Source organism: Nycticebus coucang, chromosome 16 (genome assembly GCF_027406575.1).
Source record: "Nycticebus coucang isolate mNycCou1 chromosome 16, mNycCou1.pri, whole genome shotgun sequence".
Lineage (NCBI taxonomy): Eukaryota > Metazoa > Chordata > Mammalia > Primates > Lorisidae > Nycticebus > Nycticebus coucang.
Genome location: NC_069795.1, coordinates 75,858,238 through 76,146,595, shown reverse-complemented (window position 1 = coordinate 76,146,595; position 288,358 = coordinate 75,858,238). Strand labels below are relative to the sequence as shown.

The 288,358-nt window shown below is 44.1% G+C and overlaps 5 protein-coding genes, 1 non-coding gene and 5 pseudogenes across 24 annotated transcripts; 6 read left to right on the top strand and 5 right to left on the bottom strand.

Annotated features, from left to right (window-relative positions):
• Positions 1-27,125: 27,125 nt before the first annotated feature.
• On the bottom strand, positions 27,126-32,142 carry LOC128567463 (probable ribosome biogenesis protein RLP24; annotated as a pseudogene).
• Positions 32,143-48,899: 16,757 nt separating this feature from the next.
• Positions 48,900-49,683, bottom strand: LOC128567920 (actin-related protein 2/3 complex subunit 3-like; annotated as a pseudogene). Its single transcript, XR_008374955.1, has one exon. The product of XR_008374955.1 is annotated as an actin-related protein 2/3 complex subunit 3-like (transcript).
• A 32,513-nt stretch (positions 49,684-82,196) lies between these two features.
• On the top strand, positions 82,197-105,552 carry MUC4 (mucin 4, cell surface associated). The gene is made up of 25 exons (XM_053565136.1): positions 82,197-82,365; positions 82,519-82,647; positions 82,958-83,110; positions 84,592-84,725; positions 85,617-85,781; positions 86,531-86,686; positions 87,666-87,796; positions 89,244-89,332; positions 90,902-91,081; positions 91,240-91,365; positions 92,053-92,172; positions 92,684-92,892; positions 93,391-93,481; positions 93,901-94,068; positions 94,528-94,629; positions 94,997-95,230; positions 96,286-96,423; positions 97,841-98,022; positions 98,241-98,400; positions 99,296-99,475; positions 99,894-99,967; positions 101,388-101,452; positions 101,532-101,767; positions 104,272-104,434; positions 105,183-105,552. Exons 1-25 carry the CDS (start codon positions 82,260-82,262, stop codon positions 105,376-105,378), a joined length of 3,687 nt encoding a protein of 1,228 aa, XP_053421111.1. The 5' UTR covers positions 82,197-82,259; the 3' UTR covers positions 105,379-105,552.
• LOC128568288 (small nucleolar RNA SNORA27) lies at positions 92,457-92,582 on the top strand. The gene has a single exon (XR_008375098.1). It is a non-coding gene; the product is annotated as a small nucleolar RNA SNORA27 (small nucleolar RNA).
• Positions 105,553-107,187: 1,635 nt separating the features above from the next.
• MUC20 (mucin 20, cell surface associated) lies at positions 107,188-120,399 on the bottom strand. Its single transcript, XM_053565851.1, has 4 exons — positions 120,207-120,399; positions 115,281-116,585; positions 113,820-113,911; positions 107,188-111,120 (listed from the first exon to the last, which is right to left on the bottom strand). Exons 1-4 carry the CDS (start codon positions 120,277-120,279, stop codon positions 111,052-111,054), a joined length of 1,539 nt encoding a protein of 512 aa, XP_053421826.1. The 5' UTR covers positions 120,280-120,399; the 3' UTR covers positions 107,188-111,051.
• Positions 120,400-131,292: 10,893 nt separating this feature from the next.
• LOC128567462 (DNA repair protein RAD51 homolog 1-like) lies at positions 131,293-132,892 on the top strand (annotated as a pseudogene).
• Positions 132,893-145,087: 12,195 nt separating this feature from the next.
• Positions 145,088-145,903, top strand: LOC128567748 (60S ribosomal protein L7-like). Its single transcript, XM_053565220.1, has one exon. The coding sequence runs from the start codon at positions 145,102-145,104 to the stop codon at positions 145,846-145,848; it is 747 nt and encodes a 248-aa protein (XP_053421195.1). The 5' UTR covers positions 145,088-145,101; the 3' UTR covers positions 145,849-145,903.
• Positions 145,904-165,094: 19,191 nt separating this feature from the next.
• On the bottom strand, positions 165,095-256,157 carry RUBCN (rubicon autophagy regulator). Of its 17 annotated transcripts, none has more exons than XM_053564513.1 (22): positions 233,868-234,096; positions 212,490-212,643; positions 196,719-196,802; positions 194,793-194,988; positions 193,935-194,041; positions 192,694-192,850; positions 191,604-192,134; positions 190,157-190,201; positions 187,690-187,779; positions 186,852-186,967; positions 185,933-186,143; positions 184,819-184,920; positions 181,881-181,955; positions 173,534-173,594; positions 172,693-172,825; positions 171,906-172,051; positions 171,149-171,213; positions 170,473-170,711; positions 169,838-169,899; positions 169,253-169,406; positions 168,294-168,387; positions 165,095-168,069 (listed from the first exon to the last, which is right to left on the bottom strand). In XM_053564513.1, the coding sequence occupies exons 1-22, from the start codon at positions 233,930-233,932 to the stop codon at positions 167,891-167,893; spliced, it is 3,066 nt and encodes a 1,021-aa protein (XP_053420488.1). In that variant the 5' UTR covers positions 233,933-234,096; the 3' UTR covers positions 165,095-167,890. The 17 variants fall into 17 exon arrangements, with proteins under 17 accessions (XP_053420488.1, XP_053420503.1, XP_053420505.1 ...); XM_053564528.1 differs by lacking the exon at positions 233,868-234,096 and adding an exon at positions 228,695-228,756; XM_053564522.1 differs by lacking the exon at positions 233,868-234,096 and adding an exon at positions 255,638-256,157 and having other exon boundaries at positions 165,096-168,069.
• Positions 203,574-205,019, top strand: LOC128567331 (endoplasmic reticulum-Golgi intermediate compartment protein 2-like; annotated as a pseudogene).
• LOC128567334 (translationally-controlled tumor protein-like) lies at positions 207,787-208,544 on the bottom strand (annotated as a pseudogene). Its single transcript, XR_008374872.1, has one exon. The product of XR_008374872.1 is annotated as a translationally-controlled tumor protein-like (transcript).
• A 4-nt stretch (positions 256,158-256,161) lies between the features above and the next one.
• Positions 256,162-287,571, top strand: FYTTD1 (forty-two-three domain containing 1). The gene is made up of 9 exons (XM_053564542.1): positions 256,162-256,405; positions 262,131-262,259; positions 266,981-267,129; positions 274,368-274,480; positions 277,893-277,989; positions 278,372-278,433; positions 281,192-281,266; positions 283,115-283,241; positions 285,112-287,571. Exons 1-9 carry the CDS (start codon positions 256,303-256,305, stop codon positions 285,208-285,210), a joined length of 954 nt encoding a protein of 317 aa, XP_053420517.1. The 5' UTR covers positions 256,162-256,302; the 3' UTR covers positions 285,211-287,571.
• Positions 287,572-288,358: the final 787 nt, after the last annotated feature.

The window sequence follows — 288,358 nt, the reverse complement described above, 5'->3', positions numbered from 1 at the left end:
ACCTAGTAATGGGTTTGCAGGGTCAAAATGAAGGTCTACATTTAAATCTTTGAGGATTCTCCATACTTCTCTCCAAAAGGGGTATATTAGTTTGCAATCCCACTAGCAGTGTAGAAGTGTTCTCTTCTCTCCACATCCATGTCAGCATATGGTTTTTTGGGGAGTTTGTCATGTGGGCTGATTTTGTGGGGGTTAGGTAATATCTCAGAGTGGTTTTGATTTGCATTTCTTAAAGACAATGAGCATTTTTTTGGCCCTTTGTTTGTTGGCCCTTTGTCATCCTCAGAGAAGTTTCTGTTCAAATCACTTGCCCACTTATAGAGAGGGTTGTTTGCACTTTTCTTATTGTTTAATTTGAGTTTTTTGTAGATTCTAGTCATCAGGCCTTTGTCAGATTCATAACATGCAAAAATCTTCTACCATTCTGAGGGCTGTGCAAAAGCTTTTTAGGTTGATCAAGTCCCATTTTTGTTTTTGGTGTTGCTGTAATTGCTGGGGGGGGGTCTTCCTCATAAATTTTTTTCCCAGGCCAATATCTTCAAGTGTTTTCCCCACACTGTCTTCTAGAATTTTTATTGTCCCATGTCTTAAATTTAAATCTTTTATCCAACGAGAATCAATTTTTGTCAGAGGTGAGAGGTGTGGGTACAGTTTCATTCTTCTGCACCAGTTCTTCCAGCACCATTTGTTTTTTTTGTTTTTTTGTTTTTTTTTTTTGTAGAGACAGAGTTTCACTTTATGGCCCTCGGTAGAGTGCTATGGCATGACACAGCTCACAGCAACCTCCAACTCCTGGGCTTAAACGATTCTCTTGCCTCAGCCTCCCGAGTAGCAGGGACTACAGACGCCTGCCACAACGCCCAGCAATTTTTTGGTTGCAGTTCAGCTGGGGCCGGGTTTGAACCCGCCACCCTCGGTATATGGGGCCAGCGCCTTACTGACTGAGCCACAGGCGCCGCCCAGCACCATTTGTTAAATAAGGATTCTTTTCCCCATTGCATGTTTTTGTAAGGTTTATCAAAGATTAAATGATGCTATGTGGCTGGGTTCATCTCTGGATTCTCGGTCCTATTCCATAGATCTGTATCTCTAGTTTTGTGCCAATACCATGCTGTTTTGATCACTATAGCCTTGTAATATAACCTGAAGTCTGGCAATGTTATGCCTCTAGAATTGTTTTTATTTCTAAGAACTGTATTTGCTATTTGGGTTTTTTTTCTGTTCCATATGAATCAAAGTACTATTTTTTAAAGATCTTTAAAGTATGACATTGGTGCTTTAGTGGGAATTGCATTAAATCTATAGATTGCTTTGGGTAGTATGGACATTTTAACAATTTTGATTCTTACCAGCCATGATCATGTTCTTCCATTTGTTGACATCATTTCCTTTCTCAGAGTTTCATAATTCTCTTTATAGAGATCTTTCACTTTTGTTAGATATATTCCCAGCTATTTCATCTTCTTTGGTGCTATTGTAAAAAGAATAGAGTCTTTGATTTTGTTCTCGCTTGACAGTTATTGGCATAAACAAAGACTACTGATTTGTGGGTATTGATTTTGTAACCAGAGATGCCGCTATATTCCTTGATCACTCAGACTGGTCTTGAACTCCTGAGCTCAAGCTAGCCAGGTGCTGTGGTTCATGCCTATAATCCTACCACTCTGGGAGGCTGAGGTGGGCGGATTGCACCAGCTTGAGCAAGAGTGAGACCATGTTTCTACTAAGAATAGAAAAACTAGCTGGGCATTGTGGTGGACGCCTTTAGTCCCAGGTACTTGGGAGGCTGAGCCCAGGAGTTTGAGGTTGCTGTGAGCTGTGACTCCACAGTAGCTATCCAGTGTGACAGAGTGAGACTCTATATCAAAACAAAGCAAAACAAAAACAAAAAACCAGAGTGCTAGGATTATAGACATGAGTCACCACTCCTGGCCCATTTGTTTCTTTTCAATGTTTCATTTCTCTGCAGAGAATTATCTATCTTTCTATTCACTTCAGGAGTGTTTATTCTTACTTCTTGTTTTTTTTTAATTGTTGGGGATTCATTGAGGGTACAAGGAACCAGGTTACACTGATTGCATTTGTTAGGTTAAGTCCCTCTTAGAATTGTGTCTTGCCCCCAAAAGGTGTGGCACACACCAACAACCACCCCCACCCTCCCTCTCTCTGCTCTTCCTTTCCCTCATCCATATCTTCCTTCTTTCTCTCTCTGCTGTCTCCTTCCCCCACCCCCACCGTGTCATTAATTGTCATTAATTGTCCTCATATTAAAATTGAGTACATAGGATTCATGCTTCTCCATTCTTGTGATGCTTTACTAAGAATAATGTCTTCCACTTCCATCCAGGTTAATATGAAGGATGTAAAGTCTCCATTTTTTTTAATGGCTGAATAGTATTCCATGGTATACATATACCACAGCTTGTTAATCCATTCCTGGGTTGGTGGGCATTTAGGCTGTTTCCACATTTTGGTGATTGTAAATTGAGCTGCGATAAACAGTCTAGTGCAAGTGTCCTTATGATAAAAGGATTTTTTTCCTTCTGGGTAGAAGCCCAGTAATGGGATTGCAGGATCAAATGGGAGGTCTAGCTTGAATTCTTTGAGATTTCTCCATACTTCCTTCCAAAAAGCTTGTATTAGTTTGCAGTCCCACCAGCAGTGTAAAAGTGTTCCCTTCTCTCCACATCCACGCCAGCATCTGCAGTTTTGAGATTTTGTGATGTGGCCCATTCTCACTGGGGTTAGATGATATCTCAGGGTTGTTTTGATTTGCATTTCTCTTATAATTAGGGATGATGAGCATTTTTTCATATGTTTGCTAGACACTCGTCTGTCTTCTTTAGAGAAGGTTCTATTTGTGTCTCTTGCCCATTGATATATGGGATTGTTGGCTTTTTTCATGTGGATTAATTTGCGTTCTCTATAGATCCTAGTTATCAAGCTTTTGTCTAATTCAAAATATGCAAATATCCTTTCCCATTGTATAGGTTGTCTGTTTGCTTTGGTTATTGTCTCCTTAGCTGTACAGAAGCTTTTCAGTTTAATGAAGTTCCATTTGTTTATTTTTGTTGTTATAATTGCCACAGCAGTCTGCTTCATGAAGTCTTTCCACAGGAAAGACTTTTTCCTATGCTTTCTTTGAGGATTTCTTATTGTTTAATGCCTTAAATTTAAGTCCTTTATCTATCTTGAATCAATTTTTGTGAGTGGAGAAAGGTGTGGGTCCAGTTTCAGTCTTTTACATGTGGATATCCAGTTCTCCTAGCACCATTTATTAAATAGGGAGTCTTTCCCCCAGTGTAGCTTCTTGTTTGGTTTATCGAAAATTAGGTGGTTGTAAGATGTTAGTTTCATTTCCTGGTTTTCTACTCGATTCCAAATGCCTGTGTCTCTATTTTTGTGCCAGTACCATGCTGTCTTAACATTATGCCTTTGTAGTACAGCCTAAAATCTGGTATGGTGATGCCCCCAGCTTTGTTTTTATTACTAAGAACTGCCTTAGCTATACGAGTTTTTTTTTGTGGTTCCATACAAAACACAGAATCATTTTTTCCAAATCTTGAAAGTACGATGTTGGTATTTTAATAGGAATGGCATTGAATAGGTAGATTGCTTTGGGAAATATAGATATCTTAACAATGTTGATTCTTCCCATCCATGAGCATGGTATGTTCTTCCATTTGTTAATATCCTATGCTATTTCCTTTCTTAGGATTCCATAATTTTCTTTATAGAGGTCCTTCACCTCCTTTGTTAGGTATATTCTTAGGTATTTCATTTTCATTGAAGCTATGGTGAAGGGAGTTGTATCCTTATTTAGCCTCTCATCTTGACTGTTATTGGTGTACACAAAGGCAACTGATTTGTGGACGTTGATTTTATATCCTGAGACATTACTGTATTTTTTGATGACTTCTAGGAGTCATTGTGTTTGAGTCTTTGGGGTTCTCTAAGTATAAGATCATGTCATCAACAAAGAGGGAGACTTTGACCTCCTCTGTCCCCATTTGGATGCCCTTTATTTCCTTGTCTTGCCTAATTGTATTGGCTAGAACTTCTAGCACTATTTTGAATAGTAAAGGTGACAGAGGACAACCTTGTCTGGTGCCAGTTCTAAGAGGAAAAGCTTTCAGTTTTACTCCATTCAGTAAAATATTGGCTGTGGGTTTGTCATAGATAGCTTTGATCAGTTTAAGGAATGTACCACCTATGCCTATACTCTTCAGTGTTCTAATTAGAAAAGGATGCTGGATTTTATTCAATGCCTTTTCTGCATCTATTGAGAGGATCATATGGTCTTTGCTTTTGCTTCTGTTGATACGGTGAATAATGTTTATGGACTTGCATATATTAAACCAGCCTTGGATCCCTGAAATGAAACCTACTTGATCATGATGTATGACTTTTTTTTTTTTTGAAATAGAGTCTCATTTTATCACCCTTGGTAGAGTGCCGTGGGATCACAGCTCACAGCAACCTCCAACTTCTGGGTTTTTAGGTGATTCTCTTGCCTCAGCCTCCCGAGTAGCTGGGACTACAGGCCCCTGCCACAGGCCCAGCTATTTTTTTTGTTGCAGTTTGGCTGGGGCTGGGTTTGAACTCACCACCCTCTGTATATGGGACCAGCGCCCTACTCACTGAGCCACAGGTGCCGCCCTCATGTATGACTTTTTTGATGATAAGCTGTAATCTATTGGCTAGGATTTTGTTGAGAATTTTTGCATCTATATTCAGTAGTGAAATTGGTCTGAAATTCTCCTTTTTAGTTGGGTCTTTTCCTGGATTTGGTATCAGTGTGATGTTTGCTTCATGGTACATGTTGGGGAAGATTTCTTCCTCCTCAATTTTTTGGAATAATTTCTGCAGTACAGGAATAGGCTCTTCTTTGAAGGTTTGATAGAATTCTGGTGTGAAGCCATATTGTTTCTTTGATCTCAGTGCTTGAAATTGGTCTGTTCAGGAGCTCTGTTTCTTCCTGGCTAAGTCTAGGGAGAGGGTGTGATTCCAAATATTGATCCATTTCCTTCACATTGTCAAATTTCTGGGCATAGAATTTCTGGTAGTTTTCAGAGATGATATCTAGTATCTCTGTGTCATCAGTTGTAATTTCCCCTTTATTATTTCTGATTGAGGTTACTAGAGATTTTACTTTTCTATTTCTCGTTAGTCTGGCCAAAGGTTTATCTATTTTATTAAAAAGCCAACTCCTTTCAATGAATCCCCAACAATAAAAAAAAAAAAAAGCCAACTCCTTGTTTCATTAATTTTCTTTTTTTTTTAAATTTATTTATTTTGATTGTTAAATCATAGCTGTGTACATTAAGATGCACCATAGATGTGGCCCTACCCATTACCCTCCCTCTACCAAAACCTCCCCCCTCCCTTCCCCTTCCTTGGCCCTTTCCCCATAGTCTTGTGCTATGGTTGGGTTATAACCTTCATGTGAAAGCTATAATTTAGCTTCATCATTAATTTTCTGAATGATTCTTTTGTTTTCAATTTCATTGATCTCTGATTTAATTTTGGATACTTCTTTTCTTCTGCTGGGTTTAGGCTTAGATTGTTCTTCTTTTTCCAATTCCATCAGATGGCTTGTGAGTTTGTTGATGCACTCTCTTTCTGTTTTTCTTTCTTTTTTTTTTTTTGTTGCAATTTGGCCGGGGCTGGGCCTGAACCCGCCACCCTCGGCATATGGGGCCGGCACCCTACTCACTGAGCCACAGGCGCTGCCCCTGTCTCTTTCTGTTTTTCAAATGTAGGCATCTAAAGCAATAAATTTTCCTCTCAGAACAGGCTTTTTCAGTATCCCACAGCTTTTTGGTAGCTTGTGTCTTCATTGTTGTTATGCTTAAGGAAGTTAATGATTTCCTCTTTTATTTCTTCCTGCACCCAATTGTCATTCAATAGAAGGTTGTTTAATTTCCATGCCTTTGTGTGGGGTTGAATGTTTTTTGTTGGAGTTGAGTTCCAACTTTAGTAGTCTTGTAGTCTGAGAAGATACAAGGTAAAATTTCATTTCTTTTGGTTCTGTTGAGGTTTGTTTTGTGTCCTAGGATATGACCAATTTTGGAGAATGTTCCATGGGGTGATGAGAAGAATGTATATTCTTTATCTTTGGCTGGAGTGTTCTATATGCGTCTATCAAGCACAGTTGTTCTAGGGTCTCATTTAAGTCCCTTATATATTTGTTTAATTTCTGTTTAGGGGATCTGTCCAGCTCTGTAAGAGGAGTGTTAAAGTCCCCTGTTATTGTGGTGTTATAGAATATCATTGCTCAGACTGAGTAAGGTCTGCTTTAAGAATCTGGGAGCATTTACTTTGTGTACATAAATATTTAGAATTGAAATATCTTCTTGTTGTATTCTTCCCTTGACCAATGTAAAGTGACCATCTTTGTCTTTTTTTACTTCAGTTGCTTTAAATCCACAAGCATCTGAAAATAAGATTGCAACCCCTCTTTTCTTCTGAATTCCATTGGCCTAAAAAATTGTCTTCCAACTCTTAACTCTGAGTTTTAATTTGTCTTTTGAAGCCAGGTGTGTTTTCTGCAGACAGCAAATGGATGGCTTGTGTTTTTTAATCCAATCAGCCAATCTATGTCTCTTCAGTGGGGAATTTAAGCCATTAACATTTATTGAGATAATTGATGAGTGTGGTAATGTTCTATTCATCTTGTTTTGTGAGAGTCCATTGCTTAGTTTTATCTTTTGCATCATTGTGTAAGTTAGGTTCTGTCCTTTAATTTCTGAGTTCTTACTTTGCTGTTGATCCATTGTGATGGTCACTGTGTTGAACAGGTTGAAGTATTTCCTGTAGATCTGGTCTTGTTGTGGCAAATTTCCTCAATGTTTGCATATCAGTAAATGATTTGATTTCTCTGTGGATTTAAAGCTTAGCTTAGTGGGATATAGAATTCTGGGCTGGAAATTGTTCTGTTTAAGTAGATTAAAGGTAGATGACCATTGCTTTTTTGCTTGAAAAGTTTCATTAGAGAAGTTTGCAGTCACCCCGATGGATTTGCCCCGTAGGTCAACTGGTGCTTACTCCTGGCAGTTTGAAGAATCTTTTCTTTTGTCTTGACTTTGGACAGGTTCATCCAATGTATCTTGGAGAAGCTCCGTTAGAGTTGGGCAACCTGGGGTCCAATATCCCTCTGAAAAGAGTATGTCAGAATCTTTGGTGATTATTTGGGAAATTTTCATTTATAATATTCTCTAGTATGGCTTCCATTCCTCTGGGGCATTCTTCTTCCCCTTCTGGGATACCTATAACTGGTATGTTTGAATGCTTCATAAAGTCCCATAATTCTGTCAGTGAACGTTCTGCTTTCTCTCTCTCTTTTTCTGCCTCTTTAACTATCTGAGTTATCTCAAGAGCTTTGTCCTCTACCTCTGAGATTCTTTCTTCTGCATGGTCTAATCTGTTGTTGATACTTTTTTTTTTTTTTTTTTTTTTGCAGTTTTTGGCTGGGGCTGCGTTTGAATCCACCACCTCCAGCATATGGGGCCCGCACCTTACTCCTTTGAGCCACAGGCACCACCCTGTTGTTGATACTTTCTATTGCATCTTTAAGTTCCCTAACTGAGTGCTTCAGTTCCTTCAGCTCTGCTATATCCTTTCTATATTCTTCATATTGTTCATATCTTATTTGATTCTTTTTTTGGATTTTCTTTTGTTTATTTTCCACTTTATCATCAGTTTCCTTCATCAATTTCTTCATTGTTTTCATCATCTGTATTCTAAATTCCCTTTCTGTCATTTCTAACATTTCTTTATAGGTGGAATCCTCTGCAGTAGCTACCCCACAGTCCCTTGGCAGGGGTTGATCTGGACTGGTTTTTCATGTTGCCAGGATTTTTCTGCTGATTTTTCCTCATGAGTGTTTTCTTTTATATATTTCCTTGCCCTGATTTTCCTTTCACTTCCTCTTGCTCTTTAAGTTGCCATGTCTCTGGCCTACGGTTTCAATGAGTCCTTTTGGTACAGGACCAGAAGGATGAGAAGATTGAACAGCAAAAAGGGAAAAAAGATTAAAGAAAAAGAAAGGAAAAAAGAGAAAGGAGAGGGATGAGTAAAAGGGAATATTGACAAAAAGAGGCACAGAAAGAGGGAGACAGGAGCAATATAGGTATACAGTAGGGTACTTTGACCCAACCTTAAAAAACCCCAACTTCTGGGGGTGCTGGGTTGGGTGGTACCCTTGAGGTCAGCAGCACTTTGCCAGCCTGTTCAGACACAGTACCCCACCTCTGCCAAGTAGAGAGGAAAGACAAAAATGCAATAAATCAAACCAAAACAAGCAAACAGAAGACTTTTTTTTTTTTTTTTTGTAGAGACAGAGTCTCACTTTATCACCCTCGGTAGAGTGCTGTGGCATCACACAGCTCACAGCAACCTCCAGTTCCTGGGCTTAGGTGATTCTCTTGCCTCAGCCTCCCAACCAGCTGGGACTACAGGCGCCCACCACAACGCCTGGCTATTTCTTTGTTGCAGTTCGGCTGGGGCTGGGTTTGAACCCACCACCCTCAGTATATGGGGCCGGCGCCCTACTCCCTGAGCCACAGGCACTGCCAGCAAACAGAAAACTTGACAGGATAAAATTGGGGGGAAAACCAAATAATAGGGGTAGAAACACTAACAAAAATGAAGTTCTAATTTTTAAAGAAGGCAACTATGGAGAATTATATTTAAACTAGAAAAATGAAAGAAAAGAAAAAAAATCTAGAGGGAAAATGTTGAAATTAAAAAACAAAAAAGAAAAAACCAAAAACAAAGCAGTATATATATCTTGCTGAATATTGTCTGGGCAACAGGTGATCTTCTGGGGTATGAGATGTTAATCACAATGCTGATATAGCTATATGAGATGGAGACTGGAGGCCTCTGCTGATTTCTCAAATCCTGCAGGGTGGAGAGCCTAAATCTCTCCTTAGCCCGCTTAAAAGTCACTTTAAAATGATGACCTTGGCTAAGCAGAAGTTTTCCCAGGAAAGCACATGTTGCTGGGATCACTCCTGAAGTGGCTGCCCGCTTACCCAGTATGCCAAAACCCGTCTCACTCTATGCCCCTGAGGGCCAAGGCTGTAAGCCATCTCAGTCCCCATCTTTAGGCTGCTCAGTCACTAGATTACTCACCCAAGGTCTCCTGCCCAATCCTTGCTCTGTGACCCTCAGGGCGGAGGCTTGCTGGGACAGTTCTCCCACAATGGCTCCTCACGACCCACAGCCTAACACTATTAGCTCTGTCCCCAGCTCACTGGCTCAGTCCAGGGTCCTAGACAATGCTTAAAGTCCTCCACACTTTTACCCAAGTATTCCCAAGGTAGTTCAACTGAGTCCCCAAGTCCAAAAGAACAAAACAGCTCATAGGTAAGGCCTTTCCAGTTTGCAATCTCACTGCTGCTGTACTTACAGCTGCCGGCAGGATTAGATCAAACGAACACATGCAAACACTTGCCAGTTCTCCACTGCTTTTGTCCTCCTCCTGGGGTCCAGAAGTCTCTCGCTGATTCCCTGTGTCCCCAAAGGGATGTTTCTGGGCAGATTCCACCAGCCAGCGATGCCTGAAGTCTTCTCTCCCCAGTCTCACCGTGCCCAGTTGCAAGGAAGCTGGTACTGGGCCGCCATCTTGCTCCTCCCGCCTATTTTTACTCCTTGGAGCATGGTTGCAACAGCTGCTTAACATATATGATAATTCTAGGCGGCACCTGTGGCTTGAAGGAGTAGGGCGCTGGTCCCATATGCCGGAGGTGGTGGGTTCAAACCCAGCCCGGGCCAAAACGCAAAAAAAAAAAAAAAACATATTGGATAATTGTAACGCCTGCCTCCTATTGGGATTGGCATTTGTTGCTTCTCTTTTTCCTTGTGAGATGTTAAATTTCTGTGGTTCTTTGTATATTGAGTAGTTTGGGATTGTATCTTAGACCTCGTAGATATTTTATTTTGAGACTCTGGGTCTTGTTTAAAGCGTAGGGAGAATGCTTGTTTTGTTTGTTGATTGGTTGGTTTTAGAGGGGGTTTACTTAGTTGGGTTCAGGCCACAAGTTCCCATCTGCCTTCTGTGACCTGTGGTTCCACTCTCAGTTTTCAGTGTTTGTAGTGCCACTTGGACTGTTCCATGTGTGCACCTAGAAGTGGCCAGTCTGGGACCAATTTCGGTTCTCAGAGCCTTTGGTATGCAGTTTAGGGTCAGATCCATGCATGCACAGTTGAGGGCTGAGCCCAGGAGTTAATATCCAACTTTATGGAGCTGATATCTACGCCACCTCCTTCTCTTCAGTCTCTTTGACATTTTCTGATTCCCAGGCTACTCCATCCCCTGCCTTTCCTGTTTCTCTCTAGTGTGACAGTCAGGGCTTTAGTTTTTTGCTCAGCCACACACTTCCCGTGACTACAACTGCTTCTGGGGCCAAAGGAAGAGAAGCTGGAGGGGGAAAACAAGGCAGTGGTGATTGTCCCATACTTTTGGGCCTTCAAATCCTCTGGTTAGAGAGGAGAGTTGTAGGTGCCTGCCCAGCTGTTGAGGGAACTTACTGTGAACTAGAGACCCATCAACTGATGTGAGTTATAGGATGCATTGTGGGTCATCCAGAGAGCAGATGCCAGCCTAAAACCAAAACCTGTGACCGTTGTCTGTAATCTCTTGCCACCTCCACAATAGCAGGGGCCTTTGTTGCTTTGCTCATTGATGTGTCTCCAAATGCCTGAAACAGTGCCTGGCACATGGTAGGCACTCAGTAAATATTTGTTGAGTTCAGTGGACTATTACTTCTATTAATAGAAGCTTTCACCATTTACTATGTACAGAGGTTCTAAACCTATTATCAAGTCCAACATTCCCTCTCTGTGATAAATATTTTGAGACATCTTTGCCAATACTGAAATGAAATTTCATAGATAACATACCCGTCCACACACATTATTGTAGCATCAGAGAGCTGCCTGTAGTGGTCTGGGCATGCTACCCAGACCTTCTTTTCAGGACCGAGACCTTCCTTTGTCCAGCTGCAGCAGCCCTAGGGGCTCACAGCTCATGGCCAAGGCCAAAGGGAGCTAGGTTTATGCCCCCAGGGTGAGGGGGCCCACCCTTCCTGTTTTGATATGGGACATCTCTGAAAGGGCACCCGGGTCCAAGTTGCCAAGGGACCAGCTGAGGTTCTATTGTGACTGTTATCACAGCTCAGCTTCTTTCTCTGCCCTGCTCTGGATTTTCCAAATCTTCTGGGTGTTTCTGAGAGGATACCTTGAATTAACCACTTGCACACAAATCTGTCTCTCAGAGTCTGTTTCCTGGAAAACTTGACCTCAGATAGTGCCCTAGCTGTTACACAAAGGAGGAATAAAAAGCACAGTTTGTACTAAAAATGTTCTCTGCATGCCGCTGCTCAGGATCTGGGTGACACGGGCATCTCAGCTCCCTCCTCAGATCTGCTGTACTTTGACAGGGTCCCCAGCGGTATTCTTGCGAACACTACAGTGAGGAGCACTTTGCAGAGAGAGATGTTACAAACGTCAGACGCTGGCACAAAAGTGACCGCTCTTACAAATGTGGGCTGACACACAGGTGTGGCATGGCCACTCATACACCACAGTGGCAATGTTGTCAGTGACTTTGCAAACTGGGAGAACAGCTCTTGGTAAAGTACGGAACTAAGCACGTTATGAAACTCCCTCAATTTACATGGTAGTTGCATTCTTGGAAAGTCCAATTTGTCTTAAAATTGTGCCAAAAACTACTCTGTCACGTAGGACACAGGACATGTCCTTGTTGTGCATTACTGTCGTGTGTTGTAGGAGGTTCCTGGGACTTTTTGGGCCGGTTGCCTTTCAGTGACAACTGAAAATGCCCCCACAACTTCTCAAACTGTCCCCTAGGGGTCATTACTGTCCTTGTTGAGAACTATTGGTCTCCCAGAGAAAACTGGTGCTTGGAACTTTACATGGTATTTATCTAATCCTCCTGATAAGCTCAAGAAGTAAGTGGCTGAGGCAAGAGAATTGCTTATGCCCAAGAGTTAAAGGTTGCTGTGAGCTGTGATGCCACAGCACTCTACCTAAAGGGTGACAAAGGGAGATTCTGTCTCAACGACAACCAAAAAAAGGCTAGCCTGGAGCTCAGTGGGTATGGTGCCGGCCACATACACCAAGGCTGGTGGATTCGAATTTGGCCTGTGCCAGCTAAACAACAATGATAACTGCAACAAAAAATAGCCAGGCATTATGTCCAGCACCTGTAGTCCCTACTACTTGGGAGGCTGAGGCAAGAGAATCACTTAAGCACAGGAGTTTGAGTTGCTGTGAGCCGTGATGGCACAGCACTCTACCAAGGGCCACACAGTGAGACTCTGTTTCAAAAACAAACAAACAAAAACAAAACAAAGAGTTGCATGTTCACTAGGCCATAGCTAGGTTTACAGCAGAAGATGGAAACTTTATTTAGGGCCCACCCTCCTGGGTGAACACAGAGTAACTATAGGAACTTGAGGCCCCAGAGGGAGCAGCAGTGATCCAGTTCCCAGCTCAGATGCTGGGCTGGCCAAAAGTGATTGTCCTCGCCCCCACATGGCCCTCTGGGCTCCCACTGCCTTTTCCTTGGACATACACACCCCACATCGTTTTTTGAAATGAAGGCAAATGTCCAGACTCGCTGAATCTATGTGGGGCACAGGGACACTGCCATTGCTGCTGTCACTGTCCTACTACCAATGGTTGTAGGAAGACAGCTTGAAAACTGACCCATGCAAGCAATCACTGCATGCTGAAGGTGCCACGGTGGCAGCTGTTTGCCTTGGTGCTCCTGTATCTTAGAACAACTCTAGGGAAGAGCTGTCATGAACCCATCTGACAGTTGAGAGAGAGACAGTAATTTCCTAAATTAGACTTAGTGGCAGAGATTAGCTCTTAGCTTGGGTGACTCCAAATGCTTGCCTTTACCTCAGTGGCTCTTTACCCTGGCTTCTGTATGCATTCACCTAGGGAGGTTAAAAAATTCTGATGCCTGGACCTCACTCATAGAGATTCTGATTAAATTGGCCTGGGACAGTCAAACACGATTTTATAAAAGCTCTCCACATAGTTCCAATGAGCAGCCAGGATTAAGAAGCACTGTACTTTACTTTGAATTAACTTGACCTTAAGCAAGGCTTTGAAGGACGGCTGTGTGGCAGGTGCACATGGCACAGGCAAAGGCCGAGCCTGTGCTGGAAGAGGCTGCGCGCGTGCGTGCGTGTGTGTGTGTGCGTGTGCGTGTGCGTGTGTGTGTGTGTTCCGCTCCCTGCTGGTGGCATCCTGCTCAACGTCTTCTATGGCTTGGGTTGGCCAGGCTGAGAGCACCCAGTCCAGTCTTGCCTACGTCCTCCGGCAAATGGTCACCAAGATGGGGATTAAACACCCAAGGATTTTATTAAGGGAAGTAACTGTGTGAGAGAACAGAGAGAAACCAGAGGAGTTGGAAGGGCCTTCAGGCTGCTGTCATGCAAATCTGAACCTGAGTGAAGGAAGGAGGGAAGGTGATAGGCGCACCCTTGCCTAGGATTGCTCGGGGTAGGAGGGAAGGCCTCAGCACCCAGGAGGAACTGGGTTTCAAGGGACTGCAGCTGGGCCTTGTAGTAATTCAAGTTTCCTTCCCACAGCTACCTCACCGAGGCTGTGGCTAGGAATGCAGGCTTTAGGGCAAGACTGCCTGGGTAAACCCTGCCGCTTCCTGGGTATACGGTTGTGAGCAAGTTTCTCAACCTTCCTAGGCCTCCATCTTCTCATCTGTAGTTTAGACATGGCAAGAGCATTTGCCTAAGAACTGTCGCACTAAGTGCTTAGCATGAGGCAGAGAATAAATAAGCCTTAGCCATCGTTATTAGAACCCTTGAGCAATGCCCATGTCATTTGGAAGTGTATAAAGATAGTCTATTCCAGAAGGAAGTCTTCCTTATAAAGCAATCAAATACTCAAGGGCACCATATTTACTGCCACCCACTGGTCAATATGGGGGTCCCTGCCATGGTGGGGACCTTGGGGATTCTTCTGCTCTGACTCTGACCCTTCCCTCCCTGCCCCAGGGCTGCTCTCGGCCCTTCTATCTACCCAGGATCATGGCTCTGTCAGATGTTCCTCTTCCTGGAGCTGGTGAGAAGGCTTTAGGAGTTGTGAAGGAGGCAGAGGGGAGTGAAGGAAAATGGGGCTCCACATCTGGCCTCAGAAGGGAGCAGCACAAACCCAGCACACCTTTCTTTTGCTACCACTGATGGCCTCACGACTTAGGCGCACATTATGCTGAGAGCATCCCTATGTTGCCCCTTCCATTCTCCTAAGGACTCCTTCCCAGGAAAGGTGTGGGGGGTGAACTGGGTGGTCTGTCGTTCATAAATCAGCAGGGAACCCCTGGGGAGGTATAGTTAGCCCACCTGGGGTAGGGCAAGGTGTGGGGCTGCTCAGAAGTGGGCACCTGCAGGGGAGGGTCAGGTGAAGGCTAACATGGTGGTGGGTGCAGGTGAACTACAGCTGGGGGAGTAGGGGATGGTCAAGGAGGAGACCCCTATGTGATTCTAGGGAGCAAGACTCAGGGCCAAAGCAAGTGCCAAGAGGGAAGTATCTTGGTGTGTGACGGCTGAGCCTGTGCAGTGCTTGACACCCCACTCAGTGCTTGACACCCCACTCAGCCAGGACTTCTCTTTGCTGGGTGTCCTGACAGATCAGGCAAGTTACCGCAGCAGCCCCACACCTAGTTCCAGCCCCAACCAGACCCGTGGCTGGTCTGTGCCTTCCTTTTTCCCCAGGAAAGGCTTGGCCTTGGTCATTCCAGAGTGGCCCAGAAATTGCAAGACCCTGGGCCAAATCCTTGCTCTGTAGCCCAGACGTCCTGCCTGTCCTCTTGGTGACCCCATCCATCATCTCTCCTGTCCTCTGCTCACTGAGCCGACTGACTGACTAATGCACAGAAATCTCCCCAGGAAGACCAGAGACCAGGCCAAAGTCTGAAATGGAAACCGAACCTGAAGGGGTGTGGCTGATAACCTGGGCAGCCACCTGGCACTGCCCATGGGTGCTAGGAGAGAGGTGAGGAGCCTGGAGAGAGGTGGTGAGGTCCAAGGAGAGGAAGGAAGGGGGGCAGGGTGAGAAGAGGGGCAGGAAGCGGGAGTGGGCATGGAAGGCATGGGGAGAGACTGCCCACACGAGGGCAGGAACCAGGTGTATCTCTCATGCCTGGGGTCTGGCATGTAACTGGCATGTTGTAAGCACTCAAAGAACATTTGTTGATTGACGGGTTGATTTTGTGGGGGTTTTTTTATTTGAAACAAGAGTCTCTGTCACTCTGGGTAGACTGCTGTGGAGTCACAGTTCATAGCAACTTCAAACTCCTGGGTTTAAGTGATCTGTCTCAGCCTCCCAAGTAGATGGGACTACAGGCGCCCACCACAATGCCTGTCCAGTTTTAGAGAGCAGATCTCACTTTGCTGGGGCTCATCTGAACTCCTGAGCTCAAGCAATCCACCCACCTCAGCCTCCCAGAATGCTGGAATATAGGCGTGAGCCACTCACCTGGCCTGATTGGCTGATTTTGAACAAACACACCTTGGGATGGTGGAGATGGGGCTGGGATGAAGGAGCTAGCTTGCTTCCTAGGAGAGACTCAGCCTCTGGACAAAAGCAGCAGGAGCCTTTTTGTATCCCAGCACGGTGGCCCTTTTGAGAAGTCACAGCAAGGCCAAGCAGAGGAACTGGCATGTGCACTTTGGGGAGGGACCTCCAACAGACCCTGCACCCAGGGTCAATCCCTGGTGTGCCACAGGGCATTCAAGGAGGAGAGAGGACTGAGCAGTGGAAGATGCCTCTCTCAGGATGAGTACTGGTTTCCTGCTGTGTGCTGTTCTAGGAGGACATCCACATGGTGGCTTGATAGCCACCAGCCACATGTGGCAACTGACACTTGAAATTTACTGTATATCAGACTGAGATATACAGTAAATATAAAATACACCTGCATTTAGCCGGGCGTTGTGGCGGGCGCCTGTAGTCCCAGCTACTCGGGAGGCTGAGGCAAGAGAATCTCTTAAGCCCAGGAGTTGGAGGTTGCTGTGAGCTGTAGGACGCCACGGCACTCTACCGAGGGCCATAAAGTGAGATTCTGTCTCTACAAAAAAAAAATACACCTGCATTTCAAAGACTTGCTAGGTTGACATATTTTAAATAGTATATGGGGTCAAATAAACTATTATTAAAGTTCATTTTTAGGGAGGCTATTAGGACATTTAAAATTACACATGTGGGCTGGGCATCTATAGCTCTGGTTAGAGTGCAGGGGTGGCAGGTTCGAACCTGGCCTGGGTCTACTTAACCAAATAAATAAATAAATAAAATTACATGTGTGTAGTTAGGTTTGGCACACACCTATAGGGCCAGCTACTTGGGAGGCTGAGGCAGGAGCCCAGGGATTCAAGGCTATGATGAGGTCTGATTGTGCCCCCACACTCCAGCTTGGGTAACAGTGAGACCCTGTCTCTAAAAATAAAGTAAAATAAAATAAAATTTCATGCATGTCTTTATTCTATTTCTGCTGGGCAGTACCACCCTAGGTACAGTTCTACATTTGGTATTTTCCTACATAATGTGGAGATTGTTCCAGATCAATACGCATGGAGCTGTCTCATTCTTTCCAAGGGCCACATGGTGTATAACTGCAGAAAGGTGCTATGTGAGGTTTCGACACGATGAGTGTCCAGTGGTTACAGAATCCCCACACACTCAGTGCTGGATGTGTGTCTTCCATCTCAGAGTTCAAGGGCACGAAGGAAATTACAAGTGGGACCTGCCAGGTGGCAGGTAGTGGGCAGACTTAGGGTCGGAGGTGTGGGGTGGCGAGCTGCCCACAAAGAGTGACCCAGATGCCATTGATGGGACGTGTTTAGTGTTGAAGGAGAAAACTAAGACCCAGAGATTGCCAAGTCCACAATTGGGAGGGGAAAGAAGAGGAAGAAGAAACAGGAAATAAATAGCCAAAGAAGCAGTCAGAGAGGGACTGAAGGGCCAGGGTGGCTCAAAGTGACAGAGGTCAAAAAGTGAAGAGTTTCCTGAAGGGGGAGGAAGTGAAGGACAGGCATGCATCGCAGTGAACAGGGGTCTCTAACTTCTGCAAAGGCCTTCAGATCTGTGACTTTTAAAATTAAAAGCTTAATCTATTTTCACCTTAAACATACCTGAACCACTTAGCATACAGCTATAGAGTTCTGTCTGTGTGCCGAGTCCTATTTTAGGGGCTCAGAGGTAAATAAGACAAGTTGAGATTCCAGCTCTCAGAAAACCTGTATTTTAGTGAGGGTAAATAGATAATAAAGAAGAAAATAATAAGATTCCAGGTCATTTTAAGTGCCTACAAGGAAACGTGATGGAGTGTTTGGGGTGGATGGCAGCATGATATCATCAAAGAAGGCCTTTCTTTTTTCTTTTTCTGGAGACATAATCTTGCTCTGTGGTTCACGCCAGAGTGCAGTTGTGTCATCATAGCTTACTGCAACCTACAGTTTCTGGGCTCTGGCAATCCTTCTGCCTCGGCCTCCTGAGTTGCTGGGAATATAGGCCCCTGCCACCATGCCTGGCTAATTTTTCTATTTTTTGTAAAGATGAGATCTCGCTTTTGCTCAGGCTGGTCTCAAATTCCTGAGCTCAAGGGATCCTACCGCCTTGGCCTCCCAGAGTGCAAGGATTACAGGTGTGAGCCACCCCACTTCAAAGAAGGCCCTTCTGTGCAGGGGACATTGTAACATCTGAGCATGAAGAGAGGCAGCCAGGTGACCCCTGAGAGGTAGATAAGTAGGCATTCTGACTGCCACAGAAGCTTGTGTGGGCTCTTCCAATATGGAGGAGAGCAAGAAGGACTTCAGATAGAAGGTGGCCCTGAGACAAGTCTTGATTGATGACCTCAGAATTGTTAGGGAGGCAGGACGAGGCTGAGAGCCAAGAGAACACATGTCTTGTGTCGGTGTCGCAGGGCCGCTGACCAGCAGGGATGAGGACACCAACAAAAGGATCAAGGGCGCTTTATTGTAGAAATGATACAGCTCGGAAAAAGGCAAGCTCTCCTCTTCCTTCCTCTTCTTTCTCCTGAAATGGAATCTGTACTGCCAGGGTTTGAGGCAGGAAGGTTCACACGGGATTCGGACAGACCCGTGGGGCGCCCTGCAGGCAGCTTGCGGAGGACAGGTGAGCAAGCGCCCCCCGCGTTCCCCCCGGGTTGGAAGCCTTAAGTAGTGGCCAGAACAACAGTGGCTCTGAATCACGCCTAATGACCATTACTTAAGAAAGCACGGACACCTGCCTGACTAATCATCCTTACTCAAAATAACTCGTGGCCCTCAGGCGAGAAAGCCTAATTGTCTCATCTTCCCTACAGAGTCTAAAACCCTCCTGGAGGGACGCCTCTGCACTGAGTCTCACCAGCTGAGGAGGGGGCCCCCGGGCTTAGGGAAGGGGCTCCGTTATAGGTTGCCTAATGTAGTACAAGCAATTAGCGCGTCATCTGTTTCTGGGCAGCAGCTATCTCTACAGGTTAGGTTTTTCCCATCCCTCCTCCTTTTTAGGCCAGCGGCCGTCGTCATCTTACAGGTCTCTCCACAGTCTTGGACAGGTTCCTAAGCCATGGTGGGAAATTTAGACTTTCTTCTGAGGAATATGGCAGACCTTGAAGGGTTTTAAGCAGGATGGAGACATGGTTAGCTGTGAAAATGGGAAGACCACTCTCATCACTATGTAGAGAAGGGAGCAAAGGGACAGGGCTGGGGCAGGTTATGGTGACAGAGAGAGCAGGGTGTCCTGAACTGGGTGGGGTCCATGGCAAGAGAGGATAGAGGAAGGAACAGGGTGGAGGATTTAGAAGGGGTGGGACTGACAGGATGCCTATCTTGACTGGGAGGATTTTGAGGGAGACTGGGAGAAAAAGATCAAGACCAGATTTGGCCCATGGCCACAGTTTGCCAACACTTCATCTAGGATCACTTTAGCCAAACGTTTGTAAGGTTTATCAATTTCCCTAAGAGTATAATAGTTTTCAAGTCACTATCTTGTCAGGCAAGATTTTTTTCCTTGTGGATTTCTCTTCCTTTCCCTTTTCTTTTCTTTTTGTTGTTTCCAAGGAATATTAGTAAGCCCCGCAGACCTGGAAGTGTTTAGTACAGTGAAATACCCACAGTACAGACGTATAGTAATGGTTTCTTTATTTTATTTTATTTTATCTTATTATTTTTTTGAGACAAAGTCTCACTATGTTTCTCTTGGTAGAATGCCATGGCATCACAGCTCACAGCAACCTCCAACTCTTGGGCTCAAGCGATTCTCTTGCCTCAGCCTCCCAACTAGCTGGGACTAGAGGTGCCCACCACAATGCTTGGCTTTTTTGTTGTTGTTGTTGCAGTTGTCATTGTTGTTTAGCAAGCCTGGACTGGGTTCAAACCTGCCAGCCTCGGTGTATGTGGCTGGCGCCCTACCCACTGAGCTATGGGTGCTGAGCCAGTAATGGTTTCAAAATTGTCAAAATCCTCACTTAAGTTTCATGAATTTTTTTCCTGGATACGACTCTCTTGTATTGATCAATTTACCAATTCTTGGGCTAGGATTGTACTTTTATTGTAGTCTTACATTTTGGTGTCTGGGCCGACAAATGCCTCTGCATTTATAGCATTTGTTAAAAATACATAATTAATATTGGCATTTGTAGATATTTTTCACATGAACTTGATAAATGCACAAGTTCTAAAAAAATTGACATTTTATTCTAATTGCAGAGATTAATAGTGGGAGATTTAATATCTTTATATTATATATATATTTTTTGAGACAGAGCCTCAAGCTGTCACCCTGGGTAGAGTGCCATGGCATCACAGCTCACAACAACCCCAATCCCTTGGGCTCAAGTGATTTTCCTGCCTCAGCTTCCCAAGTAGCTGGGACCACAGGCGCCTGCCACAATGCCTAGCTATTTTTGTTGTTGTTGTTGTAGTTGTCATTGTTGTTTTAGCTGGCCCGGCCAGGCTTGAACCTGCCAGCCTCAGTGTATGTGGCCGGCGCCCCACCCACTGAGCTACGGCCACTGCCACATCTTTATATTATTAAAACTCTCCACCTGGGAACATGACAAGACTTCCCATTCCTTGAGGACTTTGTTAACGTACTTTACTAACAGCTTGGAAGTTTTTTTCTCAAGAACTTTTTGCTGTTCTTTTGAAGTTTATTTCTAGCTGTTTTATGCCCAAGATTTATTATGAGATACAATGGATATTACAACTTCTCTGGCAAATTGCGGTGGATGTTTCCAAACACCTTCTTTCCAATTCTGCACTTACCTGACTGTGCCCCAGAAGGTCTGTGGACCATGTTTTGGGAAGCGCTAGTTTAGACTCCTCTGGGTCTTGGGTCTCCTCTTCTATGAAAGGAGGATGGTAATTCCCTTCCTGTGGGGTTAGGCAAGGTGCTCCTGGGAGAGCTCGGGCACAGCACTGGGCACAGAGCAGGCAGGCTCCTAACCAGCTGGTGCTTTAGGTCAAGACATTGTGGGAGGCTGGGTGCAGTGGATGGCTTGAGCTCAGGAGTTCAAGACCAGCCTGAGCAAGAGTGAGACCCCATCTCTACTAAAAATAGAAAAAACTAGCCAGCACTGTGTTGGATGCCTGTAGGTACAGCTACTCAGGAGGCTGAGGCAAGAGGATCTCTTGAGCTCAAGAGTTTGAGGTTTCTGTGAGCTATGATGACTCCATGGCACTCTACCCAGGCAACAGAGACTCTGTCTCAAAACAAACAAACAAACAACCTCCTCTAAGCTCTGTAGCACCTCACAGATGTGTCTCCCTTTTCTACCCTCTCACACCCCTGGCTAGTCACGGCCACACTTTCCTGACTTCAGGAGTAAGCCCTCAGCTGCTGCTGTTTTTTTTTTTTTCAGTTTTTGGCCGGGACTGGGTTTGAATCCACCACCTCCAGCATATGGGGCCGGCGCCCTACCCCTTTGAGCCATAGGCGCCGCCCTCTCAGCTTCTCTTTTACAGGGGTGGCCCTTTGTCTTTTCAAAGGGCATCCCTTATGGAGCCTTCCCTCCTTTCAGGCCAGCCTGTCCTGGGGGAGATACAGAGCATAGAATTGACCCTCCGATGACTTGTCCTGCTCATGCCCAGACTCCTGGGTCAGCGTAACTTCCCTCTGGGATGTGATGTGACACCAACGTATAGGAACTTCAGCAAAGAAGCTTCTCAATGGCTACTCTATTTTCTTTTATTTTAAGAGACAGAGTCTCCCTCTGTCACCCAGGCTGGAGTGCAGTAGCACAATTATAACTCACTGCAGCCTCAAACTGGTAGGCCACCCTATTTTCTGAAAGCTACCCAAATCTTCCACTTGCCCAGCGTCTCCCCTGCATCTTGTGCCCTCCCTTTTACCCATTTCTGCCTCTCTGTCCCCATTCCTTTCTCTGTTACATCCAAGGAGCCATCTTCCCCCTTCCTCCCCCCACCACCCCTAAGGCTCTTTTAATGGTTGGCTGTGACACTGGACACTCAAAAAGAGTCAGCCTCCACCCTCACCCCACGCCATGCTGGTCTCCCCAGTGAAAGTCCCACCACCAGCATTGGCGCGGCCCCCTTCACTCACTTCCCCTCCTTGGGTGCTGCCTGGTCCAGCGTGTGTCTGGAGGCTGGCAACTTGTATGCATGCCTCCTGCCCCTGGCATCGCAGACCATGGGGCCCTGCAGCCTCCCGTCATTGACATTTTCACCTTGAACTTAACTTCCTACCTATTCTGGATCGCCCCAGCTCCTGCCCCTTGCATCTTGTTTTCCTGCTAGCCCCAGTGTGCCCCAAGACCTTATACTCCCCTGGTACCTGGCAGGTGTATGTCTCTGATGAGGGGTTCACAGACCATCCTGGCCATCAGGGCTGCCAGGCCTCACTCTTCTCCTTCTGAAGACTGTGGTGGGAGACGCCACCTCCTCATGTGTCGCCTCTGCTGAAATGTTTCAGCCCCTGTAGGGTCTTGATGGAGAAAATCAAGCTCTTTAGTCAGAAGACATCTTAATCTAAAACTGTCCTAATGGTTCTCTTATACCACCCTCCTTCATCAGATGCAGTTTAGTCAGTTCAACAATTACCAAGTCACTGATCTCTTCCAGAACTATGCCAGAGGCCAGGAGAGATGCAGCCTTATCCTCCAGAGGCTCACACCGGCTGACTGGAGAGGTAGAGTCCCCAGCTGGCTATTTTCCCACCCTCAGCAGACATCTCTGTAACTGGCATCTCATTATCTTTGCTAATTTTACTGAAAGATAGAACAAAATCCCTGCAAAACAATATGCGATGTCAGCAGCCTTCAGCTTCTAATACATTTCCTCCTTTCAAAAACATTTATTAACCCTTTATATCAGATTTTGCTGGTCCCTTCATACGCCATTGGATGCCCTTGTAGGTCTTGAAGAGTTCAACTGAGAGGTCAGCAAACTCCAGAGGACTTAACTCCTCAAAAGAGTTTGATCACATCCCTCATTTCTTCTTCTTCGTTTTCTTTTCTTTTCTTAAGAATGCCCTGGTGTCAGCCTGGTTAACAGCAACCTCCAACTCTTCAGCTCAAGCAGCTCTTCTGCCTCTGCCTGCCAAGTCGCTGGGACTGCAGGTGTGCTCTTATGTTTGGTAGAGATGTGGTCTTGCTATTACAACCCTCTTTTCTGGAGGATGGTTAGTAACACAGGCAAAACTAGAACTTTTCACAGCTGGCTAGGGAAGGAAAGACAGTATTTGTTCTAGTTACACTTGCCAAAGCAAAACAAAACAACAAAACAAAACTGTTCTCTGCTGTCTACCACTTTGGTAAAATATGTACAAACGGGATCTCACTCTTGCTTAAGCTGGTGTCAAACTTCTGAACTCAAGCAATTTACCTATCTCAGCCTCCCCGAGTGCTAGGATTACAGGTGCTCAGGAGGCTGAGTCAAGAGGATCTCCTGAGCCAGAGAGTATGAGGTTGCTGTGGCCAGACTTCCTGGGAAACCATAAAAATTCTAGAAGAAAGGGCGGTGCCTGTGGCTCAGTGGGCAGGGCACCGGCCCCATATACCGAGGGTGGCGGGTTCAAACTGCAACAAAAAAATAGCCGGGCGTTGTGGCAGGCACCTGTAATCCCAGCTACTCAGGAGGCTGAGGCAAGGGAATCACCTAAGCCCAGGAGTTGGAGGTTGCTGTGAGCTGTGTGACACTACGGCACTCTATCGAGGGCAATAAAGTGAGACTTTGTCTCTAAAAAAAAAAAATCCTAGGGGCGGCGCCCGTGGCTCAGTCGGTAAGGCGCCTGTGGCTCAGTCAGTAAGGCGCCTGTGGCTCAGTCTGTAAGGCACCGGCCCCATATACTGAGGGTGGCGGGTTCAAACCCAGCCCCGGCCAAACTGCAACCAAAAAATAGCCAGGTGTTGTGGCGGGCGCCTGTAGTCCCAGCTGCTTGGGAGGCTGAGGCAAGAGAATCACTTAAGCCCAGGAGTTGGAGGTTGCTGTGAGCTGTGTGAGGCCACGGCACTCTACCGAGGGCCATAAAGTGAGACTCTGTCTCTACAAAAAAAAAAGAAAAAAATCCTAGAAGAAAATGTAGGAAAAACTCTTCGAGACATAGGCTTAGGCAAACAATTATGACTAAGACCTGAAAGCCAAATATAGGAACAACAATAAATAAATGGGATTTAATTAAATTAAAAACCTGCACAGCAAAGGAAATCATTAACAGAGTCAACAAGCAACCTACAGAATGGGAGAAAATAATTGCAAACTATATATCCAACAAAGAACGAATATTCAGAATTTACAAAGAACTCAAACAAATGAGCAAGAAAAAAACAAACTCATCAAAAAATAGGCAAAAGATATGAATTGAATTTTTTTAGAAACAGACAAATAACCAACAAACATATGAAAAAATGTTCAACATCACTAATCCTCAGGGAAATAAAATTAAAACCACGACGAGATACCATCTTATGCCTGTTAGAATGACCCTTATTAAAAAGTCAAAAAACAATAGATGCTGGCATGGGCTAAGAGAAAAAGGAACACTTACACACTGAAGGACTGACTGGTAGTACAACCCCTATGGTAAACCGTACGGAGACTCAGCAAGGAACTAAAAGTACACCTGCCATTGGATCCAGCAATTGCACTATTGAACAGCTACTCAAAGGAAAAGAAATCATTTAATCAAAAACTCAGCTGCCCTCAAATGTTTATTGCAACACAATTGACAATTGCAAACACTATGGAATCAACTTAAGTGCCCATCAATTCATGAGTGGAAAAAAAAGTGACACACACACACACCATGGAGTATTACTCAGCCATATAAAGGAATGAAATAATGTCTTTTGCAGCAATTTGGATGGAACTGGAGTCCATTATCCTTGGTGAAGAATCTCAGAGATAGAAAAATCAAATACCACATGTTCTCACTAATAAGTGGAAGCTAAACAATGGGTACATGTGGGCACAAGGAGACCTAAAGGACATTAGAAACTAAGAAGAGGGGACGATGGAAGGTGGCAGAGAGATATTAGTTGGACACTTACCTTCTGAACAAAATGAACTCTGTCCAGGTGACAGGAACACTGAAAGCCTTGACTTCAGCATCATACAGTGTATCCATGTACAAAAGCATTCGTATCTCCTTAATATTTTGAAATTTAAAGAAAGAGGCAAACAATAAGATTCCACGCAATATTTTATAAAAAGTTAAAGTCTTATCTGAATAAATTTTCATTAGCCTCAAAGTAAAAAAAAATACATATAGCTAAACAAGAAAACCAACCAACCAACAAAATACCTAAATGTCCAAAAACAGGGAAAACATTCCATAAACTATGCATGATCACTTAATGAAGCTCTTCTATTAAAATTGTGACACATAGTGATATTGAAGATGCTTTGATATAGTAAATGAAACAACACAATACAAAATCGTATCTGCAGTATGGTTTCAGCTGTGTTAAAATGTATATGTAATTGAGAAAAATTGGGAGAAAAAAATCATCAGGGTTCTTTATGGACAGTGTGGGTTATACGTAATTTTCCACGCTCTAATGTCAGATTTCCTGTAACATTTGTATATTGCATTTATCATTATTACATTTTTAAGGATGAAAGGAAAGATCAAGCAGGAGTACACACCTCTCAGCTGCAGGTGTTTGGCTGCTGTCTTGGTGGTGAGCACACTTGGTGGTGAGCGCACTTGTGCCTTCCCTCTGCTGCTCCGGCCATCCAGATCTACATGTATTATTGTTTACTGAAGTCCGTGTTCAGTGACATAAACTGTTTTTAAAATGTTATAAATTGTAAATAATTTTCACGTGAGCAAAGGTATGAATGTTTAGTTATGAGAGATTTGACTTTAATTGTTCCATTTGTAAAACTCAGATGCATCCTGTAATCTTGCCTTCAGCGTAGTACATGCGCGGGGGCCCCAGGTCCTCTGAGGAAGGAGGTGAGCAGGGCAGCAGCTTGGGGAGGGGAGCGCAGGCCAGGGAAGGGGAGAGCGGGGTCTGGCCCTCCCTGCTGCCTGCCCTTCCTCTCACTACTGGATTCCTCCTCCACCTAGTCCAGTCCTACCACCCTCAACAGCCACTCACATCTGAGAATTTGATGGATGAGCCGGAGTCTCTTAGCTCTCGGCTGTCCAGCTGGAAACCCAACAAGGCAGGGAGCCAGGGTTAGGCCCAGAACCTTAAGTAGAACTTTAGCATCCACCAGGTAGCTGCTAGTGATTGATTCTCTCAGGGATGGCCTGGGGTCACCTGGAGGCCCAGATTTCTCTCCTGTAAGGGGGAGGAAGATGCCTGGATGTTTGCTTAAGCTTCTCCCGCTGCCAGAGAGCCCCTTCTCTCCTTGGCCTGACTAATTTCTTTTCTTTTTATTTTAAAAATGGTTTTATTTTTTGTGCCACAAACAGACAGGTGTTCTAGCCATAAACTCTACTTTCCAAAAATAATTAGGAGCTTTTATAAAGAAAATCACACAACAAATTTTAAAAGGAACTGGATTCCTCTGCTTCTAGATCACTGCTGGGCTAGAAAAAGAAAGCTTATTCTGCCAGGAAACACAAGTTAGAACTGAGTATTCCTCAAGTGGAAATCATACAGTGCCATTTCAGGGAAAGATTATTCAGCCTTCATCCCCAACATCCATAACTACCTTTTAGAAGAATTAAGCCAAAACAGTTCAGTCTAGGCTTTATAATACAAGACTATTATGCTAAAGCCTTGCTAAAAACAGGAAAGACTGATTAAAATAAAAGATATTATCGGAGACTAATAGTCACAAATTGTTAGTTCCTTGCTATATTCCCTGTCTATAAAACATTAATAAAGGGATTATTTTACTGCAAAGAAAATTTTATTTTTACATATCACTGGCCGGAATTTTGTCCTTAGTTATTACCTAAATGCTGTCTAGGGCCATCATCTAAATGGCATGACCATTTCATGCCCACAACTCACTTCTGTTTTTACAAACAGAATTATCATCATTTACATAAGCACATATGTGGTGAAGGTTTAACAGTGAGATGCAATCAAACATCCATGCTCTGATCTTTTGCAGACTACAGTGTAGGAGATATATTTTTTTTTTCCTTTTTTTTTTTGAGACAGAGACTCAAGCTTTCACCCTGTGTAGAGTGCTATGTCATCACAGCTCACATCACAACTCCTGGGCTCAAGCGATTCTCCTGCCTCTGCCTCCCAAGTAGCTGGGACTACAGGCGCCCGCCACAATGCCCAGCTATCTTTTTTGGTTGCAGCTGCCATTGTTGTTTGGCGGGCCTGGGCTGGATTCAAACCCGCCAGCTCAGGTGTATGTGGCTGGCGCCTTAGCCATTTGAGCCACAGGTGCCAAGCCGGAGATATATTTTTAATCCCCTTTCGTTTGAGTGACCTCGTGTAAAAAATAAATCAATAACTTAAAAGTTCTAGTCTCCAAGGACATTTTCAAATGTATGCATAGAAATGATTACAGACAGAAAGATTTTTTTTTTTGGTTTTTGGCAGGGGCTAGGTTTGAACCCACCACCTCCAGCACATGGGACAGGCACCCTACTCCTTGAGCCACAGGCACCACCCAGAAAGAGTCTTAAGAAACATCTTCCATGTCCACATCCTCTTGTAATTGCTGTCCCACTTTCTCTTCCAACTTCTTTCCTTTGCCTGCACAAGGGGCTCGGATAAGATGGATGTTTCTCCTGGCTTCCTGGATGTCCTGGACTTTCTGTAGCTCTTTATTTTTCTTCAGTCTGTTTGTTATAAATTTAGCTTGGCGTTTCTGTTTGATCTCTTCAACTCTCTTCATTGCACCGATAGTTTTATTCCATAGCTCTCTGGTATTTGACAGGTTCGTTTCTACGTTTTCCAAATTCAAATGAATTATCCACTGTAAGCTCTTTACCAGCTGCTTTCTGGAATGCTTTGGTCCACCTGAACTTGCGAGAATTGCACTTCTTTTTAAAGTTTTTATGACATTTGGATTTACAAAATCTAAACACTTTGCAATTATTGCGGACGAACATTATGCCGTGGCCAGGGTAGATTGGTCCCGAACAGAAATAACACTTCTCCATACTCACGTGGGTCCCGGCTGACCAAATGCTAAGCTTGAGAGGAAGCGACGGGCCTGAATAATCTACAGTCTTTAAAGACTCAGCCCAGGCACTGAGTCACTTCCTACATGAAGCTTCCTCTCTGTGTTCCTCCTTGCCAGGCCTGCTCTGGCTGAGGACACCAGGAAGACAGAGACAGCATCTTCCCAGGCATAGGCAGAGCTGAAACTTAGAAAACATTTTTTTTAAGACAGAGTCTCACTTTGTCACCCTCAGTACAGTGCCGTGGCATCATAGCTCACAGCAACCTCCATCTCTTGGACTGAAGTGATCCTCTTGTCTCACCCTGAGCCACCGCGCCTGACCCATTTGTTGACTGGAAAGAAAAAATCGCTGGCTTGTGACTTTCCTGGCCTTTGGTCTCCCTTCTTCCTGGGCCCCAAATCCTTTCTGCTATACATACTATCTTTTAGGGGACAGTTTCTTTGATTAACTTAGGTAACATGGGGCCAGGGCTGGTCTATGTGACCAGTAGAATATGGCACCAGCGAGAGCCTGGCACTTCTGGGATCAGGGAGTGTGCCACCCCCCGCCCCCTCTCCCTGTCTCTTCCCTTCCCCTGCCCCTCCTCCCGCTGTGGGGGAAGCCTGCTGCCTTGTTGTGGAGCAGCTCTAGCTTATGTAGCAAGGAACTGCCAATAGTCACAGCGGCGGTGAGCTTGGAAGCTGCCTCCAGTCCCCACTAACAGCCCAGCTGCAACCTCATAAGACACTGAGCCAGAACCAGCTACCTCAGCCTCCCAGTTTCCTGACCCTCCGTGACTGTGTGAAATAACAAAAGTTCTGTTGCTTTAAGCCACTCAGTTTTGGAGTAATTTGTTAGGCAGCAATAGATAACTAACACACCTCTTCCCCTCAGAGGTCTCTCCTCCATTACATCTTTTGCACATTTAATCTGGTCTTGACCTCAGCTTTTCAGAAGACTGAAATAACACAGGTGTAAACAGGTAGTCGTGAAACAGCCTGTCCTTATTGAATGTGGAGCTGCAGTAGAGACTCGAATCACCTCTCGTCTTAGTCATCCTCACGACAATCCCATGAGATGCTAAAACTGTCTGCATTTTATAGGGGGGGAAACTGTGACATACAGAAGTTAACTCTCCCGAATGTGGAGAGAGGAGGCAGGCTAGCAGAGAGCTGTGTTACCACAGTGGTTCTAGTTCTGGCTCTGCTGGGTGACTTTGGACAAGCCACCTCACTCCTCTGGACCTCAGCTTCTTCACGTCTACAGTGAGGGTACTAAAGAACCGGACCCTGAGGCCCCTTTTACAATGATAACAAGGGTTATCATTGGTAACAATAAGGTAATAATCAACAGGCTTCTGAGAGTTAGACTAGTAAACCCAGCATGGAATTAGGTGGGATCCCACACACAGACCATCTGTGCATGTGTGAACACGAACATAACACAGTGTCAGCAGGAGCCACCCTTTCCTTGGGGTCTAGAGATAAGACTGGATTAAGCCCATTCTAATTCCCAGGTCACATACGATGCTCTCCTTAACCCTGAGAACCCTTGTGGGTGGCGGGGGGTGAGGCTCTCAGGCTACCACCGGCTCCAGTTTCCCACCTTGTGGCTTCTTGGGCCCCCCGTTGCACAAGGCAATTATGCTTTATTCTCTGCTCATGTCAACCCAAATGTGACACACTGCCTTTCTCTCCTTGGTCCCTGTGCCCCACCTACATGACACGCACCTAAAGGGAAGCATCAACTACGGTCTCCAGGCCACCGGCCACACCACACAGCAAACTGCTGCCACTCAAAAGAGGCGGGCACTCTGTCGTCGTCAGGCCACTGTCCTGCTGCTGCAAGGGATTGCCGGGTAAAATACAGGATCTTTAGTCAAATTCGAATTTCGTGTCTCAGTGCCCATAGCACAGTGGTTCCGGCACCAGCCACATGCACCAAGGTTGGCGGGTTCAAACCTGGCCTGGCCTGCTAAACAATGACAACTGCAACAAAAAAAATAGCCAGGCGTTGTGGTGACGCCTGAAGTCCCAGCTACTTGGGAGGCTGAGGTAAGAGAATCGCTTAAGCCCAAGAGTTTGAGGTTGCTGTGAGCTGTGACGCTACCGCATCTACCGAGGGTGACATATGAGACTCTGTCTCAAAAAACAAACCAAAAAACCACCCAAATTTGAATTTCATGTAAACAACAGATAATCTTCAGTGTAAGTACGTCCCAAATTCTGTATGGGAAATACTGTACTAAAGAAATTCCTTATTTGTATGAAACTGAAGTTGATTGGGTGTCCTGCAGTTTTCTTTTTTTTTTTTTTTTTTTTATTGTTGGGGATTCATTGAGGGTACAATAAGCCAGTTACACTGATTGCAATTGTTAGGTAAAGTCCCTCTTGCAATCATGTCTTGCCCCCATAAAATGTGACACACACTAAGGCCCCACCCTCCTCCCTCCATCCCTCTTTCGTCCTGCAGTTTTCTTGATAAGGTCTGGGTTCCTCTCCCTTTCCAAGTTTCTCCTAACTCCTCCCTCCCGGATTACCCCTGACTGCAGATTCTGCTCTTTGTATCAATTGGAGCAATTCTGATCTCCCTAGAGCTCACCCAAAACTCAACCCAAGTCTGCACCTGCCTTTCTAAATCCCTTGAGGACATTTGCTCCTGTATGTGCTCAGGGCACCCACAGTTTATGTTTTCTTCTTTAATTCCTTCAACCTGTTTAGAACAGCATTTTTCCCCTCTGTTGCTGACCTGAAAAAATTCACCTTATGCATAAAGGCTTCTCCAGCTGACATTAGGGTGTAGCAGGCCTGTCAGTACTCAGACAATGCCAGCAACGCAGATGAAGAAAGATTTGTCCTCGGAGGCCAGCCAGCAGAAAACATGAACAGGGGATCAGGGGATAGGCAGCCCAGACACAGAGACCAGCTTTCGTATTCCTCAGAGAGGGTGGGAAACCATCCCCAGCCACAGCCCAGCCTCACCCACTGGATAGTGTGAGGGAGGGTAGGGGAAAACAATTTTGTGTGCAAATAAATTTGGAAAACTTGTAAAGCAGTGTTCATTTCAGAGCTTTGACCAAGCCAATGCACCTGGAAATGGTGAATTTCCAGGAAGGGAAGTAGGCAGCCTTTTGCAAACTTAATCAGCCACAGAGTACATTTTTTGGAAAGCAGGTCATGCAAGAGTGTCCTGCTTTGGGAAATCCAGGCCTACACCTTCCCCTCCCCTAATTCTGTTTGTAGGCTCATCAAGCTCCTGAATTTGAGTCTCAGATACCCAGAAGTTGTGAATGGGATGCACTGCCATCAGACACGAGTGTACTAATCCTTGCAAAGGGACAGCCTCCATGGAAGACGAATAGACCCAGACGGAGGAGAATGAATCAACAGGCAAATGTAAGCATCCAGTCAATCTGGGGGTCCTGTTTTCTATTTTCATTTAATGAGCTGACATTCTGCTTTAGACAATGGTTGTCTTCCCATGAGTCTGGTCAACAGGCTCATTCACAGGCTGGGTGTGCCAGGGACACTGACAAGACCTCACTCCTGGCCTGCTGGGCTCCTGGCCTGCTGGGCTGCAAGGATGGGCCTGGCCAGAGTTACCAGCAGGCCCCTCATCACTGTCCATGGAGCACCTTTCAACTCTACAACTATGGGCTCAGAGGATGTGGATCTTTCCTAAGTATTAATTTGCTCAGGGCCAACGGGGTGGGTCGCCATAGATGGGTCGGGCATCTTAGCAGTGAGCAGAAGGCCAGAGGGGCGTGAGGGAAGAGAGAAGCAGGGAAAAGGGAAGTGGGAGAGAGATGAGGGACGTGTGTCAAGGGGGTGGGAAAGCAGGCAGGGAGCGGGGACAGGTGCACAGGGCGGGCGGGCAGCATGAGGCTGGAGGAAGCGACTGGTGCACCCCGCTTCAGAGTGACCCCAGGAGAAGCAGCCACGGGCAGAGGCCAGTCCTCCCTGAGAGGGCTGAGAGATGGCGGCTGCCTTGGCGGAGGCAACCTTGAGGCAGGCTCTGCTCTGAGCTCCCTCTCCCGAGGAGGAAGCGCGGTGCCAGTGAGAACCCCACTGGGGTTCTGGCTGGTGGCAAGAAAGTTCTGGGCATTGTGGATTCAAAACCTTCTGTGCCTCCATCTTCCTGTTTGTGTGTCCCTTTTGTCAGCCACTGCCCTGGTCCTGCTCCTTTGGCCCATCCTGGCTGTTCGGGCCGAGGGAGCTCCTTTGGGTCGTGAGACCCTCCTCCAGTGGCCCTGCCTCACCACTGCCAGGACACCATGGCAGCCCATTTCATTTCCTTGGCTCAGCTAGCATCTGAGCTGACCAAACCTGCTGTCCTCGCCTGTGCCCCGTCCCTCCCCCCCGATAAACAAGACAGGCCTGTCACTCCCTGCCCCATCCCCACACAGCATCAGGGCATGATCCCCGCCGAGTTCTCAGAGCAGTTGGGATTGAAACTGTATTTGAAACATTTCCTTACTTCCTTGTTCCTCTTGGCACCCTGATCACCGCAGTCTCGGCCCCAAACACCCATCGTGCCAGCGTCTTCCACAACCACAGACCCACCCAGGCAGACTCAGAGTTCCATAATGTCAAGTTGACTGAACTGCAGTGATTGACTAACCCAACTCATTTCACAGATGAGGGAACCAGGTCGGGGAGAAGCTGGCAAGCGTTGCACAGCAGTGAGACCATCCAGGTTTGGGGATCTCCACGACCTCCCTGAACCAAAACAGTGAACGAAATCCAGTGTCGTTCATCCAGCTTTCCTGCCTCCAAGTGGTCAATGATGAGAGAGGTGGCTCCTATTTTATAACCTCTGGTGAGTGCAAGGACCACCCAGCCTCCTTGACTTCCCACTAGCCAGTCCAGTCCCACACCAGAGGCCACCAGCACATATTTGACTTTACATAGGCCTTCGGCCAAATGGTTTCACCTAGTTGAGCCCCAGTGTACTCATTGGGGAAAGGGAAAGAACATTTCTAGCAGACTCTTCTCACAGGATGGTTCAAAAAGTTCCACTGGTAAGAGATTATATATGTATATATGTTTAATTATTATAATTTCAAAAATATTATTTTTAATCAATGAATAAAAACAATATATGGTGTACTACATGATATTTTGATACATGTATACACTGTAAAATGGCAAAATCAAGCTAATTAACATACTCATGACTTCGCATACAATTTTTTTTGGAGTGAGAAATTGACTCAGCAATTTTCAAATACAAAATGTATTATTAACTATAGTCACCATGATGTACAATAGATTTCTGGAACTTAGTCTTCCTATCTTACTGAAATTATGTGTCCTTTGACCAACATCTCCCCAATCCCCCCATCACCCTCTGGGGATGACCATTTTATTCTGTTTCCATAAGTCTAAGTTTTTAGGATTCTGCATATAAATAATATCATGCAATATTTGTCTTTTTGTGCCTAACTTATTTCACTTAATGTCCTCCAGGTTCATCCATATTGTCATAAATGACAGAATTTTTTTTTCTTTGTAAAGGCTGAATAGTATTCCTATGGGAGAAATTCCTAAGGCTGATGCCTTAGCCACTTGAGCTACAGGTGCTGAGCCCAAACTGAGTTTCTTAACTTAAGAAAATCACAAGCCTTTAGACAAAGCTTCATTTCCTTCTCCAATTACAAATCAAAGAATCGTCAAATCCACCTATACCCTCTAAGCTTCCCCTGTGAGATGTCTCATCTTTTCTGGCCAAACCAATGTCTGCCTTCTGTGTAATGATTACCATGTTACCTATAATTTCTGTGTCCCTGAAACGTATAAAACCAAACTGTAACCAAGCCACAGTGAATCCACATGCTCAGAGCTTCTTGGTGTGGCTCGGGGGTCATGGGGTCCTCAAATTTGGCTCAGAATAAACCTCGTCAAAATTACTTTACAGAATTTGGTTTCTTTTCTGTTGACAGTACACTTCATCCCAGACTTTTTTCATATTATATAGCTTTAAAAAAAATCAGGATCAGATGGCATAAGCCATTTTATAAACATTTTACTTCTCAATGTTTTATTCTCTCCCCTGTGCATGTTGAATAACACAGGTTTGAAATGCACAGGTCCATTTTGGCGCCTGTAGCTCAGCGGCTAGGGCGCCAGCCACATACACCTCAGCTGGCAGATTCGAACCCAGCCCGGGCCTTCCAAACAATGACAACTACAACCAAAAAATAGCCAGGCGTTGTGGCGGGTGCCTGTAGTCCCAGCTACTTGGGGGGACTGAGGCAAGAGAATTGCTTAAGCTCAAGAGTTTGAGGTTGCTGTGAGCTGTGACGCCATGGCACACTACTGAGGGAGACACAGTGAGACTTTGTCTCAACAACAACAACAAAAAAGAAATGCACAGTTCCACTTATCTGTAGATTTTCTTCCACCTTGACTGTTGCTGAGATGGCAAGACCAAACTCTCCTCTTCCTCCCCCTCCTCTGCCTACTCATTGTGAAGACTACAAGGGTAAAGGCCTTTATTAGGACCCACTTCCACTTAATGCATTGTAAAATATCTTCTTTCTTGGGCGGCGCCTGTGGCTCAGTCGGTAAGGCGCCGGCCCCATATACCGAGGGTGGCGGGTTCAAACCCGGCCCTGGCTGAACTGCAACAACAACAACAAAAAAATAGCCGGGCGTTGTGGCGGGCGCCTGTAGTCCCAGCTACTCGGGAGGCTGAGGCAAGAGAATCACTTAAGCCCAGGAGTTGGAGGTTGCTGTGAACTGTGTGATGCCACGACATTCTTCCGAGGGCTATAAAGTGAGACTCTGTCTCTACAAAAAAAAAAAAAAAAAAATCTTCTTTCTTCTTTATAATTTTCTTTCTTTCTTTTTTTTTTTTTTTTTTTTTTGAGACAGAGCCTCAAGCTGTCTGTATGCCATGGCATCACAGCTCACAGCAACCTCCAACTTCTGGGCTCAAGCGAGTCTCCTGCCTCTGCCTCCCAAGTAGCTGGAACTACAGGCACCCGCCACAACGCCCAGCTATTTTTTGGTTGCAGCCATCATTGCTGTTGGCAGGCCCGGGCTCGATTAGAACCCGCCAGCTCAGGTGTATGTGGCTGGCGCCTTAGCCGCTTGAGCCACAGGCGCCAAGCCCTTTATAATTTTCTTAACCTTTTCTTTTCTCCAGCTTACTTTATTATAAGAATACATACATATAACTTACAAAATACGTGTCAATCAACTGTTTATGTTATCAGTAAGCTTCCAGTCATCAGGAGGCTATTACTAGTTACATTTTTAGAGAGTCCAAAAATTGCTCAGGGCGGCGCCTGTGGCTCAAAGGAGTAGGGCGCCGGCCCCATATGCCTGAGGTGGCGGGTTCAAACCCAGCCCTGGCCAGAAACTGAAAAAAAAATTGCTCAGGGTTCAATGACCCTAACCCCCTCATTCTTCAAGGGTCAACTGTACTCTTCCACAAGATCATTTTTCATGAACTCATATTCCATTGCACTAGTGCATCATGATAACCAAACTCCAGTAGTTAGCCATTAGGTAGTCTCCAATTTTTGCTATGTATGTACATCTTTGTATACATGGTCTATGATTTTCTTTGAACAAATTCCTAGAAGTGAATTTTGAAGATAGGAAGTAAAATCGTAAGATTTTTGCCATGTGTTAGCAAATTACTTCCCAGAAACGTACAAATTTATAATCCCAAGAGCAATTATGAATGCCCATATCCCCCATGCTCATCTATCCTGGATACTGTTATTTATCTCAAATCTGTACACATTTTGATATGCATTTCTTTAAATACCAGTGAGATTGAAATCTGTGTATTTTTTTTTTTTTTTGAGACAGAGTCTTACCATGTTGGCCTCGGTAGAGTGCTGTGCTGTCATAGCTCACAGCAACCTCAGACTCTTGGGCTTAAGTGATCCTCTTACCTCAGCCACCCGAGTAGCTGGCCCACCACAAGGCCCAGCTATTTTTTTACTGCTGTTGTTGCAGTTGTCTTTGTTATTTAGCTGGCCCAGGCCGGGTTCGAACCCTCCAGCCTCAGTGTATGTGGCTGGCACCCTACTCACTGAGCTATGGGCACCACCTTCTTCTGTGTATTTCTTTGTTTATTATGTCCTTTGCCCCCATTTTTATTTTGCTTTAAAGTGCTGACATTATTTTATAAGTGCTCTTGGGATATCATATTTTTCTTTCTTTCTTTCTTTTTTTTTTTTTGAGACAGAGTCTCAAGCTGTCGCCCTGGGTAGAGTCCCGTGTTATCGCAGCGCACAGCAACCTCCAACTCCTGGGCTCAAGCGATTCTCCTGCCTCTGCCTCCCAAGTACCTGGGACTACAGGCACTCCCCACAATGCCCAGCTATTTTTTGGTTGCAGCTGTCATTGTTGTTTGGTGGGCCCGGGCTGGATTCGAAACTGCCAGCTCAGGTGTATATGGCTGGTGCCTTAGCCGTTTGAGCCACAGGTGCCAAGCCGGGATATCATATTTTTCAAATATGTTGCAGTTTGTCTTTCAAGTTAACTTATGCTATTTAAAATTTTTTTTTGTGTGTGTTTTTTTTTTTGTTTTTTTTTTTGGCCGGGGCTGGGTTTGAACCCGCCACCTCCGGCATATGGGACCGGCGCCCTACTCCTTGAGCCACAGGCGCCACCCTAAAATTTTTTTTTTATAGAGACGTGGTCTCTCAGTGTTGCCCAAGCTGAGCTCAAGCTACTGGCCTCAAGGGAATCCTCCTGAAAGGTGTAAACAATTGAGCCTGTTGTGCCCAGAGAGGAGGCCATAGCAGCAGAGGGAAGTTGGGGTCAGCTTTATTGAAGGGGGAAGGTGTTGGCTCAGCGCCTGTGGCTCAAGCGGCTAAAGGCGCCAGCCACATACACCTGAGCTGGCAGGTTCGAATCCAGCCCAGGCCCGCCAAACAACAATGACAGCTGTAACCAAAAAATAGTTGGGCATTGCGGCAGACACCTGTAGTCCCAACTACTTGGGAGGCAGAGGCAGGAGAATCACTTGAGCCCAGGAGTTGGAGGTTGCTGTGAGCTGTGATGTCACAGGACTCTACCCAGGGTGACAGCTTGAGGCTCTGTCTCAAAAAAACAAAAAAAGGGGAGGGTGACCCCCCTTGGCAGCACAAAGATGGCATCTTCAAGGGGAGGAGGGAGGGGAGGTAGAGACCACTTGTATATGCAGCCGTGGGATGTGGGCACATTCCACAGGTTGCCTGTCAGGTTCGGGTCTTTCGGCAGGAACTTCTGGGGAGGGGCTAGCCAGATCCTTCGTCTTAGGAGGACAGAAGGAGAAGGAGGGGAAAAGCGTTTCTGTGAAGCTGCGTTAGGTCCTCCAACACCTCCAACTCAGCGTCCCCAAATTCCCGGATTATAGGCATGAGTTACTATGCCTAGCCGGCTGTCCAATATGATAAAGATAATGTCTACCTGTGGGGGGAAGGCTGGGCAGGTTTGCCTTGCAGCCCCTTGTCAGAGATTGGCTTTTCCTAAGCTCAGGTTCCTCAGCTATGATGCGAACCCACTATGTCACAGAATCCACTTGGGCCTGCCCCTGGGTCGCGCCTGTGGGGTTTGGGAACCAAAGGAAACAATCTGAAGATGAAGCTCATGCTATTTGTTGTTCCTTGAGTAATACATTCCTTTGTCTCTGACCCCGGATCTTGTATCTTCTGCCAGTCTATCAAACTGAGGCAGATTCACTTATTAGCTTACAGGTAGGTAAACTCTCAGGCCCTTCCCAGTTCTTAACACCAGTGGGGTCTGTCTTTTGAGCTCAGTTAAGTGGACAATGAGGCGATGATGCTCAGGCTGGTCCTGGAGGGAGCTGTAGGGGAGACAAGGCTGGGGCACTGGGCCTCTGGGCCTCTGTCAGTCTGTCTCAGGAAAAACTCAGCTGCAGGAGAGCAGAAAAGGAAGTTAAGATTTGCCTGGGGCTAGAGAGAGTCCCAACTACTTCCTGATAAATAAACCAAAGAAATGACTGCAAATCTCCTTTTCCTGGATAGAGAAGGAAGCCGGGGAAGGAAGCCCTGGGGCAATGTGAGGAAGCGCCTCCCCCAGCCAGCAGGTACAGGGATGGGCCTTCAAGGGGCCTGGCCAGAGCTTTCTGAAGGGGCAGGAGGTAGCAGCAAGGCCTGGGAGGAAGACAACTGAGTGACTGCTGCTTACCAAGCAGGCCTCGGGCTGCTCCATGGGCCCCTAAGGCTCTTCTTGGCAACTTTCCTTTCTGAGGCCACCCACTAGCACTTTGATCAAACCAGGTACCCGAAGGATTTCACCGACATTAGAGGGAATTTTGGCCAGCTACCAAGTTTCTTATAATGCCATGAAAGTTGGAAGCATGAAACAACGAACACCCTTCACTGCTTCATTTATTCTTGTTAACACTCCTTCTCCCCCTTGCCTGGGCTGGTCCATAGCTGCTAGTCTCCTGATCTGTGCCAGCCAGGATAACTGTCTTCCACAGTCCCTGAGGACTCTGCACTTTCCACGGTTCCTTAGTTCAAGGTCAGATCCATAACTGAACCTGAAAATTTGCTCAGCATTCCCACCTTGACCTCCACATTTCCTCCTTACCTTTCTCACCCTCTGTATTTATCTGACAAGAGACCTGTTAGGTCCTGAGATGGATAACAGAAGTTATTGGGTTTTTTAAAAATACATTGATCAACCAGGTACAGGTTCATGCCTGTAATCCCAGCACTCTGGGAGGCTGAGGAGGGTGAATTGCTTTAGTTCAGGAGTTAGAGACCTGCCTGAGTAAGATTGAGAAACTGTCTTTAAAAATAGCTGGGTGTTGTGGCCACTGCCTGTAATCCCAGCTACTTGGGAGGCTGAAGCAAGAGGATTGATTTCTTGAGCCCAAGAGTTTGAGGTTGCTGTGATCTATGACACCACAGCACTCTACCTAGGGTGACAGAGTGAGACTCAGTCTCAAAAAAAAAAAAAAAAAAATAGGCTCTGCACCTGCAACTCAAGCAGCTAAGGTGCCTTCAGCTCAAGAGGCTAAGGCGCCAGCCACATACACCAGAGTTGGTGGGTTTGAATCCAGCCTGGGACTGCCAAACAACAATGGCAACTACGACCAAAAAATAGCCAGGCGTTGTGGTGGACGCCTGTAGTCCCAGCTACTTGGGAGACTGAGACAAGAGAATTGCTTAAGCCCAGGAGTTGGAGGTTGCTATGAGCTGTGATGCCACAGCACTCTACCAAGGGCAAGAGCTTGAGGCTCTGTCTCACAAAAAAATAAAAGGAAGAAATTGATCATTTATACAGAAACTCAGACTCACAGATGTGGACAAAAACAAAAATTAGGGCCAGGCAGGGCAGCTCAATGCCTGTAAATCCTAGCGCTCTGGGAGGCTGAGGTGGGAGAATTGATTACTCGAGGTCAGGAGTTGCAGACCAGCCTGAACAAGAGTGAGACCCTGTCTCTACTAAAAATAGAAAAATCAGCTGGGAGTGGTGATATGTGCCTGTAGTCACAGCTACTCGGGAGGCTGACGTAGGAGGATCAGTGGAACCGGGAGTTTGAGGTTGCAGTGAGCCACGATGACGACATTGCACATAGCCCAGGCAACAGAGCCAAACCGTGTCTCAAAAACAAACAAAAAAATACAAGTTTCAATTTTCCCTTTCATTCTTGTTGAAGGAGAGGCTCTAACCAAACAGCGAGAGTTTGGGTTTCATGTTCTCGTACTTTAAGCAAGGTATAGTGATCTTTACTCTGATGGCACGGGGGCTGGGATAGGGTGTCTTTCCGACACCAGGGCCCCCCAACACCAGGGGACACCAGCCTGTCCTTGTAGGCTGAATGCCAACATCCTGTTTCTTTTATGAGCCGCCTTCAGGCCCTGCAGCTGGGAGGGTCAGTTGGGTGTCAGACTGCCCTTCAGCAGAGGGGCCAAACTAACTGAGGATAGGTGGCTTCATTGTCTCAGGTTCATTTCTTTAACCAATTACAAATCAAAGAATCTTTAGACCCACCACTAACCTGTCCTCCCCTGCTTCCAGATGTCTCGCTTTTTCTGGCCAAACCTAACATATGTCTCCCATGTATTGATTTGTGACTTTATGTATAATTCCTATTCCCCTGAAATGTGTAAAAACAAACTGTAGCCTACCAACAGCAAGACCACTTGCTCAAGGCTTCTTGGGTGTGGCTCTCTGGGCCACAGGTCACATACATTTGTTTCACGGTAACCTTCTTTAATTTACTTTAGAGTTTAGGTTCTTTTCTGTTGATCTCAACAGAAACATCTGGAAGCAGAGGCTGACAGGTTATTGGTGGGTTTAAAGATTCTTTGATTTGTAACTGTAATTTGTTATGCTTCACCCAGAACAATCCCAGATTCTCCTTCCAAAGAATTTTTTCTCTCTCTTTCTGCCCTCACCTTGTCTGCGGGGGAGGAGGCCACTAGCATTTGTTGAGAACCTACTGTGTGCTAATCAAATAGGAATCACTACTACTATTCCCACTGTGCAGATGTGAGGACTCGACTAGGAGGTAGCTTGCCCACAGAGACTCCAAGGCCCTTGCTCTTTCCCCAACACCCACTCTGCTGTCCAGGGCTCCACAACAGCCCCTCTCACACCCTCCTGCTCCAGAAGGAAATCAAGAGAACCAGGCTGATGGCTGCTCCCCCAGGCTTGCCTCCTGGGCCTCTCCAGATCCTGTGAAGCTTATTCAGATCCGACACCTATTAGCTAAAGCCATCTCTAGACCCTGGAAGCTGAGCTTTCATTTCAGTAAAAACTTCGATGCAGGTTTATTCGTCATAATCCTCTGGTCCCTTCTTCCAGCTCTCAGGAGTGGAAGGGTGAACTAGGTGCTGAGAAAGAACATTTTGCATACGTCAGAGGAAGCAAACCAAGGGGGTGGGGCATGATAAGTCACTTTTTCCAATAAAGGGTGAGTCTGGCATTGTGTAGCTAAAGAGAAAATATGTAGGTCTAGTTCCTCCCCAGCTGCAGAGCAGGAGGGGGTCAGTGTGTGTGTGGAGGGGAGTTGGTAGACACGGCTGGCTGTGGAATGCTTAATAACTGGGTGGGGTAAATTTATTTTAAACCATACCATCCTGTTTTTTCTTCCCTTTCCAACCTTTACCCTCATCTCTGTGCTCAGGAGGAAAGTAGGACTTGTGATACCTTCACTCAACTGTAGCAAGTCCTCTGTTGAGGGAGCAGCGCTGAAATCACCAGGGGTGGGTGAGGCACCTCCACCTCCACCTGCTCTTCTGCTTTCATCCCTGTCCTCAGCTCTGGGGGGGGTCTCGGCACAGACCTGATGGGACACTGCTAGAGGGTCCTAGGGCTGCTGTCTGCTCAGCTCCATGCCCCCAGATCAAGGGATTAATCCAGCTGGTTCCCTTTGACACCCAACCTGGCAGCCTGGCTGGTGATAGAGGGTTGATGATGGCGGCTCTTTGGGAGATTTCCAAGGCCAGTCCAGAGTGACATGGGCTCACCTGCTGGTCTTCCACCATAGCTCATTATTCAGAGAGAATCACCCATTGTAATGACCGATGCATTTACTCTTCCTCAAACCTTTTTTTTTTTTTTTTTTGAGATTCAATTATAAAATTTTAACCATAGGGCAGGCAAATACACAGAAATATAAAACTCATTGGTTCATATAAAACAGCTCACTCTCACACTGGCTTTGCTGATATTTGAGGTGAGGCTTTTAAGATGTCTTTGCCATGATGTGTAATCTTAAGAGACAAGACTAAATTTTGAATGAAGGACCAAGGAGAGACTAGATGTGTCTCAGATTCCTTAAGGAAAGTGTCTCCAAGGAAGGCCGAGCAGGGGAAGTACGTGTGTAGTAGAGAAGAGTTTTCTTGAGAGCATTAATCTTAGCATATTTGTCACTCAAGGAGTTCCCTTGAACTTCAGAGGTCTGGCTCCTAGTGAGAGCTTTGATTTTGGTAACAGCTTAATTCTTTGATTTGTAGTAAGTGTTCTAATAGGTTAGTTTAGACTTGGGTTCCATTGTTGATAGGTGTTCTTTCAGCTGTCATTGAACATTCTTTGTTTTCATTAAAGGGGGCTGGAGACTTGACAGAAGCAAGAAAAGTCAGATGGTCAATGAGTTATTAAAGGCTATCACTTGAGAGGAGCCGGGAGGTCAGTGTCCAGCAAGGCTCATCATAGACAATGTGGTGGCAGTGGCCTGGGCCTTGGCCTCTCTCTGGTTCCCTGGAAGCAGAGGGGAGGCTCCCTCATCTCTCTCCTCCCCATAGCCTGAGCCAGGGGAGGCCAACTAACCCGAGTGGCTGGACAGGAGTCTGCTGCCCAAATGTGGGGACTCTTCACCAGGATCTGCAGACTGTCCTGTCACCAGGAATACAAAGTTATTGTTGGGCTAGATAATTCAGGGGAAACTACTATACTCCGCCAAGTTTTGATGGATGAAGTTGAGCATACATCTCCTGGAGTTGTATGGTTTTCATGGATAAACAGGAAGAGCATCTCTGTAATCAGAGAAAAACTCTACAAAATGTTAGCACATGAGGGCCTCAGGAAAGCTGGAGTGCTGATTTTTGCTAATAAAGAAGATGTTAAAGAATGTATGACTGTAGCTGAAATCTCCCAGGTTCTGAAGCTAACTTTTATCAAAGATCACCAGCGGCATATCCAGGCCAACTGTGCTCTTACTGGGAGGGACTGTGATCAGGACTTGTATGAGTGATGTCATGGTTTAAGATTAGATAATTTCCACTGGCCTTTTCTCATAGACTTTGTATATTTTATCTTTTCTTTTAGTTTTTTCAGAGTCTCACTTTATCAACCTCAGTAGAGTGCTATGGTGTCACAGCTCACAGGAACCTCAGACTCCTGGGCTTAGGCGATTCTCTTGCCTCAGCCTCTCAGGCAGCTGGGACTACAGGCACCCGCCACAACACCCGGCTATTTTTTGATGCAGTTTGGCCAGGGCCAGGTTCGAACCCGCCACCCTCGGTATATGGGGCCAGCGCTCTCCTCACTGAGCCACAGGTGCTGCCCTATAGACTTTGTATAAATGAAGTGCTGAACTTTCCCTGAAAGCTTCCAATTTGCTTTCTCATTAGTTTTTTCCAAAGTAAGTTATTAAGGCTGTCATTGATGTTTTTCTCATAATGAATCCTCTCAGGACATTGTGTAGCCAGCATTTCTGGCTACTGCTGCCCTCCAGGTCTGAGCAAACAGCAGGAGCATCCTGAGAAAGGCTCTGGCAACAGCATCCACATTCACACTTCCTAGGGCTTCTTCACCTAAAAGCCCAGTGCTCTGCTGTGCAGTGCAGCTGGGGCTTGCCTGAGGCTCCTCACTCCCTGCCGCAGCCCACTGGCCTAGAGGGGAGTCGCCAAACTTTTTCTTTTTTTGAGACAGAGTCTCACTTTGTAGCCCTTGGTAGAGCGCGGTGCCATCACAGATCATAGCAATCTCAAACTCTTGGGCTCCAGCGATCCTCTTGCCTCAGCCTCCCAAGTAGCTGGGACTACAAGCACCTGCCACAAAGCCTGGCTATTTTTAGAGATGAGGTTTTGATCTGGCTCAGGCTGGTCTTAAACTCGTGAGCTCAGGCAATCCACCCGCCTCAGCCTTCCAAACTTTTTTTGTTTTTTTTTGAGACAGAGCCTCAAGCTGTTGCCCTGGGCAGGGTGCTGTGGCATCACAGCTCACAGCAACCTCCAACTCCTGGGCTTAAGCCATTCTCTTGCCTCAGCCTCCCAAGTAGCTCAGACTACAGGTGCCTGCCACAATGCCGGGCAATTTTTTGGTTGTAGTTGTCATTGTTGTTTGGCAGGCCTGAGCTGGATTCAAACCCACCAGCTCTGGTGTACGTGGCTGGCGCCTTGGCTGCTTGAGCTACAGGTGCCGAGCCTTGTTTTTTTTTTTTTTTGAGACAGAGTCTCATTTTGTCACCCTCGGTAGAATGCCGTGGCATCACAGCTCACAGCAACTTCCAACTGTTGGGCTTAAGTGATTCTCTTGCCTTAGCCTCCCAAGTAGCTGGGACTACAGGCGCCCGCCACAACGCCCAGCTATTTTTTTTTTTTGTTGCAGTTGCCACTGCTGTTTAAGCTGGCTGGGGTCAGGTTTGAACCTGCCACCCTTGGTATATGGGGCTGGCGTCCTACCCACTGAGCCACAGGTGCCGCCTCCTTCCAAACTTTTTTAAGGAGGTTATATTGGGTTGCATAAGTGTCCTCCAAAATTCATGCCACCAGGAACCACAGAATGACCATACTTATGTCGACTAAACAAATGTTCATAAATTTGGAAAAGATAGCTTTATTTCTCCCAGAGTGTTATGGCCTTCAGGGTGACGATTCTGAGAGGCTGGGGAGCACAGCCCGGGAGCAGGTCCTCCAAGGGAATGGCACAAGGAACAGAAATTTATGCTGAATGGGGTGGATGAATGTACATATTTAATAAGCTTTGGGAGGAGTCCTGAATGTTTATAAGGGTAGAAACGTGCACATGCACAACGGAGCTTCAGCCCCCTTCACAGGTCAAATGTACAAAAAGGGGTGGCATTAGCATGATCCAAGGGTGGGGTCTTTGGCCATCTAACATCAAAAAGTGAAGCATAGGACGTGAAAATTTTTACTAAGCACTCTGCTTAGGCTGGAGAGAACCACTGCATGGTTGGTGGCCCCTTATGAGGAAGGAACACTGGTCAACTGTGCTGAAATTGCAAAAGGAAAGAGCAACACTGGGAGGTTGGCTGAAACCAGCTGCAGAACAAGTCTTTCCAAAGGGCTGGCTCTGCTTACCCCTGAGGGAAGAGAACCTGATGAGGGAGGGGGTATAATGAGGTGTGTCTGACCACCCATCCCAACATGGCTGGGAACCCGCTTTTAAGATTTCTCTGGAGTCCCCTTGGCCAAAAGAGGATCTCTTTGGCTGGCTGGGGGGGCTTAGAATTTTATTTTTATTTCTCATTTGGAAGTAAGGTCTTCATAGTTGTTATTAATCCAGTTAAACTTCATTATACTGGATTCAATCATTGGTATCCTTATAAAAAAGGAATTGGAGACAGAGATGCCCAGGGAAAAGATGGGTATGTGAGTCTGCAGCTGCAAGCCAAGGCATGCCAAGGATTGTCAGCCACCAGCAGAAGCCAGGAGAGAGGCAGGGAGGGGGCCATTTCTACACACTTTGGAGGAAGCAGCGTTCTGCTAACACCTTGGTTTCAGACTCTGGCCTCCAGAACTGCGAGAGAACACATTTCTATTGTTTTAAGCCACCAACTTTGTGTTTCTGTGTTACAGCAGCTCTGGGAAACTAAGACAGAAACCATGTTAGAGCTCGCATGGAGCCTTCCCCATTGTCCAGCACATAGCCATGGCTCAGGGCCATAGACCCAGAGGGCCTGTCATTAAATATTCCCCACTCCACATCTAGATCCTGGCACACAGGTTTGCACAGTTAATTTAGTTGTTGCATTGCCAGGCTGCCCCTCTGTCTAAGTTCTGCTGCCTCCTCTGTGTGCCTGGGGAGCAGGGCTCGCTGGGCTCTCCCTTCCATCCCTCAGGCCTTCTCCTCCAGCTTTAGTTGATCCCCGGCAGGAAGGAGTGAGTCTCCCCAGCTAAACTGGCTAATCTCACTCCTGCCTCCTTTTCTCTTTCAAGATCCTTCTAGATCATTTTCTCTAGAATATTCTCCTGGGATAAATATTAAGGTTCAGGTATTGAAATGAGAGACCTGGCAGTTAGTCATGGATCATGGCTGGGAGCTTACCCAGGAAAGACTTTGAGGGGAAGAGAGGTAGGGACTCCACCTGTTTCCCAGCTCATCTGTAGAATCCATGGTTAATCGACCCATCACTTTTAAGTTATTGTCTCATTCTACTGGGTTTTGCCTCTACCATTAGACTGTCAACATGAAAAAAATTAATTGACCCCAAGTGTCTAAGAATAGGCCCTACTTTCTGGACTTGGCTAGCTCATGTTCAGAGCCGCCTTCTCACACCACACTTGATTCTAGCTCAGAAGAGCTTGAATACAGAAGGAGATTTGGGTACAAAGACTCTTATCTCTGCATTACTTGTAAAAGGGACAGCCGTAAACAACCCAAGTGTCCAACCTAGTTAAGTGTCCAACCTCCTCAAGGAGGGGCTGTGCATAGCAGGGTGCCAGTAATGGTAGCAGTCAATAGAATATTGTGCACTCTGTAAAAATACGTGAATGAAGTTTTATAGTACAGAGGAAACATTTCAGGTTTAAAATTAGGTGGTAAAGCAGGAATACAAATTATATCTATGATGTAATAGATTAAAACTATGAATATGAAAAAAAGATAAAAAAGAAAAAACTATGAATATGAGGTATTAATGAGGAAAAGGCCAAGTTTATATAAAATATTTGCAAGGCTTGTTCTTGAGGGAGAGTGGGTGAAACCTTGATGACATTTTTTCCTTTCTCTGCTTTTAAGTAGTTTCCATATCTTTATAAAAGCATATTTTTTTTATATATAAAAACTTTTATAAAAGTTTTGTCCCTTTAAAATGGGTTCAGGTATTGAAATGAGAGACCTAGCAGTTAGTCATGGGACAAAACTCAGTAAACTTTATTTCACAAGGCAAATTTTGGCCTTGACTTGTGGTTCTGTGGGCTCTCGGTTGAGGCTGGGAGTAGTAGCTCACACAACAATCCCAGCACTCTGGGAGGCTGAGGGAGGAGGATTCCTTGAGCCCAAGAATTTGAGGTTGCTGTGAGGTATGATGACACCAGTGCACTCTAGCCTGGGTGACTGAGTGAGACTCTGTCTCAAAAATAAATAAATAAATAAATAAATAAAATAAAGGCTTTGCACCTGTAGCACAGTGGTTACGGCGGCACCAGCCACATATACCAAGGCTGGCAGGTTCAAACCCAGTCTGGGGCAACTTAAACAACAACAAAAATAGCCGGGCGTTATGGCAGGTGCCTGTAGTCCCAGCGTGCACTTAATTAAACATGGGAGGCAGGCAGAGAAGCAGAAGGAACCTGGAAACCTGGGTTCAAGGATGGGATTTTCCACTTAGCTGCGTGAATGGGACACCACTTCTCCATGGGCTTGCAGCTCTTCCTTTGGCCTTCCTGACTGCCAAGATCTCTTCCAGTTCTATAATTATGTTGATATTCTTTTATTCTTTGAAGTTTTACAAAGGGAAGCTCAATGGTAGGACAGAGGAGGCAAATCTGGGGACATGGATGCTGAGTTTCTGATTTCGTGACGTTGCTGACTTCCTGGCCTTGGTTTTCTTCCCCTTCAGGCTGAGGAAATGAAATGAATTTAGGTGCCTGGTCCTCAGACCAAAACTTCCCACCCATGCTGTCCTGTGCACCCAGGATGGCCCCTGCTCCATGGGGATGCCATGCCTAGAAGACACTGCAGGGCAGGCATCGTGTCCCCGAGGTAACATGAGAAGGGAAATGAGCTAATGGGAGTGAAGATACTCAAGGCTCTTAGGGAAAGGGGCTGAAAAACCCAATCCTGGGAGAATGACAGTGGCCTTTGTGTGGCTCAAACACCAGGGCCCCTGCCTTCACTGTAGCCTACGGCCAGAGCCTCAGGAATGGGGCTTCCCTTTGTCACCTCGGCTCCCTCCTTGGCAGTGACACCAACACCCAATGCACCTTGCCAAGGGTCTGTCCATGGGGCCACAGATGTTAAACCCCTTGGTCTTTGTCTTTTGTAGAGTGAGCATCCTGTCTTCACAAGTAGATCCTACCCCACGCTCCTCAAGGAGGGGCTGTGCATAGCAGGGTGCCAGGCCCACCAGCCCCACATGCCTCTTTGCTGAACTGGGAGGAGGCTGTATATATGAAGCTGGGAGAGGGGACAAATGGAGTAAGGAATGAGCAAGTTTACTGGGGAGTAACACCTGCATAAGAAAAGGGAGGAGAGGGCAGTGCCTGTGGCTTAGTGGGTAGGGCACCGGCCCCATATACCGAGGGTGGCAGGTTCGAACCTGGCCTTGGCCAAAGTGCAACAAAAAATAGCCAGGCTTTGTGGCAGGCACCTGTAGTCCCAGCTACTCAGGAGGCTGAGGCAAGAGAATCGCCTAAGCCCAGGAGTTGGAGGTTGCTGTGAGCTGTGACGCGACAGCACTCTACTGAGGGTGATAAAGTGAGACTCTGTCTCTAAAATAGAAAAAAAAGAAAATGAAAAAAAGAAAAGGGAGGAGGTAGGATTGGGCAGGAGGAATGGCGGAGCTGACAAAACCACAAAGTCCCTGCCCTGTGGGGTGCTCTGAGGTGCACACTGCCTACAGTCCCACAGGGTGAACATGGCCAGGCCCTGTGATGTCTCCTTGTTCAGTCACTGGCCAAGGGGTCTTCCAGAGAAGAACATGATCTCAGCTTAAAAGCTAAGCCCTGCCCCAAAGAAGCCAACAGCTGGAAGCTGTCCACTAACCACTCTCTTTGCAGCTAGATAGCAAGTCCTCTCTTGAAGGCCATCTCATGGGGCCTCACCTGTCATAGGGAAGCCACATACAGGTAAGCACTAGTCCAGGTTAATTTCTTTTTTGGGAGGGGGTACAATGTGCTGGTTTTATATACAATTTGAAATATTTTCATTAAACTTGTTAACATAGCCTTCATGGCATTTTCTTAGTTATTGTGTTAAGACATTTATATTCTACATTTAGTAAGTTTCAAATTCCTTTTTTTCTTCAGAACCAGGCAGACCTGAGCTCACACTCCAGTTTTGTGACTTAATATGTGACTCAGGAAAAATGTGATCAGGGAATTAACAGTTTCTAGTTTCAGTTAATCACTCAGCCGGGCCTGTGACTCATTGATGATAGCAACACTTGTCCATCTTCTGAAACCTCAGTGTTCTCACGAGTGAGATGGAGATAGTGACACGTCCCCTCGCAGGCTTGTGAGGACAGCATAGGCCTGCCATTCCAGTTGTGAGTCCTTTTATTCAAAACTTAATAAATAGAGCCAATAAACTTCCGACTTCCTGCCCTATCTCAGTCTAGATGTTTTAAGTCTGGCCAGAATTAACTTTATTAGCAGAATGAGGTTCTATGAAAGCATAAATGAAATGGAGGTAAGCAATTTTAGGGAACCCCCCCAAAACTAAGACTCTTGCTTTGGGTAGCTTAGAAGAGAAATCTCCCTTGATGATCTTGACTGTACTACCTGAACCCAGCTGTCTGCTCAAGGCAAGTCTGTTCCTCTCCTGAGAAAAGCTCATAATCTTATTCTTGGTCTAATTTACTTACACGTCAAGCCCAGACTGAACTCTTTTTGCCCCCTTGGAACATCAATTTATTTATTTATTTATTTATTTATTATTATTTTTTTTTTTGGATAGAAATTTTTTTATTACTTGTATCAAGCACCAGCTTAATACTGCAGAAAATTTCAATCATTGTTGACAACCCACCTCCCTCCCCCACCCAAATCTTGATCAAGAGCTGTTCAAATACAGACATGCTCATCTCTCTTCTGTATAAAATGTTATGAAATAAAGGCAAAGGATTGTGTACATCTTGTAGAAAATGCTGTCCAGGGCTCTGGAGATAGTGGCTGCCCAGGCTTCTTTCACTGTCCAGGTCCCCACAGACTCTTGTTCATGAATTGTCTCTTCACAAAGCAAGTCCACCACTTGCTGGGTTTATCATTCTGAGGGTCAAAAACTTTCTCACAAAGTCTTAGTCCAGTCTCTTGCCTTAGCTGTTGTAAATAGGCTCTCATCACTTCATCTTCCTGTTTGTTTGCAGGTTTGGCATAAATTGCATTAAGTGGAAAACCAGGCTCTCCAGGAATGGGAAAATTAGTGATTCCCAATGTATACATTTCTTTCTCGCCTTGGCTTTTGGAATTGCACTTTTGGAGTTTCTTTAGACACTCAGAAATGTAGAGAGTTATATATATCAAGGTCCTATCAGCTTCATTCTTAATTTCATAGTTTTTGAAGAAGACATTGGCCTTCAAGTAATAGATGGCTTCATCCACAATATCTGTATCTTTTGTTTCTCTAGGGGCAGGTCCTTTGAATTGACTTCTGATAGGTAAGAGTGCCATATTTCCAATGAGTTTGGTGTCAGGTCCATGAGAGAAGAATGGTAAGCCGGCATCTCAGTGCACCCGGGTCTAAACCAGCAGAGAAGGATCACGTTAGAGCGCGGTGCCGGTGGTCTCTGGAACATCAATTTAAACCTGACTTCAAGGCTAGGTGTGGTGGCTAGTGCCTGTAGTCCCAGCTGCTCAGGAGGCTGAGGCAGGAGAATCACTTGAGGCTAGGAGTTTGAGGTTGCAGTGAGCCATGATGACGCCATTGCACTCTCCGAGGGATGAAGCAAGGCCCCGTCTCAGGAAAGAAAAGAAACAAAACAAAAATACCTGACTTCAGATTCTTGCCCCTGTGCAAGCAGATAGGGGACTGAAGACCCCATTCTTAGCAAAGGAAAATACCCCCAGAAAAAGGGGAAAATAAAGAAATAAGCTGAGCAAGGCAGAATAAAGAAAAGTCAGCTAGTTTACCTTTAAACCAGCTGCTAAATGTCTTATGTGAGTACTAGGCAAGCGTAGTGGTTTGCAGGCCTAGGAGGGCTCCACCAGGCAGAACTCAGTGGGCCCACTCATTTCCTCCCCTCTTACTCACCCCTCTGTCCCCACCAGATGCCTTGGGAGAGGAGGAGGGAGAAATGGGTATCTCGCAATTCTCCCTCCCCCCCGCCCCCAGATAAAGGGAGAGGCCTTTAATCTCAGAGACCCAGAAGCATCCTAACTCTGGAAAATCAGCAAGCTGAGAGGAGCTGGGCTCAAAAGGAAAACAGAAGAGAGCCGCAGTGGGCAGCGAGAAGATGAATACAATTGCACACCATCTTACTCCCCAGGTCTTAGGTTCCTCCTAGTCGAAATGTTGCAGAGCTCAAATGGGACATAGGAAAAACTTTTGTAGGTAGAAGACCTGGAAATTCACATCCAGACTCGTCCTCTTCCCCTGGCTTGCCTCACACGCTTCTATGTCGGGGATGATGGCTGGGTCAAATGAGGAGCCGGACACCCTCCGCCACATCTGTGTGTCTAGAAAACATCTCATTGCTCAGGCAGCCCACAGCCTTTTGGGTAGGCATATTATCCCCATTTCACAGATGGATAAGGAAAACAAGGCTCAAAGAGGTCATGTCTAGCCTTAAGGACAGAGCTAAGGTCAAGCCCAAGTGTCCTAATGTCCAATTAGAGCCTCCCAAGAATACTCTGTACTCTGGCCTTCCTTGCGTGGGAAAGTGGGAAGTTATCTGCGTTAGGGCAACAAGATGGCTAAGTCCTACTTTAGTCTAACCTGAACCGCTTTCAAAGCTGGGAAGCTGCAGTCCAGAGATCATCACCGAACAGAACATGCAGAAAGGGAATAGGAAGAACTCAGGAACAAGAGCTGACAGACAAAAACGATGCAGAAGGCCAAGCTGGGCCCTGGTGGCTGTGCAGATTCTCTTCAGCAGTACCCCTTGCTCCCCTGTCCAGGTGTGCCCAAACCACCACCACCACCAACAACCCCCTTTTTTTTTTTGAGACAGAGCCTCAAGCTGTTACCCTGGGTAGAGTGCTATGGCATCACAGCTCACAGCAACCTCCAACTCCTGGGCTCAAGCGATTCTCCTGACTCTGCCTCCCAAGTAGCTGAGACTACAGGCACCTGCCACAGTGCCCGGCTATTTTTTGGTTGTAGCTGTCATTGTTGTTTTGCAGGTCAGGCTGGATTCGAAACCGCCAGCTCAGGTATATGTGGCTGGTGCCTTAGCTGCTTGAGCCACAGGTGCCGAGCTAACCCTCCCCCCTTTTTTTGAAACAGAGTCTCACTTTGTTGTCCTTGGTAGAGTGCTGTGGCATCATAGCTCACAGCAACCTCAGACTCTTGGACTCAAGCCATCCTCTTTCTCAGCCTCCCAAGTGGCTGGGACTACAGGCACCACAACGCACAGCTATTTTTTTTAGAGACAGGGTCTCGCTCTAGCTCAGGCTGGTCTCGGACCTGTGAACTCAGGCAATCCACCTGCCTCAGACTCCCAGAGTGCGGGGATTACAGGCATGAGCCACCGTACTGGTTCCCCAAATCCCTCTTTACCTTTATGCATTTCTTACTTGTCCACACCACGGTGGAGGGGACTGATGGGGCACCATGCTGCTTCTCTATAGAACCTGCCTCATCGCAGCAGGGTCCAGCTTTAGTGCTTGGGCCATAACTGGACTTTTAGCTTCAGAAAGCCAGTGGTCAACAGGGCTTCAAAGGCACTCTGTGATGGCACCACAGTGCAGCTATCTGCTCATTGTACGCAGAAATGCCAAGTCTTCATCCTGGGCTCCACAGAGTCTGAGAGCCTGAGGCCCCCTTCCTGGGACCCGTCACTCTGCAGACACCCGTACTCCGTAACCAAGTCTTGAGGAAGCAGGAACAGGAGTTCATGTGGCAGGGGTGGGGGGTCCCTATTATTTTCCTTTGTAGAGTGACACCACCTACCCTCCCTCACCTTTAGGACCCTGTTTGGCACACCCTGTGTGGGGTCCATTTCCCTTCTTGCTTGTGCCTGTGAGTCCTAAGAGGTCAAAATAGGATGACCTGAGCCCTGAGGTCACTTCTACCCAGGCCAGATCCCTCAAGCTGCTTGCCCAGACTCTCTGGCTTTTGCTTGGTGCTCTCTGTCCTCAAAAGAAGAAATCCACCATCTGGTGAGGATCTACCACGTGCTGGCACTGGGCAGATATTCTAAGCCCACCGCCCCTTTCCAAAAGATGGCACACAGTGTATTTCTATTCCTACCCCTCACCTCACCTTGTTCCCCACTCCCTGTGTTTCTTAGGGTCTCTTTACTCGCTCTCCCCTATTCATACAGGCCCAAAGTCATTCCCTCTGGGACCCTTTCTCCCCCATTTTTTCCAGCAACCCAAAGTTGGGGCAAGACAGGGGCCGCTCCTAGGAGGGAGGACAGGGCCTAGGTGTCCAGGCAGAGGGAGGGGGTGGCCTGCACATTCCCCATCTGTTCCACTTCTATTCCCCTCACACCCTCCCCTTCGCCCTTGGCAGAGCAATGGGTGTAGTAGTATTTTCTTTCCTGGTGGGGGAAGGGGAGTGGAGATTGAGGAAAGAAAAGCCAGGGCAAGGATGATTGGCATGGGGCCCCGCCTTCTTTTGTCCTCCTCCCTTGGTCCTCCAGCCCCTTCAGGGAAATATACCTGCTTTACGCCAGCAGCTGGTGGGGACAGTCTCCCGCTCACCTCTGCTCCTCATACCCCTGCTTCCGTGCTGCAGAGCTTCCCCAGGGGAGCTGGAGGGACTCTCGCTAGAGCCATGAGGGGGGTCCCCTGGCTGCTCTTGAGCTGCTTATGGTCCTGCCTCCTTTGGCCAGTGGTCCTAGGTAAGTGATGTTGCTGGGCAGCGTTCTGGGGTAGGGGAGGCTGGCTTCAGGGAGCCTGTCAGAGAGAGAGAGGTGTGAATGGGTAGAGGTGGGAAAGATGGGGGAGAGGGAGAAGGAGGGCACTAGAAAGACAGAAAAGAAGACACAGAATTGTCCAGGGGGAAATGGGTGGCCTGGTCTGGGGGACTCCGTGGGAGGAGCCAGAGCTTATTTTGTGAAGAGGAAGAGGCAGGCAGAATTGAAGCATGAGGGAAAGTTGAGGAAAGAGACTGTGACAGAGAAAAACAGGCAAGCTGGGGGATGGGCTGGAAGGAAAACTCCTATAAAGACCTGGAGTCAGAGGACAAGACAGGAGAGAAGTGGACGAATCACAGCAAATTCAGAGAGAGGGCGACTTCAGGAGAAGGCAGCTCTGAAAGGAGGGAAGGGGCAGTGGCCCGGGACAACAGGTGACTGCGAAATGCTCACGGGCGCAGTTGGCCCTGAGGCAGGTGTGTCCAACCTGCAGCCCTGTGGGGCAAATGCTGATTTTGTGAGGACTTTTTTGCTTATCTGTGGTGTTGGATATCATCAAAAGTATATACTTTTTATTGCTGATCAGCTTTTGTTACTGTTTGTATATTTACTCCATTGCCTAAGAAAACTCTCACTCTTGTAACGTACAGCAGAAAAGAAAAAAGGTTGGACACCCCTGGAAGCCTCCTCCCAAAGCCTGCAGGCAGGGCTGGTGGTCCTGATGTTGGCCTTAGCCTCCTCTGCACCACCCTGCTCCACACAGAGCTGGTGTGAAGGGGACGTAAAGCCTATTGGACATGTCCCATCTGGGGTTCCCTGGTCCTTTTCCTGTCCAGGGCTGGGTTTTGGACTACATTTCTGGATGTCTGAGTCTTCTGGAAGGGTCTTGTGTCCAGAAGACTCTGAGAGGTCGGGAGTGCAGGGCAAAGTGAGAAGCACAGCTCCTTCTCCCCCTCAGCTGGCCCAGGAAAGCGCCACCCAAGGGTGGGGAAGGAGCACCTTCTCACACAGTGAGAGGGACTGTTCTGCCTCCTTGAAATGTTTTAAAGGCTTGGCTAAGAGCAAAGGAAACAATCACAGCCTCCCCACCCTCCAGCCCTGCCACCCCACACTCCCCACACCCACTTAGCACTCTGTGAGTGAAGGAGGCTGGAAGGGGCTCACCACCCAGGGGCTTGTCCTGAGGGTGTGGAAGAGGCCTCTCCATGGGAACCGACCGAGCCAGAGGACCCCCCAGCATCCCTGGGGCCAAGTCCTTGCTGCTAACTGTCCTAGTGCCTGTGACCCCATCCTCACCAATCTCTTCAGGTCCCAGTTTCCCCAAAAGCATGAATGGCATGATCTCCTGACTCTGGAGCTTTTAATTTTCAAAACCTGTGATTTAGGGTGAGCCTATAAAGCGCCAGGGACCAGTTCAACAATCGTCCCCATGTTTGGGTCACCCAACTTGGAGGAGCCAAGACACAGGGTTTGCAGTGAAGAGCCCAGAGGGGCAAGAACTGGGGGTCACCAGTAGGTGGGCATGGGGGTGTGGCTTAGTGAAACAGTAAAGGACAATAAATGAGCAAGGGAGGCCCCACGACGCCCTAGGAGTTGTAGGCACACTCCAGAGCACCGAATCCTGTGCATTATTGAGGAAGGGAGGTGGAAACAGCTGTTATGAGGACCCCGGTGGGGAAAAGCCCAGAGCAGCTTCTGGGGGACTAGAAGCAGGTCAATCCTGTTCCTTTTGGCTCCCGAGGGGCTTAGAGATGACCCACCTATGTTTGAATCTAGGGTCTGTTTCCACACTTGCTGGAAGGACCCTCACCCAAGGCCTGGATCACACTGAGCAGGTAGCAAAGCCTCCTCTGGCCAAGCATTTCCATGTGGAATGCCATGAAGAGGGCCTGCTCAAGGAAAAGCCACGGCACTCAGGGGTGGAAAAGAAAAGCAGGACAGACAGAGGTGGGCTGGACACTGCTGGTGGCTCCCAGCAGGAATGACTCAGAAGGAAGCCTGGCAGCCCTGATTCCGTGCCCCACAGCTAGGAAACTGGGTCAGAATAAATCTTCAATGCTATCAGGGACCGAGGAGCACCACCCTGAGTGGCCACTGGGAGGTGACGGGCTAGAATGAGGGCAGGGCAGGGGAGAAGATCCACAGCCTCAGCTCACCCAGAGGGGAAGGCCTCCTGTGAGCTTCCGCTCAGAGAACCTCCAATCCATCTGTCGGTCTGGGGAAGGCCACCCATACCTGCTCCTGAGGATACCACCCCCCCACACACACACAGACCCACCTGTCCCCCCAGGAAACCCTCAATGTGCTTGGGGACGCCCACAAGTAAAGGATCCCTGGACAAGACGTCCTGCCAAGAAAATCAATCAAATTTATATCAGTGGCCAGCCAGATGTACAGTGACTGAGCAGGAACTTAAATCAGAAGACCCAGTGTCCTGTTGCCACTTTCCAGCCCAGGGAGTACAGGCAAGATCCCCTTACCTCCGGAGTCTTGAAGTCCTCATTGGCACATTGAGTTAAATGAGAAGGGGTGACTACACAGGGCTGTCATGAGGATGAAACAAGATGGCACCTCCCATGAAGCAGAAGAGCCATAAAAACATGTTGGAGCCTCTGAACTTGTGCTTGAGGCTCCACCATGGTGTCCCTGCTCATATGGAGGGTACTGGCTGGCCTGTGTTACAGGGAGCTTCGTTCTCCATGTGTGCATTTTTTTTTTCACGTGTGCATTTTTAAGGACTGTATAGACATCTACTTTCTGAATAGACAGCCCCCAACTTCCATTATGGTTTGCATTCCTGAAGTCCAGTTGACGCAAGGTTTGTAGAAATTCAGAATAAGAAAGGCTTTAGAATTATTCATTCCCTTGCAGAACTTCTACCCATGCCAGGTGCTCTGGACGTTAAGATGATTGAGTCACACTTTCTGCCTTCCAAAGCTCTCTGTCTAAGTGATTTGTTTAAGGTCACATAACCCATAAGTGGAGCAGATAGGCCTGGAAGCCACGTCTCCTGACTTCTCGTTTGCTGAGTTCCCACAGCCAGACACAACCTTTCACAAACTTCCAAACCAGCCCAGCCCATCAATGGTGGAAGAGGAGCCCCACAAACCCTGCTGAGATAGTCCTTCAATCATTCCTCTATTCACACATCTATTAAACAACTATTACAAGGACTGCCTCCCGTGTACCTGACATTAGGGCAATACCAGATGTGCACAGCGGAAAATGAAACAGACATGGCCTAGCCTCCTGGAGCTAAGATCTTTTATGCAGAAAGATATTAAATAATCACAGAAAAGTTCCCAACTGCAGATGTGGTAAATGCAAGGTAGACCAAGTGAAGGGCATGATGAGAGTGCAATAGGGGAGCTTCATTTATGTTAGCCAGCCAGGAAGGCCTCTCAGAGGAAGTGTGGTACATTTGAGCTGAGACCTGAAGCCCAGGTAGAGAAGGTGCTGAATGTGAGCAGGTGGGGCCAGAGCCTGTGGAGAGACAGGATGGGACTTGGCCCCTTGGAGGACCTGAAAGGAGGTAGGCAGGTGCCAGATTACACCTGGCCTCGTACACTGTGGAATGGATTACGGAATCTGAATAAGTAACATGGGCAGGCAGTGAGGGGTTTTAGGTGAAGCATTGCTGGGATCAGGTTTGAACTTTGTAATGACTGCCCTGGATGTGGTGAGGAGCATAGATTGGAAGGGGACAAGGGTGACAGGAGACCAGTTAGGAGACTGCTGCAGGCGTCCAGGCAGGACATGCTGCGGTTTGGCCTGGAGGCAGCAGCAGAGAGCTGGGAAGGTGTAAAACAATAGAAAGCAGAGCTTCTGTCCTAGTAAGTCACAAGGATTGCTGCCTTCGCCAGGACCTCAGAACTCTGTGGAAACAAAACTAGCAATGCAGAATGATATTTATTGAGCTGAGCTACTGAGTTAAGTATTTCATAGACACAAGCTCATTGCTATTATTATTATTATTATTATCCCTTGTCATCCCAGTTTCATAATAGGGACCCCAAACCTCAGAGAGGTCAAGTAATTTTCCCAAGTCACACAACAAATCCTCGCTAGTCTGACCTAAAACCCAGGATCTTAACCCCTCTGTGGCCTCATCAGATTCTGCCACTGGTTGCCCCAGAAAGAAAGAAACCCCAAATCACAATAGTCACTACAATACTGCTTTCCTGCTCCATTGCTTTCTCTGCCATGTCAAGGACTGGCTGACCTGTATGACCTGTGTTCCTTTTTTTTTTTTGAGACAGAGTTTCGCTTTGTCATCCTCTGTAGAGTGCTGTCAAATCACAGCTCACAGCAACCTCAGACTCTTAGACTCAAGCAATTCGCTTGCCTCAGCCTCCCAAGTAGCTGGGACTACAGGTGCCTGCCATAATGCCTGCCTAGTTTTTCCTATTTTTAGTAGAGACAGGGGTCTCACTCTTGCTCAAGCTGGTCTAGAATTCTTGAGCTAAGGCAATCCACTCCCCCTCAGCCTCCCAGAGGGCTAGGATTACAGGCATGAGCATCACATCCAGCCTGACCTGCATTCTGAAGGGAATGCCACTGGCATGATGCCAGCTTTCTCAAGCCCCTTTCTTTGACCTCATCAGTAGATAGAGACACTTCCTTTAGGTTGTCCTCAAACATTTAGCTTACTAACACCAAGGAAAATAATTTAGAATCCCCCCTTCATAGCTGATTCCAAGGCAATAACTTTATCCCTTCTTTCCAACTATGCCTGCTAAAGTCACACCCCAACCAGTGCCTGTCACCAGGCGTTTCTTCACCTTGGATATCACCACAGGCCTTTTGACCTCAGTTCTCCCAGCACCTGGTAGAGCAGTACCTCAGCTACCCCAGGTATAGCCCCAGAAGCTCCAGGAGGAAGCCAACAAGCCTCCCCCGCTGAAAGAGCTTCTGAAAGACTATCCATCTGATGCAATACCATATGTGTCTTCTGACAGTGATCTTGTCACGATAGGGGGTCAACAGTTCTCTGACCACAGCACACCAGCCCAGCTCCTGTGTCTTTTTCCTCACACCCTCGTCTCCTCAGTGAAGCCTGATCTCCAGCCTCCACCATCTTGGTTCTGGAGCCCATCCCTCCCAGCTCCCGAATCTGACACAGGCACACCCTCTTGGCCTGAGGTTGTCCTCAGGAGCTTGGCTACCTACTACAGAGGTGGTCACACCTCTCAGGCCACAACTGTCATGTCAGCCTCCTCCCCACCGTGACAGTCACAGGAGAAACAGGTACAACTTCATCACTCCTCCAAGCTCAGCTGAAGGGACCAGAGATGATGAGGTGTGTGTGTGTGGGAGGGCACACAAGTTCATTCATTCAACAGATGTTGGTAAAGTAATTACTGTATGCCAGGCGCCATTTCAGGTGCTGGAGATATCATGAGATCAGTTATTCTGAGGGCATTTTGAGAAAGTGTTTTTCGTCATCCTGAATTCTAGAACAATAGGAAAAAAATTGCCCAGTGGACGCAAACACTGGGTAGCGTCTGATTCTGAGCCACTGGCTCCCATGCAAGGCGGCCTCCCTCCCCCAACTTTTACACAACTTTCAAGGCACCTGCTGCCCATGGGTAAGTGGATTTTCTCCTCAAGGCGGTTCTTATAGCTGAGTGCTCTCCTTGGGCCTCAGGCAGCCTGGCAAAGAGCCTCACCAATCAGGAAATAATGGGAGAAAAGTGAAACGATGTGGTGTATGGGTTCCTCACCTCCAATTCCAGGAAAAACTCAAGACAAACAAACCAGATGGTAAAAATAAGCTTCAACCACAACACACACAAGGCACAGGCTTTGCTGTTTCTTCAGGGCGTGACTTCAGCCCTCTTTGGAAATGATATCTTCTAACAGCATCATTCAGGCTACCACCACGCCTTCTCTAGAGTCAACACCACAGCCACCACCTTCTCATGCCTGCAGAGTCACCAGAGGGTCACCCAGGGAAACCAGGCCTGTTATCACCATCAACCTCACTATCCCTAGAGCCCCGAAAGGCATAAGACAACTACTGGACATCTCCCCCAACACAGTTCAAGGAAAGAAAAATAACTACCTCGCCAGGAGCTCTCTGATTGAAGTGGTGACATAGTCGATGGAGGTTTCAGAGACGAGGTACAGGGAGTATCCCCACCTCAGTGCTGACTCTACTACCCCCATCGTTCCTGGGTAAGGCCTCCCCCTCTGTAAGAGCTTCTGAAAGACTATCCATTTGATGCAATATCACATGTGTCTTTTGACAACGACTTGTCATGATAAGGGGTCAACAGCTATCACAGGTCACTCTGACATCATGAAAGAAAGGAGAAACCTGGAAAATTGATGGAAATATCCCGGTGTCACATCATCTGTCTCTGAAAATGTACCTGACTTGTCTGCAGGCTCAGACTCCTTGGCATGTGGCAGGAAAGGACTTGGGGCAGATCAGTCACCATTTCTCCATCCCTGTTATCCTTATTCCAGTTCTCCATCCCTTCCGTGACAATCCCAGAGCTGAGCAAAAAGTCACATCTTCAGAGCTTTGGTGCTTACCTTTAAGCCCTGACCCTACTACTTGTAAAGTCTCAGTTTTATCACCTGTGAAATGGGGCCACTATTAATAAGATAAGCTGGGCAGCGCCTGTGGCTCAGTGAGTAGTGCGCCGGCCCAATATGCTGAGGGTGGTGGGTTCAAACCCAGCCCCGGCCAAACTGCAACCAAAAAACAGCCGGGCACTGTGGCAGGCGCCCATAGTCCCAGTTGCTCAGGAGGCTGAGGCAAGAGAATCGCGTAAGCCCAAGAGTTAGAGGTTGCTGTGAGCCGTGTGACGCCACGGCACTCTACCCGAGGGTGGTACAGTGAGACTGTCTCTACAAAAAAAAAAAAAGCAAGATAAGCTATAGAGCACCACAGAAACATGAAGTGTTAACATTTGTACTATTCATAAGGTCAAAACGTGCCTACTGAGAGAAGTACAAAAGAAATCCCAGGCCAGGTATGGTGACTCATGCCTGTAACCCCAGCCCTTTGGGAGCCTGAGGCAGAAGGATGGCTTGAGGCCAGGAGTTTGAGATCAACCTGGACAGCGTAGCTAGACCACTATCTCTAAAAAAAAAATTAAAAATTAGCACACACCTTGGTCCCAACTAGTTGGGAGGTTGACGTGGGAAGATCTCTTGCATCCAGGAATTCAAGGATGCAGTGAGTTGTGGTCATGTCACTGCATTACAGCCTGAGCAATGGAGTAAGACCCTGTCTCTAAAAAGAAATCCTGGATATATGAGATGTATGGGTCAATTAACCACATAAGTAGGTTCAGTTGACACGCTCTAGAATGCAAAGTGAAAACAATGTCACCCACAGAGACTGGCTGTAGAGTGACATTGCTTTGGTAACAGTCATTCCTACCAAAGAAGCCTGCAGCACAGACAGAGCCAGAGAGAGGACTCTTCTCAGCCACATCCTGAGGAAGCCTAGTCACACCGAATGGCCTGCCTCTGAGGAGACGTGCTTTAGGAATCTGGTTTCTGCCAGCCTTACTTCAGTTGCAAGGGGGTGACAGAAGCAATTCCCATCAACCTCCATGGCTCTGATAAGTCAGTGAGACCCCTGCCCTTAGTATCTGAGCTGCTGCCTTCCAGGACAGGCAATACAGGCCACTTTCCAAAGCAATTCTTGCTAAGGAGATGACAGGAGAAACTCTCCTTCCTGGTCCTTACAGTTGAGAATCAATCTGGCAGTGGTGTGAGGGAACCTCAGAGTGGAGCTGGCAGAACTGGGGTCAACGGGAGTAGCTGAGGGGCTGAGGGTCAGAGCAATAGGGGTGATGTGGTAAAGGGGCAAGAAGGCACGATGGGGTAAACAATTTAGAGGAATAATAGCTGTGCCAAACTCTAATCAATGGTGTTAGGGACAGGGAAGAGGAAGGAGTTGAAGATGACCCAGAGGTTTCTGGCCTAGATATACGGGGGACTGTTGCTACAATTAACAGAAGGAAGGAAGATGGAGAAACAGATCAAGGTAAAGTTGGACTTGGACATGCTGCACTGCACAAGGGAGGCTGGAAGTCACTGGGAAGGTGAGTCTGGAACAGGGGTGAGAAGTCAGGGTAGAATTAGATTTTAAGGCATAAGAATAGATGCGCTTTCCCCAGAGAGGGAGAGGGAGGGAAGCAGAAGAGGGAAAGGGCTGGAGAGGACACCCAGAGGAGGACTTCATCTGAAGGTGGAGGGGGGAAGTGCGGCAGTGAGGGACACGGACAGGGAAAGGTGGGGCCAAGAAGAACCACTTGGCTCCCTAGAGGGCAGTGCTAGGTGAATGTCCAAGGCACACTGACCACAGAGAGTATTGATAGGCGCTCAAAAAACACTTGTTATCTAAACGAATGGATTGATGCATGGATGGGGCCAAACTTCACAGAAGCCAATGAGGATGTAAGAGAGAATTGTTTTTTGGTGGTTAGGAAGGAGATTTTGGTAACTTCTCAGGAAAGTGGTTTCAGTGAGGTGGTTGAGATGGTGTAAGCAAGTCCCTCTTGCAAGATGCTCGAGGGCAAAACAAAAGGTAGGAACAAAGAGGACACAAGATGATGCAAGGCTTTTATTTGGTTTTTTGTTTGTTTATTTAGAGACAGGGTCTCACTCTGTCTCCTGGGCTAGAATGCAGTGGCATCAGCCTAGCTTACTGTGACCTCAAACTCCTAGGCTCAAGTGATCCTCCCATCTCAGCTTCCTGAGTAGCTGGGACTACAAGTGCATGCCACCATGCTCAGCTAATTTTTCTATTTTTTTTTTGCAGTTTTTGGCTGGGGCTGGGTATGAACCTGCTACCTCCACCATATGGGGCCAGCGCCCTACTCCTTGAGCCACAGGTGCTGCCCTCTATTTTTTTTTTTAAGAGATGGTACCTTGCTATGTTGCTCAAACTGGTCTTGAACTCTTGGCCTCAAGCAATCCTTCCACCTCAGCCTCCCTCATGCTTGGGATTACAGGCATGAGCCAACATGCCTGGCCCAGGAGTCTTTTATTTTAGATCAAGAGATACTACATGTTATGTTGGCAGAGAAGAAGCAATTCGGAAACTTGGGCAGAGAGAGGTGACAGATTCAGCCACCTGAATCTGTCAGACAAGATGCTGGGAGGGCTACAGCCCTTCAGTGGAGGTTTATCCTGTCTTCCCAGGTTAGACAGGGGCCTGGGAAGACAGAGATACTTCCTGGGAGGGGGGGTTCTGGGACCGTGAAGGGGATCAAGTTAGACAGCTTTGGTCTTTTCAGGGAAGTGGAAGATGGGAAGAGAGAGGAAAGGAGAAACCTGTTTCTCTCAAATATCAGCCTTGTAGACAAATCTCTCAGCTCTCTGCTCTGCAAACTTGTGTATTTGGCCAAAGTGAGAAAGACAAGCTTCAGTTGTCTAACAATCTGTTGGAACCTGAAGAGCCTGACTTGCATTAATTGTGGTAAAAGTCAAGGTCAGTTCATTCCAGTAAATGCTTGAGCAATAAGAACAAACCTAGGAGGATTTTTTTAGAACAAAGCTTGACGAAGACCCCAATTTCTATGTCTTATAACTTCAGTAAAATGACTTTAGCTTATAAACGTTTTAAAGAACAAATATTATCATTTTAAGGGCAGTGTTTCTTAACAGGTGGTCTATAAACCCTGGCATATGGACCCCACCCCATGCATAGGAAATCAGACCTTTTGGCCGTGGCTCAAGAATACACTTTTACAAGCTCACCCAGGGATTCTGATGCACCCTATCATTAAAGAACCATTTTCTTTCCAAAGGACTTCTCTATGGTCTTCTCCCCTCACCAGGATTTCTTTCTTTCTTTCTCTTTATTAAGATGAGGTCACATCGGTGGCACCCGTGGGCGGGTGGGACACCGGGCACATACACTGAGGCTAGCAGGTTTGAACCCGGCCAGCTAAAGCAACAATGACAATTGCAACCAAAAAAAACAAACCAAAACAAAACTAAAATAGCCAGTTGTTGTGGCGGGCGCCTGTAGTCCCAGCTACCTGGGAGGCTGAGGCAAGAGAATCACTTAAGCCCACGAGTTTGAGAGTGCTGTGATGCCACGGCACTCTACCCAGGGAGACAGCTTGAGACTCTGTCTCAAAAAAAAAAAAAGATGAGATCACGTTGGAACACCATTCTTACCTAAGAATAACCTACTCGAGTTTAGTAGATTGAGTTATCTGCAAACTGTTTCCCTAAATAGCTGAATAATCAATCTGTTTCAGGAGTGACATAGATTTATTGTTTAAATGGCAATGAAAGACAATAATTGTCATTTTGTCGTAAGTAATGCTAATCTCTTCCTTCTCACGACAAGCCCAACAGATTGAAAGGCTTTGACTGCACCTTCTCCCCTAGATGATAAAACTATGCCATCAATCTGAAGTGACTCACTTATCTTCCTGTTCACTGTATCAGGAAACTCTAATCAACTCGGCCCATGATTAGTAAGTTTTTAAAACAATGATTTAGCACTAGGCGTGGTGGCTCATGCCTGTAATTCTAGCACTCTGAGAGGCCAAAGCGGGTGGATTGCTTGAGCTCATGAGTTCGAGACCAGCCTGAGCCAGCGTGAGACCCCCCATCTCGACTAAAAAATAGAAAAAACTGAGGCAAGAGCATCTCTTGAGCCCAGGAGTTGGAGGTTGCTGCGAGCTATGATGATGCCACAGCACTATACAATAGGGCGGCAATTTGTGACTCTGTCTCAAAATAAAAATAAATAAAATAATGACTTAGGAGGAAGATACCAGGACACAGCACTGTTTGGCAAGATTTAAAGTCAGTACCTGGAATGAGGCACAGAGTGGGGACAGGTCCCTCCCCTGGAGCATGCCCCTTTATTCAAAGGTGATATTGGGAAACAGTACTCTCTCTCATACACTGCCAGTCAGACTATAAAATGGCACAACCTTTCTGCAGAGAAATTTGGCAGCATATATTAATAACAAGAATATTTTTCTGACAGCATTAACCACGTATTTCATAGACAGAAATTTGTGATAAGGAAATGAACTGAAATAGTGAAAACACAGAACATTATGCCCAAAGATAGTTGTCAAAGCAGTATTTGTAATAGCAACACATTAGAAGCAGCCTAAATATTCAGTGTGAGTTAATTACTGGCTTTCCCTGTAATGGAATATTATTTAATGTTTAAAGGCTATGTCTGATAAGGGCACACACACACACACACACACACACACCCTGTCACACATACGTACTAGCAACCAGAATAAAATAAGGTTTGTTAAGGAAAAACTCTCGAGCAGAGAAGCAGCAGAATGCACAGCATCCCCCGGCTCTCACTGCTGCACAGAGGTGGGTACAGCCGGATGCACTCCAGGACATGCTCCAGGAGAGGGACTGGTCCCTGTGCCACATCTCCTGTTTATGGGGATGTGGGGATGGTAACAATTAATGTTTCCAGTTGAGGGAATGGCTTGGCGCCTGTGGCTCAGTGAGTAGGGCGCCAGCCCCATATACCGAGGGTGGTGGGTTCAAACCCGGCCCCGGCTGAACTGCAACCAAAAAATAGCCGGGCGTTGTGGCAGACGCCTGTAGTCCCAGCTGCTGAGGAGGCTGAGGCAGGAGAATCTCGGAAGCCCAAGAGCTAGAGGTTGCTGTGAGTCCTGTGACATCATGGCACTCTACCGAAAGCGGTAAAGTGGAGACTCTGTCTCTACAAAAAAAAAAAAAAAAAAAGAAAGAAAAGGCAGCCCCCAGAGCTCAGCTAGGGGAGGTTTTGGGCAGTACTCAACACCTCGCTATTGGGCCGAGCTCTCCCAGTCCCCTTGAACCAGTTCCTCCAGGACTCAAAAGGGGCAGGGGAAAGGACAACCACCCAAGACATAAAAGATCTTTCTGTTCTCAGGCCATGTTTACAAAGAACTAACCACATGAAGAAATGCTCACGATATCAGGTAAAGCTAATCAGGCAGGGTATAGAAATAAATATAAAAATATAAATAATAAAGCAGGATACAAAATTATATAGACTGGGTAAGTTAAACTATGTATTTTTTCAAGTTCAGAAAAAAATCGAGGAAGGAAGCTTCACAATATAGTTGTCTAGGTAGTGAGATTATGGGATTTTGGTCTTCCAACTATCTATATTTCCCAAAATGTATATAGTGAAGAAGGAGAGCTTCTTTGAGATTATATATTTATTTATTTATTTATTTATTTTTTGGACAGAGTTTCACTTTGTCACCCTTGGTAGAGTGCCATGGCATCACAACTCACAGAAACCTCAAACTCTTGGGCTCAAGTGATTCTCTTGCCTCAGCCTCCCAAGTAGCTGGGACTACAGGCACCCATCAGAACGCCCCGCTGTTTTTTTTTTTTTTATTGTTGGGGATTCATTGAGGGTACAATAAGCCAGGTTACACTGATCGCAATTGTTAGGTAAAGTCCCTCTTGCAATCATGTCTTGCCCCCATAAAGTGTGACACACACGAAGGCCCTACCCCCCTCCCTCCGTCCCTCTTTCTGCTTCCCCCCCATAACCTTAATTGTCATTAATTGTCCTTATATCAAAATTGAGTACATAGGATTCATGCTTCTCCATTCTTGTGATGCTTTACTAAGAATAATGTCTTCCACTTCCATCCAAGTTAATACGAAGGATGTAAAGTCTCCATTTTTTTTAATGGCTGAATAGTATTCCATGGTATACATATACCACAGCTTGTTAATCCATTCCTGGGTTGGTGGGCATTTAGGCTGTTTCCACATTTTGGTGATTGTAAATTGAGCTGCAATAAACAGTCTAGTACAAGTGTCCTTATGATAAAAGGATTTCTTTCCTTCTGGGTAGATGCCCAGTAATGGGATTGCAGGATCAAATGGGAGGTCTAGGTTGAGTGCTTTGAGGTTTCTCCATACTTCCTTCCAAAAAGGTTGTACTAGTTTGCAGTCCCACCAGCAGTGTAAAAGTGTTCCCTTCTCTCCACATCCACGCCAGCATCTGCAGTTTTGAGATTTTGTGGTGTGGGCCATTCTTACTGGGGTTAGATGGTATCTCAGGGTTGTTTTGATTTGCATTTCTCTAATATATAGAGATGATGAACATTTTTTCATGTGTTTGTTAGCCATTCGTCTGTCATCTTTAGAGAAAGTTCTATTCATGTCTCTTGCCCATTGATATATGGGATTGTTGCCTTTTTTCATGCGGATTAATTTGAGTTCTCACCTAATCGTCGATAAACCAAACAAGAACATACCTTGGGGGAAAGACTCCCTATTCAATAAATGGTGTTGGGAGAACTGGATGTCTACATGTAAAAGACTGAAACTGGACCCACACCTTTCCCCACTCACAAAAATTGATTCAAGATGGATAAAGGACTTAAATTTAAGGCATGAAACAAAAAAATCCTCCAAGAAAGCATAGGAAAAACACTGGAAGATATTGGCCTGGGGAAAGACTTCATGAAGAAGACTGCCATGGCAATTGCAACAACAACAAAAATAAATAAATGGGACTTCATTAAACTGAAAAGCTTCTGTACAGCTAAGGAGACAATAACCAAAGCAAAGAGACAACCTACACAATGGGAAAGGATATTTGCATATTTTCAATCAGACAAAAGCTTGATAACGCACGGCTGTTTTTAGAGATGGGGCCTCACTCTTACTCAGGCTGGTCTCTTACCTCATGAGCTTAAGGGATCCTCCTGTATTTGTTTTTTGTTTTTTTTTTTGAGATTTTAAAAACATCTTTTATTTTAAATATTTTTTTTAATTTTTTTATTAAATCATAACTGTATACAATGATATGATTATGGGGCATCATACACTCACTTCATAAACCATTTGACACATTTTTATCACAGTGGTTAACATAGCCTTTCCGGCGTTATCTCAGTTACTGTGCCAAAACATTTACATTCTACATTTACCAAGTTTCGCAAATACCCCTATAATATGCACCACAGGATCCTCCTGTAAATAACTTGTTTTTGTCTTGTCAAATAAAGTTGTTTTGGCTCTTTTTTTAAAAAAAAATTAAAAAAAAAAGGGATCCTCCTGCCTGGCCTCCCAGATTGCTGGGGTTATAGGTGTGAGCCACTGTGCCTGGCCCTTCTTTGAAATATTTCAAGAAAGTTAATTTAATTTTGTCCATAAAGATCAAGCACATCTTAGATTTATTCTTAAGTACTTTTTTTGGTAACCATGATAAACACTGTAGTTTTAAAAATATTTTTTTCTTGCATTGATGTATAGGAATGCAGTTATTTTAAAATTTTTGACTGTTACACAGAACTTTGCTGGTTTCTACGTAAACAAGTATATTATCTGCAAATAATCACAGGTCTATTTCTTCCTTTTCACACGGAGAAAAAAAAAGAGTTCATTTTTGGTCTTATTGCATTGGCTAGGACTTTTGACCTAATGTTGAGTAGAAGCAATAACAATAATCTTGGGGTTTTTTGTTGTTGTTGTGCGGGGGGCTGGGGTTTAAAACAGAATCACACTCTGTTACCTAGGCTAGAGTGTCATGGCATCAGGAGTTTGCAACCTCAAATTCCTGGGCTTCAGTGGTCTTTCTTGCCTCAGCCTCCCATGTAGCTGGGACTACAGGTGTGTGCCACCACACCCCATTAGTTTGTTTTTAGTTGTTTTTTTAGCAGAGATAGGGTCTCACTTTTGCTCAGGCTGGTCTCAAACTCCTGAGCTCAAGGGAATCCTCCTGCCTTGGCCTCCCAGAGTGCTAGGATTACAGGTGTGACAGCCACCGCACCTGGCCTCGGTTTTATTCCTGATTTTAAAGGAAATGTTTTCAAAGTTTTATCTTTTAAGTATGGAGTTTACATGGATTTTTATTGACATTGATTATCAGGTTAAGGGAGTTAAGTTCTGTTTTTAGTTTACTAGGAGTTTTAACAGGAATAAGTGTTGACATTTATCAAATACTTTTCAGTATCTGCTGATATGATCGTGTTTCCCCCCTTCATTCTGTTTATATTGTGATTCACATCAATAAAGACTTACCTTCATCTTGCATTTCTGGGTTCAAATTCAGCTTGATCATAATATGCTTTGTAAAATTCCAATTTGGCTTGCTAGTGTTTTGCTTAGAATGTTTCTATCTATATATTATAACTGAGATTTATTCATCTTTCTTGTATTGTCTTTGTTTGGTTTTGGTATTAAGGTTATACCAACCTTATAAAATTAGTTGTAGAACATTTCTTCCTTTTCTAAACTCTGGAGAAGATCATACAAAATTGAAATTACCTATTCCTGGAATGTCTGATAAAATTGCCTATAAAGTCATCTTGATCTACCTTTTTTGCGGGGCATGGATAAATTGTCTTTAAAACTGCTGATTCAAGGCGGCGCCTGTGGCTCAGTTGGTAAGGTGCCGGCCCCATATACCAAGGGTGACGGGTTCAAACCCAGCCCCAGCCAAACTGCAACCAAAAAAAAAAAAAAAAATAGCCGGGCGTTGTGGCAGGTGCTTGTAGTCCCAGCTACTTGGGAAGCTGACGCAAGAGAATCACTTGAGCCCAGGAGTTGGAGGTTGCTGTGAGCTGTGTGAGGCCACGGCACTCTACCGAGGGCCATAAAGTGAGACTCTGTCTCTACAAAAAAAAACAAAAAACAAAAAAACTGCTGATTCATTCAATTTAAAATGGTTTAATTTATATTCAGGTTTTCTATTTTTCTCTTAATTCATTTTTGATGAGCTATATATATATATATTTTTTTTTTTTTTTGTAGAGACAGAGTCTCACTTTATGGCCCTCGGTAGAGTGCCATGGCCTCACACAGCTCACAGCAACCTCCAACTCCTGGGCTTAAGCGATTCTCTTGCCTCAGCCTCCCAAGTAGCTGGGACTACAGGTGCCCGCCACAACGCCCAGCTATTTTTTGGTTGCAATTCAGCCGGGGCCGGGTTCAAACCCGCCACCCTCGGTATATGGGGCCGGCGCCTTACCAACTGAGCCACAGGCACCGCCCGATGAGCTATATTTTTAAGAAAAATTTCCAATACATTTAAGTTTTCACATTTTTTGGCATAAATTCATCAAGAGTGTTGTCTCTCTTAAAATCTTCTCTGAAGTTATGTCTTCTTTTTTATTTATAGTAATCTCTTTTTTCTTTCCCTCTCTCCCTTTCTCCCTCCTTTCTGCCTTCTCTCTCTCTTTCTTTCCCTTGCCAGGAGTTTGTTCTCTTTATCTTTAAAGAACGAATTTTTGGCTTCATTGATTATATTTTTAATTGTCTCTATGTCAAGTTCTATTCTATTCCTATATCTTCCATTCTACTTTCTTTCTTTGTTTTTTTTCTTCCTGATCTTTCTAGTTTACCCTTTTCACTGGTAGTTCCAGTTTTAAGCAGGGGAAACTCAATTAGGTGTCCTGATCTAAAATCTTATTTCCTTTCCTCTTTTATCCTTTAAAACCCCAAGTTTTAGATCTCAGAAATCAGCAGACTTCCTGAGGGCACTGACTTACCAGCTTAGTTTTCAACATCGTTACTCTGGAGTGCTTTTCTTTCTATCTTCTGATCTGAGTTCTATATTAAAAGACATTTATTATACCTTATCTGGTTTTATAGTAAAGGCTTATCACTTCTGCCACGTTGCTGGAATAAAGCTGTATCCCTTTTTTCAACAAACAAAAATCTTTTCTTAAAACAAATTGGACTTTGTATGAGGAACTTGCTGCTGATATTGACTTTAGCAGAGATGCTTTAGGCTCTGAAAAGACAGTCATTGCCAAGAATCTACAAGATCATAAAGTTTGATGCATAAATACCTTCTGTCTGTCTGCTCTAATACAGATGATAGACAAATACTATTCATTATGTTCTTAGGGAAATGAAATAAGGTTAACGATAACTGAGAAGAAAATGTTTCAAAATTTAAACCTTATTTGAAGAAATCAACTTTTTTGATTATATTGAGGAGACAGCAGGCATAGAGTTTGGAGTCCTATAAATAAATCTACTTATAATTCTGAATAAAGAAAAGTTCTCTTTTAAAGTTGAAGTGGTGTCATTTTGAATTAAGTAGGGGTCCAAGGATCTCCTAGAACAGCTCTGTGTACACCTTTGTCCACATTGGCATAGAAGTGTGTGAACAGTAAGTAGTTGCTATTAATAAAGTACAGGAGCTTGCAAGTGAGTCACTTCTTTTTTAATAAATGAGAGCTGATTCATAATCATTCATACTCACTTGACTGAATTGCTCTCTTGAAAAGAAGAGAAAGTTATAAATTATATTCACCTCCAGGAAGCGTACTGGAACCTAAATCCTTCCCTGAGAGTTTTCTCTCTGTGAACTTCATCCCTCCAACCAGTTATGAGCACTAAGGTTAAACAAGCAAACAAACAAAAAAACACATTTGAGAACAGCTAGGGAGCTAAAGAACACTAAAAAGAGTAAGCTGAAGCTGGGCCAAGTGGCTCACGCCTGTAATCTTAGCACTCTAGGAGGCCGAGGCAAGTGGATTGTCTGAGCTCACCTGTTCAAGACCAGCCTGAGCTAGATCAAGACCCTGTCTCTAAAAATAGCCGGCCGTTGTGGTGGGCACCTGTAGTCTCAGCTACTTGGGAGGCTGAGTCACGAGGATTGCTCGAGCCCAAGAGTTTGAGGTTGCTGTGAGCTGTGACGCCACAGCACTCTACCAAGGGCAACAAAGTGAAACTCTTAAAAACAAAACAAAACAAACAAAAAGAGTAAGCTGCTAAGAAAAAAAAGACTCAAGTTTTCACGAATTCTCCTTGGTTTAGACTCAGAGAACTTTAAGATAAAGTTTAGGAGGATGGCGTGTCGGTACCATAGGTGCCGTAAAATATTTTGAACAAAATAAGCTGACATTTAAACATCAGGTCTGGGAAATAAATTGGAAAAAAAAAGTTATGATCGATTAAATTAGCAACATGTTAGGAACTGACCAGGGCTGGAGTATATACACATACTCCTTAGGTTTCTGCTAAATTGGAATGAATGTTTAAAATTAAAAAAAAAAAAGGTAGAAATTTAATTTACTTAAAAAAAAATGCTATAATTCAAATTGAAAGAGTTAGCACAGCTTACAGCAAGGGCATTGTCTCCCTCACCCATTCTTGTCTAACCTTACCTCTTCCTCACAGAGAAGACAGTCACGAGTTAGAGAAGTCTTGCTCAATTTTATTCCTGGGATTTTTTTTTTCAACACTTTGAAGCAGCCCAGATCATAGACCTTCCTCTATGAGAATCTGGCACTTGCACCTCTTATTATTTATTGCAGAATTTTTCCTTTAAGTTTCTCTCCAAGCAAGTCTTCTAAACCTATTGGCCAAATCTATTCCTAGGGCTCATTTACCACCACCCCCACCACCCCCACAGTTGGCCATCATGAAAGCACACTGTGTTACGGAGCCGCATGTTTTCCTTCTATACAGGTGTTATCTATTTTCAATAAAAAGGAAAATTGCCTTCATCTTTTTGTACCTCTCAGGGCAGTTTTTTTTTTTTTTTTTTTTTGCAGCTTTTTCCAGGGCTGGGTTTGAACCTGCCACCTCCAGCATATGGGGCCAGTGCCCTACTCCTTTGAGCCATAGGCACTGTCCATCTCTCAGGGTAGTTTTAAAGGAAGAAGTGTTTGGCAATGTGAGCAATTTTGGCCAATTCGAATCACATTAAATATATTAAAATTCAGTTTTATTTCTCAATTCCTTGAAAAGAAGTTGACTATATATATATTTTTTTCTTTTTCTTTCTTTCTTTCTTTTTTTTTGAGACAGTCTCAAGTTGTTGCCCTGGGTAGAGTGCTGTGGCATCATAGTTCACAGCAACTTCCAACTTAGGCTCAAGCAATCCTCTTGCCTCAGTTTTCCTATTTTTAGTATAGATGTGGGGGGGGTCTCGATTTTGCTCAGGCTGGTCTGGAATTTGTGAGCTCAAGCAATCCACCCGCCTTGGCCTCCCAGAGTGCTAGGATTATAGGTGTAACGCCCAGCCTGACAATATATTTTCATTAAAAAGGGCATTCGCATTACAAGATTGGTATTTATACTTTTTATTTTTATTTATTTATTTTTTTGAGAGTGAGAGAGTCTCACTTTGTTGCTCTCAGTAAAGTGCTGTGGGGTCATAGCTCATATCAACCTTAAGCTCTTGGATTCAAGTGATCCTCTTGCCTCAGCCTCCCAAGTAGCTGGGACGATAGGTGCCTGCCACAATGCCCAGCTAGTTTTTTAGAGATGGAGTCTTGCTCTTCCTCAGGCTGGTCTCGAACTCCTGAGCTCATGTGATCCACCTGCCTTGGCCTCCCAGAGTGCTAGGATTACAGGTGTGAGCCACCATGTCCGGTCTACATTACAGGATTTTAAAAACAACTAGTTTATGTAGTTAACAAATTTAATTTTGAGGCCCTAAATATATGTATCGGAGCCCTCAACCACGTGGAAAAGTACATCTGCTGAAGGAGTGGCCTTTATGTTCAAGTTCCTTAAGAAATCAATGCTGTTGTGGCTCAACGGAGTAGGGCGCTGGCCCCATAGGCCAGAGGTGGTGGGTTCAAACCCAGCCCCGGCCAAAAACTGCAAAAAATAAAAAATAAATAAAGAAATCAATGCTGTTTAATAAATGGAAAAAGGTTTTCAATGAAGGACCAATTATTACAAATTAGTTAAAACTGGGTTCATTGTTTTATCTTAATAACTAATGCAACAAAAAATTTTAGCATTGACGTAAGGGTTGGATCAAAAAGTAGTTAGCTATGTGGTTTTCTAATAAACATTTTACTTATTGGAAGCTAAAGATAATTCTGGTGGAAAAACCAGACCAATAACAAGCTGCCTGGTCTAATGTAAAATATAAAATGAAATTAGACTGTTATCAATGAACTTCTATTGTGCCTGTATCTTTACCAATGTGCCTAAACTTCTGTAGAGACCAGGTAGCAAAAGGGCCACATGATGAATTTCACAGGCCCTGGGCACTCAGGCATTCCTGGGCCCTTTCCTCTGTAAAAGAAAAAGATTAGAAATTATATTTCATGACTGTATTGGACTCAAGACTAGTAATCAAAGCTGGATTCATCAATTATTTTGCTGATATATTTTCTTCTGATCATCCAAGAAATTAACATGAAAACATTTCTGTGGGTTCCTAAAAGTACCTTGGGCTCTAGGCCCTGTGGCCTCTGAGCCTCACCTATCTGTGGGCCCTGCTGGCCACCAGAAGGTGCCCCAAAAAGCTTCTCATTAAGGTTTGTCCTGAGCTCAGCCAGGATCTTCTCCACATGATCTGAAAACAGAACAGAATTCATTCTCACCTGGTGAAAAAGAAAAAGTGAAGCAGGAAGGGAAAGGTCTGGATTTCAAGTAGAAGGAACTAAGAAGGCTCCACAGGGAAATCAAAGTGAAATGGAAATAATTATGTATCTGAATATAAGGTAGCAACGTTCCTGCCTCCCCCCAACTCCCATCGTTCCAGAGTAGAGGGAATGTCACTTTGAGTCTTCATAAATTCTCCCGTATAATTGGGTGCTCTCTGAATTACTTTATACGGAATAAATAAAGATGTTTAAGCAAGTGCCAATCACACATAAATTCAGGCAGGTAGGGCAGTTTATACACACAGATTCACACCATTTTCCCTCTTCTTGCTTTCCACAGGTCTTTCTAGGCCAGAAAGTTTCTTGGGCTTTTCAGATGGGAAATAGAAATGAGCAGGATCACAAGATTATCCTTGGGGCAAGAGATTTTGGAGGTAGAATTAGGAGATGGGTTGAGAAAAAAACTGATTTGGGTAAGGGTAAGTACAAGATTTAGGAGAAAACAAGGCTATGGAAAAAGAAAGAAATCTACTCATCTACTTGGTAGGGTTTTAAAAAATATGACAGGACATAGGGGTAATTGGAGATTTTTTAGCTGTGTCATCAATGTGTATATTTTATTTAATTAAAAACCTTGAGAGGCTGAAGTGCATGGCTCGTGGCTTTTAAGCTTTACATGGGAGAAGTCAAAGGTATACTCAATCAATACTTTTATTATAATCTTTCCAGAATAATCCATAATGAAAGTAAAATGTTAGCACATTCTATTTATTGCAATATTATTAAACAGTAACTTCCTGCCTGTGCTGGCAGAATCTTGGCTATGGTTAATAAGGCTTAATATCCATCATTATGTGGTTTGTGACATAGAATGCTACAGATAGAAAAAGAAAAGGGTAAAAAAACGTTCAATTTCACTAAGCTTAAAGTCTCAAATCTCGTGAACTCCTTGTATCTTACGTTTAAGGAAATTCTACAACAGTGACAACACCACTTACCTCATCCTCCCCAAATGGACGAAGTTCTTTAACTACTGAAAAAACAATGACTTCAAATGAAACAACTACCTCACCATCTGCCAATGTCCACTCAGTGCACCCGGGAGATGGTCACGCAACTCAGGGCACAACCACAGGGATGGGGACAGCACCAAGCAGTGCTGACACCTCCCCGGGACCCTCAGGAGCCACATCACCTTCCATAGAAGGTACCGTTCCCCAGGTCACCACTGTAGTCTCAACATCAGGGGGCCCAGGAGGACCTGTGACATCGCCTTCTGCCAGCACCTCAACCGATGTCACACCAGCCATTACACAAACCCACCAGACCCAGGGCACAGAGACCTCAGGAGAAACACAGACCAGCAAAACGGCCTCCACGGTGTCAGACACTGTCTCAGAAGGCACAGCTACCCCTTCCTTGCCCATGGCAGGTGGCAGGACAACGCCAGCACGTGAGTCCTCACCAACTTCCACCTTAGGTAAGACCACAGGCTTCTCCTCCACTCCCGACAGTGACAGCCACAAAACTCAGGCAACAAACAAGTTCTTGTCCACTTCAACCGGTCCGGCCTCCAGCCCGGGAGCCGCAGGAATGGTGCCTCTGACTGTCCCCAGCTCCTCTCCTCCCACTGTCTCTGGAGTCACACATACAGGGAGATGGACAGGACAGTCAACCCCAACTGTTCCGAGCACCTCTCTTCAGGAAACGTCAGCCATTGCACAGATGTCCCAGACTCAGACCACAGGAACCAGCAGAGCATCTGAAACCATGAGCTTGGTGTCCCAGGCGACTGACACCTCCCAAACAGTCACATCCCCACTTCCTTCATCCACACCAAATGGGCACACAACTCCACAAACAGAGGCCCACACTATGTCCTCTTCAGCCACCAGCACAACCCTCATCTCCACCCCAGTCAGTGACAGCCACCAGAGCCAGACAACAATGTCCACCTTGTCTCCTGGGACTACGGAACAGCCACCTGCCCTCGGTTCCACCACCCCAAAGGGTGGAGCCTCTTCTTCTCCTTCCCCAGTTTTGTCCACCAGTGGAGAAGTTCTGCAAACAATCACAAGGCAAGTCACCCAAGAGTACCTGACGACAGGATTCACTCACACTGTACATTCTGACAACGTGTCTTCAAGAAATGCCACTCAAATCCCCACCTCCTCGGTGGCCATGTCAAGCATACCTGGCGCTCAGCATTCTGCCACTACTCAAAGGGTCACCTCCACCACCAACCCCATGACAGGGACAAGCTCCGCAACTTCTATCACTAGCCCCAGCAGTTTGGCCAGCTCCACACTCACTGTCCCAGGTGAATCTATATCCCACCCGTCACCTAGGACCACCCGTGTGGCCTCTTCAGAAGCCAGCACCTCACAACCAACGACGGCCGATGCCTTCACTCACACTCACACTCCTCCCTCTGCAGCGTCCCCTCCCATTAATGCTGCCCCAGCAACAGAACTGCCCTCTACACCCACCAATCCTGTCACCACACAAGGAAATGTGGCAGACATGTTGGCCACTGCTGCTAGCACCACCAGCTTTGCCGCCTCCACCACAGCAGGCCCAACGGGGCAGTCAGCCCCGACACCGCTCTCTAGCAGCACCTCTCCTCGGGAATCACAGACAGGTCACACGGAAGCCACACAGACCACCCAGGAATCCCAGACCAGGAGTTCAGTCTCACCCGTGACCGACACCACCAACCCAGTCACAACTACAGACTCTTCTCTGACACCCAATGGACACTCACCCTCAGAAGCCACAACCTTCTACCCAGTGCACTCAGGAGATGGTCACGCAACTCAGGGCACAACCACAGGGCTGTGGACAGCACCAAGCGGTGCTGACACCTCCCCGGGACCCCCAGGAGCCACATCACCTTCCAAAGCAGGCACCGTTCCCCGGATCACCACTATAGTCTCAACATCAGGGGGCCCAGGAGGACTAGTGACATTGCTTTCTGCCACTACCTCAACCGATGTCACACTAGCCATTACACAAACCCACCAGACCCAGGGCACAGAGACCTCAGGAGAAACACAGACCAGCAAACCCGTCTCCACGGTGTCAGACACTGTCTCAGCAGGCACAGCTACCCCTTCCTTACCCGTGGCAGGTGGCAGGACAACGCCAGCACGTGAGTCCTCACCAACTTCCACCTTAGGTAAGACCACAGGCTTCTCCTCCACTCCCGACAGTGACAGCCACACAACTCAGGCAACAAACAAGTTCTTGTCCACTTCAACCGGTCCGGCCTCCAGCCCGGGAGCCGCAGGAATGGTGCCTCTGACTGTCCCCAGCTCCTCTCCTCCCACTGTCTCTGGAGTCACACATACAGGGAGATGGACAGGACAGTCAACCCCAACTGTTCCGAGCACCTCTCTTCAGGAAACGTCAGCCATTGCACAGATGTCCCAGACTCAGACCACAGGAACCAGCAGAGCATCTGAAACCATGAGCTTGGTGTCCCAGGCGACTGACACCTCCCCAACAGTCACATCCCCACTTCCTTCATCCACACCAAATGGGCACACAACTCCACAAACAGAGGCCCACACTATGTCCTCTTCAGCCACCAGCACAACCCTCATCTCCACCCCAGTTGGTGACAGCCACCAGAGCCAGACAACAATGACCACCTTGGCTCCTGGGACTACGGAAGATCCACCTGCCCTCGGTTCCACCACCCCAAAGGGTGGAGCCTCTTCTTCTCCTTCCCCAGTTTTGTCCACCAGTGGAGAAGTTCTGCAAACAAGCACAAGGCAAGTCACCCAAGCGTACCTGACCCCGGGGTTCATTCCCCCAGTACATTCTGGCAACATCTCTTTGACAAATGCCACTCAAATCCCCACCTCCTCGGTGGCCATGTCAAGCATACCTGGCGCTCAGCATTCTGCCACTACTCAAAGGGTAGCCTCCACCACCAACCCCATGACAGGGACAAGCTCCATAACTTCTATCACTAGCCCCAGCAGTTTGGCCAGATCCACACTCACTGTCCCAGGTGAATCTACGTCCCACCCGTCACCCAGGACCACCCGTGTGGCCTCTTCAGAAGCCAGCACCTCACAACCAACGACGGCCGATGCCTTCACTCACACTCACACTCCTCCCTCTGCAGCGTCCCCTCCCATTAATGCTGCCCCAGGAACAGAACTGCCCTTTACACTCACCAACCCTGTCACCACACAAGGAAATGCGGCAGACATGTTGGTTACCGCTGCTAGCACCACCAGCTTTGCCGTCTCCACCACAGCAGGCCCAACGGGGCAGTCAGTCCCGACACCGCTCTCTAGCAGCACCTCTCCTCGGGAATCACAGACAGGTCAAACGGAAGCCACACAGACCACCCAGGAATCCCAGACCAGGAGTTCAGTCTCACCCGTGACCGACACCACCAACCCAGTCACAACTACAGACTCTTCTCTGACACCCAGTGTACACTCACCCTCAGAAGCCACAACCTTCCACCCAGTGCACCCGGGAAATGGTCACGCAACTCAGGGCACAACCACAGGGCTGGGGACAGCACCAAGCAGTGCTGACACCTCCCCGGGACCCTCAGGAGCCACATCACCTTCCATAGCAGGCACCGTTCCCCGGGTCACCACTGTAGTCTCAACATCAGGGGGCCCAGGAGGACTAGTGACATTGCTTTCTACCACTACCTCAACCGATATCACACCAGCCATTACACAAACCCACCAGACCCAGGGCACAGAGACCTCAGGAGAAACACAGACCAGCAAACCCGTCTCCACGGTGTCAGACACTGTCTCAGCAGGCACAGCTACCCCTTCCTTACCCGTGGCAGGTGGCAGGACAACGCCAGCACGTGAGTCCTCACCAACTTCCACCTTAGGTAAGACCACAGGCTTCTCTTCCACTCCCGACAGTGACAGCCACACAACTCAGGCAACAAACAAGTTCTTGTCCACTTCAACCGGTCTGGCCTCCAGCCCGGGAGCCGCAGGAATGGTGCCTCTGACTGTCCCCAGCTCCTCTCCTCCCACTGTCTCTGGAGTCACACATACAGGGAGATGGACAGGACAGTCAACCCCAACTGCTCCGAGCACCTCTCTTCAGGAAACGTCAGCCATTGCACAGATGTCCCAGACTCAGACCACAGGAACCAGCAGAGCATCTGAAACCATGAGCTTGGTGTCCCAGGTGACTGACACCTCCCAAACAGTCACATCCCCACTTCCTTCATCCACACCAAATGGGCACACAATTCCACAAACAGAGGCCCACACTATGTCCTCTTCAGCCACCAGCACAACCCTCATCTCCACCCCAGTCAGTGACAGCCACCAGAGCCAGACAACACACATCTTGACTCCTGGGACTACGGAACAGCCACCTGCCCTCGGTTCCACCACCCCAAAGGGTGGAGCCTCTTCTTCTCCTTCCCCAGTTTTGTCCACCAGTGGAGAAGTTCTGCAAACAAGCACAAGGCAAGTCACCCAAGAGTACCTGACGACAGGATTCACTCACACTGTACATTCTGACAACGTGTCTTCAAGAAATGCCACTCAAATCCCCACCTCCTCGGTGGCCATGTCAAGCATACCTGGCGCTCAGCATTCTGCCACTACTCAAAGGGTCACCTCCACCACCAACCCCATGACAGGGACAAGCTCCGCAACTTCTATCACTAGCCCCAGCAGTTTGGCCAGCTCCACACTCACTGTCCCAGGTGAATCTATATCCCACCCGTCACCTAGGACCACCCGTGTGGCCTCTTCAGAAGCCAGCACCTCACAACCAACGACGGCCGATGCCTTCACTCACACTCACACTCCTCCCTCTGCAGCGTCCCCTCCCATTAATGCTGCCCCAGCAACAGAACTGCCCTCTACACCCACCAATCCTGTCACCACACAAGGAAATGTGGCAGACATGTTGGCCACTGCTGCTAGCACCACCAGCTTTGCCGCCTCCACCACAGCAGGCCCAACGGGGCAGTCAGCCCCGACACCGCTCTCTAGCAGCACCTCTCCTCGGGAATCACAGACAGGTCACACGGAAGCCACACAGACCACCCAGGAATCCCAGACCAGGAGTTCAGTCTCACCCGTGACCGACACCACCAACCCAGTCACAACTACAGACTCTTCTCTGACACCCAATGGACACTCACCCTCAGAAGCCACAACCTTCTACCCAGTGCACTCAGGAGATGGTCACGCAACTCAGGGCACAACCACAGGGCTGTGGACAGCACCAAGCGGTGCTGACACCTCCCCGGGACCCCCAGGAGCCACATCACCTTCCAAAGCAGGCACCGTTCCCCGGATCACCACTATAGTCTCAACATCAGGGGGCCCAGGAGGACTAGTGACATTGCTTTCTGCCACTACCTCAACCGATGTCACACTAGCCATTACACAAACCCACCAGACCCAGGGCACAGAGACCTCAGGAGAAACACAGACCAGCAAACCCGTCTCCACGGTGTCAGACACTGTCTCAGCAGGCACAGCTACCCCTTCCTTACCCGTGGCAGGTGGCAGGACAACGCCAGCACGTGAGTCCTCACCAACTTCCACCTTAGGTAAGACCACAGGCTTCTCCTCCACTCCCGACAGTGACAGCCACACAACTCAGGCAACAAACAAGTTCTTGTCCACTTCAACCGGTCCGGCCTCCAGCCCGGGAGCCGCAGGAATGGTGCCTCTGACTGTCCCCAGCTCCTCTCCTCCCACTGTCTCTGGAGTCACACATACAGGGAGATGGACAGGACAGTCAACCCCAACTGTTCCGAGCACCTCTCTTCAGGAAACATCAGCCATTGCACAGATGTCCCAGACTCAGACCACAGGAACCAGCAGAGCATCTGAAACCATGAGCTTGGTGTCCCAGGCGACTGACACCTCCCCAACAGTCACATCCCCACTTCCTTCATCCACACCAAATGGGCACACAACTCAACAAACAGAGGCCCACACTATGTCCTCTTCAGCCACCAGCACAACCATCATCTCCACCCCAGTTGGTGACAGCCACCAGAGCCAGACAACAATGACCACCTTGGCTCCTGGGACTATGAAAATGACACCTGCTCTCAGTACCACCACCCCAAAGGATGGAGCCTCTTCTTCTCCTTCCCCAGTTTTGTCCACCAGTGGAGAAGTTCTGCAAACAAGCACAAGGCAAGTCACCCAAGCGTACCTGACCCCGGGGTTCATTCCCCCAGTACATTCTGGCAACATCTCTTTGACAAATGCCACTCAAATCCCCACCTCCTCGGTGGCCATGTCAAGCATACCTGGCGCTCAGCATTCTGCCACTACTCAAAGGGTAGCCTCCACCACCAACCCCATGACAGGGACAAGCTCCATAACTTCTATCACTAGCCCCAGCAGTTTGGCCAGATCCACACTCACTGTCCCAGGTGAATCTACGTCCCACCCGTCACCCAGGACCACCCGTGTGGCCTCTTCAGAAGCCAGCACCTCACAACCAACGACGGCCGATGCCTTCACTCACACTCACACTCCTCCCTCTGCAGCGTCCCCTCCCATTAATGCTGCCCCAGCAACAGAACTGCCCTCTACACCCACCAATCCTGTCACCACACAAGGAAATGCGGCAGACATGTTGGCCACTGCTGCTAGCACCACCAGCTTTGCCGTCTCCACCACAGCAGGCCCAACGGGGCAGTCAGGCCCAACACCGCTCTCTAGCAGCACCTCTCCTCGGGAATCACAGACAGGTCACACGGAAGCCACACAGACCAGCCAGGAATCCCAGACCACGAGGTCAGTCTCATCCGTGACTGACACCACCAACCCAGTCACAACTACAGACTCTTCTCTGACACGCAGTGGACACTCACCCTCAGAAGCCACAACCCTCCACCTAGTGCACCCGGGAGATGGTCACGCAACTCAGGGCACAACCACAGGGCTGGGGACAGCACCAAGCAGTGATGACACCTCCCCGGGACCCTCAGGAGCCACATCACCTTCCATAGCAGGCACCGTTCCCCGGGTCACCACTGTAGTCTCAACATCAGGGGGCCCAGGAGGACTAGTGACATCGCCTTCTGCCAGCACCTCAACCGATGTCACACCAACTGTTACACAAACCCACCAGACCCAGGGCACAGAGACCTCAGGAGAAACACAGACCAGCAAACCAGCCTCTATGGTGTCAGACATTGTCTCAGCAGGCACAGCTACCCCTTCCTCATCCGGGGAAGGTGGCAGGACAACGCCAGCACGTGAGTCCTCACCAACTTCCACCTTAGGTAGGACCACAGGCTTATCCTCTACTCCCGGCAGTGACAGCCACACAACTCAGGCAACTAACAAGTTCTTGTCCACCTCAACCAGTCCTGACTCCAGTCCAGGAGCCACAGGAATGGTGCCTCTGACTGTCCCCAGCTCCTCTCCTCCCACTGTCTCTGGAGTCACACATACAGGGAGATGGACAGGACAGTCAACCCCAACTGTTCCGAGCACCTCTCTTCAGGAAACGTCAGCCATTGCACAGATGTCCCAGACTCAGACCACAGGAATCAGCAGAGCATCTGACACCTTCCCAGCAGTCACGTCCCCACTTCCTTCATCCACACCAAATGGACACACAACTCCACAAACAGAGGCCCACACTCTGCCAACTTCAGGCAGCAGCGCAACCATGTTCTCCATCCCAGTCAGTGACAACCACCAAAGCCACACAACACCCACCGTGTCTCCTGGGACTATGGAAGTGCCACCTGCCCTCATTCCCACTACCCCGAAGGGTGGAACCTCTTCTTCTCCTTCCCCAGGTTTGTCCACCAGTGGAGAAGTTCTGCAAACAAGCACAAGCCCTGTCACCCAAGAGCACCAGACCTCAGGATTCATTCCCCCGGTACATTCTGGCAACGTCTCTTTGACAAATGCCACTCAAGTCCCCACCTCCTCGGTGGCCATGTCAAGCATACCTGGCTCTCAACCTCCTGCCACTACCCAGTGGATAGCTTCCACCACCCACCCACTGATGAAATCCACACATATGAGTTCTTTAATCAGTGACAGCAGCAGCATAGCATTTTCACCTACAACCTATCCCTTGATCAAGACCACTGTGGAAACCTCTTCAGCACGTAAGTATCCAATAGAGCCTGTCCCAGCCTGCTTGCTCACACTCTACAGCCATCCTTGCCCTCTGCTTCCTCTGATTCTACTTCTCTGGCCACATGAGCACAGCTCTCACCATGTCGGGTTCTCAGCCATTGTTTCCTCATTCTCTCAATCAGCTCCCGGTCCTGCCATCACGTGGAGCTCCAGCACCCCATTCACAGGTTCCACCTCTCCTCTCTCCGCTACCAGCATGTCCCCGCCAACCACAGCATCTTCAGCTTCCCCTATAAGGACGCAGACTCCAGGTAGGTGGAATGTCCCTTTTCTCTTATAGTGGCCCCACTGGCTGGATCCAGCCTTAAACTCGCTGAATTAGCATCACCCAGCTAGGGGTTAGGAAAGTTCTGCCAGAGGATGATGTGGGGTTGTGATGGGTGATAGGGTCCCCATCCCCTCTGCCCTAGCAAAAACCAGCTCATGTACGGAGTGGTTTGGGTGCAACTAGCAGCAGACAAGGTTTGTAGCTCTCTCTTCCAGCTCCTGATTTCTGTGAATCTCGCTCTGCTGTTTTCTTACTGTACAACCCACTCCTGTCCTCTCTCCCTGCCTGTCCAGCAAGGACCACAGCCTCATTGAGGACTGACAGTGGGAGGAGCACAGCAACATCGCTACCCACCGCAACCTCCCAGATCCGTCTCACCTCCACCCCCAGCATGTCCACAGGCAGCCAGTCAGCAGTTGGCCCAGTCCCTATCCAGCCCGGGAAAGGTGAGTGGTGCAGCAGCAGTGAGACCCCTGCCCTGAGTGGAGCTCTCCGTGGAGGTGAGCGTTGTGAGCTGGGTGGGATCTCCCAGGGGAGGCCATTGTGGGTGGCTGGGAAGTCAGCTCTCTGGGTATGTCACTGCCCATCTGGGCCATGGGAATTCTGCTGCTCCTTGTGTCCTCGAAGAGGGGAGGTGTCTCTGAGTGGTCAGTCTCAGCCTGCTTGCTCACACTCTCTGCCGTCTCAGGTCGGAAGAGCCTGCAGGGGATGGTGAGACAGTACCATAATCGGGTGCTGAGGGCTGGTGTCGTACATGGACTGGGCTAGGCTCTGGAAATAGAGAAACGATCCCAGTGCCATTCAGCAAGGGCAGGTCAACTGTCCTAATAGATACAGTCGGGGGCATAAGCCTAGGTGTTAAACAGGCATAGTGGAAAGTTCCTAAGGGATATGGATTTAGGTTCAAAGTGAACAGGAGGCTGCCTGGTAAGAGTAAATAGGAGCCAGGAGAGGGAGGAGGGTCTGAATCTCTAGAACAAAGGTCCAGAAGGGAAAAGTAGGCCCAGTGCCCCTTGGAGTGGAGAGCCCCAAGCATCTGGGGTGGCTGAAAGGAAGAAGAGTGGTGAGAAGCACAGCTGACATGCAGGGGGATCCTGTAGGTAAGGGGAGGACACTGTTAGATTTGCATTTTAAATGGCACCTGAGTGGGTGAATTTTCAGGGCGCCAGTGAGAAGGCCAGAAGGGCCTTAGAGTCACCCCTGTGCTGTTCTAAGCAAGACCAGGTGACAGCGCCAAGGAGTCAGTGGCTGCCCCTGTGGAGGGAAGGAGACCTGTTGAGAATTTACACGAAGGGCACCACAGAAACATACACACATTTTAAGAAAGAAAAAAATACTGTATTAAAATAGTAATACTCAAGTCACACTTGACTTCTGCAATTAAAAGAGATACAAGATATGATATAAAGATAACAAACGTTATCAGTAAATATTGAGTATTACAATGTTAATACAGTTTTTTCTTTTCTTAAAATGTGAATATATATTTTTGGTACCCTCTTTATTTAGGGCAAGGTTTCTCAAACTGGAGCCCAAGGACCTCTAGGGGGGTTCCTAGGAAAAATTCTATAGGGTCCTCAACTTCACCTAGAGAAATACCACCTCCGGAAACAGTCTCATTCTATGAAATGGCCTTTCAATTACTAATGTTTACAGCATCAGTCTTTTGTCCTTTAACCCTTAAAAGAACTGCGACTACCACAACAGATACGGAGTATTTGCTGGCATCTGACAGCAGGATCTGCTTTTCCCCAAGCTGGGGAAGGACGAGAGTCCCAGGCTGGGGGTAAAATGAGATGTGTTAAATTCTAGCGGAGAGGGAGAGGAGACTGGGATGGTTCCCAGACTCAGGGAAGCTCCAGCATCCCTTTCAGCCCTGAAGGCCAAGGCCCATGCGGACTTCTCACCCTTCTTTGTCCTGGCCCAGGCGTTTCCCTCTTCCCCTATGGGCGAAGCGCTGGTGACCTGGAGTTTGTCAAGAGAATGGAGGACTTCACCTCACTGCTCTTCAAGCCCCAGATCGGCTTTCCCCTCGGCTCCTCTCTCCGGGATTCCCTCTATGTGAGTCCCCCATTGCAGCCCCAGCACAAGACTGGTGGCCTGGGCAGCCTGGGCCTGCTTCTCTCCCCAGCTTTGAGACAGCCCATGACCCAGAGGAAGGGAAATGGAAACACCATTGCCAGGCACCCGGCTTCCATCTGCAGCCTCCTTTACCACCAGGGCTCTGGCTGAGGGAACAGGGAGTGAGGCAGGGCTCCCTCTCCCCGTGTGGACAAGGTGTCTCTACCCTGATGTGAAGAGGGCCCAGACAGCTTCCTGCTGTGTTCCTGGGCCTTTTTAGGAGTAAGAAGCTATAGCTGGGGATTTGGCCTGGTTCATGGTGTCTCCATTTTCCACAATGGCTTCTGGTCTGCGTGTCTTCAGGAGCAGAGTTGGAAGGGTGGCCCTGGGCCCTGTTGCTCACAAGAAGGGCCTCAGTTAGGACACTCTGAGAAGGCAGCACGTGATGGGGTGGGGTGGCAGTCCCTTTAGCACACATCTGGAACTGCATCACAAGCTTCAGGATGAGCTACCCTCTACAAGGATAGAGACACCTTGTCCACAGGTTGGGGGGGGGTGGCTGCTTCACAGGGCGGGATATGCCCTGTGAAGGATGGGTCTATGGCCAGGGTATACCACTGATGGGTGACAAAAGACACACCTTACGACCAGAGGAATGGCCTGAGGATGAAGAATATTTTTGTGAGACTACTACCTAAAACGTGCTCCCAGACATCAGTAGATGGATGAGATGACCTTATGGGGGGCGTTGACATCTCTGTTGGGCTAGGCACTGGAAATAGAGGAATGATCCCAAAGAGCACCTTGGGACACTTCTGAGAAGCCAATCCAAGGCTAGGACATTCCCTCCTGTATTCACCCCCAATGCTACATGTGAAAACCTTCATGCAGTTCACAGATAATGGCCAGATTGTTTTCCCGGAGTCAGACTACCAGATTTTCTCCTACCCCTACCCACCCCTAAGAGGCTTCACAGGCCGGGACCCTGTGGCTCTGGTGGCTCCGTTCTGGGATGATGCTGATTTCTCTAGTGGCCGAGGAACCACATTTTACCAGGTGAGCCTTTCAAAGCAGGAGAGACAAAGGCCTATGTGGAGGGCATCGGAGGAGGTGGTGTGGCTGTCAGAGCGTGGGCTGCAGGGGCTGGGATTGAGGCTTAGACACAGGGGTGGCTAGGGAGCAGATAAGGAATATCAAACAGACTCAGCAGTGCCCGACCAAGAGAGTGCAAGGTTAGGGACAGGGGACAGGGATAGGGGTTGGCAACTCAGCATCTGACTATAAAATAAGGCAATAGGGAGTCCATCCTAACAAGTCTCAGTCAGACAGGCCTCCTCCCCTGCCCCCCGCCCTGTGCTGCTGCATTGGGTCAATCATCCCAGCCAGTGGAGATACGTCGTGAAAGTTGCCGCAGCAGCAGCTGTGCCTTGCAATGGACAAGGCGCTATAGAGGCTCCAAGGATGCAAAGACTCATGCCTGTTCTCACGGAGCCACCAAGCAGACAGAGGAGGCAAAAATGAGCACCAGTGGTTACTCTGTCTGAGCCAGTCTGAGCTGGGAGCAGCGTGAGTTCCACGTTAGAGGATTCGTCTTTCCTTCCACACTGCAGACTTTGCTGCAACCCAAATTCAAATCCATCTTCAGATCAGAAGATTTAACTGTTAAAACACAGGGCTGGGACAAAGAGGGATAGGTAGGGTAGGTGGACTAAAGTTCGCAGGATCCCCAAGCAGAAAGTGGGGGTCCCTCGGGGGCGGCGAGTGGGGCCCTCATTTCCTCGCTCTTGCCTGCCTTCCTTTCCTAGGAATATGAGACACTCCATGGCGGAGATAACCCACTAGTTCTGCAGGTGGAGTCTTGGATTAAAAAGTTCACAAACACCTGGCACTACAAAGCCAGGTGGACCTTGAAGGTCACATGGGTCAATGCCCCTGCCTATCCTGCAGAGTGGACCTTCGGGGTGAGTGGACCCACGGACAGCTGCCTGAGCTGGCTGGGACTCATACATTCTAGAATCCTAGGCAGGGTCTACTCTTCTAAAATCCTCTCTGACTCTAGGAACCACTGCTGATTACAGCAACGTGCTTCAGCCATTCACTTGCCCGACCTCACAGCAGCCCACCAAACTAGGGATTGTTAGGCTGAAACATAGGAAATGGCATTTCTATAAGTCAGAAATGTCTGGCTATTGGCGATTTCAATATAGTGCAACCTGATATTAAATAGTATCTGCATTTTAGTGATGAGGAAGACAACAGTTAGGGAGGATAAACGACTTGTTCAAGGTCACCCACCTAGCAAGTGACAAGGCCCGAAATGGAGGGTTTTTGGCTCTAAGCTCTGGCTTTTAAACATGGCGCCGCCCAGTGGGAATGGGGCACACCACACAATCTCCTCAGCCTTTCCTCAGAGGACTCAAAGGTCTTACAGTCACAAAGTTCTTCCCATGTCTGGTCTAAACCACTCATTCCTTCCTTCATGCAACAAAAGTCCATTGATGACCTATTTTCAAAAGGCATGTGCCTTGGGAGAACCTCCAGTCTCACCTGCCGCAGGTCCTCCGTGTCCTCAAATATCCTCAAGAGAGCTAATTAAGCCTCTCCATCTCTGGTGTCCTGGCTGATCTCTCAAGCTCCTATAGCGTTCTCTAACAAACCCTCTTCTGACTGATTATAACCCAGAACTCTTTATCTCCCCTCCTGGGAAAAATAGTCACAGAAAGGCAAATCCATCCTGGTGAGTGCTTTGACAACCAGGGTGATAGGTGCCCTAACTGACCCCAGACTTGCCAGCATTTTAGGCACATGCCTTTGCTCTGCCCAGCCCAGAAACAGATGATGTGTGTCTTGGGGCAGGGATGTGGGACAAGTTGGGGAAGATGAGAGAGGAGACCCCAGATCTCTCACAAGCGTCTTTGTTCATCTCCTTCCCGCTCCCAGACGAATACCTACCAGGCCATCCTCTCCACGGATGGGAGCAGGTCCTATGCCCTGTTTCTCTACCAGAGCGGTGGTATGCAGTGGGACTCAACCCGGCGCCCAGGCACCTCGGTCCTCATGGGCTTCTCCAGGTAGGGAGGGAGGGGTGTCCTCACTGAGCTGGCAGGAAGAGAGGCAAAGCAGGTGTCCTTGCTCACATAGTCCTTGCTGCTGATTCTGACTCACACCTGCTCCAGTTCCTGCCGGGGGCACAGGTCTTGCTGTTTCAGATTAAAAGCCCCTGCCATTCTCTTTCCCATCCCAGCCCCTGTGCACTGTAATAACTCCCAGAGCCTTGTCTGCCCTGGTTTCCACCGACACTAGCTGGCCTCTCTTGACTTCTCAAATATCACAATAACTGCCAAATTCATTACATTAGGTACTTCACATACATTACTTTGTTCGATTATCACAACTCCCTATGAGGTAGATGCTATTTATTATCCCCATTCTACAGACAAGGAAACTGAGAAACAAATAAGTAAGCCGCTCGCCTAGAATCACAGAGCTAGGAAGTGGCGAAGTGGGGATTTGAACCCAGACATCAGAAGCTAGACCCTGCCTTCCTGACCTCCTGAGAATGACCCACCTACCCAGAGGCACCCAGCAATTTATATATATGGAGCCAGCAGAGAGGAGGGAGAGGAGGGTCGGGGCATGGGCAGTGGAAAAGTGAGCTCCTGTGTGGGAAGGTGGCTCAGGCTCTGACACAACGTTCTCAGTCATATATTCATGTATGCTGACGTGTGGCAGTCAGTCTCACTTTGTTTGTTCCTGGTAATTCCCAGAAGTGGTTTTCTGTTCAGGTTGCCCCTGTAATTCCATTGTTTTCACTAGTTTTTTGATGTGCTGTGAAGGAGAAAGGAGAGGAATGACCCAACCAGCTAGGAATTTCACACCATCCAAGTATACCCAAGGGAGGGGTCAAGCAAGTGTGTGCCATCCAGCTGGTATCAGAGGGGGAGAAAGTCAGGAGTCACTGCCCGCAGCATGCACCTGGGGTGAGGCTGCCCAGGCCTTCCTCTGCCCTAGAGCAGCACCCATTGTATCCAGGCTTCACTCAGTTTGATGACCAGGTGTTTAACCCTCACAATGCCGTGAGGTGGATGCTCCTATAATCCTTTTAATCAGATGTGAAAACTAAGAATCTGAGAGGTTAAGTAACTTTCCCACAGTCACCAAGTTATTTGGGATCAGCAGCTGAACCCATGACTGTCTATGTCCAGAGACCACCTCTTAATCATCACAGCGCATGTCCCCATCCAATCTCTGGTTTAAGGGAAACAAACAGAAAGGAGTCCTGTTTTCCACCCCTATCTCATGACCAAGTGGACCTGCCACTTCCCTCCAGTTACCGTCCAAATAAGTTAGAGCCTCCACCCTATCCAGCCACCTCTTCCCTCTCCTGTTGGGTCCTTGTTGGGTCCTGAGGCTCAGTGATTCAGGCTGCCTGAATGAATGAATTCATAACTGTCAGTGAGTGGGGTGGAAGGGAGCCTGTGCATGGCAGAGGCCTGAGAGTCTTCCTTTTGCCTGCAGTGGAGACGGGTATTTCGAAAACAGTCCACTGATGTCCCAGCCATTGTGGGAGAAGTATCGTCCGGACCGATTCCTGAATTCCAACTTAGGTAAAAGTGTTACCTTGTGACACTTGAGCTGCTTCCTATGTCATGGCAGTCCTACAGGGCAGCTCCCAGAGTCTCCACCCTTCCCCAGGGCATCCCACACAGCGGGACATCCCGCAGGTCTATGCAGGATGTGGCCCTGCCCGGGGAGCAGCAAGCACATGCCGCACCCCGAGACACAGTACAGTCCCCAGAGGTCTCCCTGTGGGGGCCCAGATCCCGGGAGTGAGGACAGGGGTATTGTGGGAAGTAGGAGTCTGAAAGAGCAGTTTGGAAAACACAACAGGTGTCATGTCCCAAGGCGGGAAAGGAACCCAGATGAGATCCCTTACGGGAATTACCCCCAGAGGTCTGGTGTTCACTCAGTTGTCTTTCACTCAGCACCTGCTGTTGCTGGGCACCGGGCACTGGGCTAACAGCCAGAGGAATGAGTAAAAGGAAAAAGCCAACTATGCTTGCTCTGAAGGAGTTTTCACTCTGGTAAAAAGACTTTAGTATCAGGAGTCGTACTGTCCATGACTCAACTTCATGTCCCAAGGCCCAAAAAGGAAAGAAATGTATTTCCAAACTATGACAGGACAAAAGACATTTTGCCATTAGAGATCAATCGTGTAAATTGTGAAGTGTAAATCTAGTTCTATTTGCTCGGAGGCAAAAACTTTTGGTAATCAGGAACTTAAGTGAAGTCAAATCACTGATGCCATCTTGTGACCCAGGGGACATGTGTGGATGGGGTGCGTGTAAGTACATTGGTGAAGAGTATTTGATGTGTTTCTTCTGCCACCAGGCTATTCTGGAGAAGATCCATGAACAGATGATCAAAAACAATGATTATTCTTCTCAAAACTTTAAATTGTAGTTATCTGGACAATTTCTTCGCTTGTTTGGGTACAGGGTCAAATCTCACACACTATATCCTATTGTATCTTGTTGGGCTCTGGCACCCCCTTCTCACCCATGCAGCTGGGGTGTGCGGTGTGTAATTTACAATGAATTTAAGAGTTTGGAAGGCAGCCGGGCATGGTGGCTTACACCTGTAATCCTAGCACTCTGGGAGGCCTAAGTGGGTGGATTGCCGGAGTTCATGAGTTCGAGACCAGCCTAAGCCAGAGCAAGACCCCCGAATCTCAAAATAGCTGGGCATTGTGGCAGGCATCTATAGTCTTAGCTGCTTGGGAGCTGAGGTAAGAGAATTGCTTAAGCCCAAAGTTGAGGTTGCTGTGAGCTGTGATGCCACAGCGCTCTACCGAGGGAAACATAATGAGACTCTGTCTCAAAAAAAAAGAGTTTGGAAGGCATCGGAGCTGAGAGAACGGGAGGGGCTGAGTGGGTCAGAGTCAGGGTTTGGCTCTGAGTTGGGTGTAGATGAGCCCTCCCCACCCAGCACTTGACCCAGGGTTTTGCCCTAAGATCCAAGATTTGAGGGCTTTGGAGGAGGGATCATTGTCAATCTGAATTGGGTCCCATCCCTGGAAGCTGTCCAGAGAGGCAGGGAATGGTATGGGGGGCCACATTTATGACCCTGTGGCCCAAGGCCCTGGGATAACCCCTTCTTCATCCCCTATCCCTCAGGCCTCCGGGGGCTGCAGGTGCACAGGCTACACAGGGAGGAAAGGCCCAACTACCGCCTCAAGTGCCTGCAGTGGTTGAAGAGCCCACCTCAGTGGCCCACATGGGGAAGGAGCCAGAACTTCTGCCCTTGCTCCTGGCAGCAGGGACGATGGGACTTACGATTCCAGCCCATCAGCATAGGTGACCCATCCTCCCTGTACCCCACAAGTCTACCCACCATCCTCTGTGCTCACACCTGACCCAATCTCAGCCCCTCCCCAGAATCGCCCCCTGCCCTGTTCCCACCCTCACCCTGGCATCGCCCAGCCTGGGCTTGAGTATGTCTGGGCATTTTGCAGGCTGGTGGGGCCAGAATAGCAGGCAGCTGTGCAGCTTATCCTCCTGGCGGGGAGGTGTGTGCTGCAGCTACGGGCGCTGGGGAGAGTTTCGTGAAGGCTGGAGAATGCAGAATCCTTGGCAGTTTGGTACGTATGCACGCATCTGCGAAGAACCAAACCCCACCTTCTCTGGACCCTGCCACTCTTCTTAGCCAAGCCATGGGACCCTCAGTGTGAACCCTCTGTCCCCTCCTTCCCAGCTCCTCCTCTCTCTGGGCCTTAATTTCTTGATCTTGTAATTAGGAACCTTCCACCATCCCTTGCAGCTGAGTGCCTCTTGTCCCATTTCCACGTGGCCCTGTAGCCCCAGCCCAGTTTAGGGATATCTTTGTAAGCTAGCAGGGAGAGCCTAATCTGACTACATCCCTCAAGACCCAGGTTTGCAGGCTGTTTGGGGGAAGACAGAGTTAGCTCCCACAAGACCCTACTCCCACAGAGACCCTCCAAGGAGGTAGAGAGAGCTTGTGGCAGTACCATGGCAATCTCCATTGCCCCCAGATTATCAGCCCTGCCCTCCTCACTCCCAGCACTTGGACAGCAGTGGGACTTGACATTCACCCTTCAAGAAAGGAAGTGTGTTTAGCTCTTGCCATGTACCCTGCTGCACAATGGCCCCAAGATGCCTGCAAGAAAGATAGTACCTGCTCCCTGTACAGGGCACTGAGCAGGGCAGGATTGGAATGCCATGCTCTTGCCATGAGACTATCCTGCCCTGCCTGCCAGCTGGGTTCTCCAGGTCCTCTGCCTCCCTCAACATGCTGTCCTTCTCCATAGACCGGGAACTGGAGCCGCAGAACTGGTGCTGCCGCTGGAATGATAAGCCCTACCTCTGCGCCCTGTACCAGCAGAGGCAGCCGCCCATCAGCTGTGCTGGGTACCGGCCACCACGGCCTGGTGAGGGGCAAAGCCCAGGCATAGCATCTGGGGAGGGATAGCCTGTGGCCTTTGGGACATGGGGCAGGACCAGGGGAGAACCTGGGCAGAGATATGGCCACAAGGGAAGATGGAGATGATTCCAGTGTGGGGCTGATGGCAAAGGGGCGTTTTTGTGCATAGCTTTGGGCAAGGGGTGAGAATGGGTGTTGAGGCCCCCAAAGTGCAAGAGGCCTCAGGGAAAATTCTAGTCTTCACAAATATCTCCCCAGGACTTGAGGACATCTGGACAAATGTCCTGCCTATGCCCACTTTTCACTTTGCCAGTTGGACTTATGTCTTTATTGGTCATTCGAGTGAGGCAAAAGGAATATCCTTTTAAAACTCAGGCAAACAGATGTTTGTCTTGTATCCTGTCAAAGGAAACAACTTGAAAAAAAAGACAAAACAAATGTCCTGCCTGATGGGCAGGGAAAATCTTAGACTCTACCTGTAATTTGCCAGACTAACGTGGTATTTTCATTTGTTCCAGCCTGGATGTTTGGGGACCCTCATATCACTACCATGGATGGCACCAATTATACCTTCAATGGGCTGGGGGACTTCTTGCTGGTCCGGGCCTGGGACCAAAACTCCTCCTTCCTGCTGGAGGGCCGCACTGCCCAGACAGGCTCAGCCCAGGCCACCAACTTCATTGCCTTTGCAGCTCAATACAACTTCAGCAGCCTGGGCTCTATCACAGTGAGTGGCGGGGGGGCACCCAGGACCCCTGCATCCCTGCAGAGAGCCCGGCAGGGAACTTCAGCTGGAAATTGAGGTCCAGGAAGAGGAAAAGAACACAGCAAGGGAAGGGGAAGGAGGGCAGGAGGGAGGGAGAACACCCTGCTGGTGTAGTGGTCCCAGAGTAAATCTGGAGGTGGCAGAATTAGGGTCCTGGCTCCACCATTTACCAGCTGTTTGACTTTGAGGAAACAACTTACCTCAGTGTCCCAATTTTCTTATGGTAAAATGAAGAGAGTAATATTACCTGCCCCACAGGGCTATTGTGAGACAAACAAGATGACCCAAGAGGTGTGCCCAGCATGAGCCTGGCCCCAGGCGCTGGCTAGCACAGCCTCACTCCACACTCTCCTCTTCCTCCAGGCCCAGGTTCTAGGCCTCAGTTGCTCTCTGGAGCCTCCCCTTAGGTTTATGCTCCACCTGCAGGACCAACTTAGGCCTCCTCCAATTCCTTTCCAGGTTCAATGGCTCCTCGAGGCCCATGACACTATCCGTGTTCTGCTCAATAACCAGACTGTGACATTTGAGACAAAGTATGAAAATGGAGAAGGTAGGCTGGGGACATCAGCTCTCTCCTGTGTCCCCATGGAGGAGCTCAGCAGGGTGCCCAGTGCCCTGGGAACAGCGTATGGAGGTGGCAACAGGGGACAGAGTGGAGTGGCTGTCCCCTGCCATCCCTTCAGCAGCTGTATCTGAGCAGCTTCATCTCCCAGCATCAGGGAATTAAACTTTCCTTCCACATGAGTCCACTCCTTCCAGCCCTGAGTCCTCTCCTTTGATAAACTCCCATCTTCATTCCCCACAAAGGTGCAGGCCTTGAGGGTGGCATGTGTATTTGGTTTGGGGCCACCAGACGGGGAGCCCTCAGAACATCCCAGAGTTGCCCTCAGAGCCTTCGCTGCTGCCATGTGTGGTGGCCTCCAGGGTGCCAATGCTGTCTGCATTCTCGCCCACTCCCCAATGTTCTAGGCTGGGAGATATTCAATGCCACCGGCATCCTCCTGACCCGCAATGGCTCCCTGGTCTCAGCCAGCTTCGATGGGATGGCAGCCATCTCAGTGACTGCTCTCTCCAGCATCCTCCATGCCTCTACCAGCCTCCCGGAAGAGTATAAAAACCACACGGAGGGTCTCTTGGGTACGAGCTAGGCTCCCCTCTTGTGGTCTGCATACTACTATCCTGTCTCCCTCTCTCAGCCTCCTTGGAGCAGAACTCTTTGGGGAGGGAGAGGGCCAGGGAGCCGGGAAGGACTTCTTCAGCCATCTTTGAGGCACCCTTCCTGTCTTCCTTCTGCCAGTCCAATGGAGCATCAAGGAAGGCTCTGGGCAGGGTGAGGGCACAGTGCCCTCCTCCTCTCTCTACCCCTCCTGTCTTTCCATCCTTCCCCCTGCCCCTCACATTTCTCTTGCCTGCCTTTAGCTCCTGCTGTGCTTTTTTTCTGCCCCCTCCCTAAAGCGGGTGTGAGGGCCTGGTCTTCCCCGTTCCTCTCCCAAGCTTGAGAACAGATGGTTGCCCAGTCCCCGCCTACTTCTTACTTCTCCAGTGTGACAATGGAGCCACCTTTCCAGGGTGGCCAACCTCCTACTCTGTTCCCAGGGGTCTGGAATGACAACCCAGAAGACGACTTCAGGATGCCCAATGGGTCTACCTTACCCCCAAATAGCTCAGAGGAGATACTTTTTCACTATGGAATGACCTGTGAGTCTGGGCCTCACCGTCCTGGGCAGATGGGGCAGGCTGGGACGAGGGAGCTGGTATGCTATCACCCCCAGGTCTGTAGGAACCGGACTTCCATCCTTTGTAAGGGTCTGAGGATTCTGATGCCACTCCGAGATTTGTGCCCTCCATCCCATGCCACCTCTGTCTCTCTACCTGGAAGAGAGGATGGGGGATGTGGGGGTATCCCTTCACTCACTGGAAGCAGCGCTTTCCACACTCAGAAGCTGTCCTGTCCCTACACACCCCATCCCCTGTCCTGAGCCATAAAACCTGAGAGTTAGGGGCAGACACAGCAGAAATACAGCTGAGTCCCACCCTGAACCGCCATCACCCTTGTATGTTACAGGGAAAATCAATGGAACAAGCCTCTTTGGCGAGAAGAATGACCACCTGGCTTCCAACTTCACCCCTGTCTTCTTTTCCCAACTGGTGGGAAATAGCTCCTCAGACAAAAATTTGGTTCCCAGCTGTAACGGAGATAGGCAATGTATCTATGACACCCTGGCTACGCGTAACGAAAGCACTGGGCTTCATACGATGATGCTCTTTAGAAGATACCAGGAGATAAACAGCACCCTCAGTAAGTGGTGTGTGGCTCAGGGAGACATTTTCAGAGCTGGGGAGCAGATGAGGAGCTGCCCTGACACCCCCTTAAGCTCTGCATTTTTATTCACTTAACAGATTCTTTTGTTCACATTACTCTTCCACTCCTCTTCCACTCAAACTTCCTGTGAACCCCCAGCTCCCTAGGCCCTTGCGATGGCCTCAAAGGCCTGATTTGGTCTGGCCCATTGTCTCTCCTGGTACTGAACTCCTGGCCCTCTCCCGCCTCTCTAGCCGCATGGGCTTTTCTGTGTGTTCTCCAAATGCCCCGGCTCATCCTAAACCCCAAGCCTTCAGACATGCTGCTCCCTTACCTGGAGTGCCCATCCCCAGGCATCACACACTTGCTCCCTCACCTCCTCCTGGCCTTTACTCCAGTGCCCGCTTCTCAGCATGCCTCTCTCAGTTATACCTTCTCTGCCCTTTTTTTCTTTTTAAAAGACAGCCACAGAAGCTATGACTTCCCTGCTTTATTTTTTCTCCTTAGCATTTATAACTACTTAATATACTTTATAATTTTCATAGCTATCTTTTTGTTATTTGTCCATTGCCATATCCTCATTACCTAGAACAGTGCCAGCCATATAGTAGGTGCTCAATAAATACTCATTAAATGGCTGAATGGACAAGCAATGATATGGAAATAGCAGGGCTCCTAGAAACAGAGACCAGTGAGAAGGTTTTACCCTCTCTCTGTTTCCGGACAACTGTGCTATCTATCTGGATATTACTGTCAAGGTTTTCAGCCCTTTCCCAAAGGTAAAACTCTGTGGCGGTCTGCCCTGTTCTCTGACTCACTCTGTGCCGTGTCCAGAGTAGCACTCTGTTCAGGAAAGAACTTGAAAGGAAGCCTGCTTGAGGAGGAGGGAGAGAGAGAGCCTAAAGATTTGGCCAGGTGGCCAGACAATCCCAACCTGCTTCCAGAGGTGGCTCACAGACCTGGGAATGCCTCATTCATAGTTGAGAAAGAGAGAGGAGGCTGATCAGGCAGGAGCTTGTCCTGCCTCTGACCCTATCCCCTCTGTATTTCAGATCAGAACCCACCCTCTATCCATGGTTCTCAAGTGATCGAAGCCTACCAGGGGAGGACGGTGCAGTGTCAGTACACCAGCAACGATAAGGATGCCGTGTTCTTGCTTGAAAACAACTCTGATGATGTTAAGCTTTTTGGTAAAAATGTTTAGCTGGGTGGGAGGTGCGGAAAGTGGGGAGGAGATGAGGTCAGAGTCAAACTTGGGATTATTTTGCATCTCAACACCCAGCACAACTTCCTGCCACTTTTTCATTTGAATATCCAGGACCAGCATCTCTTAGGAATGATACTGATAATTCCAACAGGTTTCCCCTGGTAAATAAGTAATGACAGGCTTATGGCAATTTGGCTAGATAGCTAGACTCACTTTGGTCAGATAAAGCTTATTCAAAGATCACTTGATCTCAATCTAATAATATGCAATCATCTTTAATCATCATTATGCATTTACCAAATTATTAGAATAATCAAGTACAACCATTTAAAAATGTCAATTAACAACATTTTTATATGTTTTAAAAGAATATAATGTGGAACAAGATTTGAAGAAATACAAATACTTTCATTTGGTAACTTTCTCACTGTTTTCATGTTTGTTAACCATGCCTGTTAGTCTAGCTTATTACTCTTTATCTGATTTTCTGTGCTGGGGCCACACACAGATTTATCTTTCCCTCTTGGCAATGTTGTTAGACCCCCAGGCCTGCATCCATGGTCTACATCAGAGGGTCAAAGCACAGGGGATGCAGCCTTCCATCTGTTGCCAGCACTAACTATGCTGGTGATTGTTCTTTGCTAAAGAAAAGCCCACAGGCACCATATTCTGAGCTCTGATCACCTCTCTGCTTCATTTTCTCTGTGCATGAGAAGGGACTGCTCTCTCTGCATTCTGTTTGAGCACCCCTTCCAGGTGCAAGATGTGGCATCAGGAGATTTTCCTCTCCACGGGGCTCTACTCCTGAAGAGTGACATTCTGGAAATTACTCCCATCTAGTATACACTAGTATGAACCCCCTGTTTCAAGGAGACTTTCCTATTTTCTTGACAAACGTAGACAGGTTCGATCAGAAGATAGGTAGCAGCGTTTCACTGCAGTATGGTGCCTGAACGGTGGTCAGAGGTCCAGGAAGTGAGAGGGTGGGTGAGACATCAGGGTAAGGGCTGGGGTTGCTGTGAGGGTAAAAGCTGTGTGGCCTGCAGTGTAGCCCAGGGAAGAGTCGGGAGGATCCGGGCCTTCATCCTGCATCCTCCTGGATGTACCATCCTGGTGCAGGCCCCGGCACAGCTGCCTTTGCGGGTAGCTCCCTCTGTGGAGTTTCTGCCTATGTCAGTAAGCAGGCTGGTGCTACCTCCTTCCAGTGTGGAGCGTGACCCAGATTAGCCCAGGACATCAACATGTTCAAAGAAAATGCCTGATGACATTTGGGCTGGTGGGGTCTGAGAGGTGTAGGGGAAATCCCAGCATCGGCAATCAAGGTGTTAGATGTCAGGATGCATCTGACCACAGAGCAGGAGAGTCTTCCAGCTCTCAATGATCTCATCTTTCTTGGGCAGAGAATGGGACATTGCTATGGACACCAAAGTCCCCAGCACCATTCACTCTGGAGATTCTAGCAAGAAACGCCAAGGTTGGCTTGTCATCTGTATTCCAGCCCAAGACTGTGGTCTGCTTTTGCAGAACCAAGAGCCAGTGCTTATATAACGAGACCAGCAGGGTGGGCAATTCCTCCCTGGAGGTGAGTGTTGGGATGAGTTTCTGTGTCCAGGGGAAAGGGAATGGGAATTGAAGGGTTATGACTCAGCCTCTCCTAGGCAGTGTCTGTGTTGGGAAGGGGTGGACCTATAGTAGGTCAGTAGAGCAGATAACAATCTCAGGCCACAAGCTCACTGTGAGGAATAACTCCGACCTCCCGTTCTGCCCCCTGGCTATCCAGTAATCATCAACTTGTTCCAGATGGCTGGCTGCAAGTGTGACAAGGATACCTTTGGCCACTACTGTGAACGCTCCAAGGACCTCTGTGAGGAGCAATGCTTCCCGGAGGTCAAATGCACTAGTGGGGTAGGCTGTGAGGCTTGCCCCCCCCACCTCACTGGGGATGGGCGCCATTGTGCAGGTGAGCTGGCAACAGGCCCTGGCAGGAGAAGGTTCAGGGACAGGTGACACTTCAAATGTCTAGGGTAGTGAAAGGCAAACCATTTCTCTCCCTGTTCCAGCACGTCTTTAGAATGCTCCGTATAGATGGGTATGGCAAGGAGGGCTTGGTGGACGTGTGGGGCTGAAGGAGAAGAGGCACAGGGGAGGGAACAGGTGAAGCAGCCCTGGAGCACTGATAGGGAGAACCCAGGTAAAAGCCCGAAGGTGGTCTGAAGAAGGGAAGAGGCTTCTAGCAGCACCCAGGGCACCCTAGGCAAGCTGGGGCTCTCAGGCTCCTCAGGCATCTCCAGAGACACGAGGCCCAGGGTCTCTGCTTCTCACAAGTCAGGACATTTAGAGGAAATGCCATGGGGATCTGGCAGCAAAGGTGCCTCATTTTCCTTTTATATTCTCCTCTCCCTCTGAGCCACTGGAGTCACAAGTGAAGCTTCCATCAAGTCCCCAAATAACATCTAGAACTCACTGTGTCTTTAAAGCAGAGGCCAGAGTGGGTAGAACCACAGCCTTATGAAGGCAGCAGAGGAAACGGAAGTGAGAGGAAGGAAAGCAGGCTGCCAGGCCCTTCTCCTACAGGCCTTCAGGGTCCTTTCCTGATGCAGAGGGTCTGATGAATTCTCTGCTCCCTCTGTGGAAGTGGACGAATACTTACTGGCAGAGGAAAGGGGGTTGCCTGCATAGAAATGCCTGAAGTGGGGAAAAGGACGGTTTGGGGGTTCTGAGTGGCCCACAGGCAGAATACAGATTGAGCAGGCTTTAGGGGAAAAGAAACCAAGCCTGCAGGCTTCCATGCACTGGGGCCCTCCTTCCACCTGTGGCCCAGAGTGGTGTTACGGACTTCCCTGTTCCCTCTGCAGCTCTGGAGAACTCTATCCTCTGTCAGAACCAGTCTTGTCCTGTGAATTACTGCTACAACCACGGCCACTGCTACATCTCCCACACTCTAGGCTGCCAGCCTGCGTGCACCTGCCCCCCAGCCTTCACTGACAGTCGCTGCTTGGTGGCTGGGAACGACTTTGCTCCAACCGCGAGTTCAGGTAGCACCAGATGCTCCTGCCATCCTTACCTCCACACTTTCTCACTTTGGGGAAGATGAGGAAGCTCTGGGGTCCAGGGCTAAGCTCCTCAAACTCCCAGGCAGAATTCTGGATTTCTCTTGGGTGATGGTAAGTCATAGGCTATGGGAGCTGGTGAGGGCCACTGTCACAGCGTGGACCACGGGCTTATACAGTCTGCTGAGGAAAGACTGCAGCAGATACCTCAAGGTTCAGCCAGGTAAGAGTCAGGGAAGCCCTGGGCAGATAGAGCGAGCCACCCAGTGAGGGTGACCAGTTCTGACTTCTCTAGTGACTTTCTGTCACTATGGAATGGAGTGGGCTGCCTGGGTTTGGTAAGTCTTGGGTAAGTCTGGGTAAACCAATGAGGTGATGATGAATTTGTTTCTCCCATCTCTAGAGCTACCCTTAAGAGTCATCCAGCTCTCACTCATGGAAGATGAAAATGCCTTTGAAGCAGAGGTTAATGCCTCGGTCAGTGCTGCAGCCAGGCTGTGGGTGGGAGGTGGATCTTGGCAGGCTCAGGCAAGAGCCAGCCATCACTTGAGAGTCCTTCATCTTAAAAAAAATTTAGGAAAAAAAAAAGAGTCCTTCATCTTATTCATGTAGATTCAATTGCCAGAGGAGGCAGGAGTCTCTTGACCCAGGGGAGGACTGAAGGGGTCAGAAAGCCTGAGGACAGAGATTTTGGAGCTTAGGGGGTTCTGAGTAGAATGCCCCTAACCTCTACCTCTGCCTCTGAGCACCTCTCAAAACTTGTACTTCTTGGGTATTATATGGAAGAACCAAGAGTGGACATTTCGCCTCCAGGGAGCCATCCAGACTTCCCAGAGGGAACTGAAGTTCCCTCTTCTTGGCTCCCATGCCCTAGTTCACACCTCAATCACAGGCAAAGTGCCACAGCTGTTGCGTGCTGACGCTCTAGAATCCCACACACCCAGCTTCAAATCCCTGCTCAGCCACTTATTGGAGCAGGTGTAATAATTCGACACATAACGCAGCAGGTCATCTGTAGATGTAGGGATGATAATAGTACCTATGTCAATAGATTGTATCAAGGTTTTTTTTTTTTTTTTGAGAGAGAGAGAGTCTCACTATGTCGCCCTGGTAGAGTGCTGTGGTGTCACAGCTCACAGCAACCTCAAACTCTAAGCCATTCTCTTGCCTCAACCTCCCAAGTAGCTGGGACTACAGGCGCCCGCCACAACACCCAGCTATTTTCTTGTTGCAGTTGTTTAGCTGGCCTGGGTTGGGTTCAAACCCGCCACCCTTGGTGTATGTGGCTGGAGCTGTAACCACTGTGCTACAGGCACTGAGCCAGTTGTATCAAGGTTTAAGTGATAATGTATGTAAAGCAGTGAGCATGGTGCCTGAAACACAAGTGTTCAAAAATTGTTATTGCAATTATTCTACCACCAGCACAGCACTCCACACACTCCACATGGTAAAATCTGTTGATATTTGTTCACTACACCAGGTTCTGGGCTCCTTGAGCACAAACTATTTTTAAGTCACATTGCCACCCCCAGCATCTGCCTAAACAACTGATGTCCAATGTGCATGTGAGGAGGGAATAAGTTGGCCAGTCAGGGATTAGGGACCGTTTGTGTCAGATTCTCGTCTTGTAAGATGAGGCAGAGGAGGGGGGAAATTATGTCGGTCCTTCATTCACCAACAACTATTATTCAGTGAGGACCTACACCAGTCCCTGGACTAGGCTAGGTTATGAGGATACAGAGATGGGTGAGAATTATCTGGGGATCCTGGAGTTCACATTCAGAGGCAAAAGCAGACAAGGATGAATAAATGCATCCTTGGGGGAATGAGTTGGGCGGATTTCCTCCCTGGACTGGGTCTTACCACCCTTCATTCCATCCCTCATCCTCTGCCCTAGGTGGCATACAGACTAGAGACCCTGGAGGTGCGGGCCTTTCTCCAGAACAGCCGAGTGGAAAGAATGTAAGTGGGACTGTCCCTGCCTGAGTCCCCGGATCTTCTTTCCCATCTCATGTTGCTCACTGCCCCCTGCCCCCCACAGCAACTCCTCAGCACCAGCCTTGGGAAGCTCCATTCATCGTTGGATTGTCATGTCAAAGTTCCAGTACCGTCCTGGGGGCCCTGTCATTGACTTCCTAAATAACCAGCTGCTGGACTCGGTGGTGGAGGTGTTCTTACGGCAGGTTCCCAGGAGAAGGGAGAAGAGGAATGCGGAGCCCAGGAACAACGTGGTCTTCTACCCCATCTCCAAGGAAGATGTGCATGATGTGACGGCTCGTGAGTTATTCTCTCGGGGAAAGTACAAGGATAATTGGGAGGGGGGTGGCAGGTAGATAGAGGGAGCTTGTCACAGAGCTTAAGCCCACACACACTCATGGTAGACAAAGTGTTCTGTGGAGGTCCACAGACAAGGAAGAAGCATGTTAGTTTCATTTTCTTTGTTTTGTAAATTTTAAGAGAAAATGTAAATATTTTACCCATCAGCCTTTTCACCAAGAGCAGAAGCCCAAAATGCTGCTAGGGCATCCACATATGTAGTTTCACAGAGCCATTTCTCCTGAATTGTGTTGCTAATGGTTTTCTTAAAGTACCATTGCACCTAAACATACACAAGGGCATCCCCTTCACCTTTGCCCTCCAGCTGGAGGATATGAAGCTGAAGGCTGGCAACTGGTGAAGGGCAGAGGTAAGGTCCTCCCTGAAAGGGTATGGTCCCACAAGCACCTTCTCCCAGCCTTGCCTCAACACCCGCAGCTGGAAACAAGATGGGATTTCTGAGACCCCTTGTAGCTCCGACAGCCCCTGGGGTAGCAGACCATATAGCTTGAGGAAAGGAGAAGTGAGAGCTAAGCTGAATACTCTGTAACTATAAGAAACACCTGTAACATCTTGGTAATATGACACCTTGGTGATAAGGGCCTGGGGAGGGATTGGGTTCTCCTAACATGAGAGCTCAAGAGAGATGAGAGCATCAGTGATTAGCAGTCTCTACACCTGTGATGCAAGTAGCCACAGGATCACATCTTATAGAGAGCTACAGGAGAAGTCAGTCGGGGAGCGTGCATTCTTTCACAGAGCTGCTCACTCTGACTCTTTCACTTCAGCTCGCAGGGCATCTGCCCAGCATCTCTCTAAGAAGACTGCTAAGATTCACTCTCTTACTAAGACTGTTTCTCTCCCTCGAAGACTGTCTTCTCTCTCTCTCTCTCTCTCTCTCTCTCTCTCTCTCTCTCTCTCTCTCTCTCCTCTCTCTCTCTCTCTCTCTCTTCTGCTAAGGTGAATAGCCCTCAGGCACCTAAGGATAATTGTTCCCGAGCAAGGTAGCACAGGGGTCTGCATACAGAAAATAGATAAGCTGGGGCTGGAGACCTGGCCAGTCCCAAGCCCCACAAGTGGCCCAACAAGTGGCGACAAGGATGGGATAGTGGTAGCCACTGGCACCCCGGTTCTCCTGGAATAGGAATAAATTGGCAAGCTTGGCAATAAAGAAAGGACTAACTAGAGAATAGGGTGATGACCATTCTGAACACAGCAGAAACTGCTGTTTTACTTGGGTCCAGGACCAAGCAAGAGATTCTCCTAGAATCCAGGTTAAGCCTCCTCTCCTGAGCCAACAAGGTGAAATCCCTCAGGACTACTGTGTGTTAAGGGTCAGGGTGGGAGGAGTGGGGAGGCAGTGAGAGCAAAGACCTTGGCCCTATATTGTTAAAACACACACACACACACACACACACAATTTCTATTATACGTTTATTATAGAAACTTTAGGAAGCACAAATTTAAAAAAATAAGAGGAAAGAAACAACCTGTAATTCCAATCCTCAGAGACAACAATATTTTGTACTTCTCCTCTGAACTTATTTTTATGGGCAGGAGCCTTCACATATATCGATTCTTTATTAAGGAATCAAACCATAACTAACGTTTGCTAACTTCATTAAACAATTCTGACTGCATTACCTCATATATGGTGTGTATATTCCGATTTGACATATTGTATATGTTTGAATACAGTGTCTTATATTTTTGAATATGGTTACCATTTGCTGAGGGCTTACATGTTTCAGGCACTCTATTGAGTACCCTGCATGCATTATCTCACTTAAATCTCACAACAATGTAAGTGCTATTATTAATCATTTCCTTTTAAAGATAAGGAAAACTGGGTGGTGCCCGTAGCTCGATGGGTAGGGCGCCGGCCACATACACTGAGGCTGGCAGGTTCCAACCCAGCCTGGGCCAGCTGAAACAATGACAACTGTGACAAAAAAATAGCTGAGCACTGTGGCAGGTGCCTGTAGTCCTAGCTACTCTGGAGGCTGAGGGAAGACAATCACGTAAGCCCAAGAGTTTGAGGTTGCTGTGAGCTGTGATGCCACTGCACTCCACTGAGGGCAACATAGTGAGACTCTCTCTCTCTCAAAAAAAAAAAGAAGATGAGGAAACTGAGCCTGCAAGAGTTAAGAAATCTCCCCTCAATCATGCAGCTAGTTAATAGTAGAATCTGAATTACCAGTCAAGTCTGATGAACTTCAAAGCATAGGCATTTTCCAAACTGTCAACTCCTTGGTAGGAATACACAGAAACTTACTGAACAAGACTCCTCGTGTTAAACATTGTTGCCATTATCAACCATGCTGATCTGAATATCCAAGGACATATGTATTTGTGCACTTTTCCAATTATTTCTCAGAATGATCACTGGTAAATGAAATTCTTGAGTGAAAGGTATTATTCTAGTGTTAACCCGTTGCTTTCTGTGTCCATCCGTGTCCTGACAGTGAACATAAGCACACTGAAAACTTACTTCAACTGCAGTGGCTATAAGGGCTACCGCCTGTCCTACAGTCCCAAGCGCGGCCTCACCTGCGTGTCGCCGTGCAACGAGGGCTTCTGCGCTCACGGAGGCCAGTGCCAGCACCTGCTGGCTGGGCCGCGCTGCAGGTGCGCGGGGCCAGGCGCGGGAGGTGGGAGGCAGCCCCGGGGAATCCAAACTGGGCCAGGCTCTGCTAGCGGTCTGGGAACGCCATGGCGTGTGAAAGGGAGGATGGCTCCCCTTGTAATTAGCGAGATCAGGGACCAGACAATGAAAAGGAACTGCCGTGCGTGCCTACTTAGTGTGGAGAATAAAACGGGCCACCAGGTGGGCGTTAGGACTGTGTCGAAGGTGAGAAAACTGCAGCTCAGAGATGACAAGGAACCTGTCCAAGGTAGCAGCAAGTTAAGTCGCCGCGTATGGTTTCCAGAGCCAAACTCTTCCCCCGATTTTGCTTCTTGAATGGACGCCCTGCCGTCTCCTGTGGGAGAGGAGGAGGGCCAGGCCTACCCCTCTGTTAAGAGCGCTCAGTGGGGGAGGCGAGGCGCTGTCCTTGGCCAGCCTTCGCACCGCTGCAGCTCCAGACCGGGTCAATCCAAGGGGGCGTGACCATCTCCTCGGGGGGCGGTGCCGGGGCGGGATTTGCGACTGCGCACGCCCACCCGTGGCCAGCCTGGGTCGCTGCTGTCCAGGTGGAGCTGACTCAGGTGCATTCCGGTGGCCTAGCCTCCGCCTGGCCTCAGCGCTGACCCGGCCTCTGTCCACTGCGTGCGCCCAGACTGTCCTGCAGAACCTCCTCGCCTTCGGCGGAAGAGGAGCGGTGGACAGGCTGAGCCCCCGCCTCCCCGCCTCTGACCGCGGTCCCTCTGTCCCCAGCTGCGTGTCCTTCTCCATCTACACCGCCTGGGGCGAGCGCTGCGAGCATCTGAGCGTGAAACTCGGCGCGTTCTTCGGGATCCTCTTCGGGGCCCTGAGCGCCCTCTTCCTGCTGGGGGTCGCGGTTTTTGTGGGCCTGCGCTTCTGGGGCTGCTCCGGGACCAAGTATGACTACCGTCTGGACTCGGAAAGCTGAGGCCTCGCGCGCAAGAGACGCCTGTGACCTAGGATACCTCAGAACCCATGCCAGCATCACTGCACACTTGAGACAAAAGGGGAAAGTGACTGGTGATGACCCGGATTCTTCAAGGAGAATGAATAATGGGAATAAGGATAATGCTACTCCGCGTCAGTAGGCACAGGAAGAGGCCGTGGAGAACAAATACACTGATGGATGGGTCTTCACACGGACACGCAGGAAAGACGCAGAATTAATAATGGGACGATAGCTGTAAGTTAACTAAAATGCTTCTGCACACAAAAACTCTGGTTTACTTCTAATTAAAGTCTATTTAAATAAAGTCCCTCTGACTTTTTGTGTCTTCAAAGCCATGGATTCTACTCCTGATTTTCTTCTGGTGGCTGAAGAGCTAGACAGGTCTCTCAATCATCAGAAGGCGCAGTGGGTGGAGGAACAGGGAGGGCCGGATCCAGTCCTATTCAGCTCTCAGTTATTTCATGATGGAAATTCTCAGTTGCTCCAATTCTGACTGGGACCTGGCTTCACACTCCTCGTCCCTTTCTCCATCGCCTACCCCAACACTGGCTAAAGCCTGGCCCTCTAAGACTGACAGAGATACCACTAAACGGAGTATCCCAGACTCTCTGTCCTGGGACCCCTCCCTGTTTTGCTGATATCTGCCTATCATTTTCAGAAAAATGGCAAAAGAATAAACACACAGCATATTTTTCTGTCTAATTGCTGTCCCCACTGCTTGAGTTCTCTAGAAAAGGGATTAAGTCATTTCAGTTCCCTTTCCAGAACAATCTCAAGAAGCCTGCCCTCCACCCCATCTTTATATTGGGGCACTTAATCCCTAATACACTTGTTCTGTCCTTTCCTAGACCCCAGCTGGAGTCTTCTGAGTTTCTCCACCCTACAATCCCTCAGCCCCACTCTGTCTCCACTTACTCACAGCACCTGACCAGCTTCCACATCATCATTCTCTCAGAGGAGGCAGAACTTTCATAATTAACTAATGTAACAATTCCAACGATTGATCCGTAACTTCTGTGTCTAGAGTTCCTCAATTCCAATTCCATGCAGAAACTAGATACCTGCCTAGTCGTCCTAACCAAATCCCTGAAAAGGAAATCTTATTGGCATAATTTATGTCAGTTGTCTATTCTGATCAAATCAAGTCTGTCCAAAAGGTCCAAAAGGAAGTCACATGAAACAAACTCTGTGCTCAGGCTCACTCCCGTGGGTAATAAATTGTATGGGAGGAGGCTTCCAGAAAAACATGATCTTAATTCTGAAGAGATCTCAACTGTCCAGTTTGCATAAAGAATGACTTCTCCCCAGCAGGTGAAGCCACTCCCCTATATATATAGTTTTGCCCTCACAGGCCCCAAGGTGTAATCATGTCTCCATATAAAATTATAGTCACAGAACTCATTTATCAAGAATTAAGCACACAGATGAATTCACTGGTGAATTTTACCAAACATTTAAGGACTAAATCATACCAATTCTCTATAATCTTTTCCAGAAGACAGAAGCAGAGGAAATACTTCCTAAGTCATTCCTCTAATACTAAAACTAGACAAAGTAATCTTAAGAAAACTATGGACTGGCTCGGCGCCCACAGCACAGTGGTTACTTCGCCCAGCACATACAAGGAGGTTTATGGGTTTGAACCCAGCCTAGGCCAGCTAAACAACAATGACAACTACAAACAAACAAAAAAGGTGGGCGCCTATAGTCCCAGCTACTTGGGAGGCTGAGGCAAGAGAATTGCTTAAGCCTTAGAGTGTGAGGTTGCTGTGAGCTGTGATGCCCATTCATTTAAATGTGCAGCACACCCACAGAATTTGTTACCATTCACTGCTTTTCACGAACTGGTGAAAACAAAACAGGCCATTCCTGTTTACCCAGGAGGAGGGAAGGACTGGCTGTGGCTGAAGCTTCGGATGAAGAGTCTGGTTAGAATAGTTCCACTCCTGTTGTCCTCATCGTGGCTCTGGGTTTTTGCCTTCTCAGAGTTCACGCTGGGTCACAGGTGACTTTAGATAGGCATCTTGTTTAGGTGCACACTTGCATTGGCTCTTATGAAGTATGAGGCACGTCACTTCCTATATACACAGCTTTAGAATCTTACATAACTGGAGAATTTTCTCCAGGTACTTCTGGTTCTTGCTGGTTTGGTAACTGCTAAAATTTTTTTTTCTTTCGATGCAGTATCTCACTCTGTTGCCCCAGGCTAGAGTGTCATGGCATCAGCTTAGCTCACAGCCAACCTCAAACTCTGGGTTCAACCAATCTTCCTGCCCCAGCCTCCTGAGTAGCTGAGACTATAAGCACCTACCACAATGCCGGGCTATTTTTTAATAGGGACAGGGTCTCGCTCTTGCTCAGGCTGGTTTCAAACTCCTGAGCTAAGCAATCCTGCCTTGGCCTCCCAGAGTGCAGGATTACAGGTCTGAGCCACCGTGCCTGCCTAATTCTGCTAACATTGATGATCTCTGGTAGAACTCTCTCTCACACACACATACCCCATTCTCTCTCTTTTTCTTTCTTCTCTCCTCTCTCATGCAATCATAATTACACACTTTAATTCCCAAATGCTTATCATTGGTTTATCTCATATTTTACAATTTTGTTTTGAACAGTCAAATTTCACAAGTTTCTTTTTACTTCTGATCAAAACAGCAATCAGCATTGTATGTACACGTATGTCCTTATACATAGAAATTAAGATGTGTAGATATCACCAATCTGAAGAAGTACAAAGCAAGAAAAGAAAAACTAAGAACTGGGTTTATATTATGTGGTGTTATTAACGTTTATGCAAGCTGTTCTCCATTCATGTCTAACTGTAGTGCAGCTTCATAACATTTATATCAGCAGATTTCCATTCTGTTTGACTTCAACACTGAATGCCATTTTTTAAACTCTCAGAGTTCAGCGTCCCTCTCTCAGGGCTCTCTGTTCACACGGCCCATCACGTACCTCAGTTGTTCAGCAAACAAGTGGGTACTCTCATGTGTAGGGCTCCCTGCCGGGTTCTGTGACTACAGAGATGAACACTGGTTCCTGTCCTAAAGCACATACAGTTTAAAAGATGTGTAAATAAATTATAATATAGCACATAAAGAGATTAAGAAATTAGTCCCTTTGTAGGGGATCTGACAAAGTCATGAAGAGGTGCCATCTAAACTGGGCTTCTAAGAATCAACAAGGGAAGAATCATGGTGTGCAGACACCCTGGGGCAAAGCTGGAGTGAGCGGGGTTAGTAAGAAGCTCTCTATGGAAGAGGCATAGGAAGCCAGAGATGGGAGCAAAGGACCTGGGATCGAGGATGTTGGCAGAGGCCTTGTATACATGCTGAGGTTTTATCCTGTAGGTAGGAACAGGAATCGCTTTGATTTTAGAGAAGAAAGCTCTGGAGATAGTGTGAAAGGCAGTCTGAAATAAAACAAAAAAAAAGGGGGGGTGCCTAGGCATGGTGGCTGTAATCCTAGTACTCTGGGACGCCAAGGCAGGAGGATCCCTTGAGCTCAGGAGCTAAAGGCCACCTGGAGCAAGAGCAAGACCCAGTCTCTACTAGAAATAGAAAAAATTAGCCAGGCATTGTGGCAGGCACATGTAGTCCCACCTACGTGGGAAGCTGAAGCAGGTGGATCACTTGGTAGTCCCACCTACGTGGGAAGCTGGAGCAGGAATTGAACCCAGGAATTTGAGGTTGTGTGAGGGAGGCTAATGCTGCTATACTCCAGCCTGGACACCAGAGTGAGACTCTGTATCAAAAAAATTAAAAAAAAAGGATGGAAACGATTTTTTAAAAAATGAGAAGACAAAACAATATTTTACAAACTTCTTTCCATCTTAATAACACTTCTATGGTTTGTATAAAATAACACTATATTAATCAAACTGTTACATTGGGATATCTTAGGTTATTTGTCTTTTTCTTTTATTGAGTGTTATAAACAATTCTGCAGAGTCTTGACTATTTCTTTAAATAAACCAGGAACAAAATTGCTGGCTTAACGTTAGGCACTTTTTTTTTTTTGTAGAGACAGAGTCTCACTGTACCGCCCTCGGGTAGAGTGCCGTGGCGTCACATGGCTCACAGCAACCTCTAACTCTTGGGCTTACGCGATTCTCTTGCCTCAGCCTCCCGAGCACATTTTTAAGGCTTTAGAGACATAGTCAAATTGTCCTCCAGGAAGACTGAACCAACTTCATTCACACTGGTAGTATTTAAGAATGCCCTTTTCCCCAGCACCCTGCACAGATCAGTACAGATATTATAATTTTTATGAATCTTTACCTATTTGACACACAATAAGTATTCTCTTGCTATACTGAATTATGTTTTTTTGCTAGTGAAGTTGAGCTTTCTTTTTCATTGTGGTGGGGGAGGACAATTGTATGCTTCCTTTTGTGAATTGCCTGTTAACGTCTATCCATTTTTCTGCTGGTGTGTTTGTCTTTTTATTGCCTGGTAAGAGTTCTTTGTGTGTTAAGGGGATTCTGTTTTTGCTGTATGTAGTGTAAATAAGCTCTTTCAGTTTGTTAGTTTTGTAGATGTTTGACTTTCCCTACTAACTCTAACGTTGTAGGAAGAGACATCTTTGAGTCCCCACCCCACAAGGCATAGTCTCTGTCTGCAGTGGGCGTGTCAGGAGGAATGTTTGAGTTGTTTTTATCCAAACTACTTTATGAAACTCATTCTTCCCCTCTCTGGAAATAGAAGGGAGTCAGTTGAATATTCTTACCTCCCTTATTCAGAGAAACATCAACATTGTTTCATTATTTTCTTCATTCATTTAAAATATTCACTGAGCACCCTTTATGTGCTAGGCACTATTCTCAGCACTAGAGAATTTTTAAGATGTCTTTCTTTCTGTTTCCTTCTTCTTCCCACTTCTTTTTTCGCTTGGTCTTTTTGAATTTTTCAAAATTTTAAAATCATAAGCAAGTTTTACAATAGAAAAAAACCAACAAAGCTTGTTTAATTAAAACAATAACATGTGAGTTAAGAGTTATGGAAGGAATCATTGACAATGGCAGACTTCCTTTGAAATCTGTTTACATCCAGAGCTTGAAATTCAAGTCAACTCAGCAAATATTCTCTGTGATCCTACCTCAGCCAGGTGCTCGCCAGGCTCTGAGGATACTGAGAAGACGAACACGGTCCTGTACTGAAGGAGCTCAGTGTTCAACATGCTCTGAGGCTGGCCTCAGTGGGTGCCATCACCAACATCCAAACCAAGAACGGGGGAGTGGGACGGAGGGTGGTAGCCTTATGGATACACAAAATCCCTATAGAAATGTTGAAAGCATACAGGTCAAAAGACACCCTGTGGGCCACACTGAGGACACAAGGTTGGGAGCACACAGATGGCTGGCTAGGGCTGCCTTTACTGGAAGACAGCCCGTGTGCCAAGGAAGTCCAAGGAAGTCCACGGACACTTTTGGGAACAGGGGAAGACCCCCTCCTCACACACACTCACTCAGGCATACGTGAGACAGGGTCCTATTGCCACATCTGGGGTAGGGAGCTTGAGCCAGCTGCCCTTCCTGGGACTCTGCCAGGTACCTCTCAGCATGGTAATGTGGCTCCCGCCTGTTGGTCGGGCCCAGGCAGCACTGTCGCTCTTTCAGCAGATGAGACCTGCCTGGAAGCAGCTGATATTCCTTTAGACCCTCCTGACGCGCAGTAAGGAGACTCGGATGGGAGGCAGGTGGGCGTGCAGGTTACGTCGAAGCTGGAGAGAGGGAGCCAGGTGGTATTTCCATCAGGAAGGACAGTGGGATGGACAGAACACACGAGGAGGACAGCAGCACTTCCTGAGCCTCCACATACCGTCATTTAAACCCTGCAGAAACCTTACGAAGCAGGTATTCTCATTCTCATACTACATGGAGTAACTCACCCAAGATCGCAGTTAGAAATTAGAATTCACACCCAGATCTATCTTGCTCCAAACGTCATTGTTTGACTCCTAAGCCCTACCCCAGTGGTGGCCCCCAGTAAGAAATGACACCCACACCCCCACAGCCTGGCACCTGCACCTCAACAGCCCAGCCCACTCCTGATCTCCCTGTTTTTTTTTTTTTTTTTGTGGAGACAGAGTCTCACTGTACCGCCCTCGGGTAGAGTGCCATGATGTCACACGGCTCACAGCAACCTCTAACTCTTGGGCTTACGTTATTCTCTTGCCTCAGCCTCCCGAGTAGCTGGGACTACAGGCGCCTGCCACAACGCCCAGCTATTTTTTGGTTGCAGTTTGGCAGAGGCCAGGTTTGAACCCGCTACCCTCGGTATATGGGGCTGGCGCCCTACTCAATGAGTCACAGGCGCCACCCAATCTCCCTGTTTTTTTTCTGATTCCTGAAATAGCTTCCAGTTTGGTGGTTCAGATCTGACATTTGACCCTGGCTTCCCTCTTCAACTAAGATGCATACTTGCTACTTTGTGCAAAGGGCATTTGTCATTTACTTGCCTGTCCCACATCAATTCCCTATGTCATGTTTAGAGAAATCCCCATTTCTTCTTTTTTTCTTCTTTTTTTGTAGAGACAGAGTCTCACTTTATCGCCCTTGGTAGAGTGCCGTGGCGTCATACAGCTCACGGCAACCTCCAACTCCTGGGCTTAAGCGATTCTCTTGCCTCAGCCTCCCAAGTAGCTGGGACTGAGAAATCCCCATTTTGAGGAATCCTCACAGGCCTCCCTACCCCTAAGAGAGCTGCAAGGATCCAGATATTCCCTCTTCCCGTCCCCTGGAGGGGAGATATGGGCACAAAAGCTAAGCTTAGCCTATCATATGTTCCCACTCAGGATTTTGGAACAGGTGACCCAGTGACAAAAAAGGCACTGAGAACTGAAATGCAACCGTGCATTCAGGCAGCATGATGCACATTGGCTGTGGCAGCATCCACAGGTTCCAACCAGAACATTCCCACTGCCCAGTCCCCAGGGCCCCCTGAATTCCTCCTGCTTATTTTTCAAGCCTGCTCCTCTGGCGTTCCTTCAATTCTGTGTACCGTGGGACCCTGCTGATGCATGCCCCTTTTACTTATGACAGCAAGTGGTTTTCTTTTGCCTGCAACAAAGGATCCCACTTGCACTGGCTATATCCTGCTTCCGTCTGCTGAGGGTAGGCATCTCATCTGTCCAACTTTGTTGTGGACTCTACCCCTGGCCCTTGACCCCCAGCCAGCACCTCTGCCAGGCTTATCCTTACAAGCAGTGACACCTGGCTTGAGCCACAGGTAAGCTGTGTGGCACCCATTGACTGTGAAAAGTGCCAGATGCAAGCTTGAGGTGTTGGCAGGGGCACTGCTCAAGGGCCAATTCACTTTTTTGTGTGTGTGTGTGGTTTTTGGCCGGGGCTAGGTTTGAACCTGCCACCTCCAGCATATGGGACTGGCACCCTACTCCTTGAGCCACAGGCGCTGCCCTTCAAGGGGCAATTCACATTCGACTGTGCACTGGGCCCATTTTTGCTGGTCAGCCTGTGAGTGGAGCTTAGACACTTCCCACCACATCCTATTCCATCTCCTACTTTGTAGAGCGGGGGACCTATACCTCAGAAAGGGGGGTCCATGAAGTCTGTGCTGTGCTGACCTAGTCTAACCTTCTAATAAGTTGCACCATTCCCAAAAGCCCTGTCCCCAGAATTTCACCATTGGAAGTTCTGCCCAGTGATCCTAGTTTTAGGAGGATATTCCAAGTTGTGGTACAACTATCTCCTAATCTAGATAAATCTAGAGCATTTATCTATAGTTGTTGTTTTTCTGCCTACCATCTCTATTTCCTCTGGGGTCCGTCCTTCCCATCCTATGTGGTCTTGATTTGACTGTCAGTCATGGTGGCCCTTGAAGGCCAATGAGACAAGTCAGAAGGACTTGTCTGATACACACATTTTGAGAAAGGGACATGCCTTATGAATCTAGGGCTATCACAGTCACCTTTCTGTACATATGGAGAAAGAAGGGGGCAGAGCTAAGAGAAAGAGGAAACCCCCATGATTGTTTCTGAGCTGCTGGATCCAGCAATGACTGAAGCTGGAAAGGCACTTCTAGATTTCTCATTTCATGTAAATGACTATGACTCAGGTTTCTTCCACTTGCAACCAAGAGTACTGTCTATCTGCCCATCAATATCACTGATCTTCTCCTCAGGGGTCAGAAGGCCAGAGTTTCCTAGGACCTAAAGAAATTGGGGCTCAGGAGAAGAACTTGTTTACACTGCAGAGAAGGGGAATGAAGAAATCAAAGAAGCCAGGCAGCAGCAAGTTAAGCGGGGATCCTAAAATTCAGCTCCTAACCCTCCATAAGAAACAAGGCTTCCCTCACCTGTAGTAGTTGCTCTTCTGCATTCTGCACACCTCCCCCTACACCCCACACCCCGAGAACCTCGCACTTTCCTCTACTCTGCTGGTCCAGAACGTGCCCACTCACCTGCCACATGAACCTCTCTGCCACTCTGGGGTCAGTGAGGTCTTCGGGGGAGGCCACACTCAGCTGCAGGAGGAGGAAGCCTCCATCTCCATCTACAAGTTGAGAACAATAGGAAGATGAAAATACGGTCAAGTCAGCTTGGGTGTCAAGACGTACTTCCTGCTACCTGGCCTTTGCAACTTCTGCAGTGTAAAGTGCAATTTCTCATGTGTAAACGTGTCTGCTTTGACACAGGCCTGACGTTTACTCATAACTAAGAAGGGGGATGCCCTCTCTGGGATAATTAGGTCCACTGGAGTGTCCTCCCAACAAAAGTGAAAGAAATGGTGGCTTAAGGCATCGCTCACATTTGGAGAAGTCAAAATGGTAGTGTGAGGAAGGAGAATGGAAATGGGTCCAGAATGTTCTGAAGGCCTGGAGGTCCTGGATGGAGCTGGTGGGAAAGGGCCCAACCAGGGAGAATGTTGGAGAGAGACCGGCTCTCCGAGGGGACTCCTTCAGCCCATTCTTAGAGCCTTACGTTGAGGGGCAGGGGGTGTTGAAAATGTCTTCGGTCTAGCCTTCCTGGCTTATCACCTCTGCAAGAAAGTTGTCACTGAGCCCTAATCTGCTCACCTTTGCCTGCCACCTTGTAGTCATTTCTTCCCGTCACCAATACTATTAGAATTGATTTAGCAATTTCACTTCTAGAAATTTATCTATCCCATAGAAAGTAACACACAAGGGAAATAGACTATTTGCTGCAGCAATGTTTGTCATAACCAAGTCCTGAAAGCAACTTAAACATCCACCGATACAAGACTGGTTAAGTGAATGAGTTCCACTTTCATGGTGTCTCAACTGCTAGGAGAGCAGCAACGTGGGTCAGATGCTCACATGCTGGCCTCTGTGTGGCTATGGCTGGAAGAGAAGTTTCCAGGGCACCAGGGCCAGGTCTTTTAAATAAAATTGGAGGCTTGCCTTAAGCATGGTTGTTACTCAACAGTTAACTTCACAGAAGATCAGAGCTGGAGAGGACTTCAGCATTCATCCCCACCGTCTCCCACTACAAGTGGAGAAACTGAGGCTCCAGAGCAGCAGTTCTCAACCTGTGGGTCGCAAACCACAGGAATTGTATTAAAGGGTCGCGACATTAGGAACGTTGAGAACCACTCTCCGAGAGGAAGAGGGGGAACTTGTCCAAGGTCACTCAGGTTATTAATGGAGAGCCAAGATCTCAAACCATTTCTCCAGACTTTCAGTTCTGCACTCTTTCCTTACAATACTCAGCTCTGCTTATTACTGATTTTGGCAAGAAGCACAGAAGATCGTGAAGAGGCAGCATCAGAGAGAAGGCTCAGAACAGGCTCCTAGACCCCACTCCATCCCCAATCCTGGAGCATGTAAGAACATATGACTACAGACATCCTGGAAACCCCAAATCATAAATCCCCAAGGATCACACGTGCAGCAGCCACTTACTTGCTAGGACTGTTGTGTTACGCTGTACCTGAGCACTGGTGGCTGTGGCTGTTGGGGGCTTTTCCGTGGTCTTTGCTGAGGTTGTGACCTTGGCTGAGGCAATGTTTGTTCTTTGGCTGCTGCTACCTGTGGCCAGACATATAGAAGGAAGAGGGCTCCTACTGGTGGGAAGGAGCCCATTGGTTGTACTGTCTGTGACAGGCATCTCTGCAGGAGTGGAACTCTTGATGGTGGCTATTTCTGATGGGCTGTAGACTGAAGCTGAGGACCCAGAAGAGGAAGTCACTTTGCCCACTGTTGACCAAGCCTCTGTGGGGACTGTGACTGCTTCTGAGACTTCGATGTGGCTTGGTGTCTCTAAAGAGAGGGCTGAGGTTTCTCCCAAGGGGTCCATGCTAACTGTCACCAAAGTTCCAGTGAGGGAAGTGGCCTTGTCTGCTGTTGTTTCTCTTTCTGTGGTGCCACTGGTAAGAGGTGGGGTCCCAATAGTGGCATCAGGTGCGGCTGACTCAGTGGCACTGACTGTTGACAAGGTCTCAGCAGAGGTTGTAGACTTGGTGATGTATGATTTTACCTCGGTGGAGTCTAGCAAAGCTGATATATCAGAGGTGGACAAGGCCTTAGCCCCTTCTGGGGGGCTATGACCTATGTCTGAGATCCCAGAGATGGTGGCTATTGTTTCTATTTCTGTAACAGTGCAGTTGGTAACCTCAATGTGGGTGATGGTGTAGGTAACCAAGCCTTTAGCTGGTGCCAGGGCTTGTGAGGTGGAGAGCACTGGACCTGAGCTGTCGGAGGAGGAGCTGCTCTCTGAGGATAAGCCCTCAGCTTCTCTGGAGGTGTGAGCCAATGTCAAGATGTTAACTGTGACCCTCTTTGCCTCTTCAGAGCTGTCGTTGGTACAAAGGGTATCAAAGATGGCTTCCACAGGGTCACTGCCTGTGACACTCTGAACTGTGGTCATCCCAGTTCCCTCAGAGCTGCCACTTGTGGCTGACATCTCCATAGGAGCAGTGATCACAACCATGAACTTGGGAGGAGTTATTTTTGTGATGGTCGTGGTCTCTGTTGCAGGGGACACAGTCTTGCTTTCCCTGGTCCCTGCTTCTGGAATGATGCTGTCTGGGATTAAGAACCTAGAAAAAGTCTTGGTGTTCAGAGTTTGAGTTTCCAAAGAAAAGGGGGTCTTAGTGAGGTCAGGGGTCTGAAAGGGTTCCTCTGAGCTTACCCTGGGCCCTGCAGTCACTGTAGGCACTTCTATGTCATCTGCTGTCACCCAGGTATCTGGTCTGCCAGTGTGTGGGCCTGTGTTGGGTAAAACCGAATTTGTGAGCTTGGATGGATGCCACAGCTCTTAAGTTTATGATCTGGGCAGAGGGTGGGGAGGGGGAGGTGCTGTTACCCCATTTTTTATCTATTTAAACAAGGAAAAAGAAGGCAGTTCTGAGAAGCCCAGTCCCACATGGTAAGCACAGGACTCGGGTTGCCCTGACTGGTGTCCTCTGACCCCTGACAACCCACTTGAGCCCAGAAAGCTCCACAGTCTAGCTGATTATTGGTCTGTGACCTTCAAAGGGAATGTGTGGGGCCAGAATCCACCTTCAAGGGTGAGCAAAGAAACTCGAAGTCCAGAAACCTAGGTGAGCCAGGAACCACAGAGACCAGGAAATCTCATAACTTTCTGAAAGAATCCTTGTCATTCTCCCATGAATTCTTTTCTCATCTAACAAATATTTCTCTACAGTTATAAAAACTCTTAAAATACAAGAAAGGCCTATGGTTTTGTTTTTAGAGGTAGCTGGGAGGATTGGGGAAGAGCAACCTCCAGAGACAGTTTGGTGGTGCTGCTGCCAAAGCGAGGGGAGTGGGCAGAGGCCTCAGGGCCCCAACAGGGGAAAGGAGAGACTTCCCAGCCCTGTCCAGACCTCTGTGACTGTAGGTCTAAGAGCCACAGGGATGGAAACCTGGGACCACAGAAATTGGGGACCAGGCACCCTCTACATGTAACAGGAGCCAGGTGAGGCAAAATCTAACATTTGAGGGAGGCTGCCCCAAGCCTGCTCACTGGACTGGCCACCAAGGCAGAATGTGTGGAGGGCCCAGAAGGCGACAGCAGGATCTTTTATGGCTTCACAGAGGGTGCTTCTTGTCTGCAGGGAGGTAGGGCTCTCTCTGTGAATAGGCCAAGGAACCTCTTACAGAAGAGGGTGGTCTGATGTGCAAATAAAAATACAGAACACCCAGTTAAATTTAAATTCACCTTTCAGATAAACAATGAGTGATTTTTTATTATGAATATTTCTCATGCAATACTTGATACATGCATTTTAAAAACTTCATTACCTGAAATTCAAATTTAACCGGATGTGGTAACCCACATCCACCTTTGAAAAGGAAAAGGATTGAAAAACGAGTCCCCATTTTGGACTTCTGATGATTTGAGATGGTCCCTACTGAGCTCTGCCATCTCCAAAGTAGCCCACAGACCCCAAATAGGGTCAGGACCCCAGGCTGTCAGGATGGGCCCCAGTCCTCAGCTCATCCTCCTGTGGACCCTGCTGAATCATGGGACAGGAGTCACGAGGCCAGGTGGCAGCTCTAATTCTGCTGCCCACCCCCAGCTCTGGTGGCAGATGACCTACTGGTTCAAATCCTCCTCTGCCTCCTACTAGCCAGGCCAGCCACCAGGCCTCTCCCAGCGTCCATGTCCTCACCTAGGAAAACAGGGTCACAATACCCACCAAAGTGGTAAGGACCAAAGGAGAAGGTGAATGGGAGAGCTCTTATATTCCAAAGGCATGCCAAGAGGTTATTAAGGCGTGTGCCCTCCCCAAGGAGCCCCTTAAAGGCACTCGGCTACTTTACTGCAGTGAGAATTGCAAGCTGCCCCACCCATGCACTTTAGGTAGGATGTGGCATACACACCTGGTCCTCATACACACACACACACACACACACACACACGCTTTCATACCATCGTGGGCTCCTTCAGAATACTCTTCCTTCTCTCCACTTCAAGGCCTGAGCCCTTTCAGCCTTCTTAGTCTGTCCCCACAGAGTGGGAGTGGAAGCAGAGCCTTTCTGCCTCGGCCCACACAGCCTGAAACCCACATAGCGGCTCTCTCAGAGTCTCCCCCGACCTCTTTTGATACGATGCATTTTCCTTCTTTTCCAGGAGCCTTGTGGTGTCATTTCTGCTATGAAACCTCCTCATACTCCCTAAGCCTGTAGCCTCCTCAACCTGGAGGGGCTCTCACAACTGCCCTCCCAAGGCTTCTGCATGCCAGGGGTCTTCTCAAATAGAGCATAGCTCACCTCAACAGCCCTGGGACACTGCAGCTGTGCCAGCCCCCCTCCAGTGTGGGGAGAGGAGAGCGTGTGGACTTCAGATTCTGGTTTTAGTGCCCCTCCTGTGGCTCGCTCTGCTGCTTGCAGACCCTAGCCAAATTTCTCAGTTCCAAGCCTCAATTTTCTTATCTGCAAAATGAAGCTAGGAGTACCTATTTCATGGGGTTGTGGGGATTAAATTAAATTTAATGGAAAATGTGCAGTGCAAACCTGGTGGACTGTGAGCACATGTGGGAGGCAGTATGGGCCAGCGATTAGGCGTGTATGGCGCTGAATCCTCCCTCTGAAATGAGTTGCTTAATCCCAGTAAAGCTCCATCTCCCCGCCTGTAAAGGGCGGGAGGTGCAGGTGGTAAGAATAGTGCTTATCTCCTGGGGCTATTATGAAGATTGAAAAACCAGCCTGAGCACGAGCGAGACCCTGTCTCTACAAATAGAAAAAAGTAGCGGGGCACTGTGGTGGGCACCTGTAATCTCAGTTCCTCCAGAGGCTGAGACAAGAGGATCACTTGAGCCCAAGAATTTGAGGTTGCTGTGAGCTGGGATGCCACAGCATTCCACCCAGGGCAACAGAGTGAGACTTAGTCTCAAAAAAAAACAGAAAGATAACATATGGTGATGTACCGGTGTAGGTTCATAAATTGTAGCTAATGTACAGCTCTGGTGAGGATGCTGACAGTGGGAGGCTGTATGTGGTAGGAATAGGAGATCCATGGGAACTCTGCATTCTATTTTGCTTTGAACCTAAAACTGCTCTAAAAAATTATCTATTTTTTAAAAATATATGTGACAAGTTTGGCACAGTTTCTACTACTGACAGAACAGTGTTTGTTCTTTTTCATAAAAGCCCTCTCAATGTCTACCCTTCCCAAGCAGTTTGTGGGAGACTTTTTGCATAGTGAGACTATCTCAAAAAAAAAAAACAAAAGGCAGTGCCCGTAGCTCAGCGGCTAGGGCGCCACTCACATACACCAAGGTTGGTGGGTTCCAGCCCAGCTTGGGCCTTCTAAACAGTAATGACAACTGCAACCAAAAAATAGCCAGGCAGTGTGCCGGGCACCTGTAGTCCCAGCTACTTGGGAGGCTTAGGCAAGAGAATCACTTGAGCCCAAGGGTTTGAGGTTGCTGTGAGCTGTAACATCATGGCACTCTACCAAGGGTGACACCATGAGACACTGTCTCAAAAAAAAAAAAAAAAAAAAAACCTGTACTTTGAAGAAAATCCATGCTAGATACTAAACTCAGAGGACTCAGAATCTTGTTAAGCCACATTCTTCAGCTTTAGGCAGAATTATCACCAGCTGACCCTTCCCTGCCTCCTTCCCAACCCCAAATACGTAAAGGCAAACTCAGAGCGATGACAACATCATTGTTCGTTTGTGGGTACTGCGGTGTCCTTCATGCTTAAGCTGACACACACTATCACTTGCACACTTTTATCAACAATACTGACACTTCGTATGTAAAATTATAGTTAACTACAATTAACCCAAGAGAACCTACCCTCACCCACAGATCCGGAAACTCACACCCAGATCCCTGCCGGGGGAGATGCCTACAGCCCCTCATGTCTCCTCACCTGCAGAGCTCCCAGACAGGCCAGTGTCCCAGCAGAAGAGAAGGGGCAGAGCCAGACCCCAGAGAGAGCCCATCCTAGTGGGGTGCAGGCTACCAAGCCACCGCTGCACTTCAGACCTGCTCACTGCTGCCTCTCAGGGCCACCTTTTCCTGTTTCCTTGAGCCAGGGAGGAGGGGCAGGCCTCCTGCTTAGGTGTGTGACTGGGTAGTTTTCCGGGTACAGCCAGGTGACAACAAATGCAAAGTGCCGCCCGAGAACTGACAAGTTGGGGTTGTCAGCAAGCAATCCTCCTGCCCCTTTGCCCAGTGAAGTTTGATTTGAGGATATGGAATCATTTCTACAATGATATTCTCCCCTCTTGCTTGTATTTGGGGAGCCAGGGGAGATGGTATTTCACCATCATTGTCCCACATACCACTCTCCCCCGTACCTGGGCTTTGGCCTTTAAATCGGACCTGAGTTTCATTCCTAATCCTAAACCTGACTAGCAATATGATCTAGGGCAGTGCTTTTCAACCAGTGTGCTGCATGAGAGGATCTTAGCTGTTCCAAGAAAACTTTAAAAGATCATTAATTAAATTATTATTAATTTTAGAGACAGAGTCTCACTTTGTTGCCCTTGGTAGCGTGCTGTGGCATCAGAGCTCACAGCAACCTTCAGCTCTTGGTCTTAGATAATTCTCTTGCCTCAGCCTCCGGAGTAGCTGGGACTACAGGTGCCCGCCACAATGCCCAGCTATTTTTTGTTGCAGTTTGGCTAGGGTCAGGTTCGAACCCATCACCCTCGGTATATGGGGCCAGTGCCCTACTCACGGAGCCACAGGCGCCGCCCGGAATTATTATTTTTATTTTTTTATTTTCTTTTTTGAGACAAAATCTCACTCTTTGCCCTAACTCTTTGCCATGGTGTTATAGCTCACAGCAACCTCAAACTGTTGGGCTAATACAGTCCTCTTGGCTCAGCCTCCTGAGTAGCTGGAATTACATGGAATTACAGGTGTGCACCACAACACCCAGATGGTTTTTCTTTTCTTTTCTTTTCTTTCTTTTTTTTTTTTTTTGAGACAGAGTTCTAGTTTGTCACTCTCCGTAGAGTGCCATTGCATTACACCTCCTAGCAACCTCAGACTTGTGAGCTTAAGCGATTCTCTTGCCTCAGCTTCCCAAGTAGCTGAGACTACAGGTGTACCCGGATGTTTTTAGAGACAAGGTCTCACTCTGGCTCAGGATGGTCTTGAACCTGTGAGCTCAGGCAATCCACCTGCCTCAGCCTCTCAGAATGCTAGGATTACAGGTTTGAGCCACTATGCCCAGCCTATTTTTTTCATTCCTTTTTTGAGCAACATAATTTAAGTGTGCCACAGAAGTTTAACTATAGGTTCAAGTGTGCAGTGAGATAAAAAAAAAAGGTTGAAGAACACTGACCTAAGGCAAAATTAGAGAACTTTTCTGAACCTCTATTTCCTGATCTGTAAAATGGGTATAATCCCTACTGTAGCAGACTGCTGTTGCAAGAATTGCATGAGATAGTAAAGCTCTTACCTGTGCCAGCTACATAGTGTGTGCTCATCAAAAATCCATCTTAGGTGCTCAATAAATGCATGGGAGCCTTAATATCCACTCTTATCCTCAAGCATTAGTTTACCCACCCAGTGTAGGGCAGGCCTCTAATTTCTAACTTCCTTGCATCTTCAACATCCTGTGATTCTGCAGCCAGTCAGAGGCAGTGAGAGCATATGTAGTGAGAATTAGATGGAGTCATTCAGGCTAGAGCTGGGATGACACAGCTGGTCTGGTCTAGTTAGGTCCTGCTTGACCTTCACCTCATGTCTCCCATTTTTGCTGTTTTGTAAATTCAGCTTTAACTGCAAAGTGTGTATCTTGGGTAGTTTAGAGCAACTAATTTAGGACAGTGGTTCTCAACCTGTGGGTCGCGACCCACAGGAACCGTATTAAAGGGCCATGGCATTAGGAAGGTTGAGAACCACTGATTTAGGAGATTAACTTTTGAATTGAACTGTTGTTTTGGGTCAAGGGATATGCTGATTATTATGGGTAATGGGTTATGCCGATTATTGGTGTTTAAGATAATGATTAACATGATTTTTACTTTGAACTTTTATGTATAAAACTGTGATTTTGGAAATGGGAGAACAAAACAGACTTAGAGAGGGTACTCTCCCTATTCTCCAGAATTGCTGGCCTTCTGACAAATGAAGTTTGGTGGAACTATCCCTGTCTGTACATATTGGCTGACAGTGACAGGCGGCTGGACCTTCTTCATCCTGTAACGCCAGGACCATGTCCCCCCACCAGGCTAAAAGTTACAGGGATGGGGAAGGGACAAGCTGGGAGAGGAGAAAGGACAAGTGAGCTGTCTCAGTCTGGGGCCCAGGAGGAGGGACCCAGGAGGGAGCTCATCTCAGTCTGTGCCTGGAGGATGGAAGTGTGAGGGCAGTGGCTTAGGGAAGCTTAAGGGATTGGGCCACGAGGAAGGAAATGAAGCTACTGAATATATTTCCAAGTGCCTTAGAAAAGAATCTTACTCCCTCCATGTGCCAAGGACATGAGCTGTTATGGTCACAGCCAGTGACCAGATAAGGTATCTTGGAAATTTCAGAGCAAGAGCTTCATGTTGAAAGCAGCTCTGGGGTAGAGGAAAGTCAATTGGATCCATATCAGGGAATCACACAATCTCAGGGCTGGAAGGAACTTTCAAACTGGATCAGAAGGTCCAGGTTCTGTTTCCTGCTCTGTCCTTAACAGTGGCCCAGGTAAACAAGAGCTCCGAGGTCCTCTTGGCCCTGCAGTTTGGGGCTCTGTGTTGGGTGTGTGACACTATCTTCTAGAACTTTACCCTGCTTTGGGATAAAGGGCTATATTGCCTGGAAGGAGGGCTTGAGGGGAGGAAGACTCCCAGGAGAGGCTGAAAGGGGTCCATAAAAGCCACAACCAAGTATGTGGGGCCAGGGCTTTTGAGCCCCAGTTCCAAGGACATCTCTAGTCCGTAGGCTGACCTCCTTCCATCTTCCCACTCAGCCCCAGTTATTCACTTTATTAAATGGGACAATAGAATCCCCCAGAAGGTGTCAGATGGGGAGAAGAGGCAGAAGCCCCAGCAGGGACCCGAATGCTCTCAGACCCTGTCTAGTAGCCATGATCCAGTGTCAGGCTTACCCATAGAGAAGAGGGAAAAGAGACTCACTCAGCGAGAATGTAGCTCCTTTCCCCACCCTCCAGCTGGGAGAGGGGCTTCCTCATTCCAGCAACAGGTGGGTCCACAGATCTGGACACAATCTATAGACAGAGGTATGCAGGGACTTGCCATTTCATTTCTTTTTTCTCTTTATCATTTAAGTGATCTACAGCCCTACTCCAGCCTATTGGGGAACCCCTGGGAAGGAAATTTGGCTGAAAGCTTCCTTGGGTTTGCTGAATTTTGTCTTCTTTTGTATTGGGGGGAATTTCTGAGCCTGGGCACATAACTGCAGACCCTGGGAGCCATAATGCTCTATCCAGAAAGTTCCTGGGCTGTGTGTTCAGCTAAACTTAGCTCTCACCCTGAATGAGCATAGGAGGCTAGTTTCATTAATTTAACAAACATGTATGGAGCACCTACTGTATGCCAAACACTGTCCTAGGCCCTTGGAATACATCACTGAGTAAAGGAGATCCCTCATGGAACCAGCTTCCTAAAGAAGCACGATAGCAAACAATAAAACAATACATGAGTTATATAAGGATAAAAAGTATGGAGAAAAGGCTCAGCACCTGTGGCTCAAGCGGCTAAGGTGCCAGCCACATACACCTGACCTGGCGGGTTCGAATCCAGCCCAGGCCCGCCAAACAACAATGATGGCTGCAGCCAAAAAATAGCCAGGCTTTGTGGCGGGCGCCTGTAGTCCCAGCTACTTGGGAGGCTGAGGCAAGAGAATCGCTTTAAGTCCAAGAGTTGGAGGTTGCTGTGAGCTGTAATGGCACAGCACTCTACCCAGGGCGACAGCTTGAGGTTCTGTCTCAAAAAAAAAAAATTACGGAGAAAAAAAAGACATGGAAGAGAAATCATGGGGGCTGGTAGGTGTGTGTGTGTTGGGGGGGCAGTGCAGGGTCAGTATAAAAGAGCAGGTGAGATTTGAGCAATGATTCAAGGTGGTGAGAAAGCCAAGTAGTATCAGAGCAACACCATCCCCAGAAGCAGGCACGGCTAGAGAAGGGTCTAGAGGCCCGTCAACACAAGAATGAGGAGGTTCACAAATTTGGAAAGGAGAGCTTTGTTTCTTATAAAGGGTTACAGCCTGCTGGTGTCTGTCTTGTGGGCTGGGAAGCATAGCCTCAGGCAGAAGCTGAAAATAGGCACTTCAAGTGAGGAAATAAAGAGAATGGAAATTTATGCCCAGCCAGGATAGCTGAATATGCATATTTAATTAGCACAGGAAGAGTCAGAGTATTTATAAAAAGGAGAAACTTGCACAATTGAGCTTCATGGGTCCCATTTTCAAAAAATGACAGTGTTAGCATTATCTATCTGAGGGTGGAGTTTTCAGCCTTCTGAAACCTTCTTCCAAAGGTGAAGCAGAGGACTCCTTGCAAACCTTCCATGGACTGGTCAGAACCACTCCGTGGTCAGCAGCCCCTTACTAGGAAGGAATGCTGGTCAGTTGTTTTGTCAAAACCTCAGAAGGGAAGAGCAGCACTAGGCAGTTGGTTGAAATCAGGGGTGGAGCAAGTCTTTGCAAAGGGCTGATTCTGCTTCTTCTGCAGGGAAGAAAGTCTGATGAGGGAGGGATATAGGAGGTATGTCTGATCACTGGCCTCGCATGGCTGGGAACCCAGTTTGTAAGAGGTACCAGAATAGAGTCAGGTGGGGGGGAAGAGTCCATAAAAAGGAGAGGAGGCCAGTCCAGGGATTAGAAAGGCTTTATTAGAAGAAAAAACAAGGCCAGGCATTGGTGACTCACGCCTGTAATCCCAGCACTTGGGAGGCTGAGGCGGTGGATTGCCTGAGCTCACAGCGTTTGAGACCAGCCTGAGCCAGAGTGAGACCCTGTCTTTAAAAAATAGCTGGGCGTTGTGGCAGGCACCTGTAGTCCCAGCTATTTGGGAGGCTGAGGCAAGAGGATCACTTGAACCCAAGAGTTTGAGGTTGCTGTAAGCTAAGACACCACAGCACTCTACCAAGGGTGACCAAGTGAGACTCGGTCTCAAAAAAAAGAGAGAGAAAGAACAGAATGGAGTCTGACCAGGAGTCAGCTTCCTCCCATACAGTTTCAAAAGTCTTTTACTAGTGTAGTTGGAATGTGGGAAGGGGTCACGAGAGGTGAGGGAAGTCATCTTTTTTCTGCAGAGTGAATGATGCTGTGTCAGGGACAGATCTTAGAATTACTCCCTTCTGCCAAAGTGTTAATCTTGCTGCAGGGCCTTATCTCTAGTGTCAGCCAGGACCTGGGTAGGAGATGCTGATGTTTCCCAGGAACTCTGGCCTTGAAGTATTCCAAGAGTGTGGGGAGGGGGTTGCTGTGACCATGCCGCTTGGTCTCTGACCTGCTTTCCATCACTAGCTGTCCTCCCAAGACGGCTGGATTCTTATCAGGGTCCAGAGGATTTACAGGGCCATGGGAAGGGGTTGTACTCTTGTCAGGGTAACGAAGATTTCTTCCCCACAACTCCCCACTTTTTGTTTTAAGGAATGGACCCACTAAAATCTCTTAAAACGGCTTCCTGCTGGCCGGGGATGTAGACTCTTTTAGAGGTCTGGTGAATTATTGGGGTTAGGAAATTGTTGGTGTTGTCTTAAGCGAGTATCTTTCACAAGGACCTGAGTGAGGGGTTGTTGGGTTAAGCTGAGAATGGTGTTTAGAATGAACTAGATCACAGCTTGTATAAGGAGCAGACCTAGAGAGACACAAAGTAACAAAAAAAAGTGAAGGGGTAATTAGAGATAGGACCCAGGGGAGCCAGCTTTTTGAGTCAAACCAAAATTGCCAGTTGTTTTCTCTTTGTCTTCGAAGGTTGGCAGCTGGTTCAGCTAATTTCCTGGCTGCAACCCCCCTCCCCACACTCTGGCTGAATCCAAATTGGTTGACACAGAAGTAGCATTCTTCATCTAGGAACAAACACGAGTTTCTCCTTTCTGCAATGAGATCTAAGCCACATGTGTTTTGGAGAGACATGTCTGCTAAGGAATCTGTTTGGTTTTGTAGTCTGTTTTTCGTTTGGGGGTTCCCTTTTTAGAGACAGGATCTTGCTGTGTTACCCAGGCTACAGTGTGGTGGTGCATTCTAGCTCACTGCTTGCCCAGTTAATATTTCTATTTTCTCATAGAAACTGGCTCTTGTTATGTTGCCTAGGCTAGCTGCAAACTCCTGGACTCAATGTGATGCCACAGCACTCTACCAGCTTTGACAGAGTGAGATTCTGTCTCCAAAAAGAAAAGAATAACTATAAATTTCTCAGCCTGAACAAAACTGGAAAGATGGGGTTGTCCCCAGTACTAAGTCTGACTCTCTCATCAGGGTAGTTAGAAACCCTGAAACTGGATGTGGTAAGGCCTCACGTGGGACAAGGGTATGAGTGAAGCCCAGGGAATTGGCCCGATAAGAGCCTGAAGGAAGAGTTTTGTTTGTTTGTTTGTTTTTTGAGACAGAGTCTCACTATGTCACCTTCAGTAGAGTGCTGTGGCATCACAGCTCACAGCAACCTCAAACTCTTGGGCTTAAGCGATTCTCTTGCCTCAGCCTCCCAGGTAGCTGGGGCTACAGGCACCCACCACAACACCTGGCTATTTTTTGTTGCAGTTGTCATTGTTATTTAATTGGCCAGGTTTGAACCCGCCAGCTTCCGTATATGTGGCTGGCGCCGTAACCACTGTGTACGGGTGCTAAGCCAATGGAGGAAGAGTTAATTTAGCAAAATGTCCTTGAAATACAAGATTACAGCTCTGCTAAACCACTGAGTCATATCCTAGCTCCACAGATCACAGCAAAGTTGTTCTGGGTTTCTTGAGAAGAAAATCTTTTTCCTCTTCCAACTTGGGTCCAGTAGTGGGCCTGCAACTAACTGGAAAAAAAGTGTAGTAACAGGAAAATGGGCCTTGCCCATGCCAACACTTATTTCCTTGGGCTCCAGAATAGGAATTCCAGTGACACCTCTATTCTCTTCTCCATTCACTTCTTTTATTATAGTGTAACCTATGTGCAGTAAACTATGGCAACCTTAAGTAGTGTACAGCTTGACGAATGTTTACATATGTATATACTCAGGACACATCTGCCACCCACGTGAAGATACAGAACATGCCAGAGCCTCAACAGGCTCCCTTGTGTTACTCTCCAGTTGAACCCACCTACTAACCAGATGTAACCACCATTCTTATCTCTGTCACCATAGATTAGTTCTGCTTATTTTTGAACTTCATATAAATAGAATCATGCATATATACTCCTTTTTTTTTCTTTTTTTGAGACAGAGACTCTCTTTGTTGTCCCAGGTGGAGTGCAGTGATGTCACTAGAGCTCACAGCAACCTCAAACACCTGGGCTCAAGGGCTCCTCCTGCCTCAGCCTCCCAAGTACCCTGCCACGAAACCTGGCTACTTTTTCTATTTTTAGGAGAGACTGGGTCTCGCTCTTGCTCAGGCTGATCTCAAACAATCCTCCAGCCTCGGCCTCCTAGAGTGCTGGGATGACAGGTGTGAGCCACTGCGCCCGGCCCTATACATTCTCTTTTGTATCTGGCTTCTTTCTCTTCACATTATGTCTGTGAGACTGACCCACGTTGTCATGTGTGACGGTATGTCATTCTTTAAATATAAATATGCCACAAGTTATTTGTCCATTTTACTACAGATGGGCTTGCGGGCTGTTTCTATTTTTCCACTATTTTGAATAAAGCTGCTATGAACATTCTTGTATGTGTCTTGGGCATACAGATGGTCCCAACTGATTTGACTTCTGATTTTTTGACTTTATGATGGGCTTATCAGGGTATTAATGTGTTTTTCACTTATAATATTTTTTATTTACCACAGGATTATTGGAACATAACCCCATTTTAAGTCAAAGAACAGCTGTTTCTATCCCGGTTTCTGTGGAGCATCCCATAAGCCATGAGGAATGTTGCTGACAGACAGACTCATTCCAGGGACATAGGGTCTCCAGACACATTATATAAGGCTTCTTAGAAGATCCCACAGGATCAGCAACAAGTCAGACAACTGGATAATGTATCTTAAGAATTTGCTCCCTTTATCCCGGGTCCACTTCCCCTTTCCCTAATCCCTGCTCCTAGGGATTATGTGCCTAAATAAATTAGAGAAACTAGGTTAAAGCACACCCATTAGCCAACAGCTGGGCTCTGTGCCCACAGGGCTCCTGTGCTATAATCATTTGCTTAGAAACCAGTGTTCCCTAGGAGACAAGGGGTCATTATACCCCCTGCAACATAGGAGTGGGCGCAGAGGACTTGCAGGAGATGAGGCCCGAAATGTGCCCTGGAGCCCTGTTGTGGAGAATTTTGTGTGCCAGGCGTGGGAGCTGAGCTTTATTCTATAGATGAGGGGAAGCTGGAGGGAGGTTTGAGGGGAGAGCCGGCAACACCAGAGCTCTGCTTTGGCAGTATGGTGTGGGAAGAGTCCAGGAGGGCAAGAGGACCTGTTAGGAGGCCGTGACCTAGGACTTTAGCAGTGCATTTAGAAAGATAACGGATGTGAACAAGGCTGTGAAGTAGAACTAGAAAGACTTGGCACCTTGGAGAGGAAGGCCAGGGCAAAGAGAAGCAAAAGATTACCCTGAGGTTTGGAGTGAGTCCAGGAGGCCAAGGACAGGGAAACCATTTGCAGAAAGGAAGAGGAGCAGGTCTGGGAGGAAAGGCGACTGGCTTACCACACCCCAAAGTCCCATCATCTTCCTAAAGTTTTGAAATCCTACACACAAGGTGACCCCCGGGAGGCCAACCTTAGCTCACCAGAGGAAGGCCCCCTGCCTTTCCTCTGCCCCTTGAAAGAAAAGGGGTGGACATGAGGCCAGGGATACAGGGCCTAGACCAGAATACTTCTAGACTTCTAGGCAGTAACGCGGGGCCAGGGAGGAATACTGCGGAGAGAGGACAAATTGCTTAGCCAAAAAGGTGCCTGGTTTTTATTTTCTACTCTCGAGAAATGTTTGCTATAGTCACTATAACCATCACAAACAATGACCAATGCCAGGAGCCAAACTTACGTTTCATAATTTGTATGGTTGATTCTATGCACACTGACACTGTATGGTTGATTCTATGCACACTGACACGTGTTTACGACAATCGCAGATTTCAGTTTCCCTCTGGTTAAACCGATGTGAAAGTACACAGGATGGGAGTAGAGAGACCAGCACCCCTGGGCCCAGCAACACTGGCCTCAGCAGGCCAAGGTGAGGCAGGTGGCCTCTGATCCATGAGTGCTGCCAGCCCAGGGTTGGGAGGTGACTCAAGGGAGGAGTCAGGCTCTCTTCTTGATTCCCTTCACAGCCATGGACAGAGGCATTCCTGGGATGCTGCGCTGGAGAAGCTGCTGGACCTGTGAGCAGAGAGTAAAGGCCTGTTCCCTCTCCAGTGTACACAAGCCAGGCCCTCTCTACACCCGATCTCAGTTAATTCTTGCCACAGCCCCACCAGGCCAGCTCTAGAATACAGATGTGGAAACTAAGGCTTGGAAAAACTAGAGTATTTTCTCATGGTCACCCAGGTAGTAAGTGGTGGAGCCCAGAATTGAAGCCAGGTCTATTTGTCTTTTTTTTTGTTGTTTTTTTTTTCTTAGAGACAGAGTCTCACTGTACCGCCCTCGGGTAGAGTGCCGTGGCGTCACACGGCTCACAGCAACCTCCAACTCCTGGGCTTAAGCGATTCTCTTGCCTCAGCCTCCCGAGTAGCTGGGACTACAGGCGCCCGCCACAACGCCCGGCTATTTTTTGTTGCAGTTTGGCCAGGGCTGGGTTTGAACCCACCACCCTCGGCATATGGGGCCGGCGCCCTACTCACTGAGCCACAGGCGCCGCCCTGAAGCCAGGTCTATTTGATCCAAGCCACACTGTTCCCATTGCACTATGCTGCTTTTCTTTCTGCCCAAAGCTGCAATATGCTAGGATGGGGCCGAAGCCTCTCCTCCAGTGCTGGGGTGAGAGTCCTGGACAGGTCAGGAGTGGAACCAGGACAGAGAAGGAAAGAAAAGAATGGAAAATGATACAGGGCAGAGATCAGCAAACCATCAATTCATGGGCCAAATCTGGCCCCTGCCTGTTTTTGCACAGCTCACAAGCTAAGAATGTTTTCTACATTTTTAGATGGTAGGAAAAAAAACAAGAGAGCACATGAAAACTATATGAAATTCATATTTCAGTGTCCATAGGCAGAATTTCTGGTTCCTATCCCTAAAACCATCATTGCAACGGAGCTCCAACCTAGCTCAGACCCTTCTCCCCACTTAGGTGATTGTTCTCTGACCTTGGGGCCTGGAGGCCAAGCAGGGGCCGGCTGCCACCCACCCCTTCTGGGAGAACCTCAGGGTGCTCACCGTGCTCTTCACCCAATCTGGATTGCTTCTAGTAGGACTTGGGGGCGTGTCTGTCCGCAGCACCATCTGCAGCACCATCCTGGTTGTCTGAGGAGCTGAGAGAAACACAGGTTGTGAGGCTCCTGTCCTCATCTCAGCCTCCCTCCCCTGCTGCTGCTGCTCATCTTCCCAGCACCTCTCTGCAGACTCCTGCCTGCCCTCAAAAGTATACATGGGACCAGCCAAGAGGCATCACCCTGCAAGAAAAGGAAGGGAGACAGGTGGAAACCCCTCATTCCCCTCCTTCACTTAACCTGGCCCTCTGGAACCTGGAAAAATGCCTCCGAGGGGAGCAGCAGCTGAAAAGGAGCACTGGGGAAACAAAGCTGGGAGGAATATGCAGGCGATTTTGATACAAAAGGAACAGAGTGCAAGGATCTCAGGATTGTCAGGGGCCTTTAGAGCCAAGCAGTCCACATGCTGGCCTGGGCCTAAAGTCCAGGCAAAGAGCTTGCCTCTCTCTCCTGCTGTATTCAGCCCTGCTGTGAGTGGAACTGAGCCTGCATGGTGGTTATCAGGGTTGCAGAGGCCACTGTGGTCTGGGCAGCAGTCTGGTACCACATGGCAGAATTCATCACAGTAGCAGCTTCCCCTCTTGCAGTGGTGATCTGTTCCAAGGCAGCAGAGGAGCTGGGGTTGGGAGCAACTTCCTAAAGAAAAAGGGACATTAAAAAGAGACAGATTTAATAAATGGTGCTAGCCAACTGAATATTCACATGGAAAAGAATGCATTTGAACCTGCACCCCACACCTTATATAAAAATGAATCCACTCTTTGGCAGATCTCAAGTACGGAGGGAAACTGAAGGGCTGCTTGAGATGCATAGTTGGAAGCTTAAACTCACCTGGTTGTGCGTCAAATGTCGGGACAAGGCAGTAGAGAAGTGGGGCCCAAGCCAGGGGACTGGAGTCTGCGCGGAGTCTGAGGAGAGCCAGCCCAGCGGACTGAAGTCAGATTGTACCCCGCCGCCGCTGGAGTGAGCCCCACTGCCCATTGAGTAATAGCTATGCGGATACGTCAGTGGAAGAAGAAAGCTTTGGCCCACAACCTATTTCAGTTAGAGCTATGTAGCATAAATGCAAATTATGTGAAGAAACTGGAAGAAGCTGGATTCCATACTGTGGAGGCTGTTGCCTATGCACCAAAGAAGGAGCTAATAAATATTAAGGGACTTAGTGAAGCCAAAGCTGGTAAGATTCTGGCTGAGGCTGCTAAATTAGTTCCAGTGGGTTTCACCACTGCAATTGAATTCCACCAAAGGCGGTCAGAGATCGTACAGATTACTACTGGCCTCAAAGAGCTGGAGCTCTTCAAGGTGGAATAGAGACTGGATCTATCATCACAGAGATGTTTGGAGAATTCTGAACTGGGAACACTCAGATCTGTCCTACACTGGCTGTAACATGCCAGCTTCCAATTGACTGGGGTGGAGGTGAAGGAAAAGCCATGTACATTGACACTGAGGGTGCCTTCAGGCCAGAACACCTGCTAGCAGTGGCTGAGAGATACGGCCTCTCTGGCAGTGATGTCCTGGATAATGTAGCTGGAGGGTTCAGCACAGACCACCAAACCCAGCTCTTTATCAAGCTTGGGCCATGATGGTAGAATCCAGGTATGCACTGCTTATTGTAGACAGTGCCACCACCCTTTACAGAACAGACTACTCAGGCTGAGGTAAACTCCCAGCCAGGCAGATGCACTTGGCCAGGTTTCTGCGGATGCGTCTGTGTCTTGCCGATGAGTTTGGTGCAGTGGTCATCACCAACCGGGGGTAGCCAGGTGAATGAGCTGCCATGTTTTCTGCAGATCCCCAAAAACCTATTGGAGGAAATATCTGCCCATGCTTCAACAACCAGAATGTACCTGAGGAAAGGAAGAGGGAAAACCAGAATCTGCAAAATCTGCAACTCTCCTTGTCTTCCTGAAGTTCCTATGTTTGCCATAAATGCAGATGGAGTGGGAGATGCCAAAACCCGAATCACTGGTTTCTCCCTTGTGATAAACCTTAAGCTCCTAATGGAGAGGGCAACTTTCTGGGGTTCTTCTCAGGCCTCTTCCTGTTGTGACTGCCAGGAAAAACAGCTATTGTATCAGCCTTTCTAATGGTATAAACAGAAGACAGGTCAGTGGTCAGAAACTGGTCTGAAATGTTTATTCCTTCTGGAGTGCATTAATGTCTGATTTCTTTGGATTTGGAGAAGAGGTATGAAATACCTTTGACATAGTGCCTTGAGATTGACTCAGTTCTAACAGCTGTCTGCTGGAAATCTTATCTGAGAGAACTAAAGCTGGGGAGATCTGACCCTTCTCTCATTTTCTGAATAATGGTAACATAAAATATCTGAGCTCTGCATATAGCAAGGGGAATGGGTCTCTACACAAGTTCTCTTTCTCTGTCAATATCATTCTCCTATCAATCAGGAAAAAAAAAACAAAATGAAAAACTAAAACTATAACATAGACATAAATGTTCATGCCCGGGATTAAGCAGTGGTTCCTCAGACATCCAAAGTATGAGCAACAAAAGAAAAAAATAGATAAATTGGATTTGATGAAAATGTAAAACTTTTGCACTTCTAAGGATATTGTCAAGAAAATAAAAACATAACCCATGGAATGGGAGAAAATATCTGCATACCATACATGTAATGAGGGAATATATAATGAAATATAATTTGGTTGTTTTTTATTGTGAGATTTCATTATATATTCTGGATTTAAAAATGGGCAAAGGATTTATTTATTTATTTGAGATAGTCTCACTTTGTTGCCCTTGGTAGAGTGCTGTAGTATCATAGCTCATAGCAACCTCAAACTTACAGGCTCAAGCAATTCTCTTGCCTCAGCCTCTCCAGTAGCTGGGACTACAGGTGCCTGCTACAACACACGGCTATTTTTAGAGACCAGGGCCTGTTTTTATTTTTTATTTTTTTGAGACAGAGTATCACTTTGTCGCCCTGGTGAGTACCATGGCGTCATAGCTCACAGCAACCTCAAACTCTTGGGCCCAAGTGATTCTCTTGCCTCAGCCTCCTGAGTAGCCAGGACTACAGGTGCTCACCATAACACCCATCTAGTTTTAGAGACAGGGTCTCACTCTAGCTCAGGCCGGTCTCAAACTCGTGAGCTCAGGTGATCTGCACACCTTGGCCTCCCAAAGTGCTGGAATTACAGGCGTGAGCCAACATGCCTGGGCTAAAAATGTGCAAAGGATTTAAACAGACATTTCTCCAAAGAAGATATACAAATAGTCAACAAGAATATGAAAACATGAAATATGGAATTACAGGCATGAGCCAACATGCCTGGGCTAAAAATGTGCAAAAGATTTAAACAGACATTTCTCCAAAGAAGATATACAAATAGTCAACAAGAATATGAAAATATGAAATAATGCCCAACATTATTCATCATCAAGAAAATGCAAATCAAAACCACAATGAGATACCACTTCACATTCATTTGGATGGCTAAAATTAAACAGACAGAAATAGCAAGCATTTATGAGAATGTTCAGAAATTGAAACACTCATACCTTGCTGGTGGAATTGTGAAATGGTGTGTGGCCACTTTGAAAAACAGTTTAACAGGGCGGTGCCTGTGGCTCAGTGAGTAGGGGGCTGGCCCCATATACTGAGGGTGGCTGATTCGAACCCAGCCCTGGCCAAAATGCAGCAAAAAAATAGCCGGGCATTGTGGTGGGTGCCTGTAGTCCCAGCTACTCAGGAGGCTGAGGCAAGAGAATTGCCTAAACCCAAGAGCTGGAGGTTGCTGTGAGCTGTGATGCCATGGCACTCTACCAAGGGTGACAAAATGAGACTCTGTCTCTAAAAAATAAAAATAAAAAATAGAAAAACAGTTTAACAGTTCCTCAGAATGTTAATCATAGAGTTACTATATATAACCCACTAGTTCCACTTTGGGCTATATACTTAAAAATGTTGAAAATACATACACACCAAAATATATATGAATGTTCATAGCAGAGTTATTCATAGTAACCAAATAGTAGAAACGGTTCAATTGTCCATCAACTGATGAATGGGAAAAACAAAACATGGTATATCCATACGATGGTGCTACAGTTTGAATATTTAACCCTGCAAGCCTCACATTGAAATCTGATCTCCAATGTTGAAGGTGGGGCCTTTTGGGAGATACCTGGGTCATGAGTATCCCCCCCATGAATGACGTGGCGCCATCCTTGCTGTGATGAGTGAGTTATTTCTCTATTAGTTCTAATTGTTTAAAAGAGCCTGGCGCCTCCCCGCTCCCTCCTTGCTGTGTGAGCTCTGCGCACATGGGCTCCCTTCACCTTCTGCCATGAGTGGAAGCAGCCTGAGGCCCTCACCAGAAGTCGATGTTGGCGCCATGCTTCTTGTATAGTCTACAGAACGGTGAGCCCAATAAAATTCTTTTCTTTGCAAATTACCCAGCCTTAGATCTATAGCAACACAAACAGACTAAGACACAATAGAATGTTATTCACCCATAAAAAGGAACAAAATCCAGATGCATGCTACAACACAGATGAAGCTTGTGAACGTGGGAAGTGAAAGAAGCCAGTCACAAAAGGCCACATATTGTATGATTCCGCATGAAATGTTAGAATAGGAAAATCCAGAGGGATGGAAAGTAGGTTAGCTGTTACCGGGGGCTGGTGGGTGTGGGGAAGAGGGAGCGACTGCTGATGAGTATGGAGTTTCCTTTGGGGGAGACGAACACATTCCGCAATTAGATGGTGGTGACAGCCACGCAACTCTGTGAATACACTAAAAACCACTGAATTGCACTCTTTAAAAGGAAGAATTTTACATTACGTGAATTACATCTCAGTAACGTTATTATTAAAAAGAGAGAGCCAGAGTGACAAGCTAAGAGAAAGAAGGAAAGAAAAGAGGGTGACAAGAAGAGGGGGACAACAGGGAAATAAATGATAGCAAAGGAGAGAGAGAGGCAGCAGGGACAACATGGGACAGAGCAGAGAGTGTGGTAAGGGAGAGAAAACCCCAGAAAGTCAGAGGAAGGTCACACAGCAGTTTTATCAACCCCACCCTCTACCATTTCCCCACGTTGCTCAACTCAGTTGTTATCTGGACACTGCCTGTGCACTACATCACAGCTCACAGCAACCTCCAACTCCTGGGCTTAAGCGATTCTCTTGCCTCAGCCTCCCAAGTAGCTGGGACTACAGGCGCCCGCCACAACGCCCGGCTATTTTTTTTTTTTGGTTGTAGTTGTCATTGTTGTTTGGTGGGCCCGGGCTGGATTCGAACCGGCCAGCTCTGGTGTATGTGGCTGGTGCCTTAGCCGCTTGAGCTATCGGTGCCGAGCAGGGGATATACCTTCTTTAAGACATGGGAAAGCAAGGCAGTGGCAGATAGGAACTACCACCCCTGTTACTCAGTGAGTCTGTGGCTCAGGTAAGAATGGGACTCAGTTCTCACCCCAGGACTCAGCACTGGTTTCCTTCCACCTTCACCTAATTGCGCCTAGTTAGGTTAGCACCTGCCTGTTTGTTTAAGGGTAAACGTGAGGGCTTTATTTAGGGATAAACTTAAGGGCCTTCCAAAGTTGACAAGATCAATAGGGAGCAGGCCTCTGAGAGGATATGGGGCTGGGTGGAGCTGACCCAATCTGTGATGGAAACAGGGGCCAGCAGGTGTCTGGTGAAAGGGAAGCAGTGGCCTGGTAGGTCAGATGTCCCAAGGTGGTGGGGGGCAGGGCTTGGGTAGCAGCCTCTGAGTTTGGCCTGGCTTTTGCCTCATGTTCAGCGTAGGAGCTTCCTGTAAACAATCAGCTTCCCTTTTCCTGTTGTCCTTCTTCCAAGTGCCTGGTCCAGCATCAGGTTGTCACCAAGACCAGGGACCAGTCAGAGAGGGTTGGGCCTGAAATAGAGCCCCAGGAACCATCCAAACTAGGGTTGTAGAACATGTGAGTCAGAGATCAGTTCAGTGGTCATGACCAATATTTATTTTAATAGGATGGAATGGGATAAAATAGATCTTTTTATTTGTTTTTATATACATGTATGCCTGTACTAGGTCAGAGTGTAGTATTTATTAATGTGGTTTTGGGTCAAAAACATTTGAAAGCCATTGATCTAGAGAGATGCCCTCATTTCATCAATGAGCAAAGAGCTATTTCCCAAGGTCATGCTTGAGTTGTTGACCAGCAATCCTGATCTCTTCCCTGCTTTCCCACCATCATGCTCAGGCTTCTCACTCAAAAAGCCTCTTATTGCACATGCTTCTGGCCATCTCTGCCTGCACCCTCTGGCCTCCGAGTCTTTCCTTAAGCTGTTTCCTTTGCTTAGAAAGTCCTTCCCTCCCATATCCACTAGAAAAAAAAATCTCTTATACTTCAAGGCTGCATTTAAATCCAACCTCTCCAGGGTTGCTAAGGAACTAGCTCGTTATTATGAAAGTCATAAAGACTCAGACATTTATCTAGCCTTTCCATACAAACCAAATAGTTGATAAGGGAAAGGTCTTGTTGATAAAAGAACTCCAGCTGATAAACACAGAAAGTGACAATTAGAAAAACACCACTTGGCAATCCCTAATGAAAAAACGGATCCAAGCAACAATTGTCAGTGGAGACTAAAACCATTAGAGAAATGTTGATGGGGAACTTTTATAATGGATGTGCTATATGGCTGGCCAAGTTTAAAGCCAGTAAAAGAGGGACAACTAGACATTTTGTGTCTCTTTCAAGTCACAATAAAAATTACAAAGCCTCACCTTGGAATATTCGTGCCAAAAGAAACAGCCAACTATTAAAAAGGCATTTTTAACAAGTGGAGAAATAGGAATATTGATAGATATCAAATGATAGCAATTATTTTAGCTCTGATAAAGTACCATAGTTATGTTTTGTAAATATGAAAGATAAGAGCCTGAGCAAAATGCTGATAATTTTGAAGTTGGTTAACAAGTACATTGAGTTCATTATACTATTCTCTCTACCTTTGCTTGTGTTTGAAATTTTCTATTATAAATAGTTTTAAAAAATAAATTAGATCTATTCTAGGATTGATTTTTTTTCCTCTTCCCTGAAAACCTATTTTAACATAGCATTCACTCCTGTGTCCGTTACTATTACAGTGTCGTTTCTGAAATAGTGCTTTTGTCTTCCCGACCAGCTCCTGGAAGGCAAGAAGTTTTACAGGCATGAGCGCCCAGCCTAGTGCTGCCATTTTTTGATGGTACCAGGCAGCACTGTGAAGAGATATAGCTCTCTTGAGGCCTGACTATACTAAAATAGAAAAAAAAAAAAATTAGCTGGGTGTTCTGGCAGGCTCCTGTAGTCCCAGCTCCTTGGGAGGCTAAGGCAGGAAGATCACTTGAACCCAGGAGTTTGAGGTTGCTGTGAGCTAGGGTGATGCCCTTGTACTCCAGCCTGAGGCGACAGAGTGAGACTCTCGTCTCAAAAAAGAAAAAAAATTTATAAATGTTAAAGAAAAAAGAATGTCAGAATTGAATTTGGGCTCACACCTGAGCCCTCACAGCATTCATAGGCCAGAAGAGAATTACATCTCTTTTTCTTGTTTTTGAGACAGTCTCACTTTGTCACCCTCTGTAGTGCCATGGCGTCATAGCTCACAGCAACCTTAAACTCTTGGGCTCAAATGATTCTCTTGCCTAGGCCTCCCAAGTAGCTGGGACTACAGGTGCCTGCCACAATGCCCGGCTATTTTTTAGAGATGAGGTCTCCCAGAGTGCTAGGATTACAGGCATGAGCCAGTGCGCCCACCCTAGTGCTGCCATTTTTTTTCTTTTCAGTTTTTGGCCGGGGCTGGGTTTGCACCTACCACCTCCGGCATATGGGGCTGGCACCCTACTCCTTTGAGCCACAGGCGCCGCCCGAGTGCTGCCATTTTTTGATGGTACTAGGCAGCACTGTTAAGAGATGTGACTAACTCTCTGGGAGGCTGAGGCGGGTGGATTGCTTGAGCTTGCGGGTTTGAGATCAGCCTCAGCAAGGGTGAGACCTCATCTCTAAAAAATAACTGGGCGTTGTGGCAGGCGCCTGTAATCTCAGCTACTTGGCAGTCTTGAGGCAAGAGAATCGCTTGAGCCCAAGAGTTGGAGGTTGCTGCAAGCTGTAATGCCACAACACTCTACCAAGGGCAACAAAGCAAGACTCTGTCTCCAAAAAATGGCAGCACATTAAGAAAAGGAAGTTTACACTCCATGGTGGCCAAGTACCAATTCATTCATTCATGCATTCCATGTTAGTCTATTGAGTGACTCTCTAGATGGGTACTATGGTGAATTACACAGTTACATTCCACTACCCCAACCTTCCTTCCCTTAAAAGAGCTCAGACTAGTGAACAGAATATCATCAGAACTGCATGGTAAACACAGGGAAGAGCAGAGAGAGCCACAGGGAGCAGCCTTCTGGTGAGGGAGGGCTACCACAAGTGACTCCTGTATGACTGTCCCAGTGGCTTCAGACCAAGGAGCCAGCAGAAATGCTGAGGCGTGGACAGGAACAGGTTGACAGGTTAGCCCCTCTCCAGAGCAATGCTCTTTAAATGGACACTGTAGAGCTGAAGTGAGGTCCTGTGTTAAATGTGTTTTGACAGTTTTACAGAGAAGAAAGTAGATGCTCCTGGGGAAGGATGAGGGAGGGGTGCATGGGGCAGCCCCTTCCAATCCTCTGTGGTCTCTGGCGAGCCTGCTCCAGCCCCAAACTTGCAAACCCCACTCAGCAAAACTGAAGCCCTGCTTCCCCCAGAAGTTCTATTTACAAAACAATTTAACAACACGCCTGCTGCTACGTAGCACGACCCTAAGGCTGCCACACACACAAGGAGTATAGTCATGTACTGCATCATGATGTTTGGTCAACAACAGGCCACACGTACGGAAATGGTCCCTTAAGAGAGACAAATGGGGCATATATAGAAACCTGACATGAGGCACTTGATACTGGCAGTGAAGATCAAGTAAGAGAAATGCCTGATACTCAGGAAGGGTGCTGGGACATTTGGTTTTCCACATGGAAAAAAAAAATATATATATATATATATAAATATATATACATAGTATGCCATCTAGGTTTGTGTAAATATACTCTATTGCCTAGTGACATATTTCTCAGAATGGATTGCCATAATTAAGCAACACTTGACTGTACCCCTACCAAGGACAGTTTTCTCCTAAAAGAAGTTCAAGTAAATGCAGCTTAACTAATCTCACTGCGTTTTCGGGGATGTTTTAATAAACCTGATGGATTGGAGCCTGGCAGTTGCCCAGTGATTTTGCCTGTTAATCTGGATCTGTCCTCACCAACTCCCCTTCTCACCTGTCCTCCCCTATCTCCCACAGGGCACATTCTGGAGCCCCACTCTGGGGTTTTATGTGCCAGACCCCACTCTGGACACTCTGTACCTTCCCAACCAAAGCAGACCCTCCCAAGCTAATCACAAAGACATCTAATATATCCAAAGGTGCCCACACCGAGAAGCATATAGTAGGTACTTAGCAAATGTCTGAATAAATGAATTATTTGATTAATTAATTAATGCCAGGCCACAGGAGGTAGATCCTGCCAAAGACAAAAGAGAGTGATTGATTGAATGAATGAATGAATGAAAGAGACCAGAGATGGGGGGGTCCCTTTGACATCTAGCACAGATGCTAGCCTGGCTCCTCACCTGTCTTTTGGTTTGGGGCCGCAGGGGTCAGCCACAGCAGGAGGAGCAGCAGCCACATGGCACCGGGCAGAGGTAGAAGTGTTTCAGGGGCCAAGGCCTGGGTTTTAATATCTGCATTCTCACTTGGTATTTGCACTCCTGGGGAAGAACCAGCTGACACCTGGCAGTCACTGGCAGAGGGCATGGGTGTGGCACAGGTGTCCCAGCTGCTTGGAGTAGATCATCCAAGAGAGGTAATTTTCACATGCCCTGGGGACTCCAGGGTCCAAGGGAAGAATCAGAAAAAACCAGAGCAACAGAACTGGCAGGGACCTTGGACATTATCTAGTCTGACCTTCCCATTTTATAGATAAGGACACTGAATTCCAGGAAAAACTAGTGACGCTCCACGTTCACACAGCTCGGACATGTAGAGCTGAAGTGAAAACACGGATCTACTGCCTCCCACTCCAGGTTTCTTTCAACCAATGCAGTGGAGATATTGGGAGGTCTCCTGGGAGGTGCTACCAGCCAGGAAAATCCCTTTGAGCTGGTCACCTCTATTCCCCTTCAGACTTCGCATAAGTTGTCTACACCACATGGCTGTTGGAATGCTGCCAAAACAAGAGAGGGGCGAGGGATAGATACCTGAGGGGAAGATGCCTACCCACTTCTCACCTGACTCTACCCCCTCCTTAACCTCTGGCAACCTCTAATCTGTTCTCTGCTTCTATAATTTTTTTTTTTTTTTTGAGACAGAACCTTGCTTTGCCACCTTTGGTAGAGTGCCATGGCTTCATAACTCATAGTAACCTCAAATTCTTGGGCTCAAGTGATCCTCTTGCCTCAGCCTTCTGAGACTTGGGACTACACGTTTTCACCACAATGCCCAGCTATTTTCAGAGGCAGGGTCTCACGGTCCAAGAGCTTGGACTGGTCTCCAACTCCTGAGCTTAAGCAATCCACCCGCCTCAGCCTCCCAGAGTGCTAAGATTAAAGGCGTGAGCCACTGTGCCCTGCTCACTTCTATAATTTTGTGATTTCAAGAATCTCATATCAATGGAATCATGTAGTATGTAGCCTTTGGGAGTAGATTTTTTCACTCAGCATAATTGTCTGGAAATTCATCTAGGTTGTCGAGAGCATCAGTTGTTTATTCCTTTTCGCTCTGAGCAGTATTCTGTGGCATGGATGTTACCACAGTTGTGTTTACCAGTTGGCTGTTAAAGAATATCTGATGTGTTTTTGGTTTTGGCGATTATAATAAAGCTACTATCAGCATTCATGTACAGGTTTTTGTGTGAATGTATGTTTTCATTTCTCTGAAACAAATGTGCAAAGGTGAAATTTCTGGGTTATATTGTAGCTGTACATTTAATCTTTTTTTTTTTTTTTTTTTTTTTTTTTGAGACAGAGCCTTAAGCTGTCGCCCTGGATAGAGTGCTATGGTATCACAGTGCACAGCAACCTCCAACTCCTGGGCTCAAGCGAGTCTCCTGCCTCCACCTCCTAAGTAGCTGGGACTACAGGCATCCGCCACAACGCCTGGCTATTTTTTTGTTGCAGCCGTCATTGTTTGGCAGGCCCGGGCTGGATTTGAACCCCTCCACACACACACAGCTCAGGTGTATGTGGCTGGCGCCTTAGCTGCTTGAGCCACAGGGGCCGAGCCTGCACATTTAATCTTATAAAAAAAACTGCTGAACTGTTTTCTAGAGTGGCTGTACCATTTAACATTCCCACCAACAATGATTGAGTGGTATAGTTTCTGTTCATTCTTGCCAAGATTTAGTATTGTTACTATTTTTATTGTGGTGATTCTAATAAGTATACAGTGATACCTTGTGGTATACATTTGCATTTCCCTCATGGCTAATGGTATCGAACATCTTTTCATGTGCTTATTTTCCATCTGTATATATTTTTCAATGAAATGTGGCTTCATGTCTTTTGCTCATGTTCTAGTTGCATTGTTTATTTTGTTGCTGTTAAGAGTTATTTATGTATCTAGATACTAGTCATTTGTTGGATATGCGGTTTGTACATACAGTTATGTACCTCATAATGAAGTTTCATCAGTGATGAACCACCTACACTTTAGAGATTCCATAAGATTATAATGGAACTGAAAAATTGCTACTGTTCAGTGACATAGTAACCATTGTAATGTCATAGCTCAATGAATTACTCATGTGTTTGTAGTGATGCTGGTGTAAACAAACCTACTGCATCACCAGTCATATAGATGTAGTTATATATAGTACATTGTGCTTGATAATAAATTACTATGCTATTGGTTAATGTATTTATTATACTATACTTTTCATTGTAATTTTAGAGTATACTCCAAGACACTCTGAGACAGGTCTCTTAGGCAGTATTCCAGAAGAAGGCATTGTTATCATAGGAGATGACAGCTCCATGTGTGTTAATTGCCTCTGAAGACCTTCCAGTGGGATAAGATGTGGAGGTGGGGGTGGCACCTGTGGCTCAGTGAGTAGGGCGTTGGCCCCATATACTGAGGGTGGCAGGTTCAAACCCAGCCCCGGCCAAATTGCAACAAAAAAATAGCTGGGCATTGTGGTGCGCACCTGTAGTCCCAGCTACTCAGGAGGCTGAGGCAAGAGACTCACCTAAGCCCAAGGTCTGGAGGTTGCTGTGAGCTGTGACACTACCGCACCCTACTGAGGGCGACAAGGTGAAACTCTGTTTCTTTAAAAAAAAAAAAAAAAGATGTGGAGGTAGAAGACAGTGATATTGATGATCCTGACCCTGGGTAGAACTAATGCTGTGTTTGTGTCTTAGTTTTTAATAAGAATGTTTAATTTTCAAAAGTTAAAAATAGAAAAAATCATATAGAATAAGGATATAAGGAAAGAAAATATTTTTTTTTTCTTTTTTTTTAAGAGACAGAGTCTCACTTTATGGCCCTCAGGTGCCGTGGCCTCACACAGCTCACAGCAACCTCCAACTCCTGGGCTTAAGCGATTCTCTTGCCTCAGCCTCCCGAGTAGCTGGGACTACAGGCGCCCGCCACAACGCCCGGCTATTTTTTGGTTGCAGTTTGGCCGGGGCTGGGTTTAGAACCCGCCACCCTCGGTATATGGGGCCGGCGCCTTACCGACTGAGCCACAGGTGCCGCCCGAAAGAAAATATTTTTTATATAGCTAATCACATGCTTGTGATTTAAGTTATGTTATTTCAAAAAAGTCAAAAAGTTTGGCTGGGCTTGGTAGCTCACATTTGTAATCCTAGCACCCTGGGAGGCCAAGGTGGGCAGATTGCTTGAGCTCAGGAGTTGGAGACCAGCCTGAGCAAGAGTGAGGCCCCACCTCTACTAAAAATAGAAAAACTAGCCAGGCATTGTGGCAGGCACCTGTAGTCTCAGCTACTTGGGAGACCGAAGCAGGAGGATCACTTGAGCCGAGGAGTTTGAGGTTGCTGTGAACTATGATGCCACTCAGGGCGACAGAGTGAGACTTTGTCTCAAACAAAACAAAACAAAAAACTTTACAAATTTATAAAGTAAAAACATTGCAGTAAGCTAATATTTACTAATAAAGAAAGAGAAAACTTCTTAGGCTAAGCGTACAGTGTTGATAAAGTCTAGAGTAGTGTACAGTAATGTCCTATTCAATCATTGCTCACTCACCACTTACTGATTCACTCAGAGCAACTTCAGATTCTACAAGCTGAATTCATAGTACATGTCCTATACAAGTGTACCACTTTTTATCTTTCCTCCTGTATTTTTACTGTACTTCTTCTGTGTTTAGATACACAAATACTTACCATTGTGCTACAATTGCCTACAGTATTCATTATAGTATCATGCTGTACAGGTTTGTAGCCTTGGTGCAATAGGCAATACCATACAGCCTAGGTGTGTAGTTGTTATCAGATGAAGAGGGTCTGGCTGCCTGTCATTGTCCGTTTACAGATAGAGACAGGAAAAGGTCCACCAAATGTTATTTGTCAGAAAGCCAGTGATTCTGGAGAACAGTGAGAGTAGCCTTTCTAAGACTGATCTATTCTTCCATTTCTAAAATCACAGTTTTATATATGAAGGTTTAAAGTGAAGACCACATTAACTCTATCGGCATAACTTTGTGACCTATTACATTTCCAATTGAAAAGTCAGTTTCTTGGGGGGTGGGCGCAGTGGCTCACATCTGTAATCCAAGTACTCCTGAGCTAGAGCGGGACCCCACCTCTAAAAATAGCCAGACGCCTGGAATCCCAGCTACTTGGGAGGCTGAGGCAGGAGAATCGCTTGAGCCCAGGAGTCTGAGGTTGCTGTGAGATATGATGCCATAGCACTCTACAAAGGGCGACAAAATGAGACTCTGTCTCAAAAAATAAAAAATAAAAATAAAAATAAAGAAAAGTCAAGATGGGCACCTTTAGGATGGGAGCTAAATTTACAAAACAAGAAGAATGGGAGCCAGGAGGTGAAGGTTACTTCTGCCCTAGCCTGACTGACTCCATCTTATTTTCACTACATGTGTTTTTATTCCTTATTTCTATTACTATATTTCATATCTATGAGATAGATTTTAAATGGAAATAATTATCAGGATGTATTGTATTTGTCCAGGGACAGAATTTATTTGGGTGAAGGATAGGTTTAAAGTTATATTGGGGTTCCTCTTTTTCCGGCTGGAACCATGGCGGCTGTTGAAGAGAAGAAAAAGAAGGTTCCTGCTGTGCCAGAAACCCTTAAGAAAAAGCGAAAGAATTTCGCAGAGCTGAAGATCAAGCGTCTGAGAAAGAAGTGTGCCCAAAAGATGCTTCGAAAGGCAAGGAGGAAGTTTATCTATGAAAAAGCTAAGCATTATCATAAAGAATATAGGCAGATGTACAGAACTGAGATTCGGATGGCTAGGATGGCAAGAAAAGCTGGCAACTTCTATATACCTGCAGAACCAAAATTGGCATTTGTCATCAGGATCAGAGGTATCAATGGTGTGAGTCCAAAGGTCCGAAAAGTGTTGCAGCTTCTTCGCCTTCGTCAGATCTTCAATGGAACTTTTGTTAAGCTCAACAAGGCTTCCATTAACATGCTGAGGATTGTAGAACCATATATTGCATGGGGGTACCCAAATCTGAAGTCAGTAAATGAGCTAATCTACAAGCGTGGTTATGGCAAAATCAATAAGAAACGAATTGCGTTGACTGATAACAGTTTGATTGCACGATCTCTTGGTAAATATGGCATCATCTGCATGGAGGATCTGATTCATGAGATCTATACTGTTGGAAAACGCTTCAAAGAAGTAAATAACTTCTTGTGGCCCTTTAAGTTATCATCTCCACGGGGAGGGATGAAGAAAAAAACAACCCACTTTGTAGAAGGTGGAGATGCTGGTAATAGGGAAGATCAAATCAATAGGCTTATTAGAAGAATGAACTAAGGTATCTGCCCTGATTGTTTTTGTAATCTGGTCAGTTAATAAACAGTGACTGCTTTCAAAAAAAATAAAAATAAAAAAATAAAGTTATATTGGGAACAAAATGCAGTACAGTTAAATAAAAGACAACAAGGGGCATATTAAACATAACAACAAATATAGATGTCTGAGAATAGTATATGTCTGGACTTGGCGCCTGTGGCTCAAGTGGCTAAGGCGCCAGCCACATACACCTGAGCTGACCTGCCAAACAACAATGACGGCTGCAACCAAAAAATGGCCGGGCGTTGTGGCGGGCACCTCTAGGCCCAGCTACTTGGAAGGTGGAGGCAAGAGAATCGCTCAAGCCCAGGAGTTGGAGGTTGCTGTGAGCTGTGATGCCACGGCACTCTATCCAGGGTGACAGCTTGAGGCTCTGGCTCAGAAAAAAAAAAAAAAAAGATAGCATATGTTTGCTTCTGCCAGAATCCTGTGGATATGATCATGCTGACTTCAGCTTGGGGCTTTCCACATACTAGAACCATAGGCAGGGGGGTTTCTAACTCATCTAGATGACTCTTTCTCTACCCAAAGCCCAGGACACATGGCTCACTTCTACACCACCACCCTAGTGTCCTTTTCTATAGTTTTCTTGTTCTTCTTTCAAGTACATGAGAGAGCCTCCACCCCAGGTTTTTCTTGTAGCCCCCTCCCCCTTATCAAAACTAGTTTGGCATGGGTTACTGTCACCTACAACCAAAAGCGATTTGACTCTTAATAATAGGTAGTTATTGTTACCTGGTATTGACAGGTAGGAAGAATAGTTTTCTGTTTTCGTTTTGTTCGAGATGGGGTTTCACTATGTCACCTGGGCTAGAGTGCAGTGACATGATCATAGCTCACCGTAACCGCAAACTCCTGGCTCAATGATCCTATTGCCTTGGCTTCCTGAGTAGGTAGGATTACAAATGCACATCCCCACATGGTTAATAGGTTTTTCAAATTTTTTATTTTATTATTATTATTTTTTTTAGAGACAGAGTTGCACTTTGCTGCCCTCGGTAGAGTGCCGTGGCATCACAGCTTACAGCAACCTCCAGCTCTTGGGCTTAGGTAATTCTCTTGCCTCAGCCTCCCAAGTAGCTGGGGCTACAGGTGCCCACCACAAGGCCCAGCTATTTTTTGTTGCAGTTTGACCGGGGTTGGGTTTGAACCCGCCACCCTCGTTATATGGGGCCGGCGCCCTAGTCACTGACCCACAGTCGCCGCTCAGTTTTTTCAAATTTTTTGTAGAGATAAGGTCTTGCTACATAGCCCAGGCTGGTCTTGAACTCTTGTCTTTAAGAGATCCTCCCAACTTGGCCTCTCAAAGAGGCATGAGCCACCATACCTGGGCTATAGGTATTACAACTATAAGGATATATTGTAATTGATATCTAGATCCCTTAGCCAGCAGGCCACCTTTGGATTTAGTTCTCCTGGAAGTTACCACAGTGCCCGGTAGTGAAGGAGGTGAGGAATTCCAGTATCTCCAGAGGATAGAATTGAGGGGAGGAGCAGTGAGAGAAGACATGGGAAAGGAAGACGGGGCCAGATTATGGACAGCCTTGGTGGCCATACCAAGGAGAATTAGGGAGTACCTGAGCAGTCTTAAATATGCCAGATGGTAATTTAAAAAAAAAATTCTTGGGTGGTGGGTAGAGGGAGGGGGATCGGTGGGATCATACCTGTGGTGCATCTTACAGGGGTATTTGCGAAACTTGGTAAATGTAGAATGTAAATGTTTTGGCACAGTAACTGAGATAATGCCAGGAAGGCTATGTTAACCATTGTGGTGAAAATGTGTCAAATGGTCTGTGAAGCGAATGTGTGATGCCTCATGATCATATCAATGTATACAGTTACGATTTAATAAAAAAAAAATAAAAAAATAATAATCAGACACAGAAAAAAAAAAACAAAGCATAGTCCATAAAAGAAAAAAGAAAGTCAATAAATTAGCTATACCAAAATTTAAAAAAAAAAAATTCTTTCTAGCTACTGTGTAGAGAATAAATTAGAATTTATAAGATAGGAGGTAAGGTGGCCCAAATTGTATTACTGCAATAATTCAAGTGGTGGATATTGTTGATCTACAACAGGGCTGTAAACATAGAGGAGGATAAAGGTTAAAATTTAAGAGAGAGGGCTGGGCATGGTGGCTCACACCTGTAATTCTAGCAATCTGGGAGGCTGAGGCAGGTGGATTGCTTGAGCTCAGGAGTTGGAGAATAGCCTGGGCAAAAAGCAAGACCCCATCTCTAAAAACAGCCCTGTGTTGTGGCAGGTGCTTGTAGTTCCAGCTACTTAGGAGGCTGAGGCAAGAGAATTGCTTCAGCCCAAGAGTTTGAGGTTGCTGTGAGCTATGATGCCACTGCACTCTACCCAGGGCAACTGAGTGAGACTCTGTCTCTAAAAAAGAAAAAAAATTTTTTTTAAAGAGATAATTAGAAACAGCATTTATAGCCCTTGGTGAAAATTTGCCTGTGAGCAAAAACAGGGAGAGAGAGAGACCATGCCGAGAAGGTGGATGGACAGTCACTGGGATATCAAATACTGGAGGAGGAAGGGGCGTGGGAGGATGACAACTAGATCTGTTTGGGACACACTGGTCTGAGAGGCCTTTGTGAGAAAGCCTTACAAATATGTCCATTAGTGTGTTGGCCAAACAAGTCTGAAGGTCAGGGGCATCTGGGAGTGAGGTATAGAATTAGGTAGTCATCAATATGTGGAAGGTAAGCAGAGCCATGAGAAGAGCTAAAATCCCACAGGGAGAGGGGTAGGGAGGAGAAAACAGGCCAAGACAAACACAAGAATGCCAGCATGTAAGGGCTGGACAGACAGGGACAGCACAGAGGGAGGGGCAGACCTAAGGAGTATAGTGTCCTGGAATCAGGGGAAGATGGGAGTCACGCTGGTTCAAACCCTGCTGAGAAGTTGCGAGGGACACACTGAGAAGAGCCCCCCGGAGCTACCAGTCAGGATGTCACCATATCCTCTTTGGCAGAAGGAGTTTCGATCAAGTGGGAGTAGGAAAGTGGGAGAGGAAGCCAAGTGAGAGGGGGCAGTGTTTAGGAACAGGCACAAGATGTGGTCAGCTTTGTTGAGAGGAAGAGACAAAGGGCAATAGCTGGAGGGGGAGAGGGACCTAAGGAAGGTTGAGGATTTTTTTTTTTATTTATTTATTTTTGAGAGGAGTCTCAAGCTGTCACCCTGGGTAGAGTGCTGTGGCATCACAGCTTATAGCAACCTCCAACTCCTGGGCTCAAGCAATTCTTCTGCCTCAGCCTCCCAAGTGGCTGGGATTATAGGCGCCTGCCACATCGCCCAGCTATTTTTTGGTTGCAGCCGTCATTGTTGTTTGGCAGGCCGGGGCTGGATTCCAACCCTCCAGCTCAGGTGTATGTGGCTGGCGCCTGAGCCGCTGGAGCCACAGGCGCCAAGCCGAGGATTTTTTTAAATGGAAACAAAAAACTTGACTCTGTTTTAACGCGCTCAGTTATGCCTCCACTCACTTTCCCTTGAGGAAGAGGTTAAATATACAGAAGAATAGAGCCAAAACTGCCACCAGGGGAGGGTTTCAAGCGACACCTCTTTGATTCAGCTGCAGAGAATTAAAGGATGCATGTGGGTCCAGGTACATGCTGAGGCTTGGTGGCAGGACGTTGAAGGGATTGCCATCGGATGGCCTCTATTATCCCGGTGAAAGGCGGAAGCACCATCTGCAGCTTGTGACAGACACGGTGGAGAAGCGGAAAGGTCTGCAATGGTGGTATTGAGAATGGGAGTCTGCAGAGGCCTGACACCTACCGGAGGTTGGAGATCACGACTTGCTAGCGGCCTAATCTGCGCACCTTCCTCCAACAGCTCCGCGGTCGCGACGGGTGAGGTTGTCAGTAGGTCTGGTACCGCAAGCAATGCAGGTTAGGGGCTGAGCGAGCGGTGTTAGGACAGAGCAAGGAGCCGGACGCGAGGGGCAGCGAAGACAGGAGGGGATGAGCTAGAACTGCAGGGAGGTCCCCAGGGGCCACCCCAGTCCACCCAGCCGGACTCGGCCGCAGGGGCAGGAGGGGCGTCGCCCCTCCCCCGCGGAGGCTCCGGGTGCGGCAAGCTGGTGGTGCCCTGGGCGGGCCTGTGAAGGAAGGAGCGAGACTGCCTCTGTCTCCCTAGTCACCCACGTCCCCGTCAGGCCCTCCTCTCCAGCGCGGCCCCTTACCCCGCGGCAACCGGGAAAGCCCACCGGTGTGATTCCGTAGTGATCAAGGAAGGCTTCTGCGTCCCAAGTACAAAGGTAGCGGTCACATGCGCGTTAGCCGTGAGTGGACGCGGTGGCTCACGCCTGTAATCCTCCGGTGGGGCGCAGGCGGGTGGATCCCTTGAGCTCAGGAGTTCGAGACCAGCCTGAGCAAAAGCAAGACGGTCTTTACTAAAAATACAAAAACTAGCTGGGTGTTGAGGTGGGCATCTGTAGTCCTAGCTACTCAGGAGAGAAGTAAAGGAGGGAAGGAGGAAAGGAAGGAAAGAAAAGAAAGAAAATGCAGTGCTGTGTCCAGGCAAAAAGGGTCTGGCGGCCTGTCAGTCCACATGCAGAGACTGGGATAGATCCACCAAACGGTGTCAGAAGGCAGGGATTCTGGAGAACAGTGAGAGTAGCCTGTCGAAAATTGTTCTGTTTTTCCATTTTCAAAATGACAGTTTTATACATTTAAGTTCAAAGTGAAGATCACATTAACCCTTATCTTAAAGAATACTCAGCAGAACCCATGACCATAGTAAACAATAATTAGTATAACTCATGACCCAAAACATTTCAATTGAAAAGTTAATCTGCTAAATCAATCCACATAAACTACCCAAGATAGACATCTTTACCGTGGGAGCTAAATTTACAAAACTAAGAATGGGAGACAGGGGGTGAAGGTCAGGTAGAATCTAATCAGACCAGACCAGTTGTGTCATGTCTGCCTTAGCTGGACAGACTCCATCTTTTTCTCACTGCATGTGCTTTCAGGGCTGGCTACAGCAGACCTGTCCTTCCTGCACAGGCGAATGTATCTGTGACCCAAACAGGTTTCATCTGCCCATTCACGACACCCTAAAGCAATGGTTCTCAACCTTCCTAACGCTGTGACCCTTTCATATAGTTCCTCATGTTGTGGTGACCCCCAATCATAAAATTATTTTCTTTGCTACTTCATAACTGTAATTTTGCTACTGTTATGAATGTAAATATCTGATGTGCAGGAGACCCCCAAAGGGGTCACGACCCACAGGTTGAGAACCGCTGCCCTAAAATATCAAAAGTATCTGAGGCAGCCAGGCTCACGCCTGTAAGCCTAGCACTCTGGGAGGCTGAGGTGGGTGGATTGCCCTGAGTTTACAGGTTTGAGACCAGCCTGAGCCAGAGCAAGACCCCATCTGTAAAAAAAGAAAAAAATAGAAAGGTGTTGTGGCAGGTGCCTGTAGTCCCAGCTACTTGAGAGGCTAAGATAAGAGGATCACTTGAGCCCAAGAGGTGCCGCCCACAACCACACTTATTTTTATGCATTTCCTTTCTTTCCTTATGTATTTTTCTCTCTAGTTATATTTTTGCATAGTTGTAATTATGATGTATATATACCTTTTTTTTTTTTTTTTTGCAGTTTTTGGCCGGGTCCGGGTTTGAACCCGCCATCTCTGGCATATGGGGCCGGGGCCTTACTCCTTTGAGCCACAGGTGCAGCCCTATATACCTTTTTATATGTAAACTTCTTACTTTGGAATAATTTTAGATCTGCAGTGAAGTTTCAAAGATAGTCAAGTGTTCTCATATCCCTCACCCGATTTCAGTTTTCCCTAATGTTACCATCTTAAATTCCTGTAGTACTGCCCATTTTCCAAAACTAAGAAACCAACATTGGTATAATTACTTTTAACTATACTCCAAGACTTCATTAAGATTTTTTTCAGCGCCTGTGGCTCAGTGAGTAGGGCACCGGCCCCATATGCCGAGGGTGGCGGGTTCAAACCCAGCCCTGGCCAAACCGCAACAAAAAAATAGCCGGGCGTTGTGGCGGGCGCCTGTAGTCCCAACTGCTCGGGAGGCTGAGGCAGGAGAATCGTGTAAGCCCAAGAGTTAGAGGTTGCTGTGAGCCGTATGACACCACGGCATTCTACCCGAGGGCGGTACAGTGAGACTCTGTCTCTACAAAAAAAAAAAAAAAAAAGATTTTTTCAGTTTTTCTACTAGTGTCTTTTTTCTGTTCCAGGATCCAACCCCAGGATTCTAAATTACATTTAATCATTATGTCTTCTCTGGTCTGTGACAGTTTCTTAGTCTTTCCTTGTTTTTCATGACCTTGACACCTTTGAGTACTGGTCAAGTATTTTGCAGGTTCCTCAAATTGGGTCTAATGTTTTCTCATGATTAGATTGAGATTATGGGTTTTAACATAGAGATGATGTGCCCATTTCATTACATCATATCAAAGGGTACAGGATATCCAGTGACATTGTGGGTGATGTGAACCTTGATCTCTTGGTTAACATAGTGTTGGCCGGATCTCTCCACCATAAAGTTGCTACTTTTCTCTTCTCCTTATATTTATTTAAGTGAATCAATAATTCTAGTCTACCCTCAAGGGGAGAAGAGATCAAGCTCCTTTTCCTAGAGAGGGGAGAATTTACATATATTGTTTAGAATTCTTCCGGGAGGAAGATTTATCTCTTCTTCCCCATTTATTTATTCATGTATTATATCAGTATGGATGCAGGTATATTTATCATATGCTTTTTCTTCCTTTTTTCTCTTTCAACACTGTGTTACAAAATTTTTTCCTGTTACTATCATGGTTTTTATAACCATCGTTTGGATGGCTGTATCTATTTTTGGATATTTTCCATGTTTAACATTTTACGTTCATAAATTATGCTATGGTAAACATTTTTAAACAATATTCTATGATTCTTTGTATTCTCAGCTGTGGCACAGTGTCAGAACACAGAAACATCAATAGATGTTTATTTGGGATGGGTGGGTGGCTGGCTGGCTGGCCGAACACTGACTGGGCTGGCACTGTAACCCACTGGTCCTTTTTTCCTGTTTAACAGTCTTCTCAATCTTGGCCTATAAAGATCTAACTGTCGGGAACAGAAGCTTGAGGACTTTCTGGAAATCTTTGGCTTCCTGAGAACTACACCTAGTTTGTAATAATAAACAAAGGGCCCAGGACAAGGTAAGCATTTTGTACTGTAAGCTATTTTCCTATTTCCATTTCATCAGCTTTAGCAATCTTTCACATAGTTTTATCACTCTCCTTTTAGACATGAAGAATTTAAAATACCTATAGTGTGTTTAGGGCATATAAATATCATCATATCTCCTGGTTTAATCGCTGGTAAGGAAGAGCCTCCAGTTTCATAATAAAGTGAGTGAGGGAAGGACATTTGGAATGTATCTTCCCTGAAAATGATGACTGACCAAACGGCAGTAGTTGCAGACAAGGTAGCTGAAGGAGGAAGAGACAGGAGATGAGGACCTGTTCATCACTGCAGAGATCCGGTGATAGCTGAGAGGGGAGATAGTCAGAGACGAGTCAGAACAATCCTGTCCCTCATCCCACAATCATCTTCTCATCATTCTTGTTTCCACTGAGAAGCAGAGAGGGAAAACGTATTATCAAGAACATAATGTTTCCCAAGTGGCTCTCCCTTCTTCTCTAGGAGGAGTCATGTCTATTTGCATAAAAAGATGGTCAACAGGTGAATCCGCAAGGACTCCTGAGAGGATGGGCACCCCTGGAGTTCAGATAGAGTCCCCTGTGGATCCCTGATCTACAGGGGGGAAGCAGCAGGCACACCTTAAGACAGATTATGCAGGGTGGCGCATGTGGCTCAGTCGGTAGGGCGCCGGCCCCATATACCGACGGTGGCGGGTTCAAACCCAGCCCCGGCCAAACTGCAACCAAAAAATAGCCGGGCATTGTGGCGGGCGCCTGTAGTCCCAGCTACTCGGGAGGCTGAGGCAAGAGAATCGCTTAAGCCCAGGAGTTGGAGGTTGCTGTGAGCTGTGTGAGGCCACAGCACTTTACCGAGGGCCGTAAAGTGAGACTCTGTCTCTACAAAAAAAAAAAGACAGATTATGCATCAGGCTAGAGATCCCAGGGCCAGTCTGCTTCATATTCATCTCAAATTCGGGTAAGTGTTCTATTCAGGCTATTTTGTTTGTAAGAAATCAGACTTGCTCTAACTGTCATGTGGTAGAGGGAAGTCATTGCAAAGACCATGTGGCTAAGAGGAAAACTAAGCAAATCCTTCTGACTACATGGCTCTTGTGATTACGTGGGAAATGCAGGCAACCAGAAAGAGCACGTGTGGGCGGACTCTGTCAGAGTCACCTTTCTGCCTAAGAAGTAAGCTTGGGTCCTTCTGGCTTAATTTGAAAGGACTAGTGCTGGGTCTGTGGGGGTCTCATGGGGCTTTTGCAGAGACGGCTGCTGAGCCGAGAGTGTTTAACGAGGACAGGTATCTGACAGTGGTAAGTCAGGGCCACTGCCACAGCAAAAGCATCTTTGTCAGAAAGGGGCCTCAAAAAGTCACTCATTATCCACTGCCTCCACACAGAACAGGCAGTTCCTTACATTCAAATGGCCACCTGGCAATTCCTTCCTTTCTTCTATTCATTCACTTGCTTGTTGTTCTATTAGAGAAAATAATAATTAACAAGATCATGTGAGAAGTGCTCTAACAGAGGGTTTGGACAGAGTGCCAAAGGTTCACAGAGGATAGGCAGAACGGCCCGCAGTCAGAGAAAGCTGAACTACAGCTGAGTTAGATGTTTTTTTTTGCTTCAGGCTAGAGTGCAATAGTGTCGATCTAGCTCACATCAATCTCAAACTCCTTGGCTCAAGTGATCCTCCTGCCTCTGTCTCCCATGTAGCTGGGACTACCAAAACACCCAGCTAATTTTTCCATTTTTAGTAGAGACGGGGTCTAGCTCTTGCTCATGCTGGTTTGAAATTCCTAAACTCAAGGCATCCTCCTGCCTTGGCCTCCCAGAGTGCTAAGATTATATGGATGAGCCACTGCAAAGCCATGAGTTAGCTCTTAAATGAGGAAAGATCAAGGTGTATTTGGGAAGCAACGAATAGATCAGGGAATGACGGGAGATGAGGCTAGGAAGCCAAAATAAGACAATATACTGAAAGTCCTTTATCTGCCAAGGGAAGGAACCTAACTTCATCTTACAGGGAGGGAAGTATTGATGAGCTTTAGGCACAATAATGCTTTCTGTCCTTGCCACTGCTCCAATCTCCTTATTCCCACTCTGGAGGGCAATTTGATTTATTGAAATTACCCTAAAATTACAAATACAGATACTTTTTCTGTTAGCTATTCCACTTTGGAGGATTTACTCTACAGACATACTTGCACCCATGTGAGATAATATATGAACAAGGTTTTCAGTGCAGCACTGTTTGTATTAAGACTGGAAACATGGGTGGCGCATGTGGCTCAGTGAGTAGGGCACTGGCCCCATATACCAAGGGTGGTGGATTCAAACTGGGCCTTGGACAAACTGCAACAAAAAATAGCCGGGTGTTGCAATGGGCGCCTGTGGTCCCAGCTACTCGGGAGGCTGAGGCAAGAGAATCGCCTAAGCCCAAGAGCTGGAGGTTGCTGTGAGCTGTGACGCCATGGCACTCTATCAAGGGCAACAAAGTGGGACTCTATCTCAAAAAAAAAAAAAGACTGGAAACAACTTAAATGTCGGGCGGCGCCTGTGGCTCAAAGGAGTAGGGCGCCAGCTCCATATCACAGAGGTGGCGGGTTCAAACCCGGCCCCAGCCAAAAACTGCAAGAACAAAAACAAAAAAGGTAATTTTCTCAAAGGAAACAACTTAAATGTCCATCAATAGGTGACTGTTAAATAAATTATGGTCCATCCATATAATAGAAAATATGCATCTATAAAAAAGAAGGAAACTCTTCATGTACTAATATATAATGATCTCTAAGGTATGTTATGAAAAGAGAAAAAAGCAAAATACATAAATGTTTATGTAGAAGGGGGACAAAAGAATAAGAATATATAAAATTTGCTTATGTTTGCATTAAAAAACTCTGGAAAGATAAACAGAAAAGTAGTAACAGGGCTGGGAGCAGTGGCTCATGCCTATAATCCCAGCACTTGGGAGGCTGAGGCAGGTGGACTGCCTGAGCTCACAAGTTCGAGACCAGCCTAAGGAAGAGCAAGATCCCATCTCTAAAAAATAGCTGGGTGTTGTGGCAGGTACCTGTAGTCCCAGTTATTTGGGAGGCTGAAGCAAGAGATTTGCTTGAGCCCGATTCTACTGAGGGTGACAAAGTGAGACTGTGTCTCAAAAAAAAAAAAGAAAAGAAAAGAAGTAACAGCAGCTACCAAAAGAGGTGAGGCAGAAACTGGCTACATAGGCTGTAAAAATATGAGGGAGATTTTTCACTGTATACCTTTTTGTGTGTTCTAAGCACGTAAATGTATTACAAAATTAAATAAATGAGGGGAGGAGAAGCTCTCTTTTCTATCCTTGCTTTCATCTCATCGGGACTTTCCTTCAGTTAGAGGCGTGTGGTTACAGAACTTCCAGGAGCTAAGGGAGAAATACACAAGTCTGTCTTTAGTCCTTTGTGTAGAGAGCTCCATTGTTGGCATCTAGTTTGAATTATTTTATGGTGTACAATGTGATGTCTTAACATATGTATACATTGTGAAATGCTTACATCAAGCTAATTGACATATCCTTCACTAACTTGAATTTCTTTCTTCAGCTTCTAAGTACAAAAAGTATGGGAGGTGATGGGGAGAGAAGAGAAAGTTACCTTTTACTTCCTTGTTTTCCCAGAACTGTGGAGCTTGGAGAAGATGCAGGGTTAGTCCCAGAGTGGGCCAATGGGGAGGTAGGATCAGCTGGGAACTACAGGTGGCACTTTTTTTTTTTTTTTGAGACAGGAGTCTCACTATGTCACCCTCAGTAGAGTGCTGTGATGTCACAGCTCACAGCAACCTCCAACTCTTGGGCTTAAGCAATTCTCTTGCCTCAGCCTACCAAGTAGCTGGGACTATAGGCACCCACCACAACGCTTGGCTATTTTTTGTTGTTGTTGCAGTTGTATAGCTGGCACAGGCCGGGTTCGAACCCACCACCCTTGGTGTATGTGATGGGTGCCATAACCACTGTGCTATGAGTGCCAAGCCAGGTGTCACTGTTTGAAAGGAAAACAGACAAGAAATCCCTGGCTCTGTGAGAAAAGAACAGGACTTCCCTGCTGACTTCTAAGACAGGCCTGCTATCTAAAGTTTATAGGCCGTCTATGCTGTGCGGATGATTCAGACTTGTGTTTCATCTGGCATTGGTCTGCTGTACCCCCTCAGAGGGCTGGTCCCTAAAAACCCCACCTACATCTAATAACCTTCTTACCATTGGGGTTTATTTTAATCTATGAAGCCTTGCCTTGCTGGTTCTGGTATTAGGTATACCTCTAAAACCAGAAACACAGCTCTCTGCTTTCTGTTCTTCCTTCAGAAGCTGGTCAGAGAATTTAGGGAGGCAGGAGAGTAGTTAGCACACCACACTTTCGTGTTCTTCACACTTGTAAAATAGTGCTAGGTAGAGTCTTTCTTTCCTTTTTAATCACATTCATCTCTGATCCCAAGAACATGAAGCTCATAATGGGAAAGCTTAGAGCATCTGGCAGCTGCTATTACTAAACTTTCCAAGTAAACAGTATGATATTCTGGATATTGGCCATGGGAGAGGACTGCAGTTGATCAGGGCAGAAAAGCCAGCAGGATATGGTGAACACAGCAATCCCTTTCTTTCATTCTCTAAGCCAAAAGTTCAAAAGAAAAAGAAACCAGTGTTTGCCCTTACCTTACCTAGGACGCTGTAAAGATCATGCCCATCCTTTCTAACATTACTGGGTACTGTAAACCTATACACGCATGAGACCACAAAGAGAGATGAATAGCATGGTCAACACCACAATGAATGTCCAACTCACAGATCCCTTTCTTTTGGGTGTGTCCCCAATACAGCCATTAATTACCATTAATTGCCTGACTCGCTGGCAGCAGCCTGAAGAAGTCTGAAAACCTTGCATCTGAGGTTCCCACAGCTGCCCTGATCCCTGCCCTTCTTGAGGATTCTGCTAATTTTCCTTCAATTCTGTAGTTTACTCCAGTTTCTTTCCAATATCCTTCCCCCTTTCACTCTACCCTTTTGTTACCTGCTTAAACATGTCAGAATCAGAGCAGATTATTTGGACTTTGTATCTTGTTCTTAGAGGTTTTGGGGTAATATGGTGACAGTATAAATACCCTTGTCCAAACAAAACATTTTCTCTCCCAAACTACTAGAGCCATCTCCCTTGAAGAGATACTTCTACCCTTCATGTTCCACATGGAAGACAGAATTTTAACCAGGTCATTCACTCCTCTGAATAGAACTCTTCAATCCAATTATCTCAGCTTCAGTTGCTTTAACAAAATATTTTAAGTTGGGTGGCTTTAAACAACAAACATTTGAAGAAGATACAAACAAATGGAAAAACATACCATGCTCATGGATTGGAAAAATGTTACTAAAATGACAATATTGCAGATCCAATACAATCTCTATCAAAATAGCAAGGACATTCTTCACAGAAATAGAAATTTAAATCCTAAAATGCATAAAAGACTCTAAATAGTCAAAGCAATCCTGAGCAAAAAGAACAAAACTGGAGGTATCACACTACTGGACCCCAAATAGTTGCAGAACCAAAACAGCATAGTCCTGCCATAAAAATACACCCAGACCAGTGAAATGGAATAGAGAACCCAGAAATTAATCCACATACTTACAGTCAACTGATTTTTTACAAAGGTGCCAAGGACACTCAAGGGGGAAAGGACAGTCTCTTCAATAAATGGTGTTGTCACATGCCTGGAGTACCACCTACTCTGAGGACTAAGGCGGGAAGATCACTTGGGCCCAGAAGTTCAAGGCTGTAGTGAGCTACGACTGAGCCACTGTACTCCAACCTGGGTGACAGACCATGTCTTTAAAAAATAAAAATAAGGCCAGGTGCTGTGGCTCACATCTACTTTGCGAGGCCCAGGTGGGAGGATCACTTGAGGTCAGGTGTTTGAGATCAGCCTGAGCAACATAGCAAGACTTCATCTCTACAATATTTTTTGTAAGAAAATTAGCTAGGGGTGATGGTGCGTGCCTGTAGTTCCAGCTACTTGGGAAGCTGAGGCAGGATCATTGCTTGAGCCCAGGAATTTGAGGTTGCAGTGAGCTATGATGATGCCACTGCACTCTAGCCCAGGCAACCAGAGCAATACCTGGTCTAAAAACAAAACACCATGAACTTTTTAATGGCTGCATAGTATTCCACGGTGTACATATACCTCAATTTATTAATCCATTCATGGGTCGATGGGCACTGGGGCTGCTTCCATGACTTGGCAATTATGAATTGGGCTGCAATAAACATTCTGGTGCAAATTTCTTTGTTGTAAAATGATTTTTGATCATCTGGGTCACCTAGTAGGGGGATCGCAGGATCAAACAGTAGGTCCACTTTTAGTTCCTTGAGTATTCTCCAAACTTCTTTCCAAAAAGGCAATATTAGCTTGCATTCCTACCAGCAATGTAGAAGTGTTCCCTTCTCTCCACATCCATGCCAACATCTGTAGTTTTGGGATTTTGTGATGTGGGCTAATCTTACTGGAGTTAGATGATATCTCAAAGTAGTTTTGATTTGCATTTCTCCGATGATCAAAGATGGTGAGCATTTTTTTCATGTGTTTGTAAGCCATGTGCCTGTCTTCTTCAGAGAAGTTTCTGTTCAAATCTCTGGCCCACATAGAAATGGGGTTTTTTCTTATTGATTAGTTTGAGCTCTCTGTGGATTCTAGTTATCAGACCTTTGTCAGAAGCATAACCCGCAAATATCTTTTCTCATTCTGAAGGCTGTCTGTTTGCTTTATTTACTGTGCTCTTGGCTGTGCAGAAGCTTTTTAGTTTGATCATATCCCAGTAATATAATTTTGGTGTTGCTTCAACTTTCTTCCTCATAAAAAATTCTCCCAGGCCAGTTTGTTGAAGCGTTTTCCCTGCACTATCTTCCAATATTTTTATAGTTTCCTGTCTTAAGTTTAAATCTTTTATCCAGTGAGAATCAATCTTTGTTAATAGTGAGAGATGGGGGTCCAGTTTCATTCTTCTAAAGGTTGTCAGCCAGTTCACCCAGCACCATTTGTTAAATTGGGAATCTTTCCCCCATTGAATGTTTTTGATAGGTTTGTTGAAGATCAAATGACTATAAGTGCCTGGGTTCATCTCTTGTTTCTCTACTCTGTTCCATATTATCTACTTCTCTATTTTTGTGCCAGTACCAGGCTGTTTTGATCACTATAGATTTATAGTATAGCCTAAAGCCTGGTAACATGAGACCTCCTGATCTGTTTTTATTTCTGAGTAGTGTATTTGCGATTCGAGGTTTTTTCCTGATTCCATATAAAACAAAGCACTATGTTTTCAAGCTCTTTAAAGTATGATGATGGTGCCTTAATAGGGACTGCATTAAATCTGTAGACATTTGGGTAATATAGACATTTTAACAATGTTGATTGTTCACAACCAGGAGCGTGGTATGTTCTCCCATTTGTTAACATCTTCAGCTATTTCTTTTCTCAAGAGTTTCATAATTCTCTTTATAGAGATCTTTCACATCCTTTGTTTGATAAATTTCCAGATATTTCATCTTCTTTGGCACTACAATAAAAGGAATAGTCCTTGACTCTATTTTCAGCTTGACTATTGTTGGCATATACAAAAGCTACTAATTTGTAAGTATTGATCTTGTATCCTGAGATGCTGCTATATTCCTTGATCACTTCTAAGAGTTTTGTAGTTGAGTCCCTGGGGTTTTCCAGGTATAAGATTATATCATTCGCAAAGAGTGAGAGTTTACCTGGATGGAGCTGGAACATATTCTTCTTAGTAAAGTATCTCGAGAATGGAAAAAAAAGAATACAATGTGTTCAATACTACTATGAAATCAGTATATAGTCATCTACACATTCATAGGAATGGTAAAACATAACCATAGTCCAGAAAGAAGGAGGGAGGAGAAAAGAAAGGAGAGGAGAGGGGGGAAGCTTGGAGGAGGGAGAGTTTGGGGGGATCCAACCTACTGTGCATAATGCAATGATACATTTTTATACTATTAAGAATAGAATATGAATGTTTCTCCTACAACAAATAAGTAAGCAAGGAGACAGTTATGTTAATCAGTTAGATGTAAACATTCCGCACTGTATATCAAATCAGCATATTGTACCCCAAAAATGCATTAATGTACAGTTATGATTTAATAAAGAAATAAAAAAATAAATAAATTTGAGGTGGACAGAACTGCTAGATGATTAAATCCTTGCTCTAAAATTTAAATGAAGAATTGATTGTCAGAAATAATTTTAGTAAATAAAAAATAGCAAAAATTGAAAAATACATAATATAAAAAAACCCATGAAACAAAACCAAAACATAATAAAAATTAACAAATTTTTATTTGTTAATAAAATATTAAACTGAATATCCATTAGACTCCCACCTGACCCTATACAAAAATCAACTCAAAATGGATCAAAGACCTAAATGTAAGACCCGAAAATGATAAAACTATTAGAAGGAAACATAGGGGAAACACGTCAGGACATTGGTCTGGGAAAAGATTTTATGAATAAGATCTCAAAAGCACAGGCAACAAAAGCAAAAATAAACAAAGGGGATTGTATCAAACGAAAACATTCCTGCACAGCAAAGGAAACAAATTAACAAAGTAAAAAGGCAGGTTATAGAAGGGGAGAAATTGTTTGGGAACTATTCATCCAACAGGGGATGAATATCACCAGCAAAAACAAAAGCCAAACAAAATTAAAAAATAGACGAATGACCTGAGAAGACATTTTTCCAAAGAAGACATACAAATGCCAAAGAAATACATGAAAAAATGTTCAACATCACTAATTGTGAGTGAAGTGCAAAACTAAACCACAGTAGGGCGGTGCCTGTGGCTCAGTGGGTAGGGCATTGGCCCCATATACTGAGGGTGGCGGGTTCAAACCCAGCCCTGGCCAAACTGCAAAAACAAAACAAAACTAAACTAAACTAAACCACAGTGAGGGATCTATCCTCTCACTCCAGTTAGAATGGCCAATATCAAAAAGATAAAAAATAGGCTGGGCACAGTGGTTCACGCCTATAATCCTAGCACTCTAGGAGGCTGAGGCCGGTGGATTGCTTGAGCTCAGGAGTTCGAGACCAACCTGAGCAAGAGCTGGGGGGAAAAAAAAAAGTAGAAAACCGAAGCAAGAGGATCACTTGAGCCCAAGAACTTGAGGTTGCTGTGAGCTACAATGCCACAGCCCTCTAATCAAGGCACCAGAGGAAGATTCTGTCTCAAACAGAACAAATAAAAAAAACCCTCAAAAGACAAAAAATAGCAAATGCTAGCAAGGATGCTGAGAAAAGGGAACTCACATACACTATTGGCGGGAATGCAACTGCTACAGCCACAATGGAAGTCTCTCAAAAAACTATAGATAGAACTACCAAATGATCCAGCAATTCCACTACTGGGAATTTATCCAATGGAAAGGAAATCATTATATCAGAGAGACATCTCCACCCCCACATTTACTGCAGCACTACTCATTATAGCCAAGGTAGAGAATCAACCTAGGTGTCCAACAACAGATGAATGGATAAAATGTAGCATATGTACACCACACTATGCAGGCATAAAAAAGAAGGAAATCCTGTCATTTGTGGCAACGTGGATGGAACTGGAAGACATTATGAGATAAGCCAGGAGCAGAAAGTGATACACTGCATGTTCTCATGTGTGGAAGCTAAAAAAAGTTGATCTCATAAAAGTAGAAAGTAGAACAGAGGATACTAGAGGCTGGGAAGAGATAGGAGGAATAAGTTCTAGTGCTTTATACCACTGTAGGATGACCACAGTTAACCACAAGACGTTGTTTCAAATAGCTAAAAGGATATAGAATGCCCCCAACACAACAAAATGATAAACATTTGAGACGTTTGCTAATTACTCAGACCTGATCACTGTACATTTCATATATCAAAACATCACTATGTATCCCATGAATATGTACAATTATTATTTGGCAACTAAATACAAATTTAAAACCCTGAACATTTATTTCTCAACATTCTGGAAACTGGAAGTCTGAGATCAGGGTGCCAGCAGGGTCAGGTTCTTGGTGAGGGCCCTCTTACTGTTTTACAAACAGCCATCTTTTTATTATGTCCTCACATGGTGGAAAGAGCAACCTAGTTAGGGCACTAATTCCGTTTATGAGGCTCCGCCCTCATGACCTAATTACTTCCCAAAGACCTCTCCTCCAAATACCATTAAACTGGGATTAGAGTTTCAACATGGATTTTTGGGGGGACACATTCTGTTCATTGCACCAATGTTCTTAGAATAGAATCTATTTTTTTTTTTTTTTGTAGAGACAGAGTCTCACTTTATGGCCCTCGGTAGAGTGCCGGGGCCTCACACAGTTTGGCCAGGGCCGGGTTTGAACCCGCCACCGTCGGTATATGGGGCCGGCACCCTACCGACTGAGCCACAGGCGCTGCCCCTTAGAATAGAATCTAAAATTCTTGGTAATTCTTTTAATTTCTTGCCAAAACTCCTTTTCTCTGAGGACCATCACATGTGCTGGTTCCTGTTTGGAACACTTTTCTCCCTACTCTGAATTTCATTCTTTGGGTCTTGAAGTACCACTTTTTCAGGGGCCTTACTTGGCTCTGATCTAAATTAGGTTGCTCTATTATTTTCAACAGCATCTATTCTTTTCTTTATAGCTCTTATTACAGCTTGTAACGATACATTTGATGACTTACTGCCATGTCTGTCTTCTCCACAATACTAAATTCCTTAAGAGTAGGGACTGTCTCCATTTTGTTCCTGCCGTTGACTCTCCTCCGAGTCCCTGCTGTTGACTCAGAGCCAAGCATTGAAACTGACATACAGTAAGTATCCAAATATTTGATTATTGAACAGAAGGAAGCTGGCATGACTGAAGATAGTTGAAATATGAGATAAGAAGCTGGATTTGTATACTAGTGATGGGAAATAGACTTATTTATTTTTGAGACAGTGTCTCACTTTGTCACCCTCGGTAGAGTGCTGTGGCATCACAGCTCACAGCAACCTCAAACGCTTGGGTTTAAGAAATTCTCTTGCCTCAGCCTCCTATTTAGTTGGGACTACAGGCGCCCACCATGATGCCCAGCTATTTTTTGGTTGTAGTTGTCATTGTTGTTTAGCTGGCCCAGGCTGGATTCGAACCCGCCAGCCTTGGTGTATGTGGCTGGCACTGTAACCACTGTGCTACCAAGCCAAGACAGATTTATTTTATTTAATGAATTATTTTTTTTCTTGGAGACAGAGCCTTAAGCTGTCACCCTGGGTAGAGTGCTGTGGCATCACAGCTCAAGCAACCTCCAACTCCTGGGCTCAAGCCATTCTTCTGCCTCCGCCTCCCAAGTAGCTGGGACTACAGGCACCTGCCACAACACCCGCTAGTTTTTGGTTGCAGCCGTCCTTGTTTGGTGGGCCCTGCTGGATTTGAACCCACCAGCTCAGGTGTATGTGGCTGGCTCCTTAGCCGCTTGAGCCACAGGCACCGAGCTGACAGATTTATTTTAAAGAAAAAAGTTAACATAAATTGATGACAGGTGGTGGGAAGGAGAAAATGCCTGACTAGCTGGACATGTCATTTGACTCAGACAGAAAGTTGAATACAAGTAAATTTTCAAATCTGGTTAGGTTTTTTGAGATAATGATACTTATGTTGGTTTTAGACCTATTGATTGGAGATGACAAAGGCACATCCAAGGAGAAATGTTCAGAAAGTTGCAGGGTGGAACTGGAGCTTCAGCAGACCATGAGTATAAAAGACAAAGCCAGAGGCAGATGCTCACAGAAGTGGGAACTGAAGCATCTAAGACAATTCAGATGTTGCAGAGAGGAAGATTTACCTCATTTATGTGATAATTACACCAAGGGTATGGATAGAGGGCACACACCCCATGTACTGGAATTGACTGCGGGTCACAGTCTAATCCTGTATACATAAAGGAATAGAAATCCAGAGGGGTGAAGTGATTCTCTTAAGGTCTCATAGTAAGTCAGTGACAAAGCACTTTAAATCACTTTTCCTGACTTGTATGGTGTAGCTTGCTTTGCATTATAACAAAGAAACCTTAATTTTTAGACATGCCTGCTTTATAGCGAACACCCAATACTATTCCTCAATAATCAAGACAGGCGAACAAAAGGCAGAAATTCATTTCCTTAGTTTATTAAAGAGGACAATGAACAGTTAGGCTGTGTACAAGAATTATGGCAAGTGGAAATCCAATTCAGAACATAAGTTGTACACTAAAGAACATCTCTATCTAGACTTTTGCTTCCTTTTATGTTAATTCAACAAAAGCTCTAAAGCTTTGGCAGAGAGAGTCAATTACAGCCTCATTTAAGTGGAAAATATTTGTCTTCCGCTCTTCTGGTATGTCTTGAATCTTGGCTCTACCTTGAAGCAAACTGTTTTTTCCCTTTATTTACAGAAAAGAACACTTCCCTTCCATTTCACTTAGAAGGAACTCTCTTCAGTGCATTCTCCCCACAAGAGCAGAGGATTTTCAGATACTGATTTAAGTTGCAAAGTGCTTTCAAAATGCCCCATTCTCTGCCTTTTCTCCAGCACTCTCTAATAAATAAATAAATGGGTATTTGGACAGTGATGACAGCACAGGGGCAGGGTCACTAAAACAGATATACAATCTAAAGGGATTGGACACTTAGGTGAAGAGAAAGAAGGGAAAACAGGAGCACATAAGGCTGTAAGTTCAGCTGTAGAAACTGTGTCGGCATTTTCCATCCTTTGATCCAATGCTCACATAAAACAGGCAGGACGAGAGAATACGCCTCTCCTCCAGTGTAGTGACTTGGAGTAAGGAGTGCATTTGTAATATAAATCAAAACTGGAAGTACAGTTCACCACTGTTATAGCCCCTGACTTTGAATCCTGGGCCTAACCCTTAGTGAGACTTGAGTTTTGTGGCGTCATTCCCAAAGCTCCATGAAGTACAAGGAAGAGTCTATCAGCTCTTCAAAACTGGGCTGGGTCTTGGCTTTTGAAGCTACACCATGAACTGAAGGAGGAATAGTCTCTGGGTTTTCCAGCCCAATGTAGCTTTCAGATCCCAAGTTTGAGGCACAGGGACCAACACCACAGGCTGACTCCTGCATGTTCCCCCTTGCTCTGGTGGAGCTCCAGTCTGGACATTACCGTAATGCCCCTCCTATTTCTTTGTGAGACTCCTTGTTACCTGCAGCTCAGGCATTCATCAGCTTCCACCAACCATGTGCAACTTTCTGTTCAGTTTCCTGGGGCAGCAGCCAGGCCACATTTTTTCTATTAGCAACCAACTACGGGAAGACAGGTAAACAGGAAGAAGTCAATTTCAGAACAAAAATGCTGTGGGCTTTAGTCCACTGAGCTGCCAACCCTCGGAAAATAACCCTGACCAGTGTTTTTCATAAAGGTTAGCAGCTACAGCAACTTAAAGACCACCACAGACAGATATACGGTCCCATCCAAGAAATCTTCACATCAAAACACATTAAAAAGGTGGTGGTGGGGATGGGTAATGCTAAAATCAGTAAAATGAAAAGGGATGACTGAACATAAAAATATCATCAAGCTAGATAAAGATTTAAGTGCATAATTGGAATAAAGGCTCTTGTTATCCCAAGAACACAAGAATATTCATAATCAAGTCCTATAACACCATGATTAGCAGGAAGTTTTTTCCCCCCAACTTTGACAGAAGAAACTAAGGCAAAAGACACTCAGCTACGAAGAAGAAGGGTCCCAGTTCTGTTGCAGGAAGGGGAAAGAGAACGGAGTTGGGCCTTACTTTTACTCAGAACCATAATGACCATCTAACAGAGGACATAGTGTTAAGGGACCCACTAAGATGGTGAGTGGGATTTCTGTCCTCACGTTAGCATAGCATGGCATTAGGGACTTAGATATCTGAGTTTGAAAGATCATACTTGTACCAAAGAACTAGGTTAAAAGAGACCTGAACACCTAAAAGGAGGGCTAACAGTTCCTATAACTGACTAAATGTCCCTTAAGAAATAGAGTTATGGCCTCAGTTATGCTTGTGAAGTAAGGCTACAAACGGGCCTTGTCTAAGCATAAGTTCTGTTCCTTGCTTTAAGCACACTAGGGTAGACAAAGAAAGTCAGCTTATGACATCTTCTATGCCAAGAATATTTCAAACAGGGAAGTCATGGCTGCCTCTTTAAAGTCTCTAAAGATTCTAGGATAGTAATGATTCTGTTTTTCTGGCCCCCCCAAACACTGAAATAAGCTGGAAAGAATGCCCATGATACAGTCGCATTCTCTGCTGCTTCTCCTCAGGGTTGTCTGACCCTGTTCCAGGATTAGGAGAGAGAAAATTCCATCCCTCCGTTTTAGCAGCAAAGGAGAAGACAGTTGGTTAACAAAGGCCTGGCTCAGAAGCCCCAGAAGTAAAACAAAAATAAAATTGGAAATCATATTTGAGATATGGCTGAAACCAGATCTGGTCCTAGTAGAGGCCATGTTCGTCAGAAGAACTGGGTCCCACTGTCCATTCCCCTGACAGAGGAAACTTTGCTTAAGAATCTACATGTCAGTTCTGATGGAAATATCTGGTGATTACAACTTATCTGTCATAACAGGCTAGACCCCATCAACCTATCAAAGGCTGATACACACAAACACCAGACAAGTCATAAAAAATAATGATGATAATTTCAAAAATAAAAAAAAGCAGCCCCAAGTGGGGAAAGTCCTTAATAGGGTGGCTCAGCTCTGCACTATGTATGACACCAGCCTCCACGTAGAGGGCTTGATATGCATTCTTCAGGTGGTCTCTGGGACAGTGGCTTCGAGGGCCAAGGCTTCGGTGGGTTCCTCCTCATAGTCTGACATGTAGGACTCCAGGCTCTGCTTGGCCAGCAACTCCCGCCGGGCCTGCAGCCGTTCACACCGGGGACAGCTTCCAGATTTGAAGCAAATTTTATGGTAACACGCTTTACATTCTAATCAGGTTGAGAAGGTGAGAGAGAGAAGAAACAATTTATATTATCTCAAGTAGGAAATAAGTCACTGCCATGCCCCTTCTCCCTACCATGGCTTAGTGCTCTAATGGAGCAACACAGGGAACTGCCGGATCAAACCAAACTTGCTAACAGGGGCAGATCAAGGGAAATCAATGAGCTTTGTGTTCAGTCTTGCTTGCCCCACTCCTAACACTAGCCCTCACCTTCGCAGGTCCGGCACTTAAGGAGCTCAAAAGGAAAGATGATGTCATCCTCATTCTGACAGAACTCACAGATGAAGCCCTTGGCTTGGCAGAGCTGGGGAAGAAAGAGACAGGTAGCAAAATGAGAGGAAGCACACAGAAGGGGGAACCCCGTGGAGGACCAAAATATACATAAAAATTGAGCTGGCCTAAAAGGCTCTACAGCCTACAAGGAAGAAGCCTGGGCTGGACTTAGAAGTGAGAAAGCCGAACTAGGGCCAGGGCTGGGCAGTATTAGACAAAGTTTTAAAAAGGAAGCAAGAGGGAGGCTGAGGTGGGAGGATCACTTGAGCCCAGGAGTTTGAGACCAACCTGGGCAACAGAGCAAGACTCTGTCTCTACAAAAGATAAAAAAATAGCTGGGTATGGTGGTGCAGACCTGTAGTCCCAGCTACTTGGGAGGCTTAGGTAGGAGAATCCCTTGAGCCCAGGCCTTCATGACCATCTTGGGCAATATAATGAGCCACTGTTAAAAAAAAAAAAAAAAAAAAGCTTATAAAATGCCATTACATAAATTGTTTCAACAATCTTCAAAAATGCTGAGAGATAAGAAAATTGAGGCTTGCTTCATTTTCAGAGAAGACAAAGTATTTTTTTTGGTCACAGTGATTGAAAATAATAAAGCCAAGACCCGTATTAGAATCTCTCCCCAGATTCCAGGGTTCTCCTCCCACATATGACAATTCTTTAGGGAGAGTCTGCTCAGTCCTGCCTGGAACTACCCAGGAGCAATGTCAGCACCAATTCCTCTTTAATTCTAGGTTTTTAGATCTAGATGATTCAGCTGTTCAGTAGACTAAGGAACAGCAACCCTCTTCGGTTTCTCTCACAGTGTTGACAGACCATGTCAAAATCCTGGAGCTAAAATGCAAGAACCCTGGGGCCACCTTCTCCCATATCCCTAAGCAAGACTTTCTCACCATGCATCGTTCTACATGAGCAGCCCCTGCCCTGGTGAGCTCAGCAAGCCGGGGCCCCAGTTCCCCCTTCCTGATTGCAGTCAGGTCATTCAGTGAGTACAGGTGGAGATCTTCTGTCAGATGGCATGGGACCGTGTCAAAGGAATCCAGAAGCCTACAAGAAATGAGGGGAAGTGGCAGGGAGGAATGACACACTTTGTGTGGCACACAGTAGCAGGAGGTTCTCTACCCAGAAAAGCAAGAGAAATAAAGTAACAAGGGCGGGCAAGATTCAGCCAGCCCAAGTGTTCTAGGCCACCTCCGTTTTCCCACACTACCAGGTATCTGGATGACAGAAGTGACTTAATTATACCCTCCTGCAAAGTGATCCACCAAGAGTGGCAGTCTTCCCTGGGTAGAAGAACCACAGATATAATTTAAGAGAGGACACAGATATAATTACTGCTGTGGCTTCTTGTTTACTATTTACATTTCCCTAACATCCTTCTACTCTCCTTCACGTAACAAGAGCCAACTGCTGGGACATGTCCCTTTGAGAGACATTCACTCCACCAGAGGACTCTAACTCCCCCACACAAGACTTACTCTTTGGCCAGACGACATGTCTTGAACATGTTCTTCATGTGATACAGCTGGACCCGCAGCAGCTGAAAAGAAAGACGTTGGGTGAAGAATTTGGGGGGATGTGGAGAAGAGAATCAACTGTTAGAACTTTGAACCTTGGGGGTCTGGAAGTTTTGCATTTAGCAGCCAGATCAGAATGTTCTCTATACCTCTAACTCAACAACTTGCTTCAATTCTGGGAAGGCTCTTCCGCCAGGTCAGTCTGCATAAATTACAAACATAGTGTGGAGCAGCTAAGAATTCCAGAATTTGAATTTTCTAGTTAATACTTAATTCTCCACTCAGTAATTCTAGACAAAGGAGAATTTCTCAGAAGGGAGAAATTCTGCTTTTGCCTTAAGTGTTATGGATAACTTCAGAGCTGCCACTGCCAGGTTGGAGGCTCTGACTAGAGAGATATCTAGGAAATGGGACAAAGTGAAGAAAGTACACAGAGAGAGCATGAATGATGACGTGGTTACAGGTCTGAAAGTGTGACAATGAGAAGTGTGATCATGAGAAGTGTGGTGGTCTTGGGAAGTCCTGTGTGAACGGGGGAGGGGATGAGGAGAGGAGAAACATTGGAATCTCTTATGTGGCCTTGTCCAGAGTCTTACTCGGACTTGATTGAGCAGCTTGATTTTCCTATAGAGGGAGCTGTTGATGTCCTGCACATTGAAGAGGGGATCGTTCCAGATCTTAATGAGCAGGTCCTTGGAGAAGTTGCTGACATAGTACTTGCTGAAGTCCCACTTGCGTAGGATCCGGCTGGGGATGACCACCTGGGCATTCTCATGGCAGCACTGACAGAAGTACTTGCCTAAGTACTCACAGTACCGCAGCCGCTTGATATAATCTGGAAAAATGAGAAAGCCAAAGAGCCAGATGTGTCTTTCCGGATCTAGGCTGGTAAGGCTATTATTCCCTTGAAAGGGCAGGGAAGGATGGCAGTAGGCTCCCCAAAACTGGCAGAAACCCACAGATAGTGGGGCCTGTGGTTCCTGCATCCTATCCTAGAGGCTCCTGAGGAAACAAAACCTGCCAGAGTTGGTAAGACTCGGTCTCTAAGAATCTTGGTAAAACTATCCAGTTTTCTCTAGTACACAATCCTAGTAATATGCTCCAAGAAATAATTTCCCTCTGATTGCCAGTGCTCTTTTCTGGCAATCTACCCCTTCCCCTCCAAGCTCTTTTTTTTCCCTTCCCCAATTCTGCCCTGGCAAGCCCTCTCTCCTAGGTATGGGAGAAGGTAAACATTTTGGAGGCAGTATGGTGGTAACAGAAGATACTCACCAGGGTCAGTCCGGATGCCACATCCTGCACAGCGGTAATTCTGTTTGGCCACAGCAATTTTCCTCCTAAGGAAGGGGAAAGACAGGGGATTAGAGATAGCAGATGCATGCCTCTGAGGTATAACAGATAAGGATACAACACAGAACTCTTATAAGATGTGGGAAGGGAAGGGAATTCATCTCTTGTTTTAGTTGGACAAAATGAAGCTGTTGGGAGAACTAATTCAAACCGAAGATTGGATTAGGATTTAGGTCTAGTCAGTGACTCCCCCCAGTAATGAACTACACTTTCTGGACAACAGTAAGGGATAAGAAATAGTAAAGGGGAGAGAATAATAGAAGAGCAAAGAGTCCATCCATCTTAAAAGGAGAAGAAAAACCAATAAGCTCACAAAACTATTGGGAAGGCAACAGGCTAGGAATACCAACTGTAAGAGGCCTCATTTCTGGGGTGGCGCCTGTGGCTCAAGGAGTAGGGCGCCGGTCCATATGCTGGAGGTGGCGGGTTCAAACCCAGCCCTGGCCAAAAAACCACAAAAGAAAAAAAAAAAAAGAGGCCTCATTTCCAATTAGCTCTGGGAAGGAAGAGAAGGATTAAGAGTAAGAATTTAAGGACAAAAAATGGATAATCCTCTTCCTCTGCCTTTAAATGAATAGAATCATGTGGGAAGTACAGCTGGAGGCAGAGACAAAAGCCCTGATAATCCAAAGAGGATGTATCTGTTTTCAGATACAGAGCAGAGACACCAGCTACTCACGTTGGGGCTGGATGAACATTAAAAATTATCTGAGGCCGGGGTGGGGCCCACTCCAAGTTGCCACGAACACGGATACGCAGCTTATAGATGTCAGCATGCTGCCCATCATCCGGTGAGATAGGCAGTGAGTCAGGGATGGGCAGGAGCTACAGGAGAAAAACACGGGATGAGCAAGCATCACAGCCTGGGGCAACACAAATGCTTCATGATTCTGGCCATGACAGAGCATAGTAAATGAAAGACATTTCAGGAATAGCAAGGGCAAGAGCTTCAGGAAACCTTGGCTCTCAAAACAACCAAGAGGCACCAGGATATTGGAAGAGAGGGTCTTGAATTCTACGAAGCAATTAGAAATAGCATCCCAAGTGGAGGCACCATTGCTGATGAAGTCCACTCATCTCAGGACTCTTGGTATGTCAGGGTGCTTCACACCTTAGAGACTCAACCGCAGAGCAAACTGTAGGGGCTGAGTCTGAACTATTCACTTTCATGGTATCTCAAAGGTGGCCATAAAACAGGAGTTGTACCTCTCAGTCTAGTGAGCAGTCACGTGGAATAAGGACAATAAAGAAACCAGTGTCTTTGTTGTGATGATTGCTATGGAAAGTCTAGGCAAAAGCAAGTATTCACTCATTCATTTATTCATTCCACGCATTTGTAATAAATGGCTTCTATGAGTAAGGAAGGAAACATACAGGTTCATTCCAGACTGGGTGCATGTGATGAAGGAGAACAAGATCAGAGAGCTCACAGCCTCCTGGGCAGGGAGGAAGAGCTGAGAGCTTACCTTTTGAGGGGCATCATGCTCTGGGACTAGCCACTCCAGCTCCGAGGCAGCTGGAAGCTGCATCCCCTCAAACTGCTTCAGGAGCCCCATGGCCACGGCCTCTGCAGATGTGGAGTGTAGAAAGCAGTGGGAGCTGGAAAGGAGAGAATCAAGGAAAGGTGAGCACAGAGAAAAGTCAGGCAGATGGGGCCTTCCCTTCAGGACTGATGCCACACACAGCAACTTCTGGGCTGAGAGAACTCACAGCACTCACAGCACCTCTATTCTGCTCAGCTGCTTTTCTCATCATCTTCGCACACAAATGCAATGACAGTCCGAAGACTTAGATTCAAATGCCACTTACTAGTATCACATGGCACTGCTAATTAAGAACTCTTGTCATTTCCTTTCTCTGAACTCTAGTTTATTTAACTGAAAAATGGAGATTATAATGACTGCTTACAAAATATAGTGAGTAAAACTGCTTTGTGGACTATAAAGAACTATTTTTCTTCCTAAAATGAGCTACTGTTTCCCCTACCTGGGTCTACAACATGGAACCTGTTCAATTTAATTTCATATCAAAAAATCAAGATCATTGCCCTCTTTTCTGGGGTCCTGGTTTTGATCAGAGTCAGTCAAGAAGGATAATTCACACTTTGAGCTCTGCCTCCATAAGTATGCCCCCACTTTGGACCAAAGATCTTCTGCTCTCTTCCCTTGGGGTTGTCACTTTAACTTCATCTCTTTGTGAATTTGAATGGCTTTTCCCATGGCCTTTCCTATCCACAAGCAAAGAACTGGGCTTGTCTCTTCATATATCCCAAAGTTTAATTTACAAAAAAAAAAAAAAAGTACTCACAAGGTCTGCGAGGAAATGAAGGATTTGCCGCTTGAGGCTGTGCTCCTTCTGATGTCAGCATCTAAATGGAAACCAGAGATGACTGGAGGGGGCGTGGAAAGGGAGGCAGCAAGGGATAATGAAACCATTACAAGGTATCTTACAAGCTAAGCACTCAGGGCAGCAGTTAGGTGTGATACTCTATGCAGGATAAGGAACAGGTGAAGCACTAAACACAACTTATAATTTAGCTTTATTCAAGTCAAAACCAGACTGAATTAGTGACATTATGCATAGCGCTGAAAAGGTCAAAGTGTTACAAATCCAGGTGGAAATAGTGAGGGAATCATCCTAAGCACACAAGGACACAACCTCTAGCAAGCACAAACATGACAGGAATGATTCAAATTTCTCCCTCATTCTCTAAATCTCAAGCTTTTTAAAATGGCAAGCTCACAGAGGCAATAACTCCATATATCTGGCTCTTTTTATATATATATATAAAAAGAATTAGTGCCTAACACATAACTTGTGTCATCGAGGTTATTCATTAAATGTATGTGGAAGCCGGGTGCTATAGCATGGGTCTGTAATCCCAGCCACTCAGGACACTGAGGCAGAAAGATTATCTGAACCCAGGAGTCTGAGGCTGCAGTACACTATGATTGCACATGTGAATAGCCACTGCACTTCAGTCTAGGTAACACAGAGAGAACCCCCCTCTAAGGAGATTTCTAAAACTAATGTGCTTGAACCTCCAGAGACCTCATCTACCAAACACTTTTAATGGAGGGGAATGTGAAATACAGCAGTCATAGTCAAGAAAGGAAGATAGAACCTATCCAAGTCACAAAAACAAGACTGCTCTGATAAATGCTCTTACTTCCTTCAATGCCCAGTGAAAGGACCTTTAATTAAGTCTACACAATGATCAATTTACTGTGTCTGAACACTCAGGAGAGCTTATATGACATCACTCTGCCCTTGAGTGAGCAGCTCAATTATTCCTCAAATGTTTCCCATGCACACAGATTTTTTTGTATGTACAGCTAGAGTACAAAATCTTCCTGTGAAAAAAGGAAATTGTCTTTAATTCTTCTTTCAACTCCAAAATACTTAACACAAGCTCTGCATGCAAGCATATACTCAAATAATATTGTTGATAAATTAATGTCTTCAAAGCTATATACATGAGTAAGATAACTGGATTGAAATCTGTTTTCATATGCTCTCTAAGCACAGAAAAACAAGACAATACATTTTTTCTGGCAATTAACAAACCCTATTTTATTTAACAACAAAGATGTTCGTGTATATCAAATTTTCTGTGTGAATTTGCATCACCAAAATCCAGATCCCAATGCACTGCTAGCTGTCTATTTCTAATTAGTGCTAGTAGAAAAAAGAAAAAAAGTGTAGGAAAATGTAGACTAGACTGTCATAGACCATCTGATTTGCAACATGTATTTAGATAACACTCATACACTGCCTTGGATTTACCCTAGCACTTCTCATGGTGCTTTGTACATAAAGGTATAATAGTGCTTTGTATCTAAATCTTAGTTAGATATATCTGAACAAAGAGCTAACCAATTTTGTTACTTTAGTACCAGGCTATTAAAGAAAACAGTATACACTAGAGAGAAGAGGTGGGTGATAGTTCATGGTTGCTAAGGAACCTCTGTCTTCATAAGACTATTTAGAAGTTCTTTACCCTCACAAAGAGGAAATCTTTTTTTCTTTGAGAGAAAAATAAAGTCATTCTCTTGTCTTTAGAAAATACAATAAAGTCATATTTATCATGTTTCCTCCCTTTCTTTTTTAGCAGACGTACAATGAGGTCAGAGGTACTTGCGGGGACTTCCTAGCTAATCATGAATTCTTCCAAGAGTGCCAAGGAGCACATGGCTTTAGGGCAGTAGTTGTCAACCGGCCCTTTAATACAGTTCCTGTGGGTCACGACCCACAGGTTGAGAACCGCTGCTATAGAGGAAAGGTCCTAAAGGATGGAGAGAGGCAGCACTTGATTCCAAAAGGGACATGACACCTGACACTGGACAAGTACCCCAAGGCTCTATGGATAGCGGGCCTATACTGTATCTTGTTGGCTCTCTGGTCAGCTCAAGCAGGTGACTAAGTTGACATGGTGGGAACACTAGCTGAGGATCTGAGTAAAAGCAGACCAAGGTCAAGACAGATAACTAAGGAGTAAAGAGAGAGGAGGAAGCTATTCAAATGGATAGATTAAATGTATCCCAAGTGAGAGCAATTTAGAAAGTAGCCTGACAAACTAACCCTCCAAGTGGAATTAAGCATAATTATGAAAATTTTTATTGATTTTTGTGTACAAAAACAAATATATGTTTTCCAAGAGAACTGATTTCAAGTGCTTTTAATGCTAAGGCTATTAATACTGATTGAAAAAAGTTATAAAGACAAACAACAAAAATGACATACAATAAGGAGAAGAATTTGCTGCATGTCTAGACACTGGTATTAGGTGATCAGGAAAGAACTGGTTAAAATTTAGGTACCTTAGCAAAATATGAACATTTTTAAGTGAAATAAATGAAGCACAGGAAGATTCAGCCTCAGACTTTACTGGCCAGTTTGATGTTGGTTCCCATCCTGTTTTCCTTTTAGCAAATGAGGTAATACCAAACACATCTTAGAATCCAACTTCAATGAATTTTCTGTAATAGCTAGCTCAGGAAAAATACTTTAAAAAGAGAACCATAATTATTCTTGTTTTAAAAAGTGGGAAACAAGGCCAGGTGCAGAGACTCACGCCTGTAATCCTAGCACTCTGGGAGGCCGAGGTGAGTGGATTAACCTGAGACCAGCCTGAGCAAGAGTGAGACCCATTTCTAAAAATAGCAAGGTGTTGCGGGTACCTGTAGTCCCAGCTATTTGGGAGGCTTAGGCAAGACAATCACTTGAGCCCAAGAGTTTGAGGTTGCTGTGAGCTGTGATGCCATAGCACTCTATTGAGGGTGACAAAGTAAGACTGTCTCAAAAAACAAAAAATAAATAAATAAAAATAAAAAGAGAAAAAAATGATTAAAAAGGTAGGGAGAGATGAAGAAACAACTGATTACCTTAAATTGGATATAATTTAAAAACTTGCCCAAAAATATAACTCATGGACTTTCTTCTTTATAGTATATTATGCCATCTATCAGTTTATTTCCTTTCAGCTCCAAATCTGCTCTTATTTTTGCTTGCTCTGTGATAATGGAGCTGGACCCGTAAATGTTTCTCCTTTGCCAGCCGGCACGATGTTAAGCTCTGCCAGTAGAGGGCACTGGAGGGATGCTGTTGCCGTTCTGTTCTCTTGCTGTTCTGTCGTGCTTTCTCAGCTGACTCCTGCAGTGAATGAGAATTTTCCTGGCAAAGCATGCCTTGGGCAGCTTTGCAGCAGATAGCCAGGAGTGGTAATCCTCATAACAGCAATCGTTGGTACCCCCTGGGAGAGCTTCTTCTGAGAGCTTTACAGTGAAAGCCATAGGTTCTCTTTAGCACCTCCGCATAAACTGCTTTCCCCAGTATTCTGTGAGTCCTGAGGCACACACCTCCTGGGGCAGCCTACCCCAGCATCCCAGAGAATGGTTTCCTAGCAAGAGTCATTGACATGACATCTCCTCCTGGATAGTGTCCCTTGGTTTGTGTACTACCTTAGGGCAGCTCTGAGTTTCAGAGAACCTCCACCATCCACTAAGCCAGAAGGTCTAGATCTCAGCCTTAGGGATGTGGCCCTCTTTTACATTTGTTCCTTCCCCAGATGTTCTATCTCTTATCTGCTCTTCCTGTATTCTTTAGAGTTCTTTTTACTGCTTATGAGTCAATCTCCCTTTACACAAATCTCCCATTATTGTTACTAATTTTTTATATTAAGCTTTCCCTATTCAAATTACTGTGTGGTTTTTGTCTTCTCTCGATTGGACCTTGACTAGATACACATATGCAGAAGACTGGAACTCTAGAAGAATATATAAAGGAAGATAAAGAAGTGATGAAGCTATAACAGAAAAGGATGAAGAGGAGATCAAAAACAGAAAAGACAAAAACAAGTATAACAAAACCCTAAAACCAAAGAAGCTGAAAAGAGCACTTGGGGTTGGGAGCTTATGAATAGTCTCAAACCAATTTAACAGAAACCATCAGTATAAATAGATGAAGTGAAAGAAGCCAGATACAAAAGATCACATATCACATATTATTATTCATTCCATTTATACAAAATGTCCAGAAAAGGTCAATCTATCTATATAGTTCATTAGGTCATGGACTAGGGATAGGGGTATGAATAGGAATTAGCTATGAATGGGCACAGGGATCTTATTGGGGTGATGAAAATGTTCTAGACGCAAATTATGGTGATGGATGTACAACTTAGTAAATTTTATTAAAAATCAGAGTTGTATACTTGAAGTGGGGAAATCATAATACATAAAATTTTACCATAGTAAAATTGCTTAAAAAATGTTTCTGAAGGACAGCATAAAAAAAAAGAATAGATGATGAGTACAAAGCTTGTTTTTTTTTTTTTAGAAACAGAGTTTCACTTTATCGTCCTCAGTAGAGTGCCGTAGCATCACAGTTCACAGCAACCTCCAGCTCCTAGGCTTAGGCGATTCTCTTGCCTCAGCCTCCCGAGTAGCTGGGAGAACACAAAGCTTTTTATGAGTAAACTTTTTATGACCTTCAAGTTTATATCTACTTTATTGCTGGGAGAAAGTAACTTTCAAATCTATTTTCTTCATAAATACTTTTTTTTTGAGACAAGAGTTTCAAGCTCTTACCCTTGATAGAGTGCCTTGGAGTTACAGCTCCCAGCAACCTCAGACTCTTGGGCTTAAGCAATTCTCTTGCTTCAGCCTCCAAGTAGCTGGGACTACAAGTGCCTGCCACAACGCTCGGCTATTTTTTGGTAGTTGTCATTGTTGTTTGGCAGGCCCGGGCTGCATTCAGAACTGCCAACTCTGGTGTATGTGGCTGGCACCCTAGCCACTTGAGCTATAGGCGTCGAGCCTTCATAAACAATTCTGTTCCATATGGCCTACTTGATGAATCAGGATCTAAGAACGGTGACTACATTAAGCAGAATATTACAAAATGCTGAGTATTTATCACAGGCGATATCCATAATCTGATACTTAAGTACTTTAATTTTTTCAAAAGCATTATGGGTACCTTCCTCTGATGGTATCCCAAAAGACTATTTAATAGTATAAATTATGTAAAGTGTTCGAAAAGAGACATGTTTATAAAAAAAACCCTGAACATGATGAGGAAAATTGCTAATAAGAAGTATAATGATACTTTTTAGAAAGATTTTGGTATCAGTAACAAATTTGATTAAAGAACAGAAACAGGTCAGGCAGAGTGGCTCACACCTATAATCTCAGCTCTTTGGGAGGCCAAGATGGGAGGACCGCCTAAGGCAGAAGTTTGAGACCAGCCTGGGCAAAACAGTGAGACTTCATCTCCAAAAAAAATTAGTCAGATATGGTCACACATGCCTGTAGTCCTAACTATTGTGGAGGCTGAGGCAGGAAGATTGCTTGAGCTCAAGAATTCAAGGCTGTGGTCAGCTAGGATTGTGCCATTGCACTCCAGCCTCAGCAACAGAGCAAAACCCTGCCTCATAAAAAAAATTAAATATAAAAAATAATTTTTTTTCAAAGAGCAGAAACAGATGCTGGAGAACAGAAAGCCATAAAGAAATCTAAAGTAAATTAAAATAACTTATAAATTGGCTTGGCGCCTGTGGCTGAAGTGGCTAAGGCGCCAGCCTCATACGAATTCAGCCTGGGCCCGTCAAACAATGACGGCTACAACCAAAAAATAGCCAGGCCTTGTGGTGGACACCTGTAGTCCCAGCTACTTGGGAGGCTGAGACAAGAGAATCGCTTAAGCCCAGGAGTTAAGAGGTTGCTGTGAGCTGTGATGCCATAGCACTCTACCCAGGGCTAAAGCTTGAGGCTCTGTCTCAAAAAAAATAAAAATAAAAATAAATAAATAATACTTTCATAATTGAGAACCTGGATGTAGAAAGGACCACAAAAATGTTAAGTCATTACTTTTTTTTTTAGAGACAGAGTTTTACTTTATCGCCCTCGGTAGAGTGCTATGGCATCACACAGCTCACAGCAACCTCCAACTCCTGGGCTTAGGCGATTCTCCTGCCTCAGCCTCCCGAGTAGCTGGGACTCCAGGCGTAAGTCATTACTTTTGATTGAGACTTGTACTGACTGCTTTCCTCCCATGCTCCATAAAGTGTTGGGACTGTGGGTCACAAGAAAAAATAGATTTTTAGTTGAAAAATATTTCTTTTTCTTGGGGTAAAACCTGTCATGTGTGTATAAAAAGTTAAAGCTCCTAAAATGGGGCAAGGAAGAATGCTAGGAAGACCAAATAAAGGTATGCCTTATGATTAAAGCGGATTTTTTTTTTTTTTTAGAGACAGTTTCATTTTGTTGCCCTTGGTACAGTGCCATGGCATCACAGCTCACAGCAACCTCCAGTTCTTGGGCTTAGGTGATTCTCTTGTCTCAGCCTCCCAAGTAGTTGGGACTACAGGTGCCTGCCACAACACCCAGCTATTTATTTGTTGCAGTTTGGCCGGGGCTGGGTTCAAACCCACCACCCTTGGTGGTGTATGAGGCCAGCGTCCTACTCACTGGAGCCACAGGCGCTGCCCGATTAAAGCAGGTTTAATATGCTCTGATGGAGAAGTGGCTGACAGTCAGTAATGCACCAGGAAAGGATAATAGCTATAAATACATTAGAAATCAGTTAAAAAGTGACTTAGGATGATTTACTTCTCAGGAGGGAAAGAATAATATTAGAATAAATTATAACGTTTTCAGAGTTAGGATGATTTACTTCTCAGGAGGGAAAGAATAATATTAGAATAAATTATAACGTTTTCAGAGTAAAGAAAAAGGGACCTAATTATTTTTATTTCTCTAAATCTTTTTTTTAATTTAAAAAATTGATACATATTTATGAGGTACTGTGATATATGGATACCTACACATAATGTAATGCTCAAATAAAGGTACTGAGGACATCTACCACCTTGAACATGACAATTCTTTTTGATGGAAACACTACAAATCTTTTAGCTATTTTGAAATATATATTGTTAACTATAGTCACCTTATTATACTAACGAACATGACAATTTATTCCTTCTAACTATGTTTGTACTCATTAACCAATCTCACTTCACCCCACCCCACCCCCAAACCCTTCCCAGCCTTAAGCAAATATCATTCTACTGTCTACCTCCAAGAGATCAACTTCTTCACCGAGTAAGAAAATGTAGTATTTGTCTTTATTGCTATAAATCTAATCTAATATACTTATTTCAAATTCTAGTGTCTGACAATATTAACATCATAACTGTTTAATAAAAAGCTCTAAGTTTTGGTTGTGGTGTTGTTTTTTTACACTTGATCTTAGCCAAAAGGCCGAGAAGCGATATGTGGTGGTGTTTTTTTGAGACAGAGTCTCACTTGGCCACCTAGGCTACAGGCTGGAGTGCCATGGCATCAGCCTAGCTCAGGGCAACCTCCAACCCCTAGGTTCAAGCAATCCTCCTGCCTCAGCCTCCCTTCTAGCTGGGATGACAGGTGCCTACTACAGTGCCTGGCTGATTTTTCTATTTTTAGTAGAGACGGGGTCTCACTCTTGCTCAGGCTGGTATTAAACTCCTGATCCTCCTATCTTGGCTTCCTATAGTGCTAGGATCAGAGGTATGAGCCATCACACTAGACCTATTTACATGTTTTAAAGCCATTTGGGGTACAAAACTGCCAGTTTCTTTTAGTTAACTACACCTACAGAAAGCCTACTTGTTTAGATCACAAAGTGATTACTAAGGGCAAACATTTATGGCAGTAAATCCTAATTCTATATGAAGTATCAAGCAAAGATAGCTTTCTGAAAGTTGGCTCTGCAAATTCAAAAGAGACACTAAGCTTTATACCATTCTATTCTACTTCTGCTATCTCAATGTGTAGCAGTAGCTTAGGTATAGGTTTGAACTAAAATTTTTCATGACCACTCCTTTCTAAACTGCCCAGGGCCTCTATCAATCACAGTGACCGCTTAATCTAAAATTATAACTGCAGGGAAGAATCAACAAGGACAAACTGATTGAGGAAGACTATTGGGGTCATATGAGGAAGAATATTTGAATATCTAAATTGCTTAAGTCCAGTTTTTTCCATTTAGTTCAAAGTCCTATACATTGACAGGTATCAAATGATCACTTGATACAAAAAAAAACAAAACAAAACTCCTCCGATATTTACATACATGCATGTAAGAGCACATCCACGCTTCCAACACAGGCTACCTGAGAACATCGAGGCCATCGACACTGAGAGTCCATTCTTTGACATGTGAGTCAGGTTAGATCCTTCGCTACCATCTGTGTAATAATGATTGTAAAAGGGGGCCCTTTAGTATGCTAACAGGAAGTAAACTGTTGATAATGACAGTTCTGTACCCCATGTTCCTGGAATCAGAACTTGACTTTTGATTTAACAGATGAAATGGCTTTTAGGAAGTTACACCTGCAGGTAGGTACTCACTACAGCTTGGAAGATACTTATTGCTCCCATACCAGCCTAACATCAAGGATCTTTTAAGGTGGTAGTTCTCAACCAGGGGTGATTTTGGCAACGTCTAGTGACATTTTTGATTATATTGACTACGGAGGAGGGTACTACAGGCATCAAGTTGGAATAGACCAGGATGATGCTAAACATCTTATGATGTACAGCACAGTCCTTCACAATAAAGAATTACCTAGCTTGAGGTTAAGAAACCCTGTCTTAAATCCTTAAATTTAAGAAACCCTGTCTGTAAGGATTTCCACTCTGAACTGACTTGAAAAATAGTTGACTAAATATCTCTTCAGGGCACACAACAGGGTGTACTTTGTCACCCATAGGCAGGTTCCTTTAAGACTGAACTACTTCTCCTGGCTCTCTACTTTGTTCAGGAAAAAGATTTAATAGTCAAGTGGACTGTTCCATACCCAGTAAAGCAGAATGTTCTGAATTTACCCTCATGAAATTCTGATTACTGATCCTGAGAGAGAGAGCAGAACTCTCTTACTTTCTTCTAATTAGAAGAAACTTTGAAGTCAATCATAGACTATGATATAATAAAAAATACACATTTGATCTTTGTCCCTGGTTCCTGACATAGAGATCCTAAAACACTTAGAATATCCTGAAACACAGCAATGTTCTTTATTATTTAAAAGGAGCCCCTTTCAAACATACCTTAGTTATTTGCTAATAGGGTGACTTTAGGCAAGCCCCTAGATAGCTTCAGAATGGAGCTGGTCACCAGAAAAACCAATCACATAATTAAAAGATTTGAACTTTCCCTCCCCCTTCATCTTCAAGGAGGGGAGAAAGGCTGACGATTGAGTTCAAAACCAATGGCCAATAGCTTACTCAAGCACACTTCCATAATAAGACTTCTTTTTTTTTTTTTTTTGGCCGGGGCTGGGTTTGAACCTGCCACCTCTGGCATATGGGGCCGGCGCCCTACCCACTTGATCACAGGTGCCGCCCTCCATAATAAGATTTCAATTAAAAACTTGGAATGAGGTTTGGGGGAGCTTCCCAGTTGGTGAACTTATCAATGTACTAGGAGTGTGAAGTCTTGACTCCACAGGACAGAGGTTTCTGTGCTTGGGACACTTTAGGACCTTGCCCTATATACCTCTTCACGTGGCTGTTTATTTGTATCATTTATAATAAACTATAAATATATCATTTACCTAAATTCTGTGTCATTCTAGTGTATTACTTAATCTAGGGACAAGGGGGTCATGGGAACCCCTGAATTTGTAGCCAGCTGAACAGAAGTGCAGGTAGCCTGGTGAACCTACTTGTCTCTGGCATCTGAAGTGGAATTAATCTTATAGGACTGAGCCCTTAACCCCTGAGATCTGTGCTAAACTCCAAGTACCCCGTTTTCCCGAAAATAAGACATCCTCCAAAAATATGACTTACTTATAGGAAAGATAAGATGTCCCCTGAAAATAAGACCTAGCGCATCTTTGGGAGCACACCTTTTTTGGGGAAACAGGGTAGTTAGTGTCAGAACTGATTGTAGGACACCCAGCTGGCGGTGAGGAATTGAAGAATTGTTGCGAAACCACATACAAAGAAAAAAATGGAGTTTTAAGTGACCATTACTGTCATGAACAGAAATCAGCTATATTTAGGAGAACACAGAAAGAAGACCTCCTGGGGACCTGGAAGATATGTATAAAAACTGAATTTGTGAATGGAGAAGAAATCTGGCTTCTACATCTAGAGGTCTGTGCAGGTGAATGGGTTCCTTAGATTGGTATAAAAAGGAAATCAGAGCTTCGTGGAATAAAAGATTTATTCATCATCATGTTCAATGTTATGATATAGAATTATAGATACAGTTTATTTGTGTATATATTATATATATGCACATACATATGTGTGTGTGTGTATATATATATATATATATATATATATATACACATATGTATGTTGTTAATAGAGAATTACAGAGACAATCTACCTCTGTAAGGATATTACTCTTGGTTTCACCCATGGAGGACAAACTTATGTTCCTGAAAACTGTTTTGTTGATGAGAACCTGAAGAAATATATGACTTGCAGGAATGGAACATTAACCTGATTTAACACAAGGTCTTCCCAGATTGGAACTCTTCCCCTTCTCTATACTAAAGCTTCCAAACAACAATAATAACAATGGAAAGAGCCTATGATTCTGCTCAGCAAGTTAGCACTGGTACACATAGGACATTAACTAAAGCTAAGCTTTGTAAACTTAATTCTTTTTCTTTTTTGTTCTCCCCACATGATTCTTTTTCCCCTTTTCTCTTAGGATTATAATAAAGCTCCTTTTGAACACTTTGAAACAATTTCGATTGTGTTATGGAACACAACAGAATAGGAATCTAATTTCATGTGGTATGGGCCAACCTTAGGCGCTAGAAGGAAGAATCAGAATGAGAATCCAAGAAAAATGTAACTGAGGACTTCAACAGCCAACCCACTCCATTTGGACCACTTCCTATCAGTGTTCTTTTCTACTTAAACTTTAAAGGAATTTTGTTTTTAGCAAGACAAGCTGTCATTATAGCTGACAATGATCTGTAATGGACCATAATGAAGATATTTTACTTAGGAAAAGCTTCTCAGATTATGATTCTAAATTGAAAGAAACAGGTAATGAAAGCTCCCTTATAATAAATTGTCATTTCTTACCTTGGATTTCAAATTCATCAACCTCATCAGCAGAGCCAGAATCAGAAAACTGTGCTGAATCACGTGAACTGAACTGGGAACTGCTGGAGGTGACTCGACAGCCTGTTGTGTTAAAAAAAAAAAAAGGTAATAAAAAGGACAGAAAGTGGTATCACAATAAAAGGGTTCTGGTACCCTTGATGTCTGGATTATGGTAAATAAAGAAATAAAAAAAAAGGGGGGCTTTGTATGATTTCTTTTTATTTTTTGACCTTGTATGATTTCAACAAAAAGAAATAGAACCTTGGCTGAGAGTGATACTGTTGGAATAGAAACTAGCACTTCTTGCTAGTTTATCTCTTTAGAAAGTTTTAAGTAAATAGAAAGTACTGTATCTGGAAAGCAAATATGGCACCAGTGTTCTTAGTTCCCCTCATATTAGAAACCTATTTTGGAGGTGGGCATGGTAACCTGTGCCTATAATCCCAGGTATACAAGAGGCTGAGGCAAGAGGGTCACTTCAGTCCAGGAAGTCAAAACCAGCCAAGCTGGGCAAGGTGGCACATATCTCTAATCCCAGCACTCTGGGAGGCCGAGGTGGGTAGATTGCCTGAACTCGAGTTCAAGACCAGCCTGAGCAAGAGTGAGACCTCATCTCTAAAAAATAGCCAGGGGTTGTGTGGCCGCCTATAGTTCCAGCTACTCAGGAGGCTGAGGCAAGAGGATCGCTTGAGCCCAGAGGAGATTAAGACTGGGATGTGAGGTATGACACCACAGTGCTCTATTTAGGGTGACAAAGTAAGACTGTCTCAAAAACGAACAAACAAAAAAAAACAACAAAAAACAGCCTAGGCAACATAGCAAGACTCTATCTCAAAAAGAAAATAAAAAAGAAACCAATTTTGAAAAGGAACTATTTTTGATGTAGGAAATAGACGCACTCTAGGATGAATATTCCTAGCATGGTAGGAAAAAAATAGAACAACATAGAATTATCTCCCTGACAGCAGTAGAACCCTTGTTTTGAAGGGTATAACATCCCAAATTAAAACCAAAAAGAAAACCCACAAGGCACCAAGTCTTATTCTGAAACCTTAAAAATGTGGGAACAGAGTTGTTCATAGGCTTCACTCACTTCCATGCTCAGTATCCTGGTACATGGGGAACATATTCTTAGTTCGGATCTCCTGGCGTCGAAGGCGGATCTTCTGCTTCAGTTCTTGGATTTCTCTATCACTGTCTTCTTCCTCCACCTCTTCCTCTTCTAGGCACTGGCTCATCATATTGCATTTCATCAGCTCAATGGCAGCAATCAAGGACTCTGAGATGCTGAAGTGGGCATTCTCCTGCAGGAAGGAGAGCACCGAAAGTTGCCTGGGAAGGGGTTTGCCTCACTGATGATAATGTTAGAAAATGGAGCTTCCAAAATATGTGCCACTTTTATTGAAGACACCCAGGGGAAATGCACATTTTTACTGTAAGGAAAGCTGATGGCCAGAAAACTTATTTGAGATTCTCTTTGCTTTCTTACCTAGCCATGTCGGTCCCTTCCTGCCCCACTTTCTATACAAAAATATGACAGAGAAGAGGCCCAGGAATCAGACTCTTTCTCAAAGTCATACACCTATACAGGAAGTATTAAGGTAAGTGGTATGTCTCGAGATAAAGTTACAGCTTTGTAAGCTATAAAATGTTAAAAGGATGTTATTTATTACATATCTAAGCCTCTGACCAAAATATAGACATTGGTTCTGGAAACAGTATTTACTTAAAGTTCCAAGGTCAAGAGAACAATAATTATATGGCAAAAATTGAAGATTTCTCTGCCCTGGTGGGCTTTTAAGATAAAATCGATAATATTTTAGACTTGACAACGAGCACACACACCCTAAAGAGTTCCTCAGAAATAGAAATCACCTTTACTGCAATCATATCTTTACTACAGTATTCATGTCACTGCTGTGTACCCCAAATTTCATTAAAACAAATGGTGCTACAGACCCTCAGGCCAGATCTCTCAACTCATCAGCTCTTTAGCCCCTTATATTCCTCACCTTTTCCAGGTCTGCACAGCTGCCAAAGTCTTGCTCAGAGAGGTAGCTGATGAGTGACTGTCCTTCTGATGGTCTTCGGAACATCCCTTCCCCTGAGCATAGGTACTGACCACCCTCTGTGGGAAAATGTAACATGGATGTAAAAAGCTTTGACTTGAAATGCGAATCTGTAATAGCCAAGCTTCTTTGAGGAGTCTGAAGATTTTTACACTAAAAATGTTCCCAAGTCTTCCAGGTAACTAGGAATTAAAGGTTGAAAAGAAGATGTCCACCTTACTTAGACTCTTAGAATCCCAAATCAATAAGCCTGTTGATTGGAGAAAGGTGGAATAAATGGAGGGAGCCTAGAGACAAACCTTTTACCATCTAAATTTAAAGACAACATAGTCTCCCTCCTACCCCACCAAAAGGAAAAAAATAATTAAGTTGTTTAAACCCGGTAGTGAGAGTCAGAAGAGGACACACATGGCTTCCTCCTGTGCCTGATTTCCATGTAGAGCTTGTCTTCTGGTCATTAAGCCCAGATGTTCCAAGATCTCTTTTCAAGGTCCCTCCCACCCACTCAAAGAGACATTCCATCTGGATCAACTGACACATGGTGATGACACCCAAAGCATAAGACAGGGTGGGACCCCTGAGTCAGAGAGGAATAAGAGGAATGGCAGGGAGGTGTGATTTCTAGCACAGGGGTTGAAAATGACAAATGGTGGGTGAGACTGTACTGTGTGTACCCGCCACAGAGTTGAGATGAACCCCAACACTTAGAGCTTAGTAGGCACAAGGGGAGAGCAGAGAAAAGATACAAATTTTAGCCCTGGCCTTCCTAGTACTCACTTACCATACTCCATGTACAGAGAGCTGGGTGTGCTGCCTTCACTGCCTTGACCAGATAAGGGGCCTTTCAACTTCGACTTATCATTGCAGGATTCTAGTGACAGTGACCACCAGGGAGTAAAAACATACACACAAAGTGAGCAACAGATACATTCTCAACTTTGGAGTTTCAACAGTTAACGGCATTCACTCCCAAAGCCCTCCCAAACGGGAAAGAGATGGCACACCAAGAGAGAACAGCCCAAGAAGACAGGAACACGTGGAGGAAAGGAGCTGGGAAGTCAGCACATTCTCAGTGGAAAAGAAGAAACATGATTCAGAATGGGACAACACAAAGGTGAAAAAGAATCAAATCAAAATGGATTCATGAAATCTTTTCTTCCATCTTTTAACCAAACTTATAGGAATAGCAGCCAATTTCTACCCTCTTGACAAACCAATTTAGAAAATGGTCTTCAGAAGGCAAAACAAAGATAAGCACATTGAAACTTTTCTGATACCTTCATACTAGGTTTTAAAATAATATCAGAGGCCAGGCCTGGTGGCTCACACCTGTAATCCTAGCACTCTGGGAGGCTGAGACGAGTGGATTGCTGGAGCTCATGAGTTCAAGCCCAGCCTGAGCAAGAACGAGATCCTATCTCTAAAAACAAAAATAGCTGGGTGTTGTGGCAGGAACCTGTAGTCCCAGCTACTTGGGAGGCTGAGGCAAGAGGATCACTTGAGCCCAAGAGATTAAGGTTGCTGTGAGCTATGATGCCATGGCACTCAACCCAGGGTGACAGAGTGAGACTCTGTCTCAAAATAATAATAATAGTAGTAATAGTAATAACAGAAGGACTTGGGAGGCTAAAGTGGGAGAATTACTTGAGCCCAGGAGTTTGACACTAGCCTGGGCATCACAGTAAGACCCTGTCTAAAACAATAAAATAATAATAATAATATCAGAAGGTTCTTATGCACTAAGGAAACAAAATAAAATCCAGTAATGTCCTTAAAAAAAGCATCAAGGCAATGCTCCAGAAGCCAAAGAAAAGGGCCTTGTAACCAAAGTATAGAGCTGTGGGCCTATCCTTATTGGAAGAAGGAAGGAAGAGGTTTCAAGAGAAGGCTGGAAAAGTAGCAGGTGCCTGGGAATAGTAATAGTGAGAGTTGCAAGTTGCAGCAGGCAGGGTTTGTAAGGAAATAAGAAACTGATGTTCTTCAGAACAAAACACAAAATTTCTAGTGCCACAGAAAGAAGAGCAGGTAGAAAACCAAGTGGGTGCTTGAGAAATGAGGAGGCTGCTGAGGGAGAATCTAAGTCTGAGCTGCGTCTGACTCATTTCCCTGACACTGCCAACCTGTCAGCTGCTCCTCTCACAAAAATGCTACTGTGTGATAAGAGATAATTTTGTGTTTTCCTTGGGCTTCAAAAACTTCTGGTGGCCTTGGCAGAGGGTTCTGATCCTCTGAGGAACAAACTGAGGGCAAACTAGCAGTCACCACGATGCTTTGGTAAAAAACCATGACTTGGAGGGACGTTCGAGATCTGCAGTCAAACCAGCACACAGCACAAATCCCAACACCATAACCTTACTTCTTACAAGGGGTCATTCAGCCTTTGCATATATTGAAATCACTACTTTTGGTGCTGTCCATTTGACTGATTCTCAGAATCTCCTTGTACTCACTTGATATCTGCCTTCTTACAATTTCTCATCTCAGGAACAATAGTGCTCTTCTGAATAATGATTTTATAGACTTTATTCCTCTTTAACCTTCTCCTTTCCAAGCTAACCACCCACTGACTTCATCTATTTCGAGGACACCATGATTTTCAGTCCTCCCTTACCACTCTGTCTTTCAGACACATTCTAGTATTAATACATGTATCTCCATGAAATATGCTACCCAGAATAGAACACAAGACTGGGTTTGAACACTAGCATGAAAACCAAGGAAATAAACTTAAGTCACTAGAAAAATCCCATGCAATGGATGAAATGGGATGCAGGAATTTAGGGGAATGAAGTGAAAGAAAAAGGAAATAGGGAACTCTAGGAGATGGAAAAAGCATGCACACACATCCAAAACCACAGACGGGATAAACACAATCTGGTGTTAATTCAAGGAAAATAAAGTAATCCATAGAAGTAACTGAGTCATTAGAATTCTGTCATGGGATGCATCATGATGTATTAGACAGACAGCAGGTCTCAGTTTCACTTTTGAGCAAAACTGAATTGGTAAGTCTTGATTCTGCCTCCTAGAAGTTGCTGGGAGACTAAAGGAGGCATCTGGAAGTTGTCGACAGAAAACATATCACATGAAATATTGGTGACACTTTACAGACAGGTCCAAGCATCACAACAGGACCAAACTAGCCAGACTTGATTTGACACCAGACTGGAAAAGGACGTTCTGAATTAAGCATGATGGTCACAGAGAAGAAGCAGAAGAATTAGGAGGTGGAAGACTGACTCCCAAACCTGCAATGGGATCTTCAACTATAATGGTGATATTCCTGGGGCCTCCTGTAGATTACAGAAAGGAGAGTCCAGACAGAGCAAATAAGAATAGAGAAAGAAGAAAAGAAAAAAGAAAAAAAAAAAAAAAAAAGAGTATCCTAAATTTTACCTAGCAAAAATGGGGATGCAATTCCTCAGAGGGAATCCCAGTGCTGAAGGAGGGATGACTTGTACAAGAAGCTATTCATGAACCGTACTTCCTCAGACCCTTCGGCAAAGGTTTTCCCTGGCTCCCTTTTTCAATGTAGGTTACCATGGTTTCTGGAATCCACATGGATTCAAGGAAGGGGGCGGGAAAGTTATACATGCTCAAAGGCCAGTGGCTTGGAGTATGGTAGGTACCAGGACTGTAGTAGCAGATCTTGAGGTAAGGATCTAACCCAAGCACTCTTCACATGTAAGAAAGCTCATGGGAAGACAGGCTTTGATTTGGAGATTTTTCTCCTAGAGAGTTCCAGTAAGTCAAATCACAGGTTTAAGGGAAACACAGACAAAAGTTTTGTCATTCAGCTGGTTTCAGATGAGGACCTTAGCTCTCACCTTTCTAGAAATTACAAAGAGAAAGCAACGGAAGCTCCAGTTGCTAAAGGGAATCCTCTTTTTTATATTTATTTTTTGGTCTTATTGAACTTTGAATATTTTATTTCTGGGGCTTTCCTGACACAAAATGGCTTTGAGGACGAAGGTCCATATTATACTTGCTGTTAGAGAGATTCTACTACAAATTAAACACAACTAAAGCCTGCCAGATACCAAAAACCCAGGAAAGATGATGGCAGGGAGATGGCAAAAGCAATGAAACCCACCTTCCTTAGGTTTAGGCTGCTCCTGCTACCAGCCAATGCTTCTGTGAGGGAGGTCCCAGTGGCCAGGGCCTCCTTATCTGACTGCCTCTCAGCCCGAATCAGTGAGGCAGCAGTCAGCCTCACCTACTTGGTGACTAGGTCACACCACCCCATACTCACTATAGCCGTAATTTTAATTAGAAAATCCTACTATCACTTTCTCTCATACTGGTATTACATCCTGACCAAACTTCTAAGAAATCACAGGAAGAGAGAAGAAATTTAATGGGATTATTTTCAAAGCTCATTAATACTTTCCCTCAGACTGACAGACATATTTAAAACTTGAGTCACACTATCTTCTGATGTTACGGAACTAGTAAAGAATCCAGGAAAGCATTTAATATTTAGGAATGTACAATGGAACAAACATAAACAAACTCAGAGATTTTGAGTTATTGGTATTATATTATAAACTTCTCTCTCACATTACAAAGCAGAATATTGTGTCTTCAGAAACATAACCTGTCTTTCTGCCACTTGAAAAAAATCTCAGAACCAAACCTTCCTTTGTGCCCTAAATTCAGGGGCCACCTTGCTAACCAGCAGCTGGTGCTCATTACCTGGGGGTCCTCTGGAGGCAATGTTGGTATCTGAATGGGAGCGAATGTGGCTCTTCTTTGTCCCACTGGTGACAGCGAGTGTCTGGCCCTCTGAAAAGCTGGACCTGCGAAGGACACTGGACAGTTGGCTCTCTCTACCTCTGTCCTGGTCCCCTAAGGAAGAGGCAGCAGAACCTGGCTTCTGAGAGCTGCTGGAGAATAAGTTTGAGCTGCTGCTGTCGGCGTTGCTGCTGTGACTCTGACAGCTGGCAGTCCGGTCCCGGGGCTCCAGGTTGCCGATGGCCAGGTACTCAGGTCCCTCACTAGCATCACTTGGGGAATCATTTTGGCTGCCGCCCCAGGATGCCTCTATGGGGCTGGTCAGAGTGCTGGAACTCATCTCATCTGGGGCTGAAGGGGAATCCCTGGCTACTGCAGAGACTGAGAGCTGGGAGGGTTGGATGGTTTGATCTTCCACTGGTGTGATGTGCCCTCTGCTTTCTTGAGGTTTCCAGGGTAGGCCAGAGAATGAAACAGAATTAGATCTTCTCTCTAGGATAGAAAAAGAAAGGGTAAAGAATCCTGCAGTATATTTGGAAAAGGGCTTTTCTACAACTAAGGACCAAACTCTTTATTATTACTGGATATACAGGACCCATGATATTACCTCAGGAAAAGTCAAAGTAAAAAAATTATTTAGAAGCATTAGTAAATACTTCCTCATCTGGAAAATGAACAATAATACCTATACCTCATAGGACTATTTTAAGGATCAAATGAGATAATACATATCAATTGATTATTAAAGAGCATAGCATGTGGTAAATAATCAATAAATGTTAGCTGTTATTTAAATGCCTTCTCAGCAATCTGGATTAGAAACCTGGGAAATCTGAAAATATTTCTCTTTCCCCCGTTATATAATGATTCTACTGAATTATCTTAGGCTAGTCACTATATAACTTTTTAAGATATCTATTATTAAGACATGAAGTTTGACAAACAGCACCAACCCTATGCTCAATTCTCAACCTGTTAGAGCACCAACAAAGTCTTCTACTTTCCATGGCTGGGGATACACGTCGTTAAGCACCCCTTCCTGCCCCTGTACCTGAGCTGTTGCTGGGTATGGATTGATTCAGGCTAGAAAAGGACCCGAAGTAGGAATGCTGAGCATAGCTGGTTGGAGGGGTGTATGTGGAACCAGGCAGAGCTGTCAAACTCTGGCTCTTTGTCACCAATAGTGGGCTCTCGTGCTTTCTGGCGAACTAAACAAAACAAAACAAAACAAAACAAAACAAAATGTGTCACAGTCAAAGATACTGGGCCTCAGAGAGGGCCAGTCAGTACTTTAGAAATGCTGGTAGAAGCTGGCCTTTGGCGATAGGCACGGACTTTACACATAGCCTATTGTTACAGCATAATTACCCTCTACTACGGCACACAACTTAAAACTTGAAACTTTTAAGTCCTGCTATACCTCACAGCTTCTGCACTAGAATCCTTCCAGGTGGTCAACCAAGAGTGCTTTAACATGGAGGCAGCACAACAAAGTGCTTAAGATTATGCATGTGTCCAGAACTCTTCTTGGTTTGTAAAAAAAAAAAAAAAAGATTATGCATATGGAATCAGAAGGCATACAGACCCAGGTTCAAATCCAGGCCCTATCACTTATAAGGTACTTGGTCTAAACTTTGGACAAATGCCTTATCTCCATGCCTCAGTGGCCTCCTTTATAAAATCAGATTAATGCTTACCTCATATAGTTGTGAGCATTAAATTGTACATAGATAGCACCTAGTGCATGGGAAGTGTTCAATGAATAGTTACCAACAATGAAAAGAAACAGGAGAGATGAGATCTCCTTCTAAAAGGAATAGAGACTTCAATTCCATTCTAGCTAAGGCACTGATTTGAGTATTAGCGATGGGGTGATTTAATTATAGGCAAAATTTCCTTTGTATTAAAACATTTTCTTTATATTATATCAAAGAAAAAAAAAAAAAGAGATTCCATTTAACACTAAGCCATACTAGGCCTGACACTAAACCCTACTCCTGATTTAGAACCATCCTTTCCTCACCAGCACTTTGTCAAGCCTTAAGGAGAAACTTACTCAGACTAAAGATCCCAGGCATTTAAAAAGCATACCCCTGCTCCCAGCAAACAGACCTAAGCTTAGACTTCTTATTTCAATAGGTATTTCACAGTACTTCTCCTTTTCTCTATGGATTTTATAAAATGAAAGCCTTTCAGCTCACAACTGTTCAAGTAGCTTGCTATAGAAGGGTACATCATGGTGAGGGATCCAGGGGCCCAGTATAGATACAGATAACCCCTTGTCCCCTTTACCATAGATGCATCAATCTGAGCCAGGAGACGGGGGTTGTTTTGTTCCACTGCTTCCAGGCACTGGAGCATGGCTGTGACGTGGGCCTCACTTAGCAGGAAAGCAGAATCTGGGAAGAGAAAAACTACCATGGTGATGGAGCCCAACATCTTTAATGTCCCTGTTTGGCTCTAGGAGAAGCTCAGGGAGAGAGAGAAATAAAGTAAAAATGAATAAGGTAGAAGCTTGCCACTGAAGGGAATTCAGGAACAAGCAAAGTATAGTAGAGGCTAAATAATGTACATATAGCAAAGGGGCCAAGGCATGAGGCATCAAAGTTAGAATGATTCAAATTTGAATCCTAGAGTGGGTGATTTGGGCCTAGTCACAAACCTCCTTTGGCTCTGTCTCTCTGGCTGGAAAGCAAGGGTACTAATGCCAATTCTCAGGGCTGTTGTGAAGAGTATAATACAGTGTAACGGTGACTGGCACATAGAAACTCTCAGTAAATGGTAGTTATTCTTACTGGTTTGTGTGTATGGGAGTAGGGAAAGACCTTAGCATGAGTCTGAGTGTGTTTTACACAGGAGGTGAAAGAGAAGACTAGATACATGTTTCTGAGTATTATGCCTATGGCATCAAGTAAAAATGAGGCTCTCAGGTGAGAGGGACATTTCTTTTTTTCTCTTTTTCTGTCTTTTTTTTTTTTTTTTGCAGTTTTTGGCCAGGCTGGGTTTGAACTCACCACCTCCAGCATATGGGGCCGGCGCCCTACTCATTTGAGCCACTGGCGCCACCCAAGAGGGACATTTCTATAAAAGAATAGTGAAATAGAAGAGAATGAAGATGTATAAGCACCAATCTTAAATGGCCTCACCCACCTGTGTAGAATTTTCTGATATACTGTCTATCCCCGAGCAGAGGTCGGAGCTGGGCTGAGAGACAGTGGCACTGCAAGCTGTGCTGCAGCCACAATTCTGCAATGGCACGCTCACTCACACCATCACCACTGGTCTGGCCATTCTCATGTAAGTGGATGAACTGGGAAGCAAACAGGCAGGAGTCAAAAGATACATCCTGGAAGACACAGCAAGATTTAGGCCTAACGACCTGAGAACTAAATTAAGACATGTAAGACCCTCAGAGGTACTTTCCTCCACCTGGCATTAGAGGATATTGGAGAAAGATAACAAAATAAGGGATTAATGGCTTCAATACTAAACTAGACCACCGGTGAGGAACTAAAAACTTAAAAACTTGACACACAGCACCGGGAGAGGACAAAGCTGCTAAATCTGGCTCTTTATGCTCTAACTCCAAAAAGGAATCTGTTCTGGGGTATTTAGACGAAGGATGAACTTGACTTCTCGGCTTCTCTCAAACGCCTCTATTTCAGAAAAAAATGCAACAAAAATCTGGAACAAAGGACCTAGAAAAAAATGCCACCAAATATTCTCCACTAAAGAGAAGAAAGCCATCTGAGCACTTCATTTTGGCTCTAGCCAAGGCATTCTTTATTTGGGAATTCCTCCTATTTGGCTGTCTCTAAAACTATGGTTTCATAGCCCCAAATCAGTGCAAAAAATGCATAGATGGCAACTGCAGGCAACTTCTAACAGGAAATGACTACAGTTCATTTTAGAACAAGAAGTTGGAAGGAGGTTTGGTGGGGAAAGTAAAGTGAGAAGGACAAAGAAAATCTATGGGCTCTGGCCTTGTCTCACAAAAAAGGCCAGTAAGACACTCTGTGATTTAGTTGTCTAATCATTTAGAAATGAGTTACTTTTCCTGAAATCATCTCAGCAATGAATCTGGGATATACATGAAACTAGACTGGTCATGTATTGACAGGTGTTGGGTATTTCACAGTTCATTTCACTCTTCTAATTTTATATATATTTGAAATTTCCCATAATAAAGAATTAAATAAATACATACACAAAATAGGCAGTGATTATTCTGAATTAGCTATGTAACTTCGGCCAAGTCACCAAACTTCACTGAGCTCAATTTCCCTAACTGAGCTGTGAGAGGAGAGAAAACTGGACTGCTACTGTGACAACCCAAGCCATTAGGAGCATATTTAGCTCCATCTGATACTTCCCTCCAGAAACCTTACACTTCTTTCTGATTGGTACAACATCTTCTTCTTGAACAGTTATTAACTTATCAGTTCCCATTTTCTCTACTACTTTAAGGAGACTCTTGCGTTTTGCCCTGGATTTTGAAAAGCTTCACCCTGGTCCCATACACACAGATTTTTGAAGACAACAAAACCTTTTCTTCCCTTCCGGAAAGGAGATTAAAGTAGCCTGGATCAATGGATTTGTGGGTTTAATTTTTATTTTATTTTTTTGAGACAGAGTCTCACTTCACTGCCCTTGATAAGAGTGCTGTGGCGTCATAGCTCACAGCAACCTCAATCTCTTGGGCTCAAGTAATCCTCTTGTTTCAGCCTCCCAAGTAGCTGGGACTACAGGCACTGGCTGCAACACCCAGCTATTTTTAGAAACAGGGTCTCGCTCTTGCTCAGGCTGTTTAGAACTGGTGAGCTCAAGCAATCAGCCTGCCTCGGCCTCCCAGAGTGCTAGGATTATAGGCGTGAGCCACAGCGCCTGGCCTGCAGGTTTATTTGTTAAAATGCAGTAACTTTCCCCTCCAAGTCAGCTCTATGGGGATAATTTCCTTTCCTCAGTTAACAGGAACTCGACAACTATGTCCTTCTAGTCTGGGAGACTCTTGTGACAAAACAAGCATTGAAGAAATGTAGCTACATCTAAGCATACCAGCTCTCCTTTCCTTCTTACCTTCTCCACATGAAGGGCTGAGTGGGGACTGAGCCACCGAATGTCTTTCACAAATTGCCAGTAATCAGTCTGGCGGCAGCAAACCTGCAGACAGAAAGCACAAAGTGAGCAAATCACTACCATTTTGGACTAAATCTAACTCTAGTGTTGACATTCAAAGAGAGAAAAAAAGAGCATAACCCTTCTTTGCTTCAACAAAGGTTCTCAGCATCAATCAAAGGAATATATACACATGTTCACTCTTTTAAAGCCTAATTGTTAAAAATTATTTTAATCATTCTTTTGAAGAGCTAATAAATGCCTGTTATAGAAGGTGTACTGCAAAAATAATACATTTTCTACCCCTCTTTCTCCATCATTTATTTTCTAAAAGGTAACTGTGGCAAAGGGTTATTTGTTAAACACCAGAGATAGGTTATCTTTAGTCCCTACAGCAAGCAAAATTACATAAAGAAACATACCACTTTTCCCATGCTATCCAGGTCAAGAAAGGGCTGTATTTAGGATCAAAGAAATGTTCAGTCCTGGATAAATGGAATAAGCCTGAACATGATAGCAAAATGTTTATACCATGAAAATTCAATGGTTGTTTTTGAGAATTCTTTCTGAGACTACTGCACAGAAATTAAAACCGGCATCTAAATAATCCAAAAAATATAGGGCTGGATGAGATGCCTCACACCTGTAAACTGAGCACTTTGGAAGGCCAAGTCAGGAGGATCACTTGAGGCCAGAAGTTCAAGACCTGCCTGGGCAAAATAATAGGACCCATATCTATTTCTTTCTTTCTTTTTTTTTTTGTAGAGACAGAGTCTCACCTTACTGCCTTCAGTAGAGTGCCATGATGTACACAGGACTCACAGCAACCTCTAGCTCTTGGGCTTCCGCGATTCTCCTGCCTCAGCCTCCCAAGCAGCTGGGATTACAGGCGCCTGCCACAACGCCCGGCTATTTTTTGGTTGCAGTTCAGCCGGGGCTGGGTTTGAACCCGCCAACCTCGGTATATGGGGCCGGTGCCTTACTCACTGAGCCACAGGCACCACCCCCCATATCTATTTCTTAAAAAAAAAATAGCTGGGCATGATGGTATGTGCTGGTAATCCCATCTATTTAGGAGGCTGAGGCAGAGGACTGCTTGAGCCTAGGAGTTTGAGGTTATGAGTGAGTGAGGTTATAAGGAGTGAGCTATGATTAGGCCACTGCACTCCAGTATGAGCAACCGAGTGAGACACTGTCTCCAAAACAAAAGAACAAAAAATTATATATAGAGAGAGTATGTGCACATGAGAACTAGCACAAGTATCAAGAGACAGACCAACTGATACAACAAAATCAACCTAGAAAGAGACCTTAAGATATATCAGAACTTAATAGATGATCCAAAAAGCATCTCAAAAGTCAGTGGACCTCCGCTACACGAGAAAGATGCAAGTGAGAACTAGCAATGTCTGACGTACAGGCTCATTTTGACAATCAGCATTTTGGAGACGTTTAGTATTTTGACAGCAGTTTGGCAGAGTTTCTGGTCCTTGGTTTCTGGTTTAGTCAATATTAAATGACCAGACAGAGCTGGCCAGCAATGGGATATCAATTCCAGCATGTCTCCTGTTTATATCACTTTTAAGTGAATAGCATCTAAAATTGGTTTTCAAGAAGGAATACTTCCCAACACATTCTATGAAGCAAACATCACCTTAATCCCCAAACCAGGAAAAGACCCAACAAGAAAATAAAATTATAGACCAATACCACTAATGAATATTGATGCAAAAATATTCAACAAGATCCTAGCAAACAGAATCCAGCAACACATCAAACAAATTATACACCATGACCAAGTGGGTTTTATCTCGGGGTTTCAAGGCTGGTTTAATATACGTAAATCTATAAATATAATTCAGCACATAAACAAATTAAAAACAAAGACCATATGATTCTCTCATTGATGCAGAAAAAGCTTTATGATAATATCCAGCATCCTTTCATGAACAGAACACTTAACAAAATGGGTATAGAAGGGATATTTCTTAAACTGATAGAAGCCATCTACAGCAAACCCACAGCCAATATCGTATTGAATGGAGTTAAACTGAAATCATTTCCACTCAGATCAGGAACCAGGCAAGGTTGCCCATTGTCTCCACTGCTTTTTAACATTGTAACGGAAGTCTTAGCCATCACAATTAGGCAAGAAAAAGCGATCAAGGGTATCCATATAGGGTCAGAAGAGATCAAACTTTCACTCTTCGCAGATGATATGATTGTATATCTGGAAAACACCAGGGATTCTACTACAAAACTCTTAGAAGTGATCAAGGAATACAGCAGCATCTCAGGTTACAAAATCAACACTCATAAATCTGTAGCCTTTGTATATACCAACAATAATCAAGCTGAAAAAACAGTCAAGGACTCTATTCCTTTCACAGTAGTGCCAAAGAAGATGAAATAGTTGGGAGTTTACCTAACAAAGGACGTGAAAGATCTCTATAAAGAGAACTATGAAATTCAGAGAAAAGAAATAGCTGAAGATGTTAACAAATGGAAAAACATACCATGCTCATGGCTGCGAAGAATCAACATTGTTAAAATGTCCATATTACCCAAAGCAATATACAATTTTAATGCAATCCCTATTAAAGCTCCACTGTCATACTTTAACGACCGAAAAAATACTTCGTTTTATATGGAATCAGAAAAAACCTCGAATAGCTAAGACATTACTCAGAAATAAAAACAAAGCAGGAGGAATCATGCTACCAGACATCAGATTATACTATAAATCGATAGTGATCAAAACTGCATGGTACCGGCACAAAAACAGAGAGGTAGATGTATGGAACAGAATAGAGAACCAAGAGATTAACCCAGCTACTTACAGTTATTTGATCTTCAATAAGCCAATTAAAAACATTCAGTGGGGAAAAGATTCCCTATTTAACAAATGGTGCTGGGTAAACTGGCTGGCAACCTGTAGAAGACTGAAACTGGACCCACACCTTTCACCATTAACTAAGATAGACTCTCACTGGATTAAAGATTTAAACTTAAGACACGAAACTGGCTCTGCGGCTAAGGCGCCAGCCACATACACCATAGCTGGCGGGTTCGAATCCAGCCCGGGCCCGCCAAACAACAATGATGGCTGCAACCAAAAAATAGCTGGGCATTGTTGCGGGCGCCTGTAGTCCCAGTTACTTGGGAGGCTGAGGCAAGAGAATTGCCTAAACCCAAGAGCTGGAGGTTGCTGTGAGCTGTGATGCCATAGCACTCTACTGAGGGCAACAAAGTCTCTAAAAAAAGAAAAACTACTGTTGTTTTGCAGATGACCATATGCTTTGATATTTTTAATTCTCAAGACCAGATCCACTTTTAATAACTATAACAAGATATGTTAATAGCATTTTGAACTGACTTTGCATATTTTCTTTCTGGCATAACATGGTGAAACTGCTTTATATTCTGGGTAAGTGATTACTCTAGATGACCATGTAGTATTAGCAATGGGATAAGAAAAGAGCATACATGCTATCATCATGCAAGCACTGGAACCACGAAATGGCAGTACTACTAATCTGGTAACTATTTTGGTCAACATCCTGGGAAACTTACATGGAGTTTTTGAAAAACAGGTTGGCATGATTTTCAAGTTTCTGGTCAATATAACGAATTAGTACAAAGACTAACAAATGCAGAAGAGAAAAATAAATTTAGTTTTGGTCATGTTGTGCTTGGACCTATAGGACAGATAGCCAGATGAAAATGTGTAGGAGACAGCTAGTCTTCTGGATCTAGAGTTCAGCAGAGATGTCTGAGCTTGGGGGACCTTCAGTGTATGGGTGATATTCAAAGCAATGCAAGTGAATGACATTGCTTCAAGAAAATATATAAGGATATGTGGCAGAACCCCATTTTAAAAAATTCCAAGACATTCAGGCACAGTAACTCATGCCTGTAATCCCCTGGGTAGTAAGAACCCATCTACATGAAAAAATAAAAAAATTAGCTGGCTGTGGTAGTGGACATCTATAGTCCTAGGTACTCAGGAGACTGAAACAAAAGGATCATTTGAACCCAGAAATTAGACTTTGCAGTGAGCTATGATTATACCATTGCACTTTCGCCTGGGTGACAGAGAAAGACCCTGTCAAGAAAAAAAAAAATGCCAAGAGAAGCAAATTTCAGGGAAAGAATGGAGTGGTTACAGAGGTAGGCCAACGTTCCTGTGGTATCAAAAGATAATGCCATACAGGGCGGCGCCTGTGGCTCAGTGAGTAGGGCTCCAGCCCCATATGCCGAGGGTGGCGGGTTCAAACCCAGCCCCGGCCAAACTGCAACAAAAAAATAGCCGGGCGTTGTGGCGGGCGCCTGTAGTCCCAGCTACTCGGGAGGCTGAGGCAAGAGAATCGCGTAAGCCCAAGAGTTAGAGGTTGCTGTGAGCCATGTGACGCCACGGCACTCTACCCGAGGGCGGTACAGTGAGACTCTGTCTCTACAAACAAAAAAAAAAAAAGATAATGCCATACAACTCAAGGAATGATGATCATCAACAATACTAAACACAAAATCATGTCCAAATGAGAAATGTTTATTAGATGGATGTCATTTTACTTAAAAGTGCAATCCAAGATCACTAGTGGTAAGGGCAGAAATCAGATTTCAGTGGGTCAAGTTATTTGTTTTGCAAATTCCAAAGTTTTAATTATTATTTTCTGGAATATTTATATTTACAGGAATATATGTAACGAGAAACTAAAAAATGGAAGGAACATTTATTCTTTTATTTATTTTGAGTTGCCCTGGTAGAGTGTCGTGACATCACAGCTCACAGCAACCTCAAACTCTTGGACTTAGCAATTCTTTTTTTTTGTTTGTTTTTTTGTTTTTTTTTTGGTGGTTTTTGGCCGGGGCTGGGTTTGAACCTGCCACCTCCGGCATATGGGACCGGCACCCTACTCCTTGAGCCACAGGCGCCGCCCTGGACTTAGCAATTCTTTTGCCTTAGCCTCCCAACTAGCTGAGACAACAAGCGCCTGCCACAATGTCCGGCTGTTTTTTGTTGAGGTTGTCATCATTGTTGTTTTAGCTGGCCCGGGCCAGGTTCGAACGCAGCAGCTTCGGTGTATGTGGCTGGTGCCGTAACCACTGTGCTACATGCGCTAGCTGCAAGGAACATTAATTACTTCTTATGTGCCATGAACAGGGGCAAATTTTATGTGATTTTATTAAATTTTTTCACCAAGATTTCATGAAATAAATACTATAATTCTCATTTTTATATACGAGAACAAGGTTCAAAAAATTAATATTACCTAATAGCTAAGATTTACTTGACAACTGTATTTTCTTATACTTTTCCTTTAATTCTCATAGGAACCCTAGGAGGTGGGTAGCACTATCAACTCCTTATCACACAAATGAGGAAACAGAAGCACAAAGAATTATGTAACTTACCCCCCAAAAAACACAGTTAATGGTAAAGCTGAGATTATAATATGAGCAGTCTGACTCAAAAGTCCATAATTTTAAATATTATGTCGTTTTATTTCCTAGGGACCTGAGTGATGAGTCTGGATTTTGATCTAGATTCTGTTTGATTCCAAAGACAGTCTATTACACACCATTGCTTCTAAATTCCTAGAACAGTGTTTTTAAAATGATGACCATTAAGAAGAATTCAGCTCTTTAAAGCAGAAAGTTTTTTTTTCTGTCTTTAAAATTCTTTAAGAGAGAGCCTCACCTTTGGAACTTATGAAACTTAATCTAAATAGAAAAAAAAATCTAACAAGCTATCTTTTCACTGAATTCTGAAAATATCCAATTGGAATATTGGTTCAAAGGTAACACACACCTATTTCTACAAGGAAGGGCAATATATTAAATCCTATCAAGTATGAATACTTTAATGCCAATTAGTTGATTAAATCTTTTTTGACTTATCTAGCAGAAAACAAATTCTGATAAAAAAGAAAGACAGGGCTGGGTGCTTGTAGCTCACTGGCTAGGGTGCCAGCCACATACACCAAAGCTGGTGTGTTCAAACACAGCCTGGGGGCAGCGCCTGTGGCTCAAAGGGGTGGGGCGCCGGTCCCATATGCCAGAGGTGGTGGGTTCAGACCCAGCCCTGGCCAAAAAAAAAAAAAAATCAAACACAGCCTGGACCTGCCAAACAACAATGACAACTACAACAAAAAAATAGCCGGGTGTTGTGCTGTGAGCCTGTAGTCCCAGCTACTTGGGAGGCTGAGGCAAGAGGATTGATTGCTCAAGCCCAGAAAGTTTGAGGTCTCTGTGAACTATGATGCCATGACACTCTACCCAGGGTAACATTGTAAGACTCTGTCTCAAAAAAAAAAAAAAAAAAAAAAAAAGGTCAGATGCAGTGGCTCATGTCTATCCCAGCACTTGGGAGGCCTAGGCAGGTGGACTGCCTGAGCTCACAGGTTCAAGACCAGCCTGAGCCAGAGAGAGACCCCATCTCTAAAAACAGCCGGGCGTTGTCGAGAGTGCCTATAGTCCCAGCTTCTTGGGAGGCTGAGGCAAGAGGATCATTTGAACCCAAGAGTTTGAGGTTGCTGTGAGCTAAAATGTCACAGCACTCCCCCCCAAGGATGACGAAGTGAGACTCTGTCTCAAAATAAAAACAAAAACAGACAAACAAAAACACTGCAAACACTGCAAATGGAGTTACTGCAAAAGGTAAAGAAAAAAACATTAAGTATTATTGGATTCCACTCATTTTCAGACTTCAAAGCTTATCCAATTAGGATGTAAAGAAAAAGAGGAAACATGGCAGTGGGCTGGAACTGTAACACAAGCATGACTATATGAAGGAAGAGGAAGGTTTACCTGAAGATGAGGTGACTGAATCGGAAAAAAACCTTAAGTCTGGTGAAAGAGTTGGATGTCTGTCCAAAGGCTCCTGACAGCTATGTAGAGACTTTAGCCAGTGGCGGTACAGTTTCTTTAGAAAGATTCTTGGTACAGAATCCAATAGCATTTATCACTATGGCTTTATTAACCATTATGGAATTCTCAGTATATCAAGACACATGGATGAAGTATGAATACAAAATAGATAAGGATTTTTCTAGCAAATTGAGACTCAATATAGATATTACTGTTGCCATGAAGTGTCAATATGCTGGAGCAGACGTATTGGATTTAGCAGAAACAATGGTTGCATCTGCAGGTGGTCTAGTTTATGAACCAGTAATATTTGATCTTTCACCACAGCAAAAAGAGTGGCAGAGGATGTTGCAGCTGATTTGGAATAGGCTGCAAGAAGAGCATTCACTTCAAGATGTGATATTTAAAAGTGCTTTTAAAACTGCACCAACAGCACTTCCACCAAGGGAAGATAACCCATCACAATCTCCAGGTGCATGTAGAATTCATGGTCATTTATATGTCAGTAAAGTAGCAGGGAATTTTCACATAACTGTGGGCAAGGCAATTCCATGTCCTCAAGGTCGCACGCATTTGGCAGCACTTGTCACCCATGACTTATAATTTTTCTCACAGAATAGATCATTTGTCTTTTGGAGAGCTTGTCCCAGGAATTATTAATACTTTAGTTGGAACTGAAAAAATTACAAAAGATCACAACCAGATGTTCCAATATTTTATTACAGTTGTGCCAACAAAACTACATACATATAAAATTTCAGCTGACACCCATCAGTTTTCTGTGACAGAAGGGAACGTATCACTAACCATGCTGCAGGCAGCCATGGAGTCCCTAGGATATTAATGAAATATGATCTCAGTTCTCTTATGGTGACAGTTACTGAAGAGCACATGCCATTCTGACAGTTTTTTGTAACATTCTGTGGTATTGTCGGAGGAATCTTTTCAACAACAGGAATGTTAAATGGAATTGGAAAATTTATAGTCAAAATAATTTGCTGTCGATTCTGACTTGGATCCTATAAACCTGTCACTTCTGTTCCCTTTGAGGATGGCCACATAGACAATCACTTACCTCTTTTAGAAAATAATACACATTAGCACCTCCAGAGTGAAGGAGAAAAATTTTGCTTGAGATAGAAATCCTTTTTAATAATAAAATATCGTACACTATATTCAAAGAAAAGAAAATATGAGGACGGCACCTGTGCCTCAGTGGGCAGGGCACCGGCCCCATATACCAAGGGTGGTAGGTTCAAACCTGGCCCCAGCCAAACTGTAACAAAAAATAGCCAGGCATTGTGGCGGGTGCCTGTGGTCTCAACTACTCAGGAAGCTGAGGCAAGAGAACCGCCTAAACCCAGGCAGGAGGTTGCTGTGAGCTGTGTGACGCCACGGCACTCTACAAGGGCGATAAAGTGAGACTCTGTCTCTACAAAAAAAAAAAGAAAGAAAGAAAAGAAAAGAAAATATGAGAAGCAGGAAACATACTTATTTTCAAATGGAAAAGGAAAAATAACCCCAAACTGAGATTCTATATATGTTGTGTCTGTTACAAATGTCCTAAAAGAAATTATGCAGCTAATCAGTGAATAAGCCCAACAGGAGTATTGCCTGATGCTTTCACAGCAAATGGGCAGAATGGAAATCAGGCCTTGCCTCTTGGGGACAAAAAGCCTGAAGGAAAGAAATGAAACCAAATCTAAAGAAAAGGACACTGAAAAGTGCAAATGTTTGCATCCTTTTGTTTTTAAAAGATATGATGTCAGGTGGCACCTGTGACTCAGTGAGTAGGGCATTGGCCCCACATACCAAGGGTGGCAGGTTCAAACCCGGCCCCAGCCAAACTGCAACAAAAAACAGCTGGGCTTTGTGGCGGGCGCCTGTAGTCTCAGGTCCTTGGGAGGCTGAGGCAAGAGAATTGCCTAAGTCCAAGAGCTGGAGGTTGCTGTGAGCTGTGATGTCATCACACTCTATTGAGGGCAGCAAAGTGAAACTCTGTCTCTAAAAAAAAAAAAATAATAAATTTAAAAAAAAATATGATGTCAGAATAAAATATGGAAAACTAGTCTAGCCTTTAAAAAATTGTGATCAGGTCACATTGTTAATAAAGAAAAACAGGGACTAGTCCCTATGTTATAGCTATCTTAATGTTAAGCCATATTGACAGACCACTTATCCAATAATATGGTCTTATGAAGGTAATGGCTTTTCTTTGAATTCTGGGTTTTGACCTTGAAAGTCTTTGAAGACAAGGTAAATACTCACAGGGGCACATATGTAGGTGCCATAATATGTAACAGAGATATTATTCACAGGTTGTATAGTGGAGACTTACACAGGGAGAAGAAAGCACTTTTTTTTTTTAAAGATGCCAAGTTTCCTATTATGATCATTATAGGTATACTTTGGGGAGAATAGGGTGGGCAATGAAAAGATCCACTTCTGATGATGAAAATTATCAGTCTGTAAAATACTAAGAGGAAAACGAGAATATTTCATACATGTGGTAAGTGGAGAACAGGGTAATTTAAGTGTCAGGAAATTTTAAGTATACTAAGAATGTCAGGCTCTAAAAGGTGTCATACTAAACAGTGTCCATTGAACTGTAAAACTGGATTATGAAAGAAGTATTTGCATTAAGGGTGTCCTGAATGCAATTGATTTTGTGTTAGATTGTGTTGTTCTTTCTTACTATTTATGGGTTGGTTTTAAATCGCTAGAACATAAAAGATTAAAAATAGTGAGAGGGAGCTACCAGGTGCCATTAAAAACTATATTTGCGGGCGGCGCCTATGGCTCAGTGAGTAGGGCGCCGGCCCCATATACCAAAGGTGGCAGGTTCAAACCAGGCCCCGGCCAAACCGCAACAACAACAACAACAACAAAAACAAATATATTTGCCGGCCCTGGCCAAACCGCAACAACAACAACAAAATAGCCAGGTGTTGTAGCGGGCGCCTGTAGTCCCAGCTACTCAGGAGGCTGAGGCAAAAGAATCGCCTAAGCCCAGGAGTTGGAGGTTGCTGTAAGCTGTGTGATACCACGGCACTCTACCGAGGGCGATAAAATGAGACTCTGCCTCTACAAAAAATAAATAAAAACTGTATTTGGAATATGTGTGCCAACATCAGTTTTCCTTTTGTAATACTAACAGTAGAAAAATGACCAATTAATCCCAAAGTTTAAAACATTTATGGAGCTTGATTGCACTAATGTACACAGCTATGATTTAACGTTAAAAAAAAATAAAAAAAATAAAAAACATTTATGGAGATAGGAAAACAAAACTCCAGGCTAGTAACAAGACTGAAAGACTAGGTTTAAAATGGTGGCTTTAGAAGATGGGTTGTCAAAATTATAGTTTTTCAAGTGGATCTGAAAAAAAAATAAAGTGGGAGGCCAACTGTGGTAACTCATGCCTGTAATCTTAGAACTCCGAGAAGCTGAGGCAGGTAAATTGCTTGAGCTCAGGAGTTCAAGACCAGCCTGAGCAAGAGTGAGACCCCATCTCTACTAAAAAATAGAGAAATTAAACAGGTGTTGTGGTAGGTGCCTATAATCCCAGCTGCTTGTGAGGCTCATCTGAACTCAGGGGTTTGAGGTTGCTATGAGCTATGATGCCAAGGCACTCTAGCCTGGGCAACAGAGTGAGACTCTGTCACAAAAAAAAAAAGATAAAATGGTTTCTTAAAAACAGGATAGACAATATAATGGAGAAGAAACATGGTGACAAAACTACTTTGTGGTAAAGTTTGTATAGAATGGTATTTTGCAGAGAATGACAGAAGCATCTTTGTTTAAAATACACAGTATCATTAAGAGCCATGAAGTTAACTGACAATGTAAATGATTAATAATTATATTAATAACATGCTAATTTATTAAATTACATGAAAACATGAAATGTTTTACTAAAACATTTCTATTAAAAACATGACAAGCCCAGGAGTTGGAGGTTGCTGTGAGCTGTGTGATGCTATGGCACTCTACCGAGGGCCATAAAGTGAAACTCTGTCTCTACAAAAAAAAAAAAAACATGAAATACTTTTAATTGAATCCAGAAAATTCCAAATAATGAGCTTTCTCTGGGTTTTGATTTCTTTTCTTCAGATATTATATTTAACAAAGTTGGACTAGGAATAACAGAATATCTCTCTTTTTTTTTTTTTTGAGTTTAAATGCATTTTATTTTTAAACAACCTACATGACATGTTTTTTCTTAAAAACAATGCCTCCACTCCAAATAAATCACGGTCAAAATAAATGAAGAGCTCAAGATGACATCAGTCCTGTTTGTCTTAAGTCCTGGTGTTGTGTGGATGACAAGCAGCAGCCAGTTATGATGACAGGTGATAGATCCAAAGTAATCGCCAAATTTGTTAACATTTTTCCATTTCTAAACCATCCTTAAAGAAAATCATATATGGGGTCACACCATCCTCACGGTAGTCCAGGAGAGCAACCATGCCATCTGGATTCATGTTTTCACCAATAAAGAACTGGTAGTTTTTGAAATTAGCCAGGATGTGCTTGATTTGTTCTGCAGCCCCTGTCATAAAAGGTTTTACTCTTTCTGGTCTCTGTTCTTCAAGTTTGCCTTTGATTGACTTCATGTAATCTTTGATGTACTTCTTGTAGGCTTCTTTTGTGAAGCTGGTTTCCTGCAAGTGATGGGTTCATGACAATATCAACACCAGTGATAACTGTGCTTTCGGTACCTTCGCCCTCAGGTCCTTCAGCGGAAGCATTTCCACCAATGAGAGAGTCATCAATGTTACCCTCCGTCCTACTGACCATCTTCCCCTCCACCTCCAAGCATAGGCCGTCTGCGATCTCTCGGATCTTGTAAATGTCGGAGAACATCTCATCATGGCTGATGAGGTCCCAGTAGATAATCATGATGGCGGCTGAAGGGAGACAGCAGCGACGCTAGTTTTGCAGGAGGCCGGAGCTCAGGGCGAGCGCGGCGGAGCCGGAGCGGCGCTCGGGGGGAGGGGGGGAGCGGGCGGAAAAGCCAGAATATCTCTCAATAGGAATTTTAATTGGTGAGATTTAGAATTTTAGGTATTTTAGAATTAATTTTGGTCCTCTAAATAGGCTTGCTTGTAAGAAAATTCAGTTGGGTTTCAGGGTTAGTTTAATATATTGGAAAAATGATAATTGATTTAAGATTCCTTCAGTTGGGGTTATAAGAGTTAAGTATCTTTAAGAAGATTCCAAAAATTATCTTGATATTTATACATGATTTTTAATTATTTCCATGTTTTCCAAATACCATATTAAACTTTTTTTTTTTTTGTAGAGACAGAGTCTCACTTTATGGCCCTCGGTAGAGTGCCGTGGCCTCACACTACTCACAGCAACCTCCAACTCCTGGGCTTAAGCGATTCTCTTGCCTCAGCCTCCCGAGTAGCTGGGACTACAGGTGCCCGCCACAACGCCCGGCTATTTTTTTTTTGGTTGCAGTTTGGCAGGGGCCGGGTTTGAACCCACCACCCTCTGTATATGGGGCCGGCGCCCTACCGACTGAGCCACAGGTGCCGCCCCATATTAAACTTTTAAAGAAATTAATCTGTCCCATTAAAATTAACTATAAAGGGAATTTCTTTAAAGCAAAAAAAACAAAAAAACAAAAAAAACTCAACTATAGTTTATAATAAAAACAATTTAAGCTCTAATCAAAACTACCATTCATATGGCATCAACCAGTTGTCTACAAAGTAATGCTCAAAGAATATGCTAAAAATGATTATATTTTGTAAATATCTTTGTAATTATTTTTTAAATATTTCTTTCTTTTCTTTTTTTTGAGACAGAGTCTCATTTTGTCGCCCTTGGTAGAGTGCTATGGTGTCATAGCCCACAGCAACCTCACACTCCTGGGCTCAAGCAAATCTCTTATCTCAGCCTCCCAAGTACCTGAGACTACAGGCACCAGTCACAACACCTGGCTATTTTTAGAGATGAGATCTCACTCTGGCTCAGGGTGGTCTCAAACCTGTGAGCTCAAGGCAGCACCTGTGGCTCAAGGAGTAGGGCGCTGGTCCCATATGCCAGAGGTGGCAGGTTCAAACCTAGCCCTGGCCAAAAACCACAAAAAAAAAAAAAAAAAAAACCTGTGAGCTCAGGCAATTCACCTCCCTTGGCCTCCTGGAGTGCTAGGATTACAGGTGTAAGCCACCATGCCCAGCCTGTAAATATTTCTTACATGTGTCCTAGGATGCTAAGAGGAAAATCCTAATGCTTCATCATTGTCTTTCTCCTTATCATCATAGCACATACTTAACTAGCTCTTAACTATGTCTAAGCCTGCTTTACATACATTAACTCATGTAATCCACACAACAACCCTAGAGGTAGATACACACTACCTCCTTTTACCGGTGTAGAAACTGAAGCACAAAGAGGTTAAGTATCTTGTCCAAGGTCACATAGCTAGTATGAACAAGCTGAAATATGAACCCAGGCAGTCTGGCTCTACTCTGAACCACACTACCTATTAACTATTACTCATGTTAATCCTCCTCTCTTTATCTCATGTTTTCACTAGTCACTTGTATACCTACTAGACTTTTCACTTATATTTTGAGAATGAATTCTCACTAGTCCTGCAAGGAAAGTACATAATTCTTTCTTTCTATTACTAATTTGAAGATAGTAGTAACAAAAGTCTAAATTTAGAGAACAAAGTATAAATTCTAATTCAAAAAGAATCAGAAGGTCGGGCACAATGGCTCAGGCCTGTAATTCTAGCACTCAGGCTGAGGCAGGTGGATTGCCTAAACTCCGGAGCTTGAAACTAGCCTGAGCAAGAGCAAGACCCTGTCTCTACTAAAAATAGAAAAACTAGCTGGGTGTTGTGGCAACTGCCTATAGTCCTAGCTTCTTGAGAGGCTAAGATAAGAGGATCACTTGAGCCCAAGAGTTTGACATAGCTGTGAGCTATGCCGACATGGCACTCTACCCCAAGACAACTGATTGAGACTCTGTCTTGGGGGTGGGGAGCAGAAGTAGAAGAACTGATGATTTTGTATCAGAAAAGAAACTTTTGTTGTAATTACACCAATCTCATCAAGCCTAAGCAATTAATCATCACTGGAACACAATTAGCTTCTAGGCAAAAGGATTTGCCAAAAGAAAGTACATTTAATGTAACTGAGCACATGGAGTTTCACCTTCTCACTCTGCAGAAACATTGCCTGGATGAAAGCCAGAGACTAATTGAACACATTTCTGCCTTAGTTGTTTTTCTTCCTTTATTCCACCTCCTTCTGAAAAAACAGCATGGTATTAAACCAAAACTAAGATTCAGAAGAAAAAGCTTCCTGACCATGGTTGGCTAAAAATGCTTCTCCAAGCAGTCCACATCCTAACTCCAAGAACATGTGGATGTTAACTTTTATGGTAAAAGGAATTTTGCAGATGTGATTAAATTAAGGATCTAGAGATGGGGGAGTTATCCTGAGCGATCCAGACAGGCCCAAAGTAATTAATTACAGAGTCCTTTAGGAGAAGAGACACAGAGAGAAGGTGATGAGAAGGCAGAAAGAGATGCGAAGAGCCTATGCCACTCTCTCTGAAGATGGAGAAAGTGGTCAAGAACCAAAGCATCTAAGGAATGCAGCTCTAGAAGCTGGAAAGGTTAGGAAACAGATTCTCCCCTAGAGCCTCCAGAGGACGTATAGCCCAGCAGACACCTTGGTTTCCTTTGTTTGTTGTTTTGAGACAGACTGGTCACCTTGTTGCCCCTGGTAGAGTGCCGTAGCATCATAGCTCACAGCAACCTCAGACTCTTGGGCTCCAGTGATTTTCTTGCCTCAGTCTCCGAAGTAGCTGGGACTACAGGTGCCTGCCACAACGCCTAGCTACTTTTAGAGGCAAGGTCTCACTCTAGCTCAGGCAGGTATCAAACCTCTGAGCTCAGGCAATCCTTCCAGAGTGCTAGGATTACAGGTGTGAGCCACTACACCCAGCCTCTCTCTCTCTCTTTTTTTTTTTTTTTTTTTTTTGTAGAGACAGAGTTTCACTTTATTGCCCTCGGTAGAGTGCTGTGGCGTCACACGGCTCACAGCAACCTCCAACTCCTGGGCTTCAGCGATTCTCCTGCCTCAGCCTCCCGAGTAGCTGGGACTACAGGCACCCGCCACAATGCCCCGCTATTTTTTTTTTTTTTTTTTTTTTGAGACAGGGTCTTGTAGTTGCCCAGGCTGGAGTGCAGTGGCTATTCACAGGCGCGATCCAACTACTGATCAGCACGGGAGTTTTGACCTGCTCCGTTTCCAACCTGGGCTGGTTCACCCCTCCTTAGGCAACCTGGTGGCCCCCCACTCCTGGGAGGTCGCCATACTGATGCCGACACTCGATCAGCATAGCACACTACAGCCCAGAACTCGTGGACTCGAACGATCCTCCAGTCTCAGCCTCCCGAGTAGCTGGGACTACAGGCGCAGGTCACCATGTCCAGCTCTCTCTTTTTTAATGACACCTTAGTTTCAAACTAGTGAAACTCATTTCAGACTTCTGACCTCAAGAACTGTAAAATGAGAAATTTGTTCTAATCATTAAGTTTATAGACATTTGTTACAGCAACAACAGGAAACTAATCAACTGAACTAACCTCTTGTTGCTGATTTGCTGTCCTACCAGAAATGTACTCATTCCACTAATGTCTACGGTATATAAGGCACTAAGTGAAATATTCTGCATACAAAAAAATATGTTCTTTTTGTCACAGTATTACCTTCAAGAGCTCACAGACAGTAGTGGGCTTCATCATATCCTTGTCAACCAACTTAGTGAAACTGTTTCTTTCCAACAAGCAATTCAGCCAATCTGGCATAAAAGAAGAGTTCTGCATACCTGGTCATGGATGAGCCCATGATAGAGGATGCTCTGCATGTCCCTGCAAAGCCGCTCCAGGCCACCACACTTGGACCAGACGTTGGGGCTGTTGGTTGACACCAAACCCTCCACAGTAGTCTTTAAATTACCCAGCAACTGCCAGTGCTCCTTCCTGCAAAGGCATCAATTTTAATGACGGTTAGTTTAACTTTATTGTTCCTGATCCTATTCACATCAAAGAAAGTCTACACCAAGCAGTCTCTTGCCCCACATCCTAACATTCTCTCACCCACCTAATTTTTCACCTTAGTATAAAACTCAACTTTGAGTGGATTAAAGTTATAAAGAGCACTAAGATAAAAAACAAAAAATGTCACATTTAAATGTCACATATGCCATTATGCTTTGTCAAGTGTTTTTCAACTACCTTATATACATAAGTAGTATATAATCTATGTTTATAGGAATATGACCTGTTAAGATCATTTACGAACAATAACAGTACATGTGCAATATACAAAGATTTTGGTTCTGCTCAGAACCAAAAATCTTCTGCCAAACAAAAGAAACTAAAAAACTAATTTTTATTTACTATATTTCCAAGCACTAACTATATAGTATAGTGAAGGTATATAATATATACCTACACACAAATATTATGGATGAGAATATAAATTACCCAAGATTTTTCCCCCACAATTTTTATTTATTTATTTAGAGATAAGAGTCTCACTCAGTCACCATGGGATTGAGTGCTGTGGTGTCACAGCTCACAGCAACCTCAAACTCTTGGGCTTGAGCAATCCTCTTATCTCAGCCTCCTGAGTAGCTGGGACTACGGGCACCTGCCACAACGCCCAGCTCGTTTTTCTATTTTTAGTAGACACGGGGTCTCACTTTAATCAGGCTGGTCTCAAACTCCTGAGCTCAGGCGATCCACCTGTCTCGGCCTCCTAGACTGCTAGGATTATAGGCGCGAGCCACCATGCCTGGACTCCTTCCCCACAATTTTAAAGCTAAAATTGAGATAAAAATGTTTTAAGTTTGGAGCAGTGCCTGTGGCTCAAAGGAGTAGGGCACCAGCCCCATATTCCGGAGGTGGCGGGTTCAAACCCAGCCCCAGCCAAAAACGGCAAAAAAAAAAAAAAGTTTTAAGTTTGTACTCAGCTACTCTGGGACATCCTTCCAAACTAGATAGCTACTGGCTCATTCTTCTAAACCATTTAAAGTACTTGAATGGAAAAGTCTGAAAACTACTGTCCTACAAGATCAGCAAGAAATTGCTAGCACTTGGCTTGGCATCCGTAGCTCAGTGGTTAGAGCACTGGCCACATACACTGGGGTTGGCAGGTTCGAACTTGGCCCAGGCCTGCCAAACAATGACAACTACAACCAAACAATAGGCAGGCATTGTGGCGGGCGCCTGTAGTTCTAGCTACTCAGCAAGCTGAGGCAAGAGAATCGCTTAAGCCCAAGAGTCTGAGGTTGCTGTGAGCTGTGACACCATGGCACTCTATCTAGGGTGACATAGTAAGACTCTGTCTCAAAAAAAAAAAAAAAAAAAGAAAGAAAGAAAAGTTAGTCATGCCTGGGGCGGCGCCTGTGGCTCAAAGGGGTAGGGCACCGGCCCCATATGCCAGAGGTGGCAGGTTCAAACCCAGCCCCAGCCAAAAAAAACTGCAAAAAAAAAAAAAAAAGAAAAGTTAGTCATGCCTGTAGTCCTAGCTACCTGGGAAACAAGAGCAGAATTGTTTGAGCCTAGGAGTTTGGGGTTACAGTGAGCTATGATGATGCCACTGTACTCTAGCCTGAGTAATAGAATGAGACCCTGTCTCAAAAAGGGGAGGGTGGCAGATAGATCTCACTCCAGTATGTTGTACTGAAGGCCTTGCGATCAAGCATTTATTTGAAGCTGAGTGCAGTGGCTAACATCTGTAATCTTAGCATTCTGGGAGGCCAAGGCAGAAGGATCCCTTGAGTTCAGGAGTTCGAGACCAGTCTGAGCAAGACCAAGATCCTATCTCTACCAAAAACAGAAAAATTAGCCAGGCAAGGGTTGTTACAGGAGTCAGTATTCCCAGCTACTCAGGAGGCTGAGGCAGGAGGGTCAGTTGAGCCCAGGAGTCTGAGGTTGCTGTGAGCTACGCTGACAACAGGACACTCTAGCCTGGGCAACAGAGTGCAACTCTGTGCCAAAAAAAAAAAAAAAAGGAAATTTATTTGAACTAGGAGTCTCCAGGTAACCTAATGCCATGAAATATTTGTGACCAGCCTTCCCTTATTCTGTCTCTATACTAGTCCTGGTAAATACCTCAAGATAACTAAAATGCACATAGGTCTAAGATGGTCACTAAAATACCATTTATTGTTACATGTAAGAATTTGCCATCACAGAAGTCAACTGACTGCCAACTTTTGCTCACTCTACATCTCCTATGCTTCCTCCTTAAGGCTAACCTCTGCTTTGTTTTCATTGACACAGTTTTCACATTCCAACAGGTTAAATCTAATCTTAGAGGCCTCAGAGCCAGCTGACTCATCAGATACAGAGGTGACTCTGCATAACTCTGTTCATTCTGTATTTTTCTTACAAGGTTAACTGTCAAAGAACATCATAAAAAATCTCAAAAGCCTGTGGCTCAGTCGGTAGGGCGCCGGCCCCATATACCGAGGGTGGCGGGTTCAAACCTGGCCCCGGCTGAACTGCAACCAAAAAAAAAAAAAAAATAGCCGGGCATTGTGGCGGGCGCCTGTGGTCCCAGCTACTCGGGAGGCTGAGGCAAGAGAATCGCTTAAGCCTGGGAGTTGGAGGTTGCTGTGAGCTGTGTGATGCCACGGCACTCTACCGAGGGCCATAAAGTGAGACTCTGTCTCTACAAAAAAAATCTCAAAAGCAGACATTAAGTGCCCTATCATTATAGGGCTTCCAAAATTGTACAAAGACTGGAGGCACCTGTGGCTCAGTGGGTAGGGCGTTGCTCCATATACTGAGGGTGGCGGGTTCAAACCTGGCCCCGGCCAAACTACAACAAAAAATAGCCAGGCATTGTGGCGGGTGCCTGTAGTCCCAGCTATTCGGGAGGCTGAGGCAAGAGAATCACCTAACACAGGAGTTGAAGGTTGCTGGGAGCAGTCACGCCACAGCACTCTACCGAGGGCGATAGAATGAGACTCTATCTCTTAAAAAAAAAAATTACTGAAGAACATTAAATTACAAAGAACATTAAAATCCCAGCATTCCAATCTACTAATCGTTTCCTCTGGACAAAGCTAAAGAACTTCCCTTCCTCACAATAGTGTCCCTGAGATGACAAAGCCACAAAAGAATGTAGCTCTTGTTCTAAGATACACTAAACAATCTATATTTGGTATATACTCAATGCTGCAGAAAAGTAAACTTACAAAATGTTTTACCTACACAGCTGGTCTGTTTAGTGTCTTCATCTTTTAAAAAATCATCGTTGACACATCATTATACATATTATGGGATACACTGTGACATTTTGATACACCTAGGTGTGTGTGTGTGTGTGTGTGTGTGTGTGTGATGTGTGATGATCAAACCAGGGTAATTAACATATCCATTACTTTAAACATTTATCATTTCTTTGTGATGAGGACATTCAAAAGTCTCTCTTCTAGCTATTTTAGAAATATACAGTAATCAGTGTAACCTGGCTTATTGTACCCTCAATGAATCCCCAACAATAAAAAAAAAAAAAAAAAAAAAAAAAAAGAAAATATTAACCCCAAAAGTAACATGGCCAGATTGTAAAATCCACAGGGATTTTTCTCTTTTGTTCACTAATACATCCCAAGTACCTAGAACAGTGCTATGCACATAGTTGGCACTCAATAAATAACTGCTGAATGAAAAAAAAAAAAAAAAAGAAATATACAGTATATTGTTCTTAACTCTAGTCATTCTACTATGCAGTGGAATTTATTCCTTCTATCTAACTGTAACTCTGCCTGCTGACCAAGCTCTCTCCATTCCTCTTTCCCACCTACCTTCCCTATCCTCTGGTAATCTCTATTCCACTCTGTGTATTTTTTTTTTTTTTTTTTTTTTGGCCAAGGCTGGGTTTGAACCCACCACCTCCGGCATATGGGACCGGTGCCCTACTCCTTGAGCCACAGGCACTGCCCCCACTCTGTGTATTTTTATGTTACCCAGGCTGGTCCTGAACTCCAGGTTTCAAGTGATCCTCTGGACGCAGTCGCCCGAAGTGCTGAGATATTAGGTGTGAACCATGTGCCTGGCGGATATTTTTACTTTACTGAGGAACATACTAACTTAAGTTATCACCAGCAGTGTCTAAATTTTCCTCTTTTACTTCCACATCTTCACCAACACTTGCTATCTTCTGATTTTTCTTTTTCCCCGTTGCTGTTGGATTCAGTTTGCTAGTACAGTTTTTTTAAGAGGGTGGAGATTTTTGTACCTATTTCTTCAAGGATACTTGCCTATAGTTTTCTATGCGTCCTTGTATGGTTTTAGTATCAGGGTAATGCTGGTCTCATAGAATGAGTTCAAAAGAATTCTCTTCCCTTTGATTTTTTTTTTGAGAAATTTGAGAACTAGTATTACTTCTTATTTAAATGTTTGGTAGAATCCATCAGTGAACCTATCTTGTCCTAGGCTTTTCTTAGATGGAAGACTCTATTACTGATTCAATCTCATTACCCATAATTGATCGGTTCAGGTTTTCTATTTTTTCATGATTCAATCTTGGTAAATTTTATGTGTCCAGGACTTTCTTTCTTTCTTCTAGGTTTTCCAATTTGCCGGGTTATATTTGTTCAGAATTGCTAATGATCCTTTGTATTTCTTTTCTTTTTTTTATTCTTTTACCAAACACAGAAGTAGTAAAAATCCTTTGTATTTCTGTGGGGTCAATTATAATGTCTCCATTGTCATCTCTGATTTTATTTATGAGTGTTCTTTTGTTCTTAGTCTAATTAAAGGTTTGTCAATTTTTTTATCTTTTCAAATAAAACTGTTAGTCTTTTATATGGTTTTGTTTGGTCTCTCATTTATTTCTGCTCTAATCTTATTTCTTTCTACTAATCCTGGGTTTGCTTTATCCTTGTTTTCTGATTCCTTGTAAAATGTTAGATTGTTTACTTGAGATTGTTCTACTTCTTGGATGTAGATGTTAACTGCTATAAACTTCAATGTTAGTACTACTTTTGCTATATCCCATTTGTATAGGCATGGTGTGTTAAGAAATTTTCTATTATCCTTTTCAATTTCTCTATTGATCCATTAGTTGTTCAGAAGCATGTTGTTTAATTTCCATGTATTTGTACAGTTTCCTAAGTTCTTCTTGTTATTGATTTCAAGTTTCACTGTGTAGTGGTTGAAAAAGGTATTTGATATGATTTCAATTTTTAAAAATTTATTGATACTTGTTTTGTAGCCTACCATATGACTTATCCTGGAGAATGTTCCATGTGCTGTTGAGAATATGTATTCTGGCCGGGCACGGTGGCTCATGCCTGTAATCCTAGCACTCTGGGAGGCTGAGGAAGGTGGATTGCTTGAGCTCACAGATTTGAGACCAGCCTGAGCAAGTTGAAGACCCTGTCTCTAAAAGATAGCTGGGCCTCGTGGCAGGTGCCTGTAGTCCTAGCTACTTGCCTACCTTGATGTACTGTGGCAAGTGAAACTCTTATCTCAAAAAAGAAAAAAGAGAATGTGTATTCTACAGCTGTTCTGTAGATAGATATCTGTTAGATGCATTTGATCTAGGGTGTAGTTTAACTCTGATATTTCTTTGTTGATTTTCTGTCTGATGTATTCATTACTTAAAGTGGGATATTAAAGTCACCTGATTATTAGATTATAGTCCATCTCTCTCCCTCCAGCTCTGTTAATATTTGTTGTATATGTTTAAGTGCTCCAATGTTAGCTGCATACATATTTGCAATTGTTATCTCTTCTTGCTAACTTGACCCCTTTGTCTTTACGTAATGACTCTTCTTGTCTATTTTTATAGCTTTTGATTTGAAGTCTATTTATTCCTGCTATTCCTGCTCCCCTTCGGTTTCTATTTACACAGAATATCTTTTTCCATCTCTTCACTTTCAGTCTGTGTGTGCCTTTAGAGATGAAGTGAGTTTCTTTGCTTTTTTTCTGAGACAGATTCTCACTATGTCACCCTTGGTAGAGTGCTGTGGCGTCACAGCTCATAGCAACCTCAAACTCTTGAGTTTAAGCGATTCTCTTGCCTCAGCTTCCCAAGTAGCTGGGACTACAGGCACAATGCCCGGCTATTTTTCTGTTGCAGTTGTCATTGTTGCTTTGCTGGCCCAGGTTGGGTTCGAACCTGCCACTCTCGGTGTATGTGGTTGGCGCCGTAACCACTGTGCTATGGGCACTGAGCCGAGTGAGTTCCTTGAAATCAGTACATAGCTGGATATTGTTTTTTTATATCTATTCGTTTAGTCTTTTAATTAGAGACTTAATCAATTTATGTTTAAAGTAATTCTCGGCTCGGTGCCCACAGCACAGTGGTTATGGCGCTGGCCGCATGCACCGAGGCTGGTAGGTTCGAACCGGGCCTGGGCCTGCTAAATAGCAATGACAATTGCAACAAAAAATAGCCAGGCATTGTGGCAGGCATCTGTAGTCCCGGCTACTTGGGAGGCTAAGGCAAGAGAATCGTTTACGCCCAAGATTTTGAGGTTGCTGTGCGCTGTGATGCCACAGCACTCTACTGAGGGTAACATAGTGAGACTCTATCTCAAAAAAAATAAATAAATAAAAAATAAAAAAAAAGTAATTATCAATAAATAAGGTTTTACTAACAACTGCTTTATTACTTGTTTTCTAAATTTTTCTGTAGTTCCTTTCTTCTTTTCTCTCTTACAGTCTTCCTTTGTAGTATGGTAATTTTCTCTACTAGTGTGTTTTGATTCCTTGCTTTTCCTTTTTTCATGTATCTATTGTGGGTTTTTGCTTTGCGATTGCCATGAAGCTTATGAAAAACATCTTGTTTTAAAATAACAGTTATTTAAAATAACAAGTTATTTTAAACTGATAGCAACTTAATTTTCATCATAAAGATAGAAAAGGCAACAAACAAAAAACTCCATTCTTTAATTCTATTCCCCCAAACACCTGGAATTTTTAATGTCCCATTTTACATTTTTTTATATTTATCTATCTCTTGTAGTGTCTTCATCTTTTTGTAATTCTTTACCCTGATAATACAATTATCCTTAGAGTTAAAATACTAAATTAAATTGAAGCCCACATAGTGGTTGAATTATTCCATTTATGCCTGAATCTTAGATGCAAGTAAAGAGATCACCAGCGAGAAATCAAACATCCTTTCTTTGTTTTTTAAACCACATTTGCAGCAGGTTAGGTCAATTTTTCCTATATTAAACCTGTTTGATAATTATTTGGATAATTATTACAGTAACCTTTATCTGGACACAGCTAGGGGCTTTGAAGTGTATTAAGTTGAAAGCAGCTCACTTTTACAAGAACTAAGAATGTTCTACTTTAATCACCATAAATTAAATTCATGTCTAAGTATCTCACTCTAAGCCAAGGACAAATCAGGCCTGAATGGCAAAGGAAAGCATAACCCAGCTCCACCAGAATCATTTCATCAACTCATAGCCAATCTCAGAATAAAGTGCTATTTATTTTCTTCTGGGAGGATTGTGACCACAATCCTCCTATAAAGAGGAATAGAAATTGCTTAGGTGACTCGAAGAGGTATTCACAGAAAAAAGTTTTCCTAAATGCCAACTCAGTTTTAGGATTGCCAAATTAAAATAAGAAATAACACTGAACATCAAAATTTAAAAAGTTACAGACAAGGTGTGGTAGCTCATACCTATAATCTTAACACTCTGGGAGGCTGAGCCAGGAGTTTGAGACCAGCCCATCTCTACTAAAAATAGAAAAACCAGCTCGACACTGTGGCAGGTGCCTATAGTCCCAGCTACTTGGGAGGCTGAGGCAAGAGAATTGTTCAAGTCCAAGAGTTTGAGGTTGCTGTGAGCTATGATGCCATGGCACTCTGAGACTCTGTCTCAAAAAAAAAAAAAATTTAAAGTTACAAACTGGCTCGGTGCCCATAGCTCAGTGGTTAGGGCACCGGCTACATACACCAGGGCTGGTAGGTTTGAACCCAGCTGGGGCCTGCTAAACAACAATGACAATTCCAACAACAACAACAAAAAATAGCCGTTGTGGTGGGCGCCTGTAGTCTCAGCTACTTGTGAGGCTGAGGCAAGAGCTTAAGCCCAAGAGTTTGAGGTGCTGTGAGCTGTGACGTCACAGCACTCTACTGAGGTCGACATAGTGAGACTGTCTCAAAATAAATAATAAAAGTTACAAACGAATGTTTTTTTACATTTTTAACTAATATATAACTAAAATATAACTAATCCCTAAAATTAAGTGAAATACATGATAGAAAATAAGCAAAAGTATTCTATAATTGTAAAATGAGATTCAATATAAGACATATACATAGTATACATATATATATCTTCAGTCCCCAAATGCTCTTTTTAGCAGTAAAAAGAATTTTTAGCAGTAAAAAGAAACAGCTTCAGCTTATTGGCATATCCCTTCCATGGTGTGCTGTTCACCTGGAACCAGTCATGGTATCATTACCTGAGGTTATAACTGAAGGTCAGGTTTTCTCAACTCAAGAAATGATTTGATCCCTGGAGTAGAGGGAGAGAGGTAGGATATCCATATGATAGGTTATCGTGAAAGAATAAAAAATTTTGATCAAAAGGGCTGGTTCCCAGAAGGAAGGAAGTTATTTTGGAAGGCCATTCATGCTAAATTTGAATAACAACAAATTATAGAATTTCAACAAAGAGATTTAACAAAAGGATGGAAAGTCCCTTATGTCAGACTCCTAACTTGAGGATAGGAGTTCAAGACCAGCCTGGGCAACAAGATGAGAACCCCTCGCTACAAAGTATTTTTAAAAACTAGCCATGTGCCTGGGCACAGTGGCTCATGCCTGTACTCCTAGCAACTCTGAGTGGCTGAGGCAAGGGAATTGTCTGAGGTCTTGAGTTTGAGACCAACCTCAGCAAAAGCGAGACCCCCATCTCTACTAAAAATAGAAAAACTGAGGGAGGAGGATTGCTTGAGCCCAACCTAAAGGCTGCTGTGAGCTATAACACCATGACACTCTACTCAGGGCAATAGCTTAAGACTCTGTCTCAAAAAAAAAAAAAAAAAAAACAAACTAGCAGGGCATGGTGTCATGCACCTGTAGTCTCAGCTACTTAGGAGGCTGAGGCAAGAAGATCACTTGAGCCCGGGAGTTGGAAGCTGCAGTGAGCTATGCTTACATCACCACATTCCAGTCTGGGTGCCACAGTGAGATCCTGTCTCTTAAAAAAAAAACAACAGGGTAGCGCCTGTGGCTCAGGGAGTAGGGCGTTGGTCCCACATACTAAGGGTGGCAGGTTCGAACCTGACCCTGGTCAAAACTGCAAAATAAATAAATAAAAAACAACAACAACACCAAAAAACTTGTCACCTCCAAGGACCGCCTCAATCTAATCTTTAATTCCCATTTAACCTAATCTCCCATTCTCAGTAAAAACTGCTCCAAGTAAGCTGGTTTATTCACAGAAGTCCTAAAAAACAACAACAAAGAAAAAACATTTAAAAAGAATTTCCACAGCTAATGAAAGCATGTTAAAGTATAAAAAGCAGAATGCAAAATTACATGTATGGTCTCAACATAAAAATACCAAAGGAAATAATCATATGTTAACAGTGATGAACTTTAGTGATATGACAGGAGTATAGAGAAGAGGGAAACAATTTAGGTCTTCCCTAAGACTAGCGGTCAATAAAGGATCAAAAATTTGAACAAAGTTAACAAACAAGAAACTGGAAAGCCCCATGAAGGTTTTTAAAATAACCCACGAATCAGGACTTCTTATACAGAAAAGCCTGCAGTCAGGTAGGCCCCTGGGACATTTAACGCTGGAAAGTACTTCCTGGAAATAAGCATTGGGTTTCTCCTTAAGGTAGAGAAAAACATAATTAAGTGAAATAATTATCGGTAACACTGAGGTAACACGAGATTACCACATTTAATTTCCATTTAATTTTTCTTATCTGCCTATATATTTGTTTTTAATTATACAGTATTTAACTTGTAGACTATGTAGTTAAATATGCTGCTTTGAATATAAATAATATGGCTTAAGTAAGTAATATGCTTATACAAAAAAACACACTTGACTCTTACATGGCCTGTCAGCTATGGGGCACCTAGGGGAACCCAACCTTTAGCCAGTTCTACCCATTTTATGGCTGACAGCAGAATCTTTACGCCCAGGAGAGAAGGAATAAACATTACCTTTGGGCATGCGTTGGAACATCATACCTATTTAATAAATTACAGTCATGCTAAATTTGAATGACAACAAATCATAGAATTTCAACAGAGTAGATTTAACAAAAGGATGGAAAGTCCCTTATGTCAGACTCCTAGCCACCAACAAACTCCTTAGTATGGAGTTTAAAAATTCTCCTTTATGTGGCCCCAATATAAATACCAACACTGCTGCTCAGTCCTTCTCCAGTTAAATACAGTCATTCTTTCTCCCACACGGTTACAAGCATGCCAACTGTACTCCTACTTCCATGACTTTATTCATGCAGATCTTTCTACTTGAAATGCTTCTTCTCTTCCCATCCCATTCAAGGATCCAAGTTCAGCTCTAGTTCAATGTCCTCTGATTTCTTTTTTATTTTAATAAGTAGAGAGAAAATGTCACATAGTGGGGGAAAGAAAACATATCACAGTCAAGCTAAACTGTTATTCGAATCTTAGCTCTCTACAAATTGGAAGAGCAAGCCATTTAAACTCTTTAAGCTTCAGTTCCCTCACTGTAAAATGGAGCTAGCAACTGCTTTATGTGATAGAGTGTAACTGACAATCTGTAGAAAGGACCATCACAGAGTAGCTAAGAATGTTCTCCCCCACCTTGAACTTCCATTGCATAAATTAAATGAATCCAACTAAATCAGGAAGAATACCTATAATAAAACCTTCTTACCCATTCTGCTTCAGAGAAAATTCTGCCAAAAACTTTGTGGGGCCTGGCATAGTAGCCCATGCCTGTAATTCTAGCACTCTAGGAGGCCACAGAGAGATGACTGCTTAAGGTCAGGAGTTGGAGGACAGCCTGAGCAAGAGCAAAAGCAAAACCCTATCTCTACTAAAAATAGAAAAAAATTAGCTGGGCATGGTAGTGTGTGCCTAGAGTCCCAGCTACTTGGGAAGCTGAGGCAGGAAGATCCTTTGAGTCCAGGAGTTTCAAGTTGTAGTGAGCTATGATGACGCCATGGCACCTAGCCTGGGCAACAGAGTCAAACTCTGTCTCAAACCCCCCCTCCCCAAAATTGTTTTTTGTGAGACTGGTCAAAGTGCTCCCCATCTGAAGTTTATCTCAACTGCATTTAAACTAAAGTCAAATCTCCTCTTGATGAGCACAGATTCCAAGGCTTTGTTTGTTCTTGGTGCTCTCATTGAAGCAGAAAAGAAAGCTACAAAGTCTTCCTCAAATATTAGATATGACTTCTACATAGCTGAGACTTGAATCCGCTTGACAGAATGAAAGAAACAGATAAGGTTTTATGACAAAATGGTAAAGGTGCTTTCATGAGTCACATAAGAAATACAACCTCATTACTTTATGATCTCACCTAACATCATCTAGGTAGCAGAATGTTTTAGGAACAGGGTAAAGGAGGCAGACGATACTACTTTAATAGCAAAGGCACAACGGAAAGACAAAATGTTTCGGTCACTTCAGTTTTGGGCATACTATATAAAGCAAAAGGTTGGACGTGGTAGCTCATGCCTGTAAATCCTAGCACTCTGGGAGGCCGAGTGGGGTGTACTGCTTGAGCTCAGGAGTTCCAGACCAGCCTGAGCAAGAGTAAGACCTCGTCTCTACTAAAAAATAGCCAGGCACTGGGCAGACATGGGTAGACCCAGCTACTCAGGAGGCCAAGGCAAGGGGATTGCTTAAGCCCAAGAGTTGGAGGTTGCTGCAAGCTATGACACCACAGCACTCTACCCAGGACTATAGAGACTCTGTCTCAAAAAAAAAAAAAAAAAAAAGGAAAAGGTAACCATCATTAGAATTAAAACCAAACTATTTTAAAAATTGCTCAGGGAAGAAACAGTTCAGAAAATATTACAAATGAAGCCCTGGATGCAAAAGAAACTCATATTCAAATCATTGCCTGTGAATGATATAAAAGAAAAAATAGCCACTCAATGAGGAGGAAGACAAAGTATTTTTCAACACAAAGGGATTTTAAAAAACTCTAAAATACTCCCAAAGATCATCAATCAAAATAAAAAACCAAAAGCATCCCTTCCTTCCTTATGGCTGCAGAGAAAAATGGGGCAAATAGGCAGCCACAAACATATTAACACAGGTGGGTCTGACCCTGTGCACCAGGCCCATCAATCCACATTATGTGCAAAGAAGACAGGTGGCAAAAAGGAAATTTGTTGCAGATGTGGAGAAGAAAAGAAAGATAAATCTGCTGCCTGAGGAAAGTTGAGAGTGGCAGAATACAAGAGCTTAAAAAAAAATGTCACATCTGGCTCAGTGCCTGTAGCTCAGGAGCTAGGCGCCGGCCACATACAACGGTGCTGGGCCTGGTTTGAACCCAGCTCGGGCCTGCCAAACAACAATGACAACTACAACCAAAAAATAGCCAGGCATTGTGGTGGGCACCTGTAGTCCCAGCTACTTGGGAGGCTGAGGCAAGAGAATCGCTTAAAGCTCAAGAGTTTGAGGTTGCTGTAAGTAGTGACGCTCTACTGAGGGGGACATAGTCAGACTCTGTCTCAAAAAAAAAAAGTCACATGGACTTTTTACCTCTTTTAAAAAGTATAAATGACAATGCTCAAGCAACAAGAATTTTAAGTTGTTTCTAGGAACTATGTATTGCTTTTAGCTTATAATTAATATTGTTTTTATGTGGAACGGAGGGGGGAATAAACTCAATAATCTTTTAGATTAAAACACAATTATAAAAATTATTTTTGAAAGATGACAGGATTAAGACCAAACAAATATGAGTCAAAAATAAATGCCAATGAAATAAATAACTCTTTAAAATAAAATAGCCAATCAAAAAGATAGTAGGAAACTATGATATTAATATCAAGGTTGTCTTTAAGGCAGGAATCTCTTGACTAGGAAAAAAAAGGCAAGAAGCTTTAAAAAGCCAAAGAAAGAATAATGAAGATATATACGTGTCTTGTTAACTTTTGTATATCTAATAACATTACCTCAAAATATATAAAATAAAATATATGTACACATCAAAAATTGCAGAAAATATAGAATAAACGGAAAAGGGAAAAAAGAAAGGAAAAAACAATAGTAATGGGAGTTTAACACTCATCATGAAAATCAAAAGTAAAAAAATGACTAAAGAGCTTAATAATATATACTATAATTAATAAAGTTGTTTTATTAGATCTAGAAAGCTACATCCTAAAGAAAACCTTTTTAAAGCACCCAAAGATCATTCACGAAAACTAATATGGTACAAAGGCACAAAAAAAGTCAATAAATGCTCCGAAGTAGTATTACTATAGACCATATTCTCTAACTGGAAAGCAGTAAGACAACAAGTACCAAAAATAAAACACATACGGGGGGAAAAACCCTTGGAAATTTTAAAACTCTCCTATAGGACTCTTGGGCAGGCAAAAAGAAAATCATGATCTAGGAGGACGGTAGAAGAGGAACAGCATATGGTTCTTATGGGTTTCTTCTCAAAAGCATCTACATCATGGTTCACATCTGTAATCCCAGTACTCTGGGAGGCGGAGGAGGATGGATTGCCTGAGCTCACGGGTTAGAGACCAGCCTGAGCCAGAGGGAGACCTCTTCTCTAAAAATAGCCAAGAGTTGTGGCGGGTGCCTGTAGTCCCAGCTACTCGGGAGGCTGGGGCAAGAGAATTGCCTAAGCCCAGGAGTTGGAGTTTGCTATGATTTGTGACGCTATGGCTCTCTACCGAGGGTGATAAAGTCAGACTCTGTCTCTAAAAATAATAATAATAATTTTTAAAAAATCATCCAGGGAGATTGATGGATCTCATTTTTTAGGAAAAACATTTTTTTAAAAGAAGAAGAAAAAATAATTTCCATTTAGTAGAAGTGATAAAGCTATAAAAAGCAGAGACAACTGTGAGAAGAGAGAATACTAAGAAAAGCTTCAAGCTTAGAATCCCTGCTATTAGCTATAACAGCCTCCCCTTCTTGGGTAGTGATTTTCCTAAAAGCTTTAGGGTATGTTTCTATACCTTTTGTAACAATAATTGAACTACCAGTATAGACTGCTCAAAAATCATGTGATCATCCTGCATTGCTTCTATTTTAACATAAACTGTTAATTCCTAGCATGACCAAAGGGAAAAGAGAACAGAAATAGGAAATAAAGATAAATATGAAAAAGTGAAAATGAATAAAGATAAAACAGGGAAAAATGGCCCTTTCATTGGCCAACTGTAAGAGACATGACCAAATTGTTAATGTTTTCATTCCCTGAACAAATACACTGAACACCAAATATATGTAAAGCTCTGAGGTTTTAGCAGTTAAAGAGGAAGCCACCCAATCTCTCAGGAAATTCAGAATGAAATGAGGGAAATGAGCACTTACATAACTATGCTATACAGTGAGAAATGCTATTAATAGAGAGAAGGAAAAGAACAGGTCAGGGATGCCTTCTAAAGGGGCAGCGTTTAAAGGATGTCTAAGAACTTTCCAGGCAAAAAGGGAAGTACTATAGGGGTTATACATAAACAGGAATGAGAATGACAAGAAAGATGTCAGAGTGGGTGAATGCCATGGTTTTGTAACTAGGAACTTCATAGGGACTAAGTAAAGACTCAATACAATAGTGAGGAGTTTTGACATAGAAAATGTTCTATTTTGCCAAGAACAGTGGCTCACGTCTATAGTCCCAGCCATTTGAGAGTCTGAAGTGAAGTATCAGAAGCAGCCTGGGCAATACAGCAAGACCTCATCTCAAGAAAGGAGAGAACGAAAGAAAGGAAGGAAGGAAGAAAAGAGAGAGAGAAGGAAGGATGGAGAAAGGAAGGAAGGGAAAAGAAAGGAAGGAAAGTAGGAAGACAGGAAGGAAAGAAGGAAAAAAAATTCTATTTTCTTTTTTGTAGAGACAGAGTCTCACTTTATGGCCCTCGTAGAGTGCCGTGGCCTCACACAGCTCACAGCAACCTCCAACTCCTGGGCTTAAGCAATTCTCTTACCTTAGCCTCCCGAGTAGCTGGGAAAAAATTCTATTTTCAAAGGCAAAACCACTGAACTTCTCTGAGTAAAATACTACAGTAACTCTGTTTCTGAAAAATTAACATAGCAGTGCAGCAGTTGTCTGGAATTGGGGGACAAATTCAGATTGAAAGATTAGTTAGGGCGGCGCCTGTAGCTCAGTGGGTAGGGCACTGGCCACATACATGGAGGGTGGCGGGTTCAAACCCCATCCCGGGCAGCTAAAACAACAGTGACAACAACAATAAGAAAACAGCCAAGCATTGTGGTGGGCGCCTGTAGTCCCAGCTACTTGGGAGACTGAGGCAAGAGAATCACTTACGCCCAAGAGTTTGAGGTTGCCGTGAGCTGTGATGCCATAGCATTCTACCCAGGGCAACAAAGTGAGACTCTGTCTCAAAAAAAAAAAAAAAAGGCGGGAAACAACAACAACAAAAAAAAAAAAAAATGAAGAAGAAAAATAAAGATTAATTAGGAAGTTACTGAGATAATCCCCAATGACAGATAACAAAGTGAATATTTGGTTTATATCTGCCCAAAATTCAAGTTCCTTTATTTTGGTAAGAGAACATTAAAATTTGGGGCGGCGCTTGTGGCTCAGTCGGTAGGGCGCTGGCCCCATATACCGAGGGTGGCGGCTTCAAACCTGGCCCCGGCTGAACTGCAACCAAAAAATAGCTGGGCGTTGTGACGGGCGCTACTTGGGAGGCTGAGGCAAGAGAATCGCTTAAGCCCAGGAGTTGGAGGTTGCTGTGAGCTGTGTGATGCCACGGCACTCTACTGAAGGCCATAAAGTGAGACTCTGTCTCTACAAAAAAAAAAAAAAGAGAGAACATTAAAATTTTAATGTTCCACAGGAGAACCACCCCCTCTCTACCACTTACTCTAGGCCATGAGGTTCCAAGAAGGTCTCATCCTGCTTTAGAATCCAGGGTTGGGCACAGAATTTAGGACTGACTTAGCAGCATTTTCCACACCCTAATCACAAGAACAGGAACATAAATCAGTCCAAAAAGAGTCAGCCTCGGTATTTTTGCTTTTGCTGGAGCTGTTAGGACTGCATCTTTTTTGTTGCTGTTGAGATTGCTAAACTTGGCGTTGCTAAGACCTATAGAAACGTTTGCCTGAGAGTGAAACCAACACATCAGGAGGCAGAACCCAGAGACAGGGACAAATGGAGTACTCAGTTTTGGCCAGGTCTGATGCAATAATACACTCTGGATTTTTTAATAATATAAACCATTACATTGGAAATGGAGAGAAAAAGAAGGTTTCAAGAGAAAAATTAAAAAGAGAATTTATTTTTAAACAGTACAGACATTTTATTCCATTGTATAAGCAGAAGTTCCAAAGTATAGTAGCTCCAGGATTAATTAATTCAGTGGTTCAGCAATATTGTCCAGGACCCAGTTTTCCCCTCCACCATCCTCATGTGTGTTGGTTTTGTTCCAAAGCTAATTTTGTTTCCTCTAGTCATAAGAAGGGTGATACTTCACTCATAGAAACAACACCCATAAAAGAAGAGCTCTCTTCTTGCTATGTGTCTCATATCTTAACTTTTCACCAAGGTAACATATTTATTCTTTTTTTTTTTGTTGTAGAGACAGAGTCTCATTTTGTTGCCCTCGGTAGAGTGCCTTGGCATCACACAGCTCACAGCAACCTCCAACTCCTGGGCTTAAGTGATTCTCTTGCCTCAGCCTCCCAAGTAGCTGGGACTACAGGTGCCCGCCACAACGCCTGGCTATTTTTTTGTTGCAGTTTGGCTGGGGCCGGGTTTGAACCCACCACCCTCAGTATATGGGGCCGGCACCCTACCCACTGAGCCACAGGCGCTGCCCATATTTATTCATTATTTACATAAACATTTTTGAAACAGCTTTAATAAAGCATAACTGACATATAATGCATTTCGCAAATTTTAAAAAGTATACAATTTGACACACGTACACACCTGTCATCACTACAATAGAAATAATGAAGATATCAGTGCACCCCAAAGTTTTCACATATGACAAAATTCTGTTCAATGAGATGTAAGGGTAAATCTGAAGGGAGACTTTCAGAATTTTTTTTTTTTTTTTTAAGACAGAGTCTCACTCTGTCGCCCTTGGTAGGGTACTGTGGCATCATAGCTCACAGCAACCTCAAACTCTTGGGTTTAAGTGATCCTCTTGCCCTCAGCCTCCTGAGTAGCTGGGACTACAGGTGTCATTCACAATACCTAGCTAGTTTTTCTATTTTAGTAGAGATGGGGTCTCACTCTTGCTCAGGCTGGTCTGGAATTCCTGAGCTCAAGCAATCCACCCACCTTGGTCTCCCAGAGTGCTAGGATTACAGGCGTAAGTGCATGAGTGCTGGTCCAGAAACAGAATTTTAGAACCTGATAACTTCTTGGATATGGGAAATAGGGAAGAGGGAAGGATCAAATTTCACTCTGAGGCTATTGTTTTGGTTGATGGAGTAGACAATGTTATTAACCAAAACAGAAAACAAGAGAAATTTTGATCAGTGGAATAAGGTTAGTTTTGAGACACTACAAAAGTATCTTGCCATTTGAATTGTGACTCTTATCTGGATCAGTGCACCAGGAAAACTGAGTGATGCACATGTCTGAATTTCAAGCTCAGAAGTAGACTGCATGACCAGGGCAGTCTAGAATGACAGAGCAATGCTAGAACCACTCCTTTAAATGTTTTGTAGTTTCATCAGACATCCTCCATACTGGCCTTTAGGAAACCGTAAGGAAAGTTAGATGTCATCCCTAAGTACTACACGTTTTGCTAGAATGACAGATAACTAGATGGAAAACAGTGGGGAAATCTATGATATAATTATACTACTAAGGTAAAGTTAAAAGGTAAGCTAAGTCAACATTCCAGATGGAGTGCTCAATTCAGACAAGCCATGGAAAGAGGAAGAACAAGTTATGCCATTGTAAATAGTAACTTGTGCAGCACACACCCACTTTATTTCAAAAAACTGGGAAGGGAATAGAAGTAGATTTATTTTTGCACTTTATTATATACCAGGCACTCAGTAAGGAGCTTTATTATACATGTTATTTTACTGAATCCTCACAATTTCCAGGCAGGAAGTCATTCCTCTTCCCACTCAGACAGGTTAAAGAACTTGATAAAGTCAAGTTAAGCAGAGGAGCTAGAGTTCAGTGCAGATCTATCTGGCTTTAAAGTCTATGCACATTTCTCTGTATCAGCTGCTTTCAGAATATATACTATTGAAAAATTTTTATCCTTTAAAAAACTGATGCAGTCTCATCAAGATTGTTTCTGGGGCGGCACTTGTGGCTCAGTGAGTAGGCGCCGGCCCCATATACCAAGAGTGGTGGGTTTGGACCTGGCCCTGGCCAAACTGCAACAAAAAAATAGCTGGGTGTTGTGGTGGGCACCTGTAGTCCCCACTACTCGGAAGGTTAAGGCAAGAGAATTGCCTAAGTCCAAGAGCTGGAGCTCTTGGATGCCACAGCACTCGACCAAGGTGACAGAGTGAGACTCTTGTCTCAAAAAAAAAAAAAAAAAAGATTGTTTCTGAATTAGATATTCTATTGGCCATAGAAAGGTAATGTTTGCAGTGTCCCAACCATACATTTTAATTAACAGGTCTAAGACATGTATTTACCAGTTGTCTACCTGGAGCTAAGGAGGCCATCAGTAAAATGAAGCTTCATTAAACAACACATTAAGAATTAACTAGCCACCAACAGAGCAGGCCTATAACAATAATATGAATGACGTGTGAGGATAAACCCATTGCTGAAATTAGCCTTGATTAAAGTTCTTTAAGAGGCAAACAGAAAAAGAATAACAGACAGGAAAAGATACCAATAAAGAAGCCATTAGAGCGGTGCCTGTGGCTCAAAGGAGTAGGGTGCTGGCTCCATATGCCGGAGGTGGTGGGTTCAAACCCAGCTTGGGCCAAAATAAAACAATGTAAAAGAAGCCATCTACTGGTCTGAACGGCAGGCACAGAATGTTATAAGATTGATTCACTGTCTTCCACATTTCTTTGTCACCATTTGCACTGATATTAAAAGTGCAGAGTCTGGCTGGGCACAGTGGCTCATGCCTACAATCTCAGGACTTTGGAGGCCAAGGCAGGAGGATCACTTGAGGCTAAGAGTTTGAGACTAGCCTGGACAATAGTGAGACCCTGTCTCTCCAAACAATAAGGCAGACTCCGGAGCCAAAATGCCTGGGTTTGAATCCTAGTTCCACCAGGGATTTGCTGCATGGCCTTGACAAGTTACATATCCTATCCATATCTGTTTCCACATCTGTGGAATGGTAATAATAATGGTACCTACCTCCTGTACAGTAGTTATGAGAATTAAGTTAATATAGTATTTACATCTTAATATCTTAAAACAAGAAGTAATGAGTATGAAGTAAATGAGTGTTTGTTAACTACATTAAATAAATAACTAACCCAATTCCAGCTAGATGGGAAAGAAATTTGAACTTGAATTTCTAACAATTTGAACTTGAATTTCTAACTCAGCCTCCACCACATAAACTGGTAGAGGAAAATCAAAATAACTCTAAAACTTGTTTAGAATTTACATGGGTCCTTTTACATGAAGCATTTCACAGACACCTGGAGAAGAATAAATAGCCAAATATACATAAGTGGAAACTGAAACATGGAAAAGGGAAGTAAGATGTTCAGTTTCACTTAGTACACTTTACTCATAGATCTCCGGCAGGAACCCCAAAGTCCTGTCAGTCCAGGTTTTGTACAGCAGGCCACAGGCTACCTGTGCACATAAAAATAGCAACTCTTCAACCAGTCACAACATCCCATTATTTTCTCATTGTATTTTCTCAAATGTAAATCTTCTGCCTCCAGTCTTTGGACCCCAACAGCTCCTAAGACTATCACTGTAACTGAAACTGTTCCTAAATGTTAAGTGACTCCCTTAAGCCACATTCCTGTTTTAGCCTGTTACCATTCTGGCTTCTTAAGAGGTTAAGCCCAGAGTACCTAATGAAGCAAACCCTAAATATGGGAAGCACCTTTATGGAGTCCAATCCATCCTTATGGAGTCCAAAGTAGTTTTTAAAAGGTCGGGTGTGGTGGCTCAAACCTGTAATCCTAGCACTCTGGGAGGTCAAGGCAGGCGCACTGATTCAGCTCAGGAGTCCAACATCAGCACCAGCAAATCGAGATCCCTTTTCTAAAAATAGCCAGGCATGTGGCAGGTGCCTGTCAGTTTGAGGTTGCTGTTAGCTGTGATGCCACAGTACTCTACTGAGGTTGACAGAATGAGACTCTGTCTCAAAAAAATAAAAAATAAAGAGTTTTTAAAATCTTAAATTTCCTAATTTCTAGATGATATAAACTTTCTGACAATAGTTCCATGTAAATAAATATGAACTTACTTAGTTTGCACTGTGAGGAAGAAGTGAAAGTTTTAAAGATGAAAAGGAAATGAGAGAGAGGTCCTGACTCTGACAGGGACCCAGCATTGACAAAGGGCATGGACACACATTTCTGGTCTCATTAGCAAGCCCCACCCCAGTGCCATTACAATCGCTCACTTTGATCCTCAGGCCTTCCTTCTTACCCTCTGCGCCACTCATCCCGGTTTCAGTTTTTTCCTAGGAATTCTTGCATCACCTTCTCAACACTGGCCCCACTTGCTATCACCGCAAGTTTCAAGTCAGGACACCAATCTTGTACCCTGCTCCTCTCTATAGACTCTGGCCTATAAAATCTCACCACAGCACCTCAGTCTTTTTCTTCCAGACTTTCAGTATCAGCCTCCTCTCCAGCAGTCTTGGATCCGAACTTCACCCTCTTCTGCTTCCCCTGCCCTATCCTACCTGCTCTCCCTTCGCCCTCACTAAGCCGGTTCCCTGGTCCTATCCACGCCCTGCCCGTCCTTCCTCTCCTAAATTCTTCCCCAAACAAGTCTGCCGCATTAGTACCTCTCAGATCCGTCCCGCCTGGAGCCTCAAGTCCCCTTGCCCTCCAAATCCTTCCAAGCGCTTTGGCACATACCCCCGCCTCTGACTCCTCCGCCCCCTCACAGCCCACCTGCTCTCCTCCGGCAGGCGCTCCCCGCAGCAGCCGAGCTCCATTCCCGTGCCCTCCGGCCGCATCCGGGGCTGCGAGACCGCCTCCTCGCTGAAGGGAGGCGTCCCTCCCTCAGGGCTCCCGGAGCCCCCAGCGGCCAGAGGAGACACCTCCAGCTAGTGGGCTCGAAGTGACGCGCCACACCGGGCAGCAGCAGCCTCAATGACTGCTGTCTCAGCTGCGGTTTCTATCCCTGCCACCCCACTTCCGGCTCCAAGAACTACAACTCCCAGGAAGCCTTTCCAAGACCAAGGCGCTCCCGGCATGCACCGCCCTATCCAATCCGAGGCCGCGCTCTCGGCGGACCGCAGACCCTGGCGGAATGCGGGGCGGGCTTGCACCCGGCTGAGGCTCTGTCTCAAAAAAAAAAAAAAAAAAAAAAAAAGGATTTCAGGCTTCGTGCCCGCAGCACAGTGGTCACGGCCCAGCCCGGGCCAGCTAAACAAGGACAACTGCAACAAAAAATAGCTAGGCATTATGGCTGGTGCCTGTAGTCCTAGCCACTTGGGAGGCTGAGGCAAGAGAATCACTTAAGCCCAAGAGTTGGAGGTTGCTGTGCGCTGTGACGCCACAGTACTCTACCAAGGGCAACACAGTGAGACTCTGTCTCAAAAAAAAAATAGGATTTTCCTGCACCAGAATGCATGTACTATTATGTTCCTTACTCCTTCCCAACTTTTGACTGCTAAGAATCAGTAGTTCCCAAACTAGCATGCTTCTTTATGGCTGCCTTTGCTGCTATCCATCTTTTCTTCCCTTTTTCTCCTGGCTAACTCATAGTCATCCTTAAAAACTCTGCTCTGACATCCGTCCTCTAGGAAACCTTTTCCCAAAGCCTGTGCTTCCTGCTCTTGTTTCCTGATCCCAAAGCAACCCTTGCTCTTGAGAGTTTTTGAGCTTTTCAATGTAAATTGCTGAGGTCTCCAAATACCACCACTAAAGTTTAACCAGGATGGGCTGAAGTGGGATTAATTCCATGTGGACTAGACCAGAGTTATTTTCTAGCCTACACTTCCGAATGAGTGCGGTTCCCAGGGTGTAGTGTGACAGGAGCATGTGAGGCTGCCGAGACTGGAAGGGTCAGCTGGAGCTTCCAACGCCAGTGTCCTGTCACCAAAGGTAGATTCCAATGGCATCACAGCTCACAGCAACCTCCAACTCCTAGGCTTAAGCGATTCTCTTGCCTCAGCCTCCCAAGTAGCTGGGACTACAGGTGCCCGCCACAACACCTGGCTATTTTTTGGTTGCAGTTGTCTTTGCTGTTTGGCAGGCCCAGGCTGGATTCAAACCTGCCAACTCTGGTGTATGTGGCTGGCACCTTAGCCGCTTGAGCTATAGGCGCTAAGCCCTGAAATCCTATTTTGGATTTTATCCTGAAAACAATTAGCAAATCAAGGATATGCAAATTAGTAATTTGATCAAACCTGATGAGAGAGCTAATTTGACAATGTGGAAAGGGGATGGGGTGAGTACTATGCTGGTGGTAAAGGCAGAAGAAAAGAGACTGGAAGTCATTATGGGGGACAAGCAAGTAATTCTAACTCAGCCTCCACCACATAAACTGGTAGAGGAAAATCAAAATAACCCTAAAACTTGTTTAGAATTTACATGGGTCCTTTTACATAAAGCATTTCACAGACACCTGGAATAGAGGTGAACTAGTTAAAGGAATGGTGAAAACTCCGAACTGGAAAGCTTATGCCTCATCCAAGAAGGAAAGTCTTAGTGTAACTGAACATTACCAACTATTCTGATTTTTTAAAAAAGCTAGAACAGTTATTAAATGCAATTTCCAAAGTTTTAAATGTTGGCAACAAATTTTTTTTTGTGTGGTTTTTGGCAGGGGCTGGGTATGAACCTGCCACCTCCGGCATATGGGACCGGTGCCCTACTCCTTGAGCCACAGGCGCCGCCCCCTGGCAACAAATTTTTAAAAATTGCACAGACCAAACAAAGCCTGTCTGATGGTGGGCTTCTGGTTGCTATTTTGCAGCCAGGCCTAACCTGGGCACTGGCTGTGGAGAATACACAAGTTCAGATAGAGCAATGTTAAGGCAATACACTCAACACTACTCTGTGAAGGAGTGGATATGACCAATGGAGATAGGAAGGGATCAAAGACAACTTCATGAAAAACTAATGACTATCAACAATTAGAAAGTCACAGGTGCTTACACTAATAATCCCAGCACTCTGGGAGGAGAAGGCAGGAGGATTGCTTGAGGTCCTGAATGTACTTTAAAATTTACTTTTTCAGTACACCTACCAATATACAACCCAAACTACAGTGTACCCACTGGGGTCTCAGCCTTCACAGAGAACGGCCATTCTCCAGACAATAGTTTCAGTTCAGTTGATATTATTTTTGCATTACAGTTTTGCTTGAAAATACAGTAGACAGGTGGCACCTGTGCCTCAGTGAGTAGGGTGCGGGCCCCATATACCGAGTGCGGAGGGTTCAAACCCAGCCCCGGCCAAACTGCAACAAAATATAGCTGGGCGTTGTGATGGGCACCTGTAGTCCCAACTACTCGGGAGGCTGAGGCAAGAGAATCGCCCAGGTGTTGGAGGTTGCTGTGAGCTGTGTGACGTCACAGCACTCTACCGAGGGCGCTACAGTAAGACTCTGTCTCTACAAAAAAAAAAAGAAAAGAAAATACAATAGAACCTCTGTAAGTTGACCCAAGAGACTATAAGAAACTGGTCAACATATAGAGGTAGTCAACATAAGGAACTATCCTACTGTACTGATACCTACATGTGGTACATGTCTGGTCTACGAAAATTAGGTCAGCTTAAGGAGGTGGTCAATGTAGGGAGGCGGTCAACTATAGAGATTCTACTGTATTTTTATATCCGTATATAGAGAGATAATTTTTCTTTTTTGGAGACAGATCTTGCTTTGTTGCCCTGGATAGAATACAGGGGTGTGCAACTTCACATTTCCTGGGTTCAAGCCATCCTGCTGCCTCAGCTTCCATCACACCCAGCCAATTTTTTCTATTTTTCATGGAGATGGGGTCTTGCTCTTGCTCTGGCGGGCCATGAACTCCTGCCTAGGCCTCCCAGAGAACTAGGATTACAGGCATAAGCCGTGGGCCCCCACCATGAATTTATATTTTAAAAGTCAAACACCTGAAGAACTTTATTTGATCTTAATCCATCTACTTGTTTTCAAGTTTACAGTGCTGCTCTTTTTATACACATAATAGGCCCTAGAGTACTACTGGCAGAAAGCCAGTTTCACTCAAGGATCAGTCATTCAAATAAATGGATTTTTTTTTTTTTTTTGGAGACAGAGCCTCAAGCTGTCCCCACTGGGTAGAGTGCTGTGGCATCACAGCTCACAGCAACCTCCAACTCCTGAGCTTAAACAGTTCTCTTGCCTTAGCCTCCCATGCAGCTGGGACTACAGGTGCCCACCACAATGCCTGGCTATTTTTTGATTGTAGTTGTCATTGTTGTTTGGCAGGCCCAGGCTGGATTCGAACCCACCAGCTCTGGTGTAAGTGGCTGGCGCCTTAGCCATTTGAGCTATAGGCACAGAGCCATAACTGGATTTTTAAAACCTTATTACATTTATCTATTTGCCAAAATTTGGTTTTAAATTGGATCTTCTTGACTATATTCAACAAATATCAATATAATCATGAATATATTCTGTTTCATTATAGTCACTAAAATTATTCTTAGCAACTTTTTTATAATCTTCAATTTTTTTCTTTCTTTTCTTTTCTTTTTCTTTTTCTTTTTTTTTTTTGTAGAGATGGGGGTCTTGCCCTTGCTCAGGCTGGTCTGGAACTCCTGAGCTTAAGAGATTCTCCTGTCTTGACCTCCCGGAGTGCTAGGATGATAGGCTAAAGTATTCAAATTTTAATAGCTAAGGGATATCTCATCTCCCACTGGCCAAGTCAGAAACAAGTTACAAGTTGAGTTTCAAAATGAACAACTCAGGAGATTTATACATACCCATATTTTCTTCAAAGGTAAGTACAACCCTTATATTCTTTACCCCTTTGCTTGTCAGGGTAAAATTTTTGAACACCAGCGAGTCCATGAATTTTTGTGGACAGATAGATATGCAAATAATAAATAAATAGAAAAAGGAAGAAAGGGGGATGGGAACTCCATTTCACAGATTAATGTCAACTAATGAGTGTAGAGGGATGTCAAATTAGAAAAATGGGTATTTTTGGCTTGGCGCCTGTAGCTTGGTGGTTAGACCGTTGGCCACATACACCGGGACTGGCGGGTTCAAACCCAGCCCAGGCCATCCTAAACAACAACAACAACAACAAAAATAGCTGGGCATTGTAGCGGGCGTCTATAGTCCCAGCTACTTGGGAGGCCGAGGCAAGAGAATTGCTTAAGCCCAAGAGTTTGAGGTTGCTGTGAGCTGTGATGCCATGGCATTCTACCAAGGGTGACATAATGAGACTCTGCCTCAAAAAAAAGGTTATTTTGCAACCACCATAGTAATAATTGATTCAGGCAAAAATCATCAATGGATGCTAACGCCATTAGTGAAATTTGTTCTGAAACAGTATTTATACAGTCTCAAAATACTGGATTACTTATGGACTATTCATAATAAATGGAGTGCAGGGGAGTTACCTTTAAAATAGAGAAATCTGGTAGGCATCACCTTAGCCAAGTGATCAAAGTAAGATCACCAATTATGAAACAAAATGGCATCCTGTCCCTCCTGATGTTAGGCATAGAAAAGGACAAAACATTACCTAGACACTATTGCTGACAAAAATGAATGACCTGCAGGGAATTATAGGTTGACTATAAGAGAAAGCCAAATTGAGGGACAAGCCAGGCAACAACCACTTTTTTTTTTTTTTACTGTTAAATCATAGCTGTGCACGTTAGTGCAATCAAGGGGTACAATGTGCTGGTTTCATATACAGTCTGAAATATTCTCATCAAACTGTTCAACGTGGCTTTCATGGCATTTTTTAGTTACTGTATGTAGACATTTGTATTCTGCATTTAGTAAGTTTCGCCTGTACCCATTCTAAGATGCACCGTAGGTGTGGCCTCACCCATTACCCTCTCTCCACCCTAACCTCACCCCTCCCTTCCACTTCCTTGGCCTTTTCCCCATATTCTTGTGCTATAGTTGGGTTATAGCCTTCATGTGAAAGCTATAAATTAGCTTCATAGTAGGGCTGAGTACATTGGATAATTTTTCTTCCATTCCTGAGATATTTTGCTAAGAAGAATATGTTCCAGCTCCATCCATGTAAACATGAAAGAGGTAAAGTCTCCATCTTTCTTTAAGGCTGCATAATATTCCATGGTATACATGTACCACAATTTGCTAGTCCACTCGTGGGTCGATGGGCACTTGGGCTTCTTCCATGACTTAGCAATTGTGAATTGGGCTGCAATAAATATTCTGGTACAGATGTCTTTATTATATTGTGATTTTTGGTCTTCTGAGTATAAACCTAATGCAACAACCACTTTTAAGCTTCAAAATGTAAATCTCACAAAGGACAAGGCTGATGACCTTTTTTTAGATGAAAAGAGACAAGAGGCGGGACAAAGAAATGCAACATGTGAACCTGGACTGGATCTTAGATTGGGAAAAAAACTGATATACAATTTTTTTTTAGTATAATTGGCAAAATTTGAACATATACTATATGTTGGATAATGGTGTTGCATCCATGTTTAATTTTCTAAACTTGATAACTTTGGCATAGTTATGTTAAAGAGTTTCCTTACAGGTATATTTTAAAGAGTCCTAACAGCAAATAATATCTATCTATTTCTACATAGAGGGAAAGCAAATGTGGTAAAACTAATAGTTGGTGAATCTCTGGCAGACCCAGAGTCGTGGGTAAGAGGGCCAGCTTAGCGCTATGCTGCAGGCGCTGCTGAGCCCACAGCAGAAGTCCTTTGTTGCACAGTTTCTGGCAGAGCTAGAGTCTCTACACAGCTCAGCCCTAGGGCCCTGCTCGCCTGCGGGCACTGCAGCTGGCGGCCCTTTCGCCTCCGCCCACCTTTCCTGAGGCTGATTTGCCTTAAACTCCCTAAAATCTCCGCAGCCCTGGTTTCTGCTGCGAACAGTCTGTAATTATAAAAGATGACAAAGCCCGGCCACAGCAGCTGTGTGCTCCAGGAGCTAAAGAAGCAGAGAGAATGGGGTTTTACTCTGCGACGCAATTGATGACATTTACTTTCAAGCACACAAAGCAGTTCTAGCTGCCTGCAGCTATTTTAAAGTGTTTTTCATGAGCCATCGGCATAGTACTGAACAACTGAATCTCAGCAACATGAAAATTAGTGCAAAGTGTTTTGATCTCATTTTGCAATTTATGTATTTAGGAAGAATTATGACAGCTCCCTCCAGTTTTGAGCAGTGTAGAGTGGCAATGAACTACCTGCAGCCATACAATGTTACTGACTGCATAGAAGACACACACCGAACAGACTTTTCTAGTCCAAAATGTACATCTTTTGCTTTCATCAAGCAGAACAGCAAAATGGTATTTGGGGTAGGAATGTATGAAGATCCTGTGGCTAGAAATGGCAATGAAGAAGCAGGGGGACAGATAGGGAGGCTCAAGCAGGGACCATGGCCGACGGCGGCTCGGTCACATCGTCAAGATGGAAGTAGAATACAGCACTACTGTGGATGCGCCTGCCCGAGTGCGAGAAGCTGACTAAGACAAGGAAAGTGAGACTAGAAAAAGTTGAGTCACATGCCCCAAGATCATACAGCTAGAAAAGTGGTGGAGCCAGATGCGGGCCCAGGCAGACGGATTTTAGAGCTTATGCTCTTACCCACCATGCTGTTTTGCCTCCTGAGCCAAGTGTGATGAGAACCTGAACTTCTGAGCACCTGCCCAGGAAAAGGAAGCAAAAACTCTTTATCTCTAGTTCAACTTTGACATTTGGGGTGAAGGCTGAGCTTTGTTAGTGCTGCTAATTTGAGAGAGAAGTCAGAAATAAGGATTTCTTTTCTTTTTTAGAATATAAGAGTATGAGTTTATTTTATATTAGAGAGAGGGTTGGGAAGGATGAGAAAGAGAGAGCAGAGAGCAGGGAGTGAGAGAAGGGAAGATAGTAGTGGAGAAAGGACTGAGAGAATGGTGTGGCATCCCACAGAAAGAAAGGAAGAATGCCAGCCAGAAATCTGGATTTCTTGTTTTTATTTTTTTTTTAAGAAATATGGATTTCTTTATGAAATACTTTATTACTTAGAAACTGGACACAAATCACTTTTAAAATAACTATTTGCCTCAGCCTCCTGAATAGCTGGGACTATAGGCACCTGCCACAACTGTCTAGGGTTTTTTTTTTTTCTTTCTATTTTTAGTAGAGATGTTATCTCACTCTTGCTCAGGCTGGTCTTGAACTTGTGAGCTCAAGCAATCCACCCGCCTCAGCCTCCCAGAGTGCTAGGGTTACAGGCTTGAGTCACTGCGCCCAGCAGTGGCAGGCATTTTGAAACTTAAAAATGGGTGAACATGTCTAGCTGCCTAGATCAAGATATGTTTAAGAGTGCCATGATGGAAGAAACTGAAAGAGATTACAGACAAAAGCATTTTCGTAGTCTATGTGGAAAAGGATTTTATCAGCGGTGTCACTTAACAGAACACTATACTGTCCATACTAAGGAAAAACTGTCAGACATGTGGAAGAGAAGGTCAGTTGCGGCTGCACAATGATATGCACAAAGGCATGGTCAGGCATCTCTGCTCCATTTTTTGAAACATTGTCTCATTATGTCGCCCTCAGATTGCCATGTTGTCACAGCTCACAGCAACCTCAAACTCTTGGGCTTAAGCCATTCTCTTGCCTCAGTCTCCCAAGTAGCTGGGACTACAGGCGCCTGCCACAATGCCTGGCTCTTTTTTGTTGTCGTTGTAGTTGTCACATTGTTTTTTAGCAGCCCTGGGCAGGGTATAAACCTGCCAGCCCCAATGTACGTGGTTGGCGCCCTAACTATTGAGTACAGGTACCAAGCCTAAACTTTAGTTTTTTATCAACGAGGTGATGACCTCACTATTTCTGTGTTTCTTTTAAAAGGTTTCCCATGAAATTATAAACTCAACATCATTGGCCATTCCTGTTATATTAAAGAAGTTCTTTAAAGTAATTATATTGAAAAAAAATAATTATTTGAAACTATTGCATTCACTTTTAGTTTTGGGAGGTTTTTTTTTCAGTTGAACAGTGAGTTAGCTGCTATTTATTCCCCTTATTATCAATAAAATTCATACTCTTGGGTGGCGCCTGTGGCTCAAGGAGTAGGGTGCCGGTCCCATATGCCGGAGGTGGTGGGTTCAAATCTAGCCCTGCCCAAAAACCACAAAAAAAAAATAATAAAATTCATACTCTTAAATTGACAAGTTTATTAGGCAAGTTAGGTTCACTAATTCTAACCTTTAAGGTTGACATGGGCTCAAACTGGGCCTAAAAAGATTGATGGACCAGAGGAAGTCTTTTTTTTTTTTGTAGAGACAGAGTCTTACTTTATCACCCTCGTTAGAGTGCCGTGCATCACAGCTCACAGCAACCTCCAGCTCCTGGGCTTAGGCAATTCTCTGGCCTCAGCCTCCCCAGTAGCTGGGACTACAGGCGCCCACCACAACGCCCAGCTATTTTTTGTTGCAGTTTGGCCAGGGCTGGGTTTGAACCTGCCACCCTCGGTATATGGGGTCGGCACCCTACCCCCTGAGCCACAGGTGCCACCCAGAGGAAGTCTTATAAATGAGTATTTCCTCTATTTCAAAACATATTATCATTTAATAATTATATTTAAGATTTATATTAAGTGTAAATCCCAGTGACTTCCTCCACTTGAAAAATTAGGGGTAATAAGCCATTTTGTTTTATAATATTAAATTTAATTATGGGCTCGGCGCCTGTGGCTCAAGCAGCTAAGGCGCCAGCCACATACACCTGAGCTGGCAGATTCAAATCCAGCCTGGGCCCGCCAAACAACAATGACAGCTGCAACCAAAAAAATAGCCAGGTGTTGTGGCGGGTGCCTGTAGTCCCAGATACTTGGGAGGTAGAGGCAGGAGAATCGCTGAGCCTAGGAGTTGGAGGTTGCTGTGAGCCGTGATGCCATATCACTCTACTCAGGGTGACAGCTTGAGGCTCTGTCTCAAAAAAAAAAAAAATTAATTATGATAGTGAACTTTAAAAGACATATATTGCATTCATTAAAAATATTTTAATTTAAAATATTCTGATTTTAGCCAAAGTGGCTTATACCTGTAATTCTAGCACTCTGGGAGGCCGAGGTGGGTGGACTGCTTGAGTTTGAGACCAGCCCGAGCAACATTGAGAGCTTGTCTCTAAAAAAATAGCTGTGTGTTGTGGCGAGCACCTGTAGTCCCAGCTACTTGTGAGGCTGAGGCAAGAAAATTGCTTGAGGGCGGCACCTGTGGCTCAAAGGAGAATGGCAGTGGTTCCATATATCGGAGGTGGCGGGTTCAAACCCGGCCCTGGCCAGAAACTGCAAAAAAAGAAAAAAGAAAAAAGAAAATCGCTTGAGCCCAAGAATACAAGGTTGCTGTGAGCTATGATGCCATGGCATTCTACCGAGGGTGACAAAATGAGACTCTGACTCAAAACATACATACATACATACATAAAATATTTTTATTTCTAAAGTGTGTTAGTTTATCAACTTTTTGTTTATAAATAGAATTTAATAGCTCTCTAGGAAGAATGACATCTGAAATAAAATAATTTTTTCACCTTTAAAATTACATACTTTTATAACTTGGAGATTGAGAAATCTAATAAAATAATCGATTATTAAAAAAGTGATGAATCAAGTTACCGCTTCCACCATTAGGCAAAACCCAGCTACTTCTTGAAACTCCCAGGGACATTCTGAAAAACAAGTATTTTCCTCAGGATTGTGCTTTAAGTGCAGCAGATCAGGCTAATTGGCAAAGTGGTCAGCCTGAAAGTCTTCACTGGAAGTCTGACTGCCTAGGTTTTTTCCTGAACATCTAGTTTCACAGTTGCTCCCAAGACCTAATGCCTGACCTGAGCCTAGCTGCAAAAAGTGGACAACCACTGGAAAGTCTGGATACCCCCTGGACGCAGTTCTGGAAAGCAAATCTCTGGGTTATTTTTCCTAATGGAAGGCAGCCCACGCAGCTCCTCCCGCTGCAAGAAGCAGTCAAAGAGATGCCACGCCCATCACCCTACGTCCTTATAATAAACTAAAAAGGCTGGTATGATAGAATCAGGTGTACCTGCCCAAATAAACTTGCCCACCCAGGCAGGGTCAGGTTCATGGCCCTCCCAGGAAATCAGAATGCCACCAATTGCTGCCCTCCCTGACCCTTTAAATCCCCATCCACCATAACCCACGTGTGGAATTTCTTTCTTGATTTTACCCACCTGTATCCAGGTGGAAATAAAGACCACGTTATTTCTACAGAAAAAAAAATTTGATGAATCTAGGTGAAGGCTGTGTGGTTATTCACTGTACACGTACTATTTTTACAACTTTTCTCTAGGTTTGAATGTTTAAAAAATAATAAAAAGTCTAAGTCAGGAGTCTTTGTTTTCTTATGACTCTATCCTAATAAATATAACCAAATTTTTAGTGTTTCACATGGAAATTTCTTGGCTTGTAATGACTAATCTTTAAAATATGTATATGTTTTTTTGAGACAGGGTCTTGCTTTGTCCCTGGGTAGTGTGCCATGGTGTCACAGCTCACAGCAATCTCCAACTCTTGGGTTTAAGGGATTCTCTTGCCTCAGCCTCCCAAGTAACTGGGACTACAGGCGCATGCCACAACACCCGGCTATGTTTTGTCGCAGTTGTAATTGTTGTTTTAGCTGGCCTGGGCCAGGTTCAAACCCTCCAGCCTTGGTGTATGTGGCTGGTGCCGTAACCGCTGTGCTACGGGTACCAAGCCTAAAACATTTTTAAATTAATTTATGTTTCCCCCATGTTAGCATTTTTAGAAGTCTTATTAGTGAATTTTGCCAAATGACCAATTCACTGTTTACCAAATTTACCAAAATTATTTTTCTTTTAGCCTGTATAAAGCTTATAGCAGCTCATCAGATCAGATATTTATTGCAAAGTTAAATGGCAAGGAAAAAAAGAAAAACAAAGGGGCAGTGCCTGTGGCTCAGTGAATAGGGCGCCAGCCCCATATATCAAGGGTGGCGGGTTCAAACTCGGCCAGGCCAAACTGCAACCAAAAAATAGCCGGGTGTTGTGGCGGGCGCCTGTAGTCCCAGCTACTCCGGAGGCTGAGGCAAAAGAATCGCCTAAGTCCAGGAGTTGGAGGTTGCTGTGAGCTGTGTGATGCCACGGCCCTCTACCCAGGGCGATAAAGTGAGACTCTGTCTCTACAAAAAAAAAAAAAAAAAAGAAAAGAAAAACAAAGCTTAGAAGAATTTTGCCAAGTTTTAATTACTTGGTTTTTACTTGTACCCCCCTAAGCATTTAGTATTAGTGCATTTATTTCATTATATAAGAACATTTGCTAGCCATGAACAATGTGCACAAATTTGGAATTTCTAATGTAAAAACAAAAATCAAGAAAAATCTTATTTCTGGACTGAGCAAATCCTTAACACAGTTGAAGATCAGCTCCTTGAAACTATAGCTAGATATAGTTAGGCCAAAATAGGGACCCTCTACTGAGTGAAAGAAAGGGAAAAGAATTTGTCCACAGCCTAGCCTGAGCTGCTTATCCCAGAGCAGGGAAGCTGAGGGGCAAAGAGAAGCCTGGAGAGAAAGAGGAATGCCTAAACACCCCAGAATCCTGGCTCCCCAAGTCTTTCAGGACTATACCTCTAGCCAGTATAAATTGAGGATATCTTTTTTAAAAGAAACAAGTTTTAGGCAAATGGGGAAAATTGTGTGCTTTATGTAAATTTGTTTAGCTTTGGAAAATTCCACAATTGGTCATTCAGCAAATCAATATTAGAACCCTTGGTTCCCTGCACAGGGAAGGCAAGGTCTAATAAGGAGTGAGCTGATAGGTCCAGTCTTTGCGTCCAGGAAGACTTCTGCTTCAAGTTCCCCTGTCCACCCAAAGCAAATTCTCTAGTCAGAGAAAATTGACGGTCGGGGACTTAGAGACCAGTAGTGGTCCTTTAAACTGGATAGCTGAGATGGGCAGCTCTATAGCTCTGAGTTCCCTGAAGGCAGCAGCTACACCTGCAAGCTTGTCATGTCTTCTACAGCATCCCCACCATCTAGCGCAGTGTCTTGCACACAGTAGGAACTCAAAACTCCGTTGAATGAATTAATAAAGGAATGAAAAAATTCTGAAATTAAAAGAAGACTAGAACAGCAAAAATTTAGAACAAAGGAAAAAAGCAATGCAGAAGAGGCACAGAAAGTTACAGCAAGGTGTCAAAGAAAAAGTCTACCTGCAGCAGAAAACGGTGGCAAAGGATGTAGAAGAGGAAAAATTGAGCAGAAAAGGGAAGAAAAACTGTACTGTATATATAACTAGTTTAAGGGAGCTACTAGTTATTAGAAATGAATTATTAGCTGATTAGTTATATCTAATACATATTATCTATTTCTATCTAGAAACAACTAATATTTATAAATAAAAATTAAAGATAATTTCAAAAAACAGATCATGCCAAATCTTATAGACAACAGAAGAACAAGAAATACTTCAAAATCATTCTACTTCATCTGGATACACATGATATTAAAATTGGAAAAAATATATTATTATAAAGGGAAAATACAAACATATTTCACTTATAAATGAGGATGCAATATCTTAAACAACATATTAACAAGTTGAATTAAAAATTAATGTTCAATATGCTTTGGTCAAAATTAAATCCAATTTATGTGAGAATTAGTCACTATTTTCTTTTTTTTTCCTTTCCCTCACTCCCTCCCTCCTTCTCTGTCTACTCTCCTCTTCCCTCAACCCCCACCGTGTCATAAATTGTCATTAATTGTCCTCATATCAAAGGTGAGTACATAGGATTCATGCTTCTCCTATGATGCTTCACTAAGAATAATGTGTTCCACCTCCATCCAGGTTAATACAAATGCTACAAAAATCTCTGTTTTTTTAATGGCTGAATAATATTCCATGGTATACGTATACCACAGCTTGCCAATCCATTCCTGGGTTGAGGGGCATTTAGGCTGTTTCCACATTTTAGTGATTGTAAATTGAGCTGCGATAAACAGTCTAATACAAGTTTTTATAATAAAAGGATTTTTTTCCTTCTGGATAGATGCCCAGTAATGGGATTGCAAGATCAAACGGGAGGTCTAGGTTAAGTTCTTTAAGATTTCTCCATACTTCCTTCTAAAAAGGCTGTATTAGTTTGCAGTCCCATGAGCAGTGTAAAAGTGTTCCTTTCTCTCCACATCCGCGCCAGCATCTGCAGTACTGAGATTTTGTGATATGGGCCATTCTTGCTGGAGACAGATGATATCTCAGGGTGGTTTTAATTTGCATTTCTCTAATAATTAGGGATGATGAGCATTTTTTCATGTGTTTGCTAGCCATTCGTCTGTCTTCTTAAGAGAAGGTTCTGTTCATCTCTCTTCCCCACTGATGTATGAGATTGTTGGTTTTTTTCTTGTGGATTAATTGAAGTTCTGTATAGATCCTAGTTATTAAGCTTCTGTCTGATTCAAAATATGTAAATAGCCTTTCCCATTGGGTAGGTTGTCTATTTGCTTTGGTTGTTGTCTCCTTGGCTGTACAGAAGCTTTTCAGTTTAATTAAATCTCATTTGTTTATTATTGCCGTTGTTGCTACTGCCATGCAGTCTTCTTCATAAAGTCCTTCCCCAGGCCGGTATCTTCCAGTGTTTTTCCTATTTTTTCTTTGAGGATTTTTATCGTTTAATGCCTTGAATTTAAGTCCTTTATCTATCTTGAATCAATTTTTGTGAGTGGAGAAAGGTGCAGGTCCAGTTTCAGTCTTTTACATGTGGATATCCAGTTCGCCCAGCACCATTTATTGAATAGGGAGTCTTTCCCCTAGTGGATGCTCTTGTTTGGTTTATCGAAGATTAGGTGGTTGTAAGTTGTTGGTTTCATTTCCTGGTTTTCTATTCAATTCCAAATGTCTATGTCTCTATTTTTGTGCCAGTACCATTCTGTCTTGACCACTATGGCCTTGTAGTACCACCTAAAATCTGGTATGGTGATACCCCAGCTTTGTTTTTATTACTAAGAACTGCCTTAGCTATACGGGGATTTTTCTGATTCCATACAAAATGCAGAACCATTTTTTCTAATTCTTGAAAATAGGATGTTGGTATTTTAATAGGGATGGTGTTGAATTGGTAGATTGTTTTGGAAAGTATAAACATTTTAACAATGTTGATTATTCCCAGCCATGAGCATGGTATGTTCTTCCATTTGTTAAAGTCCTCTGCTATTTCCTTTCTTAGGGTTTCATAATTTTCTTTATAGAGAAAGAAAATTTTATACACCTCTTTTGTTAGGTGTATTCCTAAATATTTCATTTTCTTTGGGGCTATGGTGAAGGGAGTTGTGTCCTTAATTAACCTCTCATCTTGGCTGTTGTTGGCGTATACAAAGGCAACTAACTTGTGGACATTGATTTTATATCCTGAGACATTACTGTATTTTTTGATGACTTCCAAGAGTCTTGTAGTTGAATCTTTAGGGTTCTCTACGTATAAGATCATTTCATCAGCAAAGAGGGAGACTTTGACCTCCTCTGCTTCCATTTGGATGCCCTTTATTTTCTTGTCTTGCCTAATTATATTGGCTAGAACTTCCAACACTATGTTGAATAATAAGGGTGACAGAAGACAACCTTGTCTGGTTCCAGTTCTAAGAGGAAAAGCTTTCAGTTTTACTCCATTCAGTAAAATATTACCCTGTTTCCTCGAAAATAAGACAGTGTCTTATTTTAAGGTGTGCTCCCAAAGATGCGCTAGATCTTATTTTCAGGGGATGTCTTATCTTTCCTGTAAGTAGGTCTTATTTTTGGAGGCTGTCTTATTTTCTGGGAAACGGGGTAGCTGTGGGTTTGTCATAGATAGCTTCAATCAGTTTAAGATATGTGCCACCTGTGCCTACTCCTACTCCTCCTCAGTGTTCTAATTAGAAAAGGATGCTGGATTTATTGAATGCTTTTTCTGCATCTATTGAGAGGATCATACCGTCTTTGGTTTTGCTTCTGTTGATACAGTGAATAACATTTACGGACTTGCGCATGTTAAACCAGCCTTGCATCCCTGGTATGAAACCTACTTGATCATGATGTATGACTTTTTTGATGGTAAGCTGTAATCTATTGGCTAGGATTTTGTTGAGAATTTTTGCATCTATATTCATTAGTGAAATTGGTCTGAAATTCTCCTTTTTGGTTGGGTCTTTTCCTGTTTGGTTTTTTTTTTTGCAGTTTTTGGCTGGGGCTGGGTTTGAACCCACTACCTCCAGCATATGGGGCCGGTGCCCTACTCCTTTGAGCCACAGGTGCCACCCTTTTTCCTGGTTTTGGTATCAGGGTGATGTTTGCTTCATAGAAAGTGTTGGGGAAGATTCCTTCCTCCTTAATTTTTTGGAATGATTTCTATCAGTCTACTTTTTGAGACTTTGGGAAAAAAAGTAAGACGTTAACTGATGACTCTATACTGAACCTCAGAGTCAAAGCATTCTATGATAGACATACTCCTATCTGACAATGTGAATATCACTTTTTTGCATTATTATTATTGCTCAATATTTTGTTGCAGCAATCATCTCATTTCTTTTCTGAATGTATTTATCTTCGTTCATTATTTACAAGGGTTTGTTTCTAGTCCTTATCTTAAACATTGTTATTGTTATTAAATGTTAAGCCTTTTTAACTTTGTGAAGGCAAAAAGTGGAAACCAAATAAACACATGTATATGTATAGAGAAAATAAAAAAAATTAAATAAATTATTGCTTGCTGATCAAAAAGAAAGAAATGAATTATTAGCTGATTAGTTATATCTAATACACATTATCCCTATATGTAATATAAATTATACGTTACTAGCTTATTATACATATTATAATATCTTATTATCTTATTATAATATAAATTATACGTTACCAGCAAAATACACATTATATCAACATATGAATTCTAGAAATCCTTTTCTGAAAAGCAAAAGGGTTGATATAAAAATCAGGCAAAGGCATTACAAGAAGAAGAAATTACATATCAATACCACTCATGAAAAGACAAAATTCTTTGAAAAATATTAGCAAACCAATCCAACAATATGTAAAAAACACAGTGTACTATGATGAAGTATAGTATTTTTATCCCAAAAATACAACATTTGAAAATTAGCATTCAAAAAAGAAATCAACATTCGATATTTGAAAATCAGTCAATGTAATTCATCATATTAATAAATTAAAAAGGGAAACTGTTTGATAATAGATGCAAAAAAAGCATTAGAGAAAATTCGACATTCATTCCCAATTAAAAATCTCAGTAAATCAGTAAAAGGGAACTTCCTCAACCTCAGAAATGCCATCTTAAAAAAAAAAAAATATCATATTCAATGACCAAAGACTGAACACTTTTCCTCTGGGGTTGGGAATAGGGTAAAGATGTTTACTTTTACCACTCTAATTAAACATAGTACTAGAGTCTCCAGTCAGTGCAATAAGGCAAGAAAAAGAAAAAGTATACAGATTAGAAACAATTATGCTAAGTGAAATAATTGAGTTTAAAAAATACAAACGTCGGGTGGTGCCTGTGGCTCAAAGGGGTAGGGCACCAGCCCCATACGCCAGAGGAGATGGGTTCAAACCTGGCCAAAACCGCAAAAAAAAAAAAAAAAAAAAAAAAAAAACTGTTTGAAAATGCAAATTAATCTCTAATGACAAAACAGATCAGTGGTTGCTTAGGTAGTAGGTGATAGGAAAGATTACAAAGGAGCACAAGAAAATTTTGGGGAATGATTATGGATATATTTATTATTCTGATTATGGTAGTGTTTTCATACAACCCTGGTGTGTACATAGGGTGTACATACCCTATTCAACCTGTACAAACAGCATATTTTAAATATGTGTCTTTTATTATCCAATATATCTGAATAAAGCTGTGAAAAACAGGACTTAAAGGCAAATCAAACTAATAAAAAAAAAGTTCAGGGTGAAGTGTATAGGAGTTGTGATTGCCTTGGATGTAGAATGTAGATTTCTATGCACATTGTGAAAAGAGCCAGAAAGCATTAATAGAAAAGTATGATTTTAAGATCACCAGATTTAGTAAATAAATCTGGGCATGGTGGCTCTCACCTCTAATCCTAGCATATTGGGAGGTCTAGGCAGGAGGATCACTTGGGGCAGGAGTGAGACCCATCTCTACGAAAGATTTAAAAACTGGCTGGGTATGGTGGCATGTGCCTTGTAGTCCCAGCTACTCTTTTTTTGTTTGTTTTTTTCAGAGACGAGTCTTAGTTTATCGCCCTCAGTAAAGTGCTGTGGTATCACAGCTCACAGCAATCTCCAGCTCTTGGATTTAGGCGATTCTCTTGCCTCAGCCTCCCAAGTAGCTTGGAGGTGCCCTCCACAATGCCCGGCTATTTTTTTGCAGTTTGGCAGGGGCTGGGTTCGAACCCACCACCCTCGGAGTATGGGGCCAGTACCCTACTCACTGAGCCACAGGCACCACCCAGTCCCAGCTACTCTTAAAGCTGAGGCAGGAGGATATCACTTGATCCCAGGGGTTTGAGGTCGCAGTGAGTTATAAAGACACAACTTTAGCCCCAGCAATAGAACAAGACCTGTTCTCAAAATAAATAAATAAATAAATAAAATATATACATATATATGACTCCAAGTTTAACTTGAATTAAATAAGTTTATATAATGAGATTCAGAAAATATGATTTAAGTGTACAGTTTATTCTTTTTTTTTTTTTTTTTTTGTAGAGACAGAGTCTCACTGTACCGTCCTCGGATAGAGTGCCGTGGCGTCACACGGCTCACAGCAACCTCTAACTCTTGGGCTTACGTGATTCTCTTGCCTCAGCATCCTGAGCAGCTGGGACTACAGGCGCCCGCCACAATGCCTGGCTATTTTTTTGTTGCAGTTTGGCAGGGGCTGGGTTTGAACCCGCCACCCTCGGCATATGGGGCCGGCGCCCTATTCACTGAGCCACAGGCGCCGCCCTGTATAGTTTATTCTAATGCAAAGCTTGAGGATAGCCACCTGAGGAAAATAGACCCCAGAGGGATGTGGGAGTCAGTGCTCCAAAATGGGCAAGTTAAGCAGCTTTAGCAGGGTCACAACATTTTCTGTACCAGCCCAGTACCTTCTTTAAAGCAGTTTGATTAGTATAGCTTGTTACAGTCCACGGAAGATTGTTTTAACATTGTTCAGGGAGAGGATGTTAGAGAGGGTCTTTTCTCTGGTACCACGTGGTTATTCCTAATTGTTTACAAGAAAAACAGAAGTTCCAGCTGTATGCTATGTGACTCAGGCTACACAGTCATATTCCTCTCAAGGTTCAGAATAATTTGGAGCTTTTAACATTTGAATTATTTTATTTTACACAATGGATAACTGTTTAGTGTAAATATATCCTAAATATTACATGAAACGTACTGTACCAACATTGGTGTTTATCTAAAACTGGTGTTTATCTGAAACCTGAGACATTAAACAGCTGTCTTAATTTTGTGGAAGAAAATTAATGCAGTTAGAGTTTGGATGCATTTTTGACTTCAATATTTATAGGACAAATAACAAAAATCCCAAATGGATAAAATCCTCCCTACCACTAAAATAATAAAGATTCTCTCTCTCTTTTTTTTTTTTGTAGAGACAGAGTCTCACTTTACTGCCCTGGGTAGAGTGCCATGATGTCACAAGACTCACAGCAACCTCCAGCTCTTGGGCTTCCGCGATTCTCCTGCCTCAGCCTCCTGAGCAGCTGGGACTACAGGTGCCCACCACAATGCCCGGCTATTTTTTGGTTGCAGTTCAGCCGGAGCTGGGTTTGAACCCGCCACCCTCAGTATATGGGGCCGGCACCCTACTCACTGAGCCACAGGTGCCACCCTAAAGATTCTCTCTTATACTGAACTTCTCAAAACTGAAGCCCCATCCTAAATCTCTTTAGCTTTTAAGGACATGCCCCAGTATTTCATTAAGCAATCCTAGCTGTTGTGTTTCAGACTTTCAAATTTCCCCAAGGGCTGAGGCAAAATTCAAATTTAACTGGCCTTGTACTTTATTTGGCAATCCTAGAAGATGTCTTATCAGAAGTGTATAAAATCAAGCCTCTAAAAGGGCACCTGCTTGAATTCTTAAGTTTATTTTGACTGCGATGAAGCTTGTGAACTGCTTGTATACCAAAGGCTGTATGCTCCATGTTCAGCATAGGTCTTTACAGCTGGTGCTCAGGAAATATTTTTGCTTTGCAAAATGGGTGAAGATAGGGACCGCATCCAACTTGCTCACCATTTTCTCTCCAGGGCCTATTACAATGCCTGGTGCTCAATGAATATATGAGTAAATGAATAGCTGCTTTTCATGCCCCAGAAAATAGTAGCATTGACCTTTTTTTTTTTTAGAAACAGAGTCTCACTTTATGGCCCTCGGTAGAGTGCCGTGGCCTCACGCAGCTCACAGCAACCTCCAACTCCTGGGCTTAAGCGATTCTCTTGCCTCAGCCTCCCGAGTAGCTGGGACTACAGGCGCCCGCCACAACGCCTGGCTATTTTTTGGTTGCAGTTTGGTCAGGGCCAGGTTTGAACCCACCACCCTCGGTATATGGGGCCAGCGCCTTACAGGCTGAGCCACAGGCGCCGCCCCAGCACTGACCTTTTAACTCCAGCCCTTGTGGTTGGCTGATCGATTTCTTGGGCAGGCCCCTATTCTGTTTTTTTGGCTTGTTTCTTCATTTTTGCTGTGTGTCTCAGGTTGCTATTTTCTTTTATTTTGTGTGTGACAGACCTACTTTTACCCACAATGCCTCACTCTTGTTGTTTTTCACTTTGGCATCTGGGTGATTGCTCTGAGACTCTCAGGCCCTTGGCCCTTTGGGAAACTTAAAGTCTGAAATACAACAGCTAAGATTGCTAATGAAATACCAGGGCATTTCCTGAAGAGCTAAGATTTGGGATGGGGCTTCAGTTTTGTGGAGAACTTCGGGATTAATGAAAATATTATGTTAGTGATGGGGAGGGTTTTACCCATTTAGGATTTTTGTTTTCTGTCCTATAAATATCTGAAATGCAAAATGCATCCAAATGCTAAATGCATCCATTTTCTTCCATAAAATTAAGAAGTTAAGGTTCTTCCCTGTAGTTTATTCCCACAAATGAGTGGAGATTATAGATGTTATTTCTAGTGAGAGAAGGCCAATGTGAAGAAAAATGTCTTGTGCTTCGAGGATTTCAGAATTATAAAGAATCTCAGGAATAACTTAGTATAACTCCCATACTTAGTATCAACTGTCTTGTTTTGAAGATGATTACAAAGCCCAGAGACTCTCCCAGGATCACACAGTGAATGACATCAGTGAATGAAAAAGGTACCACCAAACTTTTGAGCCTGCAACCCAGTTTCTAGTTTTTATTAATAGTAGTCCAGGGGGCGGCTCCTGTGGCTCAAGGAGTAGAGCGCTGGTCCCATATGCCGGAGGTGGTGGGTTCAAACCCAGCCCCGGCCAAAAATCACAAAAAAAAAAAAAAAAAAAAATAGTAGTCCAGGAAGGCGTGGCAGCTACAGGGTAGAGAAATAGTAAAATCAAGTCAAGCATACGGTGCTAAGCAGACATGCTATTCTTGTTGACATGTAAAATATTGTCTTTGGGTGTTTTTGAGTCCAAGCCTTCCTCCACCTTTAAAGTTTCCTGTACCTATGTGTGTCCCATGCTGATTTATTCTTCCTGTACAGTTATATTTTTGTCATGGGGGAAAAAAACCAACTTGACCTTTGAGAATAAAGAGTAACACAGTATTTCCAAAAGTCTAATAAAAATCATACATTTCCCCAACATAAAACTACCCAGGTTTACAAATAAGTTGTAGTTCTCTGCTTTTAGCTGTAGACATAATTCTGTGTGATGGCTCTTGGTTTTAGCCATGCTACAGATACGGGAACCATTCACATTTACTTTTATTGTTAAGGTGACCCCAAAATTATCACTGCAAACTTTGCTTTGAATTCAGACATGGAAAGGGAAGCTGAGACTAAAGCTGTTTCTAAAATAAATACAAATTGGAAAATTAAGTTATTAATAAATACAATGTTCATAATAAGAAATTTTAAAACATGGGATCCCCAAGCAAAAAATAGTAAAATGTGTCATTGGTGTTGAAACTGGAAACCACACAACATTGTGACATTGCTAAATTAAGCATAGGTTACTGTGGTTTAGGTGACCTCAAAGCTCTGGCTCGTTTCTATGGTAAAGAAATTTTCACAGTTTAGGAAGTGGAGGGGAAAACGGTAGCAGAGATTGCTCGATGGACAGAATACCTGCCCTAGGTTATTCCTCAGATGCAAATGTCTGAGATAGTTTTAAGCTACTATGAGGTTGATACAAGCTTCCACACAAGTGTTACATTGGAGAAGAATAAGGTAAGAGGAGAGGAGGAATACCACATTTTGTAAATAGGAAAAAAAAAGTTCTGCAGGAATTCATCAAATATTAAGTTTTACTATAAAGATTACAAAGAGAAAGAATCCTATCAATTCCCAGCACAAATGAATTAGAGAAAAATGCAACTGAACAGACGTACTTACCCCTCGCGAGGGAAGATGAGGTTTCATTATGGGAGGTAGTACCGTGGCAAATGTTTCGAGAGTGCCGGTGGAGAGGTGGTACAGATACCGGAAACGTGAGCATTTGCTTTTGTCGTTATGGTGACGCAAGAATTGTCACTGCAACCTTTGCTCTGCGTTCAGACTTGGCCACTCCGCACGCTGCAGGTGGAGGAGTGTGCCTGGGAGAGGGGGGGCTGGGATGCAGCCCTGCAATCTATGCTTGCAGGGGTCTGCCCCGCCTCCCGAGGCTGCATTGCAGTGGGCTGTGCTAGGTTCCTGTGTGTGGAAGGATAGGGGGCTTTTCTGCAGCAGGAGGGACTCGAAGGACACGGAGGATCATGATATCATTTAAGGCATACGATCCTGAGGTGCTCAGGGTCTCGCATCCCCCAATTTGGGCCGAAAGACTGACAGCGCTCCCGGTCCGCGCTCACAGCAGCGGTTGCAATGCTTCGTCCGGTCCGGCAAGGGCCGCTCTCGCCGACGGTTCGTCTCCGCAGCGCCCCCTCCCCCGCCCGCGGCCGCCGCCGGCGCGTGCGCGTGCGCGCTCCCCGGGTGCAGCCAGTCTGCGTGCGTGAGTGGGAGGTGGCAGGCCTGCGACTCGGGCTTTCGCGACTGACTGTTCTAGCGCGACGTCTCCAGCCATGAACCGGTTCGGTACCCGGTTGGTGGCAGCCACGGCGACTCCGTCGCCACCGACGAAAATCCGCAGCAATGAAAACCTCGATAAAATCGATATGTCTCTGGGTGAGGGACGGAGTTGGCGTGGGGGGAGGGCGCGGGCGGGACCCAGTGGCGCGGTCTGTGGGGGAAGGGGCGGTTGACCGCAGGGGCCGGTGGAGTTTTCTTGAGGGTGGGCGGGACCGGGCGGGGAACGCCGGCGGCTGGGGGGTGTAGGGGCCGAGCCCGAGGGACCCGGGGCCCTGAGGCCGAGAGGCTGGGGCTGAGCGGGGCCGGGGGGCCGGGGATTCGGAGGGCGCCGCCGCTCGCCGGCCACCCGGCTCTTTGTGAGAAGGACTCCGCGGGTTTCCCTCGAGCGTGTTCGCCGTGGGCGTTTTCGGGAGCGAGGGGAACGGCCCGACGAAGCCCTGATTTCTGGAGAAAGGGGTCCGAGAACGCAGCTGGCTGGGCGGTCAGTTAAAACCGGTGGGTCAGTTAAAACCTGAGACGGGCGCCGCTTAGGGACGGGCCGGCTCGGCAGCGGCCGTCGGAAGGGACCTTGGAGCAGTTCCGTGGAGTGTTGTAGTGAGCGGAGCCTAATGAAGCGCCTTCCCCCTGTCCAGGCCTCAAAGTTAGCTAATTAGAAAAAGAATAAGGCATAAACGAAGAACAGATGTGCGTGGATCGCTGAGGAGCCAGGTAAAGCGAAGGGTTTAGCACTTCTGGGAAGCGTGGCATGGTTTGGAGCCAATTAGATAAGAAGAAGGTTGGCGATTCCATTAAAAATTCAGACCTACCCCTGCTGAGGCACTAGTCTCGGGCTGAGCTGGGCTAAGTAAAGTAGTTCCATTTTTGTCAGCATTCAGGTGGTGGCGTTGGGTGTAGCCAGCCCTGCCAGCTCTTGATGGGGCCTGCAGGTTTCCAGTACCTGACTGGTGGCTTCAGAGGTGTGACTTCTCTGAGGACGGTGTTCAGGATGATATCCATCATGCAAACATTCTTTCGGTTGTCATTTCTTTCCATTTTGGTTTCTCTTGTGGTTTGGAAAAATTTTGATCGAAAGCCAAGAACTCTTGGTTTTTAGGATTGCCACAGTTCAGAACCCAATGTAAGAATTAAGTAAATTATCAGAATAACAAGTTGGCTTCAAGTCTCCACTTACTGCACCTCAGAAAGGAGCCTGGAAGAAATGAGAAATCATATGAGCTAAGGCCAAGGGATAGTATAATAACGAGTATTCATTGAGTGCTTACTACCTGCCAGGTCCTGGACTGAACATTTTGTTTTCTTTTTTTTTTTTGAGACAGAGTCTCACCTTGTCACCTTCAATAGAGTGCCATTGCATTATAGCTCACAGCAACCTCCAACTCCTGGGCTCAAATGAGTTGGGCAGGCCTGGGCTGGATTCAAACCCACCAGCTCAGGTGTATGTGGCTGGCGCCTTAGCGGCTAAGCCACAGGTGCCAAGCCCCTTGTTTTATTTTCTTAAGAAATGGGGTCTGGCTCAGCGCCTGTGGCTCAAGCTGCTAAGGTGCCAGCCACATACATCTGAGGTGGCAGGGTTTGAAACTCACCCGGGCCACCAAACAACAGTGAGGGCTGCAACCAAAAAATAGCCCAGCATCGTGGTGGGTGCCTGTAGTCCCAGCTACTTGGAAGGCAGAGGCAGGAGAATCGCTTGAGCCCTGGAGTTTGAGGTTGCTTTGAGCTGTGATGCTACGGCACTCTACCCAGGGCGACAACTTGAGGCTCTGTCTCCAAAAAAAAAAAAAAGAGAGGTGGGGTCCATGACTTACTCCCTGTATGACTTTGAGCAAGTTACTTAATTTCTTTATGCTGCAGGTTTCCATAACAGGAAATAACAATGGCTTATATAAAGTCTCTGTGTATGAAAAGGAATAAAGGTTTCCATAAAGGAATAACAATGGCTTATATAAAGTCTCTGTGTATGAAAATAAAATACAGTGCCTGTCAAGTACCAGGACTGTGCTAAGCAGTTTATGTATGTCTTTCGATTCATTTAATACTTACAGTAACCCTATGAGACAAACACTTTTTTTTTTTTGACAGTCTCACTATGTCACCCTTGGTAGAGTGCTGTAGTGTCACAGTTCACAGCAACCTCAAACTCTTGGGCTCAAGCAATTCTCTTGCCTAAGCTTCCCAAGTAAGCTGGGACTACAGGTGCCTGCCATAATACCCGGCTATTTTTTGTTGCAGTTGTCATTGTTTAGGTTCCAACTCGCCACCATTGGTGTATGTGGCTGGCACTGTAACCACTGTGCTACGTGTGTGGAGCCGAGACAAACACTATTATTACTACTTTTCTGCCTCCAAGTCACTATGGCTAATAAGTGACAGAGGCAGGATCTGAACTAAGACAGTGGCTCTGGATTCTACACTCTGTCACTAGAAGTAGAAACCTCAGGGTTATTTTGAGGATAAACCAAGTTACCATATCTAAAATGCTTAGTTCTAGGCAGCATGGTGTCACACCTATAATCTCAGCTCTTTGGAAGGCTTAGAGAAGATTGCTTGGGGCCAGGAGTTTGAGTCCAGTCTGGGCAACACCTCATAGGATTTTTATGAGGATAAACCAAGTTACCATATGTAAAATGCTTAGTTCTAGCCAGAGCCGTGTCTCATGCCTGTAGTCTCAGCTCTTTGGGAGGCCTGGGCAGAGAATTACTCCAGAGCATGAGTTTAAGTCCATCCTGGGCAACACAAGGAGACCCTTCTCTACAAAAAGATAAAAATAAATTAGATGGGCGGGTGGCACATGCCTGTAGTCCCAACTACGAGGGAGGCTGAGGCCACACCTGGGCTAGAGTGCAGCACTGTACTCTACTCACTGCCTTCTGGAGCTCCTGGATTCAGTCAGTCCTCTGCCTTCAGCTTCCCTAGTAGCTGGGACTACAGGGATGTGCCACCAGCCTAATTTTTTTTTATTTTTTATTTTTTGTAGAGACAGGGTCTCCCTGTGTTGCCCAAGCTGTTATTCCTGTTTTATGGAAACCTGAGAAATGGAGAAATTAAGTAACTTGCTTAAAGTCATACAGGGAGTAAGTGGTGGAGCCAGCGTTTCATTCTAGCTCTGGAGCCCCCAGCTATAAGGAAATGTCAAACATTTTTCACACCAATACGTTTCTTAAGTTTCTAGGTTTTTTTGTTTGCTTTTTTGCATGCATTCTATTTGGTGAGTAAGGTGTTTAAGTGAAGAAAATCAAGGGGTGATTCTCTTTGAGGGAGAAATGAAGTGCTTCAGAGAGCTGAAATAGAACTTAGTCTCTATTCTCTTCCTTGAGAACATACAGCAGTCTGTATTTTAGTGAGAATTTTACAGAAATGGGGTGAAGACATTACTGTCTATTTTGGATGATTATTATGCTTTGTGAATATTTCATCTGCAGGTCTTCAGAGGTTGTAGAATCTGATTTCTTACTTTTTTGTTTTAAATCATGGCTGTAGTTGTTTTTATATGAATTTCAAATAGAATATCTACCAGGTATATCTAGCTGGCCTCATGACTCAGTTTATTTTAAAAATGGGTATTATGAATACTAAATAGGATTTTTGTACTAATTAAGTGGGTACATGTCAGAACAACACGTATTAGTACTCAGTTACTATGACTTTTTATTACCATGTACTGTATATACACCTAGTGCTATGGAAGAAACTATAAGTAGCTTATTGTAAGGGATTTGTGTTTTCTTTTGATGCCTACCTGTCTATTCATTAGGTAGAAGGAAGCTATTTTCTTCTTTTAGATTGGGAGATTCCTCTTTGCCATAGTACTCATTTAACTCATTTGAGGATTTAGATAATAACATGTTTAAATGTGAAATGTAATTTTATATTTAATACAGTTTGTATGCTTTGCTACTTTTAAGTTTTAGTTACATTTAGATTCTGAATGCTTTATTTTAAAACTAACTATATTAGTTGGAATTCTGCCTTTTTAAAAATTTTTTTATTTTTTTAGAGGTAGAGTCTCACTTTATCGCCCTTGGTAGAGTGCTGTTGCCTCACAGCTCACAGCAGCCTCCAACTCCTGGGCTTAGATGATTCTCTTGCCTCAGCCTCCCAAGTAGCTGGGACTACAGGCGCCTGCATTTGCCAGGATTCCTGGCTAGTTTTTCTATTTTTAGTAGGGATGGGATCTTGTTCTTTCTCAGGCTGGTCTTGAACTTATGAGTTCAGGCAATCTACCCGCCTTTAGCCTCCCAGAGTGTTAGGATACAGGTGTGAGCCATTGTGCCAGGCCGAGAAAGTGGGTATCTCTTTAATGATTATTCTTGGCATCTGGTAACCTCCTTTAACAGATATAAATAGGAATCTATAGTACATTTAGTTTTCTGGTCTTTTACATAGTTCTGTTGTGTTATTATAAGCAATGTGATGTTTATGAATTATCTTGGGGTAGTTTGAAAGGATTTTGGGGTATATAGAAGCTTAGAGAGATCAATATAAAAAGAAAATAATGCAACTCTGCAGTTTTTGGCTGGGGCTGGGTTTGAACCCGTCACCTCTGGCATTTGGGGCTGGCGCCCTACGCCTTTGAGCCACAGGCACCACCTAATAATGCAACTCTGAATTACTTTGCTAGAAGAGGAAAACTAATATTATTTCTTTTACCCTGTACCTTTATTATAGCATTTGTTTAATTTTGTGTTTGTTATTTCCATGAATAATTTTAAACATATTAGAAAAAGGACAGTATTTTACTTTTGTTTGTTTTAGTTATGGCATGGTCTGACATATATTCATTGTAAATAGTGTATGCTCAATAAATATTTGTGGAATTGAGGTGAATTTAGAAATTTAGTATTTTGACTGAATAATTATTTTTTGACTACTTAGCTATGCTGAAATGTAGTCATTTTTATTAAAAATAGAGACTTCTAGAAAAATAGACACTTCTGTGATTCTGGAAAGTAAGCATGATAATTTTTACAAGTAAGTTTTAGCTTATTTACATTTATCAGAGAAGAAAATACTAAGGAGGCTGGAGAGGTGGCTCAGTCTGGGAGGCTTAAGTGGGTGGATTGCTTGAGTTCAGGAGTTGGAGACCAGCCTGAGCGAGACCTTGTCTCTAAAAAAAAAAAAAAACAGATAGTTGGGCATTGTGGTGGGTGCCTGGAGTCCAGCTGTTTGGGAGGCTGAAGCAAAGAGGATCACTTGAGCCCACCAGTTTGAGGTTGCTGTGAGCTACCACGCCACAACACTCTTCGGACGATGCAAAAGGTGAGACACTATCTCAAAAAAAAAAAAAAAAAGAAAAAGAAAATACTAAGGATCATAGAACTCTTCATTAATTGGTAGATCTGCTTTGCGTTATTTTTGTTTTGTTTTCAGAGATGGGGTCTTGGCTGTGTCTCCCAGGCTGAACTACAGTGTCACAGTCATAGCTCACTATGACCCCAAACTTCTGGGGGTCAGGAGATCCTCCTGCCTCAGCCTCCCAACTAGTGAGAGCTACAGACACATGCCACCATGCCTGGCTAATTTTTTTTTAACCTTTTGTAGAGATGGGAGTCTCACTATGTTATGTAGGCTGGCCTTGAATTCCTGGCCTCAAATAGTTCTTCTGCCTTGGCTTCCAAAGCACTGGAATTACAGGAGCCACCATGCCTGGTCTTGCTTTGGGCTATTGTAAAGCAGCTGATTGGAAGTTTATCTTTTTATTATCCTCTTATGAAATTGCTTTCAGAGTAGAAAAGAAATTAGGGACATAGGAAGTTTGTCAACTAGAAAATGAGACTGACATTAAGTTAAGATGAAAGTAATTTTGGTATTTCCTCTATCATAGATGATATCATCAAATTAAATCGAAAAGAAGGAAAGAAGCAGAATTTTCCAAGACTAAATAGAAGACTCCAGCAAAGTGGTACCCGGCAATTCAGGATGAGAGTACGATGGGGAATCCAACAGAATTCTGGTAAGTTTTAATAAAAAGCTGTTATTTATGAGTTCATAGCATACTGTTTTCAACATATACTTAACACATGGAGGAAATATTAGATGTCATTACCCTTTGTTATTTATATTTCTTCTACTCTCAGGTTTTTGGTTAGATCTTAAGACCTGGTAAAATTTAAGTTGTCTTAAATAGTAGATAATAGTGTTTCTTAAAAACATTTATTTTGAAGTAATTTCAGTTTATGAGTAGTCTGAATTATATTTCTGATGTAGATTTGCAAAGGATCTTTCAGAAGCTCCTATCTCCATTTCAGTGAATGTTCCTTTAAATTATCTATCTGGGGCGGCGCCTGTGGCTCAGTGAGTAGGGCACCGGCCCCATATGCCGAGGGTGGCGGGTTCAGACCCAGCCCCAGCCAAACTGCAACAACAACAACAACAACAACAACAACAACAAAATAGCTGGGCGTTGTGGCGGGTGCCTGTAGTCCCAGCTGTTCGGGAGGCTGAGGCAAGAGAATCGTGTAAGCCCAAGAGTTAGAGGTTGCTGTGAGCCGTGTGATGCCACAGCACTCTACCCTAGGGCGGTACAGTGAGACTCTGTCTCTACAAAAAAAAAAAAAAGAAAAAAAATTGTCTATCTGATGATGACTAACTCCAGATTAAATGTACATATTTCTGCAAAGTTACAGGAAATAGACTCCTTTTTTTATCTGAGAATGATTTAGAAAATAACCAAAAATAAATAGGAAATAACCCCCAGACTCTTTATCTTATCATCTAGACCTTTAGGATTTGTTAAATCCTCCAAAAGTGACACTCAGAATGGAATTCTTTAGATATAATCTGAAACTCCACATACATGGTTATTTTTGATAATCTGAAATTTATTTGCTCATAACCATCTTGTTCAAAAATGGATTGAAGACAGTAACTGAACACTTAATTATGATATAGCCTGTTAACTTTTTTTTAGCAGCAGTATCATTGTTTAAAAAAAATTAGTTCAAATTAAAAAGCTCTAAATCTCTTTCACATACATAAAAATATTTGACAAATTAGTTTCTTTTTTTAATTTTTTTTTCAGTTTATTCTGTTCTTTTTTTTTTTTATTGTTGGAGATTCATTGAGGGGACAAAGAACCAGGTTACATTGATTGCATTTGTTAGCTAAAGTCCCTCTCATAATTGTGTCCCACCCCCCAGAGGTGTGTCATACACCGGGACTCCCCTCCCCCACTTCCCTCTTCCTGTTCTTTCCTTTTCCCACCCCCACCCCCCACCATGTACTAGGTCATTAATTGTCCTCATATCAGAATTGAGTACATAGGATTTTTGTTTTCTCCCTTCTTGTGATGCTGACAAAGTAGCTTCTCAATTGATTTTTCTCTATATGTTGAAAAATAAAAATGATCTCCAGTGGGTTGAGCATAATTAGTTCTATGTTTAATATGCCAACATGTCCTTAAAATATGTATAACTGAGATTGGGCGCTATAAAAAATTTCCTCTTCCCTAATAACTTCTTTTTTTTTTTTTTTTGCAGTTTTTGGCCAGGGCTGGGTTAGAACCGGTATATGGGGAGCTGGCACCCTATTCCTTTGAGCCAGAGGTGCCACCCAACCCTAATAATTTCTTAAATAAAAAGTAAATTCTGTGTCAGGTATTTAGCTGTAGTGAATGAGTATTTAATTGCAGTAATTTATACTTAAAAAGATGTCTTATAAATATAATTCAATATATCATATCTACAGATTTGTTTAAAATAACTAGGGCTTGCAGGAGCCAGAAATATATTCATTAATATGTTAAATAACTGATAAATGCTGCTAAGAATTAACTAGGTTCTAGGGCTATATAAAGATGCAGTCTTTTACTTCAAGGAATTAATTTCTAGTAGCAGAATAGCAGAGATAAGATAGAAAAGGTAAAGTGTGAGAATGCCATAAGAGAAATTTAGGCAGTATTATAGAACTTTAGACAGGGATTCTAAATTCTGTGTCAAAAATATCAGGTAATTTAATAGGGTGAATATGTTCTGGCCCATGAAGCATCAGAAAATCTTTCCTTTTTATGCAGGTTATGATTTGAGCCTTGAGATAAATGATATCTAGGGGCAGCTTAGAATCTCGTAAGATTGCACTTCCACTTGTACATTCACTGCTTACATGTGACGGGTGAAAATAGAACAGCTGCTGCTGTTACTGAATGTGCAGAGATGGGGAACTGTCTTAAACTCTGATTGGCTGGGAAAAGTTCACATTTCCATATCGTAATGTCAATGAGGATGTTAGCTTGAGGTACGAGAATAAGTAGGACAGAGAGACTTTATAGATACTCAATATGATTTTTGATGGCTGGACAAATAAGTGAATATTCACTGAAATATAATTTAGGCATTTAATAAATATTTGAGTGTTTCTCAAAATGTTGTCTGGGGAATACCTGATCTACAAGTTCAAAACAGTTTGGTCTTTTTTGAGATAGAGTCTCACTTTGTTTCACGAGGTGGAGTGCTATGGCGTCATAGCTCACAGTAAACTCAAACTCAAATTATTTTCAAGCAACTCAAAAGACTACCACATGTGATAATTTACAATTTTTACCAAAGCAATTGATTAGTTAGTGTTTAAGCCCCATCTTATTTCCAACATCCACATCTCATTAATGTTTTCTAACCTGGGATAAGTAGTAACTTCTATAATAGAGTTTTAGAGGGAAAAAGATATGAGTATTGGCAGAATTCAACAGTTAAAAGATTCTAAGGGAGTTATTCCAACCAGAATTTCCAAATTTCATAAAGGAATCCACATGTTGAGTTTTTTTACTATATGACTTACTTTCACAAATGAGAAACCAAAGTGATTAAAATCAGATGAGAAGAGGCTTGGTGCTCATAGCTCAGTGAGTAGGGTGCCAGTCACATACACCAAGGCTAGTGGGTTTGAGCCTGGCCCCGGCCTGCTAAACAGCAATGACAACTGCAACAAAAGAAAAATAGACATTGTGCCTGGCACCTATAGTCCCAGCTACTTCAGAGGCTGAGGCAAGAGAATCACTTAAGCCCAAGAGTTTGAGGTTGCTGTGAGCTATGATGCTACAGCACTTACCCAGGGCAACAGCTTGAGACTCTGTCTCAAAAAAAAAAAAAAGAATATAGATGGCTAAAAAATACATGGAAGATGTTTCTCACTAGTAATCAAACTATCATATAAGGCAAGATTGTTTTTTCAAATACTAAGTGATAAAGATAGAATGATAACATTCAGAGTTGTCAATGCTATAGAAAAAGTGACACCCATATGGTCTTGGGAATATAAACAAATGCATTCATTCTGGAGATTTTTGCAGTAAAAATAAAAATCTTTAAGAGTTGGCTTCACTATTTCACCTTCTAGAAATTTGTATCTGAAGGAAATAATCATGGATATATGTGAAAAATCTATCTGTGCTGGGTGTGGTGGCTCATACCTGTAATCCCAGCACTGAGGCAGGTGGATTGCCTGAACTCACAGGTTCCAGACTAGCCTGGGCCAGAGCAAGACTTGGTCTCTAAAAATAGCCAGGCATTGTGGTGAGCTCTTGTAGTCCCAGATACTTGGGAGGCTGAGGCAAGAGAATTGCTTGAGCCCGGGAGTTTGAGGTTTCTGTGAGCTGTGACACCATGGCACTCTACCGAGGGTAACAAAGTGAGACTCTGTCTCAAAAAAAAAAAAAAAATTTATCTGTGGTTCTATTGTAATGGTATTTATCATAGTGTGTAACATTAGAAGTAACCTAAATGATGAGTACAAAATTGGTTTGATCAACACATTAAAAAGAAATGCAATAAAAATGTATCGAAAACCTTTTTATTGCAGTAATAGTCATAGTACAGTATTGATGTAAGCTACAACGTAGTACATAGATATGGTATAAAGTTGTTGGAAGATTAAATCAGTATACCTTCTAGGCATTTACTACTATAAAACTGAATTATCACACATGATAGTCTTTTGAGTTGCTTAAAAAGAGCAGTGGCAATAGTGTCACCTGCCAGAAATTAAGATATGTCCATTGGCATTCACTGGGAAGTTTGAATAAAGTAGGGCTGAAAATAAGCCAGATTATGGGATATTGTATTAAGTAAATGGAGACGAGACAGTGATTCCATTTTAAATCAGCAATGTCCTCTAGAAATAAAATGCAAACCACGTTATTAATAATTTAGCCAGATGTGGTGGTACATGCCTATAGTCCTAGCTATTTGGGAGGCTAAGGCAAGAGAATTACTTGAGCCCAGAGTTTAACGTTGCTGTAAGCTATGATGACGCCATGGCACTCTACCAAGGATGACAGAGTGAGATTCTGTCTCCAAAAAAAAAAAAAAAAAAAAATTTTTTTTTTTTTTGGTGGGCAACTCTTATCTTGGGTTCCCTTCCATGACGATGCAGAAGCTTTCCCTTTCTCTCTTGCTGAAATAAATCTGCAACACACACACACACACAAAATCCACTTAACCCTACATATTCAAAATATTTTCAATATAGAATTAATATAAAATCATTAATAAAATATTTTATATTCTTTGTAGCATCAGACTAGTATAGTGGCTACCACATTGTACAGGGTAGATTATCCTGATTGGAGAAAGTAATGGCAAAGAGGGGATGGCCAGAGGGAACATACAAGAATCCTCAATCCTTTGCTTTTAAATTGATTTTTTTCCCTTTTTTTTTTCTTTTCTTTTCTTCCTCCTGCAGGTTTTGGTAAGACTAGTCTGAGCCATAGAGGGAGAATAATGCCTGGAAAGAGACGTCCTTACGGAGTTATCACCGGCCTTGCAGCTAGGAAAGCAACTGGAATTCGAAAAGGAATTAGTCCTATGAATCGTCCACCTCTAAGTGACAAGGTATCCTGGATTAGATATTCTCTCTCTTTTTTTTTTTCATTTGTACTAACATTTCTGTGAATGAGCTCGAGAGATCATATAATTTTGTTTTTTTATGTACTGTAGGGCCAATATAAAAAACTTAAAATCTAAATAAAAATCATTGGTAGGCCAGGTATGGTGGCTCACGCCTATAATCCTAGAACTCTGGGAGGCCAAGACGGGTGGATTGCTTGAGCTCACAAGTTCAAGACCAGCCTGAGCAAGAGTGAGACCCCAGCCTCTACTAAAAATAGAAAATTGGAGGTAAGAAGATCGCTTGAGCCCAAGAGTTGGAGGTTGCTGTGAGGTGTGATGATGCCATGGCGCTCTACCCAGGCCGACAGGTTGAGACACTGTCTCAAAAAAATAAATAAATAAAAATTATTGCCATTTGTGAAGGATACCAAAATTTAAATTTTTTTTTTTCTTTTTTTTTTTAGAGACAGAGTCTCACTTTATTGCCCTCAGTAGAGTGCTATGGCGTCACACAGCTCACAGCAACCTCCAGCTTCTGGGCTTAGGCGATTCTCTTGCCTCAGCCTCCCAAGTAGCTGGGACTACAGGTGCCTGCCACAACGCCCAGCTATTTTATGTTGCAGTTTGGCTGGGGCTGGGTTTGAACCACCACCCTTGGTATATGGGGCCGACGCCCTACCCACTGAGCCACAGGCGCCGCCCCAAAATTTAAATTTTTTATAGGTTCCTATGTGTGTTTATGTATACTTTTTAATGGCTTTATTGGGTTATAATTTTCATACCATAAAATTTTCTTGCTTTAAGTACATGTGAGTATTTACAGACTTGTACAATCTCCACAACAGTCTAATTTTAAAACATTTGTATCATCCTAGAAAGCAATCTTATGCCCATTTAAAGTCATACCCTATCTTCTGACCCAGGCAATCACTAATCTACTTTTTGTAGATTTTTCATAGATTTGCCTTTTTTGCACATTTTATGTAAATGGAATCACATGGTAATAACGTGTTCTGGCAGTTAGTTATATTTTTGAGGTTCCTTCATGTTGTAGCATGTAGCTATACTTCATTCTTTTTTCTTTTTTTTCTTGAGAGAGAGTGCCATGGTATCACGCATAATGATGCCTGGCTCATTTTTCTATTTTTAGTACAGACAAGGTCTTGCTCTTACTTGAGCTCAAGTGATCCTTCCATCTCATCTTCCCAGAGTGCTGGGATCACAGATGTGAGCCACTGCACCCGGCCAGTACTTTATTCCTTTTTATTGCTGAGTAATGTTATATGGATATACCAAATTTTGTTTATCCATTCATCAGTTGGTGTACATTTGGTTATTTCTATTTTGGGAGGTATTACGAATAATGCTGCTATGGACATACACCAATTCTATATGGACATAGATTTTATTTCTCTTGGGTAGATACCTAAAGTTAATTTTTTTTTTTTTTTTTTTTTGAGACATAGTCTCAAACTGTCACCTTGGGTAGAGTGCCATGGCATCACAGCTCACAGCAACCTCACTAAGTTAATTTTATTTAAAGTTATTTACTTGGCTGGATGCGGTGGCTCACGCTGTAATCCTAGTACTCTGGGAGGCTAGAGGAGGTGGATTGCTTGGGCTCACAAGTTTGAGACCAGCTGTGCGCAAAGTGAGAAGCCCGTCTCTTTAGTAGAGAAACTAGGACTAGAAAAACTAGTCTGTTCAGGGTGGGCACCTCTCCTAGCTACTGGAGAGGCTGAGGCAAGTAGATCACTTGAACCCAAGATACTTGAGGTTGCTGTGAGCTATGATGATGACATGGCACTCTCCTAGGGTGTCTGAGTGAGACTCTGTCTCAAAAAAATAAATATATACATAAAGTTATTTACTATTATAAGTTAACTACTTTTCAACTCATAACTGAAATTTTATTTATATCTCAATGTGTAGTTTTTGGATTGAGTAAAGCATCGTCCCCAACCTTTTTGTCAGCAGGGTCTGGTTTCATAGAAAATTTTTCCATGGAGTGGGGTCTAGGGGAGGAATCATGGTTTCAGGATGATTTTAGACTGTACTCTCATTTTGGTTGCTATCACTGCAGAAAACCCTGCCTCATGCATCATTTGTAGGCTACTGTCATTTATGATCTCAAGAAGTTGATCCTCTCCTAGCACAAACAATTTCGATTCACCTGGCTTATTTACAACGGGTCACGGATCTATTCCTTCCAAGCTTGGGATTTTTTTGTGTTTGGGAAGTAATGCTCAAATTTGTTTGTAAGCTGAGATAGGTGATTATGCACCATCTGTGAGAAAGAAGGCCCTGGCTGATGTCTTTCAAAATCTTTGCTACTGTTTGAAACGTCAAAAATCTCAATGGTCACTTGTCCCCATAATTCCCATTTGGCTTTGAATGCAGTTTATCTGTTGACTTGAAAATAGTCGTTGTTCTCCCCTGAACTGGCAGTTGAGTTCATTGAGCAGCTTTTGTTTGTTTGTTTGTTTTATTTTTTTGAGACTCTGTCACGGAGGCTAGAGCGTCATAGCATCAGCTTGTTTCACAGCAACCTCAAGCTCCTTGGGTTTAAGAGATCCTCCTGTGTCAGCCTCCAGAGTAGCTGGCTAATTTTTTCTATTTTTAGTAGGGATGGGGTCTTTCTCTTGCTTAATCTGGTCTTGAACTCCTGAGCTCAAGTGATCTTCCTGCCTTGGCCTCCCGGAGTGCAAGGAATACAGGTGGTGAGCCACCACACCTGGCTAAGCAGATTGGTATGTCACACAAGTAAATAAGTTTTGAGACCTATTCTCTCTCACTTAAATGTGCTGCCAGTGGTGACTACTTTTCTAAAAGAAATCTCTGGAGCATCTCTCCTAACTCAAAAACTCTCACCAGTGATCTACCTTTGGAAAACCATTTCACGATGGAAGGTGGGTAGAGGGAAGGGGATTGGTGGGATTACACCAGCGGTGCATCTTACAAGGGTATATGTGAAACTTGGTAAACGGTCTGTGAAGCTAGTGAATGATGCCCCATGATCATATCAATGTACACAGCTATGATTTAATAAATAAAAAAAAGAAAACCATTTCACTTCTGTATAAGAGAATACAAGTGTGCTTTGTGTCCATTTCCTCACAGAACTAAGTGAACAGACCTGAGTCAAGGATATGTCTTTTAATGTGGTTGATAATTTAATCACATATTGTGACATTTTTTGGCTAGCCAGAATTTTTCTGTGGATGACACATTGTATAGATTCATATTCAGAAGCTACCTCCTTAACCCAAGTAGTGAAACTAGAAAGCCATCTAGTCATGGCAGCTGGTCCATCTGTGCATATACTGACACAAAATGACCAGTTTACTTTTCTTGATATGTAATCATTCACAAACTTGAATGGTTCTACAGCTGTGGTATTGGTTGGCAACAAAAGGGCACATAATGTATCCTCATGCACATCTTCCTGAAAAAATATATCACATAAAAGTAAATATTGTTGAGCAGTGCCTGTGGATCAGTGGGGTGGGCGCCAGCCCCATATACTGAGGGTGATGGGTTCAAACTCGGCCCCAGCTGAACTCCACCAAAAAAATAGCTGGGCGTTGTGGCAGGCGCCTATGGTCCCAGCTACTCAGGAGACTGAGGCAAGAGAATCGCCTAAGCCCAGGAGTTGGAGATTGCTGTGAGCTGTGACATCATGGCACTCTACCAGGGGCGATAAAGTGAGACTCTGTCTTTACAAAAAAAAAAAAAAAAAAGGTAAGTATTGATTCTTTGTTGTCAGCATCAGTAGACTCACCAACCTGGATTTCATACCACAGTAACTCATTAATTCTCTCTTAACAATCGTGCTTCAGTATCCTCTGCTAGTTCATCAATTTGTCTAGTTATGTTCCTAGCTAAAAGAGGAATACTTGCCACCTTTTGAACTGGCATCCTTAGAAGCAGGCACGATCAACTTTTGGCTGATAATAAAGGGCTTCTTAGCTTTATCAATGCATTGAGCCACTAACAATGATGCTATCAGTGCAGATACATTTGATTAAGTGGTGGCCTTCAGTAATTGCTTCTATTCGTCTTGTTCGTGTTATTTTCTTTTGAAAAGCTCTAAAGGCTTAATGTAGGGTGTTTGGTCTGCATGTGGTGAAGCAGTTTTGATGGTTTAATAACTTTGTTGGATAGCCAGTTGCAGATATTATACAAAGTGGGCTTGGAGAATATGAATCACATGTTGTAGTAACCCGTAATTTAGGTAGGACTCTTGGTATTTTCTCTTAAATGCACCTTTCATTTTGTTGACAGTCTTAGAGTCTTCTGCTATCTCATGCTTGGGTCTTTCCTTTTTTTTTTTTTTTTTTTGCTACAGTCTCATTTTGTCGCCCTATTTTGTCGCCCTTGGTAGAGTGCTGTGCTGTCATAGCTCGTAGCAACCTCAAACTCTTAGTCTCAAGTGATCTTCTTGTCTCAGCTTCCTGAGTAGCTGGGACTATAGGCGCCTGCCACATTGCCTGACATCTCTAGTTTTAGAGATGGTCACACTATTGTTCAGGCTGATGTGGAACTCCCAAACTCAATCAGTCCACCACCTTGGCCTCCCACAATGCTAGGACAACAGAACCACGGTGCCCAGCCTGGGTTTTTTTCCTCTTTTCAAAGAAGCTCTCTAGGATTGTTAGTTTTTCACTCATCTTTTGCTAGGGTTAGCTTGCAGGCTTAGCAAAACTGTGACTGAGGCTCGGCGCCTATAGCTCATTGGTCATGGTGCCAGCCACATACACCAGGGCTGGCAGGTTCGAACCCAACCCGAGCCTGCCAAACAACAATAACAGCTACAAAAAAAAAAAAAAAAAATAGCTGGGCATTGTGGCAAGCACCTGTAGTTCCAGCAACTTGGGAGGCTGAAGCAAGAGAATCACTTAAGTTCAAGAGTTTGAGGTTGCTGTGAGCTGTGACACCACAGTACTCTACCAAGGATGAATAATGAAACTCTGTCTCAAAACAACAAAAACAAACTTGCAACTGAGAAGTGTACAGTGTAGGAAAGAGGTGTGGCTAATGGGGCAGGCCATGTGCCGACTGAAATAAATGTCAGATTCTGACCTAAAGACCGCCACCATCTTGATGCAGCTGTACAATTGAAGTACATCAACTCAGTTGGTACTTAGGAAACCTCCCACCAGATGCAGCTTAATTGTCACTTACCACCCACTGAGGGAGTTTTTTTTTTTTTTTTTTTTGTAGAGACAGAGTCTCACTGTACCGCCCTCCGGTAGAGTGCCGTGGCGTCACACGGCTCACAGCAACCTCTAACTCTTGGGCTTACGCGATTCTCTTGCCTCAGCCTCCCGAGTAGCTGGGACTACAGGCGCCCGGCTATTTTTTTGTTGCAGTTTGGCAGGGGCTGGGTTTGAACCCGCCACCCTTGGCATATGAGGCCGGCGCCCTACTCACTGAGCCACAGGCGCCGCCCCCACTGAGGGAATTTTGTTAGGACTCTTCAAGCAATTCATTTATTATGGTCTCTGTGTATTCAAACCTTTCTGCTAATGATAATCTATCTTTGCTAGCATCACTACCAAAGCTCCACCTCAGATCATCAGGCATTAGATTCTCATAAGGAGCATGCAGCCTAGATCCTTTGCTTTTGGGTTCACACTCCTGGGAGAATCTAATGCTGTAGCTGATATGACAGGAAGTAGAGCTCAGGCAGTGATTCAAGCCATGTGGAGTGGCTGTAAATACAGATGAAACTTCACTTGCTCACCTCCTGCCGTACAGCTCAATTCCTTATAGGCCAGGGACTACTACCAGTTCATGGCCTAAGGTTGGATACTGTAGAGCTAAAGCATTTCACAAAATGTTTTTTCTGTTACTTTATGTGTAGAGGCCTGAGCCATCAGAGAATTTAAAATTCTTCTCATCTATATATATATATATATATATTTTTTTTTTTTTTTTTTTTTTTTTTTGAGACAGAGTCTCACTATGTCACCCTTAGCAGGTTGCCGTGGCATCACAGCTCATAGCAACCTCAAACTCTTGGGCTTAAGTGATTCTCTTGCCTCAGCCTCCCAAGTAGCTGGGACTACAGGTGCCAATCACAATGCCTGGCTATTTTTCCTTTGTTGCAGTTGTCATTGCTGTTTAGCAGACCAGGGCCGGGCTCAAACCCACTAGCCTTGGTGTATATGGCTGGCACCCTACTCATTGAGCTATGGGCACCAAACCTCTTCTCATCTAATTTTAATCACTTTGGTTTCTCATTTGTGAAAGAAAGTAAGTCATATAGTATGTTATATATAGTATATAAGTAAGTCATATATAGTATTGAGTTAGTGGATATTTATGAAGCACTTCTCATATTCTTAAAATAATAGGGGAATTCAAATGAAGTAGAAGATATGGTGCATATTTTAAAGGACTTTAGAGAAGTCTCCATAGAGTATATGGAAAGCTGCCTTTAATGATGGATTTAATTTATATATATAGAGGAAGAAAAAGTATACATTTTACGTGCTTGTGTTTATTATGATATTGAATTTTTCTTTTTTTCCTTTAACCACTTCTACTCCAGCTTCTTTATTCTCATAACCTCCCATTTTTCTTTTTTACACATTTGTTTTGGAACTTGGCCTTTTTATCCCTTCACTTAGTATCAAAAATCATTTTCGTATGAATTATTCCCTAAAATGTATTTCTAGTTCTCTGATTCTTTTCTTGAGCTCTAGAGCCCTGTGTCCTTATCATCTGTGCCTCTTCCAGAGCACCTACATCAAGTATTTTAAGTATCGTGTGATGTTCTTTTTTTTTTTTTGTAGAGACAGAGTCTCACTTTACTGCCCTCGGTAGAGTGCCGTGGCGTCACACAGCTCACAGCAACCTCCAGCTTTTGGGCTTAGGCAATTCTCTTGCCTCAGCCTCCCGAGCAGCTGGGACTACAGGCGCCCGCCACAACGCCCGGCTATTTCTTTTTTTTGTTGTTGCAGTTTGGCCGGGGCTGGGTTTGAACCCACCACCCTCGGTATACGGGGCCGGCGCCCTACTCACTGAGCCACAGGCGCCGCCTGTATCGTGTGATTTTCATCTTTTCAGTCACTTAGACTGGAGATTTTTAAGTTGTTTCAGTTTCTTAATCTCCCCCATCTACAGATCCAAGCAGTTGTCAATCCCTGTTCATTCCACATCAGAAATGTTTATTTTAGTAGAGTATATAGCAAAAAGCTATAATCTGATTAACATAGTTTCTTGCCTTTTGAAAGAATATAGAACGATATTTTCCAGTGTTAAAAAGGAAAGGAAACCTTCTGAGACAAAATGAAGTGCAGAGGAAACCAGTGGCAGTTCTCAAGAGACCTAACCAGTTAAACAGAAAGTAAGTACTCAAATAAGATAAGAATGCATTGTTGTGTGAAAATAAACACGTCGTTCACTAGGAGTCTCATAGAATGAATTTGCAGTGATTATTCTAGTTACCTGGTCGTTTTCAAGAGATTTTTGGGATTTCTATCTGAATATCCAACATGGAAACATTCTTTAATAACTTCCATATTTCTTAGATGCTGTGTTATTGATGAATTTAACTGATATAAACTATTTAAAAAGCATTACCCTATTTCTTTGACATATAGAGTAAAATTGGAAAAGCTGATAATTTTGATAAAAATCTTTGTTTTGTGGTTTGCCTTTTTATTTGTGATGGGCTATTGCTCTATAACCCAAGCTGGTCTTGAATTCCTGGCTTCAAGCAATCCCTCCCCCCTTAACCTCCTGAGTAACTGGAATTACAAGCATGCACCATCACACCTGGCTTATTTTAGTAAAAATCTTAACACTTCAATCAAAATTACTAAAAATTAGAAATTCTTTTTTTTTTTTTTTTTTGTAGAGACAGAGTCTCACTGTACCGCCCTCAGGTAGAGTGCCGTGGCGTCACACGGCTCACAGCAACCTCTAACTCTTGGGCTTACGCGATTCTCTTGCCTCAGCCTCCCGAGCAGCTGGGACTACAGGCACCCGCCACAATGCCTGGCTATTTTTTTGTTGCAGTTTGGCCGGGGCTGGATTTGAACCCGCCACCCTCGGCATATGGGGCCGGTGCCCTACTCACTGAGCCACAGGCACCGCCCTAAAAATTAGAAATTCTAAAAGCTGAATTTGTTATTCAATCTGGATGGATCTCACTAGAACACTAAATCATGATGTATGTTATTTGTGGAAAAAGCAAACTAGAAAGAAAGAATTCTTCAGCTTGGCACCTGTGGCTCAGCAGCTGGGGTGCTGGCCACATACATTGGAGCTGGAGTGTTCAGATCCAGCCCAGGCCTGCCAAACAGCAGTGACAACTACAACCAAAGACTGTCCGGGTGTTGTGGCAGGCACCTGTGATCCCAGCTACTTAGGAGGCTGAATCAAGAGAATTGCTTAAGCCCAAGAGTTTGAGGTTGCTGTGGGCTGTGAAGCCACGGCACTCTACCCAGGGCGACAGCTTGAGACTATCTCAAAAAAAGAAAGAATTCTTCATGGATGTATCTTAAGCTGAATTTATTCTTATAAATGGCATTATTCCATAGCGTCACACGGTTCACAGCAACCTCTAAGAGTCCTCTAACTCTTGGACTCTTGGGCTTACGCGATTCTCTTGCCTCAGCCTCCCCAATTTCAGTGAAATTGTGAAAGGAATAGCAAAAACTTAAAAATTATGACTCATAGGTTGGGTACTATGATGTGTGTCTATAGTCCCAGCTATTCAGGAGGCTGAGGCAGGAGGAATGCTAGAGTCCAGGAGTTAAAGCAGAGGTCCTCAGTCTTTTTAAACAAGGGGCCAGTTCACTGTCCCTCAGACCTTTGGAGGGCTGGACTATAGTTAAAAAAAAAAAAAAACAAAAAACTATGAACAAATTCCTATGCAGACTGCACATATCTTATTTTGAAGTAAAAAAACAAAACGGGAACAAATACAATCACACTGCCTCATGTGGCCCGCGGGCCATAGTTTGAGGACTATGGCCCGCGGGCCACATGAGGCAGTGTGATTGTATTTGTTCCCGTTTTGTTTTCCCACCTGGGTGAGAGCTGAGACCCTATGTCAAAAAAAAAAAAAACGCCCAAAACAACCTATTGTTAAGGCATTCTATTCTGTGTAAGGATAAAGTAGACTAAGGAAGCTGACAAACTGTGAAGTTTTCTTACTCAGTTTCAAATGCCATTTATTCATATCTTAAGGAAGATTATTTAATTTTTTTGAGAGAGTCTCACTCTGTCACTCATGGCAGTTTTGTTTGTTGGTTTGTTTTTTAGGGGAGCCAGGGTCTCACTCTTGCTCAGGCTGGTCTCAAACTTCTGAGCTCAAGCATTCTACCCACCTTAGTGTCCCAGAGTGTTAGGATTATAAGTGTGAGTCACCAGTTCCCGACAAAGAAGATAGTTTATAAAACAATCTGGGTGGCTGGGCATGGTGGCTCACACCTGTAATCCTAGCACTCTTGGAGACCAAGGTGGGTAGATTGCTTGAGCTCATGAGTTCGAGACCAGCCTAAGCAAAAGCAAGACCCTGTCTCTACTAAAAGAGAAAAACTAGTTGGATGTTGTGGCAGATGTCGGTATTCCTACTTGGGAGGCTCAGGCAAAATGATCACTTGAGCCCAAGAGTTGGAGGTTCCTGTGAGTTAAGATGCCATAGCACTCTACTGTGGGTGATAGAGTAAGACTTTGTCTCAAAAAAAAAAAAAAAAAATTGTGATAGAGCCGGGTACAGTGGCTTATACCTATAATCTCACCAATTTAGGAGGACAAGGCAGGAGGGTCATTTGAGGCATGGAGTTCAAAACCACCCTGGAAGACATAGTAAAGCCCTGTCATCTTAAAAAGAAATGAAAAAACATTAGCCAGGAGTGGTGTTACTTACCTGTACTCTCAACTATTTGGGAGTCTGAGGCACAAGGATCACTTGAGCCTAGGAATTTGTGGCTACAGGGAGCTGCACTCCAGCCTAGACAATAGAGTGAAACTCTCTCTTTAAAACAAGAAGGAGTTGGGCAGGAGTGGTGGGTGACTCATACCTGGAATCCTAGCACTGTGGGACGCTGAGGCAGGTGGACTGCTTGAACTAAAGAGTTTGAGACCAGGCTGAGCAAGAGCAAGACCTCATCTCTACTAAACATAGAAAAATCAGCTGGGTGTTGTGGTGGGTGCCGGCAGAACCAGCTACTTGGGAGGCTGAGGCAAAAGGATCGCTTGAGCCCAAGAGTTTGAGGTTGCTGTGAGCTACAATGCCAGGACACAGAGTGAGACTGTCTCAAAAACAAATAAATAAAAAAAGGAGTGGAGAAATATTTAAGATTTTCTGTGGTTTATATTAACATATAAAGATTTCTGAGGAGGAAGAGAAAGCTGGAGGATACATTATTTTTCAAGTCTTCCTCTTTATTTTTGCTTTTCAGTTTCACTATTATGTGCCTAGGTATGATGATTCTTTGTACTAATCCCATAAATCTATAAATTTATGTTTTTACCAAATTTAGGAAAAACACTAAAAATGTGAATTTTAATGTCTTTAAAATATATCTTATGTGAGGGATATTAGAAAGTTGAATATTTAGAAGTTTAATTATTTCTAAATTAGCCAGGTACTACAGAGGGAGATCAAATCTCAATAGCTTCATGTAAATAAATAATTCAGAGTTGGGCTCAAGTTTTTAAGCCTATGAATTTAGTGATTTTTGCTTTTTTCTTAAAATGTTCGAAAGTAGCTCAGATTATTCATTTTGTGTGTGTTTTTGTTACAGAAGTAACATTCCGGCTAATTTTACCAGGAGTGGAAATAAATTAAGCCATCAGAAAGACACTCGTCAGGCAACTTTTCTTTTCAGAAGAGGCCTTAAGGTATTAAAAAAAACCTTGGTGGTTTCTTTTTATCCATAGAGGATCCCAAGCACCCATCTTTAGTGATCATTAATCATAGGCAGGATTAGGTTTGGGGTATAGAGAACATGATACTAGATTAATTCTTTCTGTTACAGTTTTTCTATATCGTGCCTTTTGTTGCCCTCCATAGCAGTGTCTTATTTAGCAATAAACTTGTCTATTTGCCACTTACTCTAATATAGGAACTCCAACCAAGAGGTTTTGCTAGACTAGCACAGGCTTCTTTCCTGCATTTATCCGTACACCACAAGGGGTTATAAAGTTACAGAGCAGGATAGCTCTTTGGATTCAAATCCTCTGCTTTCTCTGGGATCTACTGCTTTTTTATTTTTCCCTTCAGGTTCAGGCCCAGTTGAACACAGAACAACTGCTAGACGATGTAGTAGCAAAGAGAACTCGTCAGTAAGTTTCAATTTGTTTTTCAAGATGTCATTTCAAAAATTCCAAAGTACTAACTACCCAAATTACCATGTACCGCAGTCCAAAAGAAATCAAATGAGACCCAAAATAAAATTGAGCCAGGAAGTTAGGCATGGAGATACAAGCTGTAGTCCTTGCTGTTTGAGACTTGAGCCCTGGAGTTCAGGCTGTAGTGTACGACGATGATAGTCCAGTGAACAGCTGTAGCACTCCAGTCTGGGCAACATAGTGAGACTTCTCTCTAAAAAGAAAAGAAATTGAGCCTGAAATAAATAAGTCATCTTTTGTTTTTTGTTATTTTTTTCCAAAATTCTTTGAATTTTCACCTGTCAATATTGTGTTTATAATAATTTTAGCCCCAAGTAATTTACTCTTATTTTTTTAATTGCTATTCCATTTTAATGAAACAAGTTTTTTCTTTCTTCGTTTTCTTTATTTTATTTTATGTTTTTGGCTATAACTTTTTTTTTTTTTTGTAGAGACAGAGTCTCACTTTATGGCCCTCGGTAGAGGCCATGGCATCACACAGCTCACAGCAACCTCCAACTCCTGGGCTTAAGCTATTCTCTTGCCTCAGCCTCCCGAGTAGCTGGGACTACAGGCACCCAGCTATTTTTTGGTTGCAGTTCAGCCTGGGCCGGGTTTGAACTCGCCACCCTCGGTATATGGGGCCGGCACCTTACCGACTGAGCCATAGGCGCCGCCCTGGCTATAACTTTCTATACAAATAAGCCTATTTAGAGAATAAATAGAAGACAATCCAATAGAGCTTTTGGAAAATTTGTAAGAACTTTAAAAACAATAGAATGTTTTTCTTTTTCACATAACTTTTTTTTTTTTAGGCAGAGTCTATGTTGCCCTTGGTAGAGTGCTGTGGTGTCACAGCTCAGCAACCTCAAACTCTTGGGCTTAAGCAATTCTCTTGCCTCAGCCTCCCAAGTATCTGGGACTATAGGCACCCGCCACAATACCCGGCTAGTTTTTTATTGTTGTTGCAGTTGTCATTGTTGTTTAATTGGCCTGGCTGGGTTGGAACCCACCAGCTTGGGTGTATGTGGCCGGCACCATAACCACTGTGCTACGCGTGCCGAGTCTTTCACATAACTTTTGATTCCTTCATCTTACTAAAAAATTTAAAACTGTTTTTATCTAATAATAGTTGCACTTCCCACTGTTAGTTGTGACATTCTAATTCCATCATTGTGATGAGGTTTTTGAGATGCAACTGTTTAAAATTATGGCTTTTTTTTTTTTTTTTTTTTAATTTTTAGAGTCAGAGTCTGACTTTGTCGCCCTCAGTAGAGTGCTGTGACGTCATAGCTCACAGCAACCTCCAGTGCTTGGGCTTAGGCGATTCTCTTGCCTCAGCCTCCTGAGTAGCTGGGACTATAGGTGCCCACCACAACGTCCAGCTATTTTTTTTGTTGCATACTGGCCAGGGTTGGGTTCTAACCAGCTACCCTTGGTATATTGGGCCAGTGCCCTACTCACTGAGCCACAGGCACTGCCCTATGGCTACTTTCGGAAAATAAAACATACACACTTGGCCCTCCATATCTGTGGGGGATTTCTTCTAGGACCAGCAAAGATAATAAAATCCTCTGATGATCAGATTCCCTGCAGTCGACCCTCTTATTTTGGTTGACTCCACCAGTGTAGAATCTGCAGATAGGGCTGACTGTAAAACATGGTCATTTTTCACAGATGATGTCAACTACAGTGGAGCATGATTTTGAACAATTGGAGTGTAAGAAACAAAAGTTTGACCCTGATGCCAGCAGTATTCTTTAGCACAGGGATCATTACATTTGAAACTGTCAGGAAGTAAATAATAATCATAGCTTATTTGCTGTTTCAGTGAACAATATTTACTTAATTGAAATATAATATAAATGTTTTGAACTTTGAGAATCAACCTGTAGACAAAGCATAAAATAATTAATTTCAGAACAGACTATAAAATGTATAAATATCAATTTTTGACTCACGTAAATATAAAGATAGAGGTGACAAAAAGTAGGAAATACGAAGTGAGAGAAGAGGTGGAAGGGCTGGAATAGAGGTATTGTTATCCTTTCATACAAGTAGAAAGAGTCAAGAAACACTACTGAAAGAAAGGGAAGAGTCAAGAAACACTACTGAAAGAAAGGGAAGAGTCAAGAAACACTACTGAAAGAAAGGGGAGAGTCAAGAAACACTACTGAAAGAAAGGGGAGAGTCAAGAAACACTACTGAAAGAAATAGAGATTTAAGTAAAGTTACAGTGGAAGTTAAGTAGTTGATATGACCATCAAAATGTTTAGAGGTAGGTAGGAGGATAGTGTGATGAGCTAAATCTTTATTCATTGCAGGAAGATTTTACTACGTAAGCATCTTGTTTAGTGAATTGGAAGTAACCAAGCAATAGAAATGAGAAAAGTTAAAAGTACTGTCTCTGGGGAGGGAGAATAGTGGGGTGAATGACTGTTGCTTTTCATTAGAAGCCTTTCTGTACTATTTGATTTTTTTAAATGTGTATGTATCAGTTATAATGAAAGATATTTAATAAATAAATTCAGGTGCCCAGGACCTACACCCAAGATGCTGATTCATTATATTATGATGGTGTTCAGGTATCTATTTTTTAAAAGTTAAAGAAAAGTAATGGCTACTTTTAAAATGTGTATTTTTATGTGGAATATACATAGAATTTATAAACTAACATTTTAATGAAATTTCGGGGGGGTTTTTTGGTAACTAGATGGCGAACTTCTACCACCAATGGAGGAATTTTGACTGTGTCCATTGACAATCCTGGAGCAGTGCAGTGCCCAGTGTAAGTCTTTTCTTTCTTTTTGCAAAAGACTATAACCTCTTAATATATAAGTTAATAGAAAAATGCTGGATTTCTGCTCAGAGTATGATGTCCAATTCTAGCACTTTGGGAAGCTGAGGTAGGAGGATTACTTGAAGCCAGGAGTTCAAGACCAGCCTGAGTAACATAGTGAGACTCTGTCTCTAGAGAAAATACAAAAATTAGCTGGGTATGGTGGTGTGCTCTTGTAGTTGCAGGTTCTTGGGAGGCTAAAGCAGGAGGATTGTTTGCGCCCAGGACTTTTAAGTTGCAGTGAGCTGTCAGGACGCCATTGTACTCTACCAAGGACAAAAGAGCAAGAGTCTGTGTCAAAATAAATAAATAGGGCCGGGCGTGGTGGCTCACGCCTGTAATCCCAGCACTTGGGAGGCTGAGGTGGGTGGATTGCCTGAGCTCACAAGTTTGAGACCAGCCTGAGCAAGAGTGAGACCCTGTCTCTATAAAATAGCCAGGTATTGTGGCAGGAGCCTGTAATCCCAGCTACTTGGGAGGCTGAATGAGGATGAATTCAGGAGTTTGAGGTTGCCATGAAGTAATACACCACAGTACTCCACTGAGAGTGACCAAGTAAAACTGTCTCAAAAAAAAAAAAAAAAAAAATGTGTATATATATATATATATATAATAAAAGCGACAGCTCCTTTGATTTCTGGTTCTGTAGCCCCAAGTAACCACTTTTTAACAATTTTTAAAATATTTTTACTTTAAAAAAATGCTGTGCATGTATAACAATATGTAGGTTCATGAGTTTACTTTGTACTACTCTTCTCCCCCTTCCACAGTAATATTTTGAATGTCTACTTTTCAGACCATACAGACTTCCCTTTCTTTAAAGTCTTCATAGTGGGGCCAGGCACAGTGGCTCGTGCTTGAAATCCTAGCACTCTGGGAAGCCAAGGTGGGTGGATTGCCTGAGGTCCCAGGTTGGAGACCAGCCTGAGCAAGAGCGAGACCCGTCTCTAAAAGTAGCCAGGTGTTGTAGCAGGTACCTGTAGTCTCAGCTACTTGGGAGGCTGAGGCAGGAGAATTGCTTGAGCCAAAGAGTTTGAGGTTGCTGTGAGCTATGACACAATGGCACTCTACCAAGGATGAAAAAGTGAAACTGTGTCTCAAAAAAAAGAAGTGTTCATTATTTTATTTTGTTGAGCTTAATTTAATTAACCCTTTCATTGTATTTGTCGCATTATAAACTTCATAAATTTATGGAGTAAATGAAAAAAATTTAGGGGATGCTTTTTTTTTTTTTTGAGACAGAGTCTCACTTTGTTGCCCTTGGAAGAGTGCCATAGCATCATAGCTCACAGCAACCTCAAACTCTTGGGCTCCAGCGGTTCTCTTGCCTCAGCCTCCCAAGTAGCTGAGTCTACAGGTGCACCCCACAACGTCTGGCTATTTTTTAGAGACGAGGTCTTGCTCTGGCTGAGACTGGTCTTGAACTTGTGAGCTCAGGTAGTCCACTTGCTGCGGCCTCCCAAAGTACTAGAATTATAGGCATGAGCCACCACTCCCAGCCTAGGATGGCTCTTTCTAAGGCTTCAGAAGTTGCTTTATTTTAGAAAATCAAGATTTTGAAATAACCAGTCATTCAAAATTGTTGAAATGTTTGTAGGTCTGCTTAAAGAGGTATTCTGTGAACAATTCTGTATTTAGTCTCTAGAGCAGTTAGTCAAGAGTCAAGTATTTATATGAGAACAAAAAGTAGCCTGATACATTTGAACATGTATACAGGTCAGGATTCTTAAGTACCAAGTGATTTTTCTTCTTTTGATTGTTTAGCTGCTCTGATAATTTTAATATTTTTTCTAATAGAACTCAGAAACCACGATTAACTCGTACTGCTGTACCTTCATTCTTAACAAAACGGGAGCAATCTGATGTAAAGAAAATTCCTAAAGGTGTCCCCCTACAATTTGACATAAATAGTGTTGGAAAACAGGTAAAAAGAAAAGTTTTCTGTATTTCTTTGAGTCATTCACTGAGAATATTTTAGTTAACAAAACATTTGTTGTATAGGAAATTAAACAGGGTATCCTAACCCACCTCCAAACCTAGCCAGCAATTGACATTTTCATCTGGCTCAGCGCCCATAGTACAGTGGTTATGGCGCCAGCGACATCCACTGTGGGTGGCAGGTTCAAACGCAGCCTGGGCCAGCTAAACAACTGCAACAACAAAAAAAATAGCCAGGTGTTGTGGTGGGCGCCTTTAGTCCCAGCTACTTGGGAGGCTGAGGCAAGAGAATCCTTGAGCCCAAAAGTTTGAGGTTGCTGTGAGCTGTGACGCCACAGCACTGTACCAAGGGCAACATAGTGAGACTCTGTCTCAAAAAAAAAAAAAAAAACTTTCATCTCTGTAGATTGCCTGTTAGACATTTCATATAAGTTGGTTCATATATGCTCTTTATGACTGACTTCTTTGACTTAGCATAATGTTTTCAAGGTTCATCCATATTATATCAGTATTTTATTTCTCTTTATTGCTGAATAGTGTTCATATGTATATGCACATCTTATTTATAATTTGATGGACATTTGGGTTGTTTTACTCTTTGACTATTATAAATAATACTGCTCTGAACATTTGTGTGCAAGGTTTTCATTTCTCTTTGGCAATACCTAGGGGTAGAATTACTAGGTCACGTGGTAAGTGAATTTGTTAATCTTTTGAGGGAACTGCCAAATTGTTTTACAGGGAAGTGGCTGTGCCACTTTACATTTATGAAAGTTCTAAATTTCTCCACATTATTCTCCTTACCATTACATTATTTGTCATTTGACTACAGCCATCTAGTTGTGGAGTGAGATCTCACTGTGGTTTTGACACTTTTTATATATAAAATATTTTTAGTGATCTTTTGTAATGAATTTGTAGATTCCTTAGGATTTTCTATGTAAACAATCATGTTATTCCCCCATTCCTTTCCAATCTTTAAATCTTTTTTTTTTCTTGCTTTATTATGTTGGCTTAGAATCTTAGTACAATGTTGAATTGAACCAGTGAGATGTATGCATCATACATGCTTTATTCCAAAGCCTGAGGAGAAAGTATTAAATGCTTCATTCACCATTTAGTAAGATGTTAGCCATCGGTTTTTCACAGATTCCCTTTGTCTAGTTGAGGGAGCTCCTTTCTCCTGATTTGCTGAGAGTTGTTATCAGGAATCGGTGTTAGATTTTATCACATTTTTTGGATATTCATTTAAATAAAAACCTAGAATGGAGGAAATGAAGTATGCATAGAGATTTGACCAAATTCATTTTGCTTATTTTTTATTTTTTACTGTTGCTACTTCCCTCTCCCCTGAGAAATGAACTATAATTTGGGAGCACTTCTATTAGTTAATAAAAATTAGATTTTTATTTGAATTTGATTTTAATTTCTGTGGTGAACAGAAATTTAGGAAAATTTGTTTCAAAATATTCAGAAGTCTAAACACTTCCTTTTATCAGAGGCATCACTAGAGTTGGTGGCAGTGTTTGCAGAATCTGAAAATAATTCAGATGGGGCATCTTTGGGTGTATGACTTGTAGGCATTACAGGATATGTGTGTTTTATGGAGTATAATGTAGGCTTTATGGTGATTAGGAAGGCATTCTTAGACTTCCCAGTTTTAATTCTGAAACTGCTGGTAACTAACTTCTCTTAAGCCTAACTTCCTATTTCATACGGTTTTTGTTAGGATTAAATGAGGTCATAAACATAAATACTTACAAAGCATTAGATATTGTTAATTATAATATCACATAATTCTAATCCAAATGTGACTTTCAGTTAAATTGTTAATTTTTTTTTTTCCTTTTTTCTAGACAGGGATGACTTTGAATGAGCGGTTTGGGATCCTGAAGGAACAAAGAGCCACTCTCACGTTCAACAAAGGAGGAAGCCGCTCTGTAACTGTGGGATAGATCCCATGTCAAAGGGACTTTTGAGTGATGACTCTGTTGGAAAAGTTAAACTGCTTGAAGAGTTCATCACAGAAATTCAAGAAACTTTACTTCAAAATATTCACGAGGCTAAATAACTCTTATTTTTATTTTTGAAGTTTTTTTTTTTAATATGTAAAATAATGCCCTGAAAGAATAGCAGGGAATATATCTATGTGTTCTTAAAGATTTCATGGTTGGCCCAGACAGAACAATTCTCTATTTGACATCTTTGGTTCCTTACGCAGCAGAAGGAAGACAGAAAGATAGAAATTGATTATTTTTATGATAGTGGTATTCAGGATCTTACCACTCTTGCCCATTTTCTAGATTTTGCCCTGGTAAATCTTGGTCTTCAGTTATATATATATAAGTACGTCCCTTTGTTGCTGTCCCTTATCTTTTAATAGTGTCGATGTAATAAGTGCAGTTGCCTTCTTTTCATTAGAGATATAAAAATTTTATGTGAATTTTAGTTTTGGGTTTTAAGATTTATGGAAATATGTGGAAGTTGGTTCATATTTTGGGTAGTGTTAGGCTAATCCCCCAGGGTTGTATATCTTTAGCGCTGAACTTTTTAACAAGAAATGTGACTCTAGGCATTAGTCTCAGTTTAAAATGTTGGTGTTTGGAGGCTGTATGTGCATATTTACAAAGTTATCTGGTAGGGCCTTGGAGGAGAAGGTCTAATTTAAAAATCTGACAGTTTGTGTTTAGTAAATGAAGAAAGCATGAAAGGAAGTGGCAAGTTGAAGGACAGGCAATTGAGATGAAAAGTTTCAAAACCCAGGTCATAGGTATACTGTTTGGATTTAGTGTAGTCTTGAGTCTGTTTTCCATAAAGAATTCTTCAAGTGATATTTTGAAGAAATACAATTATTAAAATGGGTTGAGCCCATTAGATATTTTGATAGTAAAATTAATAGCCATAAAATTCTAGACTTCTTATTTAAAAAGTATAAATTTATAAGCTTTTAAGCTTGCTAAATTAAAGAATTTACAGCTCCAAAAACAAAAATATGCTTATATACATCACAGTGTAAAAGCAGAATTATAATAGAGTTACATTGTAGCTCTCGTGTACCTTTCACTCTGATCTTGTTTGGTGTAAAGTTCAGGAATTTATGGAAAGAAAAGTGTTTTTCCTCCTCTCTGGAGGTGTGGGAAGAGTTAGTCTATTGTGCCAAGGTAGTGTGAAGAGTCCTCAGATAATTGTATGCTATAAATTACAATATAATGTCAAAATGAAGCAAAATATTCCAGCTACAAGTTACAAGTTTGGTCATTTTGAAGCTTGACCTTTTGGTTTGCTATAATGTTAACCTCAAATAGGTATTAGTTTCTTTGGAATATATTATTAGTATTGACTTTTCCTATAAAACAAAGCATTAAGTTATCTTTCCTGCCTGACTTGTATTGTATGCTAGACTTCATTGTTGTCTTTCATGCTTCTTGGGTTACGCTAGCCATAGTAAACTATCAATTTCATGCTTATACCAAAGAAAAGAATTAAATCTGATCATTAATATCTGATATTTTGCCAGTACGTACACTAACAAGGGGTTGTTGGAAGCCAGTCACAAAATTTGAAAGTAAACTCAGTCTCTTTTTAGCTTTTTGATTCTTTTCATAGAGGTCAAGGACTCATTGCAAAACATTTTTACAAGTATGAAATGCTTATATTTGGTCCAGAAACAATACATTTTAGACTGGTTTAGAATTACTGGTAGTTTATTTGAAAGCAAAGGAAAAGCAACTGAGCGTAAATTTTCTGTCTTTAGAACAGTTTATGAAAATATGGTATAAAAGTGTTTTTATTTTCCTGTTATTTTAAGTATTTTGTACAAAGATACTAGTAATGCCATTTATGGGAAAACCTTAAAAATTGCCCTAAACATTGACATTTAAGGGTGTCAAATAGCAAAGTATCTTTGGTATATTAAACTTCTGCTCTTCATGCATCTGCAATTTAATTTTCTTTTTAAGTATAAAATTTTTCCTTTGGTACAATGAAATTAAAACTTCTTGAGTAATAACATGATGTATATAAACAAATCAATATGCTTTGTTGGAGGAAAATTTTCTTTCTTCGAATGTGGTTGTAGTCATCTTTGTTCCGTTCTTAAAGGTTTTACTTTTGTTTTTTAAACAGGATGCAACTTAAAATTTCTTTTGCATCAAGGTGTATGCAAAACATTGATGCAGTGCATCATAAAATGAAAGTTTGTATTTAATGTGGAGGTGCTTTACACTGTACTTTTTGGTGTTTTTGGAAAAGTTATATTTAGATCTATTCTGAAGCTATTCATTTTTAACAAATAAAATGTTGCAGGTTTCACATGATTTATTCTTAGTTAAAAAGATTGAGTTGTGGTTTTTAGATTGTTCTGTTTTATAAAGAACTTCGTAGTGATTAAATTTGTAATTTTTAGGGTTTGAAAAGTTACCTAATAGCTAAATTGGTACATTAATCTAAACTCTCCTATTATTGTCCCACTAACTGCCTTTTGATGATTTCATTCATAGCCTCAAGAGGTGGTAGGGAGGAGGAATTAAAAAAGAGAATCAAATTTACTTAAAATGCAGAATATTAGGCTAGAAGAGGCTTGAAAGATTGTCCAGTTTAAATCTTTTTTTAATGTTAGTTAACTGAGTCACATTTTTAATACTTGTTTGTTACAGTATGGTCATCTTTTTGAGCTCAGATCTAATTCTCAGTTGATTAATAAACTGCTTCTCTGAATTGAACACCCACAGAAAGTAGTGGAATGATGTGTGGTTTGTCAGCTAAAATTTGGTAATAGCCACGTTTTAGCATTTGTAGCCTGATAAGTAAATCTCTTACACCAGAGAGGATTATAATACTTTATTAATTTGGTATTTCAATTTAGATAGGCCTGTTTGAAAAGACCAGTGTTTTCTAATCAGACGTGTATTTCCATTGGTACATACAGGGGTTTGGTTCCAGGACCCGCACATTTACCAAAATCCAGGTATATGCAAGTCCCACACCTACATATATGAACAGTCAGCCCTCCATCTACATTTGATTCGCATTTGATTGAAAAAAAAAAAAATCTGCCTATAAGTGGGCCCCCATAGTTCAAACCCATGTTGTTCAAGGGTCAAC

What these genes read in the sequence shown, in the direction of transcription:
- LOC128567748 (XM_053565220.1), top strand. Translation starts at nt 145,102, where the DNA reads ATGGCGGCTGTTGAAGAGAAGAAAAAGAAGGTTCCTGCTGTGCCAGAA.
- MUC4 (XM_053565136.1), top strand. Translation starts at nt 82,260, where the DNA reads ATGAAATCCACACATATGAGTTCTTTAATCAGTGACAGCAGCAGCATA. An exon ending in ATTCCTGAATTCCAACTTAG is followed by an intron (nt 89,333 to 90,901) that starts GTAAAAGTGTTA and finishes CCTATCCCTCAG; the next exon opens with GCCTCCGGGGGCTGCAGGTG. An exon ending in GGATGGGCGCCATTGTGCAG is followed by an intron (nt 98,401 to 99,295) that starts GTGAGCTGGCAA and finishes TTCCCTCTGCAG; the next exon opens with CTCTGGAGAACTCTATCCTC.
- MUC20 (XM_053565851.1), bottom strand. Translation starts at nt 120,279, where the DNA reads ATGGGCTCTCTCTGGGGTCTGGCTCTGCCCCTTCTCTTCTGCTGGGAC. An exon ending in CCTGTCTGGGAGCTCTGCAG is followed by an intron (nt 116,586 to 120,206) that starts GTGAGGAGACAT and finishes TACCCAACACAG; the next exon opens with GCCCACACACTGGCAGACCA. An exon ending in CAGAGAGGTTCATGTGGCAG is followed by an intron (nt 111,121 to 113,819) that starts GTGAGTGGGCAC and finishes CCCTCTCTCCAG; the next exon opens with CTTCGACGTAACCTGCACGC.
- FYTTD1 (XM_053564542.1), top strand. Translation starts at nt 256,303, where the DNA reads ATGAACCGGTTCGGTACCCGGTTGGTGGCAGCCACGGCGACTCCGTCG. An exon ending in TTTTCAGAAGAGGCCTTAAG is followed by an intron (nt 277,990 to 278,371) that starts GTATTAAAAAAA and finishes TTTTCCCTTCAG; the next exon opens with GTTCAGGCCCAGTTGAACAC. An exon ending in GTAGCAAAGAGAACTCGTCA is followed by an intron (nt 278,434 to 281,191) that starts GTAAGTTTCAAT and finishes TTTGGTAACTAG; the next exon opens with ATGGCGAACTTCTACCACCA.
- RUBCN (XM_053564513.1), bottom strand. Translation starts at nt 233,932, where the DNA reads ATGCGGCCGGAGGGCACGGGAATGGAGCTCGGCTGCTGCGGGGAGCGC. An exon ending in TGATGAATTTGAAATCCAAG is followed by an intron (nt 181,956 to 184,818) that starts GTAAGAAATGAC and finishes ATTATTACACAG; the next exon opens with ATGGTAGCGAAGGATCTAAC. An exon ending in TAAGTGCCGGACCTGCGAAG is followed by an intron (nt 168,070 to 168,293) that starts GTGAGGGCTAGT and finishes CAACCTGATTAG; the next exon opens with AATGTAAAGCGTGTTACCAT.